A 270971-nucleotide genomic window follows, 5' to 3' on the forward strand; every position below is an offset into this window, starting at 1 on the left:
ATATAGCTCTTTTAAGCAACAGAAACAGTCTATCAACATTTTAACAAGAATATGTCAACACATATGGAAAACTAGGAGTAAGGCTCGTTGTGAAGAAAAATACAACAGGCACTAGAAGGAGGCTCTGGATGAGTGCTCCCCTTGCTGTCTTCCCACTCACCCAAGTGAAGGGATTCACTTTCCCCTCATCTCAAGGGCAGTTGTAATTCTGAGTGATTTCCAGCCCTCACCTGGAAATTGGCAAAAGTGGTTCCCCAGGAGGAAATCACATTATACCAGTCCGAGGTCCCACCCTTCCTCCCATCTCACCCCTTAAATCTACAGGGATTTCATAACCTGGAGTTGGTAACCTTGCAGCCTCTACATAGGAAAAGGACAGACTTTCTTTACAGTGTGTGTGTGTAGGGGCACCAAAGCAGCTTACACCATTCTGCTCACCCTTCTCCCCCTCTTTGATCTGAACAACACTGTGAGGCTTCCCTATCTCCTCCTCAGGCAACCATCCTGGGGCGAGGCTGAGGGGAGGAGGGAGAGAAAGACAGTAAAGGTGGGACAGCCATGCCCTCTGAGGCAGTGCCAGGCTCCCTGGCTATTTCAGCGACCTTTGGAAGCTGTGTGTGCTGGGAGGCTGTGTGGACTGTTGATAGGGCAGCAGAGGTTACTTCCCGTTGGCAGCCGTGACGCCTTTTGTGAGGCTGCAGTAGAACGGCAGGCCTTTCTGAGGCTGGTTGATAGAGAAGACAGACAGAAGCATCGGAGATGTGTCTCTCTCTCAGGTAAGACTGTTTTGATGGTTTGTTCAACATTCCTGGGACTGCAGTAGGCGGGGGCATGGGAGTCAGCCAATGGGAGACCAGAGATGGTGACAAATGGTTCATTAGCCTATAGTGGACACCTCACATCCAACAAATGAGGGAGATGGGATTTACCGCCATGCCATGGATTTTATCACTAAAAGATAAGCAATGGCATACAGATTGGAAATAGTCTACATTCCAGTTCTGAATGTAGCAACTATTGAACCATTGCATTAATTTCTCATGTGAGTAAAGTGATGCTTAAAATCTTACAACAAAATCTGGTACCATATATGGAACAAAAAAAAACAGCTGGATTCAGAAAAGGAGGAGGTATTGTTATATTGTAAATTTATGGTGGTTACTGGACCATACAAAAGAATTTCACAAATCAATCAGTTTGTGTTTCATAGATTATAGCAAAGCTTTTGACTATGGGGATAATGTAAAGCTATGGTTGGTTTTAAAATAAATGTGTGCACCATAACATATGATTGTTTTGATGCATAACCAGTACTTTGGAGAAGCTTCCTGGTGAAAAAGTGAGATTTGGGGAGGTACTATTAAGACAGAGGAGCAGCCATGTTAGTTTACTGAAATGAACCAAAACAAATATGTGATGACATTGTAAAGACTAGCAATGTTTGTTCTGACATGACGTTTTGTGAATCAGAGCTCACTTCCTTAGGCAGACAAAAGCTCATATTAGAATGTTGCTTGTCATTAAAACTAACTTCTGTTTTATTTTGCTGTTACCACATGCAGCAGATTCTGTACAAGATCTGTGGCAACTTTTAAAATATCAAGAATACTGCTGCATGTGTACCTGTCCTGGACACTTGGGATAAACGATAAGGCAAACAACAGTAGGCAATATATTCAGCTTTCATGCTTCCAGCTTCATCTCCAAGGGAAACCAGTTCATTGGATTTAAAGCCTTTAAACAGACAGTTGGCTCAGCAGAAATTATTCCTGTGACTCGAGTTTAATAGGGTTGGCTAAAGGGATCGCGAGGAGCAACCTCACAAACAAATCAGTGCAGCAAACAATTGAGGAGCCTTTACAACTAGGTGACTTAAAAACAGAGCAGCAATTCAGTACGTATATCAGGACGGTGGATCCAAGTGGGTAGTCGTGTTGGTCTGAAGCAGCAGAATAGAGTCCAGTGGCACCTTTAAGACCAACCAAGTTTGATTCATGGTGTGAGCTTTTGTGTGCATGCACACCTCCTCGGAAGGTATGAGGAAATGTGCATGCACATGAAAGTACACACCTTGGACTGAGTATTACATTCAGCCACCTCCGCACTGCGAGGTTTCCAAGAGCATACAAGGGGTTGAGCAGAGGCTCTTAGCTGGTTATTTCTGTTGAAGCTCTTGTTAAATGGCGGTGATACTATAAGCTGCATTAATGTACACAGGGCTTTTTTTGAGCAGGAATGCAGTTCTGGCTGGCTTGGTCTCAGGGGGCATGGCCTAATATGCAAATGATTCCTGCTGGGCTTTTTCTACAAAAAGTCCTATGGTGACATCAGGGGGTGTGGCCTAATATGCAGATGAGTTCCTGCTGGGCTTTCCCCACAAATAAAGCTCTGGATGTATGCTGTGTAAGCCGCCTTGAGTCTCAGCCTTTATGAAGGAAGAAAATAAATGTGTAAAGCGAGGTGTGTGCCAGCCAGAGCAGTCCCCTCTCCCAAGCAGCCGCATCTCCGGCCCGCTCCACAAAGCATTCCCTCCTTCCATAAAGCAGCAGACCACACTTCACTACAACCCAGCACTCAGGGACGACCATTTTCTTCCCCAGCATTTCATTTCAGCACCTCACTCCCTCGCCCACCATGAACAGCCTGAAGAAAACTTTATCCTCAGACTCTTACGCTTCCCCCTCTCGCAGCCCGACCATTACCGGACTGAGGCTTCCCCCAGCAGACCCCTTGAAGGCGCGTGGGGCCGTGGGCTGACGCTCCTCCTCGGTGGGTGGCGCCGCCGCTCAAGCCGAGCGAGGAGGCAAGGCCAGCCCCAGGAGCTTCTGGTTGGCCGGGCTGCCCAAAGGCGGGAAAGAGCGAGCAACTATGGCCGGGATACGAAGATACTGATCGCGAACGGCCGCGCCGGGCTCCATGAGTCCCGTTATGGTGAGGTAAGGAGACGGCGGGGAGTGGAGGATAGGAAAACGGTCCGCTCATGTGGCGGGAACGCACATTTCAAATGTCAACCGTCCCTCCGCGAGCGGCGGATACGGAAAGGGGGCGCGGGGGAGAAGCGGCGCTGGACACCAGGCGCTGCCCGCGGAGGCGGACCACGCAAGGGGGGGTGGGGGAGTTAAGGTGAGCGGAAATGGGGAGAAAGAACTAGGCTGGAGGGTCACGAGGGAGGAGCAGGAGGCAGCCATTTAGAGAAGTGACTCCACCTCTGAAGAAGTGTGCGTGCACACCAAACCTCATACCTTGAATAAAACTTAGTTGGTCTTAAAAGTGCTACGGGGCTGTAACTTGGTCCCGCCTCTCTCAGCAACCCTTTAAAGAGTTTTTGTAAAAGACGGTTTCTGTGAACTGTTTTCCTTGCAGGCAGTAACCGTCACAGGGAGGTGGGAGGAGAAAAATGTGACTTCCCAGGAAAATGAAACCAAGTGGTTTGAAAAGTAGCAACAAAGGACCGTTTCCCTGTAAGTATCTCGGTGTTAGTTTCTCATGGTAATAGGCTTCCTTTTACTTGGAAGCTTGAGAAAGTCTCCTTTTTCACTTTAGTTGGAGCGCATATTCAGTTTTTATTTGTTTCATGGTTTTGGTAGTTCAGTGAATGTAAATACTGTGCACTAAAAGTTGTTGTGCGGTGTGCTTTGTGAAGATCATGCCAGAAAAGAGTCAGTTTGTTTTTATTTTCAAAGGGATGATTTGTAGTCGTTCAAAAAGTAAATAAGCAGATAATTGTATAAAGGAGATCGAATCTCAATGTTACACAATTTGTTCTGCATACACATAATAAGTGTTGATTATCTTTATACCTAGAATACAAATACAGCCGTGCAGAGCAGCTGGTTGCAATTAAGGCTTTAAAATGTAGTTGCTAAAGGACTTTTGTGAAGGAGGAGTTGCTTTCTTGGAAATGAAAACGTCTGCTATTTTTTTTTCACCTTACTATTATTGTTAATTTGTTTATTTTGCCACTGTCCTTCGCTAGTTAGTCCAAAATTTTAAAACACAACATTTATTATGTGCTTAATACATAATAAAAAATCTGTGTAAAAGTTATTGTTAAAGAAAATGAGTCCTGCTCATAGATTTATGTTCTGATTAGTCTGTCAGATTCTTTTTCTATACCTTAACACAGTTTGAGACCACATGTTGACCCCAAATGTGAGGCAAAGTTCAGTTCTCTGGTAATGAATGTCAAAAGAAGCTCATTGTGGGTTATTTAAAAAGTAGCATTGTTTACTAAATTAGCAGCTAGTGTTTAGAAGCTTCAAAGATTTTATTACTTGCATTTGAGAGAGAAGAAGAAAAGCTGGATTTTATACACTGCTTTTCTCTATCTTAAGGAGTTTCAATGTGGCTTACAGGTGCCTTCCCTTCCTTTCTCTACAACAGGCACCTCGCGAGGTAGGTGGAGCTGAGAGGGTTCTAAGAACACTGTGACTGGCTCAATATTATCCAGCAGGTTTCAGGTGGAGGAGTGGAAAATCAAACTTGGTTCTTCCAGTTAGATCCCACCACTCTCAACCATTGTACCACATTGGATTTTAAGAGAGTGTGCATAAGCAAAATGGCTTATTATGTGGTAATCTACTGAATTTGCTTCATTTTTGGGGAAAAATCAAGGTTGCTGTGGTTGGAATGCTGGTCTAGGATCTGAGGGACTTGGGTTTGAATCTCCAGTTGCCCATATGTGTAGAGTGTAATGTGTAAACCAAGAGATACAATGTCTATATGAACATGGAACTTGCATTTTTCTGTGATTCCTACTGAGGTTGTCATTATTTAGGTATTGCATAAGGAATGTAAGAGAGCAGGCATGCAAGCCAGAGACCTGCTGATGACATGTGTATGAGAAGATGTGTGTGAGAAGAAGAGCCCCATGGCGCAGAGTGGTAAAGCTGCAGTACTGCAGTCAGAGCCCTCTGCTCACGAACTGAGTTCGATCCCAGCAGAAGCTGGTTCAGGTAGCCGGCACCAGGTTGACTCAGCCTTCCATCCTTCCAAGGTCGGTAAAATGAGTACCCAGCTTGCTGGGGTAAAGTCTAGATGACTGGGGGTGCAGTCACACCTACCATTAAAAGCGGGTGTATAGCGCTCAAATCTGAACTGCTGAATATTGAATCGATGCAGGGCAGTTCAGACGAGCATCCAAGAATGCAATTCATTCTGTTGTGCGCGATCAGACAGCCAATACTATCACGCTCCTTTCTTGGAGCATGCGTAATCAGATGGTGATTTCTGGGAGGGGAGGGAGTCCATTGAACATGCGCCCAACTGTTTGGAGCTGGGAAATCAAAACTTTCTTCAGAGGCAGGGGGGAAGGGCGAAAGTTTCCAGAATTAACATTGCCGATCCAAACCACAGAACTGCCAGGAATTATTTTCCTAGAAATTGGCAGTAACAATGATACCTTGAAATCCTCCACACTGAAAAAAAAGAATTTTTTCCTGTTCTGAATAGTGGGATAATAATAATAATAATAATAATAATAATAATAATTTTTATTTATATCCCGCCCTCCCCACCGAGGCAGGCTCAGGGCGGCTTACAGAGCATGATATGGTATCATGATATAACAATACAGGTAAAATCAATTCACAATATAAATACAAATATAAATTAATGTTAAAAAGTTAAAAAACAATACGGTGGTGCTACAGTCTCTACTTATCCAGGCAGCGTAATATTCAGTCTGGTTACGTCTTGAAGGCTTCTTGGAAGAGGGCAGTTTTGCAGGCCCTGCGGAACTGGTTGAGGTCCCGCAGGGCCCGCACCTCCTCCGGCAGCTGATTCCACCATTGGGGCGCTTTTATAGAGAAGGCCAGCTCCCTAGTTGTTTTAAGTTTGGCCTCCTTAGGCTCAGGGATTTCCAAAAGATTTTGTGAACTGGAACGTTACCACCACCACCCCCACCCCCCCGATCCTGTGTTGATTGGAGAAGCAGAAGCATCACCTCAGATTCCCGGATGATCTGGCAATGCGCTTGTCTGCTGGGGCTTTCTTTAAAAAAAAAGGTGAGAGGCAGTATCGCGCGTGAGCTGTCCAAACAACAAAAAGCCGATCTTGTGCCGCTGTTTTGAAAAAGGGCCGGACTTTATGTACTGTCAAATTAATGCGCCATTCATGCGTAGCAAGCCTGGATGAGCCCGGATGACGATCGATTGCCAGATGTTGCTGTCTGAACGAACACATTTAATCCGTCAGCCAGACGGAGCTGTGTTGTCACTAATGGTACTGCACCCTGGGAAAGGCAATGGCAAACCACCCCGTAAAAGAGTCTGGCATGTAAACGTTGTGAAAGCAACATCGCCCCACAGTCGAAAACGACTGGTGCTTTTACAGGGGACTGCCTTTACCTTTATGAGAAGATTAGCAAAGCTTCAATACATCCAGTTGTTTCTTTCCAGAAATGTGGCTTTGCTTTTCCTAACAAAACGCAAGGCTCTTTTTGAGCCGGAGTGCCCTTGAACTTAGCTTGGCCAGGGCTCCGGCTTAAAAAAAGGCAGAGGGGAGGCACTAGGCAGCCATGCACTCCCAGACTGGCATAGCTCCAATGTAAGGGAAAGAAACTACTCACTTTTCAAGTCCAGGGAGGTGGGGCTTGTTGCAGGATGACATAGCGCAGCTTGTCTCTTCCTTCTCCCTTGGCCAAGGCAGTGGAGCCACAAATGGCACCTGTGATTCAGCCACTCTGCAGCCAACCTTTGGCTGGCGCTTTAAAGCTAATTCTCTAATCCCGGGTTGTTGCTGCTGCCTAAGGCAAGATGGCGCTGCAGCCAGGCCTGGGAGCCAGCAGTGCCTCTGCTCCTCCTGCTGGGGGTCGTTGCTGCTGCTGGAGCCGCCTCCTCTGGTGCTGGGGGTTGTTGTTGTTCGTGGGGTGGGTGCTGTGGGTAGCCAGGGCCTACCATGTAGATAGGTGCCTTGTGGGGGAAGAGGCTGGCAGATGGGCGTGGAGGGGGAATTTCTTCAGGCGGATGGGTTCCTTTGTGAAGAGGGTAGCGGCAGCAGGTTGCAAAGTCTCTCTGGACAAGAGCCACGCTAGCAGGCTGCGGAGAGCCAAGTAGGGCAGATCGAGTCAGCAGCAGACAGGCAGGATCCTGGACAAAATTGTTCCCACTTGGAATGTGACTATGAAAAAAAAAGTTCTGCATGATTTTGAATATGGTATTTGATGGTCACTTACCAAGCTGTCTGTAAATCAGACATAAACTCAGTTTTCTCTCCAAGCCCCAGGTCAGAGGTGGATTCTGGCCCTGTTATCTAGTTTTAAAAGATATTGTAAGGGAAGATAGACTTTGTAAAAAAAAACCTGAACATGTGGCGAAGATTGCAAATCCATGGATTGAAATGTGGTCCAGGCTCCAGAACTTGGGACTCAGCAATATTTTCTTTATTTAACAAAATCTACAGGTATGTCCCAACCAGGAACTGGCAACCCTAAGGGACATTTGAATTGTTTTTGGATTGATGTGTCGCAAGTTGTGGAGGCCTGGACCACATTTCAACCCCTGGCTCTTGTGCGATTGAGCAAGTCTGGCAAAGCAAGCTGTGATGCAGAAGGAAGCAAGAGAGTGAGAAGGAAGCAGGACAGTGAGGTGCTCGTGGGACTGATAGGAGAACCTCTGGGGGCCTGATACAGCTCTGGTCTAGCGGCTCAGACAATGAGCTTTTATCTGGGAGGTCTCAGGTTCAAATGTTACTCTCAGCTTCCCAGACAGCCAGCATGGTTAGAGTACTGGACTAGAATATGGGAGACATAAGTCTGAATTCCTATTATTCCATGGAAGCTTTCTGGGTGATCTTGAGTCATTGTGCCTAAACTACCTCAAAAGCATTGTTGTTGTCAGACTAAAATATTGAGGATAAACATGGAAGATAAATAGTTAATACTTACATATTACAGGATTATCAGCTCTTAACAATTGCACTAAAATAATGCATGTGGAGTGAACAGTTAGAGCACTATAAAATGCTGAATAACAATATTCTTTTAAAGCTCTGTCCAGAAGAAACATTTTTTAAATAGCCACAAATAATGTGGGTATGTGTGGTGTTTGTCTGCTGGAGTGACTATAGTGTCTTTACTCTCTGTAGAGCTTCTAACAACAATCACCAGAAACTCTATGAGGTGGGTGTGGCTAAATGACTGCACTTCTGGTGATGTCAAGGGGTGTGGTCTAATATGCTAATGAATTCCTGCTTGGCTTTTTCTACAAAAAAGCCCTGAAAAAATGTGTTTACTTTGGTTAGCATACATATACACAAACATACTTTAGTCCTGATTAAAGTTTCTTTTTTGATTATAGGTGATATGCAAGGAAGACCAGATGGAAGTAAACCTCCCTTGAAAACTGTGAAGAAAGATTCCACAAAATCAGATAAATTTAAACACAAGCCACTTACTGGGAAGGTGTTTTATCTTGATATTCCATCCAACATCCTCTCTGAAAAAATAGCAAAAGATCTTAAGGAACTGGGAGGTGTAAGTCCATATGCACTTTTTTTTTAAAAAAAAATGAAGAATACATCTAACATAAAGAAAGTAGACTCCTGTTAAGCCAAAGCATATACAGTGCAAGTTTTAAATTTTCTGTTTATTAAGAAATCCATTTTGTAAAAGTGAAAAGATCCAGGTGAAACAATATTTATAGAATATTTATTGCATATGCTAAAGCTAGAATCCAACTCTTTGGATGTACTAGTACATGCTTTCCTAAGTTTGTGTTCCAGCTGTAGCAATTCTTTTCTTTTGGAGTTCAGTGGCTGTCAGAGGGAAGCCTTCAAAGTTAGGTTGTATTCATAAACGCTTCCATGCAGCCTTTTGTATCCAGTCCATAAGATTAAAAAGTAACTTTAGCATTGTTTGTTTTGTATTAGAAGGCTGATGATCTCATGAACTCATAGATAGAATAGTGATGTAATTAATGATCAGCAGATGAAATATAAATAAGGAAAATTGTGAATGTAAATTACTGTTGTGTGGTATCATGTATATTGCTGAGATATTAATAATTTTTAAAGCTCTTCCTTTTTGTACCAACATTTTACATAATTTCTTTCTCACTTCATAATACTCCTGTGAGGTGCAGACTGCTTTACTCACAATTACACCGTGAATTTTGTCACTGAGCAAGAATGTGGCTTCAATTATTACATAGAATCTGGTACTGGGTAACTTGTAGAAGAAGATGATGATACTGGATTTATATCCCGCCCTCCACTCCGAAGAGTCTGAGCGGCTCACAATCTCCTTTACCTTCCTCCCCCACAACAGACACCCTGTGAGGTGGGTGGGGCTGGAGAGGGCTCTCACAGCAGCTGCCCTTTCAAGGACAACCTCTGCCAGGGCTATGGCTGACCCAAGGCCATGCTAGTAGGCGCGAGTGGAGGAGTGGGGAATCAAACCCAGTTCTCCCAGATAAGAGTCCGCACACTTAACCACTACACTATGGCTCTCCAGTACACTAAACTGGCTCTCTCACTAAACTTGTAGAATCATCCTTCTCATAATCATTCAAGAGAACATACAAGCAGCATGTTCCTTCTTTATATAGTGGGAAACAAGCCTAAGTCACTTCCATCTAAACCCAGTGCTGTGTATCAGTGTACCACATAGACAACAAAGGTAGATACCGTGGAATGTGGGAGGGCAAGAATGTGGGTAAATGCTGTTATGTATACTTAAACATTTGTTGGGATTGAGAATTGAGCTAAAGCCAGCAGTGTGATCCAATTTAATGGTAAAAAGAGCAGTAAAATCCAGATATTTGTCTTATCTATTTTTAAAAATGGTTGGACGGTATGTTGTTTGACTGGATGGAGCTTTGTATGACACTTACTGAGTTTTTTAAGCTAGGAAACATGGTAGTCTTGGGAAAAGAAACATGGCAATGGGAAAAAAACCCTTAAACTGATCTAGAGGTATAATTGTAGTTATGGTGTTGGACCTATCCATGCCTGTTCTAACGGTTACTAGGTAATAATTTAAATAGGGTTGATGATGGCCATACAGCAAGAGTTTCTGTAGGTTTTGTCCTCTTCAGGGAAATGCAGAACAGAAAGCTAGAAAACACCATATTTCTCTTTGTTGCAATTTTCCTGTTACAAGCTGCAAATTAACACCTCTCAGAAGAGAATCTTTATTCTTTCTTGTATCTGACAAAGTAAGCTTTGACTCATGAAAGTTTATACTCTGGAAAATTTTGTTGATCTTTAAGGTGCTATTGGACTTGAATTTTGTTCTGTGACTACATACTAGCATGGCTACCCACCTGAAATGACTGTCAGGAGAAAGAACCCATGAATCTCTTAGATATGTAACATTTCTATAAATTTTGAAGCCACGAGGGAATTTTTTTTTTTAGGTTTTTCCCCCACAGAAAAAAACAGATTTTGGGAAAAACTGAAATATATAGTTTTGTTTTAAACCTAAACTTTTTCTGATTGAATAACATAAAATGCATCATTTATAGTTTAGGTTGCATGCAAAATTGTAAAATTTGGCATATTTAAGAAATTAAAAAAATATAAATACTTTAATTTTCTACAAAAATTGCAATTATACCTGGTACTTGATATAAAATTGTAGACAACTGCACCCTATGCTTCTGTTGCATCTTTAACCCTCTCAAGGAATTGGGGGTGTTTTTGACCCTGGAGTCATGGGGGAAAATATTGGTTTACCTATTTAAAGCTTTCTACAGGCAACAACCTGTTACACCTTCTCCTCAGTGAACTGCAGTGCCCTGAAGTCCCTGTCTTCCCTCCCCACAGCCTTTCTTTTTTAATTTTGATTTTTATCAAAAGGGAAAATGGGTCAATCTGGACACCTGTTTTCTGAGCTAATTGCTCTCCTTTGTTTTTCAAATTTTGCAAACCTCAGAGTGATGTCTCAACTTTACATATCTGGGTGGGGGGGCGTGATGATTCCATTCTCTAGATCAGAGGAGTCTAACTCATTTGTTATGAGAGCCGGATCTGACATAAATTGGACCTTGTTGGGCGGCCGTATGTGTAACTATTTAAGTTAGGTAGCAGAGATATAAACGTTATAAAGGACACAGAGAAATGCAATTAAAGATTTTTTTAAAAAGATAAACATGCTTAAAACATTAGCACTCGGTCTTAAAGGTGCTTTCTTTTTATCTCTCCCATGGGATCCAAGGAACTGGGCAAAGTTAGCTCTGGCTCTTTCCTTCCTTTCCCAGAGGACCAGAAGGTATAAAAGCCTCAACCAATAGAAGGAAGAGAAGCTTGACTCAGTAGCTGTGCTGTGTGATTCAGAGAGCCTGGCAAAGCATGATCTGCCTCCCCCCTTTCCCCAAAGAAGGAGTCTCAGCCAATGGAGAAGATAGAGACTTTGCTTTGTAGCTCCTGTGCAATTGAGCAAGCCTTGCAAAGCAAGCTGTTATGCAGAAGAAAGCAAGAGAGAGGGAGAAGGAAGCCGATGACAGCCAGTTACTTGGGGGCCTGATTTGGCTCCTGGGTTGCATGTTTGACACCCCTAGATTACTCCATTCACCTGTCCATTGAGCTGATTGGTTCCCTTTGTCCTTCAAATTTCCAAACCTCTGATTTGATCATCTCAACTGTACAGAGGAAATTACTTTAGATGACCCATAGCCACCTGTGCACTGAACTGTTCACTTTCAGTTTTTCCAAACCTCGGAGTCACCATCACAGATTTACATATTTGGGGTGTGGGCAGTGTGTGGAATTTTACAATGATTGCTTTCTTTAAAATAAACAGTTTTAAAGATTCCCAGCTTTTTAAATGGTAGAAGAAGAAGATGATATTGGATTTATATCCCGCCCTCCACTCCGAAGAGTCTCAGAGCGGCTCACAATCTCCTTTACCTTCCTCCTTTACCTTCCACAACAGACACCCTGTGAGGTGGGTGGGGCTGGAGAGGGCTCTCACAGCAGCTGCCCTTTCAAGGACAACCTCTGCCAGAGCTATGGCTGACCCAAGGCCATTCCAGCAAGTGCACGTGGAGAAGTGGGGAATCAAACCCGGTTCTCCCAGATAAGAGTCTGCACACTTAACCACTACACCAAACTGGCTCACCATGGTAGGGTCAGTCTGACCCCATTTATGTTTTTGTGTTTTCAATGGGGTATTTTTGACCCCAATTTCAAATTTTACTCTCCTTGGTCCTGCATTTTTGAAGGAAGTTATTCTTGAGGCCTGATTTTTTTCTTAGCAGCTAATCCCATGATTGAGAGAGCTATCAGGTTTCCATTGCTTTTTGCTGTAATATGGGGTCACTTTGAACCCATATGCCAAAGTGGTATAGTTGGGTTTTGTTTTCCTTGGGAGGGTTAATTTCTGTCATCTGAAAGGTAAGAATAAAATCTCTGTAGTAGTGTTTCCCCAAATTTTTGATATTTTTCCCTTGGAAAAAAATGAGTAGGTCCTCAAGACTTTTCATGCTGTATGTTTGGAGCAAGTGAAATGCTTTTTAAAATAAGGTTTTCCTCACTGAAGTAGAAATTTCCCTCCCATTGCTGTAGATGTTAATAAAAGAAAAGAAAAGAAACCTTGTTTTGAGAACCGTGTTACTCATTCTAAGAGAGAATTAATTTCATAGGAGTTTCTATACACTGCTTCACATTTTCCAATTTTTCCATTGTCGGAAAATCTATTTTTATCCTTTTCCCTCTGCCCTGGCCTTCAAATCTCTAGTTTCCCTTGTACTTATGTCATTCATGCGCAGCCAAAAGTCACAATAACTTGATAACTTGATATTGACCCACTTAGTTAGAGACTTGTGTCAGCCTTCAGCCCTGTGTTATTCACTTGTAGCCCAAAGACACGTCAGGGTGGCATAATGATAAAATTGTTTTTTTGGTGTGTGACAGGGACACTGTTGCATGTAAAACTGATGCCAAATGTTTTCTTTTATCTACTTGCTTTACATAAAATGGTTTAGTGATCTATGGTTCTAAATGCTTTTTATTTTCTTGCTTAGAGAGTGGAAGGATTCTTTGGCAAAGATATCAACTACTTAATCTCTAACAAAAAGGAAGCAAAATTTGCTCAGACTCTTGGACCAGTATCTCCAGTTCCGAGCCCAGAATCTGTATATAATGGAGGAAACAGTTCCTCTCATCCAAGTAGCAGAAGAGATAAGAATGATGGAAGTTCATATAAGGTGGTGGACACAGTAAGTCTTGTTCCCTTCCCTAAAGATTTTAAAGGAAAAGTTACATTTTTTTTTCATTTTTTCAACTCTAACTGGGCATTTTATAAATGGTAGTTAATGTCTTTAGTAAAGCATCACTGTAAAATAATGCAATTAATCACCAGGATGTGGTTTCTCTAACCCAGAATGCCCTTAAGTTGCAACCAATTTATGGTAACATTGTAGGGTTTTCAAGGCAGGACACGAACAGAAATAGTTTGCCATTGCCTGCCTCTGCATAGCAACCTTGAGCTTCCTTGGTGGTCTCCCATCCAAGTACTCACCAGGGCTAACTCTGCTTAGCTTCTGAGATCTGATAAGATTAGGCTAACCTGGGTTATCCATGTCAGGTTACAGCCTGACTGTTCACTAATTTAAACAATGATGCTTAAATACTTGAAGTTATTCACTAACAAAACTTATCCCTAATTTTATTATATGTAAATAGTATATGTATATGTCAGATAAGTAATATATTTATTTTATATATTTTAAAACAGGTGCTCATGAGCAGAGGAAAATCCTTAGTTGAAAAAGCAATCAAAGAGCAGGTATTTATCATTTAATAGTATTGTTTCCACATTTTCTTCTTCCCTAGGGTGGGGGTGTCAAATCTCTGACCCTTTGGCCTTATCCGTCCCCCAGAGGGCTTCTATGCAGCCTGCTGGGGTCTGCTTCCTTCTCCCTCTTTCCTGCTTCTGTTGTCACCGTTTTTCTTTTTTTGGGGGGGATTGATGCAGCCGAGCAATGCAGCTTCTCACTCTTTCCCTCTTACCCCTCTTTCTTCCCCAAGAGTGGAGTCTCAGCCTATGGAGGAGCTTGGCTCTATAGCTCTTCAGTGTGATTGAGAGGGCCTGGCACAGCTCTCTCAATCTAAGATAAAAGCTGTGCCAAGCTCTCTCAGACACACAGCAGAGCTACAGAGCCAAGCTCCTCCACTGGGTGAGAAAGAGATGCTGGGCTGCCTCAATCCCACTAAAGAACTACAGAAAGCAGCTTTAAGACCAATGCAGTTTTATTCAAGTGCGCTCTCTCTCTTTTCATGCCCTCATGATCCAGTCTTATAGAAAAACATTGTGAACTGTTTAGATGAGGAATAACAACAAGCCAGTGAGGTGCAGACTCATGATTTTGAACTTAGGCTTTCCAGATAGTAGGCTGATACTGACCGCTATACATGGCTGCCTCTCTGTTCTTGCACTGCCTCATAGTGCTTGATGGAAAGATGGCTGCCACCAGACATCACACAGAATGCCGGTGATCACTGTTTGGAATTTTAACGCCGCTTATAATGTATAGATTCAGCACTATATAATGGTTTTAAAATTTGTAATTGTAATATGTTTTAAATTGGAAAATGTAAATTATGGTTTTATATATTTTATTGGTTTAATTGTGTAGATGATACTGTGAGCCGCCCTGAGTCCGCTTGCGGAGAGGGCGGGATATAAGTCAAATGTAATAAATAAAATAAATAAATAGGAGTTGCAGTTATTTTTCTGGCGAAGACTATAGCTTTGTAGATAAACACACAGTTCTCAGTCTGTGTCATGGTGTCTTCACATGTTCCTGACCACCACACAAAGCAACTTATGTACAAAAGCTCACAATGCCCAGCCATTTCATGTTTCTCCAAGTCAGTGGCACTTAAATATAAGCATCCTGGCTTGTTTGAACTACTGTATAAATGGATGTCTACTCACAATCAACAATGTAATTACCATTTAATTCCCCTTAACTAACCTATTGTAGTTACAGTTGGGGGCCATTTTTGGAAATTCATGTATTGAGAAGAAGGGTAGGATGTACACTATCTAAAATAATGCAGTTTTGGTCCATGTTTCTGGTAAAGTGGAAACTCCATTTCATGTGATTTTGATTATGGAATGGAGGGTTGTTAACAGTTCTAGATTTTTTTAATGTAAGAAACAACTGGATCCTACTAAACACAATTATAAAACTTCATTAGATGAAGACATGGTTCAGTATGCAACCAGCTGATGTCATATTCTTTAAAATATGAATGGGCCTCTCTTCTATCTTCCCAGTTAAAATCCCTCACAAAAGCTGGATTCATTTGTTATTATCCTTTTTCTCAGATACAACCAATCCCTAAAGCATTTTAAAGATTCCTTGTTTTATCTGTTAGGATTTGGCCTGAAACTTTAATGTGTCTGGCAAACAACAAGAATCCTTATAAAGATAAGAAGCAGGGAAGGAAGGAGAGAGGTCATTTTCCAATGAGCCTTCACTAAATGAAAACAACTAGAGCACAGAGCATTGACCATGAAATGCTGTAATGTATGGCAGTAACTCAGAAATAGGGTTGCAACTTACAGATGCACACTTGAACAACACCTGAACAGCATACTCAAGACTGCTACAGCACAGACATTGTTTCCAGACTTTGATGCAATAAGTCAGAGCAAGTGGTGTCAGTTATCAGAGACTGTTAAATAAACAAAATATTTCTAAAGTGCTAATGTTATAAGAATGTTTTAAGTTTTTTTAAAAAATCTTTACTTGTGTTCGTCTGTGTCCTTTATAAAGTTTATATCTCCACTACCTGGCATTACATTTTATGACACACATGATCCAGCCTGACATCTCATTTATGTCATATTTGGCCCTCATAACAAATGAGTTCGACACCTCTGCCCTAGAGTATTCAGCATGTTACGTGGCCATGATTCTTAGCCCCATGCTTAGGCTGGTAGCGGTCAGACTTACGTATGCATCTGGGATTTTTCCCCCTACTTCTTTGAAAAGAAAATGGTGCAAAAATGGGAAACTGATTTTTGGCCCTTGTTTTCTCACTGCCTTACCCATATATCCCTTATTCCGTATTTCTCATCTTCATTATGTGTCACTTTCCTGCCATTCTGCCATCATTCCATCTTAATTTTCTTTTTTCATGTTCTGTATAAAAAGTAAAAAAGGTTCAATAAAAATACATCTGAAAAGAAAATGATGCTCTGCCTATTCACCTTTTCCTCCATAGGCATAGTGCAGATAATTTGATGGCTGTTTAGGTGCTGCTGCATTTGCGCATGCTGAAATACCATAACTGCTAAAAATAGTACACAGCTCTTTTCAACAGCCTTGCCTTAAGCTATGCAGGTCTACATCTGGTCAACTCCTGTATGAGAAATCATCTGGGAATACTATATACCAGGGGTAACCAAACTTGCTTAATGTAAGAGCCAGATAGCATAAACGTCAGATGTTTGAGAGCTGCAAGACATGAACGTTGGGTGTTTGAGAGCTGCAAGACAGGAAGAAAGACAGGCAAACAGATGGGGAGGGGGGAGGGAGAGGTGGAAAGAAAGCAGCTAAGCTATAGGCTGGCTTGGCAGGAGAAGTGATTTAAAGAGAAATGCCTTCTCAAAGCCAGCTGACGGGGTGGTGGAGGCTTCGATATCCAAACAATACGTTGAAAGAGTCAGATATGGCTCCTGAGCTGCAGTTTGGCCACCCCTGCTGTATACTTTGTCTTGATTTCTATGAGGGAAGAAGGTGGGATATAAGTGTTACAAATAACAAACTCTTGTCTTTCAGGAATTAATCCCTTCAGGTAGTATACTATCCAATGCAATGAGCTGGGGAGTAAAAATACTTCATGTTGATGGCAAGTATTTTTTTTTTCAATTTGTAAACAATAAAGCTCATGTTCATTTTATTGCTAACCTTTTAGAAGCTACATTCAGTGTTTTTGCTTCCTAAATAGATATTAAGAACTATATTGATCAAAAGAAAAAAGATCTCTGTATGATCAAGAAGTCCAGCTCAGAAGTCAAAGATGTGGTAAGTAGACATCTATGTGTAGTCATAAAACAGTGGCAAAAAGCAATGCATCTGGGGATGTAGGCTAGAGGGGCAACGCCAATGCAGGATACATTACATTGGATCCAATTATTCTTTCTCACTTAAACTTCTAACTGTCAAAGAAAGAAGTAAAGTAATTAGATCTCACCTCATTGTATTGTGACTTAACCTTTGAACAGGTAATTCAGACTTGCGGAGAATGTTTAGCAAGCTGCAGGTCTTTCCTTCCCTTTGCTGGAGATCCATTGTGGTGTGGTAGTTAAGAGTGTCAGACTTAAATCTGAGATACCTGGGTTCAAGGCACCCCCTCTCGTGCCATGGAAGCTTACTAGGTGACCTTGGGCCAGGCACACTGTCTCAGTCTGATGTACATCACAAAGTTGCCGTGAGGATAAATTTAAGGAGATAAGAATGAGTAAACCATTTTGGGTCCCCACTGTGGATGAAGGTGGGATATAAAGAAATTAAATAAATAAAATACTGGTGCCTTCCTATAGGCCTGCCGCTGCCTGGTTTCCAACCATTTATTCTTAGACTTTGTGAATGGAATGATGTGCAAGTGACACTCTCAGTCCCTTAATTATGATTAAGGAAAGGGGAGATGCTTTATGGTTCATTTTGAGGTATTTGTTATCACATACAAAGCCCTTCATAGCCTTGTCCCCTTGCATCTGCAAGACTGTCTCTCCTCATATGCTCTCTCATGACAGCTTCACTAATCTGAGCAGGACTTTCTGCAGGTGCCACCCTGCAAATGAGCAAGAGCAACAAGTGCCCATGCATGTGCCGTCTTTGTTGTGGCTCACACCTTATGAAATAGCCTGCTTGATGAGATTAGGAAGAGTGGCACTCTCCTGACATTCTGCAAACTACAAAAAATGGAATTATCCAGGAGGCGTCCCCCCCCTCACTTGTAATAGGATTATATTATAATTGAATAGTTCAGAAAGAGGCTTCAATTAAGGGAAAGGGGCTGTAGACTGTTGCCATGTACTATCTGTTACCTGTTATCCTGCTATATCATTTTCACATCATTTAGCTTATGCTTGGTTTTAGATTTCTAGAATCTGAATCCTTTTACATTACTTATTGAGTGCCGCATCCTGTTGATTGTATCCACCTTGAGTCTCAGTGAGAAAAGCAGACTATAAATAACAAAGATGAAATACATGTGGATAAAATAAATAACATTCCTTTTCCATCCGTTTGAATCTAGACAAGTTCCTCTGTCTTTTCTCAGCTGGCTTTTGCTGTTAAACTGACTTTGACTCTGACCTTAAGCATGATTAATGTTGTTCAATTTTAAAATGGTAACCATGATTAAAGTTGATGCAGACATAAGCCTTAACTATGATGTGTGTAAAAGAATTCTTGATGGAGAGGAGAGGAAATATTATGAAAAAGCTTGTATTCTGTTTCTGACTATGTTGCCTAATCACAGTTCTGTTTAAGCCGTTTATGTGTTGATAATTATTAATGCATTCTCTATGAGCATGGAGGTTAGCTTGTCTGCACTTTGTGCAGCTGCTTTGTTCCCCGTGGTGCAGAATGTTAAAGCTGCAGTACTGCAGTCCTAAGCTCTGCTCACAACCTTTCGATCTCTGGTGGAAGCTGGGTTTTTAGGTAGCTGGCTCGAGGTTGACTCAGCCTTCCATCCTTCCGAGGTCGGTAAAATGAGTACCCAGCTTGTTGGGGGGAAACATCCCGTAAAAATTCTGCTGTGAAAACATGAGAGCAACGTCACCCCAGAGTCGGAAACGATTGGTGCTTGCACAGGGGACCTTTCCTTTTCTTTTGTTCGTGGTATATCACTTGGTTTGATTTGGTTTGGCTTATGCTGACTGTACTTTGATACTTCTTTAAATGGCAATCCTAAACATATTCTTGGAGATCAATTCCACTGAAGTTAGTAGGATTATTTTATGAATAAACTTGGTTAGGATAGATCTGTTATTTTTAAAGTTCTGTTTACTTTGATGCTCACTTAGTTGTTACATCCATCTGATTTGGCTCTGTCATCAAGCTACTTTGTTTGTGCCCATTTTAAGTTTCCTAGTGTGAATATCGACAAGTTGTTAGTCGTTCAAATAATTTAGAAAATCTATATGAACCATTTCAAGTAAGATTATATTTCTCATGTGCTCATAGTTACTGAGAAGGGTGGTTAAACATCTACACTTTTGTTTCTACTTTGCTCCTCTTTCTATGCTCAGTAAATACAAAATACTAACTCCAGTCTTTCTTTTAATTAGGAAAAAAAGTCTTCTGCTCAGAAAACAAAGAGTAAGTATTAGAGAAATGACTAGGACTTTGTTGTCTATTCCATTAAATAACAAAACAGAAATATTAATGGATTTTTCTTAATATGAGTGCCGTTATACCAAATCAGATAATTATCATATCTATTGTTGAAAGGAATATGTACAGTATGTCACAGAAGTGATTACATCTCCTCACATTTTGTAAATATTTTATATCTTTTCATATGACAACACTAAAGAAATGACACTTGGCTACAATGTAAAGTAGTGAGTCTACAGCTTGTATAACAGTGTAAATGTGCCGTCCCCTCAAAATTACGCAACACACAGCCATTCATGTCTAAACTGCTGGCAACAAAAATGAGTACACCCCTAAGTGATAATGTCCAAATGGGGCCCAAAGTGTCAGTATTTTGTTTGGTCGCCATTATTTTTCAGTACTGCCTTAACCCTCTTGGGCATAGAGTTCACCAGAGCTTCACAGGTTGCCACTGGAGTCCCCTTCCACTCTTCCATGACAACATCACATAGCTGGTGGATGTTAGAGACCTTGTGCACCTTCACCTTCCATTTCAGGATGCCCCACAGATGCTCAATAGGGTTTAGGTCTGGAGACATGCTTGGCCAGTCCATCACCTTTACCCTCAGCTTCTTTAGCAAGGCAGTGGTCGTTTTGGAGGTGTGTTTGGGGTCATTATCATGTTGGAATACTGCCCTGTGGCCCAGTCTCTGAAGGGAGGGGATCATGCTCTGCTTCAGTACGTCACAGTACATGTTGGCATGCATGGTTCCCTCAATGAACTGTAGCTCCCCAGTGCCAGCAGCACTCATGCAGCCCCAGACCATGACATTCCCACCACCATGCTTGACTGTAGGCAAGACACACTTGTCTTTGTACTCCTCGCCTGGTTGCCGCCACACACGCTTGACACCATCTGAACCAAATAAGTTTATTTTGGTCACATCAAACCACAGGACATGGTTCCAGAAATCCATATCCTTAGTCTGCTTGTCTGCAGCAAACCGTTTGCAGGCTTTCTTGTGCAACATCTTTAAAAGAGGCTTCCTTCTGGGACGACAGCCCTGCAGACCAATTTGATGCAGTGTGTGACGTATGGTCTGAGCACTGACAGGCTGACCCCTCACCCCTTCAACTCTGTAGCAATGCTGGCAGCACTCATATGTCTATTTCCCAAAGCCAACCTCTGGAGATGACGCTGAGCACCGGCACTCAACTTCTTTGGTCGACCATGGCGAGCCCTGTTCTGAGTGGAACCTGTCCTGTTAAATCGCCGTATGGTCTTGACCACCGTGCTGCAGCTCAGTTTCAGGGTCTTGGCAATCTTCTTATAGCCTAGGCCATCTTTATGTAGAGCAACAATTCATTTTTTCAGATCCTCAGAGAGTTCATTGCCATGAGGTGTCATGTGGAACTTCCAGTGACCAGTATGAGGGAGTGAGAACGATAACCTGCTTCCCCTTCACACTTGACACCTTGTACCACTAATGAGTCACATGACACCAGGGAGGGTGGCAGAGCAGTTTTTAAACTAAATCTTGGGGGAAAGCCGACAGGAGATGGAATGTCTCTGGTTCGGGAGGACTCATCTCAAAGAGATGAAGGGTTGGCTTCTATTTTTCTACCGAGTAACGGATCAGAGTTGTCCACTGTGATGGTGACAAACAGTATGGACTCTCTGCCAGAGTCTCGAGGCGGCAGGACAGAGGTGGCGGGCCTAGCTTGCCTGGGAAATTATAAATGTTTGTATGCAAATGCTAGAAGTGTCCGAAGTAAAATTGGTGAATTGGAATGTTTAGTGTTGGGAGAAAACATAGACATTGTGGGAATTTCAGAAACTTGGTGGAATGAGGAGAATCAGTGGGACACGGTGATTCCTGGATATAAGTTATATCGGAAGGATAGGGAGGGAAGGGTTGGAGGTGGGGTGGCTCTGTATGTCAGAGAGGATATACGGTCCAGTAAGACTGAGGTCAGAGAATTAGATTCCCTTTTAGAAATGCTTTGGGTTGAAATAGAGGGCCCAAAAGGAAATTTAACTATGGGAGTTTGTTATCGCCCACCAAATCAAAAGAGAGAGGACGATTATAATATGATGGAAGGATTAAAGATAGCGGCTAAACGTAAAAACTGTGTCGTAATAGGTGATTTTAACTACCCGCAGATTGATTGGGTCAATATGTGTTCTGGTCGAGAGAAAGAGATTGAGTTTCTTGATGCTCTCAATGACTGTGCTATGGAGCAGATGGTCTCAGAACCTACCAGAGGTGGGGCGATCCTGGATCTGGTCCTAAGTAATGCCCAAGACTTAGTGAGAGACGTAAAAGTGATTGCGCCGCTTGGGAACAGTGACCATAATGTTATTGATTTCACCGTTTGTATAAATAGGGAGTTGCCCAAAAAGACCGCCACAACCACATTTAACTTTAAAAGGGGTAAATTCTCTGAGATGAGGAGGCATGTGAGGAGGAAACTGAAAGGAAAGGTAAATACGGTCAAAACCCTTGGGGAAGCTTGGAGACTATTTAAAACTATAATCCTAGAAGCTCAGATAAAATACATACCACAAGTTAGGAAAGGCACAAACAGGTATAAGAAGAGGCTAGCATGGTTAACAAACAAAGTAATGGAAGCTGTAAAAGGTAAGAAGGACTCCTTTAAGCGGTGGAAAACCAGTCCAAGTGAGATTAATAAAAGGGAACACAGGCAGTGGCAAATCAAATGCAAGACTGTGATCAGGCAGGCAAAAAGGGACTATGAGGAGCATATTGCAAAAAACATAAAGACCAACAATAAAAATTTCTTCAAATATATTAGAAGTAGGAAACCAGCCAGGGAAGCAGTGGGGCCCTTGGATGACCATGGGGTAAAAGGATTACTGAAGGAGGATGGGGAAATGGCTGAGAAGCTGAATGCATTTTTTGCCTCCGTCTTCACCGTGGAAGATGAGAAGTGTTTGCCCGCCCCAGAACCACTAATATTGGAAGGGGTGTTGAAAGACCTGAGTCAGATTGAGGTGACAAAAGAGGAGGTCCTACAACTGATAGACAAATTAAAAACTAATAAGTCACCGGGTCCGGATGGCATACATCCGAGAGTTCTGAAAGAACTCAAAGTTGAACTTGTGGATCTTCTAACAAAAATCTGTAATCTTTCATTGAAATCTGCCTCTGTTCCTGAGGACTGGAAGGTAGCAAATGTCACCCCCATCTTTAAAAAGGGTTCCAGAGGAGATCCGGGAAATTACAGGACAGTCAGTCTGACTTCAATACCGGGAAAGTTGGTAGAAACCATTATCAAGGACAGAATGAGTAGGCACATTGATGAACACAGGTTATTGAGGAAGACTCAGCATGGGTTCTGTAAGGGAAGATCTTGCCTCACTAACCTGTTACATTTCTTTGAGGGGGTAAACAAACTTGTGGACAAAGGAGACCCGATAGATGTTGTTTACCTTGACTTCCAGAAAGCTTTTGATAAAGTTCCTCATCAAAGGCTCCTTAGAAAGCTTGAGAGTCATGGAGTAAAAGGACAGGTCCTCTTGTGGATCAAAAACTGGCTGAGTAATAGGAAGCAGAGAGTGAGTATAAATGGGCAGTCTTGGCAGTGGAGGACGGTGAGCAGTGGGGTGCCGCAGGGCTCGGTACTGGGTCCCATGCTCTTTAACTTGTTCCTAAATGATTTAGAGTTGGGAGTGAGCAGTGAAGTGGCCAAATTTGCGGATGACACTAAATTGTTCAGGGTGGTGAGAACCAGAGAGGATTGTGAGGAACTCCAAAGGGATCTGTTGAGGCTGGGTGAGTGGGCGTCAACGTGGCAGATGCGGTTCAATGTGGCCAAGTGCAAAGTAATGCACATTGGGGCCAAGAATCCCAGCTACAAATACAAGTTGATGGGGTGTGAACTGGCAGAGACTGACCAAGAGAGAGATCTTGGGGTCGTGGTAGATAATTCACTGAAAATGTCAAGGCAGTGTGCGTTTGCAATAAAAAAGGCCAACGCCATGCTGGGAATTATTAGGAAGGGAATTGAAAACAAATCAGCCAGTATCATAATGCCCCTGTATAAATCGATGGTGCGGTCTCATTTGGAGTACTGTGTGCAGTTCTGGTCGCCGCACCTCAAAAAGGATATTATAGCATTGGAGAAAGTTCAGAAAAGGGCAACTAGAATGATTAAAGGGCTGGAACACCTTCCCTATGAAGAAAGGTTGAAACGCTTAGGGCTCTTTAGCTTGGAGAAACGTCGACTGAGGGGTGACATGATAGAGGTTTACAAGATAATGCATGGGATGGAGAAAGAGAGAAAAGTACTTTTCTCCCTTTCTCACAATACGAGAACTCGTGGGCATTCGATGAAATTGCTGAGCAGACAGGTTAAAACGGATAAAAGGAAGTACTTCTTCACCCAAAGGGTGATTAACATGTGGAATTCACTGCCACAGGAGGTGGTGGCGGCCACAAGCATGGCCACCTTCAAGAGGGGGTTAGATAAAAATGGATGGGCCATTGGCCTGATCTAACATGGCTTCTCTTATGTTCTTATGAGGGAAAACGGCTACTTGGGCCCCATTTGGACATTATCACTTAGGGGTGTACTCACTTTTGTTGCCAGCAGTTTAGACATTAATGGATGTGTGTTGCATAATTCTGAGGGGACAGCACATTTGCGCTGTTATACAAGCTGTAGACTCACTACTTTACATTGTAGCCAAGTGTCATTTCTTCAGTGTTGTCACATGAAAATATATATTTAAATATTTACAAAATTTGAGGGGGTGTACTTTCTTCTGTGACATACTGTATATACTTTATTTAGGAACAGTTTTTTATAGATTTCAATTCATTTGAACAGGTATACTGAAAAATCCTTTCCTGAAAGTAGAGGACAGAAGATGGTAAGTGCTAGTTTTCAACAGAATTAACATGCATTATCTAGTGTATTAGAAGTTTTGAGTGGCATTCTATTGTTGAGATATTAAGAATGTGCTATTAATTAAGAATTACTATATTAATTGTACTATTAATGATATGTTTGTACTAGAAAGAAAAAATAGATGGAATGGGGAGAAGGAAAATTAAAGTATATTATGTCATGCATAGTGGGCTCATTGGATGGTAACATGGCATCCAGTTTATCAGTAGAATTTCTCTAGATATTCTGTGTGTCTGTTAAGACCAGTTGCTTGGTCTCAAATGTTGTATTGCAGCTGAGTTGGTTTGAAGAAATATGTACATTCAAATATGAAGGACAGAGTTTCTCTAAGCCTAGTGGGAGGAGGGAAGTAGCAGATGGGGAAGGAAAACTTAGAGGACATAGTTGCTGTTTGACTTTCTCATGGAACAAACTCGGCTGGAAGTATAAATGTTCCACCAACCTTGGATCACAGGAATGACACATAAAAGGCCAAAAAAGAAGAATGTGGAGGCAGTCTATTGTATGTTGTAATTGCAGCTTCCCACACTCCTGGATGAATGGCATAGGCTTGTATGGGGTCTGAACTCTCTAAGGCAGAATGTAGAGTTGGCATAGAGAGAGAATAACAACTATATTATTCGCCTGTAGCCATTTGATATTCATAGCAAATAGCAGAGTAATATTGGGAATGGAGCAAGGAGGGAGGTAAAATTGATTTCATTGTAACTACTTTGAGCAAGGACAAAAAGTGGTACAGAAATATTATAAATATTACACACAAGATAGTCCTATGTAAAATGGATGTTCATCACTTTTTTGAATATTTATGAGTGTATGTATGCTCAGTAGCATGGAGATAACTTTATTTTCTCCTCTATTATAGTAACTACAGACCATTTTACTTGCAACTATCCAGCTTTCCAGTTGTCAGCTATTCTAATCCAAAACCCTGCAGTCCATTTGATGTTGAAAAGAAGAATGTTAATGGCCAAAAGCAAATTCAAATGAGGCAAAGGTAATTGAAGGGGACTAGGATAAAAAAAAATTGTGCACAATGTCAAAATCTGGTAAATGGCTAGAGAGGATAGAAGCAAGCCTTAATTTTTACAAAAACCAAAAAAACACCTGGTATATAAGTCAGATATTACAGTGGCAAACAAAAAAGTAGATAAGCCACCTGTTTTTTTTGTTGTTGTATACTACTTGGAAATGAAAATTCACTTTGCTCCCCCAGAGCAGATAGAAGCCCTACATGAGATACAGGGGTGAGGGAAAATATGTGCATTGGAAAGGAGTCTGGGGTCTGGAAACCTGGTAATCAAAGGTACAAGAAGTTCAAGAAAGGTTGGTAGTTGAAAGAAGGATTCAGAGTAAGCCCTGAGTTGAGAAACCTGTGAATATAATTGGTGGAAGAAAAAGATGCCTGAAGGGGAAAAAATGAAGGAAGGGTTACAAAGAATTGAGGAAAAAGGGAGGCAGAAGGCTAAAAACTTTACAAGCTAACAGAAGGGGATAGTGTACTATTCTGTGATTCTGTGGGCAAGGAAGTATGTGGAGTGATGAGGATGGAAAGGGGCTGAATTTCAAATATTGACTTGAATCCATATCTTAGTCAGCAGGTCTTCAATTTATTGTGTAACTGTCAATCTAGCAGCATTTAGCCAATCATATTTGTCCCAGATCTCTGCTTTTGAGTAGCCATATGATATATATCAGGCAATCGTACTGTAATTGAACATCCTTTCCAATAATGCTTTTTGGGAAATTACATTGGTATAGATCCTTTCCCCACTCTAATGCAGTTTTTAATGGAACACTTCTTGCAGAACTGGGTTTCCCCAATCCAGCATTTGGTCTTCTTCCAATAAGTGAATCCTTCAGTAGTACTTTATATTTACAGTTTCAGAGTTTGAGTGTCTGAGTACTCTGTTATATGTCACAAGAAGCAACTGAGTAGGCCTTTTTGCAATATTTATGTACTTTTTTTGGATCTGAATTTAATGCCCTCTCAGTCTAGTATCTAGTTGAAACATAAGCTCTTGTATGGTTCATTTCACCACATATAAATATCTCACAATTTCTTCTGCTGCTCGAAACAATTTCTCTGCTTGTAAATGCCTCATAGGATTGTTTACTTTTGAGATCACTTTTGCATTCCTAGTCTATAGGATATAGGAAGTCACAGAAGAAAACTAGGTTGGTGTAGGAAAGCTACTTCATTTCACACATTCCAGAATTCATTGTTCAGTTACTCCACAAATTCATATCAGCTGGTTGCCTGCTTTTTATTCCAGCAGAAAGAAGTTGCCGTAACCACTGATCCCTGTGGAATCATCTGATTATCAGTATGATACAGAATCTTAATTGAAATTCCTACAAAAATATAGCTGCTTATAACAACTGGCAGGTTGTTATAATCAGGTCACATTGTTTATAGCATGCCATACTTTAGTAAGCTTGCTTGTTTGTACTTTCTCATTCTGTAATCCTGGGCTATCGTGCTTTTCATTTTGATGTTTTAGATTGTATAAATGCATTGTTCTTATTCTGTAGTCTGATTTACGTCTCAGCAAGGAAAGTAGACTATACATAAAGTAAATAAATGGTGGAGATCGCATTAGCGCATTGTACTTCTGCTTACTGTCACAGTTACTATTTGATAATAAGTAATGGTGTTGTGCTGCATGAAGGTGAGAAGCATACAATCAATAAAATGGGCACAAGAGGTACAGCTTTATTTGATGAAAAAGGCTGGGCAAAAGTAAAGTTATTTAGGAGTGCAAATGATAAGAGAATTACTAGAATGGAGCTTCTGGTCTGTGCGTCAGTCAGTTTGGACACAGTAGACTTTGGGGTTGACAGATTGTTATGCTTTGAGTAGCTGTACTTCATTCTCCATCTTGCTCTAGGAAAAGGATTATAGTTTGCAGCCTGCTATTTTTGAATCTATGTGGGTGGCACCTTAGAGCTTATGGCTGTGTCAGTTGCTGGCATCTTTCTGTTGGACTATGGGAGATAACAGATTGGATCCAGCAGAACATTTCTACTAACGGATGGGACTGGGATTTCACCCAGTTCCTCCACCCCTTGTTGCACTCTTCCAACTCCCCCTTCATGCTGTCGTTGGAGGCCCCCGTCCTTTAAGACCAGCTTTTGGGAGGTATTTGGGGTTGCAGCTGTGAGGGGATGAGGTCCCACTCTATTGATGGAAATCACTTCATCAATGGGGATTTTTCAAGGAATCCAAGCCTTCCCTTATGGTAAGAGTGAGTCCCTGGGGCTGTTTCTAAGTTACGCATGAAGGGATGAGATTATTATGGTCTAATTGTTGTTACTAATGTGTGAAGTTATTCCATCAGATCATGATTGGTGACAATCCAGGTTCATTTCAGCCTGGATTTGGGACAGAAATGGCCTCTCTGACTGATTGTCATGCCCCCTGTTGATTCTCCTCAGATATCTTGACCACTGTATTTTGGTGGTTACACTCTTACTTGACTGGCTGACTCCAGAAGGTAGTTCTGGGTGATTGCTGCTCAGCTCAATGGCAGTTATGCTGTGGGGTCCTGCAGGGTTTCATCTTATTCACTGTGGTTCTTTGACATCTACATGAAGTCTGTGGGAGAGAGCCTCAGGGAATTTGGAGCAAAGTGCCATTAATATGTTGATGACACCCAGCTCTGTTATTCCTTAACAACGGATTCAGGTGGGCCTGTAGAAGTTCTAAATAGGTTCCTGGAGAAAGTAATGGGATGGGTGAGACTGACAAGACTATTAAAATTGTCCCAAGATTGAGGAATCAGCCAGGCTTTGAGGGGGTTGCACTCCCTCAAGGTTAAGGGTGGTTAAGGGTGATGCAGAACTCTCCTATGGGTCAGAGGATCAGATGTTCTCTGTGTCAGCTTTGGTTATTCATACCAGCTATGACTATTCCTTGAAAAGTTTGACTCAGTGTGACCATGTTCTAATTACATCTAGTTTAGATTACTGTAATATGCTCTATATGGGGCTGTTTTTGAAAACTGTCAAGAAACTTCAGCTGGTCCAAAGTGTGGCAGCCGGGCTACTGTTGGGTGGGTTACAGGGCTGTATTCCTGTGTTGCTGAAAGATCTGTACTGGTTGCTTATTTTAAGGGGCACAGTTCAAATTGTTGCTTGTATTATTATTATTTTTTATTACATTGATGAATTGCCCTGTCCCGGCTAGTGCCAGGCTCAGGGCAATGTACAACATTAAAAAATACATACATACATACATACGTGTATATACATTAAAAAATTAGTTACATTAATCAGTTACATTAATGTAATCAGTTACATTAAAAAATTACAAACCCTGATGGCATCTTTTAAAGTGTTAAAGTCTTAAATGGCTTGAGTTCAGGGTAGACAGGGTTCCCCCCCCCCGGTAGTGACACCTTGCCTTGGGAATGATGTTTCTTTTGAGGCTTTGCTACTCTCTTTTAGGTGCCAAGCCAAAATGTCTGTTTTCCCTGTTTTCTATTAAGAGTTGATCTTTTAACACCATTGCAATTTTAGCCTGAAAACTGTTCATTCTAAGGTGCTTTATGTTTAATGTTCATTTGCTCTGGCCGCATTTAAAGTGTGTGTGTTGGGGGCAGGGCTGGCTCGCCCACTAGGCAAACTAGGTGGTTGCCTAGGGCACCGAGAGGTCGGGGGCGGCAAAGTGGGCTCTCGCCCCCCCCTCCAGTGTCCCAGGCAAACGCTTAGTGCAGAAGTGAGTTTGATTCCCCACTCCTCCACATGCACCTGTTGAGTGACTTTGGGTTAGTCGCAGTTCTTGAAAGAGCTGCTCTCTCAAGAGCAGATCTCAAAAAATCTCTCTCAGCCCCACCTACTTCACAAGGTGTCTGTTGTGGAGAGAGAAAGGGAAAGACTGTCAGCTGCTCTAAGACTCCAAGTGAGGGGCAGGGTATAAATCCAATCTCCTCCTCCTCCTTCCTTCCACCAATTTTCACTTTCATCTAAATCAGGGGTGTCAAATGTCTGGTCTGCAGGCCAGAACCAGCCTGCCCAGGCCCATAGGATTCTTTTCTCCCCCCCTCCCTCCTCCTGTCCTCACCTTTTGAAACTCCGAGGCTGCCAAAGTTCCTTGTTCTTTCTGCCTTGTCTTTGCTGACTGCAGCAGGAAGCAAGGCTGTAAGGAAAATGTGGTCTTTGTGTTCAGATAAATAGGGCCCCAGAGACCTTAATGGAAAATCCATTCCACATTTTCCTTGCAATTTTGTCTGTGTTGCAATGTGTTTCAGTGGCGTGGAGATCAGATTCACTTTTCAGCATTCCTATAGGCAGCTGAAGCTCATGCTTCCTGGAGTTGTGTCCTTGCAAATAGAGGGCTGATGCTTTGAGCCAGCTTGTCTATAACAGCATAATAATAGTATAAATAACTGCAGTGTTCCCAGGAAACTTCATTTGCTGCTACCCTCCCCCCCTTTTTTTTGTGCTGCCTTATCCTTTATCCTGAGTATTCTTAGTACTTTGAAGCTTTGCGTATTCAGTTTGCAAGTTTTCCCAATCGGTCAGTGATGTTATATCATTAAATAAGGTGAGCTATTTGGACATATTAGCAAACAGGTAGATGAGACCTTGGCATCTCTGTTATAGAATGTAGATTAAGAGGTCTTTTGTTTCTCTTGACTAGAACCCCAGCAAACAATGACAAAGAGAGCTTTCCAGCTCAGCTTCCTGCAAAACACAAGAAAAGAAAAGGATATTGTGAATGTTGTATGAAAAAGTATGATGATCTTCAGACTGTAAGTACACCTTTCCTAGGTAACTAGCTTATTTATGTTGTATAAATATACCTAAATTCTGACATCTTTAGCTTTTTGGGGACAGGTCTTTTACATCACTTTTTGCTAAGTTGGTTTTGTTAGTGTCTGATCCCTTGTCAGAAGAAAGTTAAATAGATGTCATAAAGTTGTAACTCAGCTCATCATTTTTTGTAAATTAAAATTTAAAAGTTCTGCAGAGTAATTAGGTAATATCATGGATGAAGATAGTACAAGTTCTCTGGCATAAAGAACCATCTTATAAAGTAATCATAAAGAAAATGTATTTAATATATAAATGTATTCCTAGTCTTTATTATGGATATGTATTTGTTTAACATATTTTGGACATGAGTGCTTCTGTCAGCTTCTCAGGAAATTTTGTTAGGGAGGCAGAGAGAAACTGCTATCTTTGGATAAGCTGAATGCTTTTACCAGTACGGAAAACATATGAAGCAACAACAAAAACTTAGAAACATGTGTCCATGTCAGTTGGAAGGTGTTTCTGTTATGTAGGATTTAGAGCGCTTAACAGTGTTGGGCATGTCCTGGCTATATAGTAGTATTTTAACAAAAGGGTCAACATCTATATCTTTTGAAAAGCAGTCTGTTTTCTTGAGAGTGAATGGTCTGCAGACTGTTGAAGCCCTTGCTATTGTTGTTAGAAGTATGAGTGAAGTTAAGGGTTTGAAGTTTGGTGATAATATTACAGAAATACTGTTACATGCTCATGGTTTATTTTTTTTAGTCGTGTTTATCAACTTAAGGGGTTAGTCATAATACTTCAGATATCTAGTACACAAATGTTCAGCGGGTTATAAGATCTTCAAAAATCTGAAGTAATTGGCTACAATTTATTAACTCAGCTAGACTGATGCACTACATGTTTAATATAAAGCAACAAATTTTAAATATATATCTGGATCCTCCCAAATATTGAGAAAATGCAAGATTATAAACATGTTACAAAGCAGTCTAAGATTCTTGAGGAACTGTATCTCTTCCTGTTTTGTGGTTAGACAGAATACCTAAAATCTTTATTTGGAAATATTTCTCTTTATGTGAAGATCAACAGTTCTATCATTGACAACAAATTGATCTTCTTCGTGGTCTCTGTGCAGTCCCACACATGGGTCTTGCCGCAGGCAACGGATCCATTCCTCGGAGCTCCAATAGCTCGTTTATAACGTCTTTTGGCGCGCTTTCCTCCCGCTCTGGGGAGCAGGCAGCGACCGCGCATGCCTGGAGCGGGGGGAGAGCGCCCCTTCCACTCAGTTTCTTTCCTACCGCCGCCCGGACAACACCTCCCTCGCTGCGTTCCTCCTTAGCTCGTCTGTTACTTCATCCGCTTTCTTTCCTCCTTCACTGGTATCGTATTTCTATCTCTTATATCTTCTCTTTCGTCCCAAAAAAACAAAAAAACAAAAAAAAAAACCCGTTCTGCGCTTTCTTTCCCCTTTTCTCCCTTCCCCCCCCTCCCTTGTCCGGGGCGCATGGAAGGGAAAGTTACCTTCAAAAAGTGCACGCGCTGTGGGACCAAAATCCCTTCTACAGACGGCCACAGCCACTGCCTTTTTTGCTTGGGGGAATCTCACCGAGTCGACTCCTGCCCTCATTGTGCGAATTTCGGAAAGCAGGCCCGAAAAAACCGCGCGGCAAGGCTCCGGAGTTTCCTGATCGAGTTGTCCTTAAGGGCTATGCCCACATCGGGCTCGCCGCCTCCCCAACAACAAGCGGGAGATTCGGCTTCTACGGACGTGTCTCTCGCTAAACAGAAACACAAGTCCGATAAAAAATCTTCGAAGCACGCCGAGACCGGCCATAAGGCTTCGAAGAAATCGCGCCACCTGGAACCCACGGGTCCGGCGCACAAAAAGTCTCGTCATCCCGGATCGGCCGATTCGGGTCCGAGGAAACTCCACGCGCACTTGGCTCCCAAGAAGCCTCAGCCTCCAATCTCGACATCGACCTCCATGGATCCTGTGACTCCAACTCAGCCTGCTCTTCCGCTTGAGTTGACGACTCCGTCGGACGTCATCACCGACATGCCCCAACTGACGCCTCACACATCTACAGCAGTTGAGGTCATACCGGTCCACTCTCGTTCGCCCTCGGTGCACAGCGTGGTCCCGACCGACTTCCTTGAACCCGATCTTACTACTGAGTCTACCCAGACCTACCTGAAACCCCCGCTTCGAATCGGATCCTTCCGCGATATCGGGATTTCTCCCCTGTATAAGGACCTCCGAGACGTCGGGATTTCTCCCCTGTACAAGGACTCGGCCGTTCAGGCCTCAAACAAGGGGCGCTCTCGCTCACCCTCACGTCGACTACGATCCCGGTCACCGCTCAAGGCTCGCTCCAGATCACCGCGCCGGCGCCGAGACTCCGACTCCTCTGATTATTATCGGGACTATTATGCCCCCAGATACGACCGGCACCACTCTCGCTTTCATCGTCCTTCTCGTTCTCCTTCTCTTGAGGGCTCAGGTTATTCCCCGTACCAATACGAGGACTCTCCTAGACCCCGTGATCGACTCCGTGACTTTTCTCGACGACTCCGCGATTCTCCACGCCGTGATTACTCCCGGGATTGGACCCGAGAGTCACGCCCCCGCGGCTTCGACCATGACCTCTCTTCTCCACCCCGTGACCAAGATCGGACCCGTGAACATGCCTATCCTCGGGATCGGATCCGAGAGCCGGACTACTCTCGCTATTCCCCTCGACTCCGCGAAAGGCTTCGGGAATCTGTTCGTCACTCTGATCGACAGCGACCCCGGGACCACTACCAGACAGAGGACGCTAGACCGCGCACTCCATCAGCCTCGGCCGCGATTGCTCCTCCGGTCTCCACTCCTACAGACCAACCTGCTCAGACGATGAAATCTCAACCTGTTCCTTCGGACCCGATCCGACCCCCGCACTCTCCCTCGGGTGAGGATTCCCACTCCGACCCGGTATCGTCAGCATCCTCAGACTCCGAGGACCGTCCTGACTCGGTAGCCTCGGATTCGGTACCACAGCCTCGACTATCTCCATCTGATGCGTCCAAGGCCTATCTCCACCTAATTACAACCATGGCCGAAGCCCTCAACATTACTCTTCCGTCGGACTCACCTAAGGTCTCTGACCTTGTACACGACCTCGTGCAAACGGACTTTCCACCGGGCTCGCTTCTTCCCATGCTCCCGGTACACCTCGAAGGCCTCCGCGAAACCTGGGACAAACCTGCCTCGGTTCCACCTACCGCGAAACGCTTTGACTCTCTCTACAGAGTTCACGCTCCTGAGGCTAAATTTCTTGCTTCTCATCCGGCGCCCAACTCCATTATCGTGCACTCAGCCACTAAGGCTAAACCATCCAGACATCCGACACCTCCTGACCGTGAAGGCAGGAAATTGGACACCCTGGCAAGAAAAATTTTCGGCCTTGCCTCTACAAATTCTAAACTAAACAATTATTTAGCCTACTTTTCAGCCTATGTCTACAACTTGGCTAACCAATTTACGCCTCTTATTTCCGCCCTTCCTGAACCCTCCCAAAGAACGGCCTCCGGCTTGGTATCAGAGCTATCTAGAGTGTCCAAGCAACAGATCAACACCATACGCCATGCTGTTTCTTGCTCGTCCAGGGTTTTTGCATCCTCTGTTGCCTTACGACGCCACGCCTGGCTGAGGTCCACAAATCTACAACCGGACATTAAACAAAAAATAGAAGACCTTCCCTTCGATGGCCTCGGCCTTTTCCATGCTTCTACTGACGAAGTCTTAGCCTCGGTGGATGATGGCCGCAAACGTGCCAAGCGCTTGGGAGTTTCCCAACCGTTTTCCCAGCGTCCCAACCGTGCAAAGCCCTGGAGACCATCATTTCAAAGACGCCAAGGGTCACCTAAGCGTACCGACTTCTGGAAGAGGAAGACTGGCCAGCAGAAACCGCAGTTTCAACAAAGACCGCGGTCACAACAGGCCAAAAAACCCTCCCTTCCTTCTAAACAGTCTCTTTGACTCCCCCGTACCGTTCTTCAACACACGTCTGTCACCGTTCCTTCCGACTTGGAACTCGATAACAACCGACTCCTGGGTGCTGACCATCGTGCGTCTAGGTTACGCAATCGAGTTCATTTCTCCACCTCGCCACCACTATTTCACAGCTACCCCCCCCTCTCCCCTCCTCCGTCAGGAGATCCTGGACTTGCTCCACAAGGAAGCCATAGAGCCCGTTCCCCCCCTCCATCGGGGGACAGGCTTCTATTCAAGGTACTTCCTTGTCCCCAAGAGGGATGGAGGAAGGCGTCCCATTCTAGATCTAAGGAAGCTCAACAAGCACATCGCATACAGGAAGTTCAGAATGATCTCCCTGCAGTCCATTCTGCCTCTTATCCCCAGGAATTCCTGGATGGCTTCCCTAGACCTTCAGGACGCTTACTTCCATGTGACAATCCGACCTCAACATCGGAAGTATCTACGATTTGCCATGGGCCGGGACCACTACCAATATGTGTCCCTACCTTTCGGCCTCTCCACTGCGCCCCGCGTGTTCACCAAGTGCATGGCGGTGGTGGCAGCTGCACTTCGCACTCGGAACATTCCAGTCTTCCCGTACATCGACGACTGGCTCCTGGTGGCCCCGACACAACAGCAATTGGAGCACAACCTCGACACAGCTCTCACTCTTCTGAGCTCCCTGGGTCTCTGCGTGAATACATCAAAGTCGCACCTCACACCTACCCAGGACCTCAAGTTTATAGGCGCCCTTCTCTGCAGCTCCCTGCATCGAGCTTTTCTCCCAGAGGATCGGGCATGCACTATTATTGCCCTAGCCAAGGCAGTTCAACAGCAACCCCGTCAGTCTGCGTTCACAATCCAACGCCTGCTGGGCCTTATGGCTGCAACGACATCTGTCCTTCGATTTGCCAGACTGCGAATGCGACAACTGCAGATCTGGTTTGTTCGAGCCTACAACCCTCAAACGCAACCGCAAGCTGCTCTGCTCACTATCCCACAGAGAGCGCTTCTATCTCTCGCGTGGTGGACTGTGCCCAACAATCTACTAGAGGGCAAGCCGTTTCTACCGACTTCTCCTACGACCACTATAACAACAGATGCCTCCAAGTGGGGATGGGGAGCCCACCTAGAGGACAAAACTGTCAGAGGGCTTTGGACGACCACCGAGAGACTCATGCACATAAACTGCTTAGAACTGATCGCGGTGCACAGAGCTCTTCAATCATTTCTCCCATTAATAAAGGGCCAGCATGTCCAGATCTCTACGGACAACATGGCGACTGTTTATTATATAAACAAGCAAGGGGGCACCAGATCCCTCCGTCTCTGTCGTATAGCCGTACTGCTCTGGGAATGGTGTGTCAAACACAACATATTTATGACTGCCATTCATCTCCCCGGTGTGGAGAATACCTTGGCCGATTCCCTCAGCAGGTTTCGGATAGACGACCACGAATGGTCCATCACTCCGACCTACCTTCGCAGCATCTTCCGCTGCTTCGGAACACCCGAGGTGGACGCCTTTGCATCCAGGAACAATGCCAAGTGTCCTCAGTTTTATTGCAGGAGGGGCAACGACGCCTTTCTGCACGATTGGACAGGTCCCCTTCACTACTTCTTTCCACCGACCCCCCTTCTGACACGTGTGTTGGTGAAAATAACTCGGGATGGCACAGACTGCATCCTCATTGCGCCATGGTGGCCTCGGCAACCGTGGTTCACGAGGCTGCTTCAACTGTCACGCCACACTTACTGCCGGCTTCCTCCTGCGGGCGACCTCCTCTCTCAAGCCAACGGTCAGGTTCTTCATCACAACCCTCGGGTCCTGGCCCTGACCGCCTGGAGAATACGGCCACCTTCCTCTCTACAGAAGTAGCCAATGTCATCCTCAACGCAAGAAAGCCTTCCACCAGACTTTCTTATCAGCGTAAATGGAAGCGCTTCTGTTCCTTTGCAACATCTTCTCAGCTGCAGCCGGAAACGGCTCCACTTCCCCTAATTCTGGACTACCTACTTTCCCTACAGAAATCCGGTCTCTGTTATTCCTCTGTGAAGGTTCACCTTTCTGCGGTTTCTGCTTTCCACAAGCCGATCGATGGCAAGACTGTGTTCTCCCATCCCTTATCAAAGTCCTTTCTCAAGGGCTTGTTGCACCTCAACCCACCGCTTAAACCATTTGTTCCGACATGGAGTTTATCGTTAGTCCTTTCCTGCTTGATGAAAGCCCCTTTTGAGCCTATGGCTACCATAGACCTCAATCTCCTTTCCTGGAAAACAGCATTACTCGTAGCCCTCACCTCGGGCAAACGGGCAAGTGACTTATGCGCTTTCCGCTACGATCCTCCCTACACCATTTTCCACAAGGACAAAGTTGTTTTGCGACCGGACCCTGCGTTCCTGCCTAAGGTTGTCTCCCAGTTCCACTTATCAACCTCAACTTCTCTACCAACGTTCTTCTCCAACCCATCCGACCAGGGACAACGAGCCCTGCATTCCTTGGACGTTAGAAGGGCGTTATCCTTCTACCTTGATCGTACACAACCTTTCCGTAAGGACCCTAATCTGTTTGTGGCCTACGGAAACCCCCACAGGGGTCTTAAAATTTCTACCCAACGTCTGTCAAAGTGGGTAGTCAGTGCCATCAGGTTGTGCTACGAGCTGGCTAAACAGCCTTTGCCCGATGGCCTTAAGGGCCACTCTACTAGAGCGGTCTCCACGTCTTCGGCCTTTCTACAAGGCGTGTCTCTAGAGGACATTTGTGCGGCTGCATCCTGGTCCTCTCCATCCACGTTCGTCTCCCATTATGCGATGGACGTTCGTGCGAGACGTGACGCCTCCTTCGGCCAAGCGGTCCTCAGATCCATCTTCCTCTGAAGCCAGGGGTGAGTGCATCCGCTTCCATCTTTACACTGCAGACCACGTCACATGATGGTTGACTGCGTGATTGCATGTGATTTGATTTTTCCTGTGACTAACCTTTTTCTTTACCAGCACCCTCCTCCAGTCCATCCAGCTGGCTAGTCACCCATGTGTGGGACTGCACAGAGACCACGAAGAAGATAAACAGGTTGCTTACCTGTAACTGATGATCTTCGAGTGGTCATCTGTGCAGTCACACACGCCCACCCAGCCTTCCCCGCTGCTGGCCTCCTGTGATTCTTCCGTAAACTTACAGTGTCATTGCCGGCGGCGGCTGGAAGAAACTGAGTGGAAGGGGCGCTCTCCCCCCGCTCCAGGCATGCGCGGTCGCTGCCTGCTCCCCAGAGCGGGAGGAAAGCGCGCCAAAAGACGTTATAAACGAGCTATTGGAGCTCCGAGGAATGGATCCGTTGCCTGCGGCAAGACCCATGTGTGTGACTGCACAGATGACCACTCGAAGATCATCAGTTACAGGTAAGCAACCTGTTTTTTTAAATTTTATATAGTAAGGAAAATCTCCTAAAGTAGCTGCAGATATTATATATAAAGATACTTGTCAAGGAGGCCTAGGAATTCAAAATATTAAAAGCGTTAAGGCTAATTTTGTTGAAGGGGATGGCTTGCTCTAGGGATTTTCTAGCTGTTTCAAACTAAAATGTGATGATATGGAATTGCTGTGGTATGAACAGAGCACATTTAGTTATGAGATTCCTTCCGTTAGTGAAGATATTGTGTAAATTAAAAATATAAGCAAATTCTGAATGTTGCATTTACTTCAATTTTTTGAAATGTGAAAATGACTAATCCTTTATATATAGGCAATACTATACTTTGTCATGAATATAATCTTGATAACTAATTCAATGAATGCTTAAAGACCTCCCTTTTCCAGTTTCTACAAATTACATATGCGATAACTGAGTTATGAAATATAAGGAAGTTACAGCTAAAACACGTTCTGATAATTAGTGGGTTGTATTTCAGAGATCTGTGCTAAAAATTAGAATAAAACATTATCTTTAGAATTACCAAAGGATCTTTGGGAATGGTTACAGACCAAACACTAATTTCAGATGACATCAGAATTTTTAACAACTATGTACAGCTGGTATCTGATACTTAGATTATCTCATATACATCCTGAATAATGTCACTAAAGCAGAGTTGCTGACCTCCAGGTGTGGCCTGCAGATCTCCTAGAATTCCTATTGATCTCCAGGCTACGGAGCTCATCAGTTTCCCTGGAGAAAATGGCTGCTTTGTCCATGTTGATAGATATATTGATGACTTCTTGCATTACTATCAATACATTTTTTTCTCTGTTACTTTTAGCATCTTGAAAGTGAACAACATCAAAACTTTGCACAGAGTTCTCACTATCAAGTTGTAGATGACATCATATCCCAGTTTCCTTGTGACTTTGTTGATTTAAGAGAGAATACACCAAAAACTAAAAGGTAAATAAAATCTAAGTAACCTTGCAGTCAAATAATTTTGAAAATTTTAAAAAGAACCATGTTTTGAAATTGTCTTTTATTTGTAAATGTTGGTTACGTCTTTTATTTTAATCCAAAATAGTTTTGCTATTTCAGAAAGGGCATGATTGTTTTCCTGGAAATATTGATATCACTTCCAAAATCTATTTCAGGTAACTTGTGTTTAGGAATATCTTTATTGGAACATTTGGCATCCAGCTCCAGAGGCCAAGTCCAATTCTAGAGCTTAAAATGTTGATAGACCTGACCTTTGATCTCTAGGAGACAAATTTTGAGAATCCTGAAATTTTGGGTGTGCCTTGCTTCATTGTTCAGGGTACTTCCAAAATGAAACTTGAAATTTCAGGCATAGTTTCAGAAATATTCAAATATACACTGCAAGGAAACATTTTTAGAGATCAAAGGGAGGCTCAAGTTTTCTAGCATTTAATCCATTACACTAATAGCTGCTGCAGCTTCACTTCTGCTTAAAAATGGGAAGGCTAATATCGGTATTCATATATGCACCTATTCTTTGGGATTGAGTTATTTTAGGGGAATTTCACCTTTTTATATCCTAAACATTTTCTCATGGTTCCACGTAGATTAAGAGGTACCTGAAAATATGCATGTCTGTTTCTTCTAGAAGCTATATCTGTGAAGTATTGTAAACAGTATTTCCTGTCCACAGCTCCTTTCTTTACTTTGCCACTTTCCGTACTACATGTGGATTGATGGAAGAGTTTGGAGAAAAGCACAGTAGCAGTGCTAATAATAGCCTAGATAGATGTAATTTAATAGACTAAAGCAGCCTTGTCTCTTGCCCTTTGTCTTCTGCTGCCCATACTTTCACCCATACCACCTCCCCAGCCCTTTTCTTTCCTACCACTATTTCACTTCTACATCAAGGATTTTTCTGCAAGATATTGTTGTTGTTTTTGGTTCTGGCCACATATTGCTTCAGTTTATCCCCCAGTTACTGCACACATTGTAGTGACCTTAGTTCTCTTTTTTTGGTTTGGTTTCCCCCCATTTCCCCCTCAGTTTATTTGAGACCACTTTTATCCTAATCCTCTTCTGTTTTATACCTTGTGTGTAATGTTTCTGTTGGTTTTCTTTGTTCCACCCACTTCCAGCTTTCTTGTCAATGATTTGATTGTTGTCATTGTCAAAGCGCTTCCTGGAAATAAGTGTCTTCAGTTCTGATTATTTTAAAGGCCATAAAATATCAATATATCAATATAGGGTTATTATGATTGTTTAAGCAGGTTCTCTGAATTCCCAGCTTTCATTAAAAAGGAAAAAAAATAAGGCTTTAGTGTTGTCCTCAAAGGGATATAAGGGAAAATTATGTGTATGTCCACAAGGGAGAGGAATTGAGACTTACTTTTTAAAAAAATGAAAGTTGGCAATTCAGAGAACGTGCTTGAACTATCATTACAATGATATCAATATTTTAGAGCTGTTTTTAAAAGGGAGGGTGCTGTGATGCTACTGATGATTGGACTGATGACAACAACACTCCCCCTTGAAAATTCAGATTATTTAAGCCAGATGTGGAAGAAAATGAACTAACTCCACAGCTGTGAAAAAGCAGAGGGGGAGGGCACATGTGCAGAAGGACAGTGTTCAAACCCATTCCACTGCTTGTGGATTGACTGTCAAGAAAAACAGGAGTAAGTTGAACATGTCGAAAAGCCTAAAACTGAAGGCCAACATCAACATATATGCACACACCATTAGCCCTACAGAATAGTTTATCACTTTGCTGTTCAGTAAGGCTGATGTTGACTTGCCTCAAACAGCAAACTGGTAAACAAAGCTTTGGACTAAAGAAGCAATAAAGAAGTAATCTATTACATCTAATCCATATGTCTTATGAGCAGTTCTATTTTTTCTGTTGTGTTTGAAGATTCGCTTTGAATGTTTACTTTTGTACCTTTCTTAATATTAGGAGAAAATGTAGTGTTGGACAATTTGCTCCCCTTATTGGAACAAGCACAGATGAACTGAAAGATCGACTGACAAGGCAAGACATCCCATTGAGATGGTATTCTAGGAAAAACATTACTATGCATATAATGAAAGAAGATTCTCAGCGTACACAGATATTTCACAAATCTGCACAAGTTAATTCTCCTATCTCTGAACCTGCCTGTTCTGTCAATTCCTGCCATACCATCTATTCTTTAGAAGCAGAAAGAAAGATCAGTGGCAATACAGAAGGTAATAAAAAGCCAAAATCTTCACATTTAACAGATATTGCTTTGTCTGCAAACTTCGTGCAACTGCCTGTTAAGAAAGAAAGTAAAGTGTCCATGAGAACCTTGCCTGAAATTTATGAGCATTGTGAGCCTATATCAAGACAAAATTTACAAAGTTTTTCATCAAATCCATTACATTCTTGTATTCGAAAATCTCAGTTTAGTGAGGAGGACTATGCAGCAAACCCAAAGCGAAAGTTGAACAATATGGTTCTGCCAACAAAATGTTTGAAGAAGATAAATTCAACCGTTGATAAAGATCATGCTATCCTTGGTGTGGAGAGTAACTTTCCAAGAGAACTTTCAGTTCTTCTGGAAACAGAACTCCTTCCACATAGTCTTCCTGCAAACAAGGAACCCAGCAAGTTGATGGACAATAGCTCACCTTCCATAAAACTTAGTAGAAAAGTCAAAACATCCATAGGGAGGAATAATAAAGGAAATCAGAAACAAAATATAGAGTCATACTTAAAGAGGACTGATGAACCATCCATTCCAAAAAAGGCAAAAAATGTACAGAGCTCATCAACACAAGCACTGTTAGAACTGTTTCAGACCAGTGAAGCAAATTCAGATTTTGGGGGGTTTTCAAGTATGACAGAGAACAAAGAGTCGAGTCTGATAAAAGATACTTGGGAAGACCATCATGCAGATGTTCTGCGGTCTTTGTTTTCTACTTCTGCCTCCTCGTCACCATTTATTGGATTTTAATGCTTTATTTACAACTGTGAGTTTTGAATAAACATTCAAAATGAAAATTTTTATTTGTGAAAACTTTGTTTTGATAATAAACTATATAGTAATTATTCTTGTACTAAGCCCTTATGTGCATATTATTCCAAGTGTTTGTATGTATACTTTTTATGCTGGGAAACGAAGAGAGAAAATGTGCCTTTTTAAATGAACTCTACATCTGAACTAAGCATTAGAAATGTCCCTATTCCGTGACAATTGGTTGCTTGGTTTGGCATATTTGAGGGCCAAAGAAGGTAACATAATTATAAAGGAGGTAGCTGAAATTTAGCAAAGGGTGTGCAGAAAAGCACACTGATAAAGGTTTGATTGTTTAGGAGACAGAGGAAAGAAGTCAAAGGAACTCACCTTACAACCTTTTCTTACGATAAGACTTCCTTGAGTAATTGGGGTAGGTTATTGACTATATTCTATTGCAGGTGAATCTCAGCCAACAAAAGAAAGCATCTAGGTCGTCTTCAGGTCTCATTTGAGTCTCATTTTTACAGAGAGAGCAATGGAAATATAACCTTGCTACACTGTAGAAAATCCAGTTCTTCTGGAGCAAACTCCACATTGTTATTAATTTTTAACATGATTATTAAACAGAGTATTCATTTTTAGTCTTCACATGAACAACAGTTACTTAAAATTTTCAGAACAAAGTCTGAGTCCAGTGGTACCTTTAAGACCAACAAAGTTTTATTCTGGGTATAAGCTTTTGTCTGCATGCACACTTTGAAACTTTAAAAAGGTAAAGGTAATCCCCTGTGCAAGCACCAGTTGTCCAACTCTGGGGTGACATTGTTTTTACATTTTTATGGCAGACGTTTAATGGGGTGGTTTGGCATTGCTTTCCCCAGTTGTTTACACTTTACCCCCAGTCAACTGAGTACTCATTTTACCAACCTTGGAAGGTTGAGCTAATTCCCCCAATTAAAAAGGAGACAGCCTATTTGTAACACTCCCTAGGCAACTGGTTGGCCACTGTGTGGAACAGGATACTGGACCAGATGGACCACTGGATTTGCTGAGGCAGACAGGAATGTATATGTCACAATCATATTTTCTTCAAATCCTTGGATTGCAGGGAAAGGGATTTCCAGTGGCAGGCAGGAATGTTTGTTTACAGAATACCAGCTGAATACCTAAGCATCTGCATGCTTAATGTTTGTTTACTGATCATCCAAAATAATATATTTTTAAAATGTCTTTACCTTTTCTCATTTTGAGCTGTGTTGGCTTGGCAACTAATAAAAATGCACTTGTCAATTTTATAATAGTACTGCCTTAAAATTCTATGTAAGAGTATAAAATGAGTACAGATTTTTATGGTAAGGTAAGATACTTATCAGTAAACAATATTTGCAAGATAATGCATTTCCCCTATATTGCATTGCCTGCAGCTTAAGTCTTCCAGATATGTGTGCCTTTTGATTAGATACAAGGCGGACATGAAACAAATGAGACAAAATAATGAACTGGTGCTTTATTTTGCATTCCATTTAAGAACTGGGCAATTCTTGCTCAAATTCTTGGATTTTAGCATTATTGTATATGTGGAACAGTGAGTGTGTGTACATGAAAATGTTGGGATGCAACGTCACCCCAGAGTTGGAAATGACTGGTGCTTGCACAGGGGACTACCTTTTACCTTTAGTAGACAGACACGATGACTGTGTAGATGATGGATTCCAGATATTAGTATACTAGTTTTCTTCTACAGAACAAAGTTTGAGTTCAGTGGCAGCTTTAAGACCAACAGTTTTATTCAAGGTATAAGCTTCTGTGTGCTTTGGAAGTGCACACGAAAGTTTATACCTTGAATAAAACTTAGCTGGTCTTAAAGGTGCCCTTGGACTCAAATTTTGTTCTGCTGCTTCAGACCAGCACTTTGCTACCCACCTGAATCTTGTTTTCTTCTAGTTAGAGGAAGAACTTGTGAGTTGGCTTAATAGAGTGTTGCACTTGAAAATAAACAATACATTAGAATCTTCTTTGAGCACTGAAAACTAGCCAGTAAGTCTAATAACAAACAGGTCTTGAGGATCTTATAAATCAGGGATGGGAAACGTCAGGCCCTCAAGATCACTTGGTCTGGCCCTCGGGGATTGCTGGGCCAAGTCAAACCACAGGGCGGCCCATTTCTTTATTTCTGTTCCTTCCTTCCTCTCTCTCCCTCTTTCTCTCTCTGGAGCCTGAATGGTGGGCATTGTGAAGGACTGCTGCTGGGGTATGTGGATGCCTTTAAAGGTCTGCTGGGAACAGTTGCAGTTTCCAAAGGGAGGGAGGGATGCGCTTGATTATTCTAGATGGTGCGGCCTAATATGCTAGTGATTGTGTGACCTAATATGCTAATATTAGGGAGTGTGGTCTAATATGCTAATGAGTTCCTGCTGGGCTTTTTCTACAAAAAAAGCCCTAGACCTAGGTATTTGCCTAGGGCAACAGGCCGGGGGGGGGGTGAGCACCAGATTAGGCTCACCCCACATGACTTCAAATAGAAAAACAATTATTTGTATTAATTTTGCTGGTCTGAATCATTCTCCCTTGATGGAGCACTGTTTTTTAAGTTGATGATTTCGTATGGCCTGCGAATGATGTTATAAATATCCAAATGGCCCTTGGCAGAAAAAAGGTTCCCCACCCCTGCTATAAATGAACAACAGGTAGAGATAGCAATGTGGCCTTCACGGTACCTGCCACTAAGATGTTCAAAAGTGTTCCTTGAGACCTCAGCTCCAAACACAGTCTAGAAATTAATTTGTTCTTTGTAATTAACACTCGACTCTTAAGTAATAAGCCATTATCTGTAATATTTGTGTAAATCTTCTGAAAAAGTTGGCTGTAGCGAGAGGAGCGAAGTATTTGATCCTCTGCAAATCTTTGAATAACTGAGCTGAAAATTCATGGTAGCCCATGTAGATTGCACATTCAATTTATAAATGCAAAAACTACGTATCACTTGATTCAAGAGCCTAAGCATGCTATTGCTGTATTATTGACATGACAGCTTTGTTCAATTTTACACATTCATAGAATTCAAATACCTTGCCCAGGTATTTTTATGTTCTTACCTAGATATGTCAAGAACTTCACATACACAAGTATTGCATGGAAAGATTCAAAGCTTCTTTGAATGTGCAAATGAAGTCTGTTTATGAATTTAACTAGAAGTGTGCCTAGTAATAGTCTGACAAAGTGGGCTCTAACCCCTGAAAGTTTAAGCTCTAATAAGTTGAACTAAACATGCAGGCAGTCAGGTTTATCCATTAGAAAGTCCAAACAAAATAAGCCTATCTTTATCAAATGTTATTGCAATATGACACAGAAATGAAGCAAATTAAAAATTGTATGATAAAATGGATGTGAAACTTTAAAGCAAATTTGGAGAAACTATGGGTCAGTGGGAAAATTTATGGACTAAAGAAATCAAATCAATATTACAAGAACACACAGTGAATTATTTAAGTATATTATGTCGGAAGCAAGAGTAATTGCAGCAAAGTGGAAAGCAGAAAGATGCCTAGATTTGAAGGAATGGAAGAACAAATTATATGAACATACGATAATAGCAAAACTAACATCTTATATACATAACAGACGGATCTCAGAATGTCAAGGAAAATATTTTAATTATATAGCTGAAAATCAGGAATAAATTTAAGTTAAAACAGAATGATGCTTATTTAATTTCTATTCTCAATTTTCGGCAAGCAACATATGTTTGTAATAATAAATTATTTGATATGAAGATAGTTGGAAAAGTTAGAAGATATTTAAGTAGAAATTGATATTTAAGTAGAAATCGATGAAATTGCTGAGCAGACAGGTTAAAATGGATAAAAGGAAGTACTTCTTCACCCAAAGGGTGATTAACACGTGGAATTCACTGCCACAGGAGGTGGTGGCGGCCACAAGCATAGCCAGCTTCAAGAGGGGTTTAGATAAAAATATGGAGCAGAGGTCCATCAGTGGCTATTAGCCACAGTGTGTGTATATATAATTTTTTTTTTTGCCACTGTATGACACAGAGTGTTGGACTGGATGGGCCATTGGCCTGATCTAACATGGCTACTCTTATGTTAAGTGAAAAATCAAGAGTGTATATAAGTTCTAAATCAATATATTTGTTTAACAAATTGTATGACAGGATTGTAGTTTCTGTTTAGTGTATGATCTGGACATCGTGGATTATTGTAGTTGATGATCATAGATCTATGTATATCTTATGTATGATTTAGATACATGATTTGGGGAGGGACAGTGGCTCAGTAGTAGAGCATCTGCTTGGGAAGCAGAAGGTCCCAGCCAGGTTCAATCCCTGGCATCTCCAAAAAAGGGTCCAGGCAAATAGGTGTGAAAAACCTCAGCTGGAGACCCTGGAGAGCAGCTGCCAGTCTGAGAAGACAATACTGACTTTGATGGACCAAAGGTCTGATTCAGTATAAAGCAGCTTCATATGTTCATAGATGACTGCTGTAGATATGTTTTTTTATCTTGTAAAATTAAATAATAAAAAAGCCCTAGCTGTCCTACTTTAAGTGCTGACCAGAACAATCCACAGCTAATATATACACCTCGAATAAAGCGTTCCTTATTCCTTACACCCTTTTAACAGCTTGTTTGTTCTGCTGTCCTGGTGGTACTAATTTTCTTACCTAGACCTCTAGCCCCTGCGTAGGTTCTAAACATCCCCCAAGAACTAGAGAACGAGGTACGAGTTTCGAAGAACTTTCATAACTACATTTCCCAGCTTCCCCGTCTTGCCTGCCTTCTCCAAAGCTACGTTTTTGGGGGTTTTGTTTTGTTTTTTTGCAGCAGGGTGGGGGGAGGCGAGAGGGAGCCGGGCTTGGCTAGTGATACCTCGGCTCTAGGGCTGTGCATGTGGACGAGGCGAGGGGGGCGGAGCTTGCCGTCTCTGAGCTCCAGCAAAGCGCCCAGTGCAGTAAGCCCGCTCAGGCAGCCGAGGGGAGGCAGCGGCACACAATGCAGCACTGAGGCGGCGGCAACAATGATGCGTGACTGCCGCTAGGAGAGGCAGGAGCAGGAGCGCCTTCCTCGCCACCATGCAAGCCTGCCTGTGAGCCTTGCCGTTGGCGGGCTGGGCAGAGGAGAGGAGCGGAGGCTCGCCAGAGCCCAGCCATGCATCCCGGGGCTTCTCTGCTCTCCTTGATGCTGTGTGCCTTTGGGACGTTCTCCGGAGCTCGCTCCAGGCATGCAGGTAAGACCGCCTCACCTTGCCTCGGGATTGCAGCATGCGGCGCGGCTGGCAGGGAAAAGGGATCCATGATGCGTGGGTGACCCTCGCTCAGCCTTCCCAAAACGCGTTCAGGGGGACCAACGAGAGCGAGTTGCATTTTGTGCCCGTGCGGGTATTCCCCCCCCCCCTTGCGAGGTAACGTAACATTTCTTGGTTTTCTGCAAAGCATGAGATGACACCCCTCCCCTCCCCTCCCCTCCCCGGCGAAGATGGACCTCTCTCCTAAAGAGCCCCCTCTTGCTTCCTGTGCCTGCAGTGGGGGCTGCATGCCCGCTCCCCTCTCCTCTTGCTGGCGCCGCGGCTTTCTGGGGTAAATCAACCCCATGCCTGGCTCGTGACTCTGCCCTCCTTCTTCTCTCCGAGGAGACGCCTTGTTGACAGAGCTCGAGCGGAGGGATGAGGACCGCTTCGTGGAGCGGCAAAACATCGTCCCTTTCCGGCTGCTCTACAGCACGGAGGAAGGCAACGAAACGCAGCACGAGCGGCTCAACACCCGCATCGGGGGCCGCTCGGCCGGGCAGCAGGTAAGCGGCGGCAGCTGGCGAGCGGGCGGGCGGGCGGCTGAGGGCAGCAGGTGAGAGGAGCCGGAGGCGAGAGCCCGCTCTTCGCCGGGGGCTGCTGCTGTTGCCCCGGAGACGCGCGCTTGGAGGGAGAGGAGGCGGCGGCGCCTTCCAAAAGGCTCGCTCGGGTCTGATGCGCCATGCATAGAAATTGCCGCGGAAGGGGAGGGCAAGGCCCTGGCGGTACCCAACAGAGAGCCAGCGCTGCCGCTCGCAGCCCAGCTGATGGGGCTCCTGGAATCTTGCTGGGTGGGGTTTTTTTGCCCGTCAGGTGACGCTCTATAAAAACGTAAGCGCCAGAGTAGGAAGGCTGGGTTTGGGTAGCACTATGATCTGCAAAGCAATTCTGCAGCACTGGAGAGGCTGTCGCCTATCCAAAAGCTTCCCCGCGGGGATCTGGTCTCTCTTTGCTAGTAAAGATGCCCCTTAACTACCGGTAACTTCCTGGCAAAGAGGTCTCTGCTTTTGGTTAATTTCAGAGGAGATCCAGAAATCCTTAATGTTAAAGGGCATTTAAAGTATGGGAGGGTTTTCTTGCTCACTTCTAAAACTTTGGGGAGTAGTTGCTTTAAGAATCTTCTGAAATCTTCCCCTCCATGTCAAAAGTCAAGGTAGCCTATGTTGGCATTTTATATATATATATATATATATATATATATATATATATATATATATATATATATATATATATATATATATATATATATATATATATATATATATATATATATATATATATATATATATATATATACACATATATATATATATATATATATATATATATATATATATATATATTTATACATATATATATATATATATATATATATATCACAGCAAATTGGTTAAAAAAGATAAAATGGAATGATTGCACACATATACGTCAGGAAAAGCATAAACTGTTTCTATGAGATCCTCTGATGTACCTTTAAAACAGAATAAAGAAACTTAGCCACTTTCTCAGTGACACTAGATGAAGTATTGTTCAAAAGTCTATAGACCTTAAGTGCATCAGAACAATCAACCATGCTAACTAAGAGGATGTAAATACTTGTGACGAAGATCAGTATACAAATTACAATAAAGAAGAATATGAGTAATTGACTCCACACATTTTTGCTTACAGAGACAGTATCTGAGTAGGCTGACTTGTTAAATCTTCCATAAAGAATGGCAGAGGGCATGGTGTTGCATCTGGCAAGGTAAAAGCTCTACGCTGCTGTGGCACCTGCAAGATAGATAGATATGAGGCCATTTTCCAAGTACTAAGAGAGATCTCAAAACTCAGTGGGGGACAAGTTTTCTTAGCCAGACTGTATAGGTCTTGGCACTTAATATCTAGCAACCCGTTTTTAATTTGTTGGACTGCGGTGGTGAAGGACAGCATGGACAGTAGTTCTAGGGATAAACCCATTGCTTTGATTTTTCTCTCAATATGTGCTGACCAATTTGACAAATTAAATTCAGAGAGCATTTGAGAGATATAGCTCTCCGGTTCAGAGTTATAGTGCAAGCGTAGCCAGAATTTGAAGGTCATGAGCCATGCACTAGTAACCATTAAAGGCATGCCAGTTTCTAAGCAGATAACTGCATATGGGACACATTTTGGCATGCCCAGAATTTTATGCAAGAATTTGGATTGGACACATTCGATAGCACATTCATAAGATCCAATCCAGATTGGGATGCCGTATAGAAGTTGTGAAATCACTTTGGCTTTGAATATTTTTATGGCAGCTGGCACAAATCGGTTACCTCTGCCATAAAAAAGTGAGCTATGGCAGATGCACTGATGTTAGCTGTCTTCACTGCATACTTGCTATGGGTAGACCAAGTCCCATTATATTGAAGATAGACACCTAAGTATTTAAAATACTTGAATTGCTCTATCTCTTTACCATCAGTAACCCATTTGTAAAGTCTCCACTTTTTTGAGAAAACCAAGATTTTGGACTTCTTATAATTGAGCTGGAGCTTATTATTAGTAAAATACGGAACATAACGGGACAACAGATGTCTTAAGCCCACTCTTGAGCAGGACAATAGCACCATATCGTCAGCATAAAGTAACAAAGGTACATGCAATGCACCAAGTTTTGGACTATGGCAGTCAGGACCAGACAGTTGAATAGTCAGGTCAAAAGTAAAAAAAAAAAAGGAGTTTGAGATTATTTTTCTAACTATTAAACTAGTTTATTTACCTGTGGCAGATGAATCAGGCTAGTGATATATAATACATAACATAATATGCCTGTCATACTGTTGTGAAGTAGTATAGAAGGCAGGGAACTGTTAATTTTCTTCTGCATTTGCAATATTTTAGAAATTTGAAAAAGTTTTTTTAGGCCAGTGACTTTTGACATTGAGAGTCATAGTAAATAACTTCCAAAATATAAATTTTCAATACATGAATATTAATATTAGTGCACTAGTCCAGCTTCTTTAAGTATTTTGTGTAATTTGTATTTACAACATTTGAGACAGTTCATCAGGCACAGACTGGGAGGAAAAATTGGTCCCGAAAAAGGGCCATCCCTCTGTCCCACCCAGTTCCTATCACCCCAGGGGTGGGAGGGGAGAGAAAGAATCAGCCTGACTGTGCTATGTGCAGTTTGTCTGTGTACCTCGTTTGTGGGGATTCAGCTGGTCGTTCCCTGGGCTGCACAGAGCAGGAAACTGGGTATGTATATGGGTGCCATGCATGGGGGTGGGAATTAGGCCGAGTGCATTCTCCCCTGAGCCACAAGGGGGGGCACTGGGTTGTGGTGGCAGCAGATTGCATCAGCCCCTGGCTTGGGGTTGGGCTGGTCAAGTCCTCAGCGGGGAAGAATCTCCCCCCTCTCTGCAGCACATAAAGTAAAAAAAAAATACAATAAAATCATTAAAAATTAGCATACCAATGTTCAGCACTAAACAAGTCGAAAGCATAAAAACTCAGCATTCTGCAGCCTAAAATTATATCCATAAAACATCCCTCTCAGGCTAAAAGTTGTTTCATGCAGCATACTTCCTGAAACAAACCTTAGAAAACAAAAAAGAGCTGCAATATTATCTCTATATTATTAGTAGTTCTTTATTTTGTACTGTGACCAGTATTACTAATGCAGCGTGTGAACAGCACATACAGACAGCTTTTTGTTGGAAGTGCTTTCTGTAGCAGGTTCTGCTGCCAAAAAGCCAGGCTGGTCTGCATGCAGAAGGTTCCAGGTTCAGTCTTTGGTATCTCCAGTAGCAGGTTTTGGGAAAGAATGTGTGAGATGCAGAGAGCAACTAACTGCCAGTCTGAGTAGGAAATACTGAACTAAATGGACGACTGATGACTCATTTATTTTGGTAAATTTGTATTCTGCCTTTTCCCAAGCGGGCTCAGGGCGGATCACAGCCTGATAAAACCAGTCAAATACTATAAAATCAATAAAATGTAATTAAAACACAATACAGTACTATATGACAAAGGCGGGTGGGCTCATAGTGCAGGTCAGAGTATCATCAGTGGCCCAGATATGATAAATCAGGTGGTGGATCACTGTGGGGGAGGATAGCCGAAGGTATAGGCCAGGGGTGGCCAACCGTAGCTCTCCAGATGTTTTTTGCCTACAACTCCCATCAGCCTCAGCCATTGGCCATGCTGGCTGGGGCTGATGGGAGTTGTAGGCAAAAAACATCTGGAGAGCTACCGTTGGCCACCCCTGGTATAGGCAATAAAAAGGACGCCTGCTTGCCTCACTCAAACGCCTGGCTGAACAGCTCGGTCTTACAGGCCCTATGGAAAGGTAACAAATCCGATAGGGCCTGTATCTCTATAGGGAGCTGATTCCACCAGGTTGCGGCCAGGGCCAAAAAGGCCCTGGCCAAAGCAATATGGACATCCTTTGGGCCAGGGATAACCAGAAGGTGTTGGTTGGCAGATCGTAGCAACCTTCGGGGCTCATATGGGGAGAGTTAGCTTCCAATATTTGTTGTTGTTATTATTATTTTGCTGCCAAGTCACAGGTGACTTATGGCAACCCGACCCCATGGGGTTTTCAAGGCAAGAGACATCCAGAGGTGCTTTGTAATTTCCTGACTCTGCGTTGCAACCCTGGACTCCCTTGGTGGTCTCCCATCTAAATACTAATAAGGACTGACCCTGCTTAGTTTCCAGCATTTGACGATATCAGGCTAACTTGGGCAATCCAGGAGAGTGTGATATTTGTTGTAGTGATTCCTCTAAATCATCATGAGCTCACATCCACGTATGGCACATTCAGTCTGCATGCTTTACTAAATGTCATCCTTACTTAATGGCTCCTCACATAATTTTGCAAGATTAGAACTATACTTATTTCTGCAGAGTAGACCAAATATCCTGGATTATCCTGTGCACATCAGGGCTCGGGAGTTAAATAGGATCAGCCACAGTAGGTACTTGAATGGAAGATCACCCAGGAAGATGGGGGTTTCTGATGTGTGACGGAACTGGCCCGATTCTGCCTTCAGACCCGATCCCGTCAACTCCCTTTTGAGTTGCCAACCCCTGGAGGGAGCTTGTCTTCTTACCCTCACTAGCGCATGCTGCCACCACCTGTTCAATTTACGGGTTCCTGACCAAGAGGAACAGAACTCCCAATCCCCCTTGCCAGTTCTGTGACCTTGAGGTCCTCTGCCAACCCAGCACCTGGTTAAGCCAGAGACCAAAGTCCTTCTTTGGGAGACCCCTGGAGGATTGGCACCCTTTCCAACTGTGTGCCTTCCCTGGACTTCCCTCTTGAAGTAGCGTGGTCTAAGGCGGTTGGGGAACCTATGTGGTACAGAGGGACTACCTTTTTAAACAGTCAAAATATTTATTTAAAATTTATAACTATTTACAGGCATTTTTAAATACAGGGTGAACAGAAGTAATAAATGAAAGTAGGGATTAACGCTCCTTCTTTCTCTAATATATAACTGGCCTTACCATACCATCCAGAACCGACTCACCAGTCACCAAGACTCAAATCAAAACTCAACCTGAGTCAGCTTCCCCTGACAACTTTTAACTGCCCGTTTCCCTCCAAAAACCTCTAATATAAAACCCAGTTCCTGCCCAGAAACTGGTTTTCCCTCCTGCAGCCTTCTGGGAGACCACCCTGAAAGACTTCCTGTCTCTCTAGGAGGCCTCCTCAGAAGTGCTGCTTCCAGACAGGAGGGGAGGGGGAAGGAGGAATAGACTAGGCCAAAGCCTTGCCTAGAGTTTTATAGACTCCTCTAGCCAACTCCCAGACAAGCACAGGCCTAAAATGGTGTTTTTCCACATGATGCAAGATTGATAATATACTCCTGGGTTTGCATCAATAGAATACCCCAGAGTATACTCTAGGGGTGTCGAACATGTGGCCTAGGGGCCGAATCAGGCCATCAGAGGGCTAGGCTTCCAACCCTCCCACCCTGGCGGGGGACCCCAGGATTTCCACCCTCTTCCCCCGCTCCCCCAAAAAATGGAAGCGGGGGGAGAGGGGAAAAATGGCGCCGAGCCGCCGGATCCTGGAGCCGGCGGCCGCCGCGCCGCTGCCGCCCCCTCCCCGCCCACCGCAGTTTCTCCTCCGAGATGGGCCCAGGCTGAGCCCATCTCGGAGGAGCAGCCAAGAGGCGGCAGCAGCGCAGGGGAGGGCGAGGCAGGCCAGGAGCATGGCGAGCCGCGAATCCGGGCCCTTCTAGGACCCGGACTTGCGGCTCGCCACGCTCCCGGCCCGCCCAGAGGCAGAGCGGGCGCGGCGGCTGCGGCGCGGCGGTCTCTTCTCCGCTCGCCGTGGCTGCTCCTCCGAGATGGGCTCAGCTGCCACCTCTACTCTTCCTTCCTTCTCCCTCTCTTTTGCATCCTTCTGCATCACAGCTTGCTTTGCCAAGGTTTCTCAATTGCGTAGGAGCTACAGAGCAAAGCCTCTATTTTCTCCATTGGCTGAGGCTCCTCCCTTGGGGAGCAAGGGGGGAGCAGAGCTTGCTTTGCCAGGCTGTCTCAATTGCATAGCAGAGCTACTGAGCCAGCCTCTCTTCCTTCTATTAGCTGAGGCTCCTCCCCCTCCTGGTCCCCTGGGGAAAGAAGGAAAGAGCCAGAGCTTCCTTTGCCCAGTTTCCTGGAACCCATGGGAGAAATACCAAGAAAGCACCTTAAAGACCAGCTAGTGCTAATGCTTTAAGTGTGTTTTATTTTAATAAAAAAAAACCCTTTAATTGTGTTTGTGTCCTTTATAAAGTTTCTATCTCTGCTACCTAATCTTAAATAGGTGCACAAATGGCTCGGCCTGACATGGCCTGGCCCGACAAAGTCTCATTTATGTCAGATCCGGCCCTTGTAACAAATGAGTTTGACATCCCCGGTATACACCATGGTTTGGGGTCTACATAAGTCAGTTGAGACTTGGTGGCATATTGTTCTTCTCTGTTGCTGTAATGTTTCTTTCAAGGTGACTGATGCAAACCAAGATCAATAGTATACTCCTAAAAACAATCAATACATGCTTTCATATTTGGTTTGGGCTGTTTCTTCTGGTCTCTGACTTCATCTCTGAAGGCATGAGGAATTGTTTGTGCCTTCTGTAGTATGGTGAATTAGCATAACATAAGTTGCACACTAGTGCTCATGATTTTCTTTTCAGTTGCCCTGGAGGCGTTCGTCAACTTTCACTTATGATGTGGTACAGCAGGATGTCAGCTTCTGTAACTAATGTGATGAATGTGCCTTTATCAAAGGTAGTGAGCACATCTCTGTTTTCAAGGTCATGCAAAGATCTCCAAGCTGTTGAAGTGCTAATACATTGTTGTAACAGAAGCAAATCAGTTGCCTTAAAGGTACTAAAGATTGTTCTGTATGAACTGGAACCTGAGAGTCATCCTCTCTTTCCAAACCACCTTTGCCTTTAAAGGTGAAGTTTGTATTATTTATCAAGTTACATGTGACTGGAAATATTTCTTCATACTTTGCAAAGTCATGCATTTATGTAATATTGTCACATTGATGCTACATAGGATACATATATTTTCTTAACTCAGAGAAGTATCTGATACAAAGTTTTGGAAAGTTGAGGAAAATCACTGTTGCTGTGGCTACTTTTTAGCGGGGGAAATCTGTTTTTTAATTTACATGAAAGGAAAACAACCCTGAACCCCAGAAAAAAATTTATACACAAAAATGCTTTGCATTACAATGCATATCTTGTATCTGAGTGTGAGAAAAACACCTCTTTTTCTTGACAAGTATGTCTCAGGAGTGCGGGGGGAGGGACTGCTTTTTCTTTTGGATAAATATAGTATTTTTTGCCATCTTGGATTTTTAGTATATATGGAAATGTTTTTATAGATCTAATTTTAATATGTTTGCTAATGTTTTTAAACTGTTGTTAGCCACCCTGAGCCTATTGGGGGAGGGCAGGATATAAATCTGATAAATAAATAAATAGTCTTTCTTCTGTTGAAAATAGGAAAGTATGAATATAAACACTGTGGTTTTGAATTTTTCATGTGCATTTCTTTTGAAAGTCTTCTAGGATTTTTGTTAGGATCTCCTGATTTTTTTTTTCAGTTTTTGGCATTTTGCATCACTTGTATTCCTTTCTGAGTTATACACCAAAATAATGGAGAAATCACATTGAAAAATGCGTTAGTTATAATGGGAAAAATTGTACGCAGAATTCAAAAGACTGATAAAGTTGACTTGTGCAAGAAAGTAAATATTGAAACCGGGATCTTAAAAATTTAAAAGATGGGTCAGCAAAGATTGGTTATATTCCTAGTCTGCAAAGTTTGGTAACATTCCTTTTTCACTAATACCTAGTGGAGTAATAGATTAGGTAATTGGTAAAATCTCTAATGGAAGGAATTGGTAATAGTGTCAGATATTCTGACTTATTCAGATATTCTGACTTAAATTTTCTTAGACTGACGTTCTTTTTAAATTTGGGGTATATTTGTACTACATCTTACACTGCATCTGTACAAATGGCTGTGTAGTTAGGGCATGGTGGTGTTCTAGTCATTAACATTCCTGGAAATTCTAGTATCTCAAAGTCAAGAACAATTGTTCTGCCTGTCTGGAATTTAATGTAAAGAACCTAACCCAATGAATGGAACATTGTGACTCAATTTCAGAAAAATCTGATTTTTAAAAAAAATCTGAATTACAGACATTTTACACAGTTTTTCTGTCAACCAAAAGCATATGTTTAACTTCTCTTTTATTTCTGATTTACATTCTGTGAAATTCACAAATATTCAAATGGTTTCAGAGTATTTGGAGGACTGTCTCCACTCCACCCCTGTCAGTTAAGATCCTCTTTTCTGTGACCCTACATTAGGGTTGCCAATCTCCAGGTGGGGGCAGGGGATCCCCGGGTTTGGAGGCCCTTCCCTCACTTCAGGGTCATCAGAAAGCGGGGGGAGGGGAGTAAATCCAATTAAAAATCTGGGGACTTTGGGGGTGGAGCCAGGAGATTTTTGGGGTGGAGCCAGGAGACATTGGGGGTGGAGCCTGGAACAAGGGTGTGACAAGCATAATTGAACTCCAAGGGAGTTCTGGCCATCACATTTAAAGGGACAGCACACCTTTTTAAATGCCTTTCTTCCATAGGAAATAATTAAGGATAGGGGCACCATCTTTTGGGGCTCATAGAATTGGACCCTGTGGTCCAATCGTTTTGAAACCTGGGGGGTAGTTTGGGGAGAGGCACTAGATGCTATACTAAAACTTTGGTGCCTCTACCTCAAAAAATAGCCCCCCCAATACCCACGGATCAATTCCCCATTATTCCCTATGGGAATCGTTCTCCATAGGGAATAATAGAGTGCCCAGTAGACATTTCCCTCCCCCCCCACGCTTTCTAAAGCGGGAGGGGGGGAGGGCCTCCAAACCAGGGAATCCCCTGCCCCCTCCCCCTCTCTCTCACACACAAATACTTACTAGATCTTGTTGCTGCAGAACTTTACTTGCTGTGAAAACGAAAGCAAAAGAAAGGGAGGGGCCTTTCTCCATCGAAACTGTTACTGACCCTTTCCCATGAAGCCCTTCCTGTTTCCTGCACAGCCTTAAAGGCACACATTTTACAAATGGATCAGTTTGCAGGTTTCTAAACCTGCAGGAGCTCTACAACTACATGATGACTGTGGGGTGGGGCTTCCCCCGCTGGCCAGCTGGCTGGGGGCAGGGAGAAGCCTGTAAAAATGGGGGATCCCCCGCTGGGACCTGGGGACTGGGAAGCCTAGAGGGAAGGGAAATGTCTGTTGGGAACTCTGTTATTCCCTATGGAGATTTATTCCCATAGAAAATAATGGAGAATTGATCCACGGGTATCTGGGGCTCTGGGGGGGCTGTTTTTTGAGGTAGATGCACCAAATTTTCAGTACAGCATCTAGTGCCTCTCCCCAAAATATCCCTCAAGTTTCAAAATGATTGGACCAGGGGGTCCAATTCTATGAGCCCCAAAAGAAGGTGCCCCTATCCTTCATTACTTTCTATGGAAGGACGGCATTGTAAAGGTGTGCCGTCCCTTTAAATGTGATGGTTAGAATTCCCTTTGGAGTTCAGTTATGCTTGCCACAGTCTTGATCTTGGCTCCACCCCCAAAGTCTCCAGGCTCCACCCCCAAAGTCCCCAGATATTTCTTAAATTGGATTTGGCAACCCTACCCTACATTCAGAGGGAGATTAATAACAACCAGAGACAGGACTTATTTGGAGGTGATGTCTCACCTTTGGGATGCCTTCACCCATGAGGCTCACCTGGCACCTACCTTTCTTACTTTTAGAATCCTTTTTACCCAGGCTAAAGAGTTTTATCTTTTAAATGTTTATGGGCTGCTTCTTAGCAGAGGATAATTTTAGCTACATCATTTTAGGATACTTGGTGTCTATTTTATGCTGTTGTTAAACTCTGGCTTTTTCTAATGACCTTGATTTTTAGTGGATTATTTAATAAGTTTGTTTTTAATGGGTGTGTTTTAATGGCTTTTTAAACCTTAGTTATAAACCACCTCGAGCTGATCTCTGGAGAGGTGGTATATACATTTGCTGAAACAAACCAATACTAAATTTCCTATTTCAAACATTCAGTAATGTAAGTCTGAGTCATGAGGACATATGTGGCTGATAAAGTAAGCCTTCTCCTTGGAATCTGGCTCCTGTATTTAAAGGTGAAAGCTTGAAGTTAGGTAGCAGAGTAAATTATTAATGGGGAGTTCCTGTGGGAGAGAGAAGTAAATGAAATAAGCAAGATTACGCCACCCCCTCTCCAGCTGATGCACATTTTAAAAGCTTTTTTGTTGGTATTTTTCTTTTATCTGCTGTTTTCTTCCTTCCCTCCTAGCACCTACCACATGGTTCCCCAGGGGTACACCTGATCATTGGTATCAGCTTTTTTGAGATTTAGGGGATTATGGTGTGGTGAGGAAGTGTCAAAATTACTTCTGTGAACTTGCTTCATTCACAGTAGTGTAGGACCCAACTGAGCAAGGGCTGGTAGTTATTGGACAAGTAGTGTTTGTTCATTGGATGGAAGATAATTGTTGATGCTGTTGACTGTGTCAAACATACCAAGAACTGAATATTTTGCAGGGCTTAGGTAACCAGAGGGTGTAACGTCAGAGGACAGAATTGCATCCCTGAATTCAGAGGATGATCTAGTCCTCAGCCTTATTGAGCCAGCAGCAGTTTCAGAATGCTGAGAAAGGGTAGTGAGCACCGCTATAAAATGTCTGTGGTAAATAGGGTTGCTAGCTCTGAACTGGAAAATACCTGGTGATTTTGGAGATGGAGCTTGTGGTTTAGCAGAGGGGAGGGACCTCAGTACTCGATAATACCATAGAGTCCACCCTGCCTGCAAAAGCAGCAATTTTCTCCAGGGAAAATGATCTCTGTCATTTGGAGATCAGTTGCAATTCTGAGAGATCTCCAGGCCCCACCTGGAGGTAGGTAACCAGTAATATTGAAGGGGCAGGGGCTTGTCCATCTGATAAGGAGAAGATGTTTATTTTTGGTTTTCTATGAGAGGGCTCTCTGCTAAACTATGGGGTACTCTAAACTTTTACAACAAAATCAATATTCTACTCAAAAGGCTTTTAATATTTTATATATTTGTTGGGAAGAATTTTCAGTTTTATCAATATACATTTTCTCCTTAGTAATAGCCAGTTTGTGATAATATCAATACCGGTTTGCTTTACCACAATACAGTTCATGTTTTTGCAGTGGTAAAGATAATTTTGATTTCTGATGAAAGCAACTTCTGGTTAGTTTTTCAAATTTGCCTGGTCTGTTGTATTCTAGCAGTGAATCCGTGAAATAATCAGATCATCCCAAATTGAGATTCACTAATGTCTTTCCCCTCCCCCCACTAGTGAGTCGATTCTGGCTGCTAATATGTGTATGTAAGTGCATACTGGAAGGGAGCAGAGGGAGAGAGGGGTCTAATTGCTCTCTTTTGTCCCTCTCAGCATTCTGGAAAGTAATTGATGACTCCAAAAGAAACCCAGACCTAAGTTTGCAATAAATCTATCAGGCAGCTTAGGGCCAAACAAAAGATCAGTCTGGGCGAAAACGACAACAATCCTGAAAACTGTCCATTTAGTCTGCTGGCAGAACATGTTCCTCCTTGCCCAAATAAGACAATTTAGCACTTTAAACAAATCCACTAGCTTCAGTGAATGCTTTACACAGTGAAAAGTACTTTTGGTTTTGTAATTGACCCTTTTCAAACTGCCTTTGTATTCTGTTTTAGTAACTGGTTGCTAATGGATTTTTTCAGACAGACCGGTTTTAGTAACTGGCCGTTAGCAGAATTTATGTACCTTTTCATACAAACCCACTTGCATCGGGTTAGCAAAGCATGGTTGAGCCACTTTTGAGGGAAACTGCTTTTTTCCATCTTCAGCCCTTTCATTGCACTTCTGAGTCGCTGTGATGTGCTGTTTAAAATGTCCATAGTGTTTCCTGCAATGTTGCTTTTCTCCTACCCTTTTTCATTGCACAGTTTTCCTTAGACTTTTTAAAATGATCTGAGGCAGGGGTGTCAAACTAATTTGTTATGAGAGCCAGATCTGACATAAATGAGACCTTGACGGGCCAGGCCATGTCAAGGCCATGTGTGTACCTATTTAATATTAGGTAGCAGAGATATAAATTTTATAAAGGACACAGACAAACACAACTAAATTTTTTTTAAATAAGACATACGTAAAGCATTAGCACTCATAGATCTTAAAGGTGCTTTCTTTGTATTTCTCCCATGGGATCCAGGGAACTGGACAAAGGAAACTCTGGCTCTTTCCTTCCTTTCCCAGGGAAACAGGAGGGGGAGGAGCCTCAGCCAATAGAAGAAAGAGAGGCTTGGCTCAGTAGCTCTGCTGCATGATTGAGAGAGCTTGGCAAAGCAAGCTGTACTTCCCCTCTTTCTCCCTAAGGGAGGAGCCTCAGCCAATGGAGAAAATAGAGGTTTTGCTCTGTAGCACCTGTGCAATTGAGCAAGCCTGGCAAAGCAAGCTGTTATGCAGAAGGAAGAAAGAGAGAGGGAGAAGGAAGCAGATGACAGCCAGTTGCTCAGGGGCCTGATATGGCCCCCAGGCCGCATGTTTGACACCCTTAGTTTCTGGTGAGAACTATAGCACTTTAGCGACACCATTGAGATGCATTGGCTTGAGTGCTATACCTCTCACCTTAGAACATTTTTAAAAGTCCGAGGAAGATTGTGTGGCAAAAAAGGGTGGAGGGGGGAAAGCAGCATTGTTTGAAATGACTATAGTGCTTCAGATATGGTTTATTAATGGAAGGAAAATTGTATAAAACCCTGGTCCTCTGTATCACTTTACTTGGACTCAGGCCAACAGTGAATAGTATCCAACTTGGAATGGCACTGTGAAAAGGGCCATTGTGTTAGAATCCTGAAATACCACAACTTTCATAGTTTAATCTAGAAGCTAGTGTGGATTTTGTTTAAGTGAGGCTTCCCTAGATGATCTTGGATAGGGCTGTGTTTTTGTTTAAAAAAAATACCCGCAGTGGTCTTGAAATGATCCTATAATATCAACAAATGCTAATATATGCATAAATTAGAAAAATACAGGAGTTTTGCATCCACTGTTGGCTTGCCAGCTCTGGGATGGGAAATTCCTTGAGATTTAGGAGTGAAACTTGGGGGGGGGGGTTGGGAAGGGGCGTGACCTCAGCACTGTATAATACTGTAGAGTCTGCTATCAAAAACAGCCATTTTCTCCTGGAGAACTGATCTCGGTAGTCTGGAGAGGAGTTGTAATTCTGAGGGATCTCCAGACCCCACTAGAGACTGGCAACTTTAGGAGCTCTAGTTAGAACACAGAATGATGCAGTTTAATGAATTATTTGGCCAAAGAATGTCCATTTCTGCACAGGTTATCTGTCCTGGGTTCAATGCTTTTGGAAAGCAGCATTTTTTCGCTGCTGCCTCACAGCCTACACCTCCTGGGTTTTCCTTGACCGTTCTCTGATCTTTCTGAAATCTGGTATGCTCCTAAGTTTTTGGGGAAAGTGCATTAAAGTGTAGATGGTAACCATGCGGGTGTGAAAACTGGATTTCCCTCCCCACATGACAGCCATTTTTCCTAACCCTGTACCTAGGGATTTTTTTGTAGAAAGCCCAGCAGGAACTCATTTGCATATTAGGCCACATACCCTGACATCACCATTGTTTCACATAGGGGGTTTTGTGGGAAAAGCTCAGCAGGAACACATTTGCATATTAGGCCACACCCCCTGATGCTAAGCCAGCTAGAACTCTGTTCCTGTGCGTTCCTACTCAAAAAAAGCCCTGCCTGTACCAAAGCAGCCATTTCCTTCCCCAGCCTCCAGGGGCTTTTTATTTTTTAGAGGTATATGTGGAAAAACATACCTCTGCAACTGAAGGGGCTGAAGACTTGGAAGGAAGGAAGGAAGGAAGGAAAGAAAGAAAGAAAGAAAGAAAGAAAGAAAGAAAGAAAGAAAGAAAGAAAGAAAGAAAGAAAGAAAGAAATGTATTGGGATATCCCTGTAGTGATATTCTAGTACTGATTTAAAAAAAAAAATTGCAAAACTCCCAGTAGCTGGGTGTGTGTATGGCATGTGCTGGGGGACTGTGACAGGGAACCTGCCATGTGGAAGTCCCATTGCTGAATGGGGAAACCATGCAAGCCTGGCCCTGCATGGCAAAACTTTTCAGACTGTATATAGCCTTGCTGGTCTGGTGGGGGCATTTGGGGGGCGTTCTGGAGATGTATGGGGATGTTGCACGAGGTCCCTCTGCAATGACGCCACCTGGGGATGCTTTGGTTTTTGGGCAATTCTATGGTTTAATTGGGTTTCTCTTGTGTGATATCTTCAATGCAGTTGGTTTGAGAATATCACACAGTGACCTCCCTGTTTAAAGGAGGGGTTTCTCCCCCTGGCCAGCTGGTCCATGGTGGGGAGTAGTCCCCAAAACTGGGGGATGTTCTACTGCAACCTTGAGGCTGGCAGCCTTACTGTACTACTTCACACTGGAAAAGAGAGGTTACATGACTGAACTTTGCTCTTTGGGGGGGAGGAATCATTACTCACGTAAAAGTACTTTCTTAATCTTGTTTTCTATGTTTTGAATCTTTGATTTTTATATCCTTCTCTTGCAGTCTAAGTGCTAGATTCCAGAGATGGTTATATCGTATGATATACTTTCTGTCTAGTAAAATCCCCTATCCAGAAAGGTTACTCTGTTATCTCCTAGGAGAGGGTTGAGTCTGTAGAGTGCCTGTTCTTTAGCTATCCACTCTACAAGAAGGTTAATAACAGAATTATCATGCCATTACTAGATATGATTCCTGGCTACATAAACACAAAGTAAGGCTTAGCTGGTTTTTATCTAATAATTCTAGGATCACATGTCAAGTTGCTAAATTTTGTGCATTAATTCTCAAACTATGGGAATTGCAGCTTAAAAGTTCTTAAATTCAAATTTTTACTATTGTATTTTATGCCTGATTAAACTGTATGCTGGTCTAAATAAACAACTACTACTACACTGCTGTAATAAACAACTATTACTATACTTTCTGTCTTGTGTTCCTCTAAAATATAGTACAGGGCTGCTTAAGGAAACATGTGAATGAATGAAAAATAAATTATTCAAGACCTTTGAAATTCTGACACAGCATGGTGGGCACAGCCATAAAATGACTGTTGTGAAAGGCGAAACCAACTACAAAAAGGCTATTACAGGAGGTAGAACTTCACAGACAGGAAGCCCAAATGCAGGTGACAAGAGAGGAAATTACAATATATATATTTTGGGAAAGAATAGTGTGAGAGAGAATAAAAGCAACACTTTGAGGGCAGCTTTTGTTGAACGATTATTTTAATCTACACAACAATCAGAAACCCTGCTAAGCAAGAGCCCAGTTTGACCCTACCCACTTTCTAAACACTCTTAGTGGGTACCAGGACAGGTGGCAGCAGGCACCACAGCATCAGTGGGCACCATGTTGGGGATCCCCATGACACCTTTTCCCTTAGACTTCATGGTTTTAGCAGAATGTGTTGCTCTCTGCAGTGTGTGGATTTTTGTTTTGTTGTGCTTGGGGAACTTAATTATTTTGCTGCACTTTAAAAAAAATTATAACTAGTATCTTGGGTGGAGATGGGGGGGAGAGAGCAGCAAAGCAGGGCAATGATGTTTTCAAAACATGTTTGTTGGTCCTTGTTTGCTGATGAAAATTGGGGACGGCTAGCTCAGCAGCCTGGTTCTAGCAGATACACAGTTCCCAGTTTTTAACACCTTCTTGACTGACATGGGAGACAACTGAAATACCAGAATAAAATTAGACAAGCTTTGTGTTTAGAAACATATCCAATTCTTGAAGTTCCGAACCAACATGCCTTGTTGAAGGGCAGTCTCAAAAAAAGCCAGTGTGGTGTAGTGTTCATAGGATCAGACTAGGATTTGAGACCCATGTTTGAATTTCTTCTCTGTCGTGGCAGCTTGCTGGGTGACCTTTGGCAAGCCCCACACTCTCAGCCTTACTTACCTCAAAAGCTTGTTGTGAGAATAAAATAGAGGAGTATAAAATGATGTGAGCTGCCTTTTGGGGGAAAAGGTGGGGATCTAGATGAAGGAAATGAATAAATTGTTTACACTTAAAGGCAGTTGGTTAAGGACAAGTATTGCTCAAGATCTGGGCCCACATGACGTTTGACGTTTGCTGTGTTGATGTCCGAGATATATGCTGTGTTGATGTCCATGATATGCAAGGGAGCACCTTTTGGCTCATAAAATATTTATAGTGTTGTGTCCTTGATTCCCCCCTCTCTTACTGAATAGTCATATTGCCTGCAACAGAACATTTGGACATAATTTGAATCTCATTATTGTGAATCGATATTCGAATGTGGAATATGAATGCTGCTCCCATATGCATACACCTGCCCTTGTGAAGGGGAAAAATGATGCCAAAAGATTTGTGTGCACCTCAGCACTGTAGCAAAAGGACAGTGCAGTTTGAGAGAGAAATGTCCTTTGATTACTGCTGTGCTGGGAACCCATCCTTGGTGCACTGGTGCTGAGCCATCTTTCCACAAGGCCTGCTGCCCTCACCCTTATAACCTCTGTGTTTGGCTTAATGCAAAGCAAATGGCTACTTTGGAGGATGGACTCTGTGTTGTTATATCCCTGCAAAGTTTCTCCCTTCCTCAAACCTTTCCTCCCCAGCTAATTCCCAAACTGGATTAGACAACCCTAATACAAATATTACCATGCAGCAGATACTAGACGAGAGAGACTTTTGCTATCCTGTGCAGTATACCATGTATTTACTTAGTGTAGGATTGCCAGCTCCAGACTGGGAAATTCCTGGAGATTTTGGGGTCGAGTCTGGGGAGGGCAAGGTTTGGGGAGGAGAGGTGCCTCGACTGGATACATTGCCACAGAGTTCCCCCTCTGAAGCAGCCGTTTTCTGCCAAGGGACAGATCTCTGTTGTCTGAAGATAAGTTGTAATTCCATGAGATCTTCAGGCTCCACCTGGAAGTTTGAAGTAAAACCATAAATATAAACTGTGTATAATATAATGCAAATACTATAATTAATATTTAATATAAATTAATTGCCTATTATTGCACAACCAGTAAATGAAATATTTTAACAAAACTTTTGTGATTTATTTGTACATTTATATATACACCCTCTAATGAACTTTGACCACCATATGGAAGAGAAGATCTTAAATAGAAATAGTAGTCTTCAGAATAATTTTTTTAAAAGCTCTGTAAAAGTGAGTCATATTGGTTGTAAGTTTCTAAGACTGGAGAATCATAGCTCTGTTGTGTTGTTGTTCTGTTAGTATGAAATATGTTCAAACAGAAGCTCGCAGCTTGCAATTAGCTTTGATTCTGACCACGTCTCTAAAATCAGAGAATCACAGCTCCATTGGTAAGCAGAAATACTGTCAAACAAAAAGTTGTATTTTGCTTATAGTTATATGAGAATACTAGGTAAATTTTGTTTCTAATTTCTGTGTCCTTCGTCAGAGAATGTATATCAATGCAAGCATCATTCTGGAACTGATGTAAAACAATATATTAACAAATGAAAGAACCAGCTGCAAAGTAAACGACTCATACTGTATATACAGAGATTCTGTACATTAGACTAAAAAACTTACCCAGTTTCTTGTTCCTTAGTACTCATAATCTCAGCCAGTGGAACGAAGAAAAGTTTCAGACCCACTGGGCATAAGGTAAGGCTCTCAAATCTTAGCCAATTCATTAACCCCATTAATAGTCCAGGAGAGTTTATTGGTTGCAGCTGGGTTCTTACAATAAAATTCTAAGTAGATGCAATCCTACTTATAATAAAACTAGATCTTACATCAGTTGAATACATTACATGCTTTTGCATAATCAACACATATGAAACAAGAAAAATCCATCTGTTGATTCAGTCCCTGACCATTATACGCCCATAGTTTGTGCATCCATATTGCTTTCTTTTGAAGCAACAATTTTTGTACATCCCTATATACCTAAAAAGTGGTGCATCAGTCTTATAAATAATGGAAAAAGTCATCAGATGAATGTTTTTGTTCTGAAAATGTGCAATTAATGGAATCTCACAGTCCTTATTTTTATTCTAGATCTATGTTCAGGAATGTGGGTTTTAACAGCCACATATAATTTATAACATGGGTATGATGATGTATGTACTTCATTTAGTATTGCCATTTGAGAAGTGCCTCAGTTGTATTGTACAGAGACCTTCTGGATGCTTAAATTCTTTAAGTTCCAGGGTCAATGAGCAGACTTTGCAGCTGACACATTAGAAGTGCCCCCGACTGCAAGTTCATGATTCTGTCTAGGAGAGATATCTGACTGGACTATAATATCTCTAATACTGTTTGTTCATCTAAAACCTACACAAGTTTTTTTGTTGTTGCACCCAGGGATGTCAGCAATGCAATGCCAATGTTTAATAATAGTATTTTTTTTATTGCACTAGCCATTGGTGTGTATTCAAACACACAAGTAATAGGATTCTTCCTTTGTGCCAGTTTCTCTTTAAAAAGTGAGTCTCTACTTGTTAAATGGGCTCTCTGCCTTGCTGATTCTATCACTGTAGTAGAATAATCCTGCTTCCTCAATGGATTACTTAGCCCAGGGGTGGCCAACGGTAGCTCTCCAGATGTTTTTTGCCTACAACTCCCATCAGCCCCAGCCATTGGCCAGGCTGGCTGGTGCCGATGGGAGTTATAGGCAAAAAACATCTGGAGAGCTACCGTTGGCCACCCCTGACTTAGCTTATTAGACTCCCTTAAAAATCACTATAATCAGCGCAATTTCTTTTTAATCTTAAGAACTGTCCAAAAGGTAGGTTATTTTTCAGATGGTAAAGGATGAAATGACTAATAATGGAGCAAAATATTCCTATCTGTAGGTTTAATATAAGCACACACAGCAAGCTAACTATCTTGATTTTTATATACTGCCATATCTAAAAACTGAATGGCAATCTATAAGAGTTTTCAACCTCTTTTCCCAAAGCCTGTGGAGTTTATATTTGGTAAAGGGTTTTGTCAAATGCTTGTTGGTAGTCTGAAGATATCATGCTTACCAGATCATGTCTATCTGTATACTAGATGCTTGCAAAAAATCTAAGAGGTTTGATGAGGGGAGGATATTCCTTTCCAAAAGCCATGCTGTTTCTTTAGCTTTAATAATTCTTTCTACCAGTTTACAGAGGACAGATGTTAGGCTAAGGGGTCTGTCTCTGTCCTAGATTCCTTCTGAAGCTCTTTTTAGAAACTAGCATTGCATCTGCTCCTTCTAATTGTCTTGTAAGGATTTTGATGGAAAGTAATAGATTTCTGTTTGAAGACAGCAGCTTTGGATCTGCAGTGTTGAAGAATATCTGTCTTTGTAGCAAGTATTGTCACACCTATGAAGTTACCTGTTAATATTCTGCATGTTGTTGGCTTTTGCAACCTGTGTTTAATTCCACTGTGTGGGTTTCCTTTTAGGGCAAGTAGGGTTATCTCAGGTGAATATTAGTGATGGTTCCTGCATGAAGGAGGTGTATTTCAGCAGGAGGTGTATTCGCTGTCCATCCTGCATATACAGAGAGCACTTTGTATGAATGTACTCGTGCAGCCCAAAAGCAAAATCCTGCATATTTATTTCAAAGCAAGATACTCTGTGTTGGCTGTACTTCAGAGCAGGAGAGAAAGGAACTTAAATTTCTTACCCATACTGTCTCTTTCTCCCTGGGGGGATGGGGGTCAGAGCAGAAGATGGGGCCTGCCACTGCAGCGACTTTCTTACCTGCACTCTGTACTGGCACATACTACCTTATTTTTCACCCTTCCAAATATGTATGTACAGGATTGTAGCCCTAGTGATATAGCTCCAGTGCATTAATAGTTATTTGTTTGTTTGCTAGCTGCCTACCATGACTAAAACTCACAGATACTTGATTTTTTTTGTAAACTTATAGACGTTTGCTGTTTTCAAGGCCTGTGATATACCACAGAAGTGAAACATGGGTGTTTATGGTCTATTGTGCCAGTAAAAAAAAAAAAAGTAAGGCCTTTTAACTTAATGCAGAGTTGTCAGCTCTGGGTTGGGAAATACCTGGAGATTTTGGGGGTGTAGATTGAGGAAGGCAGAATTTTTTTTGGGGGGGGGGGAACCTCAGTAGGTATAATGCCATGGTGTCCAAAGCAGCCATTTTCTCCAAGGGGAACTGGTCTTGGTCACCAGGAGATGAATTGTAATTGCAGGAAATAGCAAGGTACCACCTGGAGGTTGGAAACCCTATCTTAATGTCATAAGGAGTCCTTGTATAAAAGCAAAACCCTGTGTGTGATCTTTTAAGCTTGGTATGACTCATCTGAAAGAACTGAGCTTTCTCAAAAATGGGACTTGGCTAGACGCTAAACTCTTACAGTTGTCCTTGATGTAGGAATAGTGAAAGGTGGCACAGGTGGCTCGCTGCTGCAGTATCCTTGATGGGAGATTATTTGTTCTTCTCTGCATATGGTGTTTAAAGTATAGGAAATCACACACATGCATGAAGCTCTTAGTGTAAGAAAATAAAAGCTTGTGTTGTTGATTCAATCAAATATTGAGTAGGTTGGAAATTAGAGAGGCAATATTGTATAGTTATGAGTATTGGACTAACCTGGGCTCAGATCCTGGCTCTAGCATGAAACTTGCTGGGTGATCAACCACTTTCTCTCAGCCTAACATACCTCACAGGGATGTTGTAAAGAAAAAATGGGGGAGCTGTTTCTGCTACCCTGAGTGTCATGAAGGAGCTCCCTTCCCACAGAGTTGTCGTGAGAACAAAGTGAAGTAAGAGGACTGTAAGCCAACAGCTTTGTGAAAGAAGTGTAGGATTTTTTGAAAAACCCTATTAAATAAAGCAAGAGAAATAAAAGTTGCATATATTTTAGGAAGAAGTTAATTACTAAGGCAGATCAGAATGCTGACGCCTAGAGGCTGTAGGAATTTTGCAGTTCTGCAAATATTTTGGTACTTCTGCGTTTCCCATTTCCCTTACTCTGTGGCTTTTAGGAAAGCTGTTCTCTTTTGTGTCTAAGAGTTGTGGTGTCCTGACTTACAACACCATTTCATTACTATCAGTTGTTTTGTATGGTGGAGGAGGGCAGAGATATTGCATGGATAATAAGAGATACTGTGTTGGATCCTGGAGTGACCTCCAGGTTTGATAAGAGGCACTCTATTATGGGAAGAGGGCACTGCTTTTGGCAGGCTGCTTTTGCTGACTGCCTGTATATAAATTGAATTTTCACTGTGCCAGACACAACTTATGAATAGAACATATGCAATGAAAAGAAAACACTGATACCCAGTGCAAAATCAGCGGTGCATAGTGCAGTCCTAATATATAATTTGTAATGTGTCATGAACATAGTGACCACTACATTGCTCTTCCATAATCTTAACGTACATAAAGGATGACAAATAACCATGAATGATTTAGAACTCAGAAAAAGCAGATGACTGTTATTTAGGCATCAGCTGCTTCAGCTTATGAACCTCTTATGTATGTTCTTGTGTGAACTGTGGTGGGTGTCACAGCAGACCTCAGATGGCTTCCCCTAAACAGGCCAGCTCAGTGAAAGTGATGGGGAACTGTTGGATGTGGCTGCCACAGCTAGATGTACACTTAGGTTCACACATGCAGGAGATTAAAATGGCAACAAGGACTATGCTGCTTCAGTCTTACAGGTGAAAGATCACATTTTAGACTGCTGCCCTATGTTTGAAGTCCTTGCAAATAGAAAACCAGCACAAGTCTTCCTTCCTGCTGCACAGGTTTCCTATTTACATGGTGTTTTCAGTGGAAAGAGACACTGCTTGAGGTCTCAAGCAGAGCAATTCACTGGACTATATGGACTCTCCATCTTGATCTCCTGGACATGTGAACCAGGTATGAGGTGCTGTAACTCAAGTTTGCCCAAAAGTAGCATCCTCTGAGCAGTTCTGTGCTGGGAACACATTTCCCAAGAGCATGAGGGCTCATCTTGGATTCATGTAAGGAAAAATGGCATCTAGGGAAGGAGGCTGAAGCCTCTTCATCTTCTGCAGTCCTGATGGGAATTGGACAGCCATGCGTCTTGCAGTTAGGTTCCCAGCTGGGAACTCCCACCCAAAAGAACACCTATTTAGGAAGTCCATGTAGGGGACTTGTGGACTTTTGTAAGGTTTGAATCAATCCTAAGATGGTAAAGCTGTGTCAGACCTTGTATCGTTTCAGACTGTGTGATGTGGGCGACTGTATGACTGAACACTCCATATGCCAGAGGGAAGAGGGCTAAACGGGATCCTTTTCTTCCTGGCTTCTGTGGTTCTGTAAGAAGGGAGAGCTTGAAGGAATGTTCAATTATGTGAGCCTCTGAATTAGTACAGATCAATGCAAAGTTTTATCAAGGCAGTGAGAACTGAGACTCTTGTGTCTGCAGGGGAGTTCTCCACCAAGACTGCAGCTGAAGTAGCAGGAGATATGATTTTAGATTGTTGGATGAAATAGATGATGTTAGCTTTTCTAGATCTTTCAGCAGCACAACCACTTTAAGTTTTCCTTGGAGGAAAAGAATACCTGAAACAGTAAAAAGGATGTCTGTTGCCTAAACGCTCGTAAGTTTTATGATTTGCTTTGACTTTCCTTTTTTATCCTCTTCAGGCTTTTAGGCACTTATAACAAATATTTGTAGAAAAATAACATTTAACTGTGAATGAGAGTGTGTGCTTTGGGATGTGATAATTTACTCCTTTTGTTCCCTGTAGTGCCATTTTGCCATTGTTTCTGTTCATTGTGCTAAACTGAGTAGCTATAAAGCCACACCCAGCTGCATCTTCTGAGATGTGTGCTACAATTCTCCCTGACCTGTAGAAGCACTTGAATATCAGAGGGAAAATGGCATGTGTCCCCCCCAACACAAAGGGGGAGGGATTATCTTGGCAGATTTTAGTGTTTCTCTTCCCTCTTTTAAATCTTTCCTTACTGTAGTAAGTTTAGTGAATTTGTCCTCTCAAAGACAAAGATTCTCTTCCAGCCACACATTTATAGTTGTTGTTTGTATTACCTCTCGTCATTCTTACCTAAGTATTTTAGCTATGTTTCAATATTTTATAAATGAGCTGTCTTATGGATTTACCCACCTCTGGCCTTCAAGATCAACTGAGGGAGAAATTAAAATAAGGAAAAATAAATGCAAGGTTTCTTTAGTACCTTTTCCTGTGAGAGTAAATCTAAAATCTCTTTTTGTGTAAGTTGGATTAACTAGAACTGGTTTCTTTATTCTTGCCCTAGGCTGGGTTCTCTTGAGGACAATAGCAGCACTTTTGGTGTAGTGGTTAAGAGCTAGTTTGGTGTAGTGGTTAAGTGCACAGACTCTTATCTGGGAGAACCAGATTCCCCACGCCTTTATATGCACCTACTGATGTGACCTTGACTCAGTCAAAGGTACTCATGGAGCTGTTCCTCTCGAGCAGTTTCTACCAGAGCTCTCTCAGCTCCTCCTATCTCACAGGGTGTCTGTTGTGCGGAGGGGAAGGTAAAGGAGATTGTAAGCCGCTTTGAGACTCTTTCGGGTCGTGCAGGGCAGGGCTTTTTTTGAGCAGGAACACACAGGAACACAGTTCTGGTCTCTCCGCTTGGAGCAGATGCAAAGTGCTGGTGAGGGAGGGAAGAAGGAAAGGAAGGAGTTCTATCCCAAGAAAGTGTATTGCTAGTAAACATTTGTGTTGGGATGGGGTGGGGGCTGTTGATACATAACACCCATCTGTTCACAAAGTTACTTAAACTCACCTTACACTAAACTCACCTTAAACATAGCATTAGCACTTTTACTAATTTAATTAATTTAATTTTAAAACTTAACCAGATTTTAATTAAACGCTTATAATGCTTAATGTAATTTTATCCATTTGTATAATCAACCCTGAATTATGTTGTTAGCCGCCCTGAGCCTGCTCCGGCGGGGAGGGCGGGATACAAATAAAATTTGTTGTTGTTGTTGTTGTTATTCTGTTTGTTTTCTCTACTGCTACTAATCATTACTGGCAGGATGACTGCACTTCTGGTGATGTCAGAGGGTGTGGCCTAATATGCTAATGACTTCCACTGGGGCAGCATATAAATCTCTTTCTTTTTCTTCACTTTTTCCTTTTTTGTTTATTTTCTGATAGTGTGTTCAGAGGATTCAAGACTAGGTGGCTCATTGCACTTGCTATAGCTGCATTGTCTCTCCTGTGGCATTCTGTTAAAGCTGATTCAACAGAGATTTCTGTTTTTTGAGGGAGTTTCTTTGTTTACTGCAGTTATATAGTATAATGCTGGATTTGAATGAACTGTTTGCTCATTCAAAAATGTTGTTTAATCCTAAAATGAAGGTTTTTATCTTGATGTAAATGTTCAGGTTAAACAATTTTTATTTAGGCTGTTATCTTATGTACATTTAATAGTGAGTAAGCCCCGTTGAATTAAGTTGCAAAAAAAAACATATAGAATTGGGTTATTGAAATATTTCTTTGCTTTAAAGGCTGCAATTGTTTTCTACACAGAAGTAGCTTTGCTTTAATATTTACTAGTAACACTCCAGTATCTAGTTAATGTGTTTGTTTTTAAACCACTCTGTGGTGTTCAGAAAGAGATCGAGACTGAGGAGGGCTGCCATGAAGAGCTAGAAAAGATGAAGTTAATTCATGCCATAATATTCCCACATTACTATGTATGGATGTGAAAATTAGGCAATGAAGAAAGCAGATTCCTTTGAAATATAGTATTGGAGAACAGTTTTACAGATCACACTGCCAAAAAAGACAAATAAGTGGGTTCTAGATCAAATCTAGCAGGAACTCTCCCTAGAAGCTAAAATGACTACACTGAGGCTGTTGTTCTTTGGTCACATTATCAGAAGACTAGACACACCTGGAAGAGAGAATAATTATCAGAAAAGTTGAAGGCAGCAAAGAAAGAGGAAGATTCAACATAAAATGGATTGACTCAGTTAAGAAAGCCATTGCCCTTACATTGTAGGATCTGAGAATGACTCTTAGTGATAGGAGGACATTTTGGAGGACATTAATTCATAGGATTGCCATAAGTCAGAAAGAACTTGCCAGCACTTAATACACACTGGTGTCCAGATTCTTATGTACATAGTTTCATATTCATCACAACGATAATAATGCACTGAATTCAAGCTGGCCTCCATGACTTTTTGGATATAACAGCATATCAGTCCTCCCCATCCAGATTCTGGGCCAACTGTCTTTGGTTTTTGTAAAGTACTGGGGTCGGTGCAGTAAGAGACCAGAGTCGGAGAGTGATTTCAGCAAGCTTTACTTCAGGAACACACACACAGACTGAGCTCTATTCAAACTTCCCGCTCCTTTATACAATTCTTGCCCCCTTCTGATTGGTCCTTAACTATGTACATGGATTGGCTATTTACAGGGCCCTAAGGGCCTATCAGGGTACAGTATGAGCCTAGATGTTGATTGGCTACTTATGTTTCAATCCTTCCCCTGATTGGGCACGCTTAGGCCTTCTCTGGAACCCTGGTGTGGAGTACAAGCTTTGGCTTGTTCAGCTTCCCCCCAAAAGTAACAGTTCCCTCCAAAAGTAAAAGTTTTCCCATTTGAGCCTAGGACACAACACCCCTCCCCCCATAGTTCCAGCTATCAGGTGACATAGTCCTGGAGATATGCCGGAGGGCGGCGGTCTCGTGTCGAGCGTCGGAGCTCCGAGGGGACTGGGCGTTCCGACTCGGTTGGTGGTTCTGAGGCTGCAGAGCTGGAGACATCTGGGACGGCGGCCTCGGGAGACCTGGGTTCAGCTGCGCGGTCGGGGGTCTCCTCCTGCTGGGCTGAAGCAGGCTCCACGGAACCCTGTTCTGTGTCAGGCTCTTGGGGACTTACGTTGTCCGGATCTGGAGCCTCTGACCTTGGCTCCCCGGCAGGCAGGCGACCTCGGAGTTGGTCGATGTGTCGCCTCAGGAGATGTCCACCCTCCAAGGCCACTGCATAGGAGACCGGTCCGGTGACGTGGTCCACCTTTCCAGGGAGCCAGGCGGGGCCAGTGGTGGCATAGTTCCGTGCCCACACTGTCTCACCTGGGTAGAACCCTCTGGGGGCTTTAAGGTGTTCCGGCGGCGGTCGCCTGTCTGGGGCTCGGTCAGGGTGCAGCTTGTCCAGCAGGGTTGTGATGCGGCGGCCCATGAGGAGTTCGGCTGGACTGCGACCTGTGGAGGTGGTGGGTGTTGTCCGGTAGGCCATTAGGAAACACGCCATGTCTTTTGGCCAGTCTGAGGGGCCCAGACGGTTCAAGGCCTCCTTTGCCGTGCGCACCATCCGCTCTGCCTGGCCGTTGGTGGCTGGATGAAATGGGGCAGAGCGAATGTGCCTGATGAGGTTCCTGGCCAAGAAGTCCTGGAACACTGCGGACGTGAATGCTGTGCCGTTGTCGGTGACGATGGTCTCCGGCAACCCGTGGGTTGCAAAGATGGCCCTCAGAGCTGTGATGGTCGCCTGCGACGATGGCAAGGGCACCTGGACCACCTCCAACCACTTGGAGTATGAATCCACTAGTATGAGTAGAGTCCGCCCATGGAAGGGGCCAGCAAAGTCCATATTCAGTCTTGACCAGGGGGTTTTGGTGGATTCCCATGATTGCACTGGGCCACGTGGGGGGTCAGGCCTTGACACCTGGCATGTCGGGCACCTTTTAACCCAAGCCTCAATTTCTGCATCGAGGCCGGGCCACCAGACATAGCTCCGTGCGAGAGCCTTCATGCGGACTATGCCCGGGTGTGCCTCGTGCAGGGCTCTCAGCACTTGGTCTTGCAAGGGTTTGGGGATGACGACTCTGTTGCCCCATAGTAGGCAGCCTTTGTGGGTGGATAGTTCGTCTTTCCGGGCTGCAAACGGAGTAAATTCCGGCCCAGTCGAGCCCTTGGGCCACCCCCTCCCCACCCAGTCCAAGACACGGGAGAGGACTGGATCACGAGCGGAGTGGGTAGCAACGTCGCAGGCGAGCAATGGCCTGTCCGGAAGCATGTCCATCAATAGGATCTGATGAGCCGGGGCTGGATCAGGATCCACGTCAGGCAAGGGCAAGCGGCTCAGGGCGTCAGCATGGCCCATTGCCTTGCCTGGGCGATGCACTAGGGTGTAGGTGTAGCCGGCTAGAAAAATGGACCAACGGAGGACCCGTGGGGACAACACCTGAGGGGTCTGCCGGTCCGATGCAAAGAGGCCCAAGAGGGGTTTGTGGTCCGTATAGAGGGTAAAGGGCCGGCTGTAGATGTAATCATGAAATTTTTTGACGCCGGCCACGACTGCCAACCCTTCTTTGTCGATTTGGGCGTAGTTCCGCTCCGCCGACGAGAGGGTCCGCGAGTAGTACGCGATAAGGACTTCGGTCCCATCAGGGAGTTGGTGGCCCAGAACTGCCCCCACGCCATAAGGGGATGCGTCGCATGCAAGGACCAAGGGCAGGGTCTCGTCGAAATGGGCAAGGACGGAGTTGGACATCAGGAGGTCCTTGATATCCTGGAAGGCTTTAGCGTGCTGGCAGCCCCACGCCCAGGGTCGGTTCTTGTCTAGAAGCCGGTGCAGGGGTTCGGCCACCGCTGCCTTGTGGGGGAGAAAAGCATGATAAAAGTTTAGGAGGCCGAGGAAGGCCTGGAGTTCTTGCTTGTTGGTGGGTGCTGGAGCATCTCTGATGGCACGCAGCTTGGCGTCGGAGGGGTGGACCCCCTGGGCATCGATGGAGAACCCCAGGAATTCCACCCGATCCACGCCCAGGAGGCACTTCTCCCGTTTGACCTTGAGGCCTGCTGTTTCAAAACGTTGTAGGACTCCTCTAAGGCGGGCGGCAAATTCTTCAGGCGAGGCTGCCGCGATCAGCACATCATCGAAGAATGGAGTGACTCCGGGAAGTCCTTTTAAAAGAGAGTCCATGAGTTCCTGGAACAACCCTGGAGCCACACTCATGCCAAATTGCAACCGTTTTACTCTAAAGGCCCCCCGGTGGGTCACAATTGTTTGGGCGTTGGCTGTGGCCTCATCCACCGGCAGCTGTTGGTAAGCTTGGGCCAAGTCCAACTTGCCAAAAATTTTTGCGCCGGCTAGGGTGGCTAAAACGTGGCTGACGATGGGCACAGGGTATGCGTGGGCCTGAAGAGCCTTGTTGAGGGTGCACTTATAGTCTGCACAAATCCGCACTTCCCCACTGGACTTGACTGGAGTCACGATGGGAGTTTCCCAGGTTGCGTGGGTGACAGGCTCTAGTATTCCCTGTGCAATCAGTTTATCGAGTTCCTCCTCAATTTTAGGCTTGAGCGCGAATGGAACTCGCCGCGCTTTAAGCCTAATAGGCCGCACTGTGGGGTCGAGGTGTAGTGTAACCGGGGGACCCGTGTAGCAGCCCAAGGTGCCATCGAAAACGGCCGGGAACTCTTCGCAAACCTTGTTAAAGTCCACTCCGACAGTCTTATTGACCCCCCTGATCTCTATTCCCAGGGGCTTGAACCAGTCGAGACCCAAAAGGTTTGTAAGGTGGTTCTTGACCACTAGCACTTGTAGCTGGCCCTTGAACCCTTGGTATTGGACTGGGACCGGGCCCACTCCCAAGATAGGCACCTTATTCTTCTGGAAGTCCACTAAGGTAAACCCCGGGTCCCTGAGACGAGGCCTCAGTCTGGTGGGGATTTTAAAAAATGTCTCTGCCGCTATAATAGATGATGCTGACCCAGAGTCCACCTCCATTTGGCAGGGCACCCCCCCGATCCCTACATTGACCCGGATTTTGGAGGGCCTGACTGGCGAGGGTAGGTACTGTACCGGGTATGGATGGGCGTGGAGAGCGTCAGTCTCGAAGTCTGGCTGGCCTTCGGAGTGCGCAGATCTTTGCGGGACGCGTACTCAGGATGTGGATCTGCAGGCACAGGCGATGTGGCCTTCCTTGTTGCAGAGTCGACAGGTGGCATTCCGTAATCGGCAGGTCTTTCGCTCGTGCTGGCCCCCGCAGCTTGCACATGCAGGTGGTGTCTTGTGTCTCATGCCCTGTGGGGCATGGGTGGTCTTCCTTCCTGCTGAACGATAGCCGGTTTGTAGAGCTTTGTCCTCGTCTGAGTCCTCTGTAGATGGTTCAGGGTTGATCTGGTGTGCCGCAGCCTGTCTTGTCCGCCGTGGCTCTGCTGATCTGCCCTTCTCCCAGCTGGTGGCCACATCGATTGCCTTTGTTAGGTTGCACTCGGAGAGGGACAGGAGTTTCTGTACTAGTTTTTCGTCCCTCAAGCCCCATACAAACTGGTCGAGAAGGGCTTCGTTGAGGTCTGCGAAACTGCATTGGCTTGCCACCCGGCGCAGGCTTGTCAAGAACGCCATCGTGGTTTCACCTGCCTTCTGTGTCCTTTGTCGGAAGTCCCAGTGCCGGGTGAGCTTGGTTGGCTGGGGCTGGAAATACTTCTCCAGAGCGCTGATGATGTCGTCCACCGGCGTCTCTGAGAGCTTTCTGGGTTGGAGAAGAGCCGTGGCTAAGTCCACGGTCTCCGTGCCACACGTACTGATAAGCAGAGCTCTCTGCATGGTAGTCTCTGTAATCTTTCGGAAGGTCAGGTATGACTGGAAGCCTTCGACCCACGAGTCCCACAGCTCGGGGCGATCGATGCTAAAGGGCTGTAGGAGGTTGGCTGGAGCCTCCATTCTTGGCAGCGTGTCTGGGCGGCTTGCGAGCTGGGGTGTGCGCAGAGCGGAGGTGCGGACCCAGATGGCTTGGATTTAGCCACCTTTCCGTGTTCCTGGTTCTGTTGCTGGTTTTTACTGGCATCCCATCCTCGTCGCCAGTGTAAAGTACTGGGGTCGGCGCAATAAGAGACCAGAGTCGGAGAGTGATTTCAGTAAGCTTTACTTCAGGAACACACACACAGACTGAGCTCTATTCAAACTTCCCGCTCCTTTATACAATTCTTGCCCCCTTCTGATTGGTCCTTAACTATGTACATGGATTGGCTATTTACAGGGCCCTAAGGGCCTATCAGGGTACAGTATGAGCCTAGATGTTGATTGGCTACTTATGTTTCAATCCTTCCCCTGATTGGGCACACTTAGGCCTTCTCTGGAACCCTGGTGTGGAGTACAAGCTTTGGCTTGTTCAGCTTCCCCCCAAAAGTAACAGTTCCCTCCAAAAGTAAAAGTTCTCCCATTTGAGCCTAGGACACAACAGTTTTACAGACATATAATCTGTATCTGCAGAGTACACATCCATCTATTCTTATAGCAGGCTTTTTACTAATCTGTGCCATGGGCTGAAGGGAGAGGCATGCTGAACTGCTTCAACTGTTGAAGCTGCCTTAAACACTTAGTGTGGTTTAGTGCCTTCCAGATGCCTCCCAAATTTCATAGGGTAGAGGCCCTCTGTCCTTGGCTGGTCATTTCAGTGTGCCTCTGACCCAGTCCCTGTCAGGATTGCAGTTTAAGATCACGGTGGGCATTTCTGCCTTTTCCCTTATCTGTTCCGATGCCTTCTTCACACTAGCCCTTCGTTTAAATGTCTCTTTGCTTTCCTGTCTTTTGAGCAGCAGGTATTGTGTCTAAAGATGGCCACGAACTGGTTGATGAACAAGTTCATCATGAATTTTGGTTGGTTTGTTGTTTGCGAAGTGATGTTCACAAACTGAAGAACTGCCATAAACTTCCATGAATTTTGATGTAGTTTGTGGTGGTTCATGAAGAGCAAAAAGCAGGAGTTTCTAAACAGTTGAGTGGTGGGGATGGGAGCTCAGCTATCTGGAAACCCACAAAAAGCCATGGATAACAGGGGTTTAAACTTAAATGACTCACAAACTGATACAAACCACTTCAGTTTGCAAATCGGCATATTGGTTTGTAGTTTGGTTTGTGGTTCAGCCATGAACACTGAACTGCAAAAATGCGGTTCATGCCCATCTTAATAGTGCCTGCGCTGCCACCTGCTCTTTTTCCATTTGAGCCCTTGAACCCACTGCTCCTTTCTTTTTTTGTATCTTTCCTCACTCTGTCATCCTTATTACCTTGCCTTTGGTCAATAAGACTAGACAACCTTGTTAGGAGATCAGCTCAGGTATAAAAAATGTAATATAATAACATCTGCATTACCAGGATTATAATGTTCAGTGAGGGAGGCAGTCCTGTTAAAAGAAGAAGAAATAAATTCACACATCACTTTTTGTAGCTATTGGATTTGAGTCCAGCCTTGCTATGATTTAGGCTGCACCTTCTTTTCAGTTTTAGGATTCTAGCCTAATTATGTCAAATAATAACAACTAGGCAGAGAATGTGATTTTGCTCACCCCCAGTCCACCCATCTGGGATTAGCTGCAACCGCTTCCAGTGTAGTCTCTGAGCAGATTTGAGTTTTGTTGCTTTCACACTTTGATAATCAAGCATAATCAAACACTGGACCCAACCTGTGCCTCAAGCCATGACTATTGTTAGATAAAATCATTTGACTTGGAATGTGGTTAATCCAAATACACCTCTGTTTGTCTTGTTCTCCATAAATCTCTACAAACAGCTGAACATATCCAGGATTTTCATTCCCTCAGGCAGAGATGCCCACCTCAGAGAATATTTTTCTCTCGTAAACTCACCTGTGTATTAAAAACTCGAGTCTGAGCCTGGCTTCAGATACATCCTTTATTGTTTGTTTTATGGCAACCCACTGTTCATCCTACAGTGTGTTGATATTGTGGTGGTGATTCCCAAGAGGACTCCAATCCCAGACACTCTTAGCTTTAGTAAAATTGTGGGGACTAATTCTTGAGTCCTGGATAGTTCAAAGGAGTAAATAGAAACAGGAATCAGATGCCCTGGTGCACGTGTACTGGCATCATGTTTGGTATTTTGTGCTCCCATCTTCTATTGCACAAGAAAGTCAGGAAAGTACACACAACAACAATTAGACAACAATGGTGGTGTTCCCAAAAAGCTTCCCCTCTGCTCTCCGCGATCACATGTACCCATGTACCCCACCTTTTCAGAGGAAAACAGTAATCAAATCAGGCTCTCATTCTCTGTGTTACAGTTCATGGTCTTGGTTTATCCCAGTCTGAATAGACTGAGAGAAGTGGAGATAATTAGCTAAAATGAAAGCATATAAGAGCCTGTGGCTCCAAAGCTGTTATTGATGCCTTGCTGGCTTAGTTATGTCCTGTTAGAATTCTGGATAGATGGGGACCACATCTCAGGCATGGCTGAGCCTTTTTAAAGACCCAAGAGAGGATGCAAAGGAAGATACCAACTCTGGATCCCAGTTATGGTTGCCAACTTGAGCTTGGGAAATTTCTGGACACTTGGGGATAGGGCCTGGAAGGCAACTGTGAAGGGATATATCCCTCCAAAAAGTAGCCTCCAGAATCACCATTTCCCCCAGGGGATCAGCTATAATTCCAGGAGAATTATAATTCCAGGAGAACTCCAGGCTCTGTCTGGAGTTTAGCAACACAAGTGAGCTGCACAGGTAAAGTTACTTTAAAAAGAAGGAAAAATCTTTGAGGTTTTTCTTTCCTTTTCCATCTGGAGATTGGCAACTCCAGTACGGAAGGTAGTAGAGCTATGGGAGAATAGGTGGAGTAGGTTTATTGCTCAGCATTCTATCGCTCTCCATCTGAGGCCAGGGAAGAAGGTGTTTTATCCAAGAAAGATCCAGGTACACAATGACCGTGGTCCAGAACGTTGCACCATACTGCTGCTAAGGAACAGCCTTTTGGAAGGACTGAGAAGGCATATACCCTTAGGATCTTTCAGGGAGGCTGTGTGAGCAGAACCGAATCTACATGGGTTTTTTTTGGGGGGGGCAAAATTAAAAAAATCATGCCCCCCATATGGGCCCATAGAATAGAATGACCTCCATACCCAATTTGGCGCCCCCCCCCCTGGGCTGCACCCGGGGCAAGCGCCCCTCTGTTCCCCCCTAGATCCGGCCCTTTGTGTGAGAGAGGTATTTAAGAGACCTTATAATGCAGCCCAATGGGTATATATATGGGTTCTGACTTGTATGTTAATTTTGGGGGAATAATAATTTTGGGGAATAATTTGTGATTGTTACACACTTTGCATGCTGACAGTATTGGGAGAAAAGCAGAGTGTATAGGTACACTAAATAAATAAATGTCCTGTTGAAATGGATGGAGGGCCCAAGGAGACAGGAGGAGACATAGTAGTAGTAAATATTCTGAAAATGGATAAATTGTGATGAAACTTTGGCCTAGTGCATGGGTTACCAGCATGGTGCCTTCTGATGCCTTGTTTCTAGAAACTTAGCAGGGAAAGATGGGGGTTTTGTTCAGCAGGCCTTCTGATTGGCTGCTGGAGATCTGGTTGCTTTTGCCTATTCAAAAAAACATTGCTTTGGCAGCGGCTAGCACAGCACAAGAATCTTCACTATGTGACTGATGGTAGACTGTGTATAGATAAAGAAAACATTTTTAAACAATAGATTCATTTGAAAACTTATCCTGTTAAGCTTCTGTGCAACACATTGAAGAGTTACTATGAGAGTTTTGCATAACCTCACTGGCTGGCATCTTGTGGCTGGCTCCTCCTCCAGTGGCAACCATTTTGTGGTTTTTGCAGCACGTTAAGCTAGAATCCCAAAAGAGCCTGCAGAGAGAAAAAGTTTAGTGATCCCTGGTCTAATCTACATATGCATCAAAATGAGGTAATAGAATCCTGAAGTAATAAAATGGACTGTACAATTTCAAGCTACAGGTGTGTTTGAGGGGATTACCATTTTTTTTTTTAAATCCACATTTTAAAAAAATCTCTGTAAGTAAAAAACAAAAAGTAAAAATCTACCCCTGAACAAAATCTTCAGGAGAAAATTCTAGCCTTATACTGTTCTCATTTTCTACTGGTAGAATTTCCCTCCCTTCCCATGTATGGCAAAAAATAAGTAATTCTGGATCTGGTGTCTTAAATTCTACTGTTCATTTTACTACCCAGAATTCTGCCATCTCATTCTGCTATATAGCAGGCCAAGCCCAAAAGGAGAAGAAAATGATTTATATGCAGGCCTACTGTAGAAGGAGACACAATATCAACAGGGCTGGTTTGTCTTTAGGGTTGCCAAGTCCAATTCAAGAACTATCTGAGGACTTTGGGGGCCAGGAGACATTGGGGATGGAACCAGGAGCAAGGTTGTGACAAGCATAATTGAACTCCAAAGGGAGTTGTGGCCATCTCTTTTAAAGGGACTGCATACCTTTTAAATGCCTTCCCTCCATTGGAAATAGTGAAGGATAGGGGCACCTTCTTTGGGGGCTCATGGAACTAAACCCCCTGGTCCAATCTTTTTGAAACTTGGAGAGTGTTTTGAGGAGAGGCACTGGATGCTATGCTGCAAATTTGGTGCATCTACCTAAAAAAACAGCCCCCCCCCCAGAGCCCCAGATACATGGTGATTAATTCTCCATTATACCCTATGGGAATTGTTCTCCATAGGGAATAATGGAGTGCCTAGCAGACATTTCCCTCCCCTCCCCCTGCTTTCTGATGACCCTGCAGTGGAGGGAGAGCCTCCAAACTGGAGAATCCTCTGCTCCACCTGGGGATCGGCAACCCTATTTGTCTTAGGGCCATCAGTGGGATGAAGGTTCTGTCATTTGTAGCACTGGATGTGGTCAGTGCTTTTTTGTAGCATGAACTCCTTTGCATATTTGGCCACACACCCCTGACATAGCCAGGGAGCTTACTGGCTCTTAGTACAGGGCCTATAAACTTCTGGAGGACTTGCTATATCAGGGAGTGTGGCCTAATATGCAAAGGCATTCCTGCCACAAAAAAAGCCCTTGATGTGGTTAGTGTATGTAAAGGTTAAATAAAGGTCAAATGTTTTTATAATACAAATAAATCTATAACATTTATTAGTTTTTAATTTAAAACTTTAGGAAATATATTTTCAGACCTCTAAGCATGCTTAATTTAAAAAAAAATTATACTTCCAGATAGCATCAGGTTTTTTAACTCTGTTTTTAAAATAATTTTTTGAGACAAGAGGATTTATATACATTTTTGAGAGAGATTGCTATCACTGCTCATGACTAAAGGTGGTACAAGTAAAAACCTCACTAATATTTCAAAACAGCAAATGCTTTAATAATTTTCATCATAGGTACTACTGGAAGAGAAAATCTTTGAAGCAAAATAAGTTAGTTCAAACTAGACTATTCTGGCAGTACATTTTATTTTACAATTGACATAAAGCTTGTCTCATTTGAGCTTTCTGTTCTGTTTATGAGGAAAAACCTGTCATACTATTGTATGTGATGCAGGTTTATCCCTGTGGCCAGCTGTGCCTGTCTGTGTTCGCTTAAGTGGTCACATTTATTAAGTTTGCGTGGGTTAGTGAACATTTTGAAGCAGCTTAAATGCAGGAGGTGGTATTACAGGGGTGTCAAACATGCGGCCTCCGGGACGGATCAGGCCCGCAGAGGGCTCCAATCAGGCTCTCCAGCAACTGGCTGTTGTCTGCTTCATTTCCCCTTGCCTGCTTTTTTTGGTGGCCATTTTGTGTTTCTCCTAGGGTTGCCAAGTCCAATTCAAGAAATATCTGGGGACTTTGGGGGTGGAGCCAGGAGACATTGGGGGCGGAGCCAGGAGCAAGGGTGCGATAAGCAGAATTGAACTCCAAGGGAGTTCTGGCCATCACATTTAAAGGGACAGCACACCTTTTAAAATGCCTTCCTTCCATAGAAAATAATGAAAGATAGAGGCACCTTCTTTTGGGGCTTGTAGAATTGGACCCCCTCGTCCAATCCTTTAGAAACTTGGGGGGTATTTTGGGGAGAGGCACTAGATGTTATACTGAAAATTTGGCGCCTCTACCTCAAAAAACGCCCCCCCCCCAGAGCCCCTGACACCCGCAGATCAATTCACCATAATTCCCTATGGGAATTGTTCATGGAGATGCATGATGGCTGTGGGGGAGGGGCTTCCCCCGCCGGCCAGCTGGCTGGGGGAGGGGGAAAGCCTGTAGAACCGGAGGATCCCCCGCTGGGACCTGGGGATTGGGAAGCCTAGTTTCTCCCCAGATAAGCCAGAGCAGCAAAGCAGCCTTTCCCTCTCCCCCCTCCCTTTTCCCAAAGGGAGGAGGAGGGAGGAGCAGCCTCAGCCAATGATGGAGCTTGGCTCTATAGCTCTGCTGGGTGATTAAGTTTGCCAGGCTCAATTAATCACCCTGCAGAGCTACTGAACATAAGAACATAAGAGAAGCCATGTTAGATCAGGCCACTGGCCCATCCAGTCCAACATTCTGTGTCACACAGTCTTCTAGGGGCTGCATGAATTATTCCACAGCAGACAGTGAGCTATCTGCTTGGAGACCCCTATTTGTAGGCTAATGTAGCCTAGCATCTGACTTCCTACAGTAGCCAACCAGCTGCCCCCAGGCAGTTCACAAACTGGGAAAGAGAGCCACATTCTGCAGATTGCACAGTGTTATACACTTATGTAATGTAATCTGGAAAGCCACCTTTCCTCATAAGAAAGCTGCCCTAGCTCCTTGATCATTTTAGTCATCTTCTGGATCTATGTGATTGTTTTTCAAACTCTGCAGTCAGACTGTATTTGGTATTCCAAATGCAATGGGAAAATGTTTTCTCTTCACTTTCCCACCAGGCATACACCAAGTTTCCATTCAGTGTTTTTGTGAATTGTAATTCTCTTAATTCTTAGCTTCTCCTTGTAGAAAATGTGCTCCAACCTCTTTTCTGCACCTTCTTCAGCTTTATAATACTATTTTAACCAAATATAGTAGCTTTCTTTAAAGATACTGTAGCACTAACAGCTATTCTTGGGGCAAATGAATGAATATGATTATGCTTCTTTATATATATTAACTCTCCCTTAATGCAATTTGTTTTATATATCCACAGACTTTTATGCAAAGTGAGGGGTGTGGTGTGGATGTTAGGAGAATGGATATGGCCAAAGATTGGTTCTGATCTACTGCTGGATTTCAGTGGTTGATGAAAGAGAAGAAAACTGAGAATAAAGGTGGCATTGACCCTTTGAAATGAGCCCACTTTGGCTGCCCTCCAGTTGCTGTTTAAATTTTTCTTACAGAGCCAAATTTCATATGTCTATTATAAATTTATACCAAAGGGGCTTGTGTTGAGGAATTCTCTCTCAAATACTCAGATGACAAAAGTTTGGAGAAGTTGCTGTTTTAGTCTGAGGTGGAAAACCCAAAAAGAATATTGCCACAAGATTCCTTTTTGTTTTAATTATCAGAACACCTGGCAAATGCCCAGTTTAGGCATTACCATCTTAGCGCTGAGGCTGTGTTGTGGGCTTGAATACTGGCCAAATTGGCTGAAAGCCTTGGCTTGGCCTGGAAGGACAACGGAGTATCCTGGACACAGTGTCATTTTTTGATGTTCAGACTATTAAGGCTATGAAAACTGAAGACTTGAAACAAAAAAAGTTGTAGTCTACATAACTACTAGATACTGAAAGAAGTCCCAGATTGTCAAGATCATTAGCAATAATGTGATATTACCACCTAGGAATCTGGAATGCTTTTGCTGTTTTGATCCAGTTATTAGAAAATATTTCACAGTGTTTATATGGAACTTCTTCGGGGAAGTCTACAAATAAGGAAAGTTAAATTGAGGAAGTTTACAGATAAGAGTCCCAAACCCTTATAGAATCATAGAATCACAGAGTTGGAAGGGGCCATACAGGTCATCTACTCTAACCCCCCTGCTCATAGCAGGATCATCCCTGACAAGTGCTTGTGCAGCCGCTGCTTAAAGACTGTTAGTGAGGGGGAGTTCACCACCTCCCTAGGTAGCTGGTTCCACTGTTGAACAATTCTTACTGTAAAAAGTTTTTTCCTAATAGCCAGATGACACCTTCCAGCCCTTAATTTAAACCCATTAATATGAGTCCTATCCTCTGCTGTCAACAGGAACAGTTCCCTACCCCTCCTCTAAGAGACAGCCCTTCAGATATTTCATGAGAGCAATCATGTCCCCCCTCAACCTCCTCTTCTTAGATTGAATATTCCCCTCAGCCTTTCCTCATTGGGCTTGGTCTCCAGGCCCCTGGTCATCCTTGTCGCTCTCCTCTGTATCCATTCCATTCTATCCACATCTTTTTTGAAGTGACGCCTACAGAACTGCACATAATACTCCAGGTGCAGCCTGACCAATGCAGTGTACAGCAGGACTATGACATATTGCGATTTGGATGTTATGCCTCTGTTGATACACTGAAAGATTGCATTAGCCTTTTTTTTGTCGCTGTATCACACTGGCTTCTCAAATTTAATTTATAGTTCACCTGTACCCCCAAGATCTTGTTCACACACACTGCTACCCAGCAATGTATCCCCCATCGAGTATGCATGTTGCTAATCTTTGTTACCCTGATGTAGAACTTGGCACTTATGCTTGTTAAATTGCATCTTGTTCACATCTGTCCATTTTTCCAGTGTGTTCAGATCTCTTTAAAGTCTATCTTTACCTTTTGGTTTGTTCACTGCTCTCCCCAATTGTTTGCCTTAGAAGTCTAGTTTTTAGCCTTTTCTGATTTAGCACCTACTTTAACTGTTTCCCCCAGTTTGAAACTTAGAATCCACTTTGTTTGCAATTATTATCTGTTTTAATAATAATAATAATAAACTTTTATTTGTCTCCTGCCCTCCCCGCCGAAGCAGGCTCAGGGCGGCTAACAAGACATGGTATCCCATGATTTACATAAAACAATTTTAAAATACAGTTGATACATACATTTAAAGACGGTTACATAAAAAGTTAAAACTACAATAAATTAAGGTGCTATGTTCAGTAGATATGTTTCGATGGCTGGGAAAATGTACGTGGGAAAATGTACTGGGTTCAAAGCATGAGGATGCCCAAGAGATAGTGAGTTCAGCTCTTTAATCAGTGATTCAGCATAGTGAGATAGAAACAGAACTGTCTGGCAGGACCAACGGCCCTGCTTATATGCATGCAAACCTCCCCACCCAAAAACCCATTACCATCATCCCATTACACGCAACTATAGGTTAATAGCTGGCCTAAGGATCCCTGATGGGCCTCCTTCCTGAATCCCATTCCATAATCTCATTACACACAACTATAGGTTAATAGCTGGCCTAACGATCCCTGATGGGCCTCCTTCCTGAATCCAGGTGGCTATTGTTTTAGGGTCTCCAGCTCAGCCAAGTCTCTGCTGGCCCTAAGGCAAAAGTCCAGTTCCAATACATAACACATGGTTTCCTGTTTTGCCATATTTGCTGATGTAATGCTATGAGGTAGGAGAGGAGACCATGCATATTAACTTAGAAACTATCTGGTAGTCTTTTGTTTTGTTTTTTGAGACATCATTTTACCATGTGAGGCAAAATTCCTATTAATTCAGGGAATATAAGAGATCAGTGCCAGTGTGGCAATGCCAGCTCAACAAATCCAAGCAAAGGGTCTTTTTTACAAGCCTAGCACAATCAGCGCATGTACAGAGTGCCCAGCAGAACCAATGCCACTCTGGCATTGCCAGCTCAATAGATCCAAACAAGGGGGTTCGAAGCCCAGCGTAGCCAGTGCATGTACAGAGTGCAGAATAATACCAGTGCAATGTACTAGTGTCTAGCAAAACCCAGTGCCTTCCCTTAAAAGCTTTCTTTCCCCCTCCATTGAAAATAATGGAGAATGCAGGCACTTTCTTTGGACGTTCTGTACATCCACTGGTTCTGCAAGGCTTGGGAAAATCCTCCCTCATCCGTTAAGTTTCTACTGCAGTGACTTTCTGTCCTTTTTTTTTTTTTGCTGTTCCTAACATCAGAAACAATGGAGGATGGGGACACCTTCTTTGGGGGCCCATGGAATTGCCCCCCCAGTCCAATTTTTTAACTTCGGGGTCTTTTGAAGTAAGGGACTAGGAGCTATACTGAAATTTTGGTGCATCTAACTTTTTAAAAAGCCCACCCCTGATACCTGGATACCCCCATATATACTCCCCATTGGCAGTAATGGTCCCATAGGGCAGGGGTCCCCAATCCCAAGGCTGTGGACTGGTCCTGGTCTGTGGCCTGTTAGCAACTGGGCTTCAGGGTGAGGCAGAAGTACTGCACTGCCCCTTTCACTCGCCAGGGACCCAGATGGATGAAAGAGGCAGCGTGGCCTTGCTCCAAGGCTGCCTCCCTTCCTTGCAAGGCAGAGCGAGACAGAGCAGCCCCCCACCCCTTCTGCCCGCTTGGAACCCGGGCAGATGAAAGAGGCAGCCCGGCCTTCCTCTGAAGCACTACCTCTTTCATCCACATGGATCCCTGGTGGGCAGAAGGGGCAGCATGGGAGCGACTTTCTCCTACCCCTAATTTAAAGACCCCCATGGGGAGCAGGGATGGGGTGTGGAGGCAGCCTGAGGCAGCAAAACCCCCAGCACCCCCCTCATACCGATTCATGGAAAAATTGTCTTCCACAAAACCGGTCCCTGGTGCCAAAAAGGTTGGGAGTCCCCACTGCCATAGGGTATAATGGAGCTGAAAAAATTCAGGATTTCTGGAAAAAAACAAATTTGAATACCATACCATTATTGGAATTTGTTTTTGTTTCCCCCAGGAATCCTGATTTTCTTTTTTTTTTTTTTTGGGGGGGGGGGGGTTTGGTCAAATATATCTGAATCAGAAAAATCCTGATATTTTCTTGTGTGTGCATACCTCTAATCTATCGCTTGGTTTTGGAACATTGATTTTGACAAGTCATTCTGATTTACATTTCAGATTTCTTCTCTGTCTGTAGAACCCTGCATTTCTGGTTTGGCTGTCACGTATTCATACAGTTATACTGCTATAATTGATAATCTTAGAGAGCAGAAGCATTCTTTGAGAGCAGACGGATTGTCATGTTTCTGTGGCTAGGCAGCCTCTGTTGGTGCCTGTATCTGAATATCTAAAATATGGCACCAAGTCCTGACTTTTGTAACGGAAATATTAAATTGGACCCATCATTCTGTCGTTTTGCCTATGTTATTCTTCTCAGTCCATTTCTGCTCGCTGAAGATTTGCACTTTGCTTTTGTATGTAGTTTCATCTTGCTATAGAATAATCCCTCCCTCCCTCCAGAATCTTGTTAACTTTAAAGATAGACTGTTCCAGTGCAACCTCAGTGTTTGTTAATAGTTCCAGTATCTAGAGAGTGACTTAAGTCTGTCTCATCAGTGTGGCACTCTTTCTTTCAGCTCAGCTTCCAAGACTCCTAGTTAATGTAATTATTTTTCCTGTGAGCTGCAATGTCCTTTACTGCCATTGCATAGCAACCATATATTTGCCAGACTTCAGCTGCAATTTCTTGCAGTATTTCCCCCCTTTGACCAGAAGATCAACATAGAATATGCTTGTATTCTGGTAGGCTGTATCCTGGTAATCAAGGCTGGAGTTAATATAGTTATTTACTGACTTCCTTTAAATATTAAAACTTCACCAACAATAATCAGCAAATTTAATAATAAAATCATTGACATCTGCTTCTGATTTTGAGACAGGCTTTAGCATTTTTTGAATCTAAGAATGCTTTTAAATTGTTTTGTTTTTATCATCCCTGTTTTTTTAATGTAAATTTTGAATGCTGATTTTTATTGTTGTCTGCAGTTATTGCTAGCAGTGCTAGTGTTTTCAAACTTTACTTTGCAACTGTGAAGACTGAACCTTGATTTAGTGGAATATTTTAATGAATCCAAGTCGCAAAACAGATTTAATATTCTCTATGGCTCAGCACGTGCTATAAATGTGCATTAGCAAGAATAGTTCTGAGTTTGATTAAGACACATTGTTCCTGGAAAACTATCTCATCAGCTATGTCTTTCTCCTCAGCAGATCTTTTCTTGTGGATTCCCGTTATCTGCTTGGGGCAGTCTAATTTTAAGGGCAAATAGACTTGCTGGACCCAGTCAGCAAGGGCGTAGCCAGGTTTTTAAAAATAGGAGGGTACCCTTTCCTGTCCACTGCAGGGCTTGCTGCTTCTCAGAAGCTTTCTGGGGTAGAAGCAAAAGCTGGATGCTCTGAAAGTGGCTAAGTTGAGGCAGTCAACCCTAAAACTTTGGAGTCAAGAAGAGACTGCAACTTGCATGCAAGCAGAGGGGTTTTCTTCGTCCTCCCTCTCCCCCAGCCCTACACTTTGCAGCCAGCAACTCTATCTCCCCCCCCCCCGCCCATTTCATGCAGCTTCCTCTGCTTCCTTCTCCTTTGCCTCCCTCTTCTTTGCATGTTGCTTTTGTTGCTGCAGGGCATTGTGCCCTAATCAGCTCTCCCAGCTCTGCCTGCCACCGATGATGCTTCACTGCCTCAGCCATGTCAAAAGAAAAAGAAAAAAAGCAGGTGGCGCTCCAGAGGGCCCCCTAGAAGTTGGTGGCAGTGCTCCCACAGCCCCCCCCCCCCATGGCTATTGGCCTGCCAGTCAGTCCTTTTCCCACACATGCAGAATGAGCACTTGTTCCCTAGCAGCTGATGCTTCCCAGTTTCCTGTACCAGACTGGATAGCAATGAAATTGGCAAGCCAGCATGGACTGCTTAGTCACTGAAATGTGGAGTAAATTTCATCTTACATTCCTTTTAGCAAACCGCCATGTTTGGCCAAATTTCCTTCCAATTCACTGACATATGAGGGTCAGCCAGCAAGACTTTCCAGAAGCATTTAACTGTACAGAAGCTTTTGGAAACAGGTCATCTCTTTTCCCCAAGTTTCTCCTGCTCCCTTTGTATTTTCAGTAAGTTATTACTTTAATATTTGTACACTCCCTGGAATGTGACAGATTGTATTGTGTAAGGAGATACATAACTTTTGTTTGTTACTCATATTTTATGTGGTATGCTTTCCAGTTAGACTGTTTCCTACCACTAGTTTCTTGATTGTATGAAATTCTTCATTTTAGTGCCAATGGCAGTGTATTGCAGAATGTTATCAATTAGTTTGAAGTATGATTTTAAGATAACTACCTGGGCATCCTTTGTTTGTGCATGACAAGAACAAGTCAAGAATTCTGTGGGTTTGTGAACACACACCCCATCACAACTCTGCTTCATGTATAGCTAGAACAAAATAGGAGTCAAATTGCACCTTTAAGACCAACTTAGTTTTATTCAGAACGTAAGCTTGGACCTATCATGTATAGCTAAGAAGCCAAAGCCTTCCTGGTTTCAAACTAACTGTGAATTGATTATCTGACCTTTGAACTGGATGAAAAAAACAAGTATTGTTAGTTTTAATCTGCAAACCAGATTTCTAAAGGAGAATTCAACTGTGGTTGATGAATGCAACCAGTGTGATAGAAGTACATGTGTACAAATAAGATAGGAAACTCTTCGTGACTAAGATTACAACAATAGTGCTAAAGAGGAACAAAATGTAAGATCTTTTTCATGGTCTCTGTGGAGTCGCAAACATGGGTACTGAGCCTGCGCTGGATCTGAAGTTGGAAAATTCTAGAAAATTCAAGCCTTTTTGATGAGCTTTCTCTTCAGCTCTGGGGAGGAGACTGCAAGTGCACAAGCCTGGAGCTAAGGAAAGAGCACTCTCCTGCTTAGTTCCTTCGGACCACTGTCAGGTATGAGTTGGTCAAAGAATCTCTATCTACCTGCCTATGAGCCCACTTGACTGGCAGGGGCAGCGCTGGCATTTTTGCCACCCCAGGCTTCTGCCCCCTGTCCCTGCCCCCCATGGGGGTTATTTAAAAAGAGGAAGGTGGGGCTGCTTCAGCTGCCACCCCACTAGGTGGAGAAGTGGCAGAAGCAGCTAATCTGCCTCCTCCCTCCCATTTAAAGACCCCCACCTGTAAGCTGATCACGGGGGTATTTAAATGGTGGGGAGGCAGGTCCCTGCAGCACTGTCTCTTTCATACACCCAGTCCCAGGTGGGTGAAAGATGTGGTGCAGGGGAGGCAGCCTCAGAACGAGGCTGTGCCACCTCTTTTGTCTGCTTGGGTCTCGGGTGGGCAGAAGGGGCGATGAGGCACTGGGCGGAGGTGGTGCCCCAGGCAGCTGCCTACTCCCATGTGCTGGCTGTGTTGATTGGCTGTGTCAACTTCCACTGCCTTAATTGGGAGTGTCCCCTTGAAGGACATTTATGTGTCTGCTACTTGGTCCGCTCCATCAATGTTTGTGATTCACTATGACCTCCATGTGAAATCCTGTCAGGACGCTTCCTTTGGGCAAGGCAGTTTTGAAGTCAATATTCCACTGATTTCTATCCTTCTTTCAGTCAGGTAGGCCTGTACAGGTAAATATCTATTTATTAGGATCACTCTTTTGCCAACACCCTCCATCCTGTTTTTTTTTTTGTCTTAGCTTTCTAATCACCCATGTGTGGTACTGCACAGAGACTATGAAGAAGATAAATAGGTTGCTTACCTGTAACTGATGACCTTCAAGTGATCATCCATGCAGTCACATATGCCTGCCTAGCCTTCCCCAATGCTGGCATCTCTCATTCACTTATCTGGTGTTTATAGAACTTACTGGCAGTAGTCCAAAGGAACTGAGTGAGAGGGCGCTCTGTCCTCAGCTCCAAGCATGCACATTTGCAGCCTGCTCCCCAGAGCTGAAGAGAAAGTGTGTCAAAAAGACTTGAGGTTAGCTCTAGAATTTTCCAACTCCGGATCCAGCACAGGCACAGTATCCTTGTGTGTGACTGCACAGATGACTACTCAAAGATCATCAGTTACAGGTAAGCAACTTAAAAAAAAAATTCTGGAAAATATCTAACAACTAACTGCATGTAATTTAGCAAATTCCTTAAATGTAACGATGCTGAATATGACAGAGTTAAAATATAGAAAGGGGAATGTTTTTAATTTTTGCATAAAAGGCTGAGATGCTGCAGTCTGGGAGGGGTAAACCTCAAAGTTAATAATTCAGCCTAATTGCATATGTCTGAGTTGATACTGAGTACATTTTCGTCATTATATATTTACGGAATACACTGGGGATAGTTGAATGCTAATCCATTTCAATTATTTTAACATTGCAGTCTACTCATATTGCCCGAGCCAGCTTCCAGGTTGATGCTTTTGGATCTTCTTTCATCCTGGATGTAGAATTAAACCAGTAAGTACATGAGTATATGAATATGCTGATATTAGAACAGTATGTTTGTATTCTTAGTATGGTATGCAATATTTTGTGATGTGTTTTCTAATATGGTACCAGCCTTAACTGGAACCTTACATAGTCTCAGGCTTGTGAATGCCTACAAGCTGTTGATGTGGGGTAAACAAGAATTGGCTTCTGGTGGCCAGGTAGGGAAATTTTGTGAAAGAAGGAAAATGAATAACTGGTATGTGTGGGCAGGCAGGTTAGTGGAGGCTCAATTCAAGAAGGTGGTAAATATTGTATTCCTTTCAATAATATGAAATTATAAAAAGTGAATGATTGCTTTGAGGAAAGTCAGTCTGTTCTTTTCTTTAAATGTATGTGCCAAGTTGTTGTCATCTAGGCCTCTGTGTTGCTAGCAGCCACAGAGGAATAGTTGTTCCTGATCTGAGAGCATGCATTCAGCCTTTGGCTTTAATCCACTACAGCGTGCAAGGAGAACCCTGTGCGCACAAAGGGATTTTATTATTGTAGTCAGATTGTACCTCCCCTTTGCAATGCATAAATATTATTTAAACTCCTCCCCTTCTTGTGGCAAGAGAGCATATTTGCCTTTGATCTATTTGATAGCCTTGTAGCTATAGAGGATGTAGCCATGGCTGGTTCCATGCCATTCCTACTGGTTTCATATCCCACCCACCCATTTTCTACCTTAGTGGAGACAGAGCATGGTACCAGGGTATAGATGGACAGAGCCCAGATGCAATGATGATTGCAGATTTGGTGGACACAGGAAAGTTCTTAAGTTTAACTCTCTTCACCTAAGCACTTGTGTAGCCATTTAGGTTGAGAGCCTATGTGTTTTTGGAATTCATGTTTTATCTCAACCAAGCTGATTTTCCAATGAGTATTGAGTCTTGCCAGGCATAAAATTGGATCCTATATCTTGGTTTGTCTAAGTTTTCCTCCCACAGAGAAAGACTTCCATCAACAAAGACAGACTGTCCTTTACCAGAGGAAGCATCTGTCCATCAGAAAAAGTCATCCTCCATTGAAGGAAATATTTATCTGTTGTTGAAAGACATGATAGAAGAGAGTCCTTTAATCTAGTTTAGTGGAAGGGAAGTCATAGGATTCATCCACTAATATAGGAGGGAAGAATGAATGAGGAAAAAGTAGCAACTGAAAGGAAGCTATGGCTGGGTTCAGACTGAATGAATGTGCTGTCTGATGGAGTATAAATGAAATGAAATAAATTGTAAACAATGAAAAAAATCAGAGCATTGCAAATTAACTCTTTTAAAAATTACATTTGTTGTTATCCTGAAGAGAACTTCAGTAAATGGTGAATACTTGAATTGTTAATCCCAGAAAGAATTCTGGTACTTTAATCTATTTGCAAACTTTGGTAACAAAACCTGGGATTTGTTAGTTATGGAAGAATTTACAGGATAAGTTTGTCACAAATCAGGCTAATCTGCAGTTTCATATTTATTTATTATTTATTAAATTTGATTTCTAGGCTGCCCTTCCCTGAAGTAGGGCTCAGGGCATCTTGAAACAAAAAAGAGAATACAATAAATAGTAGAGATCAAGGCAACATTAATATCCTTAAAAACAACAACTATAAATCCATGCTGTATCCAAGATGGTGGGTAAAATTTCCAATTCCAGCTCCCACAGGTCTCCTAGGATGGAGTAAGTACAGAGGGATTGGGGGTGGCGGGAGTAAGGGAGTGCCATACCATCACTGTCCTCAACCAAATGCCTGGAGGAACATCTCTGCCTTGCAGGCTCTGCAGAAAGGCAATAAATCCCACAGTGCATGGATATTCTCTCAGCGCCATCCTTTGTCCCCAAGTGTTGAGAAATGAGGTGAGCCATTGAAGGGCTACCCTACAAATTCCAGCATCAACAAGGTGGTCAGATGGTGGTGGCTTCCATTCCTAAACCTTATAGATTGGATTTCACATTTACAGAGGCCCACCTAGTCAATTCCAAGCAATACTATCCTGTTGTTTAGAAACAATGTAAAATAAATACCTCTATATATTAATATGTGTGAGACATAGATAATGCAACACAAGCAAAAGTACAAGTATCATTACTGGTGGTATGGATGTGAGGGGCATCTGGCTATGACATCTGTCACCCCATTCATCACCAGGTTTATTGGTGATTGGAGAAGGGTGGGCACAAAATGGGGTGGGCACAGAAAAATGGGGTTTGTATGCCCGAATGGCATACATCCAAGAGTTGTGAAAGAACTCAAAGGTGAACTTGTGGATCTCCTGACAAAAATACGTAATTTTTCATTGAAATCTGCCTCCGTTCCTGAGGACAGGAAGGTAGCAAATGTCACCCCGATCTTTAAAAAGGGTTCCAGAGGAGATCCTGAAAATTACAGGCCAGTCAGTCTGACTTCAATACCGGGAGAGTTAGTGGAAGCCATTATCAAAGAGAGAATTGGTAGGCACATTGATGAAGAAAAGTTATTGAGGAAGACTCAACATGGGTTCTGTAAGATCTTGTCTCACTAACCTGTTAAGAGTTCTTTTAGGGGATGAACAAACATGTGGACAAAGGGGACCCAATAGATATTATTCACCTTGACTTCCAGAAAGCTTTTGATAAAGTTTCTCATCAAAGGCTCCTTAGTAAGCTTGAGAGTCATGGAGTAAAAGGACATGTCCTCTTGTGAATCAAAAACTGGCTAATTAATAGGAAACAGAGAGTGAATATAAATGGGCAATTTTCATAGCGGAAGGTGATAAGCAGTGGGGTACCACAGGAGGGTGATAAACAGTGGGGTACCACAGGTCAGATGCTTTTTAACTTGTTCATTAATGATTTGGGAGTTGGGAGTAAGCAGTGAAGTTTGCGGATGACACTAAGTTGTTCAGGGTGGTGAGAACCAGAGAGGATTGTGAGGAACTCCAAAGGGATCTGTCAAGGCTGGGTGAGTGGACATCAATGTGGCAAATGATATTCAGCATGGCCAAGTGCAAAGTAATGCACATTGGGGCCAAAAATCCCAACTATAAATACAAGTTGATGGGGTGTGAACTGTGGAGGCTGACCAAGAGAGAGATCTTGGGGTTGTGGTAGATAACTCACTGAAAATATTGACACAGTGTACGACTGCAATAAAAAAAGGCCAACGCTATGCTGGAAATTATTAGGAAGGGAATTGAAAACAAATCAGCCAGTATCATAATGCCTCTGTATAAATCGATGGTGCGGCCTCATTTGGAATACTGTGTACAATTCTGGTCACCGTAGCTCAAAAAAGATATTATAGCATTGGAAAAAGTGCAGAGGAGGAGGGCAACTAGAATGATTAAAGAATTGGAACACTTTCCCTATGAAGAAAAGTTAGAACACTTGGGGCTCTTTAGCTTGGAGAAACATTGACTGTGGGGTGACAGAATAGAGGTTTACAAGATTATGCATGGGATAGAGAAGATTGAGAAAGAAGTCCTTTTCTCCCTTTCTCCCAATACGAGAACTTGTAAACATTCAATGAAATTGCTAAACAATCGGGTTAGAACTATAAAAGGAAGTATTTCTTCACCCAAAGGGTGATTAACACATGGAATGCACTGCCACATGAGGTGGTGACACCTGCCAGCATAGACAGCTTCAAGAGGGGATTGGATCAACATATGGAGCAGAGGTCCATCAGTGGCTATTAGCCATAGCATATTGTTGGAACTCTGTCTGGGGCAGTGATGCTCTGTATTCTTGGTGCTAGGGGGGCACAGTGGGAGGGCTTCTAGTGTCCTGGCCCCACTGATGGACCTCCTGATGGCACCTGGTTTTTTGGCCACTGTATGACACAGAGTGTTGGACTGGATGGGCCGTTGGTCTGATCCAACATGGCTTCTCTTATGTGTTGGGTCATGGTTTGTGAAAACTGGAAGGTTCATTTGTGAACCAAATGGGTTCATGGTTTGTGGCCCTGTAAGCCCCGTTTGGATTCCCCTCCAGTGAGGTTGCAGAAAGTCCAGAAAGCTGAGTTGTGTTGAGCAGGCTCTCCCTGTTGCTCAGCTGTTTCTGCAGCTTTCATGGGAAACTGAAAGTAGGGGTTAAAGGAGTCCCTTTAAACCCCCGCTTTCTGTTCTATCCATGAACCACCACAAACTGCTTAAAAAGTTTGTGGAAGGTTGTGACACTAAGCCCACCACAGACTTTGGTTTGCAAATCATGAACAGGGCAAAATTTGTGAATTTTGCTTCATGGTTCGGTTCATCCCTGTCCAGTAGGAATTGTCATATGCAATACTGAAACCAGGTTTATATTTTCTGTTCAGTAACTATATTTCATATTGTATTGATTTTCTGTAACCCCGTTTGAAAATTCCTCAATAAAAACATATTAAAAATATAAATACCAAATTCTGATTTCTTAAGAACCTAAACATGAGTAGTTTGACTTGGTGCCTTCTTGATCAAAGAAAGATGGGTATTCTATACAGTGAACTTTAGTTCAAACTCCCGTTTAGACTGTAATAGTAAGCTTGTAACTGAAACATGATGATTTATTTTGCACAATAAAAATTCAGAATATTCAGTGCCAAGTCGTGCTTGCTCTGCTTTATATAGCTACCACAGGAGGGTGATAAGCAGTGGGGTACCACAGGTCAGATGCTTTTTAATTTGTTCATTAATGATTTGGAGTTGGGAGTAAGCTCAAAAATATCAATAAATAATATTTTGCATTGTGCGATATGGAAGAAATAAAATTGTGTGATTGGTGTATCATTTTGTTTTTGGTTTCTTTGAAAAATGAAGCCTCTATAAATATTGTATAACAAATACATTAACTTATGGCTGCTTGAGAAGACTATTAAGGAAACATTTGAAAACCATTTAGAAAAAAACTTAATCAGATATAAGCTGTATCTTGAAAAAGAATGAAACACCATTCCTTGCTTGGTGTAAAATGACATAGCTGTTGGTTGATGAGGTACAGATTATGGTTTGCATCATTTAAGAGAGATACTCTCTCTTATGAAGGCGGCAGTTTCTCATTTTAATGTGGAACATGTGCAAAGCTGAGTAAAAGGCGGGCCTTTTATCATGAATGCGTTTTTACATGTGTGGAACAGGTGGTGGTTGTGGATGAGTGTGTGCTCTGGGGTGGGTTGCAAGATGTGCTGCTGCTATTGCTAGAGGGAGATGATATCCCTTGCAAATAACCAGATGCCCTCAAAGTCTTTGAATTAGACTGCAGCTTCATTGGACACCCACTCCATCTGGGATCCGGAATAATTTGGCCAGGTTGACATGTGGAGCAAATTGGAGCAATGGGGTTGGGCAAAATAATATTTTGGTGCTTAAAGCAGAATATCTCAATGCCACCTCTCCTAATATCGTCATGGCAAGAATATCATCATGGACTGAGGTAGCAACTTACTATCCCTTTTTAGTGGAAGTTGAGTAGAAACCTGGCCTGTTTGTCTCAGGGGAAGTTGTTCTCCATTTGTGGGAGGAGCGGAGTATAAATCAACAGAAATAAATAAATGTTATGGGGAATCACGTGTGTATGGGAAGTTCCATGTCATTGTAAACGATGATTCTGGGTAACAAAGTAGGAGGACAATTCATTGAGACTGTGCGCAGACTCCCCTTCAAATGAATGAGAGATGCACAAAACTCAAGATGTTTAACTTTTCATAGGAAAATCTTACCAGTTTCTTCTTCTTTTTTTTTTTTTTTTTTTAAAAAGACGTTTGGAAAGCCAAGTGTTTACTTTTTATTTTAATGATGAGACATGTTGATAAATTCTGACTTTCCTTTCCTTGGCACATAGCCTGTAATGTTTATGTTGAAGTGACATGTAAGCTGTAAATGAAAAACACATTTTAAGTTTGCCGTTCATCATGGAAACTCTTAATAAATAAGAGCGGCAGCACAAAGTACTAGGCAATTGTGGGTGTGATAGCCAGTAGGACAAGTGGCTGAACCTGGATCAAGGATGCTTGGATCTGAATCTCTGCTCCTCCCTGGATTCCTCAGATGGTCTTGAGTAAATAATTAACTAAGGACTCTGAATCTCTGTTATGAAGACCAGAGATCTTGAATGGTATAGAAGTCTCGACTGTAATCTTCATGCTTCTGAGTCTGTCACATTTGTTTCTGTTAGATAAGGATGCATACATCTTAAATAAGATTGATTTGCTAATTAGTCTGGTCACTTGTCACTAATACTACTGTTGTATAGATTTTCACCTTATCTGTTTTGTATTATTCTCTGGGGTAAGTGAGGCAGCAAATGTCTAATTGAAGCTGTGAAATAATTAAGGTGTCTGTACAACTCTGTACAACTCTTCTCAAAAAAGATTCTGAGCAAGCCAGGTGAGACAGTTTGCATTAGCATCCAGAAAGGGGTAAAGATGTGAATGTGTGTTAAAAAAAAATGGGGAAAGAGTTCTCATTTTTTCCCAAAAGTCTTTCCCCCTATTTTTCCAGTGGGGAAAAAAGCTTGTTCCACTGATTTAACTATAGCAAATACATAATTTAAAACTTTTTAAGGGCTCACCAAAATTTTTCAATTTTTCCAGAAAATTGTTCCAGAAAAATTGGGAACTTTTGGGGAGTCCTAAAATAAAAAAGGTTATTAATTATGCATTTGCTGTAATTTTAAATTAGTAGAATAAGTTTATTTTGATAGGAAATCAGTATTGCATGTATTTCCCGCAAAGAAACTTGCATTTCATTCTCATACACCTTTCTATTTCAGAGCAAAAAGTAAGGGATGTGACCTTCAGGATATATTACGTTATACCACTTGATAACTGGAAACTGCTTTATTGGAGTCAGTGTAAAACATCAATCAACATACTAGGTTTGCAGCCCTTGGCTGGCAATCCCCAGAAGCATTGGGAGGGTGGAGACTTCTACGATTTCAGTTCCAGGTTTGGAACAAGAAGTGGTCATGAAAATCTAGAAATTTCAAATCTTTTTGGTAATACCATAGAGATTTTTGACATTCTTAGAATGTCATGTCATTTACAGGAAATTATGTCCAGCTGTCAGTTATAATGCCATTTTGCCCTCTGCTCTGCTGCTCCATTGAGTAAGGTTGTAGATCAGGGAGCATCCTAAAATGGTGTCCTGCTAGAACCGGGTAAGTGGGATCCCTACACATGGATATTATTTAGCTGTCACTTAAACTTATCCAAAGCTGATTGCTGTTCTCCATAGTCACCATGAAGGGGCTCTACCCACAATTCATCTGAAAACTGCAATATAGTCTCTTACAATAAAACATAGTTACATTGACTATACAAATTAAATATGTAATTACTTGTGCTGAAGTCTTCACAGATTGTTACATAATCACCTCAGCTACTCACCTCCAAAGGGAACCTGAACTGGCAACGAAGTGTGATTGCTTAATTGGGAAAACCATTCCTAGAGTCAGAATAAGAGAACTTTTGTCTGTATGTTCCTTCAGTTTAACTTTATCAAATCATTTTATGTAATTTTTTTCACTTGACTAATGTGGTTTTTCACTTGACTAATGTGGTTGCTTTAAATAATACACCTACATCATTCTGTTGAAGTTTTCTATAGCCACAAGAATGGGGAATATGTAGTGAGTCTCTTCCGGATTTCCTGCTGTTTCTGCTGTTTTAAATTTGCAGCAACATATTTTGAAGCTGATTTTTGTTAGTTTGCATTCAGTAACACATTTTGTCTGTTGGTAACAATTCTTCTGAACTGTGTGCATATGACAAACTGTGCATATAAACAACAGAGAACTCATTGGGGTTCTTGGAACACCTTCACCACTAGTAGAGGACAAAAGTTTGTGGTTTTAATATTACTGACGTTCAGTCCTTTCCTGACATCTATTGTGGCCCAGGGGCAGTTTCTACCATGAACACAACCCTCTAAGCATTTGTTGTTTTCAGATGTGATGTTTTTGTCCCCTTTAATAGCCCAAAGAACCATTTTTCCTATATAGTACTCAGCTTCTCAGTACATCCTTCATTGTTACTTATTAGTAAATGACAGCAAATGTTGGATCTTTTTAGTTCTCAAAACATTATTATAGCTCTTTGCCACCAAATTAATCTGTCATTACTTATAAATTTGTTTTTCATCAGATAGTTATTCTTTTTAAAAGGCAGTTTTGCTTTATAGATTAAGTTTGTTTCTAATGGAATGTTTCTTTTGAACTCCTATTTATAGTTGTAGGAAGTATATTATAATTTTTAGCTAAGCTGATTCGGAGACACTTACAGCTTTATTTTAAATCTTTTTCTCTTACAAAAATCAGCTCTGTAGCAATTTGATCCCTAGCAGTAATCCTGCTTTGGTATATTCTTAATAAATCTGCGGTTTTAGTAGTACATCTTCACCAGAGTGACCTGTTTTGGTGAATAAAAGCTTTAAAAAAAATTTATACTGTATAGGACTGAACTATTATGCTTGTACAGTTATATGTACTGATTATAAGTAAACTTGGGAGTTCCTTTTAGCCAATGCCAAATTCTGTTTGTTTGAATAGAAATATGTTTATTATTTATAAAGCTCCTTAGACATTGTACCATAATTAAGTTATAAAGAACAAGCTCTGCCTGCGGGTTTGTATTTTAAAATGTCATTTAAATTTAGCAGAATAAGATGAATTGAATCACAAAATGTTATTTATAGATCATTTATATTAATTCCTTGAATAATGCATCTGAAAATAAAGTTGGTACTTTTGGTTTCTGAGTATGATGACTTGGTGGGATGAAAAGCAATTTTAATTTTTGTTGTTTCACACCCATTTTTCAGATATTAATTTCATTTGTGCGAATGGAAAATTGCAACTCCCTTTTAAGCATGTTACTGCAGGCAGCAGCATAACATCTGGTTGGAATTTCTTTCTTTTGTTGCCAGTATTGATGCAATGTAATAAAATATCCTGCAGATCAACACTAATGTTTTGTTTAGAATTTTGTTACTGTTCAGATATTATTGCTTTCTCTCTTTTTAAAAAAATGGCACAGTTCCACTGGAACTTAGAAATGTTTACCATATTTATTTAGCTAGATATGAATGTAATCACTAAGCCACTGTAACATTACATTTTTTATTAAGACTGAAAGTGGATCCCCAGTGCTAGGGTTACCTGTGTCCACGTGGGAATAAACAGGAGAGAGGTCATCTCAGGACAATAATAAAAACACAACCAAAGGTTATAGTGACCAAATAACTATGTACTCATTTCATTCACAATGAGAGAAACATAGACAGCAAATATCCAAAATCTTGAAAGAAGGAGTCCCAACGTACAGGAAATCGACTTGACAAGTTCTGCTTCGATTATTTTTCTAGCATGCGGTGCATATGAGTACATAGTTATTCAGTCACTATAACCTTTGTGTTTTTATTAGTGTCCATGTGGGGCCTGGAGATCTCCAGCTTTTACAATTGATCTCCAGCTGCCAGAGATCAGCTCCGGGGAGGAAAACAGCTGCTTTGAAGGGTGGCCTCTATGGCATTGTACCATGCTGAGGCCTCTCCCCTCCCCCAAACCTGCCCTCTCCCATATCCACCCCCAAAGTTTTCAGGTATTTTGTAACACAGACCTGGCAACCCTAGCTGTAGCTGTCACAGTATTCCTGCAGGAGGGGATGGCCAAAAAACTGTGGAATAGTAAAATGTGTTATATTGCTTTAGACTGACATCTTAATGCTGTGAAAGCTACCAGAGTCCTACTCAGGTTATGTAACTTATTGTGTCCCTGCTTGTGGCACTTTCTCCTGACTGGAATTGATAGCAGTAGCCTTACAGCTTTATTCATTGATAGATGCCACTATAATCCCAGCCAGCTGGCTGTGACACTGATGAGACCCAACAATATACTTTATTCTTCCATGGTCAGTATCCCTCCCCCCCCTTTGGCCCCTGAATTGTTCAGTCTGACTCAAGATCACATCAGCTGGTGCATGTGCAGGAGAGGGGAATCAAACCCAGTTCTCCCAGATAAGAGTCTGCACACTTAACCACTACACCCAACTGGCTCTCACTACACCAAACTGGGAATCTTCATTAGATACTATTTTAGCATTTCAGAAACATTTTTGAAAGTATCTTTTGACTACTATAGCAACTGGTGTTGATGTAATATGGCTACAGTTCTGGAGTAATGCCATATTTTATTACTATCCTTGGATTTCTAAACTTATTTTCTCTTTTTTTAAAAAAACCCAACCCCCGCCCTAAAACTGTGTGATCATGGTCAGATTACTTACTTATGGACATGCATGTGCACACACACATACACAGTCTGTCACTCGCTCTGGAAAGAAGGCAGATATATGCTTCAAATGCATTAAGAGTAGCAGAAGCAGCTAGGTTTTCCTGTTTCTTAGTACAACTGATACAATGCAATCCTAAACTGAACTGTGCCCTTCTAAATCCATTGAATTCAGTGGGTTTGGAAGGGTGTAGTTCTGCTTAAAATTGCTTTGTGAGAGGCAGTGTCACTGAAACAAGTGCAGATTTCTGAATATGGATGTTATGAGAAACCTCAGTAAGTATTGCTCACAGTTAACAAGCTGATTTTAATTTTCACTCTAAACCCTTCAAGCATGAATTCTTATATTATAAAGGCTTGAAGTTCCATGGCTGCTTTTACAGCTTTTCTGCCTCTGTTGTAGCTGTATGAATTTCATTGTGGCTTTATTAGTCCTATTGAGAGGCATGCCACATTTATTTTTCCATGAAAGTCTAACGTGTGAATGAGACACATGTGTATCATATGGGTACTCTTGTATGAGAGATGAGGTTGTTACTAGAATTGCTGGGGTCTCCTCTTTTATGGGGAAATTAGTGAAGATAGACCATAGGTAGAGCTAATTTGGAACAGTCTTGCAAAGTATATAATAAGGTCCAATTTCAGAAAAAAGACTAGTTTAAATGTTTTACTTAGAAAAATGTGTAGAAAATACAATCACACTTAAAACAAATAAAACACACAAAATAAAGAGCTAGGAAAATTAGGAGTGAAAAGAAGAGACTATTGGAACAGCTATGGGTCTGTACTACCTTTCCAGAAGTGCAAAAGTCCATGTAGAAATTGGAGATAGGGATGTGCACAGCCAGTGTGTCATGTCAAAGAGGCCCATTACTTAGAGTAACGGGAGTACAACTTGCCTAGGTGCCTACAGATTGCACAATGGGGCCAAGTTTGCTCTTATGTTCTATATCAGGGGTCAAACATTCATTTCAGGGGCCGAATCAGGCCCCTGGAGGGCTCCTATCAGGCCCCCGAGCAACTGGCTATCATCTGCTTCCTTTTCCCTATATCTTGCTTCCTTCTGCTTAATAGCTTGCTTTGCAAGGCTTGCTCGACTGAGTAATAGCTTGTTTTTCAAGGCTTGCTCGATTTTCTCCATTGGCTGAGTCTCCTCCCTTGGGGAGGAAGGGGAGAGGAATAGCTTGCTTTGCCAAGCTCTCTCAATTGCAGAGCAGAGCTACTGAGCCAAGCCTCTCTTTCTTCTATTGGCTGAGGCTCCTCCCCTTTCCAGTCCCCCAGGGAGGGAAGGAAAGAGCCAGAGCTTTCTTTGCCCAGTTCCCTGGTTCCCATGGGAGAAATACAAAGAAAGCATCTTCAAGACCAATGAGTGCTAACGTTTTAAGCATGTTTAAGTTTTTAAAAAATATATTTGTGTTTGTCCGTGTTCTTTATAAAATTTATATCTCTGCTACCTAATCTTATATAGGTACACACATGGCCCGGCCTGACATGGTTCGGCCAAACCCGACATGGCCCAGCCCCACAAGGTCTAATTTATGCCAGATCTGGCCCTCATAAGAAATGAGTTCGACACCCCTGTTTTATACTGTTAGGAGGGGTGGTGCTCCCTCCAGGAATATGACTGTGTTAACTATTGTTGATGGGCTTTCCTGGGTGTTTTGAATGGTTTCTCAATTTCAAACAAAAGTTGAGAATTGGTTCCTGATGGATGTTAGAAAGAGCCATATAGTTTAATGTTTGAGGTTAGTTTCGTCTCAGTACTCTGGGGAAAGAGACAGGAAGGAAAGGGGGTTTGTGCAGTAAGTTTTGCACAGTAGCATAGGGTAACACAAAAGATGTTTGGGTGGGGTTTAGAGACATTAGAGGATTAGGCATATTTTATTTATTTATTTTATTCAATTTATATCCTGCCCTCCCTGCTGAGACAGGCTCAGGGCGACTCACATGCTCATGACAATACATTAGTATAGAAATATGATAAACATAAAACAATAGAAACAATTTAAAACATAGAAATGAACAATTCAGGTACTTAATTTTGTTAGCCTGCTACTCTAGCTGGATGCTCTCCATAGAGCAGATCTTAATGGCCCAAATATTCTATATGGGGCAGATTGCAAGAGGTAATCCAGATATTTTCGGATCACTGTAGTAGCCTACAATCTAAATTGTGAGTGCCTGGTGGAAGAGCATTACAGGCCTTGTGGAACTGTACAAGCTCTCAAAGGGCCCTGGCTGCCCCAGGGAGCTCATTCCACCAGTGTGGGGCTACTACAGAAAAGGCCCTAGCTCTAGATTACATGAGCCTGGCCTCTTTAGGGCCGGGGATTGAAAGCAGGTTCTTTGACCCAAACTGAAGTGCTCTCAGGGGAACATGCGGGAAAAGGCAGTCCCTAAGGTATGCAGGACCCTGGCCATATAGGGCTTTGAAGGTAAGAACCAACCCAGTATGCCAGGGGTGGCCAACGGTAGCTCTCCAGATGTTTTTTGCCTACAACTCCCATCAACGCCAGCCAGCATGGCCAATGGCTGGGGCTGATGGGAGTTGTAGGCAAAAAACATCTGGAGAGCTACCGTTGGCCACCCCTGCAGTATGCAATGGGCAACCAGTGCAGCGCTTTCAGCACTGAAACTAGACTTGAGAGTGCCTGTTTTGCAACCTTAGACAGAAACCTTTTTGGCAGGCTTTTGGTCCAAGCAGAGACCTGTTTTTGCAGGATCTCTGGTTCAGGTAAAAACATGGAGACCTCCTTGTTTATTGGGATGCTTCCATAAGTCAGGCAGCGCCGGCTGCAAGATCCAAATGAATGACAAAATTCAGGTTTATTGCTATAGAATTTTCACATCTGCAGGGAAGGTTGGGGGACAGAAAGAACTGGAAATATCAGTTCACTGTTCTATGAATGGAAAAGGTCACTCCTGGTCTAGTGATGTCTGTACTGTGATTGCATCTAGTCTGTGTTCCCATACAATGAAATGGACAAAATCTGTGTGGGTTCTTTTGCACATATGGAATTGCATCTTCCCATTGAAAAATTTGCAATTATAACTTCATCTTACAAGAAAGGTGTATTCTTTTTTGAACACGAATTTGTAGATTGGGTTGTTGGATTTATCCCACACAGTAATAATAAAAAAGAGGAAACAAAATATAGTGGAATAAGACTGTGATAGAAATAATGAGTTGGATCCCATCCTCTGACACTCCTCACTTTGTGCAAGATTCATCCCTGTGTGACCCATTTTTTTTTACTTAGTAATGCTTAATTGTTGAACTCTGTCTCTTTTTAGAAAAGATATGGTAAAATAGGTGAAAGAAATAATTAAGAACACTGAAATAATTAAAATATCAAGAGCTAAAACTGTTTAAGGCAAGATAGAAAAATAACTTATAAAGTAGTTTAATAAGTGAATAAACTTGTTCATTAGTGACTCCAATTGACCTTCTTTTTCATTTCTGAATAAAGTAATAACAGAAGCCGATAAAACTAGCATGTAGCTACAGAAAACCTTCATAGTTACTTAGCAGAAAAGATAGAAAGGATATTGTACATGCTTTACATTTTGAAGCAGAGGTTCACTTTTGTTAAGGATTCTCAAATAATTGTTTCAACATAGCAACCTGTTCCATATTGCAACTTACATTTACAATGGAGGTAAGCTAATAAGCATTTAGAAAGTTTGTAGTAAAAAAGTCTCTTCATAGGCCATCTAGGACAAGAATCAAATCAGTTATTGTGTGTTAAATGAACTTTGAGGGTGTATTATCACACCGTTATTCTCAAACAATGACTAGAGCTGATTGGTTGCCAACTGTATATTTTCAAATAATTATCATGGGTTGCTTTGTCTTGTCTGTCAGTGAATTTCTTAACACTTGAAGAAAACCTGGGAATTGATAAGCCTATCATGTGAAGGAAAATGTGTGAACTTTCAGCTCAGAATAAAATGTGAGCAATAAATACCTTGTTCATTTCCAGCTGTGTTTTTCAGATATCTCTTTATGCTGATACTAAGCTTAAAATGTGAATTTAAAGAAAAGTTGTGTCTTTAATTTTTTAGTTTGCCTGTTCTCCTGAAACAGTCATAAATTTAATGTTTATACTAAATTGCATTACGTCAGAATTATTGTTTCAGAAACAATAGATTCAATTTTCCTTTCTCACAATTCATATGGTAAAAATAAAGGCTTATTTATAACATTTGTAGATTTATTTTTGTAGTCTTACATTTTAAATTGCATTTACACTTTTATGTTACCGATTTCCTGTATTTTCTTTGTTTACTTTATACAGAAAACATATAGCACTGTCTGCTCAGCCAAAATTGCCTTGGGATATTATGGCATGTTTGTGAAACCAATTCAGTTTGTTTAGGAAATCCTATCAAGCAATTTTCATTGTTTGCTCCAGTGATTTTCATTAAAGGTGTATTCTTGGTGAGTGAAAAAAATCATGGTCTCTTAATGGAGCTACAGTGTCACCCTCCTTAAACAAATTTTTTAAAATTTTTGCAAGATCCCCCCACGTTCTCAGATATGAAGCACAACTGCTACTTGAAAAAACTCATAGGCTTGGATCCTGGGACAGTTTTGCTAGCACTTTTCTTCAGCTGCTTTCGTCTACTGCAGCACTCACTTTCTCTGCTGCCAGCACTTTCATGTGCACAAGGGCTCCTTGAAAAAATGTTAGTATTGCAAGAATGCTAATAGCAGAGGAAACAAGTCCTATAGTAGAAGAAAGCCTCTGCCATGGCTGGAGAGACACGAGGAGAGCTGTCCTAGGATCCAAAACCATACTTTGTTCCAGTCTACATAACTGCATTGATTTTATTGTGCATTTGAACAGAGATTCAACTATCTGCTAATTTCAGTGGTAGAATTCCTATATCCTGAAGGACACGTCTGTACTCTGTACTTAAAACTTAAATTGATTTAACAGTCTCCCCAGAGTTTCTTTTAGGGAGGAGAGACAATTTGGGAAGGCATTAAGTATCCCTTTTCCAAAACACAGGTACTTACAATGATGATTATTTTAATAGGAATCATCTTTATTCAGGCAACTGGAAAATGAAAACAAAAACAAAAACCCAGAACTCAGGGCTTTTTTCATAGAAAAATTTATTTGCATATTAGACCACACCACCTGACACCAAGCCAGCTGGAACTGTGTTCCTGTGTGTTCTTGCTCAAAAAAAGCCCTGACAGAACTGTAGATGCTTTAATATGCATTCATAATTGTCCAGTTAAGCCCTTCTGACTAGTTTTCTACATCCCTTTCCATTTAATTAACTTAGTATTTCATGTATATGAACATGTATTAAAGGCGTACATATTCCCTTATTCAAATATGATCTTGATGTTGTTTCTTATCTTGGCCACTTGTCAGTTCCCCATGAAAAAATACTTGACTTGTTTACATTTTTGATAATTCCAGGGACCCGTATGAACTGATATACATGGGGATTTTTGAGTTCTCCAAACCTAGACATCTCTCAAGCATGACAATCATACTTTTGTTTTTGATTTTTTCTGCTTTTTCAATACTTTCTCCTTCAACCGCTTATGTATTAGTTTTAAACATGTCCTAGCTTTCCTTTCCATTAAAAATCAGGTATGTACCTGGCCAGTGATAGCTTGTGGTACCATTATGAACCTGCCCAACCACTATGTCATCTTTGGAGGCCCTGATTCAAGTGATCCACCATCTGAGATTAGGCAGGTACCAACCTGGGAGAGTGCTTTCTTGGTCAGGTCAACAAAGCTCTGGAACTCTTTCCACAGGGAGATTTGTCAACACTTTGTGTTGCCATCTTCTGCTAATCAGTGAAGACTTTTGGTTCATTTGACATTTCCTCAGTGATCCCTCCTCCCTAGCCAATTTTTAAATTGCTCTTCTTATGTTTTGTATTATTTTAATTGTTTTCATGATGTGTGTGTGTTTGGGGAGGTGATTTTAATGGTTTTTAAATGTGGTTTCATTATGTATGTTTTAAATTGTTAGTGGTTTTGGTGGTCCTTGTAATAAGAAATAGAAGCTCACTTTTTAATTAAAGAGTTCTACTAATGGTTTAATTGGTATTTGACAAAGGAATAGGGTTGCCAAGTCCAATTCAAGAAATATCTGGGGACTTTGGGGGTGGAGCCAGGAGACATTAGGGGTGGAGGCAAGATCAAGGCTGTGACAAGCATAATTGAACTCCAAAGGGAGTTCTGGCCATCACATTTAAAGGGACGGCACACCTTTTCAATTCCTTCCTTCAATAGGAAATAATGAAGGATAGGGGCACCTTCTTTTGGGGCTCATAGAATTGGACCCCCTGGTCCAATCTTTTTGAAACTTGGGCGGTATTTTAGGGAGAGGCACTAGATGCTATACTGAAAATTTGGTGCCTCTACCCCAAAAAACAGCCCCCCCCCAGAGCCCCAGATAACGGCAGATCAATTCTCCATGATTTTCTATGGGAATAAATCTCCATAGGGAATAACAGAGTTCCCAGCAGACATTTCCCTCCCCTCCCCCCGCTTTCTGATGACCCTGAAGTGGGGGGAAGGCCTCCAAACTGGGGGATCCCCTGCCCCCACCTGGGGATTGGCAACCCTACAAAGAAAGCATTGACTCTTGAAAACTTATACCTGAAAAATTGGTTTGTTTCTAAGGCACTAACAGACTTGTTTCTAGCTGTTTTACCAATGGTTTGTGATGTGTCAGGATGGAAAATGTCTTTTTAATAAGAATACTGACAAAAGATAGCAGCTAGCCTATCCTTATACAGTTGCAAATAGCCCTATTCTGCCTTTTAAAAAAGGTTCTAGAAGCATAAGCAATAGGTTTCTCCTCTCCATTCTCCATTGTATGGGAAATACTGCCCTGCCGCATAAAAGATAGAATTAGTTTTTATTGGATCAGAAGGTGTCAGTAGTGCTGCGGGCTCGAATCATTGCACTGGAATCTTTAAATGCTTTTTCTTGCTCCTTCCCCTCACTGCCGAGCCATTCCTTTTTTCAGGAGGTGGTACAGCAGTTGCAAAAGCACTGTGATATTGGGGAGAAATGTACATATGTACTGTCAAGTCACAGCTGATTATGGCAACCTCCAACAATGGACTTTCAAGGCAAGTGGTTTGCTTTTGACTTCTGCAGAATTTTTTTTTGGTTCTCTCCTATCAAAGTACCAATCCTGCTTACCTTTCAAGATCTGATGAGATTGGTCTATATTATGCCACCTCTCCTCTAGGCAGAAAGTTGCAATTAATTATTCTTAGATATTTTTAATTCAGCTGTATTATGTACAGCTGGGGCACTTTCAGTGGCTTCAGTTTTCGCAGCTTCAGGGGTCAGTACCTTTCCTTGCCTGTTCAGTTGTCTAAGTATATAACTTCTGGTTTAATAAAACAATACTTTAAAAAAACATGAAGTCTTGCCTTTTCAAAAATTTGGAATATCTCTTGACTGATGTTCTCTGTCACCTCAGACTGTGGTGAGGATCTCATAAATTCCCTGGAGTTCCTTTCTACAATTTTTTCATGGCTCTCTGGAAAATCTCTGGGGCAGAAGAAATTCCATAAGATGAATTGGATGTATTCCTATATGTTTGTTAATAAATTGTTTGTTAATGAATTGTTTACAGTTACTTTCTAACTATCTGTTGATAAGGTTGGGGCATGTCTACTATACTGACTGCCTACCCCTACCAACATTATTCTCTTCTAAGAATGGGGTAATTATCCAGTTTAGAAACTCAATTCCTAGTTGCAATTCATAGTAAAACAAGGTAACACTATCCATATACATAGGGAATACCCTATGTATATGGATAGTGTTACTTTGTTTTACTACATGCACTGTTGGAGTGGCCCATCATGAGAATGTTACAAGGAATATTATGTTCTCTTTTCCCATTCAATGCAATTTGTGTTTGGTTTTTTCTTGGTCAGAGTAAGGAACTGAAATTCCCATGAAATAATTCAGGTTGTAACCCCCTCCAGACTTCTCAATTATCCTTGTGATAGCCTTGAGTAAAGCACTAAGATCACCTGAAGAGTATGAATTGCTGCGAGTCTCTTAAATATTCCATGCCTGTTGAACTGTAACTCATTCAGCCTGTCTGCGCCAATTAAATTTGGCTCTTTCCTTTGGATGACCAATAGTAGAAGATTTCTGTTGACAATTTTACGGCCATTAGTACAGAACCCATCACTGCAACCCCATCATTGCAAAGCCAGTTATTTCATAACGTTTCAGGTTCCTTGTGTTATTTATGATATGTATTGCATCTTCCTTGATCACTGTGAAAAGCCGAATTACATGTATACTGGGTGGTTGTTCAGTTCAATTGGGACTTAATATGAACCCACTTTTCCTTTTAAACAGCCTCTGAATTTTCCTTTACTTCTAGATAAAAGATTGCTGTGGGTGTCACAGTTTGTCCGGCTTTTCTTGAGTTTGTTATTTGAGTAACACTTCCTACTTTCTATTCCCTGGCCAATTGGCTAATTTAGGAGCAATTACAACAACACATAGTGCTGCATGCAGATACTGGGTGGGACTCTGCATGTGGAAAACATCCCTTCAGACCTGGCTTCAGTTTGGGGAATTTGTATCTTTTGCATTTGATTATCCTGTGTATCTTTAAAAGTCTAGAATTAAGTCTTGTACATTCTTTACAGCAGCTTCTGTTGCCAGTGCTGCTTTTGCTGGGGTTAAAACTCTCTCAGCTAGCAGTCGCTTGTCTGTCCTTATCATTTACGCTACTGAAAAGGAGGGAATACATGCCCAACCCAGGTATTATTTAGCTGCTTAGATGTTTCTAGTCCCCTCCATAATTGTTCCCCTGGCTCCTGGTGCCTTTGAAAGTCTCATACAGGATTAATAGTTATAGTGGATATTTTTAGTAATCTGCTTGCTTGAATAGAATCTGCGTGAATATTTGTATATAAAGTGATTCATCCAAAGGAAACTTTATTACTGTATCTGGACTGCTGTCTCTCTCATGTTTGTGGAGTGGGGGAGAAGAAGAGGTAAATATTTAATGGGTACCATTGAGGCTGAGTCAGATGTACCCTGCAGAAGTTCCCAGAATCTTTCAGCCTGTCTTTGACCTGCTGAAAATGTTTGCCATTACGAGATAACATTTTCCGGTTGTTTTATGGTTTTAAGGAATTTCTGTTCTACTTTTCTATTTTAAAAAGCAAACTCTCATGTACAAGGTGGCACATAACAAGATAAAAGCAAAATGCCAGATCGTAACTTACGTAGTGGCCCTTGAGCTGTGGTGTATGCATCTACTTAAGAAACGTTTTCCCTTTACATAACATAATTTGGTTCCAAGTCAGTGAAGATTACTTTATCTGCTCTCCGTAATGCAAAAAGTTTAACAGTGCAGATTAAATCTTCCTTTTGAATGCTTAAAATGCTGTGTTTATCCTCTTTTAAATGGGCAGTCCTTTTATTTCATTCCATAATTGTAAACGCAGTAACTATAAAACTGAGCTTTAAAATATCAGATAGTCTTTTTGCAGATGTGATAAAATTGTGGTCCGTTCAGCCTGTGGACCTTCTTCATTGATGCAGATAAATAATGGAAGAAATCTTTTTGTATTGTAGATTTGAAGCAAGCAGTGTGGGGAGTCGTAAAATATTTTAAAATATTAAACTTCATTAAAAATGTAACAAAAGGTGGTACAGTAGTCCTGGTGAACTACAGGGTTCAGCCTTGGACTCCTTGACACATGGCAACCAGTCCAGTTGACTCTCCTGTAGCCCTTACTGTCCTGACAGCCCTACAGCTTGCTTTTGTTTGGAAATAAGAGATAATCACTCACCTTTTAGCCTAAGTGTTTTTGTAACCTGTAACACAGCAGTATAATTATTTAATTTTACTGCACCTTTGTGTAGCATTTTTAGAATTTGATATTTGAATTCCTGATGTATAGTATACTATAGAAACTCTGTTACAGAGTTCTGCAGGTAGGTACCTTGGAGATTCATGTGTTACAGCAGGTTATAATGACTGCTTTCAGCCTTGCCTTGGGATGGGAGGCATTTTCAGCTAGCTCCAACTAATGATCCTGGAGTTCTGGCCAAAAAAAGTAGATGTCTCACATCTGAAGTCTTCCCACCCTTGTTCTAGGTAAACTGGATCTACTCTGGCTATGGCCCTAGACTTACACAGAATAAGAATGTATATTTGCAGCTTTAATTAGCAATTCTTAATATTAGGAGCCTAATCCAGTTTCCAAATGGATATATCAAGTCTGATTAGACTAAGGTATTTTGGATTTCAGTAGCTGGCTGGTTCTATCATTTGTTGGTCCAGTTGCTCAGAAACAGAAAGAACTGAAAGACTTTTGCTCTGTCAAGTGAGGGAGATTGTCTCAGAACAGGCTGGCTTCTTCTGGGAAAAGGAGTTGTGTGACTGAATGAAAGCATGACTTCACTCCCATATGGTCTAGCTCCAGTAAAGTCCCTTGGTGCCACAGCAGCTTCCAAAGTCAGTAAAAACTGTAGCTAATATCTGCTTTGATTTATCACTGAGGTATAAGGTAAAAGGGAGGAACATGACAGGCCATTAATCATATGGTTTGGCTAAGTCTAAAAACCTCCCTGTTTTCCCAATGGAAGTGCACAGTTAGTCCAATAGATGAGGGGAAAGAGGGAACAGTTGGCTTCCACTAACAGAAACATGGTAGTACAAGTTTAGCATTAAAATGTGGTATTGAGGAAAGAGCTGTTGAATAAGAATTTCTGGAAAGGAAAGCAAGATACTGGAGCAGGGCAGAGGAAATGGGTAAGGAAGCTAATTTAAACTTTAAAAGTAGCTTGCAATACAGGAAAGTGCCATGTTTGTTTAAAAAAATTACTGCATCATCTTAGATTAAACAATGTCTAGGTTTTTTTAAAGTTTGCTTTCTTTTTGTTCTTCTCTCGGCAAGGACTATTAAAACGAACATCGAGAGCCCCCCCCCCCCACCCTGAATGTTCAGCATCTGTTTGTGTACATCCATAACAGTTGTGCAAGAATCACATCTGGCCAGGGAATAAAACTGGAAATACATCCATATAGTCATTGTATGTGATCTCTTACTACTCCTTTTATAAAGACTCATAAATCTGTCTAGCAGATGGTACAGAGAAATCTGTTCTATTGACATAGGTCACTCACTAATGGAAAAACATGCATTTTTGCATTTAGTGAAAAATAACCCTAGATCAAGATCTATGTCATTTGAAGATGAATCTGAAAATGAGATTCCATCCAAAATGTCATGTGATCGGTCCTGTAATTAAATATAGAATTATATATAACATAAAATAAAAATTATATAAAATAAAATGTGTGTCTTGGAGCATAAATTAATTGTTTGAAAAATTGTATATGGGGTAAGATCTTTTCTTGCACATTATAGTTTTCAGAAGCAAGATAACAATTGGTCATTCAGATATGGTAAAGAGGAAATTTAATTGGGTAATTAGTTAATATTAGCTGGGAATTTTGATGAATTTCTGTCTAATAAACAAACATATGGGGTGGTGACAGTGGCTCAGTGGCAGAGCTTCTGCTTGGCATGCAGAAAGACCCAGCTTCAGTCCCCAGTATCTCCAGGTAAAAGATCTGGCAGTAGGTGATATGAAAGACCTATGCCTGAGACCACTGGAAATAATGGAGGATCGGGAAACCTTCGTTTGGGGCTCATAGAATTGGATCCCCTGGTCCAATCTTTTTGAAACCTGGAATTTTTTTTTGAGGAGAGGCACCAGATGCTATGCTGAAAATTTGGTGCATCTACCTAAAAAAACACACACACCCCAAAGCCCCGGATACCCACAGATTGATTCTCCATTATACCCTATGGGGATCAGTCTCCATAGCGTATAATGGAGTGCTCAGTGACATTTTCCCTCTACCCCCAACTGGGGATTGGCAACCCTATTTAGTGGGAGTTTCAGGCCTCCTCCGAGGCAGGTAACAGCTTTTATTAGAAATAACAGGTTTGCCAGCTACAGCCATTCCTCCAAAAGTGTGATGTAGCCACAGTGATAAGTGATCTGATAACATACAAGTTAGATTACTATAGCATGCTGACTTTGAAAATAGCTCAAAAATGTCAGTTAGTGCAAAATACATTTGACAGATTATTGTCAGGGATTGGTTTCAGGATTGTAGTACCCTATGCTGAAAGATATTCAGCTATGCATGTGTTTCTGGGCACCTTGAGCAGGACTCTCTGAAGAGGTGGCTTATGTATCCCAAATAATATGTGCATGACCATCAGATTGCATTAGTTTATAGCTTTTTAAAGAAACCTTTTGCTACGATTTTGTTTTTGCATGTTTTTTTTTGTTAATGTTTGAATAGATCTTGGTGAAATTCATAGTAACAAGAGCCATTTACCAACAAAAGAACAATTTAGAATAATATGTGGATCTTATTAAAATCTGTAGAAAAAAACATTGATATTAGTGGCTCTGGATTGCTTTCTTAGATAGTCATTCAGCACTATATTAGATTAGTTCTCTGATGGGAAGACTCCTTTTGTCACGTTCTCATGGCCCAGGAAGGCAGGAGTCCAAAGCCAGTCCAAGGTCAAAGTCCAGGAAGTCAAGTAGCAGTCAAGTCATCAATGCAGAATCACAAACCGGAATCAGAAGTCAATGTCCAAAAGCCCAAAGGTCAGGGTGCCAATGAAATCAAGCAGGTCAGGATCTGGAAACAGGAAGGAGCGTGGGTGCAAGAGAATAGACTTGTTGCTTCCACAAGGTTACCAGGTCCTGGATGGGAGCTATATGGGAGTCTCAATCAGCCTGCTTCCTGGGTGTCAGTGACTCTGCTAGAACTCAGGGCTGAGGGAACTGAAGCATCGACGTGCCTCATGTCTTCGCTCTGAAAGTTCTTTCCGGATCCTGCTTCGAACTCTTGAGATGGGAGGAGGAGAGCTTGGAGGAGATTGATGTCAACAGCTGACACTGGTGCCTGGAGAGTGATTGATGAGCCAGCTGCTGTTTGTTCAGCTCAGGAACTGGCTGGCAACTCTTCCAGGTCTGTTAACCCTTCCAGCTCCATCTCGTCAGGGCTCATGATACCTTTCACTGGACGAATGCTCCTCAGAAAGCTGAAAAGTATAACTATATTCAGTCCATTGTTCTGGTCCTGTGTGATACCACGCAAAGTTATTTTTCTGATGCTTAATTTTCTAGTATGTGAAAAATATACGGTACTTTCATTAGTCTTCTTTATGCCTTACCATCTTTCTTCCTAAAGAAATGTGAAATGGAGCAGTAGCACAGCATTATACTAATTCTCATTGATATCGTGGTCACTAGGAGAAAGGTTCTACATGATGGATTCCTGGAAATCAAAAAGAAGGGGATAATAGGGTTACAAGCCTCCAGGTGGGAAAAAGGAGGAGAGAGGTCGCTTGCAGACTGAGAAAAAATACAACCACATGGTTATAGTGACCATATAACAAAATAATAATGCAAGGTATAATATCAACAATGATTAACAACAATAGAAGTCCCGATGAGCAGGGGGTCGACTTGAAACTTCCTGTTTCGCTCAGTCTTCATGCATGGGGTGCTCCATTCATGCTAATTCAACTACAAAACATAAGTACATACCCCAAAATCGTAATATTCATGCCACATATTCATAGTACGAATATTACGATTTTGGTGTATGTATGTTATATAGTTGAATTAGCATTAATGGAGCACCCCATGCATGAAGACTGAGCGAAGCAGGAAGTTTCAAGTTGACCCCCTGCACACCAGGACTCCTATTGTTTTTAATCATTGTTGATATTATACCTTTTATTATTATTTTGTTATATGGTCACTATAACCGCGTGGTTGTATTTTTTCTCAGCCTTAAGGTGGGGCCTGGAGATCTCCCAGTTTTACAACTGTTCTCCAGCTGGCAGAGATCAGCTCCCGTAGCGAAAAAGGCTGCTTTGAAGGGTGGACACTGTGGCATTGTATCATGCTGAGGCCCTTCCCCTCTTCAACCCCACCCTCTCCTGGAGCCACCCCCAAAGTCTCCAGGTATTTTCGAACACAGACCTGGCAACCCTAGGGGGTAACTGCACTGAAGAATTACTTAATTTTGCTAATTGTTTTAATGGGGAAAATGAAAAAGTTTCGTTACAGCATAAAAATGCATAAATTTCATGAAAATGTTTAGCAAGTTCTACTATTCCCCCCAACCCCCAAAAAAGGAGTGGGGGAGGAGAGAAAAAAAATGTGTCACTATTGCCCTTATGTTGCTTAAATATTTAATATTGTTGTCTGGATGATGGTGTAAAAGCTTTAGCTAAAGAATTTATGATTGATTATTATTGTTGCTAATCCGCTGCACTATGACTTCTCCCTCCTTTCCTTGTCTTCCTCATTTAAGCTCTTAGGTGATCCACAGCAAGTGTGGTATTTCTGTTTAGGAAAAAAGGCTAACTAGCTGTGAGTGTTGAGGCAGTATAAACCTTCAGAAAAGAACAGTTCTTGCATTTACTTGAGTATGTTTGTCTCCATGGGCTTAACACCCCCCTCCCCGACAGGGCCAGATCTAGGGGGGGCAGAGGGGGGTGCTTGCCCCAGGCGCCGATGGAGGGGGGGCGCCAAATTGGGTATGGAGTCCATTGTGTTCTGTGGGACCATAGGATAGAATGGCCAAAAAGGGGGTGCCATTTTTTAATTTTGCCCCCCTCGAAAAAAATGTAGATCCGGTACTGCTCCCTGAGCTTGTGAGGGAAAATGGTGTTGTCACTGAGGGGAAGTGTGAAAAGTGACTTTGGAACAGAGTTGCCAAGTCTGACTCAATAAATATCTGGGGACTTTGGGGGTGGAGCCAGGAGACTTTGCGGGTGGAGCCAGGAGCAAGGGTGTGACAAGCACATTTAAACTCCAAAGGGAGTTTTGGCCATCATATTTAAAAGGACCACATTCCTTTTAAATGCCTTCCCTCCATTTGGAATAATGAAAGATAGGGACACCTTCTTTTAAGGCTCATAAAATTGGACCCCCTGGTCCAATCTTTTTTAAACTTGGGGTTTTATTTGAGGACAGGCACCAGATACTATGCTAAAAATTTGATGCATCTACCTCAAAAAACAGCCCTTCTGGAACTCCAGATACCTGCAAATCAATTTTCCATTATACCCTATGGGGATCAGTCTCCATAGGGAATAATGAAGTGCCCAGCAGACAATCCCCCTCCCTTTCTGATGACCCTGAAGTGGGGGGGAGGGCCTTCAAACCGAGGGATCCCCTGCCCCCACCTAGGGATTGGTAACCCTAGTGGGACAGGATCATTTATAGGTTTGCTTGTAGAGATTTGGACAATGGGGAGAGTGGTTTTAATCCAGTGGCTCCCTCCTGCTAAGGAATTCTCCACTGCATGCTGGACTCTTTCTTCCAAAGAAAGGAATCTTGCTCTAATGGAAGATTCCTAACTGTGAAAGAGAGCCATTGGGTTAACCAGTAGCATATTAAGATCTTATATAATATAACCAGGCTTTTTTTTTTAGCAGGAATGCAGTTCTGGCTGATTTGGTGTAAGGGGGTGAGGTCTAATATGCAAATGAGTTCCTGCTGGGCTTTTTCTACAAAAAAGTCCTGACTGTAACCATTATAGCTTGCTGCTAGGAGCTGAAGATGAGAAAAGTGCATTGTGCAGGCCACACTCAACCAAACTTAAAATATTAACTATTGGGAGTTAAAGCTGAGGAAGGGACAGTGTGCTATCTGCCTGCCCGTCTCCCCTCTTTAGAGATGTTATTGCTTTATAGTTACTAGTTGGAGCTGTAGCCTGCCTGTTGTATGTATCTAGGGAACTGTGAAGCCTTTGAAGCAGTGCTGCTTAAAAATTACGATGTGATGCCAGAGTAAAGCAGAGGCTTTCTTTCAGAAGATTGTTGGCATTTTTCCTGGGTGGGTTGCCTGAGCTGAAATTGTGCTGGCTGACAAAGGTGCATCCTTTTATGACTTGCCAGGGCTGAAATCTTGCTGGCTGAGAGGCTGCATTCCTGCATGAATTGCCAGAGCTGAAATCGTGCTGGCAGAGAGGTTGCAGTAGTTCTTCTGGCATAGCCCCCTGCTTCCCAGCACTTGGCTGAAACAGCTCTTGCAAGGCAAAGAGTCTTGTCTACAGACTAGAAATGATATCCTGAACAGCTTTTGCAAAATGGTTACCAGCCCAAGGCTGAGAGGAGGGCCTGAAGCACCTGAAGTGGCCAGACTAGGGGAAGTCATGATTGCCATCTCTTGCAGCAGGGAATCAAAGCCTTCTCTTGCTGTATTTGTTAATTCATACAGAAATATGTATTTTCAAAACTGACTATTTTCTGACATTTGAAGTTGAATTCTAATTTTTTAATAAATGATGTGTTGACCAGAAGCTAGCTCTGCTAGTCAATGAGCCCCTGTATGCAGCTTTTAATTCACATAATTTATTTGAATGGATTATTAACATTGTCAGCATTTCTGTCTGCACACTCATGTCACAGAAACAACAAGAGAAACCTTTTAATGTGGAAAAATGGCTTTCTTGTAGCTCTTTCATCTCGATGCACATATCTTCACTTGCTATTTATATCTGGTCCTACTCAGAGTTATGTTATTCTGCAAATCCAGCAAATGTATCATGTGAGCCTTTGCGGTGTAGTGGTTAGGGTGTCGGACTGGGATGTGGGAGGCCCAGGTAAGGTTGCCAGCTCTAGGTTGTGATATACCTGGAGATTTGGGGGGGTGGAGCCTGTGCAGAAATGCATATACTGAGGAAGAAAAAGTTCTTTCTATCCGCTTTCCCACCCCTTACATAATTTTATAAACTTCTCTCATGCCCTCCTCTTAATCTTTAGTGGAGATTATAGCTCAGAACCTCCCTGTCCTGTACTTCAGCTAGCCTTGTAGTCAATACCGGCCCAAGCGTGCATGGCACCCTAGGCAGCCTACCAGCCTGCCTCCCCACTCCACAGTGCCCCCACCTCCCCTCCACTGCAACACATCCCCAGCACCTCTTCCCCTTCCTGCTGCGCCTCCTCCTCCCTCCCTTCCCCACCCCAGGTGTATTTAAAAGCCTGGAAGGGTTGGTAAAAGAGCACGGCTCTCACTGTCTTTGAGTGCCACGGCAGGCCGGCAGCAGCAAAAGAACTGTGTCCTGAAAGGGTGCCACTGCTGCTCCCTCCTCTCCATTTTTACTGCTGCCAGCCTGCCGTGGCACTCAAAGACAGTGAGCAACGCGCTGTTTTATCCACAGATCAGCTGATCATGGGGGGGGGGGGGCCTTAGATCACCCAGGAGCAAGCTCCACCACCCTTCCAGGCTTTGAAATACACCTGAGGTGGAGAAGGGAGGGAGGAGGAGGCTGAGGAGATGGCAAACTAGGCATTTGCCTAGGGGGAAGGGGGGGAAGGCCAAATTGGATACCCTGGCACCCTAGGCAACCACCTAGTTTGCCTAGTGGGTGAGCCGGCCCTGCTTGTAGTGTAAGTTGTGCTGGAGCCTGCCTGGCAGAAGACCTAGGTTAAGTTCCACTTTGGCATTTTACACTTAAGAACCAGAAGAGCCAGTGTGAAATAATGGTTAGAATGGGTGTATGAAGACTGGGGAAACTTGGATTAAAATCCTCAGTTAGCTGTGAATTTTAATGAGAGACTTTGGGCTACTCACTCTCTTTCAGCCTAGCCTTCTTGTAAAAGGTTGTTGTGAGGACAAAATGAAGGTAGGGAAAAATCATGTGTGCTATTCTGAGTTCCTTGGAGGAGAAGTCTGGGAGAGCAGTGCAAAAATCTTGGATGTTTTATTGATATCAGTACATTTTAGGGTTGCCAAGTCCAATTCAAGAAATATCTGGGGACTTTGGGGGTGGAGCCAGGAGACATTGGGGCGGAGCCAGGAGACATCAGGGCGGAGCCAGGAGACATCAGGGCAGAGCCAGGAACAAGGGCGTGACAAGCATAGTTGAACTCCAAGGGAGTTCTGGCCATCACATTTAAAGGGACCGCACACCTTTTTAAATGTCTTCCTTCCATAGGAAATAATGAAGGATAGGGGCACCTTCTTTTGGGGCTCATAGAATTGGACCCCATGGTCCAATCATTTTGAAACTTGGGGGATACTTTGGGGGGAGTCACTAGATACTATACTGAAAATTTGGTGCCTTTACCTCAAAACACAGCTCTCCCAGAGCCCCCGAAACCTCCAGATCAATTCCCCATTATACCCTATGAGAATCAATCTCCACATAGAGAATAATGAAGTGCTCAGAAGACTCCCCCCCCCATTTCTGGTGACTCTGAAGGGGGATCGGCCTCTCTACTCACAAGTTGCTGCCAACTTCTTCAAAGTAACACCGACACACCATCCCAAGAGGAAGCCTTTCAATCAGCGACTGAAGCCTCCGGAGGTAGAAACGCACATGGTCCTCTGGGGGCGGAGCTCCCCCCCCCCCGCTGGCCAGCCTCCCTGAGGAGCCAGAGAGGACGCAAGGACTACGAGTCCCAGTATGCACCTCGCAAAGGGAGGCCGGACTGGAGCGAATAGCAGGCTGGCGGTGGGCAGGTCTTTGTGACCTGGAGGAAGGGAGGAGCCTGAAGCCTGCGAGGGAGGCAGGCAAGGAAAGAGACATGGCGCCGTCCCCCCCCCCCGCTTCCGGATTTTTGGAGAGCGGGGGAGAAGGCTGCTAATTTGGGGGTCCCCCAGCAGGGCGGGGGGGGGGGTTGGGAAGCCTAGTACATTTTAATGTTGTGAATGAAAAATATATTTCTCATATTAGTTTGGAATAAGGATTTGCAGTTGTTTTTTATTTAAAACCCTTAAAATGCTAAAGGAACAATGTTATAAATTTGGTTTAATTTGCTATTGCTTGGAAATATTTATGATTCCTGGTAAATTATTCCATCCTTTGTGGGATTTTAGTTCTAAACCTGATCTATACTGTGACTGTCAGCTAGATAACAATCCAGGGCCATGGAATCCTTATTTAGTCCTCTTTTAAATGTATAAATAGCACATAGTACATCAGAATGGCTTTTTTTAGAAACATCAATATTTTAACAGCATTGAGGGAGATTTCAGAGGGTTGTAGTGTTGAAAATGCAGTTGCGCAGAAAAAGGAGCCTCTGAAACATTTAAATAGCTGTTGTGAACAATGTGGGTATGATACAAAATTAGTGCTATTCAGTTGGTTAATTTAACAAAAACATATTTCATGTAGGATTAAAGCTATGTATCAGTGATAATCTGAGTTAAGTGGTCCTACTTGAATCATGGAAACATGGCTGTTTCTTTTTATTTTTACACATTCAAATGCCATATTCTTTTCGGCGGCATTTGACACAGTCGACCATCAGCTGCTAAAGCGCCGCCTCGCCAACATAGGGGTTGGGGGGTTGGCCTTGCAATGGCTTTCCTCCTTCCTCTCCGGTCGGGACAAAGGGTGGCTATTGGGGGTGAGCGATCCCAGAGGCACACACTTGATTGTGGAGTGCCTCAGGGAGCAGTTCTCTCCCCAATGCTGTTTAACATTTATATGCGCCCCCTTGCCCAGATTGTCCGGAGATTTGGGCTGGGTTGCCATCAATATGCAGATGACACCCAGCTCTATCTACTAATGGACGGCCAGCCTGGCTCCGCCCCGGGGAACCTAGATCGGGCCTTGCAGGCTGTAGCGACGTGGCTCAGATTGAGTGGGCTGAAGCTGAATCCAGCGAAGACAGAGGTCCTTTGTGTGAGTTGCGGCGCCCTAGGAGGGGAAATAGCTCTCCCAACCTTTGAAGGCGCACCATTGAAATCAGCGCGCCAGGTAAAGAGTTTGGGTGTTTTACTGGAGCCTTCATTATCAATGGAGGCCCAGATAGCAGCCACTGCCAAGTCAGCATTCTTCCACCTGAAGCGGGCAAGGCAGTTGGCCCCCTTCCTGGAGCGTCGCGACCTCGCAACAGTGATCCATGCAACGGTCACCTCAAGATTGGACTACTGTAATGCCCTCTACTTGGGGCTACCTCTGTGCCGGACCCGGAAGCTGCAGTTGGTGCAGAACGCGTTGGCCAGGCTACTATTGGGGCTCTCGAAATGGGAGCACATACGGCCGGGGCTGCGCGGACTGCACTGGCTGCCAATTACCTACCGAGTCCAGTACAAAGTGTTGGTCATTACCTTTAAATCCCTATATGGCCGAGGACCAGCCTACCTAAGGGACCGTCTCTCCCCATATGAACCCCAGAGGGCACTGAGGTCAATGGGAAAAAATAAAATGACCATCCCCGGGCCGAGAGAGGTCAAGCTCCAAAACACCAGAGCACGGGCCTTTTCAGCTGCGGCTCCTGCACTGTGGAACCAGCTTCCGGAGAAAGTGCGGGCCCTGCAAAACCTTGACCAGTTCCGCAGGGCCTGCAAGACCGTCCTTTTCAGAGAAGCTTACATTGATATCGACTGCTGAGTTGCTAGGGATAAAGGAACCGCCATCTATAATACTATTATGGAACTATTTAAACTGGCAGAACCAGCGCCAGAATATTTTTATTGCTGCCAGACACATTTAACTTAACTTAAATTATGTATTTTAATTCTATTAACGGGTTTTTATGTTTAATTTTTTAATTGTTAAATTTAAAGTTTTACCTATCTATGTAAATGTATGAAATGTTGTTAGCCGCCCTGAGCCGCCTAGGCGGGGAGGGCGGGATACAAATAAAATCTATTATTATTATTATTATTATTATTATTATTATTATTATTATTATTATTATTATTATTATTATTATTATTTTAAAAAATATACCAGCATAATTACGCATATTTTACATGTCATTGCTTTCATCAATAAACTGTCAAAGTATTTGACTGATAGACATACTATTAAAAAGTAGGGATGAGTTGATTGTCCCATGTGCATTAGCATTTGGTTGCTAATCAGCTGAATTAAACCACATATGTTTTAAATTAGTAAAATTTCTTTTGGGAGTCCCTATGGCTGAAGAAAAATAGGGGCTTAGTTTCTTGAGCAGAACATCAAATTTTTCAAGTCGGTTGGTAGAATTCATTTCTGAAACAATTTCAGTTTTCTGTACAAGCAATCAAGCAGTCCTAAAAATCTGGAAACCATAAAATGATTCCAGGTTTTGGGCTTACATCTTGGGGAATTTATCAAAGGAAAAGAGGAGGATGGTGGATATGTAGGAAGAAGGTGGAAAGAGAAGTTGGAAAAGGCAGTAGGTCATTCAGAAATTTTGCCAATTTGAAAGAAGATTTATCATCTAGGATGAAAAATGACACATAATTTATGTAGGGCTGCCAATTCCCAGTTGGGGGCAGGGAATCCCTGGTTTGGAGGCCATACCCCCCCACCCCCCTTTTCAGAATAATCAGAAAGCGGGGTAGATGGGTGGGGAAACATGTCTGCTGAGCACTCCATTACACCCTGTGGAACCCCCTCTGTTGTAAATAACTATTTTATGACTGCTTTCTGATAAAATTTAGTGGGGAATATTGGTTAAATTATTTGTTATCAGCCCTGAGCAGTTTTAATGGCGAATATAGCACATGTGTTATAAAAAGATGTGATATCTCTTATTTCTTCATCATTTGGACAATGGTACCTTAACTGGGATGTGTTGCTGTAACATTAATGAGAATGAATAACTGCATGCTCTAGATCTTGTGGTCATGTTCTGGAGTCAAAAGAATTCTTCCTCCCCCCCCCCCCAAATCATATAAATGACAGCATAGATTGGGTCAGCATAGATTGGGTTCCTTAAGAAAATGTACCTTTCCACCCTTCTAACTTGGACCCCGTATATTATTTCACCAAAGGAACTATGTTCATGATTCATCAATGTTCAAAGTATGTTGCAGAAGCCCGTTTGGTGTAGTGGTTAAGTGTGCGGACTCTTATCTGGGAGAACCGGGTTTGATTCCCCACTCCTCCATTTGCACCTGCTGGAATGGCCTTGGGTCAGCCATAGCTCCGGCAGAGGTTGTCCTTGAAAGAGCAGCTCCTGGGAGAGCCCTCTCAGCCCCACCCACCTCACAGGGTGTCTGTTGTTGGGGAGGAGGGTAAAGGAAATTGTGGGCTGCTCTGAGACTCTTCGGAGTGAAGGGCAGGATATAAATCCAATATCATCATCTTCTTCTTCTAAGAAGGATATAGTCAAGCTGGAATGGGTCCAGAAGAGGGCAATGAAAATGGTGAGGGGTCTGGAGATCAAATCCTGTGAGGAAAGGTTGAAGGAGCTGGGTATGTTTAGCTTGGGGGGGAGATGACTGAGGGATGATATGATCATCATCTTCAAGTACTTGAAGGGCTGTCATATAGAGGATGGTGCAGAATCGTTTTCTGTTGCCCCAGAAGGTCAGACCAAACCAACAGTTTGAAATTAAATCAAAAGTATTTCTGGCTAAATGCTGATTGCCACTTTGGGGTCAGTTAGCAGTTTTTCTCCAGGCCAATTTGGCAAGGGATCCTGGAAGTTTTTGCCACCATCTGGGCATGGAGCAGGGATCACTAGGAATGTATGTGTGTGGGGGAGGTATTTGCGAATTTCCTGCATTGTGCAGGAGTTTGTACTAGATAACCCTGGAAGTCCCTTCAACCTCTATGATTTTATGATTCTAACTGGAGTTCTGCTTTTCAAATGTTCTTGAACATAGGGCCATGCTTATGCTCATAAAGCTTATATACGTTGCACCCATTTGCTTGCGCAGACCTGTGGGGCAGGGCATGCTCTCCTCTGAGCCTGCCTTCCCTTGCAAGAGAAAGTGGGCTTGGAGGAGTGCACAGGCCACCACGCGGTCCTGGCCACTCTCAGCTTCCCTGGTCTGTACAGACCTGGAAAACTGAGAGCAGAGGGAGGGAGCACCTGGTGGTGCCCCAGTTGTCCAGGTGGTGCCCTAGGTGGCCTTCTATTTGGCCTACTCCTATGTGGCAGCCCGGGCAAGAACCATGATTTCCCATATCCATAGCATCAAGAGTTTCATAAATCTATTGTGTCAATAATTGAACCCAAGACGTTGTTTGATCAGGGAGGTAACCATAGTAATGTCTGGATACACCAGCTACAGAGTTCTGGTGTGAAAAACAGCCAGCCACCACCTCTTCCATCTTTTTTTATTATTATATTTTGATTACTTCCAGTGATGAAAGAAGCCTTGTACAACAGTCTTGTAAGATAAACCAGCAGGGATGTCCAATATGGATTCAGAAATATTTGGAATTCTCCAAATAAAGTTGTATTCTGAAACTTTTCAAGTCCACATCTTATCATTTTAGATATTTGTAAGAATTTTGGATGTTTGGAATCTCATTGGCTGTTGTAGAATGGCTGGGTTCCTCGGGAAATGAAGGTGAAACATAATTCCCAGAACCAGAACTCAGATGGGATGTGGATTGTGTGTAGATGGTGCTTTCAAATTGTGGTGCTGGGGAAGATCCTTGAAAGTCCCTTGGACTGCTAGAAGATCAAATCAGTCAGTTTTAAGGGAACTCAGCCCTGAATGTTCCCTGAAAGGTCAGATGCTGAAGCTGAAGCTCAAATATTTTGGCCACCAAATGAGAAGGGAGCACTCACTAAAGAAGACCCTGATGCTGGGAAAGACAGAAGGCAAAAGAAGGAGACGGCAAAAGATGAGATGGCTGGACAGCATTACTGATGTAACTAACATGAATTTGAGTGGACTTTGGAAGATAGTGGAAGATAGGAGGGGTTGGTGTGAGTCTCAAAGAGTCGGACTCGACTGTGCGACTGAACAACAACAAAAATGCCAGGACTCCCATTGCTGGCAGCCCAATGCTACTGCTTGCTAAGGTGGTGCTGGAGAAATGGGGAGGAATCAGAACAAACTAGGAGTGATGGCTGTGTGCATTGGGGTGAAGACACTGTATCATTCACCTGAAACTCTATGGCAAATTCTATACTTTGTGCCGGAAGTGACTTTGTGACACTGGGGAGACCAGACAGCTGGATCCCAACCCCCAAACTCTCCTGCTTTGGGTTGGCAATCCTAATTGTGATTTTTCAGATTCAGAATTTAAGAATTCAGAATTTCCAAATATTTCCAACTGGATTTCCAGAAATTTGGAAAGAATTTCCAGAATTTCCAAATATTTGCAACTGGAAAAAGGTGCATGTTTATCCTCTTTATGCTCATGATTAGTACAGGAAGGTGAATTTATGTGGTGCTTCATTGATTCTGCAACACCCCTTTGTATGCTACATTCTACTTATGAAGGGTCTCTGATCCTCAGAGTAGAGTTTCATGACAGATGGTGGGAAAAGATGGAATTAAGTTTCTGTTATCATGATGTTGATCTTTATCGGTTAATTGGAACCATTTTTCTGCCATTTACTCATTTTAAATAGCATCTCATTATTTTAGGCAATTAGTTCTAACACCTTGGAAAAGCTGCTCTATCTCTAAGAAAAAAGTTATGCATTTAATGAAATACTATTTTTTTTCTTTTTACGATTGGCAATGATTAGCTAACATTTGTCCCCTTTACAAACCCCCACACCCAACTATATTCCTTTACCTACATTAATCCCTATCCTATCTGCTGATAGGTTTCTTGAAATCAGCCCTGTGCTGCTTTCACACTGACAATTAGCTCCATCATCGCTCTCAAAAAGTGGTGGTTTTTAATATTCACAAGACCTCCTCCTCCCATTCCCCTTTCATCATCCTTTGTTCTAGTGCTTCTGAAACCTGCTTTGATGTGTTGTTTCTGGAAACGTTACAGCAAAAACAGGATTGTTCTTGATACAGAAAACAAGGTATGCATTTCTTTGTACCTCCCTGCCCACATCTGGAGACATTATCCTCATTTGCCCATCTCGCCAGCAGCAGGCTTTTTGCCCTTTTTTAAAATCTGTGTTTTTTTTTTAAAGGAGGGAGCCCATAGACTCTCATGATGAGCCAAATGTACCTTTGTAGCTTCAGACTGACAATGAAGCACCTTGGACCTTTTCTTCTTTTGGGGGGAATTTTGAATGTGGTTTTAACATAAAACTTTCACTTTACCTGAAAAAGTAGACAACTACTATATTGGATCCAGACAATGAGACTTGATCCAAAGTTTTCCTTCTGCTTGTTCCTATCAGTCTTCTCTCTACTCTGAAAAAACTATATTCTACTTACTTACTAAAGAAGCTCCTGGATTGGATGGAATCAGAAACTATATTGGGGCATGAACAGATAGGATTTAGGTCCTTGACATATGACCATTGTCTATTCTCTGTCACTTGGCTGAGAAATATTCATATTTTAAGGGGGAGAGATTATATGCGGCTTTTATTGACCTCAATGGGGCTAACTCCATAAACTGTGGAACAAACATAATCAAACTACAATGGACAAAAGGCTTCTAAGACTTATTCAACATTTATATTTGGGTATGACTGCCTAAGTACAATGTGGGTATGATGGGAATTTAACAAATCCATTTAACTAGGAAAAGGGGGTTCATCAGGGATGTTTGTTGGCATTCTCTTTAATTTATGCTTAAATGATGTAACACCAATTTTTGATGACTATTGCCATTCACCAAAATTAGCTGAGATCAGTGTACCTATTTTGCTTTGTGTGGATGATGCTGTGATTTTGTTCTGAACCAGGGCTGGACTAAAAAGGGCCTTGCAGTCTTTCTGCAGTTATTGTTGTCAGGGAAGACTGGTGATTAACTACTCAAAATCTAAGATCCTAGTCTTTACCAAGGCTAAAAAATTGACTCCACCTCAACGATCTATTAATGCCTCCAATACTGAGCAAGTCAAAGCCTTCTGTTTGGGGATTTTGTTCTCGACAGATCTATCTTGGACCACCCAATTTAGAACACTGCCTAATAAAGCAAAACCTTGTGCAAATGCCATAAATAGGTTTCTATTTTTCCACAATAAAGGGGGAACAGTTTACAATGAAACAGCAATAAAACATCTAGTTAAACATTAAGTTAAAAACAATTCAGGTGCTAATTTCAATACAATTTAAAGATGGCATTCAGTGGTCTTAAACATCCACTTCAGTTCTAATATCTTCAGCGATGCCGTCAAGCCTTTAATTTGAAAATGGTCCCCATCATTCTTTATTCCCGTACCAGCCTTTGATGGTGCACCACTTACAAAGGTGCACAAGGCCAGAAGTTTGGGGGTGCTACTGGAGCCTTCGCTAACAATAGAGGCCCAGATAGCAGCCACTACCAAATCTGCCTTTTACCACCTTAGGCAAGTAAGGCAGTTGGTTTCCTTCCTCGGGCACGGCGACTTGGCAACTGTGATCCATGCTATGGTCATCTTGAGATTGGACTACTGTAATGCCCTCTACATGGGGGTGCCCTTGTCCTGAATCCGGAAGCTGCAGCTAGTGTAGAATGTGGCAGCCAGGCTACTACTGGGGCTTTCCAAGCGGGAGCGCATACAGCCTGGACTGCAGGCACTGCACTGGCTACCGGTGGCATACCAGATTTATTACTAGGTGCTGGTTATTACCTTTAAAGCCCTATATGACCAAGGTCTAGTCTATGTTAGGGACATTCTCTCCCCACATGTTCCCCAGACAATACTTAGATCAGGAACCTAAAATTTTCTTGTGATCCCTGGACCGAGGGAGGCAAGACTCAAAACAACATGAGAAATAGCCTCCTCCATTGCCACCCCTTACTGGTGGAACCAATTCCCAGAGGATGTCAGAGCCTTGCAGAACCTTGCCCAATTCTGCAAGACCTGCAAAACTATGTTATTCCAGCTAGTACTCAACTGAAATTACATATGTTTTTAATGTTTAGCTCCATGCTTTATTGCTGTTCCATTGTAAATTGTGAGCCGCCCTGAGCCTGCTTCAGCGGGGAGGGCAGGATATAATATATAATAATAATTTAATTTATATCCCGCCCTCCCTGCCGAAGCAGGCTCAGGGTGGCTCACAGCATAAAAATCATACATTAAAACCATCTAAATTGGTTTGGTGCTAAAATTTTGATTACGCATCTTATATGTACTACGATAAACCTAACCTAACCTTTATGGTTCAGCTATTTGGATTAAAGCTATCTCTGATAATATCGACCAACCACTAGCCCAGTTCTTAAGGACAATATTGAATATTCCTTGTTGTATGTCAAACATTGTATTACAAGAAGAATTTGGACAGATATCCTTGGAAGCAAGAGCATGACTGCCTTCAAACAGAAGTTAAAACCGCTCTTTGCTGAAGATGTCTTGTTAGCCACTTTAAATCAGGATACTCACAGATCAAGCAGGAAGAAATCCCTAGATGAGAAACTAATGAAAGTTATAATGCCAATTAATGATGCCAACTAATTAATGCCAATTAATGATGATTTTGAGTTGGGCAAAACCAAAGCATTTTCTCTGATCAAAAAGTGAGTCCTTCAAATCGACCATGGTAGTTTGAACTTGAGACCCTGCAGAGTATGCTCGCCCCTATTTTTTTGGTCTTTCTTTACCCCCTTATATGTGCTATTTTACAATTTCATGTTATTGTAGAGCTTTTTTGTTTGCAAGACGGAACATTATATCTGCTGCATCACCTATATGGGTGAGCATACGGCTGGCGTTCCGCGACCTGCACTGGCTGCCTATAGAGTACTGGATCCGTTTCAAGGTGCTAGTTTTAACTTTAAAGCCTTGTGTGGCCTGGGACCAACATACCTACGGGACTGTCTCCTTCCATATACATCCCGGAGGTTGCTTCGTTCGGCCTCCCAAGATCTTCTGATAATCCCCAGCCCAAGGGATGCCTGTCTTGCCTCTACCAGGGCCAGGACTTTTTCAGTCCTGGTCCCGACCTGGTGGAATCAGCTCCCTATGGGATTCGGGCCCTACCTGGCTTACTGACCTTTCATAGGGCCTGTAAAACAGAGCTGTTCCGGTAGGTCTTTGGATGAGACAGCGGGCATCTATCCATCTTAGATCAGTTGGCCTCCCCCTACGCCTCGCTGCACCACTGTATTGTGGTGCTATACTATCTTGCCTTATATCATCATGCTGAACTAACTTGTTGCACTTTACTGATTGTTGAAGTTGATTTTATTGTAATTTTATTGTGATTTTAATTCAAATTGTTGTACTCTACTCTGAGCCCACCAAAAGGGGGAAGGGGCGGAATAGAAATAAACTAATAATAATAATAATAATAATAATAATAATAATAATAATAATAATAATAATCTACAATAGTTTTGGAAGGGAGATTTTTTAATAGGCCCTACACAGAGAGAATCTGCCCTTGTGGTCTTAACAGGATTGGTACATCCTTTCATGCTCTGCTAGCATGCAGATTTTTTGAGATTTCGAGGGATTACTATATTAAGCCTTTACTCAACCGACTGCCCCTCCTCCCCAGTACTCTGGTGATAAGGATCCTGGTAAGGATCCTAAGATCACTCTAGCAATTGCAAAATTTGTCTCAGTCCTTTAAGCCCTTGCATTAAAAAAAATAAGAAACAAGTATCTTCTGCTGCTCAAAATTTGTGAATCAGTGAGCTTCTAAGGGTACAAAAGGACAGGAAAGGTAACTTATGCTTCTAGAAGGTACTGTTCCATTTGCAAAAGAACTTCTTCCATGAACAAGAAGTTTGGATCCAGCTTGTTGCATTTAGTATGCATGTACTGAGTTATGTACTTTTCAAATACAATGTTTGCTAAACCATTTCCTGATTGACTCTCACATAACTTAATGTATTCATACTTTGTCCTTTCTATCATTGCAGCAATTTACTATCTTCAGACTACCTTGAGAGGCATATTGAACACGGAGGAAAGGTGGTGGAAGTTAAAGTAAGAACTTGGCCTTTGAAATTATTTTTCATAACTCTGAGCAATAATTACTGTGCAGTGCTTGAATAAATTGCAGAAAAACACTTATGATTTTGTCAACTTCTTGCTGACTCCTATAAAAATGTAATTTTAGCAGATAAACTAAAATTTGTGAAAAAAATTGTTACAATTCTAGCATTCCCCCCGCTAAAATTCAGGTAAAATTTCCAAGATATGTAATGCCCATCTGCTACCTTATAACCACCTGAGATGTAAGGTTTGTTCCCCCTCCCCCAGTCTGGAGCTATGCTGTCTCTGACCCTTGCTAAGACACTTGTAGACTGGAGCGTCTGGGACAGAGGTCTGGCCACTAATATGCTGTTGGGCATCACTGAGGAGCCAAACTCAGACTGAAGGAGCTTATTTTTAGCAGAGGTCAATTTTTTTTAGCAGCAAATAATTTTACTGCAGAGCTGCTGTTGAACTATCTGCTATAGGGGTTTGGCAGGGGAGTTAATGTCAGAAGGGTGTGAACACTCTTCTTAGTTATGTATTTGGTAGATCTCCAGGGTATGGTGATAGAAATTAGCTCTGGGGCATTAATTGATGTTATCCAGGCAGAAGGAGATGTATCAGCAAGCATAGAATGTGAGGAAAAACATATGCAGTTGGAGCTCATCCCAGTGTTGTGTTCTGTAGGTGAAGTTGTGGTATGTTGTATGTAATTAAAGGCCATTCTGCATTCCAGATACACCACCTCCAATGCTGGTTCTTTCATTTCTTATGGTAAACCCTGCAGTGCTTTTTCATTGGGACTTGGAAGGCGGCTGCAGAACATGCACTGGGAAGACTTTATACATAAAAAGAGGAGGAAGTTCAGAAAGGGATCATGTGCTATTATGTATCTTCCATATTACTTAATTTGAACAGTGTGAAAATGCTTCTGTGATGAATATCAAACTCTAAGCATACAGGCAAGAAACATGCCTTTTGTCTCTCTGGTTATTGGTTTGTGAGCTATGAAGTATTACTAGGAGAGAGAGACATCATGGTATAAGGGTTAGAGTGACAGACTAGGATCTGGGAGACCCAGGTCTGAATCCCCACTCTGCCATGTACACTCACAGGGTGATCTTGGGCCAGTCACTGTATCCTACCTTGCAGAAGATTGTTGTGAAGATAAAATGGCAGAGGGGAGAACAATGTTGTAAACTGCTTTGAATCCCCACTGAGGAGAAAAGTGGAATACAAATAAAAATAATAATAAAAGATGAGCTACCTAGGGATCGTTTGTGTTCTATGCAGATAAAAAGTACACATTGCATTGTTTTGCTTGAAGATTCTGTTGATGAATCTGATACGGCCAGACTTCCTGTACTGTGATGACTTTCTGCTACACAACTGTATGATTGCTGCTTTACTGTGTCATTTGAATCCAATTTCTGCCAAGTTAAGTCCATCACAACACAGACAGCAGGATAACAGAAAAGATTATGCGATGCATTTAAATAACTTGTTCTTTCAATAGCTATTGTTTTTAACGATGAAAAATAAGTGATGGAATGGGCTATGTTGCTCAGAACAATTTCTAAGCAACCCAGCTGTTTGTGCTCCATTTTGCATGTCTATTCAATTCTGGTTTTGTTTGCAAATAAAGATAATCCTTTTCAGTTGCAGAACTGCAACACAGTCTAATGATATCATTAGGGCAGGAACATTTGTGATCACATAAGGAAGAAACTTAATCTAGATTTTATAAATAACAGGGATGGTTTTATGGTTCTGTCTAGTTTCATAGTTAGTGGGCTTGGTTGTGCACCCACCATGATAGTGTCACCAAGGTCACCAGTTGATTTTATCCTGTCACTGGTCTATACAGTATGTCACAGAAGTGAGTACACCCCCTCACATTTTGTAAATATTTAAGTATATCTTTTCATATGACAACACTGAAGAAATGACACTTGGCTACAATGTAGTGAGTCTACAGTTTGTATGGCAGTGTAAATGTGCTGTCCCCTCAAAATTACGCAACACACAACCATTCATGTCTAAACTGCTGGCAACAAAAGTGAGTACACCCCTAAGTAATAATGTCCAAATGGGGCCCAAAGTGTCAATATTTTATGTGGCCACCATTATTTTCCAGCACTGCCTTAACCCTCTTGGGCATAGAGTTCACCAGAGCTTCACAGGTTGCCACTGGAGTCCTCTTCCACTCCTCCATGACAATGTCACAAAGCTGGTGGATGTTAGAGACCTTGCGCACCTCCACCTTCCATTTCAGGATGCCCCACAGACGCTCAATAGGGTTTAGGTCTGGAGACATGCTTGGCCAGTCCATTACCTTTACCCTCAGCTTCTTTAGCAAGGCAGTGGTCGTTTTGGAGGTATGTTTGGGGTCGTTATCATGTTGGAATACTGCCCTGTGGCCCAGTCTCCGAAGGGAGGGGATCATGCTCTGCTTCAGTATGTCACAGTACATGTTGGCATTCATGGTTCCATCAATGAACTGTAGCTCCCCAGTACTGGCAGCACTCATGCAGCCCCAGACCATGACATTCCCACCACCATGCTTGACTGTAGGCACTTGTCTTTGTAGTCCTCACCTGGTTGCCGCCACACACGCTTGACACCATCTGAACCAAATAAGTTTATCTTGGTCTCAATGGACCACAGGACATGGTACCAGAAATACATGGTACCAGAAATACATGTCCTTAGTCTGCTTGTCTGCAGCAAACTGTTTGCAGGCTTTTTTGTGCCTCATCTTTAGAAGAGGCTTCCTTCTGGGACGACAGCCCTGCAGACCAATTTGACGCAGCATGCGGTGTATGGTCTGAGCACTGACAGGCTGACCCCTCACCCCTTCAACCTTTGTAGCGATGCTGGCAGCATGCATACATCTATTTCCCAAAGCCTACCTCTGGATATGACACTGAGCACGGGCACTCAACTTCTTTGGTCGACCATGGCGAGGCCTGTTCTGAGTGGAACCTGTCCTGTTAAACCTCTGTATGGCCTTGGCCACCGTGCTGCAGCTCAGTTTCAGGGTCTTGGCAATCTTCTTATAGCCTAGAGCTACCGATCTCCAGGTAGCACCTGAAGTTCTGGAATTTCAGCTGATTTCCAAACTACAGAGATTAGTTCCCTTGGAGAAAATGGCAGCTTCAGAGAGTAGACTCTGTGGATCCCTTCTGAGCTTCCGCCTCCCCAAATTCCCAGCAGTGCCCTTAAATCTCCAGGAATTTCCCATGTTGGAGTTGGCAACTTTAGCTGTTTCTACTCTTTTTTTCTTCATAACTTCAAATAATACATGTATGTGCAGCAAGAGCCCAATATGTGCTTTTGACAAACTGGGACTTCTTCCATGGAAGTGTGTGTTACAAAAAAATAGGCTTAGTCTTTGGTTACAAGTAGTCTTTAGTTACAAGACTTGTGTTTATTTTTGCTAGAATAAACAGAGCTACTCGTCTGGAATTGTTATGCAGGACCTGGAAGTATCCCTAGCTGGAGGGAAAAATGAGAGGATGTCACTGGTGGAGGAGAAACAACAGAGGCATTTCCTTTTGCACACTGTGTGGATGCAATGATGGCAGAGAATATTGCTTCTTTGCCATAATCACTGCAACAAAGTAGGTTTCAAAATGAGCTCTAGCCTGTGCCTTGCTGGATTCATCACAAGTCTTTCTCCACTGTAGGCATCTTCCTTGCCTTTTCATCATCTACAGCCCCTTAGTAAACCATGGGGCTGCCAGGGCTTTTTGGCCTGAAAGAGGGTCTGAGAAATGGGTATTTTGTGTTATGAATACAACATCTCCTCTCGGGATGTTGTATTCCATTCAGTAGATATATGGGTTTCAATTAGCAGTTTTGAATATCATCATAATTTAAACACTTAAAAAAGAAAATGAAAACTAGCCAGTGCTTCACTAATGTTTTGTTTCTATGTGCATTGACAGCACTTGCTGTTTTCACACAATGAAATACTTTTCTGAGTGGCATTTGACTTTTGCATATGACATGTGGAAGACTAGGGAGTCTTAACTACTTATTCTGTCTTGCATTAATTATTGCTGGTCTGTCAAGTCATGCCTAATGTCCATGCTTTTAAACTAAAAATAGGCTTTTTAAGCATATAGGGTGCTGCCTTTTAGGTAATGCTTATAGGTGACATTTATTGGAATTATAGTTTTAATTTTGCAATGCCCAGTTCTTTATTTATTAGATTCATATTCTGCTCCCCTCCCCACTAATGTGGGGCTCAGAGCAGGTTACATCATATTATAATCAATAATACAATCAGGGAATAAATTAAACATTTTGAGGTTGAACATTAAAACAATGCACTATTTAGTTAATCTGATGGTGCGAGATCACCATACTGCTCTGGATAATTACAGTCATACCATACCAAAGAGTGGGGGAAGGGAAAAAAGGGAGGCCTAATTTTCCATAGACTTTGGCGGTAAGCTTGGTGGAACAATTCCATTTTCCAGGCCCTGTGGAGCTGTTTCAGGTCCCGGAGGACATGGATCTCAGCTAGGAAGGGTGTTCCACCAAGCTTTCCCATTTCTTAGTGCCAGGAGAATGGTCCTGAGGAATCAACACAAATATATCAGTCATTTCACATTGTGTCATACCTACTTTCGGTTGGTGTAATTAAATGGAAAGTCACACTGTAAGATGCTGTGCAGCAAGAAAAGCAGAAACTTTTTTCTTTTTATACATCAGTAGTATTCACTAGGAAATTGCCAATGGCACTGTTCCATGTAGGAAGTGTGTAATAGAGTGGTATAAGAAAATGTAGTTAATAATTCAGAAGATAAATTTTTTACTTTTGAAAATGCCGTGGCAGAAAATGGCTTCAAATTTTGTGCTTACATCCTTTTAATGTTCTATACAGATTGCAGTATTCCGTAGCTGCCATTTTATTTCCTCCTATCAGTCTCTTATTCCAAGAGAACACCAGGGCTTTTTTTTTTTGAGCAGGAACACACAGGAACGTAGTTCTGCCTGGCCTGGCAACAGGGTGTGACCTTATATGCAAATGAATTCCTGCTGGGCTTTTTCTTTTAAAAAGCCCTTTGTGGAACAATGGTCATGTCAGGGAGTTTGGCCTAAAGTGCAGATGAGTTCTTGCTGGACTTTTTCTACAACAAAAGTCCTGGAGAACACTGTCCATAAAGATAGATCCAGGTGGGTAGCCATGTTGGTTTGAAGCAATAGAACGTCTGTTGCTATCACAGCACCTCCTCCCTTCCCCCAAAACCCAACATCACCTTCCCAACAGAAGCAGCACACCTCAGCTTTTTCCCTTGGGTTACTGTTCATACTTCAGTACTCCTGAATACAACTTCAGAAAACAAAACTGGCTTTTTAGCTAATAGGTAGTGTTTGGTGTAGTGGTTAAGTGCGTGGACTCTTATCTGGAAGAACCGGGTTTGATTCCCCACTCCTCCACTTGCAGCTGCTGGAATGGCCTTAGGTCAGCCATAGCACTGGTAGGAGTTGTCCTTGAAAGGGCAGCTTCTGTGAAAGCTCTCTCAGCCCCGCCTACCTCACAGGGTGTCTGTTGTGGGGGAAGAAGATAAAGGAGACTGTAAGCTGCTCTGAGTCTCTGATTCAGAGAGAAAGGTGGGGTATAAATCTGCAATTCTTCTTTTTCACCAAAGTTGATCTTCTGAAGGGATGAGTAGGATTCTAACATGTTTGTCCCCCTTCTGTCCCTCTTTGTGACATTCATTTTCTTCTTATAGTTCACCCAGAAGTCTTGAGGAGTTCAGTGATGCCCGAAGGAAACCTTAAAGTGTCCAATGTTTTGTCTCCAGTTGCTTCTCGGGTGGTTTGAATTAATGGAATTCTTTGAGCATTAAACCACTTTGAGTGTTGTTTTCATAGGAGAAAGGCAGGGGATACATTTTCTGAATCATAATTTTAAAAAATTCCTACTGCCAACGCAGTATGTGCAGTAAGGAAGAGTAGGAAAGGCTGGCAGTGTTACAAGGATATGTGGTGCTCCAAGACTGTCTGATTTGCACTACTCATGATAAAGGCCATCTACCGTGATCTACAGCTATAACTAAAAATAGCTCATCTTGCTAACCTGATTTCCAAAACCAGTGACCTAGCTTCCAATTCAGTGGCACTTGAACATTTTTAGATATTGTTATGAAGCCTCTTACATACCCATTATAAGATGGTAAAAAGGAAGTTTTTTGGAAAACTCCCTTTTTAAACTGTTCTTTCCTCTTTTTGTTTTTCTAGAATATTTTGCTTTTGTTGTTCTTGAAAGCATACAAGTATATATTATTTCTGTTAATCAGATCTCACTTGCAGGTTTGGGTTATTCGTAGGGCTTCAGGTCTGGGTGCATGTTGATTCAGTGAGGTGAAACGGATCCACGAATTGGGAACTGCACGGATGTGTACACACAGGTGCATGTGTGCTCTAGGTTGTATTTATTGCCTTCAGGTGAAAGAACAACCGATGACAGTGCCTGCTGCAAAAGTTGGGATTTGCTTGAAGAAATAATTTAAAAATCAAGACTGGAATGAAGTTGAGTTCTTTACTACACTTGTAAGCTCTGCCAACAATATGCAAGGAAATTCTGCATATTGTTTCATAGGTAGTGCTACTAGATGGTTACAGAAGTTTTTGTGTGAAGCTCTATATTTCATACAAATGCTTGTAAAGGAACACCAGTTACCATTCTGTGGAAAAGCTGCTTTGATGGGGATGATTTGGTGTGGAAAAACAGCAAAAAGGACTTTGCCTACCAATTTTCTCTCCCCACCCCCCCAAATCTCCAAACTTCTTTTTCTCACTATGTGGTCCCAGATGACAATGTTTCTGGAACCTTGCTGGGAAGGCAGGGCAAGTGGGAAAGCAGCTTCCGAGAATGAGTAAGCATTCCCGGTTCCAATTGTGTTCGAAATAGTTCCCATCCAAAGATGCCTTTCCTTAGCAGAAGCAACAATGTGGATTGTATTGCATGCATTTGTCTGCAAGGTGTGTTTCTGACCTTAAGTAGCCTGTTCAAGGGGCTTATGCCACTGTAGGAGACAGAGAATGCATTTTCTCAAGAACCTTGCCTAAAAGTCTAGGTTTCCTGCTGGTAATGTTTATAATTTGTCTTGAAGTAACAGGGCAGGGGAAAATCGCCTCTTGGCTTCCTTGTGTTTTCAGTGTCTCTCAGGTGCTATTCAAAACCATTGTCTTTTACTCTAAAGGGAAACAATCAGGAGGCAGCTTTTCAAGCAGATGCTGCTGTATTTTCCTTGCCAGCTATCAGCAGGCAGTAAAATTAGCTCCTAATTTTTCCATGCCCTGTGGCTGGACTCACTGAGCATCTTATTGGTAGGCCAGGGATCACAAGTTAATCTCAAGCTTAACCTCAGACCCCATTCTAGAGGCCAGATTATGTCACAAGGTCTCTGTGAGTCTGAGCTATATCTGCAATCATGCATTCTTTTTAAAGCAGGTATAGTGAACTGCTGCTTCAAAACCTGTTTTTATACTAAGGAGGGTTTTTTGCTGGTTATCTGAATATTCATCCTGCATTAAAGTGCTGCAGTACATTTTTGTGGCCAAGAACTGTTCTGTGTTTACTCTCCTGGTCCTCTTCCCTTTCCCCACTGCTGCTGCCCCAGTAAAGAATACATATAAAACCTGGAAATGGTGCATTATCTTGCTGCTGACTTAAACTTGTGGATGCTTGAGTAATTGGTAATTAGATTTGGCTACATGCTGAGGATGGTGATTTCTAAACCCAGCAACCTTGCAATAGCTGCCTCATGCAAAAGGTTAATCATCAGTTGGCATTTCATAAATAACACACACTCATTCGGCTGGCCCAGTAAGGGCACCTCCATGGCTAGCAAATAATGTTAGGGATTTTGCCTTCTTTTCTCAGGCCTTACAAGTAGCTGAAGGATTTCTACATGGGAAATGAAGAACAAGCTTTTTGGTGCTACTCTCTGGAATTTGAGATGGAGGCTGAAATCAATTTCTTTTTCAATGTTTCACTTTCAGTCAATTTTTGTGTATTTTCCAGATGTTGATTCCCCCTCCCTGTACTTCTGCACCAACTTTGAATTTAGGTAACAGTAGCTTGGTTAAGTTCTCTTCATACCCAACGTTCATAGTAGATAGTAAATTAATTTCCACTCGTGTTGCAACTATTACAGCTGCGCTTGACATTCTTTTGCAAGCTCGTTTTGGTCAGTTTATGACTGCAGACCCTGCAAAACTGATTTGACTACATTCTGTTTGTGAGAACACAAAACAAACATTTGTGCCATAGGCAACAGAATATTGAATTTGATTCAAGCAGCTGTTTCAGTGGGAAAAAGGAGGTTCTTTTGACCATGATAACATCTGTGTTAGAAAATATGGAACCAAAACAATGTATGATGGGAAGTGTAACCAGGCATGGAATTCGGCAGGACCCTGGATCACTATTCCCCATTGCCACTTCCAGGGCTTTTTTGTAGCAGGAACTCCTTTGTATATTAGGCCAGACACCCCTGATGAAGCCAGTCATCCAAGAGCTCACAGTAGGCCCTGTAAATTGTAGGCGTAAATTGTGACCGATAGAAGTATAGCACCTATTTCTATCTATTTTTCTATTTTCTATTTTTCTATTCTATATTTTTAAACTTTAATTAATTTATACCTGTACCATTTAAATAATTGTGTATCTGTTTTAACCAAATCATGGCTTGCCATGTCTGTGAGCCGCCCTGGGAGGGCGGGATATAAGAATAAAATTTGCTTTGCTTTGCTTTGCTTTGCTTTGCCCTGTAAGAAGAGCCCTGTAAACTCTTGGAGGATTGGCTACATCAAGAGGGGTGTGGCTTAATATGCAAAGGAGTTCCTGCTACAAAAAACCCCTGGCCACTTCACAGGGTAGCAGGGGGGAAATGCGACGGGGACAATTAGCATTGGGCCAATGTGCAATGTTGCATTTCCAACACAAAATCAGAAGTGATGTCATTGTGGAAGCATGCTGCTCTGGTATTCACTCAAAAATTGTTTGGTTATAAATAATTGTGTATATATTACAGTAAATGTTCAAAATTTGGTTTGAAACTTGTGAAATGACAATACCCAATGATTTTTGTGACTCCCAACGTTCATATGTTCATTCTCTAGAGTCTATACAGAGTGTGACTTCTGTCTGGGCATGTAGAGATTAATCCACCATTCTCATCAACCTTGTGGATTTGGTTTGCTTGAGAAAGCATGTGAGTGACATGGTAAAAATCATATAAGCTCATAGTCTGTTTCTAATTTCAGGGAGGAGAACATTGTTATTACCACGGTCACCTGCGAGGGAATCCAGAATCCTTTGTTGCCCTTTCAACATGTCATGGACTTCAGTAAGTTTAATTAAGATACCCTCTAAATTGCTGAAATTATAGTAATTGTTTTATTAAAAGCAGCTTTGTGCAAAATTTAAGCCAGGATTTACCGGTATTTGTTTCATCCTACCATTTTCTGACAGAAGTTGTTTTAATGGTTAATAATATTGGCGTGTTTTATTGAGTTTATTTTTACTTGTTCTTGCTGATATGATGTGTGCTTATTTTTCTTAGTGTTATTTAGTTTATGTTTTGCTGCTTTAGCTGCCTCAAGCAGGTCTGGAAAGGCAGCATAAATATACATTTTAGGCTTGGCTCACAAATTACTTTGATTACTGAAAAAGCAATTTGTTTAAAACACTCTTAAGTCTACTTCCCCAAAGCAGCGTACAGGAACCAAAAGCAAACACCAATGGTTCTGTGTTTTTACCCATGAACAATACATATACACATCAGACAGAACCAGAGTAGATACAGTCCTAAGCAGCATTACATCATTCTAAGTTCACTGAAATCAGTGGGTTTTGAAAGGTGTAACCATTTAGGGTTGCATTGCTAATCTCTGTTTCAAATCGACCTCAGGCATACTTATCACGTAGGCATAGGCAGAGCCAATGGATCAGTTTGGGACTGTTTCCTCCAACAGAAAGAGTCCTTGCTCCCATGAAAGATTCCTTACCTAATGAAAAGAGAACTGATGCTTCTGACCTGCTGTCTCAAAGGCTCAGCCTATAGGATATGATAAAAGTGTCCTGGGCTGGTAGTGTGGGTTATAATGCATGTGATGTGAAGCATTTGGAATCTTTAAATGTACTGTTACTTATGTGTTTATATATTTTGCATATGTACAAATGCAAGATCAATCCTGAGAGCTATATTGTTTTTAAGGTCATACAGCAAATGTGGTATCACTATAAATAGAAGCACTTACCTCAAGACTCTTTGTCATCATAATTCAGTTTCCCCGCAAAGCATGCACTTATGGGATCTTCATTGATTGATGGTTTTAAAGTATCACTTCTCTAAATATGTTTTAAATAATTATGTATGCATCTGTAGGTCTGGGTTTATTTTAGGTGGTCAATAATTTTTTCACAGCACACTATATCTTTAAGCATTTTGAGATAACCAAGGCTTGGGAGGGACATAACTCTAGAAACTTGATTTCAAGTTAATGCTGAATTTTCATCTCGAAGAACCCTGCAGATTGCATTATGTGTTTGGCTTCTTTTAATAATAAGATATTGGCTTTTATCTGTGATGCTCTTTGCTAACTGAATGAAAAGGAGGTCTTGAGATGCTAGCTGCAGCTGATAGTCCTTTGCTTATTTTATACTGATGCCTGGTGATTTACAATTAAATCTTCGAGTTATCTTGGCTTTGACTTTCCTCACTTCTTGCAAACATATGAGACTTGATTAGCTCTAGGCCTTCTTCTAGAAGGTCTGTCTGTCTATCTGTCTGTCTGTCTATCATCCATCTATCCATACTTGGTCTCTTTCAATCTAAAATATTAATTATGGATATATTAGATTTGTGATATAATCCTAAGCAAGTTTACTCAGATCAGAACCTAGTGAGGATGCTTAAGATTGTATCCTTTAGGGTTTATTATACATTATGGATTTATATTGCTTTAAATTGTTGTTGTAACCCATCCTGGGTATCTGATAAGCTAGAAAAGAGGGCTATACCTGCTTTTACATAACTACAATCCAAAGGAAGCTTATTTGCTCAAAGCCTTCACGTTTCAAGACAGGCATGTAGCAAAATGAAAGACTGTAAAAAGGCAGATAAATTTTAAATATATGCTCTGGATATGAACTGGCTTTGACTGAGGGGGAAAGGGATAGCCTGGTTAAAGTGTCCACCAAGTGTGTGGTACTGGTGAGAAAAGTAAACACCATGCTGGAAATAATTAGGAAAGGGATTGATATAACAGCCAGAATTGTGATGGCTTTTTCATAGAGCTATGGTGCTTGCTTGTTTTGAATATTGTGTACAGCTCTGGTTACTGTAATCTTCAACAATGTATTGCAGAGCTGAGAAAAGTGCAGAAAAGGGCCACCAGGAAAATTAAGGGCTGGAACTCCTTTTTTATGAGGAATGGCTTGAAGAGTTTGGGAATTTTAAGTTTGGAAAAAAGATAACTGAGGTGGAATATGACAGAGGTTTATTAAAATTATGTATGGGGTGGGGAAATTGGATAAAGGGAACTTTTTCATTCTGTCCCATAAATACTTCACCTGTTAAAAGAAACTTTTTTTCAGGATTCAGACCATTAGTTTGGGGCATAATGTACTGCATAAAAGACATTGTAGGTATTTGAAACTATGGGCATTTGTATAAGGAAAAAGCTTCTTAATATTACTGTTATCAGTTTAAAAGGTTGTTCTGTACATGAAGGCTAGATATTCTTACTAGATTATGATTTTTGCTGCCTACTAGTGGCAAAGAGTAGGCATTGCTGCTATAGTAATCGAACTGGAGTTCTCAAACTGATTGCTGTCAAGCTTTTTAATAAGACCTTTTGCTAGATACAGAATTCCATTTTAACATATTCCATGTTAGCAATGTGCACTTCAGTCCAGATATTCTGTACAGAGACAGCTGTACTACATATGTGAAGCTTCACTTGCTTTTCTAAGAAGTGAGGGCCTATCTAGAGGCATCCCTGAATTTGCCCCAGGGATGTCCTGCTGCTTTAAAAATTAAGTTCCCAGGCCAGTTCTAGAAACTAACTTTTTAAAATGGCAGCAAATCACACAGCATGAACCTTAGGGATGCCTAACACATAAAGATGGGCTCTGAAAGGGAAGCTGATATAAGCTGATTCCAGACGGCTGGTTAGGGTCAGTTGCAAGCTGACCCAAGTAATACTGATCAGTAATGATCAGTAATTCCAAAATAAATTATTATTTGGACAAAAATTACTCGTAGATTGTGTGGGCCTTTGACTCCATTGCAAGGGTGAGGGAAATTTTAAAGGAATTGATAACAGATATTGTCAAGGATCTTCTGATGTCTGCTGTTAAATTAAAAATAAGTCATTATATAAATTTAATTATATTTTAGTATGTAAGTGATATTTCTATTTCTTTTAACAGTGGCATGTTCTATGATGGAAATCACAGATATCTTATTGAACCAGAAGAAAACTCCACCACACATGTAAGTAAAACTTTAATAACTGTGCTTATTGGGCAGATCTTCAGATATTTAATGGAAAAATCTATCACAAAAGAGGGATGGTGGCTCAGTGGTAGAGCGTCTGTTTGGTAAGCAGAAGGTCCCAGGTTCAATCCCCAGCATCTCCAACTAAAAAGGGTCCAGGCAAGTTGGCGTGAAAAACCTCAGCTTGAGACCCTGGAGAGCCTCTGCCAGTCTGAGTAGACAATGCTGACTTTCATGGACCGAGGGTCTGATTCAGTATAAGGCAGCTTCATATGTTTAAATTATGCTTTTAGTAAGTAGCTTAAGAATCATTGTACATCAGCTACTATGGCATGGAATGTTGAAATTCAGTACTGCTTTGAGCATTTGGATTGTGAGGTGTGCTGCGTCAGAAGCATGGATGCAATTGGTAAAGTAAAGGATTTTATTTGATTTACTTCATTTATAGTCCTCTGTTTTTGCTAAGATTCAAGGTGGATGATAAAGAATTAAAACAGTTCTTTCATCTCATGCAGCCCCTCATTTGGACTGCATTTTCACAGGCCAGCCATGGGACATTTTCTTTGGAGCTCAAAACCCCCAAAAGGGCATCCTGTCCCTTTTGGAGCCATTGCATATCTGAGATTCCTGCTCATCACACATGCTCTGTTGGCAGGCACCCCTTCCCTCAGTTCCCTTTTTGCCACTGCAAAGCTTGCTAGCATGCTCCATTGATTTCTTTGTCATCACTGTGAATGAAAGAGGACTCCTTTTGTCTGTCCAGGATCTGTTTTACCCTCCTTCAGGAGGCTATTTCATGTGAGGCAATCCCCATCACCTGGGCTTCCTGTTTGTTATGCTTGCAGTGTTCTCTCTAAGCTGTGGAGTCTTGTGAGCAGTAATTCTACTTTGTGAGCTACCAGCATTAAAGTTGTGAGCTACTGGCATTAAAATTGTGAGCTACTGCATAAATTAGTTTGCTCTGAGCCATTTTTTTGTGAGCTAAGACAAAATTTGTGAGCTGGAGGTTAAAAAACTGAGAGCTAGCTCACACTAACTCAGCTTAGAGGGAAAACTGCTTGCAGTCCCTCGTCATGGCATCCAAGGCACTGTTTTAAAAAATGTGCTAAATGTGGAACAAAAATGACACACAGTGATGAGCCTGAACTCTGCCTTCCGTGCTTAGGAGAGGCCCACAGTCTTGGAACTTGTTCCGTTTGCCAGTGCTTTCCCCCTAAGACTTGGTCAGATAGGGTCTCTTGGCTGAAAGTTGCACTGTGGGAGAAGGCTCTGTCCTCCTTGGTTCCTTCCAAAGTGACTCTGAGCTCAGGCTGTTCTGTCTTGGGTCTGTTTCCTTCAGTTCCGACTACTCAACCGCATTTTGGGTCTCCATTGATCCATTTGGTTCCTGTGGGCCTGACTATCAGGATGGCTCTGATCCCTCCAAAAAGAGCCACTTCAGTCGCACCTGGAGATGGAATCTAGGTCCCCTGTTCACCTCCTTCAGGACCATTGACTAAGGTCTGATTGCATTCAGAATCTCCTGCAAAGAAGCATAAGCAATCAAGGTATATGTAGAAAACAGAGTCTGTACCTAAATTGGGCCATGTCAACTGGAGTCTGATGAGGACATGATCCTGGTTCCCCTGCACACCCTGTCGCCACATCTAGCTTTCTTTGCAGGCTTCTTTTCAGATGCAGATGACAACCAATGGAGCATCCCTGTGGGACATCCACATAGTGGGGACTTTGAATACAGAAGCAGACAGCCTGAGCAGGGTCTATCCAGGACCAAATCTACATGTTTTTTGGGGGGACAAAATTAAAAAATGATGCCCCCTTATGGGCCCATAGAATAGAATGGACTCCATACCCAATTTGGCGTCCCCTCTCCATTGGCACCTGGAGCAAGCACCCCTCTCTGCCCCCCCCTTCAGATCTGGCCCTGGGTCTATCAGACCAACTATGAATGGTCTGTTCGACACAATTACATCAAGGGGATTTTCAACACATGGGGTGAACCGGACCAAACAGACCAGACTGAACAGACCTCAAGTGGACCTGTTTGCCACAGCTGAGTCCAAGAAAACACCAGAATTCTGTTTCCTAGTGGACAGCAATCCAACTTCCATGGGAGATGTGTTCCAGATCCCTTGGTCATTCACACTCTTTTATGCATTCCCACTCAGAGAGTCTTTCTGAATTTCAGTTAGGTTTCTCGGTTTCATTAACATACAACTTTTAATGCATTCTTTCGGGCCGGACACAGTTCTAAGACAGTTTTATTTGGCATTAATTTTCGTATTTCTTATTTCAGGAGGAATTCCACTTGCATTCTGTTTATAAATCCAGATTACTTGAATTTCCTTTGGATGATCTTCCCTCTGGTATGCTTTTTGACATTCAGCTTTCCTTGTTAATTTTATTTAGTATTAAACGCTTGTGGAGTTTGATTTGTTTATTTGTTGTTACTCTAAAAGTAGAAAATCATCTAGTTTAATCATCTAGTTAGTAGAAAGTAGAAAATCATCTAGTTAAAAAACCTTAAATTCTGTTGTTATCTAATGAAACATCCCCCCCCCCCCCCAGCAGGTACTTTTGGCTTTTCAGAACTGTAACAGTCATAATGATTTTGTAGGAGAAATGGGTACTGATGCCTTTCCAGAAACATTTTAGTGTTCACTTTTAGATTAAATATAGTAAAGGAGAAATTCAGCTCATAGATTGAACAAAGTGTTTTATTGGGACATATCCCAATTATGAACAGATTTTGCATTTTTAAAAAGCTTCCTTTTTCTTACATTAGCTTATTCTGAATAAATTAGACTTCATCTGTCTCTAAATCATTATCCTTCTTTAATTGATCAGTGTTGCTGTTATTTTTTTAAACTTCAGTGTTTTAAGCATTTATACTCTACTTTTCTACCTAATGGGAACCTAAAATGGCTGGTGAAAAACTATTTTTGCAGTCTAAAAATGTTCCATTACTTATGAAACTGTTTACAAAATTATGAGTGTTATTTTTAAATCATTATTAAAAATTCCAGAAACCTGAATGCATTTTGAAGCCTGTTAGGATTCGTTATTTTTCTTATATGTTACAGATGTCACAAACTGGAATATTGTGTGATAGAAAACCATCATTTGTAACATGAAAGCACTCTATAATGTCTTTATCTTTTTGGAAACTGCAAAATCACTTTTCAGTTATTCATATAGCCCTCCTAGGGCAGTTTCAAAAATAGATGGAGAATGATATACTTCTAATGTTCCACAACAACATCTGCTTGTGTTCACTCAGATAAAGATACTGTGCCGCTAGTGAAATTCTGTAATGTTTATTAAAAAGGTATATTGTGTTGTTTAGGGATTCTGGTTTGTATTCACATTATGAAGATTGTTTATTTGAATCATATCTTTAAAAAATACTGAGGTTTGGTGTTCCTTGGCCAAGGCTGCAATCTTTCACAGACTTTCCCAGGAAAAAGTTTCAACAGCAGTAGGACTGAAGGTTGTAGATAAATAAATGACATTTTCAGACTGGCTCTTCTTATGGATACAATATGAGGTTATAAATGGCCACCACACTATGGTTAGAAAGACAACCTGGTTTGGTGGGTTGAGTGCTGGAACAGAATTTGGGAGACATACTTTCAAATCCCCATTTTGTCCTGGAAGTGAACTTCGTTCATTTACTTCCTTAGCCTAACCCACCTCACAGGTTTATTGTTGAGAGAATAAAATGAGGGGGGAGAATGATGATGTAAAGTACCCATTGGGGAGAAAAGCAGGTATGTGGTAGGTTTCCTTAGAAAGCAAAAAAGGAGATGATTCCTTTTTTGCCTGGATTTCTTGTTTACCTCTTATGGAATCTGAACATGTGTGTCTGAATATGCCTTGCGGATCTGTCCATCTTGCTGGAAATGAGGGATATAGTTTTATCTGAGGAGCTGTTGACTTTAACATTGGTTAGTTATAATAATAATAATAATAATAATAATAATAATAATAATAATAATAATAATAATAATAATAATAATAATATTTTTAAATTTATTTCCCGCCCTCCCTGCCGAAGTAGGCTCAGTTATATTTAATACTGTAACTAATTCCAGGGAATTCCAAGAAACTATTACTTATATTGGTTTTTTTCTCATCATCTTCTTTTAATTTGCTTTTAGGTCTGAAATTTTTTGTATGTCCATTTTTTACTCCATTGAGAATTTTAAATAAATAAAGAGGTGGGGGAGGTTGAAAGGACAGCAGACTTGCTAGAGATGGGAAGGCTCTTAACCAGGGCCTTTTTTGGGGGTAGAAAAAGTCCAGCAGGAACTCATTTGCATACTAGGCCACACCCCTGATGCCAAGCTGGAACTGCATTCCTGTGTGTTCCTGTTTTAAAAAAAGCCCTGCTCCTTACTAACTTTTTGCCCCTTGCAATCTCTACTTGCTACTTTGTCCCCTTCTCATTTGTTCAGATTCCTGCTGCCTTCCCATTACCTATTTTCCTTCCTTCCAATTCTTCCCCTCCCTCTTACTTAACTTTTATATTTTATTGTCTGCCTTTCTCCCCCGCTTTGTGCTTGGGAAAGGCTCGTTACCTAATCAGCAAATATGACTGTATCCAAGGCTGGGGGTCTTGGTAATGTTGTGTGTGATTGTCTAGGTACCCAAAATAGAACCAAAGATCTCATGATGTAGCCTGAATAGATGTTAGCATTATAGAACTTGTAGAAAAATATATGAGAGAGTTCACAGGGGTTTTATGATTTGGTAGACATGCTTGCCTTGTACTTATTTGTATACTTTTATTAGGGGTTTTTTTTGGTTTGAGTAATTTTTTTGTTAAAAAAAATATCAGCAAGCATTTGGCTGTTTTCCCCCTGTGTGCAATTTTGAACCTTCAAGTGTTTTTAAATTGATTTTTCTACAAACCTAAGGGTACCTCAGGTTTGCAGAAACATCTTCCCTAATCCTTAATGGCTCCTTTTGTATGGATTTTTTAATCCACATATAAGGGTCATCATGGGAATTAGATATACAATGGCCCTATTCACACAGCATTTTGAGTCCATGTTAAACTGACCTGGTTCTGTTCTGAATATCTTTGTTCCGGATATTATCGATCAGACTGCCATACTGCAATTCGAATCACTCTGCGGCGAAACTGTCTTCTGCTGTCCACACGATGGCACCATGCAGTCCACTTTTATGCGCATATGGGCATGTGCATTATGTGCATGTGCATGCATGCGCATAGGTTAAAACATTATGTGGTTATGCACATATTGCTAAGTAGTAAAAAAAATTGTGACCTTAAACCGGATGTCTGAGGCTCCTTTTGCTCCAGGACAGCCTTCAGACATCCGGAAGTTGGTTGAGAACTATCCAGATGGGGAAACTGCAAGATGAAACCTGAGTACTAAAAAAACACCGCAAAGGAGCAGGTAACAAAATAGTCTGGTTCTGAGAAGGATTAGCGGTGGGGCCCTACTACTTGTTAATACTGGGAGGCAGATGTTGCTGTCTGATCAGCCACTTTTAATCTGGTATGAAACAGCAGCGACAACTGATTATACTGTGCGTCTGAACAGCCCCAATGACTGTGTGGTAGTTTGTAGTTAATACTGCAGAGTCTCATGGCAGACTGACAGAATTCACTGTGGAGAGGTGGTATTTTGAAAGGAAGGGGTTCTAGAGGGAAAGAATCAGGCTAGTGTGAATAACTTAATTAGTGGATTTGTTTTGTATAATATGTGCCTTCAACAGATTAATTATTGCTGTAGCTTCGTGGTGGATTGCCATGTTTTTGAAGTGTCATTTTTCATTACAGATATGCGCTACATATACTAATTAATGAGTGCTGCTATTAAATACTGGTCATGTTATTAAGTTTTAGTTTGTGGTGTCATTTGGGCTTCTTGGATGGGCAATTAGGGAGCCCCTCTAATGTCTACAATCTTGCACCACTTTGAATGCTATCCCTTGTATATTAGTGTACTCAGTGGGGCTTACTCCTAGGTAAGTGTGTAAGGGGTGCCATGAAATCTTTCCATTTGTGTGGAAAGCATTTTGAGGAGTGAAAAAAAATGTAAAGTTTTGTTTTAAATGCTTATAGTATATTGTGACTCAGTGTATTTGTGTCAAAAATGCTGAAAATGCATATCTTTATTACCAATGTTCTATTGACTGGAATTTGCATTCTGTTTTAGAATTCTGGCGCATGAATACCACATCACAAAGATTTGTTATGAGACCAAGACACAGAAGAAGCAAAAGGCAGGTATGTTTCTCTGTGCTGCAAACCCCAGTTCTCCCTCTCCCCTGGTCAAATATGTCTTCAAGGCATAGTTGTCAGTGTACAGATACATTTTTTCCAGAAGTAACCATTATTTAGCGTGTTTCTGCTTCTAGCCTTAGCTAATCTAATCATTTATAAAAAGAGGTCTGGTATTCATCTAAATGGCTGAAAGGAAAAAATTGATATCTTGGTAAATGTTTATTTGTGGATTTTTTTTTAAACTTGACCTTAAAAAAAACAACAATTCTGTGATGTAGACGTAGTGAGGTGTGATCCCAGGAGATCCTTAGTTGGAATGTTGCTTCTGTACAAACTTACTAGTAGTCTTCAGGATCAAATTGGGAAGGAACTGGGCTTGGATAAAGTTTGGGACTAAACCAAGTTGAACAGTTTCAGTGGTGCTACAACTAATGCTGCAAGGGAACTTGCTTTAGTGGTGCCAACAGTGGGCACTTGGTTACCTTTTATTTCCTCCCACAAGTTGTGTGGAAGGAGACAACTGGTGATCACTCGGCAGTGGTCCACCAGGAATTTTCCCTATGAGTTAAATGGCCAGTCTGCCCCAGTCTTAAGTAAGCCATACTCTGTCAGCTTCAGCCACACATCAGCAATATGGAAATAATAATGCAGATCTACTGTAGAGAACTTTTGTAAGGACTACGATATATAAGGGCTGTGGATTTGTCTTTGTTCAGTACTTTCTTCTGTGCTGTTTAATTAATATGAATGAGGTTGTCTATAGACTTGCAGTTGAGTGTCACTACGTATGCTGAAGACATTCAGCTCTATATTTCTTTGAACAAACCACCAGAAGCAGTAGGTTCTGGGGAGGAACTGTGCCTGGAGGATGAGATCAAGTGACTCAGAGGGCAGGAAGCCAACTAAAGCTGAATCCAGACAAGAGAGTGATGCTGATTGGTGAAACAGAGACTCTGGAAGGGGTTTCCCTGCCCATATTAAATGAGGTCGGATTGAAGTTGATCATGTCAGGTAACAGTTTAGGGATATTTCCAAATATGACACTTCTTTTAGAAAGTTAAGTGAATGCAGTGCCAAAGAATGCCATTTACCAGCTGCATGTGGTACTAAAGCTACTTCCTTTCCTGCTGCAGAAGAATCTCTTTTGTTCTGTTGGCTACATACATATCGACTGCCATTCTTCTCATTCAGGCAGATTGAAAACTTCCTAGAAAACTTGATCTACAGCTGTTTGCCTACCTGGAGAAAATTTATCCTGTTTTTAGGTTAACTCTGAGCATTTAGCATAGTGCAAATAAAACATTTTTCTTCCAGTGCTGTTGATTGACCTACCTCACTTAAAATCATTTCATTACACCAGAACTTTGAATTCCTTCCAGAAACAAATTGGTAGCCTTGAATATCTCTCTGGAATGTGTAGATTATCCCTGGAAAAAGCAGGGAATTGTTTCCTAGCGCCACCCCATGTAACAACAAGATGTTGATTTTGTATTCCTACAACACTTAGAGCAAAGATTCATCATGTCATTATAGATTGCACTTTTGTAAGCCACCCTGGGACTCTGATTCAGAGAGAAGCGCAGGGTGTAGATCTACGGTCGTCTTCTTTTTCTGTTGAGCTTAACCATTTGAGCAACCCATAGAGTTATGCCAGTTCCAGAACATCTAGTGCCACTAAAACAGCTTATGTCGGGAATTGGCCCTTCATATGTATTGCTAAGAACAGAGAAACTCAGGGTCAAAATGTGTATGTGTGTAAAGGTGTATCAAGTTACATCTGACTTATGGTGGCCCCAACAAGGGGCTTTTAAGGCAAATGAGAGGCAGAGGTGTTTTCCCATTGCTTCCCTCTGCAATCTTCTTTGAAAGTCTCCTTCTGAGTATCAACCCTGCTTAGCTTCGGAGATCTAATGAGATCAGGCTTTTCTATGCTACCTTTCCTCCCCAGGGCCAAAATACATGATATTAAATATGTATGCTCCCAAACCAACTTATTATTGTACGTTTAAGGAGGGATTTACCTTTAAAAAGCTGCCATCCCTCCTCCTCAGCTGCAAACAGGGCATGGGAGAGGGAGGGTCTTTAGACTTCCCTCCCAAAGCATTTTCGCCACTGGAAATGGTCTTGTTGCCCCTTTTTTTGGTATCACCTGTCCTGGACAAGTACTGCCAAATGAAAGGGCACAAACAGGTCTTACTGGCACCACTTTGGATGGAAAATATTCTGTAGGAGTGAAGCCTGAAGCCCCTCCCTCCTGTGTGGCTGTATGCAGCTGAACAGAGAAACTGAGATTTTTTTTTAAAGGTAAGTCCCTGCTTGAATGCATAATGTATAATGAGCTGGACTGGGAACCTATGTGAATTTCATATCATGTGTGAATGATAGAACTCCCTGAGTGCCCTTTCCTGTAAGTAAGTGCCAGCAAGAGAGTAAGAAAGAATTTGCACAGGGCTTTTTTTGTAGCAGGAACTCCTTTGTACATTAGGCTACACCTCCCTGGTATAGCCAGTCCTTCAAGAGCTTAAAGTGTGTCCTATAAGAAGAGCCCTGTAAGCTCTTGGAGGACTGGCTACATCAGTGGGGTGTAGCCTAATATGCAAAGGAGTTACTGCTACAAAAAAAGTCCTCTGCATCTATTTGTGTGTCTTACAGATATACATATCTGTTGAACAGAGCCTATCCATTTGCAGTTTTGCAGTAGAAGCCTAATAAAATTGACCAACTGGCAGTGATGCTTGAAAGAAATGTAACACTTTATTTGGATCAAATGTTCAATCAAACTGATTGAACTGCATATAGATACAATAATCATCTCTGAAATAAAGTAGCTAGAACCAATATTCACATATTGGTTGAGGCCTAGTTTGGATTGCACAGGCTAGCCTAATCTTGTGAGGTTTTGGAAGCTAAGAAGGGTTGACCCTGGTTAGTACTTGGATGGGAAACCACCAAGGAGGTCTAGGGTTGCTATACAGAGGCAGGCAATGGTAAACCGCAGCTTAATGTGTCTTGCCTTGAACTAGGTTTGCCAATCCCCAAGTCCCAGCGGGGGTTCTTCCGCTTTCCCAGACTCCTTCCCGCCTAGGGTGACCATAATGTCTGAAGGCCAGCCAGGGACACGTTGGGGGGGGGGAGGGTGCGCGCGCGCGCGCCGCCGGAAACAGGAAGTGACATCACTTCCGGTGACGGCATGCCACCACAGGAAACAGGAAGTGACATCACTTCCTGTGACATCATTTCCCCGCGTCACCTGCCGGAAATGGGAAGTGACATCACTTCCTGTGACATCATTTCCCCCAAATGCCACTGCCGGAAACAGGAAGTGACTTCACAGCGCTTCCTGTGACATCCCCAAAAATCCCCCAAATATCACCGCCGGAAACAATTTTGTTCTGAAATCCTGTATATACTTCATCAGTATATGGGATAAGGCACTTTCTCAACTGTGCTGCATAATGCAGCCTATTTATTTTGTCCTGTTTGCTCTGTTGGCTCTATCTGCGCCACCTTCATCACTTTCGGGGTGTGGATCCCCCAGTGGGGTGGTCTCCCGACTCCCTCCGCCGGCTGTTTCTGATAGCCCTGCGCCCCCTCTTTCATTTGATATGTGTCCCGTGCGGGTGCCACCATCCCGCCGGGAGATGCCGCAAAATGAGCCCCCTTGAGGCTTATGGCGGCAGGGCTCGGGGGAAGCGAGCTAGACTGCTGTTCTTTTGAGGGGTTATAGAGTGTTTCGAGCCCGTCCCTGTGGCATCGGTCCCATCGTTGTGGGACCCAGGGGGCCGGCGCAGCGGCACGCCGAAGCAGCCTGTCACTAATAACACAGGTCGAGATGCAGGACAGGAACCTGGAAGTGACCGACAGGCTGCTTCAGCGTGCCGCTGCGCCGGCCCCCTGGGCCCCACAATGATGGGACCGATGCCACAGGGACGGGCTCGAAACACTCTATAACCCCTCAAAAGAACAGCAGTCTAGCTCGCTTCCCCCGAGCCCTGCCGCCATAAGCCTCAAGGGGGCTCATTTTGCGGCATCTCCCGGCGGGAGGGTGGCACCCGCACGGGACACATATCAAATGAAAGAGGGGGCGCAGGGCTATCAGAAACAGCCGGCGGAGGGAGTCGGGAGACCACTCCACTGGGGGATCCACACCCCGGAAGTGATGAAGGTGGCGCAGATAGAGCCAACAGAGCCAACAGGACAAAATAAATAGGCTGATTTATGCAGCACAGTTGAGAAAGTGCCTTATCCCATATACTGATGAAGTAAATACAGGATCTGAGAACAAAATTGCACTAGAAGACACAAACACAAAGCTCCCTTACACTGAATCAGTGCTTGGGTCCACCAAAGTCAGTATTGTCACATAAGAGAAGCCCTGTTGGATCAGGCCAGTGGCCCATCCAGTCCAACACTCTGCGTCACATAAGAACATAGGAGAAGCCCTGTTGGATCAGGCCAGTGGCCCATCCAGTCCAACTCTCTGCGTCACATAAGAACATAAGAGAAGCCCTGTTGGATCAGGCCAGTGGCCCATCCAGTCCAACACTCTGCGTCACATAAGAACATAGGAGAAGCCCTGTTGGATCAGGCCAGTGGCCCATCCAGTCCAACACTCTGTGTCACACTTAAGAACATAAGAGAAGCCCTGTTGGATCAGGCCAGTGGCCCATCCAGTCCAACACTCTGCGTCACATAAGAACATAGGAGAAGCCCTGTTGGATCAGGCCAGTGGCCCATCCAGTCCAACACTCTGTGTCACACTTAAGAACATAAGAGAAGCCCTGTTGGATCAGGCCAGTGGCCCATCCAGTCCAACTCTCTGCGTCACATAAGAACATAAGAGAAGCCCTGTTGGATCAGGCCAGTGGCCCATCCAGTCCAACACTCTGCGTCACATAAGAACATAGGAGAACCCTGTTGGATCAGGCCAGTGGCCCATCCAGTCCAACACTCTGTGTCACACTTAAGAACATAAGAGAAGCCCTGTTGGATCAGGCCAGTGGCCCATCCAGTCCAACACTCTGCGTCACATAAGAACATAGGAGAAGCCCTGTTGGATCAGGCCAGTGGCCCATCCAGTCCAACTCTCTGCGTCACATAAGAACATAAGAGAAGCCCTGTTGGATCAGGCCAGTGGCCCATCCAGTCCAACACTCTGCGTCACATAAGAACATAGGAGAAGCCCTGTTGGATCAGGCCAGTGGCCCATCCAGTCCAACACTCTGTGTCACACTTAAGAACATAAGAGAAGCCCTGTTGGATCAGGCCAGTGGCCCATCCAGTCCAACACTCTGCGTCACATAAGAACATAGGAGAAGCCCTGTTGGATCAGGCCAGTGGCCCATCCAGTCCAACACTCTGTGTCACACTTAAGAACATAAGAAAAGCCCTGTTGGATCAGGCCAGTGGCCCATCCAGTCCAACTCTCTGCGTCACATAAGAACATAAGAGAAGCCCTGTTGGATCAGGCCAGTGGCCCATCCAGTCCAACACTCTGCGTCACATAAGAACATAGGAGAAGCCCTGTTGGATCAGGCCAGTGGCCCATCCAGTCCAACACTCTGTGTCACACTTAAGAACATAAGAGAAGCCCTGTTGGATCAGGCCAGTGGCCCATCCAGTCCAACACTCTGCGTCACATAAGAACATAAGAGAAGCCCTGTTGGATCAGGCCAATGGCCCATCCAGTCCAACACTCTGTGTCACATAAGAAGTTAAGAAAGGAAGGAAGGAAGGAAGGAAGGAAGGAAGGAAGGAAGGAAGGAAGGAAGGAAGGGAGGGAGGGAGGGAGGGAGGGAGAAAGGGAAGGAGAAAGGGAGGGAGGGAAGAAGGGAAGAAAGAAAGGAAGGAGGGAAGGAAGGAAGGAAGGAAGGAAGGAAGGAAGGAGGGAAGGAAGGAAGGAAGAAAGGAGGGAGGGAAGAAAGGAAGGCCACCCCCAACCGCCAGCCCCCCCCCGCTTTCGGCCCCCTTACCTACGGCGGCGGCGAGTCCAGCGGCGGCGGCAGCGGCGGCGAGTCCGGCGGCGGCAGCGGAGAGGTCTTTCCAATGCCCTCCCGGGCCTCCGCCAGCACGGGGGGGGGGTGGGGTGGTAGAGGCCGGGGAAGCGTCGGAAAGGCCCGCGGTGGTCGCTGGAGGCCCTCCAGCGACCCCCGCGGGCCTTTCCGACGCCCTCCCGGGGGCAGGAGGACGGGGGGTGGGGGAAGCGAGCCCCGGGAAGCGTCGGAAAGGCCCGCGGGGGTCGCTGGAGGCCCTCCAGCGACCCCCGCGGGCCTTTCCGACGCCCTCCCGGGGGCAGGAGGACGGGGGGTGGGCGAAGCGAGCCCCGGGAAGCGTCGGAAAGGCCCGCGGGGGTCGCTGGAGGCCCTCCAGCGACCCCCGCGGGCCTTTCCGACGCCCTCCCGGGGGCAGGAGGACGGGGGGGTGGGGGAAGCGAGCCCCGGAAAGCGTCGGAAAGGCCCACGGGGGTCGCTGGAGGCCCTCCAGCGACCCCCGCGGGCCTTTCCGACGCCCTCCCGGGGGCAGGAGGACGGGGGGTGGGCGAAGCGAGCCCCGGGAAGCGTCGGAAAGGCCCGCGGGGGTCGCTGGAGGCCCTCCAGCGACCCCCGCGGGCCTTTCCGACGCCCTCCCGGGGGCAGGAGGACGGGGGGTGGGCGAAGCGAGCCCCGGGAAGCGTCGGAAAGGCCCGCGGGGGTCGCTGGAGGCCCTCCAGCGACCCCCGCGGGCCTTTCCGACGCCCTCCCGGGGGGAGGAGGACGGGGGGTGGGCGAAGCGAGCCCCGGGAAGCGTCGGAAAGGCCCGCGGGGGTCGCTGGAGGCCCTCCAGCGACCCCCGCGGGCCTTTCCGACGCCCTCCCGGGGGCAGGAGGACGGGGGGTGGGCGAAGCGAGCCCCGGGAAGCGTCGGAAAGGCCCGCGGGGGTCGCTGGAGGCCCTCCAGCGACCCCCGCGGGCCTTTCCGACGCCCTCCCGGGGGCAGGAGGATGGGGGGTGGGCGAAGCGAGCCCCGGGAAGCGTCGGAAAGGCCCGCAGGGGTCGCTGGAGGCCCTCCAGCGACCCCCGCGGGCCTTTCCGACGCCCTCCCGGGGGGAGGAGGACGGGGGGTGGGCGAAGCGAGCCCCGGGAAGCGTCGGAAAGGCCCGCGGGGGTCGCTGGAGGCCCTCCAGCGACCCCCGCGGGCCTTTCCGACGCCCTCCCGGGCCTCCGCCGCCACCGCTGGGCCCCGTGCGCGGGCGGGGAAGGCGGCGAGTGAGGGAGGGAGCGTCCCTGCGCGTGCGCAGGGCGATCTGCGCACGCGCAGGGTCGCTCCCTCCCTCACTCGCCGCCTTCCCCGCCCGGGCGCGCGGCCCCCGGCTCTCTTGCTGGCTAAACCGGGACCTCAAAATGGTCCCGGTATACCCAGCCCGGGAGCCGGGAATTGGGGGCCAGATCCGGGAAAGTCCCGGGAGACCGGGACGGTCTGGCCACCCTATTCCCGCCCCCAGTCAGCTGGCTGGCGGGGGAAGCCCCACCCTCAGAGGATCATGTGCCTTTGCACCTCAGGAAGCTTCAGTCTCCGATTGAAAGGCTTCCTCTTGGGGTGCTGTGTCTGTGTTACTTTGAAGAAGTTGGCAGCAACTTGTGAGTAGAGAGGCCAATCCCTCGCTTCAGAGTCGTCAGAAAGGGGGGGGGGAATGTCTGCTGAGCACTTCATTATTCCCTATGTGGAGATCAATTCTCATAGGGTATAATGGGGAATTGATCTGGAGGTTTCGGGGGCTCTGGGGGAGCTGTTTTTTGAAGTAAAGGCACCAATTTTTCAGTATAGTATCTAGTGCCTCTCCCCAAAGTACCCCCCAAGTTTCAAAACAATTGGACCAGGGGGTCCAATTCTATGAGCCCCAAAAGAAGGTGCCCCTATCCTTCATTATTTCCTATGGAAGGAAGAGATTTAAAAGGTGTGCTGTCCCTTTAAATGTGATGGCCAGAACTCCCTTGGAGTTCAATTATGCTTGTCACACCCTTGTTCCTGGCTCTGGCCCAATGTCTCCTGGTTCCACCCCCAAAGTCCCCAGATATTTCTTGAATTGGACTTGGCAACCCTACCTTGAACTCTACAAGTTGCCATAAATCAGCTGTGACTTCATAGCACTTTCCACCACCACCACCTAATGGAAACAAAGATACAAATGCAAGGGGGGGTGGCTGATAGAATACTGTGTTATGTCGAATATTTATTTGAGCTTCCCCCTGCAATGATACTAAAGGGATATTCTGCCTCCATAGACAGTGTAGAATTGTTCTCGATTTATAGCCTCAATTGTACAGAGCAACTCCTCTGGGAAATTTCCTGGGAAATAGATATACTACAAAAGTCTGCTGTGCATGATATGCATCTATAAAGTGGGAAGAAATGTGATTCAGAAGTAAGCACTGAAAAACTCTTGATGAGGTTGAAAAAACTAATGGAAAATTTCTCAAAATAAGGAGATTTGCTTTTTTTTTTTCCTTAGTTTTTTTAGTTTGCAGATTATAAATTGGATTTATCTTATTTGTTACGCAGAAAATGTAGAGGTATTATGTAGTAGAAAGATTGCAGTATTGGATTGGATAACAACCAGTGTTTTAGTATAAGACTTGCCCATCATTCTTTTTCTTTGGAGACATTCCTAAATCTATTATGTTAGAAATGTTAAACTTGTTTATAACCAGCCGAACATTAGAAGGCATGACATATATTTTGATGCTAATTTGGTTGTCCAGAACTACTTTTAGATGCTTTTCTAAATGAGGTCACGATGAAGGAAATAAATTAGCTTTGATGTGATTTGTTCAGAACTGGATGTTTTTCCTCTTGCAGTTTAAACATGTACAGCATCTTACTTTTCTGCAGGTCCATCAGATTCGACATAAGGTTGAAGAGGAAACAAAATATGTTGAGCTAATGATTGTAAATGATCATCTAATGGTGAGGTTTACATATTGGGCTTTTTGAAATCATCAATAATGCAAGTGTTCCTTTTGTGCTTGTAATACATTAACAATAAAGTACCTACTGCAGAATGATTCTAACCATACAGCAGATGTTGTGTAAGTCTGAGCTCTTTGAAGTTATGCCTGGGGTCACTCAGTAGCAGCTTTAAGAAGGACAATCTAGTGAACAGAGATGTTTAAACTTTTCTCATATATAAATTGGTGTTGCTTTGAGAGCCGTCTGTATGCTCTGTCCTGTCCTTGGAAATGTAGTATTGCTGACTGCTTTGTTTGTGCTGAGGTTTGAGAGCACGCCTGTTTGTGACAGGACTTAGTCATGGGAGGCCTATGAAGTAGTTTTGAAGAATGCCTCTGAGCATGTGCAAACTCAGTTTCTCATTGTCAGGGACAGGTATATTTGGAAGTGCTGTGTCATTTTAAAACTAAATGTTATGACCACTGCATTATCAGATGACTGAAAAAAAAAATAGCACAGTGTGCTGTGCTTACCTGTAATTGATTTTTAACTTTCAGTTTAAAAGTTCATATTTGTGCTACAGGTTGCTTTAAGATGACAATTAAAATGATTTCTTTTTGTTAGTGAATGCCACAAGTTGGGGAGGGGGCTGGGACTACAGCAAGAATGAATGTCAAGGGGTTAGGGGAATAGTGCTAAAGGTATGGAGGTAGTTGAGAGGAAGAGGGAAGGAAGTTGAGATAAAGGGAATGGGGAAACGAGGGATAAGTTATCAAAGAAGGGGGTAGATTGACAGAGAAGGAATGGGGGGCAAAAGAGGTGGGAGTAGATTGACATATAAGGGAAAGGGAAGAAAGAGAGGGAAGATTGATAGAGGAAGAGGAAAGAAGGAAGGAAACAAAGATCTGCAATTCTATTTTTCCTTCATAAATAAAATATCTGACCAACAGCTGCTTACTAAACATGCTCTACCTCCCTCTATCTATCCCTTCCCTCTCCAGCCTCCCCCCTCCAGCTAAGGTCAGGCCACTCACCCAGAGCTTCTTTCTAGATCTCATTGTATTTATTCTCACAAATGGGCCTTATTCCTAGTATTTATATAATTAGTGTACTTAATTTAACCTATCTCATGACAGCTTAAAAACAGATTATTAAAAGAGAAGAAAACAGAAAATAAATTAACAGTAACATGTTGCATATAAATAACACTAGCCAACTGTAGAATTAAAAAAGCAGAAGCAAAAGGATTCTTAGATACCACTAAAGTCTTTGAGAACTAGACAAACTTTGCTTTATGCTTTTGCTGATAGAGCAAGGGAAACTTGCATAGAGAAGACAGTTCCAAAGTTCAGACTTTGCCACAGAAAAGGCCCTTCCTCCAGCAGCAGCAGATATCCTGCAAGTGAGGATATCTGATAAAGATCTTGACTGATAAATTTCTGTAGGAGTAGGTGGTCCTTTTGACACAGGCCATTCAGACCTCTGAAAACAACACTTTGAGTCAAACTAGGAAACAAATGTGAAAGCCAGTGTAGAATTTGTAATTTCAAGATTATATGCATGCCCTGGTCTAAAAATTAACTAAAGGAATTCTTTGTGGTGATTCAGAATCAAACTAAACATGTGGAAGGACCTGAGGCTGGATTTCCAGTAATTTCTGGATATCTGAACAGCCATAGGAGTGGAGTATGTGATTGGAATGGGCATCTCAATCATGCCAAAGAAAAAAAAGTCCTGCTGCTTTAACAGAAACTTATATGAGGCATTATTTACGAAGTGATGTTATTTATCTCCAGGGCTTTTTTTTTAGTAGGAACGCACAGGAACACAGTTCCGGCTGGCTTGGTGCCAGGGGTGTGTGACCTAATATGCAAATGAGTTCCTGCTGGGCTTTCTCTACAAAAAAGCCCTGTGCGAAACAATGGTGACACCAGGGGGTGTAGCCTGATATGCAAATGAGTTCCTGCTGGGCTTTTTCTGGGGAAAAAAGCCCAGTTTACCTCTGTGTCATAAAAAGCTTCAATTGCCTTACCACACATTACGCTTCTGTTAGAGGCGCAAGATGTTTTTTCCTCCAGGTTGTTGGCAACTCTGAACAGGTGAGTTTAATTCTTTTTGCTCCAGGCCTTTTCCACTATAGAAATTAGCCTCAGTCACCACCATCCACAGCTATTATTAGCACAAGTGACCCCTGCTCAGAGTATCTGCCCTTTTCCTCTCAGTCCAAACAAGAGAAGGATAGTGTTGGGGAAGTTACGGGGTAGAAGGAATTACGCTCCCAGTACTGGCTTTTTAACATTTAAGAAAATGAACCTGCCACATAACAGATCAATTTCTATCAGAAAACAGAACAGAATTTGGAACAGAGCTAGCTCATCACAGACTTATGAATCAGAAGCCAAGAAGTCCATCCATTCTTCAGACAAATGACTCTTACTTAGGCACTTCTTCATCAAAGGTTATTCTTCAAATTGGATATTGTTGATGATTTCAAGTTTTTTTAGGATTTTGGACTGTGGTTCCTCATGCCGGTTATTTTTGTACAAGTCTACCTTCTCTGTGGAGCTTTTCCACATGCAAGTGTCATTGTATGTTTCATCCAGGAACTTTAAAAAGTAATCTTTCTCCAAATTATTACATAAGACATCTGTTCATGAAATAAAAGGTTATTGATTCTTTTCTTTGCATCCCTGAGAAACAGGAAATAAAGTAGTCAGTCATCTTTTATTCAGTGTACTCTGGGATTATTTGCCCTTCTTGCATTTATGCAGCTATCTAAATTCGAGAGAGCCAACTTGCCAAGGGTATATTTTTTCCTTCATAATGGCTGCCAATTTTAGTTTTGCTGCCAAAATCAGAGGAAAATATCCACTTATAAATCATCAGCAGCACTTATTTATACAATATCAAATATCTAAAAGACTGCTGTAGAGATGAGGGAGAACATGTTTTTAATAAGACACTTTTGTTTTATAAGAGGAGTTTTATTGAAGATTTAGGGTGTAAGAATTTGGGTTTTTTATAATTTTAAAATTGCCTTTCCACTTACAAGTTATGTTGGGGTCCCAAATGTGGTGCCTAGGGGCACCATGGTAACTTCTGACACTTTTCTTGGCAATTGCCAGGTGGTTTTAAAAAGTGGGTGGGGCTTGTGCCCAGTAGGGTAGCTGATTGCACCTTGATATCTGATTGCCTGAGCAGATTTTTTTTAAAAATTTCTTCAGTGGCAGCTGCCACCACAGCACAAAGATCTTCAATGTATGACTGAAAATAAGCTGTGTCTATACAAGCAAAATGAAGAATGTTCATTTTAAAAGGCATTCAGTTAAACAGAGTTTCTGCTGGAAATGTTGCTATTAAAGCTATGCATCATAGAATCATAGATTTGGAAGGTACCTCCAGGGTCATCTAGTCCAACCCACTGCACAATGCAGGAAATTCACAAATACCTCCCCCTAAATTCACAGTATCATTCTGCTCCTTGACATTGTGAGGATAGCTCTGTCTCCTGTGGCAGCCATTTTGTAATTCTGTCCACCATCCTGTCTCAGAATTCCAAAGGTGCTTGTAGAATCAAATAGGCTAGGGACCCTCAAGTTAGATTCTCATAGCAGTGTATATTATAAAATGGTTGGAAAAGCCAGTATTAAAAACTAGCACACGTATGTTGACTGGGTGGGTGGGAGAGAAATCCCTTCAACCCAAAACTCCTCTTCTGACCAGATTCTCCCTTTCCAAAATATTAAGTCCTGGCCCCTGAACAGACCAGCTCCCTCTCTTTCCCTTTCTAACTAATGGTCTGCCAAAATGATATGGGCGTTCCTGGGGACACTGCTATTCTGAAGCAGTCAACTCTTCCCACCTTGGAACTCCTTTTAATGGCGCTTCTTGGGTAGATTCTGGTCAGCTCTACTCTGTTGCAGGGGGACAAGGAGCTCCTGCCTTCTTCCAATGGGGGGAGGCAACTGTAAGGGCAGTTAATGATTAGAAGCAGGCCCCATAGTGCAGTTAAAAGGAATTGCCCAGTAAAAACTCAATGATTGCAGAGATGGTGAGGCGGATGTTGTATTGTCTCTTTCAGCCCTGACTCTCAGCTTTTCTCAGTATTCTGAAGGCAGTGAACATGATTATATCTCAAAAGGCTCGCGTTTCTTGGGATCTTTAAAATGACAAAGTCGTAAAATTTTTTTTGCATATCTAGGGAGTCATCTGATGTTACAGAAGTCTCAGCCTTGTCTGTGGGCAGACTTTGTTTACTGCCTTGATGACAGGCATATGGCAACAGGCCAGTCTGCATTGCTACAGTAGTCTGTGGAATGGCCACCAGGATTTTCAGACAGATGCCATTTTGTGAGTTTTCTGCAAGAAACTCAACTTCAAGACTCATAGGGCCTGATTCAGGTCAGCATTATAGCATGTGAGAAAGGGGAGGCTTAAGCTCCCCCCCTCCCGTTTTTCTGATTTGAAATAGGTGACCACTATGTGCCCTGTTAAGGGTTCCATGTGTAACCCAATGGTGCATGTACAGCCACTGACAGAGTAAATAGTGGCTCTCCAGAGATATTTCAGATCTGAAAGATGGCAAAGTTGTAAATTTTTTTTTGCATATCTAGGGAGTCATCTGATGGTTTAAGCTCTGCCTACTCGCACCCAAAGCCCCAGTCCAAATTGGACCCTACAACTCTCAGAGTTGCATTCCCAGCAGGCAACCCACAAAACTGAAAATCCTAGCTGCTGATCTGGAGACATCCATAATATATAGTCTGGCCTCATGAAGTTTTCTGTAAAAAGCAGGGGTGGAATTCTCGCAGGAGCTCCTGTGCGTATTAGGCCACACACACCTGATGTAGCCAACCCTCCAAGAGCTTACAAAAAAGAGCACTGTAAGCTCTTAGAGGATTGGCTACATCAGGCATGTGTAGCCTAATATGCAAAGGAGCTCCTGCGAGAATTCCACCCTGCCAAAAAAGAAATAATACTATAAAATGATACCAACAATTCATTTTACCAAGCTTTTAGGGATATTTCCCCATCTATTAGTTTTTCTTTTTTTTTTTTCTTTTTTTTTTCAGTTCAAAAATTTTATTGAAATAGAAAGGATCATACCAACAAGTAGTAGCGGAAGGCGCTGATTATCTAAACGAGACGTAAATTAACAAAGGCACATCACGGATGGTAACAGGGTATGATCCAAGAAAATATATAGGGTGCAACAATTTTATCAATTAACAACATTGCCCCCCCAGTCGGAAAGAAGAGGCAGACACAATTGTTGGGTTTAAAACCGGGCCGCTTTATTAAAGTTAACAAGTATAACTGGCAGGGGGGGGAAACCATACCAGACAAGCCCTGGGGTCAACACCTGGACCCCGCCTTGTCTAAAGGGCGAGCCACCCTGCCCCCAGCACAAACCCGCCGAAATCGGGTTGTAACTGAGCGGCCAGGCCTCCAGCCATCACCAACCGGGCTGGCATCGATCCCCATGGAAAGATCCACCCAGGTGAGGCTCCCTGTGATCTGCATCACCGTACTGAGCCGTTTAGCCCATCTACGGTTCCTGCAGACCACCGCACCGACGGTGCTAGGCCATAGGTGCTCCCCTGGGAAACCCTGTGGCCAAACCTCATCCAGCCTGCGACCAAACAAAAACTTAATCAAACCTAACCTACTAGGCAGTACAAGGTAGGCGAAAAACACCCCCACATAGGCCAATTGAGTGGGAGTGAAAAAATTCCTACCTGGCCCCAAAAGGCGACCGGCATACACCTGTACTGCCAAAAGGGGAGGGTGGGCGGGCAGAGAGCCGAAAACAAACTGCGTGGAGAGGCGGGAACCGGGGCTTATAAAGCCCCAGCTCCACGCCTCACTGAACACCCGTATGTCGGGTGATCGAGCTGCCCCTCCCTCCTTCCGGTGAGGCAACGACGGCCCCCAGCCTATGGCCAGCAAGCTGGCTCGGCTGGGAAAGGGCCGGACATTGCCCCCCCAGTCGGAAAGAAGAGGCAGACACAATTGTTGGGTTTAAAACCGGGCCGCTTTATTAAAGTTAACAAGTATAACTGGCAGGGGGGGGAAACCATACCAGACAAGCCCTGGGGTCAACACCTGGACCCCGCCTTGTCTAAAGGGCGAGCCACCCTGCCCCCAGCACAAACCCGCCGAAATCGGGTTGTAACTGAGCGGCCAGGCCTCCAGCCATCACCAACCGGGCTGGCATCGATCCCCATGGAAAGATCCACCCAGGTGAGGCTCCCTGTGATCTGCATCACCGTACTGAGCCGTTTAGCCCATCTACGGTTCCTGCAGACCACCGCACCGACGGTGCTAGGCCATAGGTGCTCCCCTGGGAAACCCTGTGGCCAAACCTCATCCAGCCACCGCCAATGCCAAGCCTCTGCTTAGGCATTAGCGCCCCAACGGGTGGCCCAGAGCCAGCCGCACCCCCTGCCGAATTTCCTCCAAAAAGGCCCGGTTACCCAAGTCAGACAGATGCACCCCATCCGGCCGATACAGGTCCCCTTGGTTGACCCGTATGGCCGGATGAGGCAGAAAAATACCTAATCCATCCTCCATGGCCTTCTGAATGGCCCTATTGGCCTTACGTCTGGCCCGTTCAATTCCCCCTGGCGAGAAGGCGTGCCTCCACACAATGCGCGGCAAAATTGCCGACCAAACCAATATAACCCCCGGCCACCTGCGCCGAATTTCGCGGAGGTCAGCCAGCGCCTGCTGGGAGAGGGCCTTCCCCCGCAGCAATCCCAAGTCGTTCCCTCCCAAGTGAACGACAAGAATGTGTGGAGGCAACGCCCTCCGTTCCCTGAATAACAGTGGCATGATCCCGGGCCAGCGCAGCCCCCGACGACCCAGCCATTCCACAGTGGCCCACGCACTGAGACCCAGCTGGGTGCCCACCGGAGAACGTCTGGCGAAATGGGCAGCCCAGAAAACCATGCTGTGCCCGCAGATGAGAACCCGCCTTCTCTCACCCCGAGCCACAGCACCTGAAAAAACAAACAACTGTCAGCATAACAAAACAACATGCAGTCAACCAACTCCCCCCACCTACCCACTAGGTGACCAGGGGGCGAACATAGGACTTATACGCCGCCGACCGCCATCGGCCGATATGCCGAATGGCAGAGGGTGTATAGCCCATAGAAGCGGCTGTGGAGGCCGCCCCGATCCGGAAGGAATGCGTCCCAAATTTGACGCCAGAAAGACCCAATCGGACTAGGGCCTTGCTTGTAACCGACCAGAACTGATATTTGGTAAGAGGGGAACCATCCTCATGTCTAAGGAACGGACCCTGGACCCCGCCCCTGAGCTGGGCGTAGTGGCGAACGGCCCTGACCGGACATAATTCCTGTAATGCACACCTGCCGATCGTGATGATGGTTCCCTTCTGCCTCTGATCAGTCTTGGACCGCCGAATTGTCAAAACCAGTTGACTATTGGTGATTTTTACGTCTCCGGATTGGAGCGCCCTCCCAGAAGTGTCGGCCTTTGACTGCACAACCAGCTCGCTTACGCGCAGGGCCCCAAAGAAGGCCAACAACGAGGCGGCATGGAACAATGCCGCCTCGAATGAGGAAGAGCAGACACTGGGCCAACCCCCAAATAGTCCACTAAGGACAGACGGCGAAATAGGCTGTCTGTCGTCTACCGGCCGGACCCGCTCACGTGCCCAACCCTCTAACATCTTCCTAATTCTAAAGTCCCCTGTGAACTCTGGGTATCCGCGAACCTTGCTGTCGAAGGCCAGTGCTGCCAACTGTCCCCTTATAGTTTTCAACCCCAAGCCTCTTTCCTTCTGATGCACGCAAAATTGCATAATGTGCTCCACAGGGGCAGGCCAACAATCCGGGAGTGCGCAAGCACTCCTAAACTCACCGAACTGAGCGGACGCTCTAGCATACGCCCTCCTCGTACTGGGGGCTAGTGCCAACTGAATGGCCCTACCGGCTTCCTTTTCCCAAGCCTCCAGAGCTCCGCGGGCATTTCCGCCGGGCATGGATCTGCCTCTGGGGCCAACTGCCGGAAACGCTCCATCTGTTGGCGAGACAGAGCATCCGCCACACCATTGCACACGCCCGGTACGTGCCTGGCCAGGAATAAAACATTCAACCGGAGGCAACGCAGGGTAAAAAACCTGACCAGATTCATAACCGCGACCGATTTGGACGTCAAGGAATTGATAACATGTACCACAGCCATGTTATCACACCAAAACAAAACTGAATGGTTGGCAAGCTGCTCACCCCAGAGGCAAACTGCCACCAAGATGGGGAAAAATTCCAGAAACGTGAGATCCCTGCAGAGCCCACTATCCAACCATTCAGCGGGCCATTGCTCAGCGCACCAATGGCCCCTAAAGTACACCCCAAACCCACTAGCACCGGACGCATCAGAGGAGACCTGGAGCTCCGCTTCAATCTTCAGGTCTTCCCTCCAGAAAGAAACCCCGTTAAAGGATTCCAGAAACACCTCCCAAACCTCAAGGTCAGCTCTCATACCAGCAGTGACTCGGACCCTATGGTGAGGGAGGCGCAGCCTGCCCATAGCGTCGCACAAGCGTCGCAGGAAGGCCCTGCCGGGGGCCACCACTTTGCAGGCAAAATTGAGGTGGCCCACAACTTGTTGCAGTTCTAACAGGGAAACCTTCCGCTGTCCTCTCAAAGTGGCCAACCGGCCCTTAAGATCAGAAACCTTAACCTCCGGCAAACGCGATGTCTGCCGGTGAGTATCCAGTTCTATACCCAGAAAAGTGAGGACTGTGCTAGGGCCCTCGGTTTTTTCATGTGCCAATGGCACCCCAAGTTCGAGGGCTAACTCTTGGAATGAGCTTAACAACCTGGCGCATTGATCTGATCCCGCTGGACCTACGAAAAGGTAGTCGTCCAGGTAATGCGCCGTGTCGTTAACCCCAGTCCTGTGCCTGAGCGCCCATTCCAAAAAGGAACTGAATCGCTCGAACGCAGCACAAGAAATGGAGCAGCCCATCGGCAGTGCCCGGTCCATGTAAAATTTTCCTCCAAAGGAAAACCCCAACAGCTCAAAGTCCTCGGGGTGGACCGGCAAGAGGCGGAATGCAGACTTAATGTCGCATTTCGCTAACTCCGCCCCAACTCCACAGCCGCGAACTACTTTGACCGCTTGGTCAAAGGAAGTATAGCGCACTGTGCAAAGCTCCTCAGGTATAGCATCGTTTACCGATGCTCCCCTAGGATAGGACAAATGGTGAATAATCCTATACTCACCCACTGCCTTCTTGGGCACCACCCCCAACGGGGATACCCTCAAAGTAGGGACAGGCGGTGCGTCGAAGGGGCCAAGGACCCTGCCTTCAAGGCATTCCTTAGCTATTTTATCCCTGACCACATGCTCAAGCCCAACCACTGACCTTAGGTTGGGGGCTAAAAAGGGGGCCCTAGGCCCCCTGTATGGGATCCGGAAACCCAGAGTAAACCCCTCCAGTAAATATCTAGCATCCGCCCTGCACGGGTATGCCGCCAACAGTTTACTGAGAGCCGGCAGGCGGATGGGGCTGGGGCCCTTTTCCAGGTGGCTGCGGGCCACCGCCGCCACCACCGGGGCGCCTACCGCCCGCTCCAGGCTTTGATCTGCTGCAGGCGGACAGTGCGTGGGCTCCCCCGCAGAGCGGGCATTCATGGCGGAATTTGCAGGGTTTCCTAGGGCACACGCCCTTGGATGCAAACTCCCAACACAACAACCGGGTTTGAACCGGCTGGCCCGCGGCAACGCGGGCACCTGTGGTAGTCTGCTGCTGTTGCGATTTGTGCACTAAATGGCCACTATCGGACCTATCCCCAGCATTTGGTTTCGCCGGGGCCATCAGCTGCAACCACAGCTGTTGGTTTATTTGGTCCCATGGCATGCCGGGATTAACAGCGGGCCTCATCCTAAAGGCTTCGTCGTACTGCAGCCATGCTGCACCGACGAAGTCCGTGTAAGCCCTATACACGATGTCCATATATTGAAAGAGGGCAGCCGCCCGAGCCGGCTGTGCCCTTGCGATGACACCGGCATAAATCAGAAATCCAGGCAACCAGTTTGCCCAAGCCCTGTCTACCTTCCTACGCTTTAGCTTCTCCTTCTCCCTATCGTCGAGCTCATCCTTACTCTTCTTCTCGAGCTCACGGAACAGTAGACTAAACACATCCACATACTCCCCGCGGAGAATTTTCTCCCGCGTGGCCGCCGTCAAGTGATCCCCCAAAGGTAGGGATGTGTCACCATAAGGGAGAGAGTGAAAGGGGATACTTGCATAGGGGTTCGGGGGATAAAACCACCCGCCCCCTTGAGCTGCTGGCCAAGCCCCCTGTAATTGAGCCCACTGCTGCCCACCCCATGGCAAAATGCCAGGTGTGGGCAGGGGGGCAGGGGCCGCAGGTGGCGCCACCGCGTCCACATGCTGACCCGTGGGAGACAAAACCGCATTGGAAAGCAAACTGGGTGTATGGAAACCCCAAGCACCTGGCTGAACCGGGGGCCGCTGCTCACTAGCTCCCATCAACCCGGGTCCCCACCCGCCCACACCTGTCCCCAGCGGTTGGGGGGGCGGCTGAATGGGTCCCCAAGGCCAACCCTGAACCGGCAAAATAAGGGGCTTACCCCCGTCACTTGGCAAGACGCCCGAAACTCCAAGGGGCTGCGGTCCCCCGCTGCCAGAAGAACCGTCCCCCGATGGCACGCCCGACGGGCCTTCTCCTGGGTCCTCCTCCTGGTCCGGCTCCAACGGCGTTTCAGGCTCAGCCGGCCCACCCTGAAAAGCAGACAGCCGTGCAAGCAGTTCTGATTCGAAGGTCAGCCGCGCCGACCGGCCGGTGGCACGGCGACGCCCTTCCCAAATGGGTGCACCCCTAGCCACACGCTCCTGTTCAAGGGCATCCAACTGACTCATAATAGCGCGGCGAACCTGCTCGCTCTGCCCCTGCTCCTCAGCTGGGGCTCCCTGTTGACCCCGCCCCCGGGGCGGGCGGGCGGGCTGCTTGCCCTTGGATTTGCCCTGCCCCTTTTTTGGTGCCATAGTGTGATGATGAACCGTGAATAGCAAATGCTGGTATTAACCCGCCACTAAAGGCTCCTTTCAGTCCAACCCCCTCTACTGATATGAGGAGATGAAGAGGTGGTCAATGGGGTAGGCCCCAGCCACCAAGCCCAGCCCAAACGCAGGCACCAACCCCTACAACTCACCACCAACACAGGGAGGAGGAGGGGGGGGGTGTACTACAGAAAGCCAGCACCAGGAAGGTGAAGCAGTGAGCTAGAAACTATTCCACCTGGAGAATTAACGCAAGGGAGGGGGGGGGAAGAAGTCCACCGCCCCCACCAGCAGGACCAGAGGCAACCCAGGCAAACTAGGTATCGATGGGGCCTAAGGACGCCCAGGGGAAGGCAACCGTCGTCACTGGCCAGCCGCTTGCGCTACAGAGGAACCAGGGGCCGCTTCGCGCTGCCCTGAATGGGGCTAGCCCAAGAAAAGAAGGAATGCCCAACGATTGCCCGAGATTGGCCCGACCCCCAAGGGGCCCTGTAAGGAAGCGTCTGCGCCGCCCGTTCAGCCCAAGCCGCCCCCCAAGCCCAAGTAATACAGCCTGGTCCGGACAGACGTCCTAGCCGCCGCAAGCGCGTCTCGCCGCGCGAAGCACAACGCCGCCAAACAGCTGATGTGCTGAGAAGCCAGCCGCGCTCAAACCGCCGCCGCCGAACAGCTGATCCACCGGATGGCCTCCTGCAAGCGCGCGGTCTCTAGCTGCCCAGGCCCCGACCCTGCTGCAGCTCGACCCACGTGGCTCTCCACAGAGAGCCGAAAACAAACTGCGTGGAGAGGCGGGAACCGGGGCTTATAAAGCCCCAGCTCCACGCCTCACTGAACACCCGTATGTCGGGTGATCGAGCTGCCCCTCCCTCCTTCCGGTGAGGCAACGACGGCCCCCAGCCTATGGCCAGCAAGCTGGCTCGGCTGGGAAAGGGCCGGACATAACCACAAAACCTATGGGAAAAAGGAGATGATCCCATTTTGTAGTTTGCTGTTTCATATTCTTTGCATGGTTTGCTTTTATCTCCCATAGTGCATTTGTCTGCTTCTTAGTTTTGAAGGTCATCTATAAGAATGATTGCTAAATCTCATCTTTTCACTTATCTGTTGTTTCCAGATTTTAGAAACTAATAGTCTTTAGTTGTTGTTTTTTTTGCCAGTCACATGAGATTTGCCATCTTCTAATCATAGATGTTCCCCAAGGCCCTGTGAACCACTTATTGATGCACTTCAAAGAGAACCCACTATAACACATGAGCTTGGCAGTATTTTATGATTCCAGTTATGTAGAAAACATAATTATAATTTTTACTTTTCCCTGATGTGCTGATGAGGAACATCTTTTTGTGTCTGTCACAACAGCAACGGGGTTTTCATCATGACAAAATCTTTATATGGAAAGGTATTCCATATAGCTTGCTAAGTGATGAGTCAAATGTATGGGTGGAAGTTTTTTATTTTTTGCATTATTCATAGTCCACCTTTCTCATTGAGCCTCAAGGCAAGTCATGCAGTGTAAACCACTGCAGTCAGTAGAATAAGATATTTGATGAGCAAAGTAATAGGAGTATGATTACAGAAACCTGAAACAATGCATACATGTATTGTTTATTTAGGATACTTCTGTGCTGCCCCTTCAGACTTCTACTCAAAACAGCTTACAGTTATTTTATTTATTTATTTCCGAAAATTTATATTCTGCCCTTTCCCGTGAGGGAAACCAACAATAAAGCATCAGTACAATTAAACAATTAAAACCATTAAAACCACAAATCAGAATTAATTTAGGACATCCTGGATAGTGTAAACATATAAGGCATAATTAATCTAGGCAACTTAGATTGCCCAAAGCTATCAGCAGTATCAACCCCAGTCAGGTGGCAGTCATTGCTGGGAGGCTAGTTAGATGGTGTAATAAGATGATGAGGATGCCCGCTTGCCTCAACCATAGGCCTGGCGGAACAGCTCCGTTTTGCAGGCCCTCTGGAATGGCAACAAATCTGGAAGGGCCCGAATCTCTTAGGGAGCTGATTCCACCAGGCTGAGGCAAGCCGGACGTCCTTTGGGCCTGGGATGGTCAGAAGTTGATGACTGGCTGATCGTAATGGCCTTCTGGGCTCATATGTTAAAATGTAAGAATGAAAAAGTCTTTAAAAACAAGCAATTGGACATAAATAACGTTAAAATTATCCTTCAAACAGAAGCAAACCATTAAAAAAGTGGTAAAATAAACCACGTAATGAAAATTAAGAAAGCTCAAGACAATGCATCCACCTGGATTGTATTGAGACCTATGTTTCCTGTCTCATTACCAATACTGACTTATCCATGCCTACTACCTCTCTGCATCTCACACCTAATCCAATGACTCCTTCTATTGCCATTTGCCTGCTAATGTCACTTGGCATCTGAAACCAACACGGCTGCCTGCTTGGATCTATATCTGAAGAAGTGAGCAGTAACTCATGAAAGCTCATCCCCTACCACAATTTTTGTTAGTCTTTAAGATGCTGCTGGATTCTTACTTTTCTGTTGCTACAAACAAACTAACATGGCTACCCAGCTTAATCTATCTTCATGTAATTAAAAATCTGAGTGAAAAGATGTGTTTGGGTCTGACACCTGAAAGAAAATAAGGAGCCAGGTGATCCTCAAGGGAGAGAGCATGTAGTAACAATTTTTGATTTCTGATACATGATGTCAGGAGACATTAACTTTTAAAATGTTACATTGGTTCCTTTGGGACTTCAGAATATTTTACTTTATGAAAGAAAAAAACCCAATGAATTGGTTGGCATGTATTATCTGTAAAGAGGAGTACAGTTAAAACATGACTTTGTACCCTGACCTGGATAACCCAGGCAAGACTGATCTTGTTGGATAGCACAGGAAAGCCCAATCTCGTCAGAACTTTGGCAAGTACTTGGATGGGAGACCTCCTTGAAATACCAGGCAGGGGGAGTCTTTATTCAGTCACCTCTCTGAATATCCTCCATGTCCCCAGTGGGGATCATTCACCAGAGGTCACCATGACGTCCAGGTGCACACGCATGTGCACATACACACATGGAAATACCCCTCTCCAAAAACCACAGCTCTGTGAAACACAGCCTGTGTACTAATAACAAACAGGAGTTTGCAAGAAAAAACATATCTGAAGCCAAAAAAACATCAGCTTAATGTGTTTCATTATTTAACAGATAACATCATGGACATATGCACTATCATGTCTGCTAGCAAACAGATAAAATGCCACTACTTCAAGGTCATATTTTGGAACACTGCAATGGCATAGCTGTTGGAACAGGAGGTGGCGGTGGCTACAAGCATAGGCAGCTTCAAGAGGGGATTGGATAAGCATATGGAGCAGGGGTCCATCAGTGACTATTAGTCACAGCCTACTGTTGGAACTCTCTGTCTGGGGCAGTGATGTTCTGTGTTCTTGATGCACAGTGGGAGGGCTTCTAGCCCCACTAGTGGACCTCCTGATGGCACTTGGGTTTTTTTGGCTACTGTGTGACACTGAATGTTGGACTGGATGGGCCATTGGTTTGACCCAACATGGCTTCTCCTTTGTTCTTATCACTCAGAATACTGTACTATCAGGCTGCTAATTTTCTTTCAAATTAGTGCTATTCTGTTTGTTTTCTTACTACCTTTTTGTTGAATGTATTGGCCACCAAATACATTTAACCTTCATAGTTACCACTGTAAATAAACAGAACAATATTAATTGTTGATTCGTTTGCCACTCACAAGCAAGCAACTCCTTTTGATAAAGGTATTTCGAATGGAAACTGTATTTTAAGAATATTTTTAGAATTTGTTTTTCTTTGTTTCTCAGTTCAAAAAGCACCGATTATCAGTTGTCCTCACAAACAACTTTGCTAAATCAGTAGTGAACGTGGCAGATTCCGTAAGTATAACTAACAGCTGCTGTCCTAGATATACTGTGAGTCTTATCATAAGGAATGTAATTTCAGGACAGAGTGAGAGAGAAAGATAGCAACAACATCTTTATTCATCAGTGTCAATTCAGCCAGACTCTTAAGGATAGATGAAGTCACTCTTATCTGGGAGAACCGGGTTTGATTCTCCACTTGCACCAGCTAGCATGGCCTTGGGTCAGCCATAGCTCTGGCAGAGATTGTCCTTGAAAGGGCAGCTGCTGTGAGAGCCCTCTCCAGCCCCACCCACCTCACAGGATGTCTGTTATGGGGGAGGAAGGTAAAGGAGATTGTGAGCTGTTCTGAGACTCTTCGGAGTGGAGGGCGGGATATAAATCCAATATCATCTTCTTATCTCAGTAGAGCCATTCCTGCTTTTCATGTTATTGTTATCATGAAATATCTTGCTGAATCAAAGCCATGATTTTTTAATATAAACGTTTGTTTCTTTTTTCTTTTTAAATGACCTTTAAATATATTCTAATATCTAGGCCTTGATCACAGTGTATTCAACCTGTTATAAAGGAGATTACAATTGTATTTCATTAATGTAATGTTCTTTATGCTCTGTATATATTTTAAAAGAGGCAAAAGTTACTGTGGTGTTTGCTGATTGTTTGATTTGTTAATATGCCAGATTTATAAAGAACAACTCAACACCAGGATAGTATTGGTTGCTATGGAAACCTGGGGTACTGATAACAAATTCACCATATCCGAAAACCCACTGGTGACTCTGCGTGCATTTATGAAATACAGGAGGGATTTTATCAAAGAGAAAAGTGATGCAGTTCATCTTTTTTCGTACGTAATGTTGTGGAGCTTTTTGTTACTGTTTGGAATGGAGTTCTAACTCTCTCTTTCTGTTGTTAGTACTGACTGACACATTTTTCCATGTGTTCTTGTAAGGTGACTGAACAAAGCACACAGGAAAGAGCCTAGGAAATAAAATAAAGCTATGTTTTCATTGTTCTGTAATTCCAGCTTTTTAGTACCCAGGCCCAAACAGCAATTTCTGTAAACATCCTCTGAGGTAATCTGTTTCTGCTAAAGTAGCTTAGATTAAACCCCAAGTTCACCTGTACTCTATTTCAAAGTCCAAATCAAAACAGGCAGCAGCAGACATATTTGCTTAAACCCAATCCTTTTGTAAAGCTGACAGACAGAGGATTTCTAGCACCAACTGGGTAAGCACTAAGCAACCTGCCCACCTCAGTCCGTGATTTACTACAAACTGCTCCTTCAGATACTTGTTTGCTCAGATGAATTCTGATACAGAGAAAGTGATGTGGTTTGTAGAGAAGTACTTGGAGAGTGCATTGAAGCAGGGCTAGATGTTTGTACTGATCTAATATGCTTATGACTGCCTTCCCTAGGAGTAATACTGGCATAATAAGTATCTTCTGTTTTTCGTAGTTGACTGACACTTTATGATAGCATTTTTCTAATCCTATTCTATTTGGGAGCTTCACAACAGTCCAAGAGCCCTGGTGGAGCACATGTGGTTCCTACAAGCAGCACTGAAATTATGCAGATAATAATATGGAACTCTGTTAGTTTACACAGTGTGCAGATAAAAACATGAAACAGAGTGCACTGACCACTCAGAGATACATTTTTCCATGCCCACAATAACCTCCTCCCATGTGTTCACTTTATTATCATAGTGTTTAGTCAACCGAGTGGGAAGCCCTCAGACACATCTGTTTGGAACAGTTGAGTTTTTAGATTGCCGTTGTTTTCTAATTGTTTCCTTCTGTTTTTTAAAGAGGGAGTCAGTTTCAAAGCAGTCGCAGTGGGGCAGCTTACATTGGTGGAATTTGCTCATTACTGAAAGGTGGAGGTGTGAATGAAGTAAGTCTTCAAAGTTCTAGAAATACAAACTGGTGCAGTGATTTCAGCATTTCACTAAATATTTTGACAAAGCCATCTCTTGTTCTGTGTTCATTGCACAGTGTAATGCTCTGTTCTAGGAAGTTTCAAGAACCAATCCCATTTATGTCCTTGGATTCTAGAGTTCTTCAGGCCAGAGAGAAAATGCACTCATCGTAAATGATCTTACCTCTAGATTTCTACCAGTTTGTTTTGGCCCAAATATAATGAAAACATGAAGAGCTGACTTAGAAATTGATAAACTTCTTGTAATGGGAAGCCAGCTACCACCTTTCTGTATCTTTAGAGTTCCTGCACTGGGCATTTGAGAAAAGTGCTCAAGACCCTTTTCTATTCCACCTTTTAAAGAACAATTTCAGAATTCATTTTAAATTTCAATTTCAATTGCAAATTGCACTTACAATTGCAAAAGGCTCCCTGAACTCCCAAAGAAAGAATGATGCTTGATAATTCTGACACTTAACTGATACCGTTTTCGCACACAGCTTACCACGCGGTCATGTTCCTGTTCTCTCCGCAGCGTCTGTCGGATTTCCCACTATCTGCGCCGGAGTTACAGGAAGTGCTGTGGATTTTGCGTAGCAAACATAAACTTGGTTTTAGTGGTTTACGTTTGCTATGCAAAATCCGCAGCACTTTCTATACCTCCGGCGCAGATAGTGGGAAATCCGATGGATGCTTCGGAGAGAACAGGAACGTGACCGCGTGGTAAGCTGTGTGCAAAAACAGTCTGAGAATCTGTGCATGGCATAATTGGGCAATATACTGCAGTTGATACTTTCACCTATACCTCTCCAGAATCTGAGCATCTGCAGGCAATTTGCTTAGCCTTCAGTAGTGCCATCTAAAGCAGAGTTATACTCTTCCAAGTATATTGAAGTCAATGGACTTATAAGAATGTAACTCTAATTAGGACTGCACTGTTATAAAACTTAAGTGCTGTAAGCAAAATTAAGAATGGCTTCAGATGGACTTTCCCTTGTGTCTGTTGTTGTAATGTAATAGTGAATGTTATTTGTTCTAAAAGTAACTTTCCTTATATCTTTTTGTTTGTTTGGTGTTCATCAGCAACTGACAGGTTAACCTGTGAACTGAATGCTACAGCATCATTTTTACTTCAGGACAATTATTAGAAAATCTGTTTAGAAAGATGTGCTTGAAGTTTGACATCTTGCTCCCAAAGCAATTACTGTCTTTTTCCTCCCCTTTCAGTTTGGAAAATCTGATTTAATGTCCGTTACGTTGGCACAGTCCTTAGCTCACAATCTTGGTATTTTTTCGGACAAAAGAAAACTGCAAAGTGGTAAGGTTTTTCAAATGAGTATGGCTATTCTTCTCTCCCCCCCCCCAATCCTTTTCTAAACCTTCTCTGGTTCCCTTTTTCAGTCTCTATGGTTTTTCATGTTTGTTTTTAAGAAACTTTTCTGTGAAGAAAATCCATCTGAATTTTTGGTTGGAAAAAACCTTTTGTTAAATATCGCATGGGGATATTTCAGTGGGAACACAGTTCAGTAATTTTATTCCACTTTATTTATTTAAAATATTTCTTTAAAATAGAAGTTTGTGTCAAAATAATTGTAAAGGTCAAATTGAGTGTGACTTATTTGTTTATTTTTAGGTGAGTGTAAATGTGAGGATACATGGTATGGATGCATAATGGGAGACACTGGGTAAGGCATTTAATTAGGAAAATTGTCATAAAATGAAAATGTAAATTAATGGATGGTAGGGTGTGAAAAAAGCAACTATGCTGAATATATGGCCTCAATTGCATTCAGGCACTTAAAGTTACTAAAATAAACTATATATATGCACACTTTTAAGCTGACATTGGCTTTAGTTGTATTACACTTATATAAGTCATCACCAAATCACAATGACAGAATTATTTTAATAACCACAAAATGATGCCTTATTATTCTCTAAAGAAGCTACATGGTATGAAATGATTGACGTTTATGCTTTTGTAGAATATATGAGTTGGATCCCACCAGTTCTCTCTCCCCCTCCCCCCATTCTTATCCAGTTCTGGTGTATTACAGGCCACAGCCATATGGCTTTTGTGCATAGAAGTCCCATTATTCTAATCAGCATAGCCTTTTTGGGTGGTCAGTATGTGAAGCTGTCTTATTGTGAATCTGACTTATCAGCGTCAGCCAGTATTCTCTACTCTAATGAGTGGCAGTTGTCCAGGATCTTAGATTTAGGTCTTTCAAATAACCCACTCCCTGGTCTTTTTTAAGTGGATGGCATCTCCACTTAAAAAAGACCAGGGAGTGGGTTATTTGAAAGAACCTGGGACCTCTTGTATGTAAAACAGATGTTCTACCACTCAGCCATAGCCACCTTCTTCCTTTTTTCCCAGCAGAAAAGCTGGCTGGACCCAATCCTATGCTTTGATGGCTGCTAATCATGGTGGCTAAATACTAATTACAAACAATGTGGGGGGGGGAGGGAAGCCTGAAGCAACTGGCTATTGGAAACAAGATAATAGACCAAGCACACCTGCAGGGCACTTCTGCAAAATTCCTTTTCATTGGTTCAGTAAGCTTCTGAGTGGCTTTTCTTGTCTGATGAAGACAACAGTTTGTCCAAGAATTCATCTGTACTTCTTCCAGTTCTGTTTGACTAATATGTAACAATAATCAATATAGCAGGCTTCATTTTGCATGTTGTTTAAGAGCAGCTTAGATTATACTGGGCCTGTTTTTCATTGAAACTTTGAAAAGTGATCAGTGGCCAATACTCCCTCTAAGTTATGTAGTCTTGTGAGCAAAAAGTCTACTTTTTCAGTATGAAAACATGCCATGCTCTTCCAGGCTAATTCCCCTCCTTAACCATAGTCTTAGCTGTATCCAGCCCTCATGCTAATATTCTGCTGTGAGTCATGATTTTTCTCATGTGAGCTGTAGTCGTGTTTTGCTTTGGTGACATTTAAATTGAGATATGTGCCATCTGTATTCTGTGAACATTCATATGGGTTTTTACATGTGAGGGATCCTCATCCTATTCCTTTTAATTTTGCAATATTCTCGAGTCACGACTGACCCAGATAATCTGCCAGTTGAAATAATGGAAGCTAGACATGGTAAACAAGTTTAGATTACTTAGGATATTACCCCTAAAATGCAGTGTCATTTTGGTTACAGTGCTCTTCCTGTGTTTAATTTATATGAAAACAGCTGAACAAAATCACTTTTCTGTGGAACCTCTTTCAGTTCTAAGCCTACCACATTTATGAATTCAAATAGCCAATCAACCAATAATAAAGTTCTTTCTTCGTTAACAGCTACTTCCTTCCATCCAAGTTCTCCAAATGTGATGTTGAGGAGTATCATGAATTTTTAAATAATGGAGGTGGATCCTGCCTTTTCAATAAGCCTTCCAAGGTAATATAATTTGACTCAGAGAAAGGTAGCATTCTGTTGCTCTGTTCAGATCACTGTCGTGGTTATTGTCTTGAAATGCTTGCTCATAAAAAAAGTATGAGGTAGTACAGAACAACTGTTGCCTGCTACCCAGGCCTCAGATTCAGTGGGAGCTCACAGGAACACAGCTCCTGAACCTTTCTGAGAGTTCCACCTCATCCTTCTGAGAGTTCCACCTCCTTGTCCATTGAATAGTATGTGCAGCTGCATAACTATCCTTGGAGGAGCTCCACCACCCATTTTTCTACAAAATGACTGCTATCATTTCCCAGTTATATTAAATAAGCCAAATGTATTATGCTTTGTCTTAGCTTCCCGCTGCCTGGCAGGCATACTTTTAAGATTGCTGATTAATTTGTCTTCATTATGCTAAATTGCTTGGACACCTTAGAGACTGCCAGGTTCCTGTGTTCCGTTGCAATCTGTTGATCTGTGAAGAATATGCTCTTAATTATTCTGTTGGTATGCAAACATGTATCATGAAGTTGCACAGAACTGTCCTTGGTTGCCTTTGTTGGAGGGAGAGAGGGAGTGTGTGTATATAATGTAAACACACTCAAACATATATAAATTGTTTGAACTAAAAAAAGTGATGAAGTTTCATGGAATGTTCTGTTTTGCTTAAAGCTTTGGCTAAATTCCTACATCAGTAGTACTTTTTTGGCAGAATTCAGAGAGAAGTAGACCTACAGCTTCTTCCTCCTAGGACATTGTCACTTGCACATATATAAACAATACTGCCAAAGTATGCCCACTTAGACCTGTACACAAAAAGTGACCTGGGATACAAAACAACCCCAGAAATATACTGAATTTGACATTTGGGATGGCTTTTTTTCCCTGGTCATATAATACATTTGGGGTAAAGGTAAATATCCAATGAGTTTCCCCCCAGAACACTGCTCTAGAAAACCAGATGGAAGGATACAGCCCCTTCTTATAATCCTCACCTTATCTGCCTCACCACAAAGACAGATATTCCTAGTGTTTAAAACTATCCATGACTTAAAAAAATTCATAATTTTCATGTTGTTATCAGTGCAGTTATCTTTCACCTGATGTAACTGCGTTTTCAGGCTCTGGGACTTTGTTGTCGTAAAACACATTTTTATGGGATATATTTCTTCCTCAAGATGCAGTAGAATTTGACCTGAGGTTAAAATATACCCCAGTATACAGTTTTTTTTAAAGTTTGTGTTAGACATGATTGAGTCTGGACACGAATTCCCTGCAACTAAAAAAGACTGATAATGGCACACAGAAAGTCATTTTCCTTGGCCTTCTTTTTAAAGTGCTCTTGGTCCTAATCACCAAAATGTTTTTGGCCTGTGCAACTTTTACAATAGTGGCTTGGGGATTTCTGGGAGGAGAACTTTCGAAACAATAGAGGAGGCAGGGTAGGAAAGCACATCAAATGTAAGTGTGCTTCTTGGAATCCTGGTCATGGAAGACATGTCCTCAGGCAGCTGATTTAAATTTAATTTTTATTGCTTATTAGATAGAGCATTTTAAAACAAAGGAATGCAATGAGTCATTTTGACAACGTTGTGCTTGCTGACACATAAGGCTGATTCTCCTTGGCAAAATTTGTTATTTACATTTTTAAAGTGTTGAGTTGAGGGCAGTGCTGGATCTCTGTGTGTTTTCTTTAAACAGCTAGTGGCAGATGGGGAGGATAGTTAAATCCTCTTTATTAAGTGATTCCTGCAGGTTTACAGCTATCTGTTCTTAAGTAAAAAAAACACCAGACCCTTTGCTTTTCAGTAGTCGTGCATAGCTGCATTATAAATTATGCTGTATAGACTATGTTTAGCATTGCAGGATGGATTATGAACATTCAGATTTTTTTCTTACGCAGTACTGAAATATACCCTGACCTAGATGGCCCAGGCTAGTATGATCTCATCAGATCTCAGAAACTAAGCAGGATTGGCCTTGGTTAGTACTTGGATGGGAGACTCCCAAGGAAATCCAGGGTTGCTATGCAGAGGTAGGCAATGGCAAACCACCTCTGAATGTCCCTTGCCTTGAAAACCCTATGGAGAGCAGCATAAATTTGGCTGCCACTTGATGGCATTTCCTATCAATTTGCCACTGAAATATAGAAAGTGAAACTTTTGCAACTGAAACATTAAGACCTCTTTTAATTTTGCTTCTTTCCCAGCATACACATGAATATAGCTTAAGATGGAAAAGCATGTTATTTTTTAAAGTAAATATTGTAAAAGGAATATGTTTGTTAAACCTTACAGACTGATAATGATACATTATAAATGTCTCAATAGGGATAATAATAGTCTTTCTAAAGGAACAAAACCCACTAAATCTTGCTTAACACAGAAAAGAAGATTCAGTTTATCGTGTATATATTATCACATATATATTTGTGCAGTGTGGCTATTAATGAGGAAAATGAATCTCTGACTTTCAAGTAAATTTTAAAGTATTTTCACATTTGTAAATATTTTCCCCACTGCTTCCTTTTCTACTGCAGCTTCTTGATCCTCCGGTATGTGGCAATGGTTTTGTTGAAGCCGGTGAAGAGTGTGATTGTGGGATTCCCACAGTAAGTCCTCCAATGCATAGTTACAGGAGCAGCTCTTCTAGATGGGTGCAGAAATCTTCACTTCCGAATTAGATTAGTTAAGATATAAGGAATCCTATATGGGGAAATCTTGCCTTAACTCGTGTTGCTTTCTTTCTAACTACATTGTGTAATGATCAAGACATGTGTATTATGTACACATGTGCAGTGGAGCTGGTGGATTTTCCCTGTTCATGCTTTTAATGTAGAATGCATAAAAGAGAAAAATGTACTGTAGTACAGTAAGTCTTGTCTGTCTTTCTATGGAATTCTAAGAGCTTAATATCTATACTGTGTGGCTGGAAAGTAAAATGAGGATCTGGCTTCTTACTTCATTTGGGAGATCTGGCTTCCTTCTTCATTAGTGGCAACATTAAATTTTCATCAGAAGGGAAACAAAGCCAAAAATGACAAATGCTGCTCCTTGTCCTATCAGAGAACACTGATTCAACCAGTTCTGTGCCCCTCCTGTGTCATGGTCATGCAACACAGCCTCCTTCCTTTCAGTAAATCAGATTAATACATGATTATAATAATAGTTGTTAAATACTTGGCTTTTCGCAAAGTGACCAAAACTTTCTTTTGGACCCCCCCCCCCACCCTCTTGCCACCCCTTAAAGGTCACTCCCCTGTCCACATTGAAGTAATTCCACACATACACAAACATTCCTAACGGTCACAGCTTGCAATGCCAGTGTCAGTGAGTTCTACAATGCATTCTGTACACTCAACATGCTCCCTCATGTTATGATATAGTGCAGTGGTGGCAATGCTGGCTGGTGCTGATGGGAGTTGTAGGCAAAAAACATCTGGAGAGCTACTATTGGCCACCCCTGATATAGTGTGACTCTTTTCCGTTTTTGACAGTGGCTGATAACACAGCAGAGAATCCCCTAGTGCTTGGTGTATGGAAAATGGGGCTTGGCACCTGCTTGTCAAGTTTCAAAAATCAGTCTGGTCAGTTTCAACATCGGGTTTCCCCCTTTATGTGTTTTTTTTTCTGTTTCCTTTGATTCCTTAGATTAATGTTAAAACGCATACACAAAACCTGAACCATGAGGATTGAATAATTTAAAAAAAAAAAACCACCCTTGGATGCCACCCCCGCATGTCACAAGTGATGTTCCACCCTGATTTAGAAAAGTGCATTTTAAAAATTGTAGCTGCAGAATAAATACACCAGAGGAAAAAGAATGGTGCATAAGGTAGGCACGGAATCTGAAGGCTTATTGCTCTGAAAATCTGCAGTAAGATGTGCATGTGTCATGGGCCAATGGCTTATTGGGCCACACTTCAAGCAGCTGCTGAAACTCCCCTAAATTCAAGAAATTTGTGAGGTGGTGTTAATGGGAAGATCAACACACATTCACACAGGTATTTATTTGTAGAAAAGAGCAAGAATCCAGTAGTACCTTAAAGACCGACAAAATTTGTGGCAGGATATGAGATTTGTGAGATGCTGCTCACTTCTTCAGTGACTCTGCTGTTTTTGTACCGCTACAGACAGGCCAACATGGCTACCTGTCTTGATCTACAGATTATTTATTTTAAAAAATTATATCTTGCCTTTTTGTCTTCCTCAGGATCACCAGGGTATCTGATTAAAAACATAAATAATAAAATACATCTTAAACCATTAAAACGAAACAAAAAACCCAAATGAAAATAGTTAAAACCAAGAAAAAATACATATAACAAAAAATAAAAATAAAAGGAACAATTAAAATATAGGGCAGGAAGGGAGGGATCACTTAGGAAACTCCAGAGGAAACACCATTGTCTTCTCTCTGGGTAGCTCTCCCTGTCTCATCACAGTGGATATTTAAAGTGGCTTTTCAGGTTGCATCTAGGGTATTCAATCTCCAGAGAGTCGAGCAAGAGGCTTTTAAAGAGTCTCATGCTGAGCCCTCTGGTTCTTGCCCTTCAGCTTGCACCCTGGCACAAGTCATTTCCTTATTCAATAAACACAGGGCTTTTTTTGTAGCAGGAACTCCTTTGCATATTAGGCCACACCCGCCTGATGTATCCAATTCTCCAAGAGCTTAGAGGGCTCTTAGTACAGGACCTTTTGTAAGCTCTAGGAGGATTGGCTACATCAGGGGTGTGTGACCTAATATGCAAAGGAGCTCCTGCTAAAAAAAAAGTCCTAAACAAACACAATATATAATAAACTGCTAGCTATGTATCTAAGGGCCAAAATATACATTATGCATGACATGAGCTGGATCATCATGGGTGTCTGGCCAGTCTCTATCATGTATCCATGTGGGGACTAAGATTAAAACCTCTCCTCACTGCTCACTTTTTCAAACTCTGCAAGGGGGAAAGAGGGGCACCAGGCTCCCCCCAGAGTCATTTTAGCCATCAAGATATCAACAAGGGAGGTTTGTTGCCCCTTCCCTGGGCTCTTCGTGTCTATCCCCTAGCTTGGCTGTTTTCACTGTTGAAAACGGGGTAGTGGGGGAGCCTGAAGTCCCACCTTCCTTTTTGTAGTGTTTTGATACTTAGCAATGGAAAGGTTTTAAAAAGTTAGCTCCTGTGTGAATGAGTGATTGAGAATTGGATCAGTCCCTCATGACCGACTTGTGTCATGCTTAACACATATTTTGGCTGTAAGTAGCTTCCTATCTGTGCCCCTTCCTCTGTGCACATGCATTGCAGTGCACCAGGCCTTACCCAGGATGGAAGGGATGTCTGCCCTCTATTTACATTTGCAGCCCTTCCCTCTTCAATGCCTGATCCTCAAGTTACTCCTGCCTACAGTATTTTATTTATTTAATGTTTAGGGGAAGATATGGATGCTTTTCATGAAGTGTGCTTTCCAGTCTTCTGTTACAAAATTGCTTCTACTCCTCAGGAATGTGCTGCTGAAGGGGGTGATTGCTGTAGTAACTGTTCTTTAACGGCTACCTCCCAGTGCAGTGATGGACTTTGTTGTAAGAAATGTCAGGTATGTATTTAAGTGGCTTTTTATTTTATGTATTTAAGACCAGCTTGCCTGCTTTCATGAATATTAGCAAGTCTTGTTTATTTTCTAAAGGGTTTGTTTTAAGGGTTTAACAAAAACTCTTGAAAAGTTGTGTTTGGAGGGAGGACATCTTTGTTATTCCCAAGTCTGGAAGTTGAGCAGGAATTGCTAATCAAAACAAAAGGCAATGATAGCATCACATTAGTATTAGTTTAGCATTCCAGAAACAGTAATTGTATGCTTTTCTGAGTTGAACTGTTGACAAGGTATAGTTATGTCCTGATCTTTCTTTCCCCAGTTTGAGGAAAAGGGAGTTATGTGCAGAGAAGCAGTCAACGATTGTGATATTCCAGAACGTTGTACAGGATCTTCAAATCTGGTGAGGTTTCAAAACAAAAGAAACACAACATCTGAGCAATATAGGGTTGCATAAAACAAATTTTGGAGGAGGGAGGCTGTTTAAAAGCTGTTTGAAAGGCAACATTTGCATTAATTTTAGATATTAAAATACGTTAAAAACTCCTTCACTTTCCAACTCATCAAGTGGTTCCTTCCACTTTATCTCTAGTGCTCTCCAAATCTCCATAAAATGGATGGGTACTCATGTGATAATGATCAGGTAAGTGTGATTTCTTAAATTTGATTTTGTTTTTATTGTAACAATATACAACAAGCAAATCAAAGTGGGTCTGTTCATATAGTTGTAGAATCTGTTAAAAGGATTCAGATGAGGAACTGAAATGCCTGCTTTTAGATGTTTACTGCAGAATTTAGTTCCTGTTGTATAATCCTAGCTTTAAAAATTTTTTTAAAAGGTTTTGGGTTGGATCAAGCATTAGATTTCTGCTGGTGGGATGAGTTTCTCTGTTCCCTCCTTCTTCTACTAATCTCTGACTCAACCCGTTTGGTTTTCTGGAGGTGGTCCCTTAGGCCCCAGGAGCAGCATTTTGGGCTGCAGCGTGACGGGGGAGGTAATTTTGATCAGCAGGAATTATTGTTGAATCCAAATCCATATCCGTATACTTACAGGAGGAAAATAACAGGACTAAGCAATAAACAAATAAATAAATAAAGGAAAATAGCTTATTTATGTCTGCATTTGGAAATCCTACATTTTGCTGCTAGTGATGTAATCTGGGAATATACGAAACAACAGGGACATAGTGCAACAAGTGAATAAAACCAAAGAGCATTGTGTTTAGAATTGCTAGAGATGTTTACAGTAACAATTTACACCACTGCAACCTCATACAAATAAATGTAATTACTATCGTTTTGCCCTTAACACATAGTATAACATATAATCTACAATGAATGCAATCTACAGTGATGAAATTTGAAGCACAATGGTGTCTAAAACCTACTCACCATTTCTTGTAAAACTTCCCACATCTGTGTATTCCCCTAAAGCCTACTCTAGCAGAAAATATAACTGCTGTCTTTAGAAAATATTTCAAGCTGGTTTTTTATATGGAAAAAAAGTATGCCTTTTTGTTGCTTTCCCTTTAGGGCACTTGTTTTGGAGGACGTTGCAAAACAAGAGACAGACAGTGTAAATATATTTGGGGAGAACGTGAGTAAATACCCTTAAAGATTTTTTAGCTGATATCCCTTTAAAAGCCTGGTCCTTTGGCATCAGGGAAGATAGCATCTAGCATAAAAGATAGCATGACATGCCATGATGACCACTGATCATTCTGTGTGTGATCTTCTTTTTAAAATAATTTTAATGTGCTAAATAAGGAGGCTTTTTCATCAGCTTGTCCCTGTTTTGAAGCTACCACACTTCACACCTTGTTGTCAGAAATGTTCTGCCACAGTTTATTTTATTTATTTACTTATTTATATCCCACCTCTCTCCCCAGTGGAGGCCCAGGTTAAGCACATTGTTTTCTTCTCTCCTCTGTATTGTCATCACAACAACTTTATGAGATAGGCTAGGTGAAGAGTGTGTGACTGGCCCATCATCACCCTGAAGATAGAGTGTAGATTCAAACTAGGTTGCCCAGATCCTAATCTGACACTCTGGCCACAACACCACACTGTGGGGTCATGCCTCTTCTTTCATGCATCCTCTGGTCTTTTTTAAGACACAGAAGTCATGCAAGGCTACAAGAAACCTTTTGTAGGCTGGGATTCCATAGACCAGTGTTTTCCATTAGTAGGGTTGCGACCCGGTACCGGGCCACGGAAGCCTCCATACCGGGTCACAAGAAAAGCTAAAGCTAGCCCTGCCCCAGCAAAGCCTGAGCTCTGCTCTGCTTCCTTCCTTCCTTCCCCCGTCTCTCTGTTGTGCAGAGAAAAGCTAGGCTTGAAGACTGACACAGGCTGCAAAGTCTGAGCTCCGTTTGGTTTCCTTCCTTCCCCCATCTCTCTATTGTGCAGAGAAAAGCTAGGCTTGACGACTGACACAGGCTACAAAGCCTGATCTCTGTTTGGCTTCCTTCCTTCCCCCATCTCTGTGTTATGCAGAGAAAAACTAGCCTTGAAGAGTGACACAAGCAGGCTCCACCCTGAATTTTAGTGGGTCACGAAGGAGAAGTGTAAAAATAACCGGGCCACGAGAAAGAAAAGTTTGGGAAACCCTGCCATAGATGATTCAACAGCCAGTCATTCTACCTGAAGCACTGTAAATTCCTAAAAAGAAAACATCCATGAACTTGTGTGCTTTCATGAAGATGCAGTGCTTTATAAACTCTCCGTTATCTGGTTCACATCCTAATTCCCTTTTATTTCTCCCCATCCCTAAGGTTTGGGGCATTGCGTATACTTGAGTTGAAAGCCTTCAGGCAGGGATGTTCCTTTTAAAAAATTCTCTGTGAAGTGCTTAATTTATTTTGAAGGTAATATAAGTATTGAGTTGGATCCTAGGGATCCTTTCTGCTAGCAGAGGTGGAAAGCTCCAGGATAGATTCTCAGGATCAAACCCAATAAATTGTTCAGAACACTTAGAATATATTTTATAGTTTATGCTCTGGTTTCAGTTGTTGTGGTTACAGTTCCCTTTTAAAATAAATGTCACTAACTAAAGGAATGTACTTCTGTTCTTAGATGTGACAGCTGCTGACAAATATTGCTACGACAGACTGAATATAGAAGGGACTGAGAAAGGTAACTGTGGCAGAAACAGAGATACTTGGATACAGTGCGAAAATCAGTAAGTTAAACTATATTGAAAAGTCACTGATTCATTTTAGAATTGTTTTCCCCAAACATTGTAGATTATATAACACCCTTCTGCAAAGAACCAAGGGAGTCTCAAACCCAGGCTCCCACATTTGCAATGCCTAAAATACTCTCCTCCACAGTATCCAGCTGCATCTGTTTCTCTAGCCAATTTCATTACTGTTGTCCATCACCCTTACTCCTGGAGGCTGAGTTTGGAGTGAGATGTTATCAGGCCACATTTTGACATCTAAAAGCTGGCCTTTAGATGGGTTTCCTGTGCTCTGATGGGCCATAGCATAACACAACAACAAAAATCTCATATTCAAGACCTGTTTCAAAGGGTAACCATGTTGGTATGTAGTAGAATAGTTAGCTTTGAGTCCAGTAGCACCTTACAAGGGTTTCAGAGTATAAGCTTTCGAGATTTTTATCACTCTACGGAAGCTAATTTCGTGCCCCAAACAATTTCCCTCTGCTCTAATCAGGCTGATGACAATAAGCCTGAGACCTCTGCATCCTAAGTTCCTTCTTAACAACACCCCTCCCACCTTCTGACTAGGACAGGAGGATTCAGATCTCTATTTCTGCTCTGCTATGTCTAATGAAGGGAGCTTTGACACTCAAAAGCTTACACCCTGATGCCAGAACTCAGAAAATCAGAAATACAGATGAGTGCATAATGGCCCTGAAACTCTTGTAGGTATCTAAAGTGCTACTGGTAAAAGGTAAAGGTGCAAGCATCAGTCATTTTTGACTCTGGGGTGACATCGCATTGTGATGTTTTCATGGCAGATTTTTATGGAGTGATTTGCCATTGCCTTCCCCAGTCATCCATGCTTTCCCCCCAGCAAGCTGGGTACTCATTTTACTGACCTCGGAAGGATGGAAGGCTGAGTCAGCCTTGAGCTGGCTGCCTGAACCCAGCTTCCATCAAGATTGAACTCAGGTTGTGAGTAGAGTCTGGATTGCAGTACTGCGCCATGGGGCTCCTTTCAAAAAGTGCTGCTGGACTCAAATCTAAACATTCAGGGCCTTATTTCCACCTTCACTTGCAATGCTAGATGACTTCCACATGGTGAAAAAAACAAAAAAGCAAAGCACCAATCCCAGTTATCTAGGAAATTAACATGTGCTTTTATAGAAGATGTACAGAAAATAATTCTTCACACCAGAGGACTGGTGGTGCGACTGTAGATTAAGTGGGAGGAAGGCTTTTACTGCTGTTCTATTGTTTTTCTTTAAAAGCACTTTTAAAAAGGGTCTTCGAGGACTAAATGAGATGTGATGCTGGGAAATCTTTGAACATATCTTCCAAATGGGATTTTTGTTGTTGCATTGTTTTGGAAAAGGGAAATAGCTACTGTGTGGGTATGGTGTGGTGCAGGGAGAGTGTGGGTGTACTTCTCCCATGTGGTTTTACTGTCTGAAACTAACATTCCTCAGGTTGTTGTCAGGAAGGAAAGAGAGGAAAGGCAACATCGTCTTGTTGCCTATCTTGTGTTTCCTTTCAGAGTTACTGTGTGTATGCCAGAGGGTTAATGGTTGGTTTCATTTTACAACACTACAGTCATGGGTGTACTTTCTCCCTATGCTCTATTATCCCAAACTGAACAGGGAACCTGTGTATGGTTGGACTAGATGACCCTGGTGGTTTCTTCCAACTCTATGATTCTATGTTTCCCTTTAAAACACTATTAATTGATTTCCTTGTTTGCATTCACTTTGGTTCTGTGTATTTCCAAGGGTATTTTTGGGGGGGAACTGAGGGTCTACAGAGGTTGGATGCAGTTTACCTACTTCCTCACTCTTACGAACATAACTGTTTTCTATTAGACTAATCATATTGACTTTAACTGTGTAATCCACCTGAATCTCATTAAGAAAGACAGACTATAAATCATGTAAATAAATAAACAAATCAATGCCTGTCAAATATTCCTTATAGGGATGTACTTTGTGGCTATCTTCTGTGTTCCAACATCATCTCTAACATCCCAAGACTTGGTGAACTTGAAGGTGAAATTACATCATCATCTTTCCAAACTTTGGGAAAATCTTATAACTGCAGGTAAAGTTCAGTGTTAAAGCCTAGGTAACTGAGTACTATGGGATTATTGGGAGGTGGGGGTTGTACCCTACTAGCTTTCCCACTTAATCCTCCAGATTCCTTTCCTCACTGCAGTTCTGATTCCGTGTGATTTTTTGTTCATGTGGGCCCCATGATCCCTGCTTTAACCTTTCAGAAGTTAAACGCTGCCTTTCCTTCCTGTTTCTTCCCAGAATAGCTGGTAGGATACAACTTTTTGTGGCTAACACATATACTATGGGATGAAAACCAATTTGGCTATTGTCTAGTTTTATCACATTATGAATCGTGAAAGAGAGTAAAAAAAATATTTGGATAGTAGTAAAAAGGTGAACTTTATTTGCCAGTGAATTGTTTCTGTTTGTTTTGCAGTGGTGGTCATGTTAAACTAGAGGAGGATGGAGATCTTGGCTATGTAGAAGATGGGACGCCCTGTGGCCCTGACAGGATATGTTGGGAACACAAATGTCTTGCTGTGGATTCATTTAACTTCAGCTCCTGCCCAGGAAGCACAGGAAGCAACATTTGTTCAGGACATGGAGTATGCTTATTCTTTAGCATCTGAAGAGAAGCACACATTTCTGTTTCACTTAATGAATACCTTAATGTTTCTATTTATTCATTTAACTATTAAAGTTTACCCAGATGGGTCAGCTGTATAAGCTGACATTATTTTCTTTCTGAAAGAATTATAGACAAGGAGGCTACTTGGTCATGTGCTTAACTTTAAAAACACAAGTTTCCTACTGTAAAGCAATAGAACTGTTCCTGTGTTTCAATTCAGGGCAGTCATTGAAGCTCCTGCACATATTGGTCATCCCATTCCCTGGCATTTGTCCCTTTATTAATGACTGAAGAAACTTGTGCAGGTGGGGAAGCTCTCTATGTTCACTAGGTTTCTTTTCTGCAAGGAATTGCAGCGCTGAGGTGATAGAACTCCAGTTGGGGCTTTGCCAATTCAAAGTTTGCAGGAGGGCTTCTCCTCCCACAGTTACTGTATTGTACAGGCCTCTCTGAGAGGATGTCACACAGGGACCTCCTGAATGTAGATGACATTTTCTGTTGCATAGAAATTTTAGGGAAGAAGTGATCTGTGTGATCCTTATAAGTAATTCATTGTCTACCAGACTATAAGACAGTGGCTTTGAAAAGGGTAAGATGGGCATCCCAATTTCCATATGAATTCAGGAGTTTGCAATTCTTCCTGACCCTTCTAGGAATGCCTCTTGATGGGGACCAATAATCAGCATCACAACATGTCTGCTATCCATGGTGGAGATCTCAACATAGCAACAGTTTTTATACTTCCCAGCGTCATCTTGGACATCTTTAAACATCCATATTCTCTCTCTCTTTTGCTCCTCTGACTTTTGATTAGGAATTAATGTTGCAAACTGAGCCTGTGGAAACTCTAAAATAAAATAGCAAACTGTCTGTACCAGCAAAAATGCTTATGATGAGAAACATTCATGTTTTTAAAACAGGTTTTATCTTACTGTAGGTTTGCAGTAATGAAATACAGTGTATCTGTGATCCATTATGGGCAGGTGAAGACTGCAACACCAGCCTCGCAGAACAAAAAAATGGCAAAGATATTGCCCCTCCAGGTGAGATGTAGGTTGTGCAGCTATATTTGTATGCCTCTTTGAGTTCCATTGATGGGTGGGGGGGAGAAGCAAGATATACTTATTTTTGAATAAATAAATATTTCAATGAAATGCTTATAGGCATCTTTGTGATCTGACAATGATTCTTCACTTTCCATACTTTCCATACTGTAAAAACAACAGAGCTCTTTGTTAGTGTTAACGAATGTCTGTGCTTTAAGCAGTTGTAGGCTGTTGCTTCTGATGCAGTGGATTCTGGTTGATGTAATATGTGGTGGGCAAATAGCAGTTCCCCAAGTCCATTAAAAATGGTATATTCATTTGTTGTCCTAATAGGGCCCCTACTCAATTGCTGTTTGCAAAGAAAAATGCTTAGGAGCTCTGAACATTACATTCTTAGACTGTTGTATAGTTAACCCAACACAGCTGCCTTTATATTTTAGCATATTGAAAATAGAAGATGCATGGTTATGCAACACATATTTTTTGGGCCTCAGTGGCACTTGTAGACAGCTGGCTTCTTGCCTTTAGCCCTCCCTTGCTCTGCTTTGTTAGTTTAGAAACACTTTTTTCAAAGTTGGAGGTATTCTTTGCTCTGAATCCTGAAAAGTCTTGGAGGGTGTTGTAAGCATCAGAATCACCCAACTAAAGATAAAACCATACCCCAAGTTATTGGAATGAGGTAATCCCTGAGCCATGATTCATGCAGATGCAGAACAGGCAACTTTCACTGACCCTGGATAATTCTGCTGCTTGTCTGGTGGGCAGACCTACCGAGATGTACGGGGAAAGCTTGGGCAGTAGATTGATAAAAGAAATATGCAGTGAGAAGCTACCTCTTGAGTTTCCAAGAAACTTTAATTATTTCTTACGGAAAATTATGTATTGTTTTGCTATGTATGGTTTGGAAATTATTGCTATGGTGTAAATCATAATAATGAGAAACCCATAGATATTTCTGAATTAGTTAAGTATTTTAAACAGCTTTAATCTTCATCGTGGTCTCTGTGCAGTCCCACACATGGGTTTTCCGCCTGGAACGAACCCGACCTTGGAGAATTCAAAGCTAACCTAGGTGTTTATTTTGGCGCACATTCCCTCTCGGTCTGGGGACAGGCATCCACTGCGCATGCCTGGAGTGAGGGGAAGGTGTTCCACCCACCCAGTTTCTTCTTAACCGCCGTTTGGGATACACCTACCTCGTTGCGTTCCCTCAACTTCATTGAGTTTTTTCTTTATCTTACGACTTCTCTTCTTCTTCTTCACTACTTCACCAACTGGTATCGTTTTAAAAAAAAAGGACTTCTCTTCTTTACTATTTCCCTTCCCTCTCCCCCCCCCCCCGGGCGTATGGAAGGGGAAGACTCCCAAACAATCTTCAAAAAGTGCACCCGATGTGGGACCAAAATTCCCTCGACCGACGGACACTCTTTGTGCCTATTTTGTTTGGGGGAAACACACAGAACCGATACTTGTGTTCATTGTAGCCAGTTTGGGAACAGAAATAATCGTGCAGCCAGACTTAAAAGCCACCTTTTAGAGTCCTTGTTGTGGCCTGTAATGTCCCACGCTTCTGGGTCCCAGACTTGGCCACCTTCCCTAACTCTGCAAAGGGACGTGGTTCGACCGGCAGCTTCCGTGGCATCGGCTCCCAGTAAGCATAAGTCTGGAAAACACTCCAAGAAACCCGATGATTTCAAGAAAAAACATCGATTGGAATCGTCCTCCAAATGCCACTCCGATTCGACACCCGCGAAATCCACGCCGGATACTGATCGTCAGTCCTCAGACTCGAGGCCCTCCGACCATACCATGGCCTCAACTTCACACCCGGCGGCATCCACCTCAGCTTTGATATCAATGGCACCGACTGTTCCGGTGGAGCTCTCGACTCCCATCGATGTCATAACCGATGAGGTCGTCCACATCCAATCTAGATCTCCATCGGTCCACGAATCCCTACCGGAAGACATCCTTGCAACTGAATCCTTGGAACCGTCGCTTCGATTTTGAGGTCAGCGAGCTAATCTCCTTGGGGCACACTCGTTCCGGGAAGTCTCGATGCCTCGCATCTTCAAGGATTTGGCTGCCTCTTCTCTACATCAAGAGCCAACACACAAGGATCTGGCCACTCAGATTTATACTGAACAGTCCTCAAGCTGACATAGGGATCATTATTATTATTACTGCAGCCCATCACACTCCAGGTCACCGTCTCCACATAGATACCGGCAATACTATAGATCACCATCTTGCGAGACCCATCGACCCTGGTACCATGAAGAATCCTACCAGCCTCGGTACTGTGATGAAGTTTACCATCCCAGACACCGTGAGCCTCAGTACCATGAGGACACATATCGACCCCGGTACCATGAGTTTTCCTACTCTCGATACCACAAAAGCTCATCTCCGCATCGACCCTGACATTACAGTCAGGAGTCAAAACCATTATCACCAGCCCCTTCAACATCTGCCTTCTCGACTCCATTGAAACAGCAGATAACTCAACCTAACCAACCTACGCTTCTGAGTAAGGCTATTTTGATACCGACCAAGCCCGCATACGACCAACCTACAACTCCCATGAATGTTCCGGAGGACTCCGAACCTGAACACTCAGATTCTTCTCAATCTACAGCGTCTGCACCAGCATCACCTGTCTCCGACATTACGAAACTGGCTGATCTCTCACCATCTGAAGGATCCAAGGCTTACTTAGACCTACTTACTAACATGGCTAATACTCTTAACATAAAGCTCACCACTGACCTACCAAGAGTATCAGATGTAGTCCATGATTTAGTCCATGCGGACCTGCCGGCAGGCTCCTTCCTCCCAATGCTCCCTGTTCACCTAGAAGGTTTAAAGGAGGCTTGGGATAAGCCCGCATCGGTTCCACCTACATCAAAGAGGATTGAATCCTTATGTAAAATCCATGCTGCAGATTCTAAATTTCTATTTAAACACCCTGCACCAAAGTCCATGATCGTCTAATTCCAAGCAAACACATCATCCAGTTCCACCTGAGAAGGAAGGAAAGAAACTAATCACCTTAGGGAGGAAAATTTATTCCCTTTTGACTGCAGCTTCTAAAATTCATAATTACTTGGCATACTTTTCGGCCTACACCTTTAATTTGACATCCCAGCTTACTAATATGGTTCCATCTCTCCCTGACTCTGCACAGAAACAAGCATCGCAAATCCTACAAGAGCTTTCCAGCGTCAGCAAACAGCAGATCAATTCGGTTCATCACGCTGTTGCTTGTTCATCCAGAACCATGGCCATGTCCATCACCTTGCGTCATCATGCCTGGCTCTGTTCCTCCTCATTGCAACCAGATATCAAATTTAAAATTGAAGACTTACCCTTCGACGGTCAGGGCCTCTTCAATGCTACAACTGACGACATCCTGACCACTGTTGATGACAGTAGAAAAAAGGGGTAGGAGATTGAGAGTCAATCAACAACAGTCTCAACCTAATAGAGAGTCTGGAAGCCATCCTATTATAAACGCCCTCACTCACCTAGACAGGCTGACTTCTGGAAGCGCAAAGCCCCACCAGCTAAACAGCCCTTCCATCAAAGGCCTCGTGCACAGTCCACCATAGATGTCTTTTGCATCTCCGGACAACGCTCAATGCCCACATTTCTACACTCGAGGCCCTCCATCCATGCAATCCACGGGAGATGCCTTCCTCCACTCATAGTTGGGACAATTACACTACCTGTTCCCTCCTATCCCACTGATAACAAGGACGCTGCAGAAAATCCGACTGGATCGGACCAACTGTATCCTTATCACTCCCTTGTGGCACCCTCCTCCTTCTCTCAAACAGTATGTTTCATAGTTTCCCCCAAGTTCGAGATCTCAACAGGACGGAAAAGGCCTGCACCATGACCTGGGACTTCTGCAACTGACTGCCTGGAGAATCAGTTTTTAAATTTTCCCTCAGAAGTCAGACATGTCTTGCTTAATGCCAAAAAACCTTCTACTAGAAAATCCTACTCTCAAAAGTGGAAGCGCTTCTCAGCGTACGCTGCTCTACATGACTTTCTTCCTAAATTGTCCTCTGTAGCTGAGATTCTGACCTACACCTTGTCCTTGTAAAACTCAGGTCTCTAAAGGTTCATTTGGCTGCTATCTCAGCCTTTCATCCACACATTGAAGGGTGCACTGTCTTCTCCCATTCCACAACAAAAGCCTTCTTAAAGGGCATTTTACATCTTCAACCACCAATTCGCTAACTGCAGCCCACATGGAACTTATCTCTTGTTCTGAGCCGACTAATGTAACCCCGCTTTGAGCCGATGGCATCCATTCCACTGCATCTCTTGTCATGGAAGACGGCGTTGTTGGTGGCACTTACGTCTGGCAGGAGAGTCAGTGACGTTTGTGCTTTTTGGACAGATCCTCCATACACTGTCTTCCACCATGACAGAGTGATTCTACGCCCTGACCCTGCTTTTCTGCCAAAAGTCGTATCACCATATCACCTGGGAAAGTCGACCACCCTTCCTTCCTTCTTTCAAAAACCTAGTGACGCTGGTCAACGAACCCTACACAATCTTGACGTACGTAGGGCCCTTGCTTTCTACATTGAAAGGACACGTCCTTTCCGTAAGGACCCCAGACTCTTTGTGGCCTACGGAACTCATAAACAGGGACTCAAAATCTCAACCCAGAGGTTTTCAAAGTGGATTGTGGCTGCCATTGCCTTATGCTACCAACTGACTAAACAGCCCGTACCTGAACACTTGCGAGCTCATTCCACACGAACCGTTTCCACGTCATCAGCCTTCTGTAGAGGCGTACCAATGGAGGACATCTGTGCTGCTGGGGTCTGGTCTTCTCCATCTACATTTGCCACGCACTACGCCTTAGACATTCGTGCTCGGCGTGACGTATCCTTCGGGCAGGCTGTACCACGTTCCATTTTTGACTGACGCCTCCAGTCTCTTGCCCTGTAAGTACAATACTTCTTATTTCCTATATGCATAGTTAATATGTGTTCTTCTATTACAGAACCAGCACCCGCCTCCGTGCACTTCAGTTTACCAGTCACCCATGTGTGGGACTGCACAGAGACCACAATGAAGATAAACAGGTTGCTTACCTGTAACTAATGATCTTCGAGTGGTCATCTGTGCAGTCACACACACCCGCCCAGCCTTCTCCGCTGCTGGTTTATGCTCTACTCTATTAACATTTTTCTCTGTACAGTGGCTAGAAGAAACTGGGTGGGTGGAGCGCCTTCCCCTCGCTCCAGGCATGCGTAGTGGATGCCTGCTCCCCAGACCGAGAGGGAATGCATGCCAAAATAAACGCCTAGGCTAGCTTTGAATTCTCCGAGGTCGGGTTCTTTCCAGGCAGAAAACCCATGTGTGTGACTGCACAGATGACCACTCGAAGATCATCAGTTACAGGTAAGCAACCTATTTTTCTACTCTGTCTTGATTCTGAAATGCAGCAGCTTTGCCATTACAAGAAACAGTAGGTACTGTCTTGCATTTGATGATGCCTAGCAAGAACTTAGTGCAGTCTAGTGATAGAGTTGACTAGAAGCAATGCAGTCTGAATTGCTGCTCCTTGACCTAAAAAACCCTCACACAAAGCAAATTCCTCCAAACAACTCTAGAAATCTAGTCAAGCGGCAGTCTTCGAAGCAGGCTATGTTACAATTTGGTAGCTTCCTGAAAATAAGGAAAATCAATCCACTGAGTCGTGAAAATAAATTTTATCAGATGTCCCCCCAAGGCACCCACTATTCTGCCACCAGTTATAACACTGGCTTATGCATTAGAAGAAATTAAACGGGAGGGATAGTAAACTAGAAGAAGAAAACTGCCTGAGCCCAGAATGCCGCAATGCAAACATCAGAGCACAAAATTTCCTTCAACAAATTAATCCAGCTTCCCTCTACTTCAGGAAGATTATTTGAGAAATTCGTACTTATAATGGCAGATGTTTTAAGGAGCTTTGTGATTTTATGTATTTTTCCAAAAAGCACTGTTCTCAGATTCTTTTCTTTTACAGGTGTGGCTAGCACAAATATTATTATAGGTGCCATTGTTGGTACCATTTTAGTGTTGGCTCTCATTCTGTGCATAACTGCTTGGGGTTACAAGTAAGTAATTTATATATATTTTTAGTTAATTAAAATATGAACTACTTTATGTGCTGGCAGGTTGCAGTATTCTCAAACTACACAGATGAAAGAAAATATTAGGACAGTGAACAAAAGAAGCATGATGTGGAGGAATAAATTCAGTCATTCACATTTTAAACACCTTTGGGTAACTTCCCACCCCACTTCTTAACAAACATTTATTTGGCAATGAGCCAACATAATCAGAAAGAATATGGGTTTGGGGAGGGATGGTGGCTCAGTGGTAGAGCATCTGCTTGGGAAGCAGAAGGTCCCAGGTTCAATCCCTGGCATCTCCAAAAAAGGGTCCAGGCAAATAGGTGTGAAAAACCTCAGCTTGAGACCCTGGAGAGCCGCTGCCAGTCTGAGAAGACAATACTGACTTTGATGGACCAAAGGTCTGATTCAGTATAAGGCAGCTTCATATGTTCTTATGTTCATGGGTTGAATCCAAATATTTTGTTTTGCTAATGATCTTTCTCTGTTAGAACATGCCTTATTTGGTGGAGGAGGTTGCTTTCATGGAAGGAAGGTGCAACTGTTAGTGGAACCTTTTGAATCCAACCCTATTTTGTCTAATGGCGACAACCATTTTACAGTACAACTCTGTCATCATTTGAGTACTTGATGATTTTAATTGTATTGGTTGTACATCCATATTTAAGTGTGTTCAGAGCACAATTAAATGGGAACTGACCCAGACAACTTCCTGGGCACCAACCTTTAAAGGTGCCTGTTGCTCAATTATCTGGTCAACAAAGTGAAACAAGTAGTACAAACCGAATGACTGAGGGTAATGTTCTATAGCTATCACTTACTGTGCAAGTCTGTTTAAAACACATTCACAAATTACTAATGCACAGTGTATAGTAAATCTCAGTTATTCTTAAAAATGTTCTTAAAAGTTTATTTTTGTTTGTATATGTCCTGAATACAGATTTGACCATGCAAACTTACAGTCTTATATGACAGGTATAGATCATGTAGAGAGAAGGTGGCTTGGTGTAGCCAGATCTTGTCAGATCTCAGAAGCTAAGCAGGGTTGGTACTTGGAAGGGAGACCACCAAGGAAGACTCTGCAGAGGAAGGCAATGGGAATCCACCTCTGCTTCTCACTTGCCTTGAAAACCCTGTGCTGGAGTTGACATAAGTCAACTGCAACTTGACGGCACTTTACACATATATGCACATAAATCATGTATGTATATCATGCATCAAAGACAACCAATGGACTGTGGGTACAATTAAAAATATGGTATTAAAAGTCAAACCAACTCAAAGAAGGGAGTTCCAGAGGCTGTCCTCACCATGGGCCTCATTTGTTCAGATCCTCCTGCCTTCAGTGTGTCCATCTAAATAAAGCAATTACCATGAAAAAAAGTATTGCCCAGACAAGAGAAAGATACTGTCTAACTTAACTAGATTGAAAGTACATCTTAAAATCAAGATCACTTTTCATAAAGTGTACTGAGTAATTAGATTCTTAAATTCCATGCATAGCAATAGCATTAATATGTATTATGAATAAAGGTGTGGAGAAAACGTATAGAGAGAATTTTTTTTCTCCCTCATGATTGACAACAGAAAATATTCCTTAGCTCACTGCTTCATTAACTCCTAGAATTCACTACTGCAAGAGGTACTGAACGACCACTTGTTTAGATGGTCTTAAATGAAGACTGAACATACTAATGGGAGTTAAGTTTATTGGCTATGATAGCTGAATGGAACCTCCTGGTTCACAGGTCATGTGCCTCTGAACAGCAGTTGCTGGGGAGCAGGGGAGAGGCATGTTGCCTTCCAAATTTTGGTTATGCATTTCCTCAAAACATCTGGCTTAGCCTGTAGGAATGCAGGAGCAGTGGTATGATCCAGCAGGGCTCTTTTTATGCTACATCACTTTAGATGTAAGATAACTCTAAAAAAATAGCAGAAGAGATTATGTTCTTGCTTCTTGAGCAAAATTTATATAAATTGTGGTCCATGTAATTATCCAGGGCAATAGTTTTACTTTTTTTGTAAAGCAGAAATTTCTTTTCCCCAAACAGGACTTTCCTTTCCTACACTTAGGGTGATTCCACACTTATGCTGGTCTGGGGTGGGCTTCCGTTTTGGGGCGGAGCAAGCTCGAGATTTTGCACCAGTTGCTCTGAGCCGGCATTTTGCGTGGGGCAAATCCACGATTTGCCCCTCTGCAGTGTAAACCCGTTTTTTCAGGTTTACTCTGCGGCGGGGCAAATCACGGGTTTGGCCTGCGCAAAATGCCGGCGTGGAGCATCTGGTGTGAAATTGCCAGCTTGCTCTGCCCCAAAACAGAAGCCCGCCCCAGACCAACGTGAGTGTGGAATCACCCTTATATTTCATATTTCAAGCATAAACAGATGCTTCCTTGCATGCATTTCCCCCACAATGTTATGGAATATGTTTTCTTTTTCCCATTCAGTGACAATTTACTTAGTGAAAAAGAATAATAGTCTATTTCTGTTAGGGCTTCTTTAATATTTGTTACCTTTTTGTTTATAACACTGAATAGAGTGATAGCAAAGACGATGTGGTAACTCACTCTTTCTCTCTTCCCTTCTCTTGTAAGAAACTATCGAAGACAGAGGTAGGTGAAAAAGCAGTGTGGCTACATTGAGCAGGCTTGGAATGGTGGCCCCTATGGGTATATGCTTATTTAGCGGAAGTCATATTTTGCAGTTGTGCTGTGGCTTCAAATTAGCCATGCTTAGTTTACAGAAAGTCCCAGATTCAATCCTTGGCATCTCTTGTTAATAAATAACCTTTGGTGGCTGATTGAGGCAATACAAAGGAGAATATAAGGTGGCTTTGTATTCCATAATAGGACTCAGCAACCTTCCTCCATTCAACTAAGTTTGAGGGTCTGTGTGTACACAGAGCCATTTTCCTCCAATTTATTTGGCTCTTCCTTGCAGTAATGTATTCTGCCTGAAGACTTGGATTCCTGTATTCAATTTAAAAACACACCTTAAAGTTGTGTTTTCTATTACAGCTTTACTTTCTTAGGAACCATAATGTTGAACTTTGTTTTCAGACCAAATTAAGGTGTGGTTACTGTCTAACAGTCCTTCACCAAGAATTTTCAAATGATCCTAGACTATAATAATATCTGAAGTGAATTTGCATTAAACTTTGCCTTTGTTGAGATTCAGGCTTTGTTGACGAAGAGTGAGAATGTTACCTAATGCCAATAGCCCTCATGCCTTGTTTACATCCACGGAACTACCCACTTTTCTGCTATATGCATGGAACATCTTAAAACCAGTCTTCTTTTTCTGGAGCAGTTCAAGAACATTGTTGTTGTTCCATAATTGTCCATTGCTCAAGTCTCCCCCTGCTTTGTACTCCTCCAAACTTGGTTTGATACTGATTTTTTGGAAATAGTCAAAATAGATTTGCACATTACGTGGAGAGGAATGTAACCAGTTTTTTGTAGGCCCCCTGCACTATTTTCTTTGACTCAGCCTTCTGTTGTTGCCATTTTCTCTTCATATCAGAGGGCTTTTCTGGGTTTAAAAAAAACTTGATTGTTATATTGTTGTAGCATTATAATGCTGTAGCAATACAACAGTTGCTATTTTTTTTAAAAAAGCTCAGTGGTGACATAGGGAAGGATAGCAACCGTGTGGGGCAGAGTCAGGCAAAGTGTAAGGGAAACAGTCATGTGGATGCACAGCTGCTGCTGCGAATGCCTCTGCATTTGCAATGGCAATGGGAGTTTACATGCAGAGTCATTGCCATATGGAAGCGGCCTAGGAGTGGAATTAAATATTGATTAAATGTTTCCTTCCTAGTACATAGTCAGAGTGCTGCTTTATTACATGAGTAATAATGAATAAATGAGAAGGCATTTATTCAGGATCCAAGAAAAGGGAAATGTGAGGGCTTGGATGAAAATTTGCACCATGTTTACTCTTATTCTCTGCCCCCATGACATCGTTCCATCTGTTCTGCAGCCACACTCTCTTGTACATGAGGATTTTGTAGAAATCCAGAAATGTTTTCTGTTTTTTAAAAGCTGTAATAGAAATACAACTTTACATTTTCCAAAAGTTCAGACTAGATTTTAATTATTTTTAAATGGTCAAGGTAGTAAAAAAGCCTGCCTCTTTCTGTGGTGGTAAGGAAAGCTGCATTTCTACAGTTGCTATTAGCTGTAAAATAAATGTCTGCAATAGTGAATTAACTGAAATAGTGTTAGATTACTACTTGGAAGAGCCCTGTGGCGCAGAGTGGTAAAGCTGCAGTACTGCAGTCCTAAGCTCTGCTCACGACCTGAATTCGATCCTGACAGAAGCTGGGTTCAGGTAGCCGGCTCATGGTTGACTCAACCTTCCATCCTTCTGAGGTCAGTAAAATGAGTACCCAGCTTGCTGGGGGAAAAGTGTAGACTGGGGAAGGCAATGGCAAACCACCCCGTAAAAAAGTCTGCCGTGAAAATGTCATGATGTGACGTCACCCCAGAGTCGAAAATGACTGCTGCTTGCACAGGGGACTACCTTTACCTTTTTACTACTTGGAAACTAAAGGGAAGAAAACCTTCTAAGAAATGCTTACAAAATCTACTAACTATTAACACAACTTAAATTTTAAAATGTTTTTTTCAAAAGTAAGAAGTGATTAAAGTACACAAGTAAATCCAGTTAAATTGATTTCTGCAGCTAAAGTTGATATTTTTAATAAATTCACTTTTTTGTATAACATTCAAGTAAATATTGCAGGAAAGAAATCTGCTTCACCCCACCCCCCCCCTTTTGTCTCAACCTAAATGGATTTGAAACAAAGAAAAAACTTTGTAGTGGATGAGAATGTATAAAGAACCTTTCTTGTATTTAGGTGTTGTTTTTTTTAAAGGAAGGTGCAATTCATCCCTCAGTTGGCTTTTTTGCTGGTTTGGAGGGAGGACAGGAGGAGGCAAATGTCTTTCTGGTCACATGTCAACTGTAGGAGAGAATCCACTCAAATATCAACAGGTCACACCTGGACACAGTTAGAGGTCTTCCAGTGGTTACCTGTTAATTACAAAAGGCTTCTTTACAGATTTTTTCAACTGGCCATTTGTTGGTGGGGGGGTCACGAGAGGTTGGAAAGGGGTGGGAAGAGGAAGGGTAGAAGTGAGATGTGATCTCAAAAGGGGTTCAGTATCTCAATGGATCCCATTCTCAACCCCAAAAGATTCTAAATTAATGGTTCAATCTGTTGTTCAATCTGGTTCAATCTGGTTCAATGGTTCAATCTGTTGTAGAAGCTTTAAAGATGCTAATTATTTCAAGGAGAATATTGTAAATCCCATTTATTCTTTTGTCTGAATTTTTTTATTTGCATAGTTATGTGACAAAATATCTTAGTCTCATCTTTTAACTCTTTTCCTGTGCTGAATATATATGTTACATATATTGGGTATCTGCATGTGTTTGTTTCTGACTCGAAAATGTTCATTATGCTTTAGACAAATTCCTCAGGGAGATTATGTAAAAAAGCCTGGTGAGGCCGACTCCTTTTATAGCGACATGCCTCCTGGAGTCAGCACAAACTCTGCGTCTAGTTCTAAGAAGAGGTCTGCTTTTCTGTCGCATTTTCAGATTTCTACCTGTTCCATCACACATTATTCCATTAGTCAGAACCTTTCATTGTTTTGCAGCAGGTTTGATTACTTCCTTCCTTCCTTTTGTGGAATTGTGTTAAAAGTGACTTCCTTCAGTCTTTGATTACTGATTATTTGTATCCTTCATCTTGTCCTGCGCAAAAAGTATATATATATTTGAGTACTAAAAATCAGACAGAAAGAAATATCACTTCCTAGGATATGATATTTCAGCTTAGCTACCCCACCTGAGGTCAGTGATAACCATGCATTTGGTAGTAACCTTAGTTGTTTGATCTTCATCTCCATGCCTAGAAGTAATTCATTTGCTGCTTATGAAATGTGCCAGTTCATAATCAAGCAAAACTATTGCAAATCGTTGCCTGTATATCTCCATACATTTTACATTATGATCAAGTAATCAAAGAATGGGGATGTTGTCATACGTTCGTTAACAGTTATGAAATATAATGGATTAATATAAATGTTAGAACGTGGTGCTGAGTTTTATCCTTAATGTTCTGTGCTTTTTGTTTCTAGCAGCATACCCTGTTGACCTGTCCAGCTTGCATTTGTCTCTCTCTACTGGTGAATGAAGGCCTGATTTATGAATGCAGTAATCAGTATGAATGACTGCCACATGGTTGCTACGTCACATGAGTAGTTACTTTTTATGAGTGACTTCTCATGTGTTTGGGCCAAGATTGAGCCAGAAATGCTGGACCTGCTCAAGAAGCTGCCTCATTCAAACAGCCTCCTGTATAATCATGTGCTCATGTGGTTGTATAACAACTGACTGTCCGTGTGGGTTACTGCATCACAGATTAGACATAGCAATATTTCAGATATTGATTCTTTGATTCTTCCAAATTTAAATCTTAATCCAAAACCCTGGGGCCACGTTTAAAGCCCCAAGTGGGAGCATAGGTTTCTTGTACTCTTTGGTTGATATGGTCATGACATGCATGTGCACTTTAATTATGAATCTGGAACTTTGTTCATGAAGAGAGACATGCATAGCTCTTCCAAGCATTAGACTTGCATGCATGCTGCTTCATTGTTAAATGCTAACTGCCAGAGGTTAAGTGTTGCTTTGTTTAGCTGAAGCATTGTTGCTCCCTATGTGAGAAAAGGCGTATACTCCATTTTAAAATGATGGGCTCATCTCTGTGCATGTAATATATCATGAGTACTTAACAAGATCACGTTGATTTGTCACTTCTGTTCTTTAACAGTAAGATTTTCAATTGTGAAATTGCTTTTTAACCAGCATCTTAAAATAATTTACAATAATTGCTATATAATAAAACTAATCATGGATAGCCCTCAATTACTCTATTTGAGAACTTCAGGGGTTTTTTTTTAGCATGATCAGATGTTTTACTCTTCTGAGGATTTTCAAATGTGAAATTAGGGAAAGAAAAGGTTATATGATTATTTAAAGCTTTGAATGTAGCAATTGAACAGAGCACATTTTTAAAGAAGCCAGATGTTGATGCATCTGCAAAAATATTACGGTTTACCTCCCATGATATTTCTGTTTATTATAATGTGGCAGGCAACTATATAAAGATTTACTTACATGCAGTACTCAGTTTCTTGACTAAAATATTTATGTATGTTGTAAAATTAGCATTGCGGTTTCCTAAAAATCTCCTTAAAATGATGCAATTTTCCACTGGTGAAGTTTTCAGATAGCTAAAAACATCTCTGGAAAATTATTTTCCCAAGTATGTGGCTTTAATTATGCACAATGGAGCAAAATTCCTTCTAAAAAGCAGTGGTTTGATTTTTAAAATGGGTATAGCTTAACTTTCATGGGTTTATGCTGAATGTCTTTTCTCCCTTCCCCCATATTTTCATGTAGTCCTCATTTCAGTCACTTGTTTGTTCTTTAATGCACAACATTATGAAATTCCTAAGGTCTGTCTGCACTAGAATGTTTGATGCCTCATTCTTTTGTCAGTTATCTGCAACATTTAGAAAAGGCCTATTGCTTGTATAACAGGTGCTTATTTTCAAACAGGCAAGTTGACATCAGAAAAGTCTTGAGTAACAGCTGCTGGAATAATGGGCAGTAAAAATTTCATTGGACCAGTCTTTGTGACTCCTTTAGATCTGCAAAATCTGGTGGAGGCGAGAGCACAAGGAAAATATTAGAGCAAAATACAACTGACATATGTATCTCTTGCAGTTATGTATACAGAAGGATCAAGCAACAGAACAGTCAACGCACATTTTTTCCCCTTCAGAATTTAGGATTAGTGCATATCGCAGACATGAGCTTTTTCAGGTCAAAGGATAAGATTTGTAGGCAAGCTTGAGTTCAAGGACATGACATTTTAGAAAGCAAAAAATGTTTTTCTTTTCCCAGGCTTTCTTCTGGTAAAACAAAGCAAGACAAGAACAGTCTTCTCAGCCATGTAGTTTGTTATGCAGAAAAGAAAATGAGCCTGGACTACACCTGCTCTAGTTCTTATATGATTTCAGTGATGTATTCGGAACTCCAGAGCCAGTTTCAAAGGCCTCATTGATCACCCAGTATCCAAATCTTTGTGCCTTTCATTGGAGTGCTGTAGTATCTTAATTACCATGTATCTTTATGTTGCTGCTCACATGTTTGACAACCAGTCTTGTACAACCTCCGGCAGAATAGAAACAAACAGCAAGGTGAACCACAAATTTTAGCATAGCACCTAGAAATGGGCCCTGCACAACAGATATCTGCTTAAGATGAAAGATCCTAGTAAACACTTCAAACTAATGTGCACATTATATTAATAATAATGGACAAATTGCTGGAGTACCAGTGAAACTCAACCAAAAATACATGGACTGCTATTTTAGGCAGGCCAATGAGGTATTGTAGACAGACCTTTAAAAGGCCAATGAATGATGGATGGAATTACTATAAATTAGTATACCAGAATCAACAACCACATGCAAGTCTTGCTATTTACTCTAGGTCAAACGGATTATCTCATTCATGGAGTGAAAGAATCCAAGATGCAAAGAACCTTTCGGACATCTGTCAAAACGGGAGGCCAAGGAGTAACTCCTGGCAAGGTATGAAAGACTATTGCACTGGCAGTGCAGTATTGCACTGGCAGTATTGCACACCATCACTGTGTTGTGATTTTATATAGAAATATGCCTCATGGACACATGTAAAGGATTTAGACCATTCTGAGCTCTTGAACAATGGAACACTGGAGTTTTAAATAGATAGCTTGGGCTCTTCTTTCCTTGCCAGCAACCAAACAGTGAAATTATGGGCCAAAAGAGACATGATTGAGATAATGGAGCTCTGTCAGTGCATGGTTGCAATTCTAATTGGGGTAATGCAGGAAGGAAGAAGGGGAGTTAATTTCAGCCTCCATTTCAATAGTGTATTACTTTGGCTACTAGTGCACAGTGGTATCAATTATGCATTTATAAACCTTAGTGCTAACTTGTATTGTTTTCTAGTTATGAGTGCACAGTAGCATCTTTCATGCAAACTGTAAGCCTTTAGTGCTACTTTGTATTGGATTTTGCAGCTTGGAAATTGTGTATTGAAAATTGTAATATTCTTTGGGTTGTAACCACCAACTGAATTTTGTTACAGTTATGTAATAGTAATAATTATCATTGAAGAAGTACCAAATAATGTGATTAGTATTTCTGAATTTCTGATGCTTTTCCCTTTTGCGGTTTTTGTATTGTGATGGTAAATCAAAAGGCAGATAAGCAAGGATCTTTTTTTCTGTATCATACATTCCTATTGAAAGTGTGCATGTAAAGGAATGAGAAGAGGCAGCTTGTGCAAGGGAGAGGTCACTTGTACAAGGGAAGAGTGGAAGGAGAAAAGAATATAAAACAAAGGCAGCCTTTAGAGTGTTGCATTTCTGGATCTGAAGTGTTTTTAGCTATCTTCTCCTTTGTTCTCTTTCAGGTAATATAGGAGGAAACAAAAAGAAAGGCAAAGGCAAAAGATTTAGGCCACGGTCCAATTCAACTGAGTAAGTTTCGCCTTCTAGTTGAAAGAGCAAACAGAGAAGTTCCTCAACTGATTGTTTCATTTCTTATGAAGTTATTTGAAACAATTACATCTGTTCTCTTTCAAAGTACTGACGTGTAGTGATGTGGTAATTTTTTTTTTCTTTTTACCTTATGTTCAAAAAAGTTTTAAAAATTCATCCCTCCTCCCATAAGTTTCTTTGCAGGCTAGCAACCCATGATTACAGTCTCCTCACTGCCTCAATATATTTTTTATGTTAATTGTTTAATATATCCAGCTTCAGCAGGATTTTTAATGTACTACCCTCATTCTGCATCCCTATTGTGAGGAAGGCAATATGGTTAGTTTCTTCCTTTTGAAAAAAGTGAGTGTGCGAGTTTAATTTATCTATACTTGAATGTCTTTTAAAACCAAAAGCACACTCATGAACCATTTAGCTTAGGAGTTTGCCAATACTTACCTGTTAATTGCCAAATTAACAGCCATTGGAAAACATAATGTAATCAAATACTTTTAACTGTTGTGCTCCTCTGTTCAGAACTATGAAGACATTCTGTGCACTGCTAATTGTATATTATTTAAGTGGCAAATATTGACCTTCCATTTCATAATTTTATCATGCTGTTGGACAGGCACTCATACATGGATCTTGTGCCAGAATCCGCTGCATGGGTTGGATTTCTTAGCTTTGATAAAAGACTAAATAGATGAAATATAAAATCTTTTAAACCCACAATTACCCATAGTGGTGGGTTTGCACCATTGATTTACAAAGTGTGCAAAGCTTCCCATTTATAAATAGCATCCTGCAGAAAGATAACAAGGAAGGTTGAAAAAAATAGAAGGTAATGAATGCGATATTTAAACACTCAGTTAAGATACATATTTCTAGTCTTCTAAACATAATTTTGATCAAATTCTCCTTTGCTTCATCCTGTAAGAAATACTATGGGCTTGCTTATTGTAAGCCATATAGCAGGATGTGTGATAAAGCTGGATTGTCTGGCCTGTCCTCTTAACACTTGCATCAATTTAGTTTAGTTTAAGCACCAGTTCAGTTTGAAAATTCTATTTCGCAGAAGTTCTGATGTGCAAACAGGTATTCCAGTGCTTTTGTGAAGGTCCACATGGTGCTCTGTTGTTATTGTGGATTTCCACATGAGCAGGGGCTCTCTCCTTTGCTTCATTTTTGAGAAATTATATTTTTATTCAAGCATACCTTAATGCTTAAGTGAATGGAACCATTCCTGCTTTGCAGGACTTGATGTGCACATCAGAACCTCATAGCCACTGTTAATTTTTTTACACTATTCATATTGAGAAAACCAGCACCAAGCCTTTATATTTTATTATTATCTGATTTTGTTAAAAATTTCAGAGTTGGAGGTGATGCTACATTTTTTATCAGTTAAGGCATTGATAGTTTAAATTATATTGCAGTTAAGATTGTTGCATAACAAGATTTGCAAATAATAAACAGCCACATTCTCAAATTTCACAGCAGAGATTATCATTTAAGTGACACCATTTCATTTTAGGTAGCTGATATTTGGCAGTGACTGCTTTTACCATTTTTTTTTTTTTGCAGTGCATAAGACTGCTTTCTTGCTTCACAACACAATCCTAATTACGTTTTCTTAAAAGTCTGAGTTTCCAAATAAGGATGTTTAGGATTATACTCTGATTAAGACAACAATGGGAACAATAGAATTGCAAATTACAAATTCATCACAGCACCACTCAAGAAGGGAACTGAGGCACCTCAGGTGAAAAAAAAAAAAGCGAAGCATTATTACAAACTCAGGAACAAGGCACGTCATTCAGACTTCATGTCAGCTTGAAATAATATATGAATAAACCCTCATTTAATATGTATATAATATGATTCTGAGCTTCTCCAAAGTAGTGATAATACAGTAAATATTTTAAGAAAAAGCCATAGAATAAAACCAGTCATTTCAGAGGAAAAATTGTGTCTCCGAGAAGACCTTTGATAGTTTTTAAATCGCAATATCAGTCAAGTTTAGTTATTCACTTACAATCGGCCAGGCTGCTCTGGGTCTGTTGAAGAATGTCTAGATGTATTTGTCCCATGTTGCATGCCTATGCTGGCATATTAAATAGTGTTACTAATTCCCTGCCACCACCACAGCTAGCAATCTAATGGACAATTGCAGAATAATTGCAATGTAAAAATATTGAAGGAGCCCTCAAATCTCACCACAGATGCCATTCTGCATATATTTTACAAAATTTGCATCATAGATTGGATGCAGTTCTGAACTAGCAGCCTTTATCAAGGACAAACTTGGAGTTCTGCTTCCACTATCTGTAAGAATACTGATAGCAGGTTTGATTCTAGCTTTGATAAATAAAGGTTATTTTGTGTCTCTCAGTGTATATGGAGGAAATTAAAAGAAAGTGTTACTCAGTGGGCACTTTGCAAACAGCAGTTTGCCAATTTGACTTTTATTGGACTGATGATGTTGAGTTCCCACAATCAGCACTGCTTTTTATAGAGGGTCTTGCAATGTAAATAGACAGAATGAACTGTAGCTAAAATTGGAAGATTTAGACAATTTAATTTAATTTTTCAATTTATGCCTCGCCCTATCCTGCAAGCAGGCTCAGGGCGGCTTACAGCATTAAAACAACATTAAAATGAATCACATCAAATTAAGCAGTATCATAAATACAAAAATGTCACATGAAATCAGAAGACCATAATCCATGCAATTGGCCCAAACCAGACAACAGCATATAGACTGGAAGCTTTCAGCACCTTGATAGTAGGGTGCTGGGGGAAGCGATGACTTCAGAGGACGCCTGCTGGATCAGTTGAAAGCCTGGCAGAAGGGCTCCGTCTTGCAGGCCCCATGAAACTTGGATAAGTCCCGCAGGGCCCGTATCTCCAGTGGGAGCTCATTCCACCAGGTAGGGACCCGGACGGAAAAGGCCCTGCCCCTCGTTGAAGCCAGTCATCCTTAGGAGCAGGAATCACAAGAATGTGTTGTGTAGACGACCTCAGAGCCCAAGGGGGCTCATCTGGGGAGAGGTGGTCCCATATGCACTGAGAGACTCAAAATAACCTTTATTTATCAGGGCTAAAATCAAACAACAGGGTCAGTAGAAGTAACCTCTGTCTCAACTGCCCTCTTGGTCTTCAGCTACCATGTACCAATGTTTGCTGAGAACCGAGGGGACCTTACTTAACCCCCCTTTGTTTGGGGTTGTTACTCCACCATCAAGAGAATTATCCCTCCTCCCATTTATGGTTTGATCCTGGCACACCAAAAGTTTAGGATATACGTACTCGTGAGGGTGAATCGGAGGCTTTTAGAGTTTCTGTTTTTTCCCTCTTTTACTTGCTCTCTTTTACTCAGTACTGAAAGACTGGTCAACATAACCCAGTTGTTTTCAGTATTGTGGACAGGATTTTTGAAGCAATCATTCCTCACGATAAAACTATGAATAAAACAAATCTTTAATAACTAAGCATAAATCCTAAACAGCGCAGATAATTGGGAATAATCAGTAGACAAATAATTTTAGGCAGAAAGAAGTATGAAAAACTAACTTGATAACTAAATTTTAAATTTACAAACAGCCTCAACATTCCCTCCTTGGCAGGGCTGGATTAACAAACAGGCCAAGTAGGCACTGGTCTATGGGCCACCACGCCTTTAGGGGCCCCAGGCTGCGCCCCCCCCCAGTTTTCCCTGGTTGTTAATGTTTGTTTTGGGTAATAAAATTGGTTTATTAAAATTGTTGGTTGGTAAAATTAAAAATGTATTAGGAGATAATTTCCGAGGGACCCCCCAAGATTTCAACTGCCTAGGGGCCTCCACAGGGTTTAATCCGGCAGTGCTCCTTGGAATGGGCACAAGAATGAGCATCTTGGCACAGCCTGGCAGGTCTTGTCACAGCCTGACAAGTCTGGATTGTGTTTTTGACAGCCAACTCCAATCCAGGCTAACAATTTTATAGATTTTTCTTCAGCCTTGAAATTTCCTTTTTAACCAAATTAAAAGTACAGGCCTAAAGTTCCCCTCCAAGCATGCTCTTGACCAGACACTGCAAAAATCTGATTAAAGGCATCAGTAGTGATCTGTCACAGAGCTTAACAGCTTGACCAAGTGGCAAATTTAAACTGGGATTTAGTTTCCTTTAGTTAGCTCATAGATGACCTCAAGAATGGATTACTGTAACGCTGTCTACATGGGGCTGCCCTTGACTCAGAGTCGGAAGCTTCAGCTGGTGCAGAATGCCGCCCTGAGCCTGCCTAGGCGGGGAGGGCGGGATACAAATAAAATTTAATAATAATAATAATAATGCTGCAGCCAGGCTACTAATGGGGCTTCCTCATCAGGAGCACATTCAGCCTGTGCTGAGAGCGCTGCAGTGGCTGTCTGTTGCGTACCGAATCCGTTTCAAGGTCTTGGTATTAACCTTCAAAGCCCTATATGGCCTAGGACCTACCTATCTGTGGGACCGCCTTGCCCCACATGTTCCCCAGAGAGCACTGCGATCAAGTTCTCAAAATCTTTTGGCTGTCCCTGGGCTAAAGGAGGCTAGGCTCAACTCCACCAGAGCAAGAGCGTTCTCAGTTGTGGCCCCAATATTTTGGAACACCCTTCCAGAAGCCATCAGGGCCCTGTAGGATTCATCACAGTTTTGCAGGACCTGCAAGATTGAACTGTTTTGGATGGCATATAACATCTAATGGGAGAGGGCTGCCACTACATCTGGATCCATAGAGCTTTGATTACTAACTGCCCAGGTTCTGTGTGCGTGAGAAAGAAAATATTATATGATCTGCCTGAAGTAGCACCATTGTTATTTCTCTGATTGTTTTATTGTTTTAATATTGTTTTGTTTATTGTCTATTTTATGCTGTTAGCAACCTTGAATCTGTATGGAATGGGCAGGATATAAATATAACGTAAATAAAAATAAATAAATAAATCTCTCTATATATACCGGGGATGTAATGTTAGGATTTAATTATTCCCATTTCCACAGATAAGCCTGTGTTATTTCAAGGGCACATTTATTGTTCCATAACATTCTATACTTTGCACACATAATGGGGGGGGGGGGCGGGGAGAGCAATTCACTATAAATGTCTTCCTTATGTCAGAAAAGTAGTACACTGAATTCTCCTTAGAATATTAAAATATATGTGCTCTTAATGTGCCTCCTAGTGCTATCCTCTCTAGTTTCAGTACTGTTCCATCTTTTGTTTACATTTGCTGGTCCTGAATTCTGTGGCTGGCAGTTTGATTCTGTAACTTCCTAGCATAAATGTCAGGTGGCATCGGTTGCATGATAGAGGAGATAATGCCCTTCTCCATTGAACTCCAGAGTTCTTTGTCACTGCAACTTTAACCTAACCAAGCCCAAATACCCCTCATGTCATGGCTACACCAATTGGCAAATAATGCTAGTCAGTGGAGGGAATTGCTAGTATTTACTTGTTATGATCACTCACTTATGTTTGTTTAATTGCTTTAAATCATTATATTGAGTTTTATTACTATGTTGTTATAAGCAGGAAACCTGAATCTAAGAGAATAAATGAAAGAAAGATATGAGGGGTTTACCTTACCCAGTTAAGAGGAGAGAAGATAGTAGCTTAAACACTCAAAATCTTCAAGATATTTTCATAATGTGTAGAAAGTTCTTGTAATCATGGGGAGTGAACAAAGTATTGCATGCAAAAATCACAGAGTTTATAGCATAGATTTGCTGGTATGGATGTTGCCTGAAAAGATTTCATAGTTCATTATTCCATCTTCTTCAACAGCAACTGTCTAGCACTATTTTTAAAACTGCCTCTGTTGCCTGCTGCTGCCTGATTGAGAAATCATAAGCAGACACAGCATTAGCAAAAGGAGCAACAGACAATCAATAAAGGGAGATTTTCAGTCCTAAAATAACATATTTTACATGGAACACATTGGATACTTAATGCTAATCTTCATGGCTTCTGTAGAGTCCCACATGGGACCATGCATGCACAGGCCAGCTGCAAAGAAGAAAATTCTCAATATTTCTACCACTTCCTAAAGTATCAGAAGTGCTCCCCCTCCTCTCCTAACTCACACTGGCATTTTCCCACCCAAAGTAGGTCATGACAGAGGCAGGGAGAGCACTCCTCCTTGGCCCTCTCTTTGCCACCATGGAAAAATGACCCTCTGTGATCTAGCTTGTACTTTTTTTTCCTCAAGAAGATCTTTGGTGAGATAACATTAGTCTTTTCCTTATTGGGATAGCTTTGTTTTAAACGTTTGGGGAGCATGGGACAAATGTGGTCCAGTCAGATGACCATGAGCAATATCTGACTACTCTGTGCAAATCTCACACTGTTGTTGCCTGTTTCATCCCCAAGTCCTGCCAAGAAAGGGCATCTTGTCATAATGTTTTCCTATCAGATAAGGTTTTGTGAGCCCTAGATAAAGAACAGCCTGTTTGAAGAGTCAGATGACTGGAGGTTCAGTCTAACTCCTTTGTTAGAGTTAGAGCTCTCTGTATTGCTTTGATTTCAAAGCCTGCACCAGTTCCTTGGACCACATTGGAACCGCCCACTAAAAAAGTGAAAGGTAAATGCAAGCATAAGGTTAAAGATTTATCCTAAGTGCTCACCACTGAAGGCCCCTATGCCTCAACTGGTTTGACCTTGAACTCCATCTCTGCCTCTGCTATCAGTGGCTAGTCCACAGTCATCTGATGATGAGGTTGTTAAGTTCAGCTATCCTCCCCAGAAGCAGTTTAACCTCCTGCCAAAGGAAAGTAAGCAACTTGGTTGAATCTCTGTGTTCCAGGGGCTCAGTTTAGTTGGAGTCCACTTCAGGGGCCATTATTTCCATACTCCTTGACTCCTACACCTATGGATTGGCCTCTGAACCTACTTTGGGAGCACTAGGTCAGCCTCCGTCTTCAGCACCAGCACACAACATTGATTCCAGATGAGTTTCTTTGGTTTCAACATCTTTCATTCTGCAGTTTCTTCCCATGCCTTCAGAATAGGAACCACCAGGCTCCAACTTCAAAGAAGGCACAATGCTGCTGGAGGTGGGATCGGATCCTTCCTTGGATGAAGGCATGGGGATTTGGAGCCAGTTTCCCCAATGATGGATCTTCGTCTTTTCATGGAACAACTTATTAGAAAAGTGAAGTCATTACAACTAGATACATTACAACTAGATATGGTCTTCTCAGATTTGCAACCATTGGATTGGATCCTCAAGTTTCTGTACTTGGCCACTTCCGGACTTATAGTTTTTCCCTGTGCTACAGGGACTACTAGACATAGCTATGGGAGTTTGGTCTAAACTAGCTTCCATTCCTCTCTCAGGGTGGTAGTCAGCAATTAGACACACTTACTCATTATCTAAGGTAGACTGTCCTTTTCCACTCAAGGTGCATGCTGTCATGGCCCAGGCTTCTTCAGCAGTGCTTTTGGGAAAGGTACCATTGTTCAGCATCTGTAAAACAGCGACATGAACATTGGCATTGACTTGTGTGAAAAATTATGCAATCAATGTAGATTACCCTTTTCTCCCAGTGTATATCTCCTTGAGATCCAGTTTGGTGTAGTGGTTAAGTGCATGATTTAGAGGTTAAGTGTGCAGACTCTTAATTTGGAAGAACTAGGGTTGATTCCCCACTCCGTCACATGCAGCCACAGTTCTCACAGAGCTGTTCTTTCAAGAGCAGTTCTCAAAAGAGCTCTCTCAGCCCTACCTATCTCACAGGGGTGTCTGTTGTGAAGAGAGGAAAGGAAGATGATTGTAAGCTGTTCTCAAGTGAAGGGTGGGGTATAAATCCAAACCTCCTCTTCCTCCCTCTTCTTTGAGTGATGTGGCTGTGTGGAAAGTAGTGCTTCAGTCATTCACTAAGGATCCCATGCCCACCTCCTGCTACTCTCCTATGTAGGCCTGCACAGAAGCCACCTAGGTGAAAACAGGGTTGCACTTATTTGTAACTGTTGTTCATCAAGTGACCTTCTGTGCAGGCACACATCTGTTGTACAAATCTGCACATCTGAAATGTTCTTAGCCAATAAAAGACATACAGCCAGACTCCTGGTGAAGGAGTAAAGGAAAAAAATGCAATAACTGGAGAGCAAAGGCAAGCCAAACCAAAGGCCTGCTTGCCAAACTGCTCTAAATTCTTTCAAAATGGTTAAAATATACCCTTGATGACCTGTTAGCTGGATGTTGGTTGCAACATCCAGCACGATTTCATTGCAAGAGCTAGCTACACACTACTGATACACTCTGCCATGGTGGCATGTGCCCATTGGACAGAAAGAAATTCTACTTCACATGCACCTTGACCAGATAAATCCAGTTTGGAGCTCTAAGAACCCCCTACTTCTATTGTTGCCTAGGAACACAATAAAAATACAGTAAGGCATAGTGCAAGGTTAGATAATACTGGTATGTTGGTACTCATCTGTCTTGTTTCTTCTTCTCAGTCTGGCCTAGCTGTGTGTTAACCCTCAAGGATGTTACTTAAGTGTATTTGTGACCTTCCCAACTAAAGCTGTGTCCCACACATCTATCCCTCCTTGCCCCACTGCGGTATCCTCTGCTGTGTAAAGAAGGACTGAGGGAGGAGCACTCTCCCTGCCTCCGTCATGTGCCAGTTTAGGCAGGAAAACACTGGCCTGCACCAGAGGGAAGGGGGAGCACTCCTGAAGCCTTAGAAAGAGGTGGAAATCTTGAGAATTTTCTTCTCTGCGTCTGGCCTGTGCCTGTGCATGCATAGTCTCATGTGCCTGCACAGTGTTACTTGATGTGCAGTTGGCAGGCAAATGCACCCCTGTTATTATCTAGTAGCAGTTCCTCAGCAGCAGGCAGAATACCAGATGGAGGGGAAAAGGCTTTTCAAGGAAGGGTCAGCAAGTTCTTCCTTCATAGGCTTTCTTCTAAGGCAGGCATTCTGTAGAATTTTGCCTGTGGTACCATATGCACCCTATATATCTTGCTGTGCGTGCTGCATCATTCCCAGTGCCTACTTGATTACAGCATGTTAACTTGCATGCAAAGCATCTAGATCCTAGTTGGCTAAAAATACGTGTTCTGCTTCCATTGAAAGTAGACGTTAATGCTCTCCTGGAAGATGGAAGATGATCAAGTGAGAACACTTATGGAGAATTAAATTAGAAATGTTTAAAAGGCTGCACATTATCTATTAGCTTTGACAGCCTGTTTTTAAAAGCAATGAATAAAGATATGCCAGATACTTAATATACTCTAAAATCCAGTCTTTAAATTAAAGGTAAAGGTAGTCTCCTGTGCAAGCACCAGTCATTTTCAACTCTGGGGTGATGTTGCTTTCACAACGTTTTCATGGCAGACTTTTTATGGGGTGGTTTGCCATTGCCTTCCCCATCTACACTTTCCCCCCAGCAAGCTGGGTATTCATTTTACCGACCTCGGAAGGATGGAAGGCTGAGTCAACCTGGAGCAGGTTACCTGAACCAGCTCCCGCTGGGATCAAACTCAGGTCATGAGCAGAGGACTCTGACTGCAGTACTGCAGCTTTACCACTCTGTGCCACGGGGCTCTTAGTCTTTGAATTAGGCTCATGTAATCTTTTTTGTTCCTAATTCTATATTTGTTTTTGCCTCTCATCAACTTTGCCCTCTATTATGTTTAGTGGCTTTTCATCTACCAGGTGTATGAAGTATGAGGAAGCCTCTGCTATAATGGGAATAGACTTCCCTGTATGTTAATTTAACTGGAAGATCTCACAATAATAAAAACTTTATGAGAAAATTTTATATTACTAAGCTTTATTACAATCATATGCTTTGTGAAATGTCATTGATATGCCTATAAACTTGTATTTGCATTTACCAACTCATTGTATCAAACTATCTACATGACACATGCATACTTCATGTGAATATGTGGTTGCTACAGGCTGTCATATAGTGTGATCTGGTTGCAGTGATGCAGTTGTCCAAACTGAGCCTAAAGAGAAGTAACTCTCTGTTTTTGAAGAATTGGTCACATTTGGTGAAGCTGTCTATGAAATACACTGCAGCATACTTGGGTAGCTCATAAAATTTTACCCACAAGGATATAACGATTCAAGGAAGTTGTGACAATGCCACAGATTCATAGAAACACAACTGTTTTTGCCAGTGTGCTTGTAAGACAGTGAAAAGCTTCCTGATCTCTTTGTGGGGGAATTAATTAAATGGTTCTTGTACACAGAATTCAGAGGGTTATTGTTTTTTTTTGGTCACAAAGACCAGAACAAGTAACGTGGTCATTTTGCTTGCGTTCAAATTGTTTATGGAACAGAAGTACAGCGCTCTGTAGAACTTAAAAAAAAAATCTGTACAAAATATATTTACAACATAGAATTGCAAAGATAAAACAAACAGTCCAGCTTTTTCTGAAAATAGAAAGGAGTGGTTACATAGAATAATACTTTTATCTATGAAAACCAAGAGCTGGGCAGTTGGAGTATGAGCATGTGTTAAAGCATGTTGTAGTGGATTCCATTCCCAGGTAGTCCCAGTTTTTGTTAATTTGTAATAACTTTGCTTCTAGGTGTGCATCATCCTCATTGTTATAATGATATAAACTTTGGCTTAGATTTTTTTCCCAATTATATATTGTGTTTTTGCAGCAGGGTATCCCATGCTTCTGAGCCTGGGCTTTCCCACACCGACCAAATCCCGACCCAAGGCATAAGCCAAGGGGGTTCTCACCACCCCCAGACAGGGAATCGGGATCACAGGTCAGTTTCAACTGCCCTTCCATTTGGGGCAGCCATTTTTTCCCATTAAAAGTTCCTTCCCAGTAGATTCACTGTAGCAAAACGCCTTTGATCGCTTGGAAATTCTTCTGTGGATGGCAGCGTGAGCTAAGCCCTTTTTCTTGCTGGCCTGATGTGTAATTTTTCACTCTTAAACTTGAAAGTTCTGCATTGTTGCATGTTGCGCTGTAAGCCAAGCCAAGCCATTGGTTTCGTTTCAGGCATAGGGTTAAGCAAAGTTTTACCATTTTGATGTAATGGGTTATAATATATCAATGATGACTGATGCACAGTGGTCACCTGATTTAATACTCCAACCTGGCATGAAGTTAAAATACAACAGCAGATTAACTGGAAGAAATAGAAGTAAAATTGTCTATAACTGGTATTAAGAAGCCTCAAAACTCTCTTGGTCCATATTTGTTTCCATATTATCTTTGTTTCCATATTAACTTTCTCTTTTTTCATTTATAAAATCCAGATCAGGAGTGCTTCATGGTTACCAAATGAGCCTTTCCAATAAAAAGTGTAGGTTAAAGGTTTAGGTATTTTTTTTCTTGCACGAGCCCATTAATATTTGAAATATACAAATTAGTGCAGAGTTTTGCCATCAACCCTCATTGCTTTTGCTAGCAATTTTGTCTTGCAGCTACGCTTTTAACTTTTACTTTTTAATTAGGAACTGACATGGAAAACATTAAGCACTCCTACTTTTTTCTTGTTCTTAAGTGGACTAATTTAGATACAATTTTTGACTTACAGAGAATTCTAACTTCCTGTGTGACAGAGGTTGGAAGATGGAGGGAATAATTTTTTTATTAAATTTATGCAAACATAATTTGATTATTAGATTTTATAAATCAACCAGGTTTGATTCTATTAATACTGAGGATACAAACTCCATTCAGCACAAGCAAAAAGCATATGCATTTCATCCCAAACACTACCACTGCCAATAGAATACCAGAAAGGGCAAGAAGGGTGTAGAATGTACTCGATGTTAAGAAACAGAGAAGCTGGTGGGAGAAAGCAGAAGTTGCTAAACTATTCCATCTCCCTCCCCCTTCTGAAAGCTCTGATAAGACTTGACAGTGCCTTGATCTTTTGTCTATAGAACAAAAGAATAAGAAAAATCGTGCACATGAAAGCTTATACCCACGATTCCTTATTCTTCCAGGGGCCTCCCAATGTTTTTGAGCCTGTGGGCATATTTGGAATTCTGAGACAACATGGTAGACTCAGCCACAAAATGGTGGATGCAACTTACCTTCTGTCATGCAGTGAAGAGCCTTGTGCTGAGGTGGCACCTGCTACCAAAGCAACATTTTTAAAAATCTGCACACACACACACACACACACCGGTTTAAATACAGGAATTATCTACCTACTAATTTCCTTTGAGTCACTTGCACTTGTCCAGAATGGCATGTCTGTTTTGCTGTAGTGTAGCTGTAGCTCAAGGCACATAACTTTCCTGTATTCCATTCATTTTGTGTTATGTTGCATATGTAGCACTGAGATATGATTTGCCCAAAGCCATTCTGGAGATTCTGTCCAACATTTAGAATTTGTACATCATCCACAGAGGTGACTATATCCATTCCTGCTTTGAATATTATACTGCCCAAGTGAAGGCATTTGTATTTCCTTTCTTTCTCCTCTACCACTGCATCGTTGTAACCTGTTTGTATCCAAAATGAGCTCTGCTTTGGAGATTTAAGAAATCTGTAGTTCTCTGGGCTAACTGCCACTGAATTACATCAATATGTTTTCTCTTAAGGAGACTAAATTGAAAATAAAAGCCTAATTAATAAACTTTGAACCCCATGGCTCTGATTTTCTCACACGGTTGTGTGGATTGTCAACATTCTGTGCAACATTCACACTGATTTAACATGATCCCTGGTGTCTGGGGGATGGAAAGCATCCTTGCTGAGCTTGTGCTTTGTGTTCTCAGATATTTCTCTATTCTTCTGCTTTCTCTGTTCCTCCCGTTGCTTTTTGCAGGTATTTAAACCCATGGTTCAAAAGAGAATATAATGTAGCTAAGTGGGTAGAAGATGTGAATAAAAACACTGAAGGACCCTACTTTAGGTATTTTTGTAAATTAATTTTCTGTCATCTTTAAGAGCTTTTCCAGCACATTCCAGATATGATGGGACTTCCTATCTTGTATCTTCCAATACAAGTGATTTCTGTAGGTGCCAAGGGCTCTTGTGCATTTGCTGCCTTCTGGTGTCTTTTTTGAGCTTCATTGTGCAATAACTGTTCTTTTCTGAATGTTTTGATGAAGCCGTTCGAAAAGATGTTCATAGTGCATGCATTTCCCATCACCATTTCTAGCTTTCAGTAGCCATTTCATTATTTAATTCCAAGTCTTCTATGGGCATGATCTATGTCTAGCACTAATCAGGTAATGCTTAATCTAAATAGCTAGAATTTAGCGTCCCTGAGCTAGCAGTTTCATGACACATTTCTTTTCAGAGGAAGCTATAAAATGTTCAGGCTCAGCTAGAGGTGAAATTTTACCTTGGAAATAAATGGGACTGACATCATTTGGGTTTGAGAGAGGGAGGGAGGATGTGCCTAGTGTAGCCACTGGAGGTCAGTGTAGCAATATGCTGGGAGGAATGAATTTCTGTTTGTGGTAAAATAATATGTATGGCAAGTAGGCAAACTACATTCACTTGTATTGGATTTGAATGTTGATCACAACAAGATCAAAATGAGAATGACCAAAAAGAAAGGTGAGGGAAGCAAATGGCATGAATTAACACAGCCCACTGGCAATAGACGCACAGTCCAATCTTTTATCCAATAGTACTGAAAAAGGGAGGGGGGAACATGTGAAGACATGACAAAATCTAAAATGAAAAATCTTGGTGATACCACTTATTAAAACCAACCAAAATATCACCATATAATCTGCAACCTTTCTTGTACTCCAAAACTATTTATATTAAAGGGGTGGAGGTGAGATAAATAAACAAACCTCATCCATTCTTAAAATAGATGCTAAAGTAGATTAAGTTTACTGGTCTACTCTTTCATAATGTAATTGCTTGGCCAATCTGTGTGAAAACTTGTTGGAAGCAGCACGTTTTGGTTGTGGTGATTATATAGAGCCTTTTGAAAATGCATAAAAGAGAATCTCTTCATTAGAGCATCACTTTCTAATTAGACTTCTTTTGCCCATCCTCTTACAAAAGAGGAACAGTGTAGACCCTGGTAGAGGTCTTTTTTCCATGTCAGCTGAAATCATAAAATTGCAGCACTAGAGAAAACTCCCACTTCATTCTTTATTTATATGTTGCATTGGCTATTGTCATCTTTTTGCTTTGTTGCCAATTTTCCATTAGGTTAGCTTATAAAAACATATGTTTCATGATGACCAAAATGCAGTTGTGATGGAGCACAAGGGAGGGTAAGGAGATCTAATATATAAAGCAGGGGTGGGGAACTTTTTTCCTGCCAAGGGTCATTTGGATATTTACAGCATCATTCGTGTGCCATACAAAATCATCAACTTAAAAAACAGTGCTCCACCGAGAGAGAACAATTCAGGCTAGCAAAATTAATGTAAATAATTGTTTTTCTATTTGAAGTCATGTGGGGAGAGTCTAATTTCTAACCCCCTGATCCGCCACCCTAGGCAAATGCTTAGGTCCAGGACTTTTTTTGCAGAAAACGCCCAGCAGGAACCATTAGCATATTAGACCACATTCCCTAATATTAGCATATTAGGTCACACACTCATTAGCATATTAGGCCACACCATCTGGGATAATCAAGTGCACATTGAACTGATGGTAGCTGGCTCCCACCCCCCACCCCTGCCACCCCTCCCTTGCTCCCTCCATGCAGAAACTGCAGCTGCTCCCAGAGCAAGAGAGAGAGAAAGAAATGGTGGAAGAAATGGAAAGAAAGGAAAATAACGAAATTGGGGGGGGGGAATAAAGGGAAATAAAGAAATGTGGGGAAGAAATGGAAAGAAAGGGAAATAAAGAAATGTGGGGAAGAAAGAATAATGAAGGAAAATAAAGAAGGGGGAAAGGGAAATAAAGAAAGGGGGAAGAAAGTGGAATTAAGGGAAACAAAGAAATGGAGGGAAGAAATAGAAAGAAAGGGAAATAAATAAATGAGGGGGAAACTTACCTGAACTGTGACAGTGACTTTTCCAGGCTTCGCAGCAATCATGGCTGGCTAGCCAGGCTCCAGGGAGGCCACCAACCAGCACAGCTGGGCCCTGCGATCCCTGCTGACCAGTTGGGGCCACTAGAGCAGCTGGGCCCCACGATCCTTGCCGGCCAGCTGGGCCCCAGGGAGGCCACCACGTGGCTTGGCTCAGCCCAGCAATCCCTGAGGGCCAGACCAAGTGATCTCGAGGGCCACATACAGCCCTCGGGACAGAGGTTCCCCACCCCTGGTATAAAGCATATTGTTTGTGGAAGAATTTACAATTAGAATGAAATGTGGGTAGCCTGAAATCCTGCGGGGCAAAAACATATAAGCAAAACTTGATTAAATTTCCATCTGTTAAGAATGTTGGGATTTTGAAATTTTTTTGAGGTTGAAAAATAGAGTTTCCATCCCTAAAATATGTTCTCCTATAGCTCTCATGAAAACACAAATCAAGATGTACAGCAGAAAATCTACAGTTTTTCATTGGGAAGTTAAGACCCTTTCAATATTGTTATTTTTAATTTTAGCACTTAGATTGTAAAACTGAAAATAGCAAAAAGCTAGTTCAGGAGGGAAATAATGTAAGGGGATGATGTAATGGGATATGCTGGAAGTGAGCTAGCTGCTAGATAACTAATCTCTTGAAAATGGCTTATGTGTCCCCTTCTAAGGTAGATGGGGGAGTGGGTTGTTAAGGTGGGTGTTTCGAATTTTGCCTGTAGATGGAGCATTTGGGTTTCATTCAGGGGGAGGTTCTACAGGGAATTTCAGTTTTGTTTTTTTTTTGTGTTCAGTTGGGCACATAATACTGAGTGCAGAGGCTGCCACTTACATATAGCCATGAGCGGGACTGCCAAAGACTACCTGGACAAAGATTTCATTTGGGCCCCTCGTATGACCCTGATCCAAACCAAATATAACAAAAACAAATCATTTGACTGGCTGTTACTTCACATCTGTAATAATAAAAGGATCTGCATGTCCATCTGTTTGTCCATTTGTGGACGTCATCTGAAAATAAAACTAGGGATCTCAAAATTGGCCACCAGCTGCAGGATAATCATGGGAGTTCCAGGACCAAAATTTAAAGGAATTGGAGTATCCTGGGCAGGTTATCTCCAGACATGCACACAGCCCAATTCTATTTGCAATGGAAGCAAAATATGTGTAACTGTTAAAGTGTCGACAAGGATCTGGGAAACTCAGGTTCAAATCCCCACTCTGCCATGGAAGCTTGCTGGCTGACCTTGGGCCTGTCACACACTCTCAAACTAACCTACCTCACAGGTTTGTTGTGAGGATAAAATGGAGGAGAGGAGAATGATGTAATCTGCTTTTTTTTTGCGGGGAGGGGAGAAAATGTCAGTGGACAAATGACAGATTATGAAAGGAAGAGAACAAAATGAAGGAGGGTAACTGAGGAAAAGTAACCCATAGAAATAAAGACCTTGTTAGGAGACTGCATCCTCTCAAGGACTACCTTGACCTTACTGGTTTTGCCTTACTCCAGTGCTGGTTTGGCTGATGGGTTTAATAGGATCTGATCAGCAAACCTTTTCCCACAGCCTTCTAGTAAATTTTGCTAAAAGGCAGAGCCAATGGATAAGTGCTTTTTCCTGCACTCCTAATGGCTGCATTTAAAAATGCATTCTGACTGACCATAACCCTGGCTTCAGGGGCCCTCCAGTTGACTTAGGCCCCCCCCCCCCAATTTTGCCCCCTCAGCCCTCCACCCCCCGCTCAGTAGCCCTGTCAGTGAGATTTTGTAGAGAAGCAAGATGCTTTCTGTGTGACTTATACTATTTCACAAACACCAGATAACCATGTGCAAAATAACTTCATAGCATATGTTTAATACTGGTCAAGAGCAAGTCAGATCTCATAAGCTAAGCAGGGTCGACTCTGGAAGTATTTGGATGGGAGGCCATCTTGGAATACCAGCAGCTGGGAGGTGGGGGCAGGCTTTCTTCAGCCACCTCCACGAATATTCTTCAGGCCCCCAGTAGGGGTCAGTCACCAGAGATTGCCATAACTTTCAGGTGCACACATGCATTTGTTGTACTCTGCATGTAAGATTCTACTACTCAATACATACTTTATGTGAGCATAGAATTAGGAGATGAAGAGGGCCAGTAGCATTTCAACTGTGGATTGGTGTGTGGCAGCTGCTGAAATCTGGGGTGTTAAGGTTCTTTTCACATGTTGTTACCATTGCTACTCTGAGTAACTTCTGCTTCTTTAACTTGAATACTTACCTAATCCACAAATACCTCCTAATGAATGACCACCTGTCTACTTAAACATATAGGTGGAAAATATAGCTATTATTTGGGTCTGGTAGAAACTATGCTGCCCTGCATTATAGAAACAAGAATATTTGCTGGATGGAGAATAAGTGTACAAGGAAGAATCTACCACACTCATAGGAATCTGGAGTTAAAACTATGGGGTTCACCAGTATCAATGAGCAGGGGGCAGTTTATAAGAAAGAGCTGTGATATGTAGAAGAGCAGGATAGGCTGGAAAGATGTTAGTATTTCATCAGGATGCTAAACTGTCCAGAGGTCAATGTTTTTATGGGTTTAATATTTTTCTGCATATGTTCTAGACACAGGTCTTCCTAGGTCTGTTTGATTCTGAAAGAATCTAGAGCCTCAAAGTAGTTCCTGTCTTTGTGTGTAAAATTCCAGTCAATAAAGTGCAGAAGCCTTATTGACTTAGAAAAAGAATGCCTTCCATGTGATGCAGACCTTGACTTGCTGCTGCTTTACCTTATTCACCCTGTACAGAAATGCTGATTGCTTTTACTAATCAGTCCATTTTTGTCTATCTCTCATCAGACTCTTTCTTTGGCTGGACAAATGTGCACTGGATGATGCCTGCATGTCTAATAATTCGGGTGTTTTTAGCACTTTGTATTTTGCCTTTGTTTCTTCATAATTAACAGTTTTGGTCTCTAAACTGCATGCCCTTGTGTAATCTAACCCGCTCTTTGTTCATTGTGATAAATGTATCTGCTATGTTGTTTAAGTTATGATAAACAGTGATATACTTATATTGATGTAGTTGCACATGTATCGGTGGCACTTGCATCAATGTAAGTGGTTGTTAAAGTGACCTTTTGCAATGCAGTAGTTTTTAAAAACACTTATGTTTGTTCTCACTTTTTCAACCAGTACAGAAATATATGAATAAACTGAAGGAGTTAGTTCATCTCACACATACACACCCTTATTTTTAGATAAATAAAAGAGCCAGCATGATGTAGTGGTTAAGAGCGGCAGACTCTGATCTGGAAAACCAGATTTTGATTCCCCGCTCCTCTACATGAAGCCTGCTGGGTGATCTTGGGTCAGTTACAGTTCTCTCAGAACTCTCTCAGCCCCACCTACCTCACAAGGAGATTGTTGTGGAGAGAGGAAGGGAAGGCAATTGTAAGCTACTTTGAGACTCCTTAGGGTAGAGGAAAATGGGGTATAAAGTCCAGCCTTAACATATTTATCATACTTCAGAGCGTTTGGAGCACTAGCACAATCTCAGTAATCCTTACAATAAACCTATAAAGTATTGTCCCCATACTGCAGATGGGGAAGTATGACCAAAACAAAACCTATATGTGACTGGATCACCTGACATGCATAATTTATCAGCCAAAAGCAGCTGTGTGTGTGGAGAGCAATAGGTACTGTGACAGCAGTGCTGGGGAACAAGAGGTACTCCTTGCCCTTTGTTGACCAGTAAATTAAAATGATGAGTGTACAATATTGAGATGGTGGTGCTGCTTGAAGTTTAACCTTCTTTCCCCTATGCTGAATCCCTGATTCAAGCTGAACTGCTCTGTGGCTATTTTGGAGGCTAAACTGCATATCAGGGGATCTGGATATCATATGTAGTTTGCCTCTCAGAGGGAGAGGCTTGCCTGACTGATGTGTTCATGGCTGTGTTGAGATTCATAACAGGATCTCTTAGCCATTATGTTACCCTAGTTCTGTTTCACGGCTCATCATAAATCACACAGTTTTTTGGGTACACTGATTGTTTAATTTTCTGTATGAAAAGAAATATTGGAAGTGAATTTGTTCTATGTTACTTTCACTCCCATCGTAAGTAGAGTTACACCCTTCTGAGTCTGTTGAAGTTGATGAGCTTAGAAGGGGTGTAAGTCTGCTTCAGATGGCACTATTAGTCATTTTCAAAGAATACAGCCCCAGTTGCTGTCAATAGGGATTGCATTTATGAAAGAGAATGTCTGGCAGACTGTGCCACAAAAGGTGAAAAGCCTTTGGCTTCCCTTCTAGCTATATAAAGCTGCATGAACATCTTAATGAGGCTTCAAAGTGTAGTTGCTTTATTGCAGAAAAGCTGGTTATCCCAAGATGTTCTGTTAATTTTATCTGTTTCAATACTTCAGAACTCTTTCTCCTGCAAAGTCCCCATCATCATCTACTGGTTCCATTGCCTCCAGCAGAAAATACCCATACCCCATGCCTCCACTTCCTGATGAGGAGAAAAAAGCCAACAGAGCAAGTGCCAGGGTAAGTCCCATCTGTGCTTGTTGGTGGTGGCTGCATGCTTGAGTGAAAGCATTACAGAACGTACAGGTAGGGATCATTTTAAACTTTGTGTGTCATGTCATACTTGTCATATATTACTGCACATACCTGTTTGGTGAAGCACTCTAGTTAGGATCAAATTTCTTATGATTTTATAGGGCCGATATAAAACTGAATACATAAGAGTAGTCATATTGGATCAGACCCAATGGTCCATCTGTTTCAGCATCCTGGGCCACAAAGAATCTAATAAGATTATTATGGAAAACCTACAAACATGAGGAATACCCAGCAGTTGATATTCAGGACTCGCAAAAGGAATCTCTCAGAACCCCTGATTGACTTTGTTTATTTATTACATCAGTTATATAGCATACCTTTTTTGAGAGCCGGAATGGTGTAGTGGTTATAGTTTATGACAGTGAAACTTAACCAAGTTCACCGTCTTGCTTAGTTCTGAAAAATACTGAGTTAACAAAGTTGTATTGTTCTTGTATCAATGGGAACCCTAGTTCAAAATGGGATAAATAAGCATATTCTCTGCAGTTTAGAGGGGGCTTGAATTTGTCCATTCAGTTGCTTTAGCACACTTTGCATAGACCAATATTAAAATTCCATATTGGTCCACTGTATCTTTCAGCTTGGCCATTACGCTGATGGCTGAAATAGCAAGGATATTGGGGTTCATGGACCACTCATGGCAGGTGGCATTTTGCCAGTGCTCACAAAAGGAACATATTAAAAGTTTCTTTTGCTTCATGCATTTTGCCTTAGTCCATTAGTGCTACAGACAGAGCAAGAACTCCTCATTCAAGACATCTGTTAATTGTGTTAATTACACAATCAGTTAAGTTCAAATTGATCTGTTTTGTTCAGTAACCTTTAGAAGTCCTGCTGTGTGCCTCCATCCTGTTTCCCTGGGAAAGCATTTTTGTTGTTGTTGTGTTACTAATGTGAGTTCATTTAGCACTTTTCATTTGCCAGGACACTTTACAGTCCTCATTGGTGGCTTTTTTGGTGGCTGGGAAGGAGATCTGGATTTGTATTGGTGTTCAAACCTTTCTATTGTTGTTGTTGTCTGGGGCATTACAGCAAGTTTTTCTTAGAACACTTTACAGATAAGGGGCTAGTGATGAGGCTGGGGAAAAAAAACCCCTGAGGCCACACATAAATTTGTGGCTGGAAAGTCTCTGCCCGCTAAACCACACTGGCTGTTGAAGCTGAAACTGTAACAAAAGAAATCAAATGCAGTAATTCCTAGTAATCAGCATTTATCTTTTATTCCCTTTTAGCTATGGGAGACTTCCATTTAGTTCCACGGTCTACCTGAGCTGATGCCAGAATGGTTTACTTCAGTTTTTATACAAACTCAGCATCACTGAGTCACTGAACATTCATCTGCTTACTGGACAGTTTGACAGGACAGAGATGTGCACCTGCAGGGAGCAAACAAGTTCTCCTGATGATGGAATCATCAGTTTTCTGCAGCTGGCTAGAATGTTGTTAATGACAAGTGTAAGAACAACCAAACAATAGAAGAATATTAACCTGTGGGACTGAACGTGATATGGTTATTCCGCATGATGACAGATAATATGTAGACGTGCTGCTAAAACTAATTGGAGTCCCAGCTGTGGGTTTTCTCTGGTCTAATATAGCCCAAATAACTAAAAACCCCCAAGGAATTCAGAATTTGGTATGTAAACATTTATGCTATGTGCATGAATCCCTCTGTTCTCCACTTTCCATGTGTAAAGGATTAATCATTATATCGTAGTAGAATTAGCATGCAGGAATATGAAATGGAGGACTTTTCCACAGGTGGGGTCTAAAGCTATGAGACGCAAACATTTGACATAAGCATCCAACAAAAAAAGTGAATTTTTTACCTTTTGTGATTATATTCTCAGTACAAGAAATGCATATATGTGTAAAAAGTTATAAAATACCAACAAAGCAATCATATATAATGTGGTGTTTGTTTGAAAAAACAGTCATGACTGAACATTATCATGCACTTCAAAGATCTGAGTGTTGGAAATGAGCAATTATAAAAATACTGTGGTTGGGATACCGGCACACTGTCTCTAAGAAATGAGCTTTGGACCAAAATCTATATAATTTATTTAACCTCTAGGGAGGAGATAATTCAGCTGTTGTCCAGCCAAAGTTAAGCACATTTATGTCCTATTGATTTAAATGAGAGGATATTAAGTAAATGTTTATTTCTTCCTTTGCTCCTAAAGATTGTTTTTAATTCTTTGGGTTAGTACTTCTACTTCGGGACTCCTGCCTTAACATCAATGAGGGTTGGAACTCCCTGCTTTTTCAGAGTGATAAAACCCTCAATACATGAATTGTGCAATAAAAGGTAACAATGATGGGAAATGTATCAAACATCAAACAAAAGAATGAAGACAGGATCAAAGGACATCTACATATTTCCCAGCCTTTCTCATCCATAAATCTGGCGAGTCAGAAGACTTGAAATGCACTGGTACCCTTCAGGTGGGCAAATGCCCTTTGAGGGTGGTAGAGCCCGGAGCATCATAGTAAGAAATTTATCCCTTCTCCTTTGGCTCCATGGTATCATTCTAGACCCTTCAGGATGCATAAAACTGTATCTCAAAATCAGCTTCCTCTGCAAAAGTGTCATCCCAAGCTCAGAATATGTGTTGAATGTATACTGCTTGATAAACAAGCAGACTTAAGCTCATATCACAGCTAACCTTGGAAGGCATATCTCACTTTCCTGAAACTTTAAAAAGGCAAAAAGCCTTCATAAAGGACTGCATACAGTGAAGTGGCAAAATGGCTGTCCAGAACAGTCTCTTGTACTAGAACAGGAGAGTTTATTGTCAATCCCTACATATTTATAATCCCTACATATTTACAATCCCTACCAACTCTTGCTGTAGTCAGAGCCAGTGCTAGGCTTTCTGGTGCCCTAGGAGAATCACCCACTAGCACCTCCCCCCCTTATTAAAAATATAGGGAAAATGAAGAGTGCCAAACTTGAAACTTTTCACATTTTTCACAGGAGCCAGAGTAATGCATCTGGGAGGGGGCACCCAGTGGTGCCCTCTAGGCCAGGTGGCGCCCTAGGCGACTGCCTACTTTGCCTACTCCCACACACCAGCCCTGGCTGTAGTTGGTTGTGCCCCAATGGTACATAATTTCCCTTGATGGAATATAAATTGAATTCCCACTGCTATGATTGGGACTCTCCCACCTTTGAACACTGAAAATTCTCATTTTAAAGATGTTAACTCTGGTTGCTGTCACTTCTGATAGAAGCTTTTCTTGTTTAAAAATTACTTGATTATTTATAAAGCATCCAAAAGTCTAAGGATTATACAAGCATGTTTTTCTTTTTGATTTCCCCTCCTCTTCTTGTTTCCAATCCAAATTTGTGCATTTTCTGTGATTGCAAAGTGATGCTTAGGCATGTTCCCAGATTTATGCCCAAATCCAAAAAACTGCAGCTTTACTGTTTTTCTGAAGCTTATTTTGGCCTATGAATTCTTACGGAATTATCTCTGGTTGAAATTACAATAGACACCATTACTGGGATGGTTGCCAAGACTGCCATTAGAGTTAGATCCTCTTTGAGAAAATACATACAGCTTTGATATACTGGGTTCCAGTCCATGTTTACCAGGCATTAAAAAAACAGTTTTCCCCCTGCAGATTCTTGCTTTTAGTAGAAGGATATTGCAGAAAGCTACAGTACCACAAGCGTCCCAATCCAACTGGAAGCATGCTTAGGAATGGCATTGCTTTCATGCATCCTGGTGGTTCTAAGGTATCTTCAGATTGCTATGGGAGAAAAGGAAATTTCTTCTCCTGAGTTCCTTCTCTCTAGTACATCTACAGAGCATTCTCTCCACAACTGAATTGCATGAGATCAGGGTTTAACCAGACTTCTGCCTAACCATATGGCCCTTTAAAAATTGCCTTTGTATTCTGTTTTAGTAACTGGTAATTAACAGATTTTTTTTCCTGTCTTTTCAGACAGACCCATTTTAGTAACTGGCTGCTAGCAGAATTTATTTACCTGTTTATACAAACTCACTTGTGTTGGGTTAGCCAAGTGTGGTTGAGCCACTTTTGAGAGAAACTGCTTTCTTTCATTTTCTATCCCTTTGTTGCATTTCTGAATCAGTGTAGTGTGCTATTTAAAATGTCCCTAGACTCTTCCTACCATGTCACTTTCCCCCACCCTTTTTCACTACACAGTGTTCCTCAGACTTTTAAATACATACATACATATACATATATATATAAAAATATAAATATATATAAATTGAGTGCTATAGCGCTAAACCAATGTAGCACTTCAGTGTTATAGTGGCACCATTGAGATGCCTTGACTCTGTTGACTCAAGTAAATCAATAGAGTCAAGGTAACTCAATGGTGCTGCTATAGCACTGATATGTTATGTTGGTTTAGCACAATAGCACTCATATTAGAATGTTAAAAGAGGAAGACTGTATAGCAAAAACAGGTGGAGAAAAAGTGGCAGTTTTAAATGATCATAGTGCTTCAGAGATGGCTCATTAACAGAAGGAAATTTGCTATATGAAAACCCCCATCCCTTTATCTCTTTACTCAAAATTGGGTCAACAATGAATAGCATCTGGTTTAGAACGGTAATGTGAAAAGGGCTTATGTGAAGGCAGGGGTGTGGGGTATCTTGAGTTGCCAACCTCTACATGGCATTAGGAGATCTGCTATTACAATTGATGACCAAGATCAGTTCTGCTGGAGAAAATGGCTGCTTTGGAGAGTGGACTCTATGGCATTATACCCTGCTGAAGTCCTTGCCCTCCCCAGGCTCCGCCTCCAAAACCTCGAGAGCTGGTAACCCTAGGGGTGTCCACCTGTCCAGTCTGTGTCTTCCTTTGTTTTGGTTGCCATTTTCATGCTTCTGTCATATTGAGTATTGTGCAGGGAGAATTGTCATTTGTAGGCTGAAGGGTTTCTTTTTGAAAATTAGAAAAGCACTTTTTGTTGGAGCAATTAATCAAAGAACTTAGCCCTGCCTCCTATTCCAAAAGGAGGTACTAACCCAAAGGACCTAGAATTCCCACTGGGAGCCAGGGGGGAATTCATGGTAAGAAATTTCATTCTCTATCCCACTGAACTTGATACATCTTTAAATGTGGTTAGTTCTGGCTGGATCATCCTGCGTCTTCAACAAAACACAATTTTTACTCTGCAGTCTGGAAACAACAACAGGGTAATGATGCTCAGAATGGCAAATTTGCTGTATGTACTAAATATTTTATAAAGTTCAGCTGTACGCCATTTATCCTACATGATAATACTTTTGCAAACAGCAGCATTTTGATCAAACAGGAAACATCATCTGAATAGTCTGATAAAATTGCCAGTCACTGTAACTGAATTGTATGTTATGTAGAAAGTTTCTTCAGACATCCAGTAGTAATATACACAGGCAGTTCTTCATTTCCAGGTAAGGTGAACAAGCATAACTCTGTATAACATGCATGTACAGAATGTGCAATTACCAGTTGCAGACAGATGATGGGCATGAATGGATCTATTTCCCTTTTAGAAAAAAGATAGATGAAGCCTTTCCCTTGAATTCCTTACAAAAATCTTCATGCAGTTTTAACAGACACAGACACTTGATGAAGGCAGCATGATACTGCCAGTAAAAATTTTATATTCAAGTAATATAATGCCAGGCAACTGTGACTTGGAATTGAAGCAGACAGCTAGAAAGAAAGAAAGAAAGAGAGAGAGAGAGAGAGAGAACGGGGTGATCTGTAAAGACTTTTCCTGCCTTGGGATTTTTTTTGATGAGATGGCATAAAAACGCCTTTAATTTTTTATTTTTTTGCTGTACAGTAAAAAAAAGTTCCAATCAGTTATGCTGTGGTAATCTTGCATATTTTGTTCCAAATTTATGCAAGATTATATTATAGGAATAAAGCACCTTACTGCAACTGTGGTCGAATGTTGTCTTCCCAAGATACATGTTTTTGCAAGGTTTATGTATGGCACTTTACAGCTGCACAATTTTCTCTGCAAACATACTGAAATGAGAGAAATGTATGCTACCTTTGAACTCTGAGGGGTTACACCATGATGCTTCCTAGAAACTACTAGGACAATATTCCCTTGCAATGGATAGGATAAAAGCGGAAGTATCAATCTATGAAAAGAAATTAAGGGGACTACCCCATGGCTGTTTTCTTCTTGGGTGGGGGGATTCTGTTACAAGCCTACCTAAGGCAAGAACATCATCCAGTCATTTTATAGTATTTGTGAATAGATTAATAAGTGATCATTCAGAACTTCCTACCTCTTTTATGTGATTCCTTTGGTATTGTATTCCACTTATTGCCTCCTTACATGTAACTGGATTTGTTTCAAGAAATCCCACTTAACTGAGAATGTCCATTCTGTGAGAATATAAAGTTAAGGATGTTCCTAATTGTAAAATATTCAAGACTTTAAAAGTATTATATTTATAAGACTTTGCAGGTTATATTTATACAATTCGGGCCTTGAAGCCATAAATATCCCTATAAAGAAACATAATACTTTGGTATTTTTAATTTGTAACAAATATGAAATAATACAAAGTGCAAATACATAAGAAATGTCTAAGAGATTGTTGGTTATATATAAGAGGTTAGTTTTGAAACCATTTAAAGTAGGTCAGGAATTGGACAATAGAAACTGTGTCAATATCTCTTGCTGCTAGGGCTTGGGAAATTCTGTTGAAGTCATGGATGCCTTTCTATAGGTTTTCTACAGTTTCACTGGATGTAGAATCAACATCTAGAACATTTCCCACTAAATTCAAGAGCAGTTAAGGTAAAATGGCCAAATCTTACATACTAGCTTTTTATAGTCCTCTGTTGCTGAAATATTTAGATGTTTCTCATGTGCCTTTTCCAATGTTTTGATATGATAAAACCCATTTGCCACTTGAAATAGTTCGGTGATATTTTTGGTATCTGCTTTTATTCATCTTGTTTCCAGATTTTTGAGAAAAGTTTTTTTGTTTTGTGGAGGAGGGCAGACAGCTGAATGTAACTTGGTGGGCATCGAGGCAAGTCTTCACTGAGAAAACGTCTTTCTTTAAAATAATGACATACATTGTGCTCACTGCTTTGGTCATTTTCCGTTCTTATTCATTTTTAACCTTTGAATTGAGCCTCCTTGGATCATTGCTAATATTTGTAAATATGTAGCCAATTGGTAATTTCAGTGTAAAGCTAAATAGTAATTTTAATAAATTTTTGCTTTTACTTCCATGGTCTAGTACAGCTCATAACCTTGCCTTGATGTGTGAAAGGTTTGTGAATGACACTCAGTAGGAAGAGGGGGAAAGAATGCGCTCTCACACATAAACTATCATAAATGTCTACATTCTCATGGCATTATCAGGACTCCATCCTTGCTTTCCCCAAATGTGCCACACTCCCTAACAGGAATGTATGGGAAGGTACTGATTACTCTTTCTCAAGTTAGTTTCGTTTCTCTCTACTTCTACTTTGCAAGCAATAAAGTAAGAAGGGGGAAGGGGAAAGAATAACAGAGTTAACAGACCTTGGTCCTCCATGATATTTCACAGGCCAGCTTTATGGGGGACCCTAAAACAATCAATTACCAATGGAATTCTACCATGCTTGACAGTATATATCTATTTTAATTGCTTGAATGAAGAATGAGGGCATGAAGCTTTTAGGCATTTGAACAGAGGCAGTGGAAAGTTTCTCACAATGATCCATCTTTTTCAAGAATAAGTAAGAACATAAGATAAGCCAAGTTGGATCAGGCCAATGGCCCATCCAGTCCAACACTCTGTGTCACACAGTGGCCAATATATACACATATATACTGTGGCTAATAGCCACTGATCTGCTCCATATTTTTATCCAATCCCCTCTTGAAGCTGCCTATGCTTGTAGCCGTCACCACCTCCTGTAGCAGTGAATTCCACATGTTAATCACCTTTTGGGTGAAGAAGTATTTCCTTTTATCCATTTTAACCTTACTGCTCAGCAATTTAATTGAATGCCCACGAGTTCTTGTATTGTGAGAAATCTTAGCTTATATCCAACCTGAGCTTCTTTGATCCTTATAGAAAAAGATTAGACCAAAAAATGATTGAAATCAGTCCTGATCAACAGCCTTCCTATGAACTGTCACGCAGACCAAGAAGTAGTAGAAAGAAGCCGGACTGTAGAGTTTTTCAAATTCCTCATATTGTCAAAAATTGTAGATGTTGCATAGCTATAATAATCAAAGCCTTTGCACAGTATGGAAACAAACAATAAAAAGATGCATTTAAAAACATAACAAAGTTTCCTTACTATCCTTTCCAAACTATCCTTACTATTACCCACTAGAAAGCCAGCTGTGCCATCTGATAGAGGGAGTTTACCTGATAGCCACAGTTTCATTGCTGTATGCTATCAGTACCATACTCAGGGCTTTTTTTTGTAGCAGAAACTCATTTACATATTAGGCCGCAGACCCCTGATGTAGCCAATCGTCCAAGAGCTTACAGCAGGCCCTGTACTAACAGCCCTGTAAACTCTAAGAGGATTGGCTACATCAACTTGGTGTGGCCTAATATGCAAAGGAGTTTCTGCTACAAAAAAGCCCTGCTACAAAAAAGCCTTGAATAGCATGGAGATGTCAAAATGAATTCACATATCAGAAGTAATAAATCTCAGGGCAATCCAAGATGCATTTGGGTTTTTAAAAAAACTATTATGTAAAAATGAACTATTTTCACCTGCTTGAAAGGATCTTTGAATCAGCAAATGCAGGTAAGACTTTCAGTAGCCCTAATTTGCATTTTGCTTTAAGACTTACAAATATTTCCAACTCGTAAGTTTTCCATAAGCAATGCAGTCTTGTTCTAAATGACAGGCACAAGAAAGTGCCAGTCCTCTTGGAACAGTCCAGTGACACTTCAGAGATGAAAAGAATTTCTTCCAGCATAAGCTGTCAAAATGAAGTGATGCATCTACATTATGATGCATCTGATGGTGAGCTCTTACCTACGGAAGCATAGGCTAGAATACAAGCATTAGTATTTAAGGTGCCTGTGGACCTCTGTTTTGTTGCAACAGACTAACATCCAGCTTCCCCCACCCCCAGCATCAAGTCACACGTTTTGACAACCCCATGGGGTTTTCAAGGCAAGAGACATTCAGAAGCGGTTTGCCATTGCCTGGCTGTGCATTGCAACCCTGGACTTTCTTGGTGGTCTTCCATCAAAATATTAAGCAGGGCTGGCCCTGCTTAGCTTCTGAGGTCTGATGAGATCAGGCTAACCTAAACTATCTAGGTCAGCTACCTATCTGGAATATCAGCATTTTAAGTATTTACGTTTTAAGGAGTAGCTTTTTCTGGGACTGATCTGCAGATTTTTTGTGATCTTTATACTGCATTTCTGTACAAAATCTTCTATTAGTAGGTTCAATAGAACACCATATAATTAATGGCTTGGATCCCTCCTAGAATTATATCGGTACAAGGAGGGTAATTTTTGCCAATCCTTTCACCTGTAGGAGATTTCTGATCCCCCCTGAGGTAATCTGGGGGCTTGCCTGTCCCCCTGGAGCATAATTTTGGGATTTGTTTTGGGCTGCTTGCTGAAGGGAGGAATTGGTGAAAATTGTTCCCACCACCCTTTGGTTCCATGGACATTTAGGCAGGATCCAAGCTATAAGGTATCTGTGTTAGAAATTTTGGACACAACTTTCATTTCCCCTCTCCCATTCATAAAGTTATAACAATGCTGCATATTTTTTCATACTTCCATAGATGGCATGTTTAGGAGAAAAGAAGTGTGGCTGATTAATTTGAACATATTTTACTTTATAGCATAGATAACACTGAAGGAATAAATATTAATTTTATCTTAAAGTATTCTTTTCAGTCTTGAGCCTCTTATAGCTAATCATATCACATCTGGATTAATCCTCAGTAAGAAGCCTTGGGATCAGACTGCAAAATAAATCTAATACATGAAGTATGCCAACATATATCAAACACTGTCCTGTTCTTTTCCAGACTTTTTTTTAAAAAAAAACTAATTATAAGGGGGGGAGCATCAAAACTGGTTACTGCAGCCTCAGGCCATGAAGTAGCCAGATGTGCAGATAGAAACTGCCAAAACTACAAACCTTACCACTTTAGTAAGGCAATTGCATTACTTTTGCAATTGCTGATGGTAAATCAGTGATTATACCTTACAGCTGGGGAGAAAGGCAGGAAACAAGCAAACATACTGACCCATGACTGAGCGTATCCTACATAGGGATGCCAGAGAGAAATTCCTGTCAAGCTTATTTGTCATTGGGTTAAAGGATTTTATAAAAGATTTACTCTATTTATCCAAAGGGAAGATGGTCCTGAATGTAAGATGACTCACCTAGAAATACTGATACCCATTTTTACTGTACATATTTGTATGCAAATGTAACAATTCTCTTTTTACTTGATGGCACACCCGGGGAAAGAAATTCTAATCTTTCTTTTGAGTAAACAACATTATGGGTGTTGCTGTGTAGGATTTTTGTAGGAATTTGTAGGTAAAAACAAAATTGTTTCCTGTGCCATCTTTTTAAATAAAAAGCTTCCTTTCAGTATTGGGCCTTCTGGTATTTGAATTTAGATATATCTCTGAAGTTTCTTGATCTTCTGAAAATAAATTTAGTGCAAAGGTGTTGAACTCATTTGTTACAAGGGCCAGATCTGACATAAATGGGGCTTTGTGGGGCCAGGCTATGTGTGTCGTAAAATGTAATGCCAGGTAGTGGAGATGTAAACTTTATAAAGGATACAGACAAACACAAAGATTTTTTTAAAACTTAAAACTGTAAAACTGTTGTGATGATTTTGTTTAAAATGGAAAGGTAGAGGAATAATGGGATTTGGCAATTCAATTTTTAAAACATTAAGAAAAAGCACAAGGATAACAGCAGAAACTAAAAATATAGAATGCTCTGAGCCTAAGAAAACATGAAATGGCTGGGCATTGCAATCTTCTCCTTCCACTCCCAGATTAGCAATGGCTGTCTCGTGTAATATCTCCCTTTGGTTGTGGTTCCCAGGTTAGAGTACCCAGTAGGCACTAGTTATCATGCCCATTCAGCAGAAACAAGCTGGCAAAGCATCAACCTTTTCTTTGCAAGGTCACAACTCCAGGAAGCAACAGCTTCAACTGGCCATGCAAACACTGGAAAGTAAAACTGCTTGAGTTCCATTCTACCGAAATACACTGCAGCACAAAGTTGCAAGGAAAACATGGAATGGATTTTCCATTAAGGTCTCTGAGTCCAGATAAGACTACTGGCTTAGACACCTTAATGGAAAACCCTTTCTACATTTTCTGCGCAGCTTTGGAAGTCCAGAAAAGCTTCAAAGGGTGAGGGGAGGAGGAGGTGAAAGAGTTGTGTTGGGCCTGATTAAAGCCCTGGGCAGGTCTTACGTTTGACACCCCTGGTTTAGTGTTCATACCCAATGAAATTATTTTTTTGGTAAAAAGGATCTGGTAGTTGATAAGAGTTTTCCTTACCTAAATTGCAGCTATGGAAAAATAAACCAAGGTGGATAGAGTGTGAGTGTGTGGGGGGATGCAGTGGAAGAGTTGGATTAATGTGACAGCAGTGGATGCTGCAGCCTTTTACTGTATCAGACCATTGGTCCATGTATCTCAGAACTGTCTTCTCCAATTGCTAGTGGTTTTTCATGGTCCTGAGAAAACAAAGCTTTTACTACCCGAGATAGCTGTAATTGGAATTGCCTAGGCCTGAATGTAGGACCCAAGTCTGCAAATTATTGCTCTGCTTTACCCCCTTCACCGAAGCTGTGGAATATCAAGTCCCACTGTTTTAGATTAAGGATCAGCCTGAGAGAATAGAGCAGAGGCCTGGCCAATGGTTGTATGAAAGTTAAATTAAATTGTATGGGGAACTGAACTATATTTTTCCCCCCTCTAGTTTTGCAGTTTGGAAAAATAGGCATAGGTTTTAAGTATGAGAGACCTTAAACATTCAAGTTTTGCAATGTATATTTTTACAAACAGTTTGGAAACACTTGTAAATATGCTTTACTGCCCTTGAATATAGTGGTGCTAACTGACAGCTATCAAATAACAGTTGTAATTCTGCAATATATCGCTGGCATCAACACAGCAATTCCCACTGAGCATCTCTGGAGTGTTTGCTCAGACAGGCAGTCTGATGCACACTAAGAATGAAATGGAACATTCAAGTTGTCTTTATACCATAGTATTACTTAGACGTTGTATGCTTTTGGTCCCTTTAATTTCCATTAAATCAAATGAGTGTATTTAAACACGGCCAGATCCATGTCAACTTTGTACAATAATTATAGCAAAATTTAATACATTTGTTGCTAAAAATATTTCCAGTATGACAGTCAATTTCAACAGTGCTTTGGATGTAGTAGATATCCATTGGGTGAATTTTTACAGGTGTGTTTGTGTTCCTATTGAAGAAAATCTGTTTAACATATAAAAACAATCTCATTTGGTAACAAGATAATTCTATTCACCACTGAAGACTGGCTATGTTGTATCTTGTACTTGTTTTGCTGTATAGAACTCTAATTCTTACCTGATACACTGCTAAAACATTTTTTAAAAAAAATACTAACAAAACATGCCCATTCATGTCACTGCAGCTTTTTGCTATGAACAATAAAATCTATTAAGCTAAATTTCCTATTAACTAAAGAATGTTCCTTTTTATAAAACTCAATTTGTCAGAAATTATGAGAATATTTACTATAAAATGCTTTTTGTTTTCATTATTTCCATATTGTAAAATCAATTAAAATGGCTTTCAAATGTATGATGTTTTGCATGTTCTTTAAAAAGTTCTTAATTTTATTTTGTATATGTACTTGGGAAGACTTACATTAAAAATCCCTGTCTTATAAGCATTGACCTGGAGAGCCCAAGCCAGCACAATATCAGCTAAGCAGTGTTGGCCTAGCTAGTATTTGGATGGGATACCTCCAAAGAATTCCAGGGTCATAATGCAGAGAGAGACATTGGCAAACCACCTCTGAATGTTTCTTGCCTTGAAAACCCTACAGGGCCACAATAAGTAACTTGATGGCACAAAAAAAAAAAAAACTATTGTAAGCAAGATAAATGTTCAACTTCCATCCCCATATTAAACTAACCCTAGTAACAACAGTAGCTCAAATGTGCCATGATACTTTCAGAGGCAGATCTCTTGCTAAAAAAATAAAAAGCAAGTTTTGTGACAACTAATTTCATATTCCATTTAGTACAATAAGAAGCCAAGAACTATTACGAATGTTTGGAAGCTGCTTAGCTCCATTGCCTGTTTCAACACAGGGGCTGGCTTTACCCTACAGTGCAGGGGTGGCCAAACTGCAACTCGGGAGCCACATGTGGCCCTTTTACACATATTGTGTGGCTCTTGAAGCCTCCACTGCCCTGTTGGTCAGCTTGGAGATGGTATTTTTCTCTTTAAATCACTTCTCCAAGCCAAGCTAGCGGGCAGTTTGAAGAATGCATTTAAAGTCAAAATTTTTCTTTCCCCCTCTCCCTCCCTCCCCCTTCCTTTCTTGTCTTGCGGCTCTCCAACATCTGACATTCATGTTTTGCGGCTCTCAAATATCTGATGTTTATTCTACATGGCACCCTTGCTCTAGTGTCTATCTTTTTCTCCCCCATGTAGTCTTGGATGGGAAGGCTGCACATATACTTGTAGAGGAAGCAAGAGGTAAAGCTTCTTTAAAAAAGAGGAAATTCTCATTTGAAAGGTAAGGAATTCTTGTTAGTTTTCCATTACCTCTTCTGGGTGAATCATCCGTTTAAATGGGCTCTTCACTACATTATATGGAAGAATTCAGAATGCTGTAACAAGGAATCCTTTGAAGCATGTATGTATGACCATCTTTTTCTAGCAGGAAGGCTTGATTTTTGCTCATAAGCTCTCTCCACACTCCAATATTCCCCAGCCACTAGGAACAGCATTTCTGGAAGTTCACTGGGCTTCAAGAGGAATGGAGAAGCAGAGAAAGATCTGCTGTGCTTGGGGTCAAACCATAGGTTTGAAAGTGGTCCAAAAGAGCATCAGTTGTGAAACATTTTCTATCAGTTTCCCAAGATCTTGGGCTACTGGAAGGGCTTGTTGTTGTCAAACTTCTTAATTGTTTATATAAGCACTGATAGCACAAATAATATCTGTATCTGAAGAAGTGAGCTTTGACTGGGAAAAACTTATACTCTAGGAAATGTTGAAGGTGCTGCTGGACTTGAATTTTGTTCTACAAATAATATGGTACTTTTTTGCAGTTTGAAACTAAGTTAACCCAAAACATTACACAGGACAGTAGTGCCATAATTATGAAGGATTTACTGACAACTGTAGACAAATATAATAAAGCTACAACTCTGCTGAAGCCTCCTGAGCTATAGACTTCTCTGTCAGCTTCTTGGTTTGACTATCGGGAGTTGCAGCTTGTCCTGTCATTTCATCAGCCCGAGCCTGGCTGCTCCCTAGCAAATCCCAGCACCTTCCATTGCGATCAGCAGCACTCGCTTGCAGCATCTTAGAGGGAAGGTCAGGCTGACTACCACAGGGCACAAAGGGAACCTGTGAAGAACTTTCACTGATGCAGGTATCCAGGGCATTCTTCCACAAAGCAGGGAGGTTCTATAAGTGTAATGGTTTAAATGTACACTGGAAAGCAGTTCAGAGAAATTCTCTAGCAAAAAAATTAATTTTTCCCTACAACATGTGGAATGGATGCATGAACACTCATAGGTAAGAAATACCTTTTGTCTTTTAAACATACAGTGCACTGGAAGGGGAACAGCAAAAATTTACATTCAGTTGCGGGGCGAGTAGTTTCTTTTTGGATCTTTCAACAAGGCTCAAATAAAATTAAGCTAACCAGATCCAGATATAATAATTAAAGGATCAAGTCTTTCTAAAACATAATCATTTCCACATTGATATGGAGTTAGCAAGCACCAATCCTGTACCTCCAAAAATGTTTGAAATAGGGAGGCCCCCCCCCCATCTTAGCAAGCAGGGCTAGCTTCCTCTTCCCGCCCCCTGGCAAAAGAAATGTTTGCAGACAAAGGATTTTTTTTCTGTTATAGCCAATCAACAGAGGACTAACTATATTTTATGGACTCTAAAAAAAAAAAAGAAAATGCAATTCTCACCCTGTGTTCATTAACATAGAATGTGCCTTATAATTAAGCAGAAAGCTATTTTACATTGCAGTTCACATTATACATAGTCATGAATTCACATTTTTTGCACATGCACTGAAGCATACACTGAATATGTGGCATAGCTACTATGTTAAATGGGAAATTATATTAAAATAAGCATGTGCAACAGTATTGGGTGGTGATATAACAGTGTTCTGTATCTTTAAGGTACGAAAACTGAGGAACCTCTGCCTATTGAGGAATTAAGAAATTCATCCAAGTATCCCTTCTGATCCCAATGAGATTGCAGACTTATTTACAACTTTCCTGTCTGTCTTTCCCCTATATATACTGGGAAGTGTTAACATTTAAATCAGAGAATACAGACATAAGTGGCTGCTTAACCTTACCAGTGTAAGTAGACTTGGGTTCAAAAATAATAAACTACTAATTTAGTATTTCCTGTTGCATAAAAGCAAAAATGGATTTTAAAAGATTGCATGTTTGGAAAGACATATCTGGATTGCTTGGGAAGTCTCAGTTCCCACTGAACCCCTAAGTTTCTCTACCACCTTATACAGTATTGCCATACATCTACATGCCAAAGGCACAAAATAACAAGAAGGTATAAACGGTTAGAAGTACAGGAAAAGATTTAAAACTGAATTATAATGTTACTTGATACAGAAAGTGAATTACAAATATGAAAGACCAATCAACTCAAAACAGGATTTATTTCACTTCTTTTTGTTAGTTATCAAAATTATAAAGGCATATAAATCAATATTAATAAAATATGCAAATACCATTTAGTTATACAGCCATGATTTTTGGGGATGCAAAGCAAAAACCAAAGTGGAATGTTGATCATGCTCAGTCTCTTCCTTCATTACAAATTAGATGCTCATGACACACTGAATGAACTGCAAGAAGACAAAAACAAAACAAGGCATATGTTAAATCCCGTGTACGATCACACATCTTTCTCTAGTACTGAAATGTTTTCCTTAGAACCTGCTGACAGGGCTAGTAGAAATGCTTTTGAACAGAATGACTTTCAAACTATGTGTCTTAAATTCTGAGAGAATCCTTGAAGGGTAGCTTAATCCTACCAGACAATCTTCTGTGAAAGACAATTCTCTTCCATGATTGATCTTCCCTTGCATAAAGGGAACACTGAGTATGCTAAGTATACTGGGGTGGGAAGAAGGGACAGGGCCTCTCAATCTGGCAGGTGCAGCTTCATATGAACTGGCATAACCCAGCATATGCCCCATTTCTTCTGCAATGTCTCATTCTGTGAGTACAGGAGTTCTCCAGCACTGTAGCACCAGACACAAAGAATCTTGGAAAAGGCAAGAGACAGGTGAGTTAAGAACCTGTGTGGGAAGATAACTGCCACTTTAACTTAGTATATACTAATGAGCTACATTAAGGGCTGAGGAGGGAACTGTGTAATGTCTGTTTTTTCAGCTTTGCCAGTTAGTTAGGCCCAGGTCTAAATCACGCTTCAGCCTGTGTGAGCTGCTGGTGAGGCCTTTCAGGGACAAGATGAGGGATGAGACAGAACTACTGGACTGCTCCGGTTGCCATGGTTTTATTTTAGCACAGAGGTATCAAACATGTGGCCCAGGGGCCGAATCAGGCCCCCGAACTACTGGCTGTCATCTGCTTCCTTTTCTCTTTCTCTTCCTTGCTTTGCCAAGCCTGTTAAATCGCACAGGAGCTACAGAGCAAAGCCTCCATTTTCTCCATTGGCTGAAGCTCCTCCCTTGGGGAGGAAGGAGGGGTGGCAAAGCTTGCTTTGCCAGGCTCTCTCAATTGCACAGCAGAGCTACTGAGCCAAGCCTCCCTTCTATTGACTGAAGTGCCTCCCCCCTCCTGGCCACCTGGGGAAGGAAGGTAAGAGCCAGAGCATCCTTTGCCCAGTTCCTTGGATCCCATGGGAGAAATACAAAGAAAGCACCTTTAAAACCAACAAGTGCTAATGTTTTAAGCATGTTTTATATTAAGCTGTTTTTTTTAAAAAATCTTTGTGTTTGTCTGTGTCCTTTATAAAGCTTATATCTCTGCTACCTAATCTTAAATAGGCACACACATGGCCCAGCTCAACATGACTCAGCCCGACAAGGTCTCATTTATGTCTGATCCGGCTCTCATAACAAATGGGTTTGACACCCCTGTTTTAATATGTCCAGAAGTTCCATGGAAAATACACATGAGCTTGCACAAGTTAATATGGATAAAGTCCTTCTCAAGGCTGAGAGATTTGGGCACCTCCTAAACACTGCCTACATATAGCAATATGCTAATTCTCACACTACTTCAAAAGTGTTAAGCTGTTGCCATAATGAACCCGAAAAGGTTTAGTCATATAATTATTTTTTCATCAAACTGGTTTACAGACCAGAAGCGCTGTTCTATTCCCCAGAAAAGGGCAGGATACAAGCGACAATAAATAAACTGAAGCTTTAAGCTTACAATAAATGGCTATTAACCATGTACCACTAACTGTTCTATTTTTGTACCTCTTCTAGCCAACCCAGATTTAGAGTCACTTACATCATCATATTGGAAGTTCACCATTCCCTGCTGGGCTGCATCCCTTCTTCGAAAGCTATCTGCAAAAAACATAAAGGAAAAACTGTGCATTAAGAGACAATTCAGTGCATATAAAGTGCCACCCATAAAAATATGTGAGATGCGTGCTAACATAACATGATATTTTATTAAAATACTTGCTCGAAGTCTTACATGGTTCCTGTTTACAATCTTTTCCTAGTGGCAAGGCTTTTTCCTTGCTTGTTTTATCTAATGTCCTCTCTTTCTTTAGAAATGGGCAAGGCAATTTTAATACACTTTTGAAAAATATTTTGTGAACTAATCACATGATGTTGCAGAAGTAGAGAGCCAAAGGTAAGAGTGAGGGTTAACTTACACATATACTAGAATGAACAAGCATGAGGGCATTTGCAGAGCAGGGGTGGAGAGTACTAGGATTGAAATGCCAGTATCAAGCTGTTTACACTAATTTTATTTGCTGATTTATGTGCCTGTAGTCTCTCTCTCTCTCACTCACACACACACACACAGATGGTCTGAATGAGCAGCAGATTCACTTATATGAACAGCTACCGATATGAAATGCACTGAAAATTAGACAAAGGAGATCCAGTATTTAGCATATATCCATTAATTTCAGTAATAAAGTCATGCCCTATAACATACCAGTGAGAGCTCTGAGTTTAACACAGCAAGCAATGTAGTCATCAAATGTTATCTTTCCATGAGAACTATACCGTTTTGCTATAGCGTTGATTGCTTGTGGACTCAACCTAAATCCTAAATGGAAAAAAAGGACAGAAAACAAGATGCAAGGGACTTTCATACAGCCATCAAATTTCTCTGTGTGCACTTTGCATTACTTACTAATGGGGTACAGCCCATCAAGAATGGCACACAAGGGCCACTCAAGTCAAATGAGCAAGATAGGGTTTGGTTTTTTTTTTTTCTTATTTGCCTAGTGTCCAGTCCAGAGGAAACTCTCAGCTTCTCTCCCAGATGACTAGCACTCAGGTGTACCCAATGCAGTTGATCTCCATCAGATTCCAGACAGACAAAAGGAAACACTTCCTCACTCAACAATTAGGTTGTTGAAGTCACTGCCCGTGGATGTAAGTGATGACCACAAGCACAGATGGCTTTTACAGGGACTTAGATTGCGGAATGGCTAATAGCCAGGTGACTAAAGGGAACCTCCATATTCTGAAGCAGCGAACCTCTGAACACCAGCGCTAGGAGGCAACAGCTGGGGAGGGCTTTGGCTTCTATGCCCTATTGGTTGGCCCTCCTGGGCAACTGGTTGGCAGCTGTGTGACTCAAGTTGCTGGACTAGATGGGCCACTGGTCTGTTCTCCAGGGCTCTTCTCATCTTGCTTACCCATGGTTGCCAAAGCTTTCTGCATCTCTTGAGAATCCACTGCACCACTGTGGTCTGAGTCAACATTCATGAAATGCTGCCTCCAGCCATTCAGCACAGCCCAAAGCTCTTTGAATTCATTAAAGCCCATTGTGCCAGACATGTCTCTCTGAACAGTGCTTAAGGATCATGCCATTTAGTAGCAGAACAAACATATGATAAATCAAGTGTTATCAGGCACAGGAACACAAGACAAGTCAACTATAAGAGTCTACAAAGGTCTCCTAGAATTATATTTCTGTCATTCCAGCACTAGTCTTTTTAGACAAAATTCTAATCAATTACTTTGTTTTCAAGGTCATAAGGAAGGTGCACCACAAGTTCATTCCTGTGCCAATTTGCATCTTAATCTACTCATTTAAAACTCATTTCAAACTTGTCATTTCATCACAGCAACCTTCTAGGTGGCTTACGGTAACTTTTTTTACAGTTCATCTACAAAAAAGTCACAAAGCCACTTGGTACTAATATGAGTTTAAAAGTCTAAAAGTATATATAATCAAGGCCTCATAATTTTTTTAAAAAGTACTGTGGAACAAAGGCTGCAAACCTAAGGACACTTTCCTGGGAACAATCCCCACTTAACAAAATGGGACTTAATTCTGAGTAGACAGGCTTATGATTGCTCCCAAAATATGTCATTCTATTTCAACACAGCAGATTGGTTGGTTGAATCTAAACATAAAGCTTACAAAAGACCTAGAGGTATCTACATTTCTGTCTGGATACTATTCTTCTCATGTCTTACAGATTTCATATGCAGGAAAAACTTCTGTAGGAAATACAAAAAGGTGTAATGACCCCCACCAAAAACTTACCACGCAATTTTGAACTGCATATATTTTTAAAAAGCATTACAAGGCATTCCAGCCATAAAAACTTCCTCCACAACCTCAAAGCAAAAAAGTACTGCAAGTCAGACAATTCAAAGGATACATCAAGCATGGAGATCATGAGCCTGCATGTCTCTAAGTTGAACGCTGTTGCAGAGTTGGGGGAAGGGGGGGAAGAGAGAATTCATTAGTCAACAGCAACATCTATGGTCTTAGCCAATATGCATTACCCCCCGCCCCCCCGCAATGCTTTCATTTTTTCCCTAATTCCCGAGAAAAGGAGTTTTGAAGGTTGGGAATTAAACAGTATGAAGGCACTCAGTCATGACTCAAAAAGTCAATTCTGCCAAGGTTATTATTTCCTCAGGGTTTATGTAATTTCAGACTTCTCAATTTGTTACAATAGGTGAATAACCACAGAGGATTGCTTGGTGTGTTTAAATTATCATTTAAATAGTGAACTATATGAAGCCTCTTAACAGCTCTGCTGTATTAAAAGATTTATATTTTTAAACCTGCTAAACTTACGTTTATATGCTCCTGCAATGCCTGATTGGGTCAGACACCTTTGAAGCTCATCAGCATCTATTTGCCCATCCTTTGGAAAACAGAAGAATAATCATGCCAATTTTTACTAGCTTTACACCCAATTTATTATTTATTTGCCTATTTAAAAACATCTGTATGCCACTTTCTGCCCAATTAGAGACCTCAAAGCAGCAAAAAAAAGACAAGTGATTTAAATCCACTTTTAAAAACGGTAAAAGACAATTAAAAACAAACAAGGAGGCAGATCAATAGTCAGTATTAATGAACAGTCAACCATCACTAACTTTCTTAAGCCACTCAGTTTCTTTTAAGACAAATGAACCGGGCCACAGACAAAAACTGGTGGGACACTTCCACTAAGCCCCCCTTCCCACTACACACATCCCTCAAGGTCCCTTGTCCAGGAACAGCACTTCTTAAAGATCTGTGGGCTGTCTTTCTGTTTTGCTAACGCACAATCCAACCCAAACTCTAGTACAGTCTGCCACTGCTACCTAGTTTCTTATAGTGGGGTAATTCTGACCAGTAATCTCAGTCCAAATATCTACACAAGGCTGCTAAAAGAATGGCACCAGTGGAACAAAATTCTAGTAGCTCTGGTCTTCTTGAAGTAATGATTCAACCATATGATTTCTTTTCCTATGATGTTTGGGTTAAATAAGGGAAGAGAAGGGAAGCCTGGATGAAATCTGTGGTAGTCTGTGATGACTCTTAGCCAGCCTTGCCTTTGCACAGGAAGGCTACCAACATTAATTCTGCTCCACTGCATTATACAGGTATCCATCTCCTAGTATAGAAACATCTGATGAATTTCTCAAATAAGTGGGAACAGGATTCGGTAAAAGATGTAAAAATAAATACTTCATAACACAAAAAGTGTAAACGCAGGACCCAATCAGGTGCCCAATTTTCATGCACAGTAGAACTCTTGTAAATATTTTACTTACAATAATGCATTATAAGAGCTCTACAGCTCTTAAAAACAAGAATTAAGGATACATATGTTGCATATTTTGCAATATACAGTATATCTAAAATAATGCTAAATTAAGGAACACACAGATATATCAGCAATAAAGAGGAACCAACACAGTAATTTCAAATGAAAAAGGAGAACATACCTGCCCAGCAACAGCTGCAAAATAACCATATAAGGGATCCTGAGCTTGACCAGGAAATGCCGGACCTCCAGGAGCACTCCCATACTAGTAAGAAGAAGCAATAAAGTCAATACTTTTGTGGTACTTTAGGTATGTAATACTTCTCCTTAATCTTTTCAACAAAGCATGTATTTGAAGGGGGAAAAGGGGAAATGTGAGTGAGCCACTGTGAAGCCATGTTTGTGAAAGTCAAATAAAGAACTGAAGTTTTTGACCTACTGCTGATCCAGCATTGTTAATTGTGTTTTAACTGAAGTCTGCAAAAGTCTATATTCCTTGCTTTATATAGGTAAACTAGCTTTTAAGCTATATCTTGCTTTCTTGGTCAGCAATTCTGATAATGTTTGTAGCACGTAATAAATAAGATAGCAGAATTCTGAAAATTACATTAAGAGGGAAGTATAGATCGCTGTATGTTACACATGGCTATATGTTACTGCTTTTTTAATGTAAAAGTTGCTATTGTACCAAAGATGAACAATAGAACAGGAGTTTGACACACTAAACTCCTATGTGGATACTTTCCTTGATCATAACCAACTAGTAAAGCACTTGCTTCTATTGGTTAGTTGTTTCCTTATTTGGATCCCTTTGACTGAACCCAGTTAATTTTTATTTTCTTAGTCATTTTGAAGGTTGTGGTACAACATGTTGTCAATAAGGCCTGGCTGAAATGACAAGCAATTCTAACCACTGAAATGTTAATTCACAATGAGATTTACCATTTCTTCTATTTACGCATGTACACAGAAAAAGAGGGAAAGGCCATAAGCTACACACTGAAGATAGTAGTCACTGCTTTCTATTTCACTTCTGCTTCCTCTTGAACCACACAGGTACTGCCTTGTCCTCAATGCAGAGCAGAGACTCATTGTAACTATCAATCCAAAACTTTATTGCCAGCCATGAATCTTTGCACATATGCCTTTGCTTAGAGACAACTGCAGACCAGAAGTTTCCAAAAGCAAGAGCACAGGAAGTTACTTTTTGGAGCTGGATCCCAGTGGACTTTCTACACCCTATCTTGTCTGATCTATTTTTTTAAAAATAGAGTTTCATATGCCTGGTAGTTCTCTTACAATGTTGTGAAACATATACAAAAAAACTACAGACTGCATAAGGTTTTTGAAATATGTTAACAGCACTCCAAGCCAAAGGCCTGACTATTTGCTTCAGGGAAGAGATGCTGCCTGGTTTCAGTTTTTAATAAGAAAGGGTTTGCTTTCCATATCATCACAGGGAGAGGCTTCTGTGACCACAGGAAGGCAGCCAGTGACTGTTGCCAAGCTAAGGATGCATAGTTATTAACACACCTGCCTGGGAAGGGTTCAGTGCTTTCTTTGCTAGTCAGCCCACTGGTAAGGAGTGGCCTGAAGTTTCCTGTTTGTTTTTTGTTCCATACATGGCCTTTTGGACTTGGCCGCAAAGATCAAGGAGGAGGAGCTAGAAAATATACTGGCAGCCATGGCCCTCTTGGGGATCACTGGGCTATAATGTACACTTAGACAGAGCTAATTATTCATTTATTTTTCCAAAGTAAACACCAAAGTAACACCAAAATAAGGTAAGCAACACCTATATCCTCCTGAGACACAAGAAGGCAGCCAGAAGGGTGCATACTATGTGCAAAACACACCAATCACAGGCACCTATGTGTCACACATCCTGCAGCTATCTTTCAAGAGTGTAGTCTCCTCCTTACAATGCAGCAAGCAGCTCCCCCCTCCCACTAAGAGTGCAAAGTTGTTCTGCTGCATGCTAGGGTTAAGGCGCATCCAGAGCAGCCAGTCAGCATGGCTCAGGTCCCATACCCAACCAAGTGTGGTGAATTAATTCAGGAAGTGGCGGAATCAACGTCAGCACTTAAGAGTGAATATTCTGGAATGTTTCTCTAGGTTAATATTCCCTACCAAGACAAAACCAGTACACTAAGCACCAGGTGAGGGAGAGAATATATGTGAGTAGAACTTCTCATTGCTGTGGAGGGTTTTGTGGGGACAAAATCCACAACCTACAGTCTGAACCTGCAGTGCACACATATCATTCTGCAACACTGGTGTTCCAGATTCTCCTGTATGTGTCCTGCATACTGATGGCCATAGGTAACATGCTCACCACATATGACCTACGAATCAACACAGGCCTCTCAAACATTTTCAGTAGGCATAATACGACTCCCAGAGGTGGTGTGAACCACATCATCAGCAAACCCCTCACTGTTCATAAACACATTTAACTCAAGGGAGGCATACACGTTTACAATCATGTGTGTCATGAACAAAGCTGTTCTCAGCATGAACCTCTTTCAGTTCTATAATAACTGATTTTACCAAGGGATTCAGCTCCACCATCCAACCCCTTTAGGAATGCCAGTCTCCAGGTGGGACCTGTATATCTCCAAGAATTACAACTCGTCTCTGGACTACAAAGACCCCTGGAGAAAATGGATGCTATGAAGGGTTGACTCTATGGCACTGTAGCCCACTGGGGGTCCCTGCCTTCCCCAGGCTCCATTCCCTATTCTCCAGGAGTTTCCTAACTTCGATCTGGCAACCCTACAAACGTGGGAAGGCGCGTCAAGACACTTGCAAAAAAATATTAACAAACAAGCCCACGCCCTTCCATCGCACGACTCAGCACACATTCTTCCCTCCTACAGTCCACCATGCTAGCTAAAGCCCCCGGCTCCCCTTAAAGCAGGCACTGGGCATGTCTGATAGTGAGGAAAGCAGAGCGAACCCCGGGACTGGGGAATCTGAAGTAGCGCTGAGCGCCGCGGGGACTGCCTGTGCGCGCCCCAGACGCCTCCTCCCCAGTTCCACCGCCTCAGGCTGGCTCACCCCGCCCTGGTAGTAGCCGCCTCCAGCGCCGGGATGCCCAGGATACGCCATGATGCTCTGCAGACTCAGCAGCGCCACAGCCCGGGCCTGACCTCAGCGGCTTGACACCGCCCGGAGGAAATCCGGGTCAGCCCATTCTCGCGGAGGGGAGCGCAGAGGAGGAGGTGGGGAGAAGAGGAAAAGGAGCGCCCCTTGAGGCCAGATAGGGAGCGTCTCTCGCTCTCCTCCCCCCCCTTAAATTTACAAGAAATGAGTTGTCGAGCTGGGGCTTCCCAAAACGACCCACCTCCTGCGCGAGAGTAATGGTACGAGCTGAGTTTCCTGTTTATGGAGCCAAAACGAAAGTTGTCGGTGGGAGCTTCGTGGTGCTTTTGGAAGCTCCCACATCGATGGCGCGGGAGGGCTTGGATTTGCGGGGATGGGCTTGAAGAAGTGGGAACCTGGCTGGGCGTCCTATGCTCCACTCCTTTACTGGAGCTAAGCAGTTCTGGGCTTCCTCAAAATCCCTGGGAAAGTCGTGGGTTTCTCCTTCAGCTTTTCAAGGAAGGAGCAAATGTGATTTTAGATCAAACCGTGGCCATATGTAGCACAGTAAACAAGCCTAGGGAAGCCGAATAATTAAGTTATTACATGCACATACATCGTACGCACCCCCTCCGCTCCGATATGAAACAAGTCTCCACTTGTATTTGGTTGCTCTATGATCCATTCAACCCTTATGTTGGTTTATTGCTATATTTCTCGGTTTCTGTTCCAGCGACTTCATTGGAAGTGTCATAGCTATGCTGCTTGAATTGAGTTCGTTCGTTTGAAGTCTGTATTCGTCCATTTGGCCTTGATGCACATCTGCAGACTGCTCTGGGCAGGGGGTGGTGGTTAGCTGTGAATTTCATGCACTGTGCGGGGGGTTGTACTAGATGACCCTTGGGGATCTTTTCCTGTTCTGTGTTTTTATATATGGGGTTAAATCAGCGGTACTTGGGAGTAAACCTGATTCAGACTAAAGAAGCCATGGATGGCCCAGCGCTTCAAGTGCTCCGCCCCTGTGAGTGTATTAGCTTGGATTTGTTCTTTCCTTACCTCTAAACCCGCTTGTTGAAACGTTTGTTGCTAAGTAATGCTTGATTGTTTTGGGGTGGAGTTCATTAGAGCAATTTAAATAAGTGAAGTGAAGGAATGACTCATTCTGCTCTGGTCACCCACATAACAAAAGGCATAGGACCCCACCCTCCTCTAAGTATTTAGATAAGAAAACTGTTCTTTTTTTGTTTGTTTTATTTGGCTTTTTTGTTTTATTTGTTGCAAGTTTGTGTTACTCTTGGTTACACTGCATAGGATGCAGAAGCTATATCTTTAAGTGTGCTATCCCTCAGAGGTTGACTTTGTAACATTGTTCTGGATCTCAAAATAGGAAAACACTAAGTAATGGAATACTTCTAACTGCTATATATTAGCTAATTGTACTTGCACCTGTCCAGCATCTCAAGAGCAATCTTTTTATTTCCAGTATTTATGTAGCTGCCTTTTTCTTGAGCCATCTGAGGACCCAAGGTAAAGAAAGTGTGTGGCCTGAAAATGCATTTAGATTGCTTTCTGCTTCATTTGACTCTGCAGATCTCCACTTGTTGTCAAGGGAGCTTATTTTCCCTACCTTAAAAGCCTTCCATTTTTCTCATTTCCTGTGAGCATCTTGCACCATTAGAGAAGCATTAGAACAAAAAGGTAGCAGCAATCAATCTATAGCAGGGATGGCCAAACTGAGGCTTGGGAGCCACATGCGGCTTTTTCACACATATTGTGCGGCTCCCAGAGGTCGAGGAGGAAATTAATGCAGGCTCACTTTCAAGTAAGCATGCTTAACATTGGGACCTCAGTCAGCCTTCCTTAGGTAGGTGACTATTTCTGCCATGTGTGAAGTGGAAAAGGAGGGAGAAATAGGCAGGCTTGTGAGCTCTTCACAACAGAGGTCACCTGAAGAACTAGAATGGGTAAAGAGAGTGCAAGGGCTGAGGGAGCTACTGGAAGGAGGGGTGGAATTAAAGAGGGCAGTGCAGGGTCCCCCATTAGTTTCGTAGCCCTTGTAGAAGCCATATTTACTCACCTTGGGATCAAGGCAAAGAGAGATGCATAATGATGCAAACAGCGGCCAGTGTTGTATATGGTACATGTGTGTTTCCTTCTCCCACTGGTGCCAAAAAATAATTCCCTAACCTTTCCCTATGCTGGTTTTATGGAGATTGTTATTCCCAGCTTTTGTTTTTGAAAAAGTCTGCTAGTATGGTTCTGTTGTAAAGTGTATGCATGTGTATTTTATCTTTCTGTGCAAAGAAAAATAACAACAAAGAAAAGGCATGCACCTGCCTCACAAAGTGTGCAAAGACTAAAGCTTGCGTGTTGGAACATCAGAACCATGCTTGACACAGTAGGCAGTGGTCGCCCTGAACGACGCTCTGCTCTAGTTGCCCACGAACTTCTCAGGTTGAATATCGACATAGCAGCTCTCAGTGAGGTCCGTTTCCCTGAGGAAGGTAGTCTTCAAGAACACGGTGCTGGCTATACCCTCTACTGGTCGGGTAAGTCAAAGGCTGAGAGCCGCCTTTCTGGCGTTGGCTTCATGGTCAGGAACTCCATTGCCTCCAAACTCGAAAACCTTCCAACAGGTCACTCAGATCGCATCATGTCCATGCGCCTCCCACTTCAAAACAAGCAGCATGCAACACTCTTCAGTGTGTATGCCCCAACCCTTCAAGCAGATCCTGCAGAAAAGAACAAGTTCTATGCTGATCTACGCAACCTCGTACGGAAGACCCCTACAGAGGACAAGGTGATCATCCTTGGCGACTTCAATGCCAGAGTAGGTAAAGACTCGGAAGCCTGGAAAGGAGTACTTGGCAAACACGGCATTGGCAACTGCAATGACAACGGGCGCCTCCTGCTAGAATTCTGCATGGAGCACCAGCTCACCATCACCAACACTATCTTCCAGCAGAAGAACAGTCTGAAGACAACCTGGATGCACCCACGGTCCAAGCATTGGCACCTTATCGACTACATTCTGGTGCGCCAGAGAGACCTTCGAGATGTCTTACACACCCGAGTAATGCCCAGCGCAGAATGTCATACGGATCATCGTCTTGTACGCTGCAATCTCCGTCTTCACTTTAAACCCACACCCAGGAGAGGAGGTATCCCTCGGAGGAAGTTTCAGGTTGGCAGCCTCCAGTCAGCCGAAGTTAAAGCTGCCTTCCAGGCAAAACTCCAGTCAAGAATTGAGGACCTCAGTTGCCCCACAGACCCTTCTCCAGAAGCACTCTGGGAACACCTAAAAACTACCGTCCTGCAGATCTCTGAAGAAGTCCTCGGGTTCTCCACAAGGAAGAACAAGGACTGGTTTGATGAGAACAATCAAGAGATCCAAGAATTACTGGCAAAAAAGAGATCTGCCTACCAAGCACATCTTGCTCAGCCCTCCTGTCCTGGGAAAAAAGCAACCTTTCGCGCTGCATGTAGCAACCTCCAGCGCAAGCTTCGAGACATTCAGAACGAGTGGTGGACCAAGCTTGCAGAGAGAACCCAGCTGTGTGCAGACACTGGTGATTTAAGAGGGTTCTACGAAGCCCTGAAGGCAGTATATGGTCCATCATATCAGGCTCAGAGTCCCTTGCATAGTGCAGACGGCCAAGTGCTCCTCACAGACAAGGCATCCATACTGAACCGGTGGTCGGAGTATTTTCAGGTTCTCTTCAGTGCCAACCGCGTAGTTCAAGATTCAGCAATCCACCTCACCCCACTTCAACCGGTGAAAACAGAGTTGGATGAGATCCCCACCCTAGAAGAGACTGTTAAAGCCATCAAGCAACTGAAAAGTGGCAAGGCAGCAGGAGTTGATGGAATTCCACCAGAGATCTGGAAGCATGGGGGCACAGTACTACATAGCTCACTTCACAAAGTACTTGTCACCTGCTGGGAACAAGGCAAATTACCACAGGACTTTCGCGATGCAATCATCATCACCCTATACAAGAACAAAGGGGAAAAGTCAGACTGCTCCAACTACCGGGGGATAACCCTGCTCTCCATCGCAGGCAAAATCCTTGCCAGAATACTCCTGAACAGACTGGTGCCCACCATTGCAGAAGAACTCCTCCCAGAGAGCCAGTGCGGCTTCAGAGCTAACAGGAGCACCACCGACATGGTATTTGTTCTCAGACAGCTCCAAGAGAAATGCAGGGAACAGAACAAGGGTCTGTATGTGACTTTTGTCGACCTTACCAAAGCTTTCGATACCGTTAGCAGGAAAGGCCTGTGGCAAATCTTGGAACGTTTAGGATGTCCCCCAAGGTTCCTCAGCATGATCATCCAGCTACACGAAGACCAGCGAGGCCAAGTCAGACACTGCAACGACCTCTCGGAGCCCTTCCCAATAGGCACAGGTGTAAAGCAAGGCTGCGTTCTCGCGCCAACTCTCTTTACGATCTTCTTTAGCATGATGCTTCAAAGAGCCGCAGTAGATCTAGATGAGGACGATGGTGTCTACATCCGCTATCGCACCGATGGCAGCCTGTTCAACCTGAGGCGACTAAAGGCACACTCCAAGACAATGGAAAAACTCATCCGAGAGCTACTGTTTGCTGATGATGCTGCACTCGTCTCCCACTCGGTATCAGCTCTGCAGCATATGACGTCCTGCTTTGCAGAGGCTGCCAAGCTATTCGGCCTAGAAGTTAGTCTGAAGAAGACAGAAGTTCTCCACCAGCCTGCACCCCAGGAAGATTATCACCCTCCCTGCATCACTGTGGGTGAATCAGTTCTGAAGACAGTCCAGCAGTTCAGCTACCTGGGGTGCATCATCTCCTCAGATGCCAAGATCGACAAGGAGATTGACAACAGGCTGGCAAAGGCAAACCGTGCATTTGGCCGACTGCACAAAAGAGTGTGGAGCAACAAGCATCTGAAAAAAGGCACAAAGATCAATGTTTACAAAGCGGTTGTGATGACAACCCTCATCTATGGCTCCGAATCGTGGGTTTTATACCGTCATCACCTGCGACTCCTTGAGCGCTTTCATCAGCGCTGCCTTCGCACCATCCTCAACATCCACTGGAGTGACTTTGTGACCAACACTGAAGTCCTCAAGTGGGCAGAGGTTACCAGCATCGAGGCACTGCTGTTGAAGACGCAGCTGCGCTGGGCAGGGCATATTTCTAGGATGGAAAACCACCGCCTCCCAAGATTGCTCTGTATGGCGAACTCTCCACCGGTCATCGAAATAGAGGGGCACCAAAGAAGAGGTACAAGGACTCCTTGAAGAAATCCCTTAGCACCTGTCACATCAACCATCACCAGTGGTCTGACCTAGCCTCAGATCGCAAAGCATGGAGGCACACCATCCACCAGGCTGTCTCTTCCTTTGAGAACACACGCATAGCTGGTCTTGAGGACAAAAGGAGATTGAGGAAGAATCGCACTGCTACAGGACCAACCCTAAATCAGACTTTTCCCTGCAGCCGCTGTGGACGGACCTGCCTGTCCCACATTGGTCTTGTCAGCCACCAGCGAGCCTGCAGCAAACGTGGACTACTGCACCCTTCTTAAATCTTCGTTCGCGAAGCCAAGCCGAGAGAGAGAGAGAGAGAGCAAAGTATTAAAGAGTTTTAATAAATCTGTGTGATATTTCTTCATGTCTTTCAGCTCTCAAACATCTGATGTTTATTTTTTGTGTTAAGCAAGTTGGACCACCCCCTGATCTACAGGGCTTGCTTCATGTTCAGGATCCAACTGATCATTGTGCTTGGATCCATAAAGAACATTATTTCCTCTGGCAGATGTTATTGTTTTCTTGACAGACATCATTTTATTTCTATTGAACTACTATTTAGGCATCAAGTAAAGATACTTTCTTGACCATGACTGAGGATTGCTAGCCCCCTCCCCAGGCTGAAGCTTGTTTATATCCATGAAGGTGGAAATCTTATGTCTCATTTAGACTTAAGTTCCAAATGCAGTGTTAGCAAGCCAGCATAATTTCCCCAAGGGCTATAGATCTCTGGGATACTAACAGTGCATGCACAGTAGCCAGGGGCCCAATTTAAACGAACTGCTGGCTTTGCCATCTGACACATATGAATTCTGTCTTAAATATATCATGTTTAAATGAGGTCATAGCATCTGAAGGAGGAATGCACCTTTTGACCTATTCATACTTTGGCTTAATTTGTGCTGGAAACTTGCATGAGGACTTTATGATACTTTATATCACAAGATTCAAGTGAGTAAGGTGCAGAAGTTGCATTTTGATATGTTCCATTTTTAAACACATGGAATATCTGCTTGGAGCAGATTTATTATTGTATTAACATTTATGTTACATCTTCATTTCCATTCCAGATAATGTTCACAATACACACAAACACCAGTCTATGAAAGCATTTAATACCCAAGAGAGTTCGACCCAGTTTTAAAACATGATCATAAAATGATGAATGAACAGCAGCAAGGACAACTGTATCAGTCAGTCTAGAATCTAGAACAATACATGTGGTAGTATTTATTTTAAAGGTTTAAGATGCCTGAAAGTTCCCACATCAAGGAAGAGATTTGGCCTATGTAATGAAAATATCCATTCTCCTACTGGGCTCTGATCACCAGAAATCTGCAGTATCAATGCTATTCTCTATTATTACCTTTGTAGCAAGTTGCATATGTCTTGTGGTTCATCTGTCTTCTCACAAGACCCAGTATTGTCTGACCACCACTGTTGTGTGCTACAGCGGGTGGCAGACACCTGTTTCTATGGGATGGCCAGATAGGATTTGCAAGCACACTGTAGTATTCTCATGAGCACCCAGGGGCTCCTGGATTCCAGTTTGAGAAATACTCATATGTAGTTTGTCATGTGATGGAGTCTTCAAGGCATGACCTCTGATGCTACGCTTATTACTCAAAATCTCAAATTCTGCTGATTTTAGTTGGATGTAATCCAAGTAGGTGGGTTTAGGATTGCAGTCTTGTTCTTTTAAGTTACTTTTCCTGTTCTGATATTGTACTCAATGTGGCGTACAACTTATTTATTCCAGAAATGGCTTCACATTAATGTCAAAGATCATTCACAATGTCAAAGAAAATAGACAATAACTTACTGTGCTGTTCTTTGGTTGTGATTGCATGCTTGTGCTTCTTGCTTGACTAGCAACGTAGGCAGGGGTTTCTATTTCCTTCACCTATAGAAAGGGTTCAGGGAAAAGAGGAGAAAGTGAAAAGGTACCAGTTGGTAAGGTTATGAAGTATAATATGAGGCTGACTGCTTATATCAATTGAAAAATCACCTTTTCAGTGTGTTCATCTGAGTATAGGTGGGGTGTGTGCAAAAAACCCTTTCCTTGGTGAGCAAACACAAGCCATAGTCTGACAGTTCATTCACAAAGTAAATACTTTCCTGTTGATATATTTGAAGAAACACTTATTGTTTGCCTTAATGTGTTTAATTCTCCTTCTGTGGTTTTTTTACATTTGTTTTGCTAGAGCTGGTACTTTGTTCTGTTTACCTTACCTCTGAAAATCTCCTTTTTCAAAAATACATTTTTTTTCATAGATAGTGAAAACATTAGGGAATGGTCATGTATAATGTGTCTCTTGAAGATAGGAATATTTTGCAGTAGCACAGAGAGAAAAATATTCACAGGAAGCTTTTTTCAGTTTTCCGCAAAACTTTCTGGTGAATTGGAACATGATCAGACCAGAAAGTTTTGAATTGCACTCTGTATCAATGAAGGAAGAGTGGGGAGGGACTGAGGGAACAAGCTGTTTAAAAAGCCATATTTTCTCAAAGTGGTGAATTTGAAACTTGTGGCATAACTTCATTTCTCCACACTATCTAATTACATAGCTTCATTTTGACAGTGTTTCTTTAACAGAACAAGCTTAAGCGACTTTTTGTGAAGGTTGAGAGTTTAAGTGGCATTTAAAAAGAAGTACCATGCTGTATCATTTGACCAATGTGGTCTTTACCTCAACCTCTGTCTACTAGATGGGCCCCAAGTGGTTTCTAAAAGTAGTAATTCCCAGATGACATTTGAGATAAAAGGGAGGGGGGGCTTTTATTAACTTTCTTAGATGGAATAAGGTTGTTAGATAAATGGTTTGAAATTGTATTTTATTTATTTAAAATATTTCTGTCCCGTTTCCATCCAACTAGGCCAAGACAGTAAACATCAAACATTACAACATTTCACTATTAAAAATGTTTAAAATAAAGTATATATAGTTAATAAAGTATATAAAGAGACATAATGCCAAAAACCAGGGTGAAAGCCGATAACAGTATATATAAAACACTCACAATTTGCTGGACTCTGAAAGTTATAAAGTTTCAATGAATAAAGCAGGAGTGCAGATAGCAGCTCTCAGCCAAGTTGAAATAAATCTTTGGCCTTTCCATTGAAGGAAGGGTCAATGGCCTGGCCAACCTTGTCCTGACTTCATCTATAGACTTAGAAGGCAGGCTTAAGCCTTCATGTACTTTGCCCTATGCAAGAATGCTGAGGGCCTCAGAATGTGCTGCCCTTTCACCTCCTTCCTGGAATATACATTTGGGGTAACAAGCTAAGGTAAACATCAGTCTCATTATTCTCCACGTTGTTAGTCAATGAATGTGTACAGAGGAATGTATAAAAATAAAGCAACGCAACCACTGTCACTCAGACACGAGCAGCAGAGACAGACTGGTGCGATGAACATCAACCCTGAGTCATGTGACATTCCTACAAGTGGCTCCCGAACAGGGACCCCTCTCATCAGCACCTGGCATAGGCTCCTTGAGTTGTTCTAAACGACCCCTTCATTGGTGAGTATGGGAGGACAGTTCTCGCAAACCCAGCAGAAACATTTGGAGGAGTTGTGGTTCCTCATTCAGAAGTACGGCGGGTCCGTGACTTCTGGGCAACTTAAGACTCTCTTACAAGAGATCAGTAAGCAATGCCCCTGGTACCCGGAGGGAGGTTCTCTTAAACTTAGGGACTGGGAGAAGATAGGGAAGACTCTTCATACAGAGCCTCGAGCTTCTGTTGAACTGCTTCAAGCCTGGCATAAATGCAGGTATGCAGTAGGGAAATGTATGCCCGTTTCTAACACAAGCCAGCTCTCCAAAGATTGTCGCCTAAAATGCACTGGTGTCCAGCTTGTGCCTCCTGCCCCTCCTTTTCCCCCTCCTCCACCAATGGATCCATCCGTGAGCCCACCATCTAACGCCCCGGGAAACATGGTCTGTGAAGTTTTGGAGAAGGAACTTGATCAGGCTAAATTGGAAAATGTTCCAGAATTGGCAGAAATGTTGTCTATTTGCCCTGTACATTTGACAGGGGAAGAATTACCTGACCTTTTATCGGTATGCCCAGTAACATATGCACAGAATGAGAAAAGACAACAGGTTGTTAACTATACTGTGTTGCCCCACTCTGTTTTGAGTGAAATTCAAAAGGCTGTCAGAGACATGGGCATAAGGGGAACCAATGTGCAGAGTCTTTTAGAAGGACTCTCTAATGGATACACTGTGATTCCTCAAGATTGGAAAAATATGATGGGGATGATGTTAACTCCTGGACAGTATGAGGTATGGGACAGTGAATGTTGTAATTTGGCTAATGCTCAAGGGCATGGCTCCAATGAGACTTATACTGCTGAACAACTATATGGATCTGGGCAGTTCAGTACTATTGAAGCACAAGCTGTGTTCCCTGTTGCAATTGTCTGTCAAAAGCCACAAGAGCCCTATTTAGACTTTATCAACTGTCTTCAGGCAGCAATCAGAAGACAGGGTGATAATCCTGATGTAGCAGGAGAATTGATGATGAAATTGGCCAAGGAAAATGCTAATTTGGATTCAGAAAGAGTCCCGTGGTGCAGTGTTAAAGCTGCAGTATTGCAGTCTTAAGCTCTGCTCACGGCTTGAGTTTGATCCTGGCGAAAGCTGATTTCAGGTAACTGCCTCAAGGTTACTCAGCCTTCCATCCTTCCTAGGTTGGTCAAATGAGTACCCAGTTTGTTGGGGAGAAAGTGCAAAAGACACACTTTACTTTGCAACAGCGCTCAGTGCAGCAGGCTGAAATTGCTGCTAGAAAAACTATTTACAAAGGTCTTTCAACTTAATACTTGACATCTTATATGCATTAAATCTGATTCATCAACTTCCTGGTGCATGTATCACTTCTCAAATTGACCTTAATTTGATTGGCTATATTTTTAACCTTGCAGTTTTTAATTTCTTGATGTGAGTTAACTTTTTTCATTGCTCACATTCAAAGCCATTCTAATCTTCCTGATGTGATTGCTCAGGGCAATGCATGCTGATAAGGCTTAAAAAGTGTTACCTCTCTATTTACTAATCCCTCTCTCAGTCATAGCTATTTTCACCAGAATGCCAAAGCATTTGTCAAACAGTTCTCATTACCTTTTGATCAGGACAATGGTCCATCCAGTCCAGCACTCTGTGTCATACAGTGACCAATATATGTGTCAGTTTGGTGTAGCGGTTAAGTGTGTGGACTCGTATCTGGGAGAGCCAGGTTTGATACCCCACTCCTCCACTTACAACTGCTGGAATGGCCTTGGATTAGCCATAACTCTGGCAGAGGTTGTCCTTGAAAGGGCAGCTGCTGTGAGAATCCTCTCAGCCCCACCCACCTCACAGGATGTCTGTTGTGGGGGAGGGAGGTAAAGGAGATTGTGAGCCGCTCTGAGATGCTTGAGTGGAGGGCAGAATATAAATCCAATATCTTCTTTTACACACACACACACACACGTATGTGTATATATATATATATATATATATATATATATATATATATATATATATATATATATATTGTGACTAATAGCAACTGATGGACCTCTGCTCCATCTTTTTTATCCAGTCCCCTCTTGGGGCTGGCTATGCTTGTAGCTGCCACTACCTCCTGGGGCAGTGAATTCCACATGTTAATCACCCTTTGGTTGAAGAAGTACTTCCTTTTATCTGTTTTAACCTGACTGCTCAGCGATTTCATTGAATGCCCACAAGTTTTTGTATTGTGAGAAAGGGAGAAAGTACTTCTTTCTCTACTTTCTCCATCCCATGCATAATCTTGTTAACCTCTTACCATGTCACCCCACAGTCGATGTTTCTCCAAGCCAAAGAGCCCCAAGTGTTTTAACCTGTCTTCATAGGGAAAGTGTTCCCTAACAAGCTATGGGAAATGGATGTTACCCATATAGCTTCCTTGAAACCCTGGTACTGTGTTCTTGTTTGCATAGACACGTACTCTGGATATCTTTGGGCTACTGCCCTCTGTGGTGAAGCCACAAAACATGTCATGGCTCACCTTATTTCTGCCTTTGTGGTAATGGGTCATCAGCAACTGTTGAAAACTGATAACGCCCCAGCATATAGTTTTTCTGAATTTGTTGATTTTTGCACACAATGGAACATTCAAATCCAGCATAGCATTGCATATAATTCCACAGGTCAAGCTATTGTGGAACATGCTAATCAGACATTGAAAAACACTCTTCAAAAACAATTAAAAGGAGTGAAAATGAAGGTTCCTACCCAAATGCGGGTTCAGGAACAATCGAATTTGGGCTTATTAACTTGGCATGGCCCAGTTCCCCTTATTAATTGGGGGTGCCGGCATGCTGCTGTGTTCTCTCTTACAGGTCCTTTGCGGGTTCTGGCACGTTGTGCTCGCCCAGCTAAACAAATCCGATTCCCAATTTCAATCTCAGCCTCACATGGGAGATGGTGAAATCCACGCACCCAGACAGCTCGTGATGTCACATGGGAGATGTGAAGTGTCTAACTAATCCAGCTCAACAAACGTTGGAAGAGGCTGTGCGAGAGCCATCTCCAGAGAATTTAGTGGCTGCTATTTTTGCACAGCTAACAAACTTTGTTGTTTGTGTTTATGTATTTTGTCTCCTGTTAAGGCTATTAATTTTGGAGATCATCTTCAGTTTAATATCTGGGAATGCTTAGCTAACATTAACAATGTTTCACCTTTTTGTTTGACACAACACACTGATTTACATATGTTATTAGGAACCTGTCTAATTCCTGTTTGCAAAGCTCCAGGAACTGATACAGCTCTTGGTAAATGTTTAAATGAATCCCAAGTCTCTTATGCAACTCTACCCAACTAGGGCATTCCCACCTATAAGCTTCAAGTGGATGCCTTAACTCTGTATACCCCATATGTGGCTAACCATGAAAATCTTACTTGTGCACAGATGGTAAATTGCTCCCACCATAAGCCATTGCACAGTTGCCTGCAAACAGGTGCCCCTTTGTGGAAATGTAATACAACAATTAATGTAACCAGTAATTATGCCCACCACCTGGTTGGTTTTTCCCTTGCTTCCATTGAACTTTTAGTTATATTCCTGCCAATATATCTCTTTTCTGTATGTTGTTTAAGTCACCATGCTGTAGTGTTGCCTCAAAGATCCTGGCTTATGGAATCCTCTGCCTCATGCATTAGCAAAGAAACTGTCCCCTTAGACTGTATTTGTGATTCTTCTGATATGGCATTATTATCTCAAGCTGAATATGTGTCGCTTGCTGCTTCACTCATCAGGGTGCCAGCCTTAGCTGTTATTAATCACAAGTAAAATTGCTTGCAGTTTAGCAAAAACTATTAATTCTACCTCCATCGCCTTGGATGCTTTGAATGTAGAACAAATGGAGCTGCGGTATGCTGGTTTAGACTATCTGCTCCTCCTCCACCACCAAGGGTGTGAATCATTGCAAAATATGTGCTGCTTCAATATCACTGACAATTCTCAAAGAATAATCCATCAGCTCGATAACCTACGGCAGTTGGCTGCTTCCATTCATAAGGACATTCTACCATCCTGGTGGGAAACATTATGGTCCTGGTTGCCCACAAGATAGTTGGGCACTTTGTGTCAGTGGGGTTTGGGGATGTTAGCTGTAGCGGTGTGTTGCTTTGTACAATGCTTGCCTTCCTTATGTGTCTTGTGTACAAGAATATGTAAACCGTCAAGAGAAGAATATACCTTGCAAGCCAGTCATGCATATGTATTAGCAAAGCAATTGGAGTAATACACCCCTTTAATACAATCGATTCCAGAGAGTGATGGCGAGGGGTCAGAATGTTTATGATACCCTTTAAAAAAACCCAGAAAAGAATGGGATGAAGGAAGGCCAACCTTGTCCTGACTTCATCTATAAACTTAAAAGGCAGGCTTAAGCCTTCATGTACTTTGCCCTATGCAAGAATGCTGAGGGCCTCAGAATGTGCTGCCTTTTCACCTCCTTCCTGGAATACACATTTGGGGTAACAAGCTAAGGTAAACATCGGTCTCATTATTCTGCACGTTGTTAGTCAATAAATGTGTACAGAGGAATGTATAAAAATAAAGCAACGCAACCACTGTCACTCAGACACGAGCAGCAGAGACAGACTGGTGCGATGAACATCAACCCTGAGTCATGTGACATTCCTACATTCCACTAAATTAGGATTCTCATATTGTGAGCTCCTTCTGGAAGTTCTAATAACTTACCCTGCTATATCTGAAAACCGTAGCTCCTCTTTTTATTCACTGAAACTAGCCTGCTTTATTCTAAAATCCAGGCTTGGAGACATACAGAGTTTCCTGAGAAAAGATTTCTTCCTACCTCTACTGCTCTAAAGGCACAAATTCTCCCTAACTGAATTCATTCACTGTTTTGTCTCACATTATCAAACCAGGTTCTAAGACATACAGTTCTGGTTCATACTGCAGCCCTCGAGTCACATGGTTTTTGTACATGCATGTCCCATGAGTCTCATTATGGGTGGTCAAAGAGGATGCTGCCTTCTTTGCTGATCAGCAGAAAAGCTGGTTAGTTCAACCCAGTGCCTGGCATACCAGAGTTTAGCAGGTCTGTGTGCTTTTCAGGCTTTTTGCCCATATCATTACTTTATATAGCCATTAGTCACAATGGCTACTAGTGATTGCGATTATCTGCTCCCTCCAGTACCAGAAACATTCAGCTTATTTATATCAGTTGCAGAGGATTACCGGCAGGAAGATGCTGTTGCAGTCATTCTGCTTATGGGCCTCTTAGAGGCAACTGGTTGGGTGCTGTGTGAACAGAATGGTGGATTTGATGGACCATTGGTCTGATCCATCATAGCTCTTCTTATGTTCCTATGCAATTGTCTTGTGTCTGTGTTGCTTTTCAAGGCCACTGTAAGCCACCATGTTCCAGAATTTTCCAAGTAAGACCAGAAGGTCACTGTGATTTCACTTTCCTCCAGAGCCCTGTAACTGGATTTGCATAGCATGATTGGAAGGTCAGGAGTGCTGATAGTTAATTTTTTGCTAGTGGTGCCCCTGGGACTCCAGTATAAGATCCAATTAGGTGCTTTGCTTGCACAGCTGTCAGACTCATGGAATTAGCCTGCAAGACTAAATAGAAAAACTGCCCACAACTATGCAGGTTGCAAGGGTCTGTCTATACCAATAGTTTATCTTGGAGCAGTGTTGTATGAAAAGCAATTTAAGCCCCAACTGAGACCTGCAGTGTAGGCAGTGAAAACGTTCTGGAAAATGACATGTATAATTTGTCTCTCTTGAAGACAGGAAAATTTTGCAGCAGTGTTAAAGCGTGGGTAAATGGAAATTCCAAATTGGAAACAAAATTGGCTACCTTGGTGGGTGACTGCTGTCACTCAGTTGGCCTGTCAAGATGATGCTTGCTTCTTGTGTTTTGCATTACCTTCTTTCTGCACTATGGCACAGAAAGTAGCACACATGTCGAAGGTAGTCTAATCACCAGCCTGCCTTGTACATCTTTCTGGGTTTTTTTTTTATAGCTTAATAAATCTAAAGCAAGACTTTATTGCAGTGGTGGCCACACTGTGGCTCTCAAAGCCCCCAACATCAAATAGTTTGCATAGAAGCTACAATAAAATGAGTTTTTGTGAACATTTAAGGTTTCCTTCCTTCCTTCCTTCCTTGCGACTCTCAAACAACTGGTGTTCACGTCATGTGGCTGACATTAAGCAAATTTGGCCATCCCTGATTTATTTCAGTCTGGATAGATTTTCATTTGTCAGGGATGGGCTGATGGCCCATTTTGGGCTTATAGTTGAACTACCAGAGAAGTCTATTTTGTGGAGAAGATTCCGAGAGTTTTGATTATTATACTGCAAACTTGAATGTGAGAAGTTTGGGAGGGTCACACAAAAAAGCCTTGATTAAAGTTCTTTTGGATCATGTAGGCAGTTGAGCTACCTCCTCTTGAAATTCCTTCCATAACCTTGGGAAATTCCTGTCATAATCCAGATTCCTTTGATATCAAAATGGATGTAGTCATCTGTGCCTTATGACTTGGGAAGGTGAAAGGATCTTGGGGTGCAAAAAGACAACAGTCTTGGGGTTGTGTGGCAGTAGTTATATTAACAAAGGCAGGTTGCAAAAGTTATATTAGCAAAGAACTATCATGTTCTAGAAGGGAAAGGTAAGGGCAGTCATCTAGTAGGGATAAATGCTTTTTAAAAAGGATTGTGCCTGCTAAATAGGGACACACTATATTCTTTCCCTTAGAGGGTAAATAATCTAGGGCGTTTTCGCACTGACCTTACTCCGGAGCGACGTGCCTCTTCACCGCGCAGCATCTGCGTGGATTTCGCACACGTTGCTCCGCAGAACCCGGAAGAGCCGCAAAGTCCTGCAGCTTTTGCGTCGCAAATGTAAACTGGTTTTTGCCGGTTTACATTTGTGACGCAAAAGCCGCCGGACTTTGCGGCTCTTTCGGGTTCTGCGGAGCAACGTGTGCGAAATCCACGCAGACGCTGCGCGGTGAAGAGGGACGTCGCTTCGGAGTAAGGTCAGTGCAAAAACGCCCCTAGTTAAGAAGGAAGCAAATGTGATTTCATTCTTTATGGAAAATGTTTAGTCATGAGATAAAACGTTTTCTTTTATATCAGTAAATCTTCATGGTTTTCATCAAATAATTCGCATAAAAGCTCAATAAAAAGTGTTTTTGTGAACATTCAAGGTTTCTAAAAAAAACAACTGTCAAAATGTCTTAAACTGACAACAAAATAAAACCCTATTTTCTATTAGTTAAAACTCATTTGCTCTTTTACCTTTTTTTTTGTTGTGTTCCGAGTTCGCTTCAAGGTGTTGGTATTAACCTTTAAAGCCCTTTATGGTCAGGGACCTGCCTATCTACGGGACCGCCTTTCCCCATATATCCCCCAGAGAGCACTGCGATCAGGGACAAAAAATCTGCTGTCTGCCCCTGGCCCAAAAGAAGCCAGGCTATGTGCAACAAGATCTAGGGCCTTCTCGGTGGCAGCACCAGAACTCTGGAACACCCTCCCAGAAGCTATAAGGGCCCTGCGGGATCTGTCGGCGTTCCGCAGGGCCTGTAAGACCGAACTGTTTAGACAGGCATTTCTGGTTGACTGAAAATGAGCTGCCACCGGACATCCTACAGAAGCTGGTGGTCATAGTCAGAACCCAATACCGCCAGACTGGATCGAGATAGCGTAATAGTTTTAAACTGATAAATGTATTATGGTTTTATATGTTTTATGGAATGATTGTTTTTATGATACTGTAAGCCGCCCTGAGTCCGCTTGCGGAGAGGGCGGGATATAAATGCAAAGTAATAAATAAATAAATAAATTTTTTAGTTAGAGATTATTCTTGTTGAAATACATCTACTTGTGGTTACAGTTTGTGTGTGCAAAGTGCTGTCAAGTCCAACCAATGTATGGTGACACAAGTAAGGGGCTTTCAAGGCAGGTGAGAAGTAGAGGTGGTTTTCCATTGCCTTCCTCTGCTTAGTCTTCCTTGGTGGTCTCCCTTCCAAGTACCAACCCTACTTAGCTTCCAAGATCTGATGAAATCAGGCTACAGTATGTTACAGGCTGCACTATGTTACATCCCAGCTACAACTTATCCCGCCCCCCCCCCCCCTTAATTCAGGAAGGGTAACAATTTCTTCAACTCGTACCTGGCTTGCATGTAGAAATATCTGGGGACTTTGGGGGTGGAGCCAGGAGCAAGCACAATTGAACGCCAAAAGGGAGTTCTGGCCATCCCATTTAAAGGGACCCTGCAGCTTTTAAATGCTTTTCCTCCATCTGGAAATAATGAAGGATAGAAGCACCTTCTTTTGGGATTCATAGAATTGGATCCCCTGGTCCAATCTTTTTAAAACTTGGGAGGTGTTTTGAGGAAAGGCACTGGAAGCTATGCTGAGAATTTGGTGGTTATATAAAAGTATAGCCTCCCCCAGAGCCTCAGATACCCACAAATTGATTCTCCATTATACCTTATGGGAACTGGTCTCCATGGGGTATAATGGAGGGCCTAGCAGACATTTCCCTCCTCCCCTGCTTTCTAACCCTCAAGCAGGGGGAGGGCCTCCAAAGTGGGGGATCCCCTGCCCCCAACTGGGGATTGGCAACCTACCTACATGAAACCTTCAGGATGTGTCTAGCTTTCAGAGGCATCATTCTACCCTGGAAAAGCTTTTCACCTGGAATAGGCAACCTGTGGATGATAATAGACTGGAATGCAAAACTTTAAGGTTTGAGGGGGGGGACACCTTGATGCTTGCCATCCTGATTGTGTTAACTCACTCTGTGTAACCCAGTGAGAAAGGTGAACTATAAATAACGTAAAGAAATAGAATGGACCCATGAGGCAGACATGAAGGGGATTGGTGACCATGAGTGATGTTCTGCCTTGAGTCTTCTGAGAGGTTGAGACATTTCTCCTACACACCACTCCCCTGAGCTCTCCTGGTTCCTGTTCTTTACTTCTTCCTGAGTATCTACACTACTACCAGCTAGTCCTTTACATACAGAAAATATTGGCACCATTTGGACCCTGTAAAGCTGCCTTCTGTGGCAACTTACTCCCCTTCTTTTAAAAAGGTAGGGTGTTGTTTGAGGGGGAACCCATGTGTTTCTCCTTCATTTCCCTCTTGAGAGTTCCAGCACCTCTTTTTGTAGGAAAAAAAGCCCTGGAAGTGAGGGAAGGCGGGGGGGGGGGAGTATGGGCACAGGAGTGATCACCTGTGTATATTTTGCAAGCATTCAAGCAAATATTCTCAACGATCTATTAACATTTTTGAGTGTTCAGTAGGGATGCTTGCAAAGCTTCAAGGGGTTTCAGGGTTAGTATGGGGATTTGCCCATAACTTACTTTAGCACCCTAATTGAAAAAGACACAGAAACATGTTTCTGTGAAGAACTGTGCTGATATATAGTCTTATTAAGCAGTACAGTTTCCTAGATGCATTTTATAAGCTGCATTTGTTAGGCTCGGATGTGTAAACTCCTACTTTACTCAAGATTCTTCTCTTGCTTTCCCTAGTACAGGGTGGCTGACCAGGTCCCTCTTCATTTAATTACTTTCTTCCCATTTATAGTTCAGCAATTCTTTATCAGCAAAGGAGGAACAAGAACCAAGAAATCTGATGGTGTTACTACCATTATATGAGCAACAAAGACAATAAATTGATTCTTAAAATGAATTTTTTATGTTGAAAAGATACATAGTATAGAGTCTTCATGAATAGTGACTTGCAAGTGGCATACATGTTATGGGAAGGAGATCCAGTATGGTGACATACAGTAATAAAACATAGTGTATACCAGTGAGCTGAACTATGTGCATATTATCAGGTCTTTTTTTTTTTAGCAGGAACGCACAGGAATACAGTTTCAGCTGGCTTGGTGTCAGGGGGTGTGACCTAATATGTAAATGAGTTCCTACTGGGCTTTTTCTCCAAAAAAAGCCCTACTTATTATTGATTTAGCTTGTGAGGTTGCATATTTTTAAAATTTATATCCCATGTTTCTTCCTAATCAGGACCCAAAGCTGTGTTATCACATTTTTCTCCTTTCCTCCACTCTGTTATCACAACAACAGTCTTGTGAACTAGGTTAGGTTGAGAGAATGTGACGGGCCCAGAGTCACGTGGTAGGTTTCTGTGGCAGAGAAGGGATACAAACCTGCTTGTCCCAGGCCCTAGTCTGCTATGCTGCTTTGGATGATGAAAATCATCCTCGTTTACCGGCTTTTCTCCAGTGATGTTGTCTTTGGCCTATACAAAGGCTCATGCTTAATAAGCTGGAAAAGGAAAAGGAAAGGTCCCCTGTGCAAGCACCAGTCGTTTCTGACTCTGAGGTGACGTTGCTTTCACAACGTTTTCACAGCAGACTTTTTACGGGGTGGTTTGCCATTGCCTTTCCCAGTCATCTACACTTTCCCCCCAGCAAGCTGATGGAAGGCTGAGTCAACCTCGAGCCGGCTACCTGAAAACCCAGCTTCCT

General features: G+C 42.4%; 3 protein-coding genes across 16 annotated transcripts; 2 read left to right on the forward strand and 1 right to left on the reverse strand.

Moving 5' to 3' along the window:
• Window positions 1-2742: 2742 nt before the first annotated feature.
• DBF4 (DBF4 zinc finger) lies at window positions 2743-41468 on the forward strand. Of its 2 annotated transcripts, none has more exons than XM_060248450.1 (13): window positions 2743-2936; window positions 3364-3461; window positions 8298-8473; window positions 12963-13157; window positions 13676-13726; window positions 16734-16803; window positions 16903-16979; window positions 19253-19283; window positions 24135-24177; window positions 25081-25212; window positions 29860-29971; window positions 38248-38372; window positions 40345-41468. In XM_060248450.1, exons 2-13 carry the CDS (start codon window positions 3416-3418, stop codon window positions 41363-41365), a joined length of 2079 nt encoding a protein of 692 aa, XP_060104433.1. In that variant the 5' UTR covers window positions 2743-2936; window positions 3364-3415; the 3' UTR covers window positions 41366-41468. The 2 variants fall into 2 exon arrangements, with proteins under 2 accessions (XP_060104433.1, XP_060104434.1); XM_060248451.1 differs by having other exon boundaries at window positions 2743-2931.
• Window positions 41469-46335: 4867 nt separating this feature from the next.
• On the forward strand, window positions 46336-229271 carry ADAM22 (ADAM metallopeptidase domain 22). 12 transcript variants are annotated; one of them, XM_060248462.1, is made up of 32 exons: window positions 46336-46610; window positions 47013-47173; window positions 92219-92295; window positions 131259-131325; window positions 140605-140687; window positions 143777-143840; window positions 146140-146209; window positions 150035-150105; window positions 158970-159044; window positions 173930-174001; window positions 174670-174836; window positions 175802-175886; window positions 177138-177228; window positions 177544-177595; window positions 179215-179314; window positions 181848-181919; window positions 184795-184887; window positions 185204-185284; window positions 185474-185524; window positions 186415-186478; window positions 187957-188062; window positions 190019-190141; window positions 190532-190700; window positions 191661-191766; window positions 197807-197897; window positions 200509-200526; window positions 203389-203583; window positions 206489-206589; window positions 207458-207524; window positions 220313-220399; window positions 226899-227022; window positions 228333-229271. In XM_060248462.1, the coding sequence occupies exons 1-32, from the start codon at window positions 46532-46534 to the stop codon at window positions 228351-228353; spliced, it is 2883 nt and encodes a 960-aa protein (XP_060104445.1). In that variant the 5' UTR covers window positions 46336-46531; the 3' UTR covers window positions 228354-229271. The 12 variants fall into 12 exon arrangements, 10 of the variants coding, with proteins under 10 accessions (XP_060104445.1, XP_060104435.1, XP_060104438.1 ...); XM_060248452.1 differs by lacking the exon at window positions 220313-220399 and having other exon boundaries at window positions 46337-46610; XM_060248455.1 differs by lacking the exon at window positions 220313-220399 and having other exon boundaries at window positions 46337-46610; window positions 203389-203496.
• Window positions 229272-242985: 13714 nt separating this feature from the next.
• Window positions 242986-251924, reverse strand: SRI (sorcin). 2 transcript variants are annotated; one of them, XM_060248463.1, is made up of 8 exons: window positions 251632-251924; window positions 248753-248836; window positions 247611-247680; window positions 247186-247229; window positions 246211-246358; window positions 245499-245612; window positions 244833-244891; window positions 242986-243193 (listed from the first exon to the last, which is right to left on the reverse strand). In XM_060248463.1, exons 1-8 carry the CDS (start codon window positions 251680-251682, stop codon window positions 243167-243169), a joined length of 597 nt encoding a protein of 198 aa, XP_060104446.1. In that variant the 5' UTR covers window positions 251683-251924; the 3' UTR covers window positions 242986-243166. The 2 variants fall into 2 exon arrangements, with proteins under 2 accessions (XP_060104446.1, XP_060104447.1); XM_060248464.1 differs by lacking the exon at window positions 248753-248836 and having other exon boundaries at window positions 251632-251714.
• Between the last annotated feature and the right edge of the window lie 19047 nt (window positions 251925-270971).

Source organism: Heteronotia binoei, chromosome 10, assembly GCF_032191835.1.
Source record: "Heteronotia binoei isolate CCM8104 ecotype False Entrance Well chromosome 10, APGP_CSIRO_Hbin_v1, whole genome shotgun sequence".
NCBI lineage: Eukaryota > Metazoa > Chordata > Lepidosauria > Squamata > Gekkonidae > Heteronotia > Heteronotia binoei.

Bases quoted from the DNA above. Each gene is read 5' to 3' on its own strand.
- SRI (XM_060248463.1), bottom strand. From the start codon at position 251,682: ATGGCGTATCCTGGGCATCCCGGCGCTGGAGGCGGCTACTACCAGGGC. The intron at 245,613-246,210 runs GTAAGCAAGATG...TTTTCCATTTAG, and splicing joins GAAAGCTTTGGCAACCATGG to GATTTAGGTTGAGTCCACAA. The intron at 243,194-244,832 runs GTAAGTGACTCT...GTCTTCTTGCAG, and splicing joins TGAACTTCCAATATGATGAT to TTCATTCAGTGTGTCATGAG.
- ADAM22 (XM_060248462.1), top strand. From the start codon at position 46,532: ATGCATCCCGGGGCTTCTCTGCTCTCCTTGATGCTGTGTGCCTTTGGG. The intron at 177,229-177,543 runs GTAAGGTTTTTC...GTTTATTTTTAG, and splicing joins CAAAAGAAAACTGCAAAGTG to GTGAGTGTAAATGTGAGGAT. The intron at 185,285-185,473 runs GTGAGGTTTCAA...CTTTATCTCTAG, and splicing joins GTACAGGATCTTCAAATCTG to TGCTCTCCAAATCTCCATAA.
- DBF4 (XM_060248450.1), top strand. From the start codon at position 3,416: ATGAAACCAAGTGGTTTGAAAAGTAGCAACAAAGGACCGTTTCCCT. The intron at 16,980-19,252 runs GTAAGTAGACAT...TCTTTTAATTAG, and splicing joins GCTCAGAAGTCAAAGATGTG to GAAAAAAAGTCTTCTGCTCA. The intron at 25,213-29,859 runs GTAATTGAAGGG...TCTCTTGACTAG, and splicing joins CAAATTCAAATGAGGCAAAG to AACCCCAGCAAACAATGACA.